This window comes from Diceros bicornis, chromosome 30, assembly GCF_020826845.1.
Source record: "Diceros bicornis minor isolate mBicDic1 chromosome 30, mDicBic1.mat.cur, whole genome shotgun sequence".
Lineage (NCBI taxonomy): Eukaryota > Metazoa > Chordata > Mammalia > Perissodactyla > Rhinocerotidae > Diceros > Diceros bicornis.
Window position 1 is genome coordinate 3,530,350 of NC_080769.1, and position 269,380 is coordinate 3,799,729.

The 269,380-nt window shown below is 59.9% G+C and overlaps 16 protein-coding genes across 32 annotated transcripts; 10 read left to right on the plus strand and 6 right to left on the minus strand.

Annotated features, from left to right (window-relative positions):
• The first annotated feature begins 32,780 nt into the window (after positions 1 to 32,780).
• On the plus strand, positions 32,781 to 73,676 carry ADGRL1 (adhesion G protein-coupled receptor L1). 5 transcript variants are annotated; one of them, XM_058525513.1, is made up of 24 exons: positions 32,781 to 33,643; positions 47,385 to 47,547; positions 50,500 to 50,713; positions 53,962 to 54,071; positions 57,571 to 57,588; positions 61,079 to 61,879; positions 62,736 to 63,050; positions 63,796 to 63,899; positions 64,168 to 64,353; positions 64,670 to 64,708; positions 64,855 to 65,038; positions 65,225 to 65,347; positions 65,831 to 66,045; positions 66,331 to 66,501; positions 66,950 to 67,159; positions 67,241 to 67,461; positions 67,607 to 67,673; positions 68,326 to 68,417; positions 68,967 to 69,135; positions 70,523 to 70,651; positions 70,837 to 70,933; positions 71,027 to 71,155; positions 71,298 to 71,315; positions 71,798 to 73,676. In XM_058525513.1, the coding sequence occupies exons 2-24, from the start codon at positions 47,478 to 47,480 to the stop codon at positions 72,535 to 72,537; spliced, it is 4,422 nt and encodes a 1,473-aa protein (XP_058381496.1). In that variant the 5' UTR covers positions 32,781 to 33,643; positions 47,385 to 47,477; the 3' UTR covers positions 72,538 to 73,676. The 5 variants fall into 5 exon arrangements, with proteins under 5 accessions (XP_058381496.1, XP_058381498.1, XP_058381500.1 ...); XM_058525515.1 differs by having other exon boundaries at positions 57,574 to 57,588; XM_058525517.1 differs by lacking the exon at positions 71,298 to 71,315.
• Positions 73,677 to 87,401: 13,725 nt separating this feature from the next.
• ASF1B (anti-silencing function 1B histone chaperone) lies at positions 87,402 to 96,338 on the plus strand. Its single transcript, XM_058525528.1, has 4 exons — positions 87,402 to 87,608; positions 92,767 to 92,882; positions 94,652 to 94,828; positions 95,182 to 96,338. The coding sequence occupies exons 1-4, from the start codon at positions 87,500 to 87,502 to the stop codon at positions 95,368 to 95,370; spliced, it is 591 nt and encodes a 196-aa protein (XP_058381511.1). The 5' UTR covers positions 87,402 to 87,499; the 3' UTR covers positions 95,371 to 96,338.
• Positions 96,339 to 98,273: 1,935 nt separating this feature from the next.
• Positions 98,274 to 115,297, plus strand: PRKACA (protein kinase cAMP-activated catalytic subunit alpha). The gene is made up of 10 exons (XM_058525526.1): positions 98,274 to 98,427; positions 106,089 to 106,150; positions 106,603 to 106,731; positions 108,490 to 108,588; positions 109,614 to 109,696; positions 110,506 to 110,632; positions 110,716 to 110,811; positions 110,908 to 111,030; positions 113,222 to 113,386; positions 113,802 to 115,297. Exons 1-10 carry the CDS (start codon positions 98,382 to 98,384, stop codon positions 113,925 to 113,927), a joined length of 1,056 nt encoding a protein of 351 aa, XP_058381509.1. The 5' UTR covers positions 98,274 to 98,381; the 3' UTR covers positions 113,928 to 115,297.
• Positions 102,042 to 106,071, plus strand: SMIM46 (small integral membrane protein 46). Its single transcript, XM_058525530.1, has one exon. The coding sequence runs from the start codon at positions 103,681 to 103,683 to the stop codon at positions 103,831 to 103,833; it is 153 nt and encodes a 50-aa protein (XP_058381513.1). The 5' UTR covers positions 102,042 to 103,680; the 3' UTR covers positions 103,834 to 106,071.
• A 1,222-nt stretch (positions 115,298 to 116,519) lies between the features above and the next one.
• SAMD1 (sterile alpha motif domain containing 1) lies at positions 116,520 to 119,410 on the plus strand. The gene is made up of 5 exons (XM_058525525.1): positions 116,520 to 117,499; positions 117,917 to 118,211; positions 118,298 to 118,394; positions 118,491 to 118,602; positions 118,688 to 119,410. The coding sequence occupies exons 1-5, from the start codon at positions 116,552 to 116,554 to the stop codon at positions 118,844 to 118,846; spliced, it is 1,611 nt and encodes a 536-aa protein (XP_058381508.1). The 5' UTR covers positions 116,520 to 116,551; the 3' UTR covers positions 118,847 to 119,410.
• A 1,129-nt stretch (positions 119,411 to 120,539) lies between these two features.
• C30H19orf67 (chromosome 30 C19orf67 homolog) lies at positions 120,540 to 123,355 on the plus strand. The gene is made up of 6 exons (XM_058525531.1): positions 120,540 to 120,931; positions 121,580 to 121,724; positions 121,845 to 121,945; positions 122,024 to 122,209; positions 122,560 to 122,694; positions 123,173 to 123,355. The coding sequence occupies exons 1-6, from the start codon at positions 120,597 to 120,599 to the stop codon at positions 123,345 to 123,347; spliced, it is 1,077 nt and encodes a 358-aa protein (XP_058381514.1). The 5' UTR covers positions 120,540 to 120,596; the 3' UTR covers positions 123,348 to 123,355.
• A 3,038-nt stretch (positions 123,356 to 126,393) lies between these two features.
• On the minus strand, positions 126,394 to 128,853 carry MISP3 (MISP family member 3). The gene is made up of 3 exons (XM_058525527.1): positions 127,645 to 128,853; positions 127,072 to 127,145; positions 126,394 to 126,824 (listed from the first exon to the last, which is right to left on the minus strand). The coding sequence occupies exons 1-3, from the start codon at positions 128,210 to 128,212 to the stop codon at positions 126,807 to 126,809; spliced, it is 660 nt and encodes a 219-aa protein (XP_058381510.1). The 5' UTR covers positions 128,213 to 128,853; the 3' UTR covers positions 126,394 to 126,806.
• A 4,167-nt stretch (positions 128,854 to 133,020) lies between these two features.
• Positions 133,021 to 141,366, plus strand: PALM3 (paralemmin 3). The gene is made up of 7 exons (XM_058525519.1): positions 133,021 to 133,104; positions 135,572 to 135,620; positions 136,724 to 136,804; positions 137,309 to 137,451; positions 137,590 to 137,674; positions 139,265 to 139,310; positions 139,422 to 141,366. Exons 1-7 carry the CDS (start codon positions 133,064 to 133,066, stop codon positions 141,083 to 141,085), a joined length of 2,109 nt encoding a protein of 702 aa, XP_058381502.1. The 5' UTR covers positions 133,021 to 133,063; the 3' UTR covers positions 141,086 to 141,366.
• A 64-nt stretch (positions 141,367 to 141,430) lies between these two features.
• On the minus strand, positions 141,431 to 157,222 carry IL27RA (interleukin 27 receptor subunit alpha). 4 transcript variants are annotated; one of them, XM_058525520.1, is made up of 14 exons: positions 157,094 to 157,219; positions 156,577 to 156,694; positions 151,362 to 151,519; positions 151,116 to 151,273; positions 149,739 to 149,898; positions 149,565 to 149,629; positions 147,127 to 147,313; positions 146,845 to 147,033; positions 145,057 to 145,158; positions 144,826 to 144,984; positions 142,986 to 143,111; positions 142,540 to 142,633; positions 142,246 to 142,339; positions 141,431 to 142,143 (listed from the first exon to the last, which is right to left on the minus strand). In XM_058525520.1, the coding sequence occupies exons 1-14, from the start codon at positions 157,191 to 157,193 to the stop codon at positions 141,919 to 141,921; spliced, it is 1,935 nt and encodes a 644-aa protein (XP_058381503.1). In that variant the 5' UTR covers positions 157,194 to 157,219; the 3' UTR covers positions 141,431 to 141,918. The 4 variants fall into 4 exon arrangements, with proteins under 4 accessions (XP_058381503.1, XP_058381505.1, XP_058381504.1 ...); XM_058525522.1 differs by lacking the exon at positions 144,826 to 144,984 and having other exon boundaries at positions 157,094 to 157,222; XM_058525521.1 differs by lacking the exon at positions 142,986 to 143,111 and having other exon boundaries at positions 157,094 to 157,222.
• Positions 157,223 to 157,485: 263 nt separating this feature from the next.
• Positions 157,486 to 159,746, minus strand: RLN3 (relaxin 3). Of its 2 annotated transcripts, none has more exons than XM_058525529.1 (2): positions 159,557 to 159,746; positions 157,486 to 158,301 (listed from the first exon to the last, which is right to left on the minus strand). In XM_058525529.1, exons 1-2 carry the CDS (start codon positions 159,744 to 159,746, stop codon positions 158,072 to 158,074), a joined length of 420 nt encoding a protein of 139 aa, XP_058381512.1. In that variant the 3' UTR covers positions 157,486 to 158,071. The 2 variants fall into 2 exon arrangements, 1 of the variants encoding a protein (XP_058381512.1); XR_009216102.1 differs by lacking the exon at positions 159,557 to 159,746 and adding an exon at positions 159,070 to 159,187 and having other exon boundaries at positions 158,244 to 158,301.
• Positions 159,747 to 178,533: 18,787 nt separating this feature from the next.
• On the plus strand, positions 178,534 to 201,533 carry RFX1 (regulatory factor X1). The gene is given in 21 exon segments (XM_058525532.1): positions 178,534 to 179,647; positions 185,939 to 186,048; positions 186,259 to 186,342; positions 186,946 to 187,053; positions 188,037 to 188,153; positions 189,217 to 189,312; positions 190,814 to 190,908; positions 193,565 to 193,807; positions 193,809 to 193,932; positions 195,671 to 195,852; positions 196,657 to 196,776; positions 196,857 to 196,972; positions 197,188 to 197,306; positions 197,389 to 197,498; positions 197,793 to 197,944; positions 198,015 to 198,112; positions 199,015 to 199,164; positions 199,286 to 199,494; positions 199,747 to 199,900; positions 199,977 to 200,022; positions 200,155 to 201,533. Coding segments are annotated over 21 exon segments (2,907 nt in total). The 5' UTR covers positions 178,534 to 179,343; the 3' UTR covers positions 200,325 to 201,533.
• Positions 201,534 to 201,612: 79 nt separating this feature from the next.
• On the minus strand, positions 201,613 to 209,349 carry DCAF15 (DDB1 and CUL4 associated factor 15). The gene is made up of 13 exons (XM_058525533.1): positions 209,199 to 209,349; positions 207,297 to 207,394; positions 207,069 to 207,204; positions 206,274 to 206,380; positions 206,057 to 206,196; positions 205,805 to 205,975; positions 203,510 to 203,944; positions 203,314 to 203,405; positions 203,090 to 203,218; positions 202,919 to 203,004; positions 202,645 to 202,749; positions 202,455 to 202,570; positions 201,613 to 202,111 (listed from the first exon to the last, which is right to left on the minus strand). The coding sequence occupies exons 1-13, from the start codon at positions 209,328 to 209,330 to the stop codon at positions 202,056 to 202,058; spliced, it is 1,803 nt and encodes a 600-aa protein (XP_058381516.1). The 5' UTR covers positions 209,331 to 209,349; the 3' UTR covers positions 201,613 to 202,055.
• Positions 209,350 to 219,882: 10,533 nt separating this feature from the next.
• PODNL1 (podocan like 1) lies at positions 219,883 to 224,535 on the plus strand. The gene is made up of 10 exons (XM_058525417.1): positions 219,883 to 220,158; positions 220,657 to 220,750; positions 221,010 to 221,074; positions 221,174 to 221,283; positions 221,539 to 221,695; positions 221,949 to 222,064; positions 222,503 to 223,171; positions 223,319 to 223,322; positions 223,825 to 223,973; positions 224,120 to 224,535. Exons 1-10 carry the CDS (start codon positions 219,883 to 219,885, stop codon positions 224,268 to 224,270), a joined length of 1,791 nt encoding a protein of 596 aa, XP_058381400.1. The 3' UTR covers positions 224,271 to 224,535.
• A 288-nt stretch (positions 224,536 to 224,823) lies between these two features.
• On the minus strand, positions 224,824 to 239,968 carry CC2D1A (coiled-coil and C2 domain containing 1A). Of its 4 annotated transcripts, none has more exons than XM_058525538.1 (29): positions 239,680 to 239,968; positions 238,195 to 238,330; positions 236,263 to 236,375; positions 236,113 to 236,178; positions 235,731 to 235,865; positions 235,433 to 235,640; positions 232,872 to 232,996; positions 232,476 to 232,548; positions 232,204 to 232,275; positions 231,983 to 232,113; positions 231,835 to 231,907; positions 231,050 to 231,183; positions 230,610 to 230,721; positions 230,361 to 230,533; positions 229,505 to 229,627; positions 229,366 to 229,424; positions 229,178 to 229,294; positions 227,913 to 227,986; positions 227,781 to 227,839; positions 227,612 to 227,663; positions 227,415 to 227,514; positions 227,240 to 227,330; positions 226,851 to 226,988; positions 226,703 to 226,764; positions 226,066 to 226,129; positions 225,846 to 225,972; positions 225,549 to 225,625; positions 225,423 to 225,470; positions 224,824 to 225,353 (listed from the first exon to the last, which is right to left on the minus strand). In XM_058525538.1, the coding sequence occupies exons 1-29, from the start codon at positions 239,737 to 239,739 to the stop codon at positions 225,333 to 225,335; spliced, it is 2,823 nt and encodes a 940-aa protein (XP_058381521.1). In that variant the 5' UTR covers positions 239,740 to 239,968; the 3' UTR covers positions 224,824 to 225,332. The 4 variants fall into 4 exon arrangements, with proteins under 4 accessions (XP_058381521.1, XP_058381520.1, XP_058381519.1 ...); XM_058525537.1 differs by having other exon boundaries at positions 224,826 to 225,353; positions 230,610 to 230,724; XM_058525536.1 differs by having other exon boundaries at positions 224,837 to 225,353; positions 226,703 to 226,767.
• A 173-nt stretch (positions 239,969 to 240,141) lies between these two features.
• On the plus strand, positions 240,142 to 257,134 carry BRME1 (break repair meiotic recombinase recruitment factor 1). 6 transcript variants are annotated; one of them, XM_058525542.1, is made up of 9 exons: positions 240,142 to 240,477; positions 240,965 to 241,015; positions 244,256 to 244,433; positions 246,812 to 246,893; positions 247,120 to 247,224; positions 249,972 to 251,249; positions 254,189 to 254,277; positions 256,019 to 256,111; positions 256,467 to 257,134. In XM_058525542.1, exons 2-9 carry the CDS (start codon positions 240,985 to 240,987, stop codon positions 256,615 to 256,617), a joined length of 2,007 nt encoding a protein of 668 aa, XP_058381525.1. In that variant the 5' UTR covers positions 240,142 to 240,477; positions 240,965 to 240,984; the 3' UTR covers positions 256,618 to 257,134. The 6 variants fall into 6 exon arrangements, 4 of the variants coding, with proteins under 4 accessions (XP_058381525.1, XP_058381523.1, XP_058381524.1 ...); XM_058525540.1 differs by lacking the exons at positions 240,142 to 240,477; positions 240,965 to 241,015 and adding an exon at positions 244,585 to 244,712 and having other exon boundaries at positions 244,370 to 244,433; positions 246,221 to 246,893; XM_058525541.1 differs by lacking the exons at positions 240,142 to 240,477; positions 240,965 to 241,015; positions 244,256 to 244,433 and adding an exon at positions 245,661 to 245,780 and having other exon boundaries at positions 246,221 to 246,893.
• Positions 257,135 to 258,907: 1,773 nt separating this feature from the next.
• NANOS3 (nanos C2HC-type zinc finger 3) lies at positions 258,908 to 261,651 on the minus strand. The gene is made up of 2 exons (XM_058525561.1): positions 261,099 to 261,651; positions 258,908 to 259,218 (listed from the first exon to the last, which is right to left on the minus strand). Exons 1-2 carry the CDS (start codon positions 261,574 to 261,576, stop codon positions 259,151 to 259,153), a joined length of 546 nt encoding a protein of 181 aa, XP_058381544.1. The 5' UTR covers positions 261,577 to 261,651; the 3' UTR covers positions 258,908 to 259,150.
• Positions 261,652 to 269,380: the final 7,729 nt, after the last annotated feature.

Consider the following 269,380-nt stretch of genomic DNA (forward strand, 5'->3'; position numbering starts at 1 on the left):
TTTTCTGCTTTGCAGGCCACACGTTCTCCGTTGCAACGACTCAACTCTGCCATTGTGGGTGAGAGCAGCCATAGAGGACATGGAAAAGAATGAGTGTGTCTGTGCACCAATATAACTTTACTTACAAAACCAAGCGGCCCACTGGATTTGGCCGGGGTGGGGGGCCTTGGTTTGCCAACCTCCGATCTACAGCTGTACTGCCCAATATGGCAGCCACTAGGCACACGGGGCTGTTTACATTTGAATTCATTTGTATTAAACAAAATTAGGCATCTGGTCCCTCAGGCGCACTAGCCACGTTTCAAGAGGTCGGGGGCTGCACGTGGCCGCGCATGGAGGCTACTCTGCCACACAGCCCAGAAGGTGACCATTTCCCTCACCACAGGGAATGCCACTGCACAGCACTGTTCTAGAGCTTCCGTCTCCAGATCATGTTTTCTAGGGGTCAAGGTTAAAGGAATGATATTTGGGTCTGTGGAAAAGCCTTTACACTTTCATTTATTCAGTCAGCAAACATCTGTCCAGCGCTGTCTGGGTGCCAGGCCCTGCTGTTGGTGCTGGGGGCACAGAGGAGACTGAGAAAGGCCCATTGCTGGTTCATTCCTTGCTTTACTGTCTCTCTGAGTTGCCCCTCCACCCACATATCAACATGTCTTGCTCTGATGCTTCATTCCTGTTTCTGCCCCTGTGCTGCCTTCTCCAGGAAGCCTTCCCTGACCATCCCAAGAAAGGAGAGAGTCCTTTCCTCATGCCCTTTACCCTGCCTGGTTTTTCTTCACAGCGTTCCCTGACACTGTTGTATATCCATTTATTCGCTTATTTGTTTTCACCTCCTCCACCAGAACTCAAAATACATTAGGACCGGGGTTTTGTTCTGCTTTCTCTTTGACAGGAAGGGCGGTTGCAAGCCCAGGCCTGGGAGCAGACTGCCCGAGTTTGCATACTGCCCTCCCCTCCTGCGAGACTTTCTCTGCCTCTGTTTCTTCACCTCTAAAATGGGATAATAATAGTATGTTCAATGGTGGCCCCAAAATGTATGTCCGTGTCCTAATAGCCAGAACCTGTGAATGTGACCCCGTTTGGAAAAAGGGTCTTTGCAGATGCAATTAAGTTAAGGATTTCGAGATAAGGTCATCCTGGATTACCTGTGTGGGCTCTAAATCCAATGACAAGTATCATTAAAAGAGGAGAGAAAGGGAGAAGCATTGACATGATCCAGCCCAGAAGTGACACGTATTAGTTCTGCTCAAAATTCGTTGGCCAGAACTCATCATATGGCCCCACTTAACCACAAGGGGGCCAGGAAATGTGATTCGGCCCAGACTGGGGAGAGCCAGAAATATCTGGAGAACTGAAGTCATGACTTTCCCACATGGGCATGAAGGGGTGGTCTGGAGAGAGATGGAGAGCCCCACATTTAATGACCGGGTAGACAATGGCCCCATAAAGGAGGCTGTAAAGGTAGGACTCGGGGAACTCTAGGACTTTTCAGAGCATCAGTCTGGTGGCTGCTACAGGCAGAGGACAGGCAACCCCAGACTTGGGCCAGGAGCTGAGAGACGAGAGCAGGCGGACGTCCACATGGCCAGGCTGGAGATCTTCCCCTCAGTGGCCTGATGTTCTGTCCTCCCCAGAATCCCACAGCATTGTTAGGCTCAGGCTAGGAAGACAGAGGCTGCTCTAGGTATGTCAATGGGAAGGGCTTTAATGCAGGGAGTTAGAGCCTGCAAACCCATGGGGAGGGCTGGAGGGAGTCACGCCAGCAGCCGAGAAGATGGCTCGTACAGGAACCACGGAGATTCACTGCCAGTGAGCCCAGCTGCCTGTTCTCAACATCCGAGTGGGCAGTTTGCAGGAGGATGTCCAGAAGGTGTCAGCAAACCTCACAACTGTCATTGGCCAAGGCCTGAGCTGCTCGCCACTAACAGGGAGTGATGGTTCCTGTTTCCCGTCCGCCTGACAAATCTTGCATGAATGCCTCTCAACTGCAGACTCCACCCTACGGCCCTGCTGACAACAGAGTCCTAGACATGGCGTTCCCAGGGTGCAGAGACATGCGGACATGCAGCACACCCCAAAAAGTGACACATGGAGGTGGTGGCCGGAAGAGTTAAGGGCAGGGGGACGCGCTGGCAAGGAGGAAGTGGTCCTGAGCCACAGTGGGGATCGGATCCCACTCCAGATGCCCAAGACAGCTCCCTTGTTCCACGAGGTCTTTCCTTCCCAGGCGTCTCTTGGATTGGGTTCCTCCCTACAAAGCAACAAAAGTTAGGTGACAGAGTTGAGCCCTGGTGATGAAGGGGATGTTTAAAAGTAAAGAATAGAGTAGTATTCAATGATCAAAAGAGATGAGCTCTAGGGCCGGCCCGGTGGCGCAAGCGGTTAGGTGCGCGCGCTCCGCTGCGGCGGCCCGGGGTTCGCTGGTTCGGATCCCGGGCGCGCACCGACGCACTGCTTGGTAAGCCATGCTGTGGCGGCGTCCCATATAAAGTGGAGGAAGATGGGCACAGATGTTAGCCCAGGGCCGTCTTCCTCAGCAAAAAAAGAGGAGGATTGGCGGATGTTAGCTCAGGGCTGATCTCCTCACAAAAAAAAAAAAAAAAAAAAAAAAAGAGATGAGCTCTAATTCCTTGCCTTAAATTCCTTCCCGTTGAAATACCTAGAGTGGCTTCTGTCTTCCTAGCCTGAGCCTGACAAGCTGTGTGAAGACACAGAGGAACCTAAGTGCATATTGCTGAGTGAAAGAAGCCAGTCTGAAAAGGCTACAGACTGTATGATTCCAACTATATGACGTTCTGGAAAGGGCAAAACTAGGGAGACAAGTGAAAGAAGCACTGTTGCCAGGGGTTCAGGAGGAGGGACGAGGGATGAATAGGTGGAGACGGGATTCTTAGTGTGGTAAAACGATTCTGTATGATTCTGTGATGGTGGATCCGTGAAATCTTGCAGTCATCAAACCCATGGAACAGGCAACACCAAGAGTGAACCGTGATGTAAACTGTGGACGTTAGTTAGTTATACTGTATCGACATTGGTTCATCAATTGTAACAAACTGGACACGCTAAAGCAAGATGTTAATAACAGGGCCGGCCCCGTGGCTGGGTGGTTAAGTGCGAGCGCTCCGCTGCTGGTGGCCCGGGTTCGGATCCCGGGCACGCAGCGATGCACCGCTTGTCCGGCCATGCTGAGGCCGTGTCCCACATACAGCAACTAGAAGAATGTGCAACTGTGACATACAACTATCTACTGGGGCTGTGGGGAAGAAAAGGAGGAGGATTGGCAATAGATGTTAGCTCAGAGCCGGTCTTCCTCAGCAAAAAGAGGAGGATTAGCATGGATGTTAGCTCAGGGCTGATCTTCCTCACACACACACACAAAAAAGATGTTAATAACAGGAGAAACTGGGGGTGCTATATATGGAAACTGTCTGCACTATCTGTACAATTTTTCTGTAAATCTCAAACTGCTCTAAAATGTAAAGTCTATCAATAAAAAAAGCAAAGAGTGGCTTCTTGAGGCTGGATCATGCTCCCACCTGTGGGTGTTCCCTGACGCACAGGGAGAGCTGACAACCTGAGCTGAGTTGGTGGACTAGGCGTGGAGCTTCCAGCCCCTGTGGCTGACAGCCATGACCTCTGACTTTGGGCAGACCTGGGGACTAGCCTGGTCTGTTTCCCCTGCCAACCTTAAGGGTCTCTCTCTAGGATCTGGGCTCCCTCGCCAAGAAGTGTCCCAGTGTCTCCTGGATTAGTAAGCAAATCGGGCCTTAGTTTCACCACCTGTAAGTGGAGATATAATATGTAACAGTCAGGACAGTGCAGGTTGTGCTACATAACAAACAAGTCCAGATTGCTGAGCTAGAAGAGGCTGTGTTCCCAGCTTGCAGATACGCTGCCTGTCAGTAATCTGGAAAATGGAACTCATAAAAGACAGTGATGACATGGCAGGCCCAGGTTTGCAGCAGGTTGGCATGGCGAGGGTGGATATTTCTGAGTCTCCACCGCAGAAGCAGCAAACACACAGATGCCAACACTTTTGCAAACACGGCCCCCTGCCCCCTGCCCAGAGCCCAACAAGGAGACAGGACGTTCCAAACCCAGCCTCTCCCGGCGTCTACTCTCCAATCCCAGAGCAAACCCTCTTCTGTCCTTCTCTCCTCCCCGCCTCACATTCCTTTAGAGCTGGAGGTTAATAAACTCATCGCTGATGAGCAGGGAACACGTCTGCCGAGGTTTTAATTACAGCAGAAAATTGGACCAATTGGTATTTAATGTAGAGTAAGTGTCGAGTTAACTGGTCAGGGCAGGCGGGGCCAAGGTTCACGTCCAGAGCCCTGCCCGGCCTGACTGGCTTTCCCTGCGAGCCTCCGAGGGCAGGGGGCCATGGCTCCAGCTCTCTGGGGACCGCAGGGGGACTTCAGAGACCCTGGAGGAGGAAAGGAAGCAGCCTGGGGTGAAGGGGGAAAAGACATTTCTGAAACCTCAGCTCAGGGCTCCGCCCTCTGGCCTCAGGACTTTTCTCCCTGTGACACTCATCTCCCGCTCCTCCAGGCAGCAGTGGAGGAGGTGTGGGGCTCACGTACTGAGGGTGTGCAGGAGCTGGGCACGGGGGTGGAGCTCTGCTCAGACCCGAGGACTGGTCCCTCGGAGGGGCCAGGCTAAGCTGAGGGAGCTAAGCTTTCCAAGTGGGCATGGGGGAGGAGGAAGCTCCCTGGTCCCCTCGTCCAGCCCCCGGGTCTCCCCCAGAGAACCTTCCAGGAGAGCCAGTGCTCCAGACAGAAAGAAAGAAAAAGCCCCAAACAATCAGAGGCAACAGGATACAGGAGCCAACCCCACCTGGGATCCAGTGCACTTTATGAATTTTCCATGTGTCGCACGCCCTCAGGCAACTGTGTCCTGCCAGAGGGACAGTTTAGAAATGAGAGCAGGGGGTCTGGGGCCAGACTGCCTGGATTCTGACTCCGTCACTCACTTGCTGGGTGACAGAGGGCCCGTGACTCACTCTGCGTCTCAGTGTTCTCATCTGTAAAATGGGGTGTCATTTCTCATGGTGAGGTGAGCAGAAAGGCAGAAACCTGGCCTCTCAGTGGCTGAAAGTCACAAGGTGTATTTCTCACTCATGATTCATGTCTGTTTGGGGTCCTTGAGGGGAGGTTGTGCTCACCGTAGTCACTGGTGGAGCAGTCATATTCTGGAACGTTCTGGAACACTGCTGGCTGTCCTGCCAGAAGGACATAAGAGCCTTGGAGGGTCTCACACAGGCAATTGAATGCTTCGTTGTGGGAATGACGGCTGTCGTTCCACTCCCAACTCATTGGTTGGAGCGAGTCACGTGCCCCGCCCCCCACAGGGCGGGCAGGAGCGCAGTTCCGCCTGTGCCCAGGAGGGGGAGTAGGAACTACCTGGCCACCAGCGCTGGTGGCCTCCACTGACAGGGTGTCGTGAAAATCGAGCGAGTTAATGAACGGGAAGCGCTCAGGCCGGCACCCGGCATGTAGTGAGCGCTCTGTACACGGCCCGATTTTGTGTTCGTCAGGAAAAGTCACCTCAGCCCGGCGCCTGACGCCTCTCTGACACTGGCTGAGCAGGACCAAGAGGGGCCCGGGGCTGGAAGCCTGGAAGGTGTGCTCCAGGCGTGCTCCAAATATGTTCCAGATATGTATGTTCCAGGCGTGCTCCAGGCGTGCTCCAGATATGCTCCAGGTGTGCTCCAGATATGTTCCAGGCGTGCTCCAGATATGTATGTTCCAGGCGTGCTCCAGGTGTGCTCCAGATATGTTCCAGATATGTATGTTCCAGGCGTGCTCCAGGCGTGCTGCAGATATGCTCCCCGCGTGCTCCAGGGATGCTCCAGATGTGCTCCAGGCGTCTCCAGGCATCTCCAGGTGTGCTCCAGGCGTGTCCCAGGCATTCTCCAGGTGTGCTCCAGGCATCTCCGGGCGTGCTCCAGGCGTCCCCAGGCCTGCCCCAGTTGTGCACTATGGACATCTAACCACCGAGGCACAGGTCACAGCACGCTTGTGTCTGACCCTGACCTGGGACGAGACCACAGAGCTCCATCATGCATTCTGGGGGAGATGTGAGCTGGAGGCTGCCCAGACCCTCCAGCCCTGGGCGCACAGGCACCCCGGCCCCCACAGAGACCCACCCTACCCCCGCGCCAGTCGCCATGTCAGCCCCAGCCTGCAGCCCCGGACCTACTGACCCGCAGACGGTGGGAGCGCGCCGCCACCCCCCCACTGGCCCTCACGCATCGTTGGCTGCATCCCTTTCTCTTGGCCGGGAGGGGCTCTCCCTAGGAACCATTTCACTCATCCAGTTCTTGATCCAAACAGAGGCGGTGACAGGTAACAGGCAAGGAGACAGGCTCCGAGAGGCAAAGTCACTTGCTGAGAGTCTCCCAGTGGAAAGTGATGGGGACAGGATTCGAACCCAGGCTGCTCTGTCCTCAGAGCTTTCACAAAGGTCACCAAGCTGCCCCTCCGAGTCTGCCTCTGCGCCCCCGTTAGCCCAGCGGCCCCCCGCGCCTCCCCTCCTCCACGCAGCCGTGGGAGGAGGCGGCCCCGGCACCGGCGGGCTCACTTCAAAGGTGAGAACCGAGGCCTCCCAGGCGCGCCGGAGCCCTGAACATCGGCGTTGCCCGAGGGCCTGAAGAGCGCTGGCAACCCCGGGTAAAGCCCTTGTGCCCCCGCGGGCGCAGCCTAATCACCCCGCAGAGCCCGGCCGGCCCGCGGCCCCTCCGGCGGGCTCGCTTCCTTGAGGGGAGAGGGCGAGCAGCGGAGCCGCGCAGCCCGCCCGCTCCCGGATCCTCCTGCGCCCGCGGGGACGGCGGGGACGTGCCAAGCCACGGCTGGCCGGGCCGGGCCGTTTGCTGGGGTTCTGTGGCCACAGTGCTGACTCCCAGACAGGGGAGAGAGACGGACGGTGTCCTGGGGACAAGCGCCAGCTGCCCTCCGCAGGGGGCTGCCCTCCCTGTCCACGCCGCTCTCGCCCTCCTCCGCTATGCGGAGGCTGCGAGACCCCCACAGCGCTCGGCTTCCCAGCCCTCATCGCCGGGAGCTAAGCCCTGCCCGGGCCTCCCGGCCCGAAAGGGCAGGAAACGAGGGTTAAGGAGGATTTAGAGACCCGCCCGCCTGCTGAGGGCTTAGATGAGATCAATATACACAGGGCTGAGCAAGAGCCTCCGAGGGGCTCCTTAAGACCCGCGACCCTGAGAGGTAATTAACAGGCTTGCTGGGCCCCCACCCCACCCCGCACTCCCCAGCCCCTGGAAGCGGGGGCGGGCCTGGCTCCCTCTGACTCCCCCGCCAGCCCTGCGGGGTCGGAATCCGGGTCCTCCCTGCACTGCTCGCGGGGAGCTGTCACTTACCGAGTGCTCGCTGTGTGCGGGTAGCCGTCTGCGCTCTCACACAATTCTGGGAGAGAGGCCGCAGTCACAGGTCTGCTTTGCAGATAGAGACGCTGAGGCGCCGGGAAATGAGGGGCCTTGTCCGAGGTCACCCCACAGTAAATGAGGAGTCTGGGAAATCCAGGCAATCCGGGGCGAGAGCTTGGGCCCTGAACCTGCTGGGCTACAGTGTCCTCTGCTCCCTTCACCCCCCGACCTTCTCCAACTGCCAGACGAGGCAACACCAATAACACCACCGTATTGTCCCCAGTCATTTTTCTGGCACCCTTGACCGTCTGGAACTCAGCTGCACACCCAAACGCCAGGGGAAACTTGAGAAGCGAGGGGTCTGGCCTATGGCGGGCGGTCCGTATGTTTTTGTGGAGTTGACCTGAACTGATGGCTCTGGCCCTCACTCGGAGCCCACTGGCTCGTCGTCTAGACACAATGATAACAGGATTGGTTCTGTTAAATGGGCACAGGGAGCTGCTCAAGGTGGGTGCACCAGCCGTGCGGGGGGGGGGGGGGGGGCGGGGAGGGGGTGGGATCCTGCCTCCAGCCCCTGCTGGCTGTGCCCCCGATCCCTCTGTCTGCAGCATGGGTTATCATGAGGGTTGCAGAAAATCACGTCTGACAAGCATTTAGCGTGGGGCCTGGCACCTAGACGGGCTCAAATAAACAGTAACTTGAATTTCTGAGGGGGCTAATGGAACAACTATAAAACCAGACATAAGACCTCAAAACCACGGCAGCCTCGGAGCAACCTTGTGAGGCTCCAGGACTCTGAAAGGAGGCCGGAACTTGTTTCTGCCAAACAGGAGACTGAGATCCGGTTACTATAGAAAAGCCTGAGTAGGGATTTGAAAAACTCTCTAGAACATCGATACACACAATCAGAGCTGGCATTCATCAGCCCCTGGGCGTTTGCCCCTCTCACAATCCGAGGAAGTGGGTACTACGATTACCCCATTTATAGATGAGGAAACTGAAGCTCAGAGAGGTTAAGAAACTTGCTCCAAATCACACAGCATATGGTGGTCAGGCCGGGACTCAGGCCTGGCTCCGTCTGCCCTGAGAAGGACCAAAAGGATAAACAGTGGTCAACAGTGATTTCCTCAAGGCTGGAAACGTGGGTGAACTTTATTGTCTTTTGTTATACACTGACTGTTTCCTGTCTGTAGTAAGAAAAAATAAAAAGCTAAATATTTAAAAATTCTCCCCAAATATAGGTAAGAGGAAGAACCCTTTCTGGTTACGGTCCCCGTAGGAAGCAGACTCTGCCATCTCAGTAGGTGACTTGAGGTCTGAGCGGGAGGAAAAGTTGCTCCATGCGACCCTGGAGCCCTGTGAGGTTGGGGGGCCGCCACCACTCTGAGGAGCTCCGGCCCCAGTCAGGCGAGGGACCGGCGTTCAGGGCGGGCTCCGAGCTGCCCCAGTCCCCTCCCGTCCTCCGTCTCCCCGCAGCACTTCCTGCGGGCTGAACCCCCTGGAAGCTGGAGGACCAGGAGCCCCGATCCACCCCAGCCCCCGATCGGGTTGGAGGAGGGTGAGGGTGGGTCTTGAAGGCCGCGTGGGAACCATCTTATCCCGCCCTCCTTAACTGAGAACTCAAAACCAGCCAGTTCTTCCACCGGTGGGAACACCCTCTGGAGGAGAACGTCCTCCTGCACAAGAGGGCACAGACGAGGATTTTGGCAAGAAGAAAAGGCGGAAACAATCTAAAGTTTAGCCACAGGAAATAAGTTAAATGAATTATGGTCCATACTAGGGAAAATTAGACCAAAAACAAGAGAGAGATGGAAAAAGCACCAAAATTTATTGTGAAAATAGCAGGTGGAATTGTGTCCCCCAAAAACATACGCCCAGGTCCTGACCCCCCGTACCTGTGAATGTGACCTCGTTTGGGAACAGGGCCTTTGAGGATGTAACTGGTCACAGATCTCAAGATGAGCTCATCTTGGATTTCAGGGTGGGCCCTGAATCCACTGACTGGCGTCCTTATAAGCGACAGGAGAAGGAGATTTGGGGTACACAGAGAAGAAAGACGAAGAATGCCAGGAGACCCCGAAGCTGGAAGGGGCAGGAAGGTTCCTCCCCTAGAGCCTTTGGAAGGAGCATGGCCCTGCCGACACCGTGACTTCAGACTCCCGGCCTCCAGGCTGGGAGAGAATACATTTCTGCTGTTTTAAGCCCCCCAGTTTGTGGTCATATGTTGCAACAGCCACAGGAAACTAACACAGTGATAAAAGCAAGTTTCAGAACGGTTTGTGTAGATGCCATAGTCTATGTTAAAGAGCGCTTGCAGCTGGTGTGGTCAATGCCATGCTGATTGCCCGGGGACCGTCCAGTCACCGGAAGCTCCAGTGGGCAGTCCCATATAGGCTGCAGCGTCCCACCCCAGCAGCTGCATCCCCACCTGGGGGGCTTTTCTTGGGGCGCCGAGGCCAGTCCTGCCCCCAGGAGCAGCCTCAACCAGGAAGGGGTGGGAGCTGGTGGGGACATCTCTGAGACGCAGGACCTACACACCGAGTCGCCCAGAGGTCCCCAGCAGGGCTGAGCCACACGGGCCCACAGGGGTCACCTGCTCATTAATGCCCCCTGTATGCTTCCTCCCTTCCCTGTTGTGTTAATAACCTGATCCTGCTTAACAAATGACCCCAAACTCAGTGGCTTAAAGCAGTGGTCCTTTATTATCTCTCGTGATTCTGTGGATCAGGAATTCTGACAGGCACAAGCGGAACAGCTTGTCTTCCCGATGTCTGAGAACTTGAAGGCTGGGCTGGAGCCCTCTGAGGTGCCTCTCACCCCCTGCACGACTAGGGGCTGATGCTGGCTGCTTCCTTTATCCTCCATGGGTGGGGCGGTGGCAAGATGGCAGGAGAGGAGCCCAGACCCCGCCCCTGTGGGAGGAGCATCATCAGCATATTGTAAGAGCCTTGCGATGGGGTGAACTTGAGGGGTGGCCATCTTTGAAAATCACAACCTGCCCCTCCTTCACCTCCCCGATCGCCTACAGCTGTCTCCCGGGATCACCTCTCAGACCAACAACTGGCCTCCAATCCTTGCTCGTCTCAGAGTCTTTGCCTCTGAGGGCACACCAACTAGGACATCACACAAATCAATACTATACTTGTAGAGGTGGCTATAGATGTATGTAACGTTCAGAAAAAGATCTCTAAGGATTCACCCCAAACAGACAACAGTGGGTCCTCTCACGACGGCGCTGGGACAGGGGCCGGGAGGGTTCATCTTTAACATCTGGATTTCTTTACCAGGAGGAAGGATTTCCTGCATCCCCTGTGGGACGTAAAGAGGGAGGGGCAGGGGCAGGAAGCCATCGAGACTTGAGGGGACACCGGCCCTGCAGCAGCTGTGACCCTCTTAGCACACACAGGCAGCAGGAAGCAAGGAGGCGAGGACCGGCCAGGCAGCCCCTCTCTGCACCCTCAGGGGGAGCCACCAGCCCATTTGACAGCTGAGCTGAGGGAGACTGGGGAACGCGCTCATCTACGGGGGCACTCCAGCCTCAGTTACCTAATCTGGGAAATGGGAGAGAGAACGGCTATCCCACAAGGCTGCCGTGAGGGTTACAGCATTATTGCACACGAGGGAGCCTGACACAGCATCTGGCACGTGAAAACAATAATGGAAGTCGTAAGCGACAGCTGTGTGCCAAAAGTTGTTCTAAGCGCTTTGTGCGTGTGTTACTCCACTAAGTCCTCACAATAACGCTATAAAGTAGGAACTATTGTAACTATTTGTCTCAATTTTGTAAAAGAGAAAACAGAAAGGTTAAGGAATGAGCCGAGGCCACACAGTGAGGCTGCCAGACCCTGGACCTTCCTCTCCTTCTGACTCCAAACCCAGTGCTCTTTCTACCCACCACCTCACGCCCCGCCCCCATGGGGAAAAGGAATGGACACACTGGAAAAGTCAGAGCTGGAGAAAGGCTGTGTTTTCTTGGGCTTTTGGGGGACCTAGGATGGCTGGTGTAACCTGGGAGCAGGTGCCCTTTCCGTCTCCATCTCTAAGCACTGTCTGGGGTCCACTTAGACCCTCCTCTGCAAACCAGGGGGGTTGGGGGCAAAGCTGGTGAGAGAAACATCGCCTCTAAGATCAGAGGAAGGGGGTTCCCCCTCCCTGGACTCCCATTTCACCTTTAACCGGCAAAAGCTCCCCGTGGGAGGAGGCAGAGCAGCAGGTCCCTGGGGGCCTCCCAGCCCATTGCCACAGCAGCCAGGCTCCCCAGCAGTCTCTGGACAGGAGTTGGCTGGGCCCACAGCTTGGGTGGGAAGGGGATGCAGGGGTAGGAGGGGGCCTCAAGAGCATGCCCCTGCCCTCAGACTGGACCACCCACACCCCAGGGCCAGGGGAGGCTGGAGACCCAAGTCACCCCAGGGACACAGGAGAGGGGCGCCCCCCCTCGCCCGCCCTCCTGAATCTGGGGCAGCTGTTTACATTTTCCAACTTTTGTGCACCCTGGAGGACTGCTGTGAAGATTCGGAGGGAGTCAGGATGCCCACAGCCTGCGGGTCACACTCAGCCCCAGGGCATGTTTTCTTTACTCTGCATCCTTTCCCCCCCCCCTTTGAATGAGGTATACTTTGCATAATACAAAGTGCACAGATCTTAAGTTTCAGCTCGATGAATTTTTACACATGTCTATACCTGTGTATCCACCACCCAGATCAAGAGAGAACATGTCCGTCCCTCCAGAAAGTTCCCTCATGCCCTTTCCTGGAAGTCAATATCCGCCAATCTGACGTGGTCATCATAGCTCCGTCTTGCCTGTGCTTGGACTTCACATAAATGGAACCACACCACATGTCCTCTTCTGTGTCTGGCGTCTTTCATGTAACATTGAACCTGTGGGAATTGTCCTTTCCATCTCGAGTAATGTTAGACTGACCTTTTTCTTTGCTGTGTAATATTCCATTGTAGGGATGTACTGCAATTTGCTTATTTATTCCATTGTTGATGGATATTTAAGTTGTCCACAATGACTGGATGCTGTGAATAAAGCTGCTGTGAACATTCTAGCACATGTCTTTGGGTGAACACAAGTTCACATATCTGTTGGGTCAATGCTCAGGAGTGGAATTGCTGGGTCATAGGGAAGGCGCATGTGCAGTCTTAGGAGATACTGCCAGTTTTCCAAAGTGGCTGTACCATCATACATTCCCACCAGTGTGTGTATGTTGAAAGTTCCAGTTGCTCCACATCCCTGCCAACACTTGGTATCATCAGTCTTTTTCACTTTAGCCATTCTGGGGGGCGTGTTATGGTCTCTCATTGTGGCTTTATTTGCATTTCTCTGATGACTGCTGATGTTGAGCATCTTTTCATGTGCTTCTTGGCCATTTCAACATTCTCTTCTGTTAACTGTTCAAGTCTTCTATCATTTTCTAAATTTGGTTGTTTTTTTCTTATTGATTTGTAGGAGCTCTTTCTATATTCTGGATACGATATATCCATTGCAAATATCTTCCTCCGGAGGGACTATTTCCTACTCTAAATAATCTCCCCAGATTTTGGGCTGGGAGTAGCCATGAGAGCAAATATCCGTAGATTATTCTTTTTTGGTTCCATCTTCAAGAAGGCCTGGTTTATTGACTGCCTGTGACATGCCAAGGACTTGGCATCAGCTATATCCTTAAATAGTCACAACACTCTTTTTTATTTAACTCACTTATTCAACATATATTAGCAAATTGAATAGACGCCAGATATTGTGGGACACGCTGAGAACAAGCGTCAAGGTCTAAGAGACTGTGTCCCAGTGGGGGCAGTGAGGCAGACTGGAAATGTGAGAGCAAATCACAAGGTGATATCAGAGGGCGGGAGGTGCTGGACAGGTGGTGGTTGGAGAGCGACTGGGGGGGTCAGGGAGGATCCCACGGAGGAGGCAGCATGGAGCAAGGGCTTGAAGAAGGAGGTGTGAGATCTAGTGGGAAGGGTGTTCCAGGGAGGGGGAACAGCTAGTGCAAAAGCTCAGTGTGGCTAGAGTGGAGGAAGCAACAGGGAGAGGGACCCGGAAGAGGCTGAATGAGCGGTTTGGATGGAATTTTAGAGCCATGGGGATAGACTGCAGTGTTCCGAACAGAAGGACACCAGGAACTTCCTGTCTTTTCAACGACCCCTCCGGGCCGGGCTAAGGACTGACAGGGGGGAGGGCAGAGGCAGCCACAGGAATCCAGGCGAGCCTCGATGGGGACAGGGCCAGGGTGGGAGCCACGAAGTGGGAAGAAGTGGGCAAGTTCAGGTTCTATTTGAAGATGGTCATCATCCTGGGCTTAGAGAGAACTGAACCTCAGAGAGGTTAAGTGACCTGCCCAAGGTCACCCAGCTAGAAAAGGAGAAAAGGCCAGAGAATCCAATTCCGACCTTCTTTCAGTTACACAAAAGACGTCACGTTGTGGGTGGCGTGGCCTCAGGAAACCTAGAGATGTGCGGATCCGGCGTGGTGGGGGGTTAGGGGGGCAGGGGCCTGCAGACCCAGAAAATCCACTGTCCTTATGGGGTCCCTACCTGCCCTGGGCCGCGGGGCAGGCAAGCAGCAAGCTGCAGTGTGCAGAGACCCAGCGGAGGGACCCAGTAGACACGTCTCGAGCTAGCCTGAACCCCGTGCCCCAGCAGGGCCCACTGGGGGAGATGACAGGGGCCCTGGACCCTCAGGAGAGCCCAGAAGCCCACTGGGTCCGAGTGTGTGTGTGGGGGGGGGGTAGTGTGCTTGGGGCCCCCCGCCAGCCCCGTTAGCGGCGCCGTCATTAGCCCAGATGTGTGTGAATCCCGCTCCCCACCGCCTCCCTGTCGCTCCAGCGTCGCCCCTGGCTGCACAGGACTCCCCGGGAAACAGCCGCGCAGCCGCCTGCCGCCGGGCCCTGAGCGCAGGGGAGGGGCTGTGGGGGGGCCGGCCGTGGGGGGGAGGGGGGAGGGGGAGGGGCGGGGGAGGGCGGGAGTGAGGTGGCGAGATGGACGAGCAGAGGGGAGGCACAGGGCCCGGAGGGGAGCGGCGGGGCGGGGGGGCCCGCGGGCTCTGGGCGTGGGGGACACGTGTCCCCGAGGGCTGCGCCGCAGAGAGCGGGCCGGGGGCTCCTGCGCCCTTTCTGGCCACTGCCGAGGCCGGCGAGGGCGTCTGCTGGGCGCGCTCGGTCCAGGAGCCTCTAGGAAGCCGTGCGCCCAAGCCCTTCTCTGGGCACCCGCGCCCCGGGCCGCCGGCCGGCCGGGCGAGCCCCCCGCGGGGCGGCGCCTGCGGAGCCCGGGTCTGGGGGGCGCCGGCTGCAGCGCCCCACGCACCCTCCCCCGCAGCCCCGCCCCGCGCCGCCCCCCTATTCCGAGGGGGTCAATGCCGCGTGAATGCAAGACGTGCAGGCGGGGGAGGGGGGCGCTTCCCGAAAGAGGGGTCGCGTGCGCGGCCGCGCCCGCCCCGGCTCCCGGCAAGATGGCGGCGGCCCCTCTCCGGCGGGGGGGGGGGGGGAGGCGCGAGCCGGTCAGAGGGAGCAGGGGGAGGGGGAGGGGACGGAGGCAGCCAGGGAGGCGCTCCGAGGAGGGGGGAGGGCCGGGGTGGGTGGGCCAGGAAGGAGGGGAGAAGGAAAAGGGGAGAAACAGGCAGAGAGGGGAGCCGGCGGGGAAGGCACCCCCCACAAGGCGTCCGCAGGCTCCCCCTCCTCCCGCGCGGGTCCCTGCTCGGCTCACCCCCGGTTCCTGTGCCCCCTCCCCGGTGGGGACGAGCCCAGAGCGCCCTCCCCCGACACGCAGGCGGCGGCCCCCCTCGGCCTGCCTCCCCGCCCGCCTTCCCGCCCAGACACCAGGGGCGCCAAACCCAGAGGCTACAAACCTCCTTGTCCGTCCCCTTTGCTGCTCAGGCCTCTGACAGCCCCCCAGCCCATGCCCGTGGCCCGGCTGCCCTGCCCAGGGGCTGGCATGGGGCAGACCCCCACTGTCCCCAACTCCAGGCCGCCAGGGTCGACCCCGAAGAGCCCCCCTTTCCTTAGCAGGGACGGAGGTTTGTGTACACCTGCATGGGTCCTACCTTCCGGAGAGGGATGCAGAGGTTTAGAGACGGGAAACTAAGGCAGAGGAGAGCCGAGAACACAGGATAGGTCTCCTTACTCCCCAAACGTCCCACCCTTGGTCCCACACCACCCTCAGTACCCCTCCGCCTGGCCTATTCCTCTGTCGTCCATCGACAACCACGATGAGAGTTTCAAGGCCCCCCCCCCCATTCCAACCTTCCTGCTTCACGGCAGGGGAGCTCCCAGATGCCTGAAAATATCTTTAAATTAGGAAAAAGCTAAGCCGCCAGGGTCCTTTGGTCTATTAAAGGAGGAGCAGAGGTCACCGGCACCCCCACCCCCCTTTACTCTGGGCTCGCATTTGAAGCCCAGACAGCGGATCCAGCCGGAACAATGGTGGGGCTGGGGCCCCAGCTGCTTCCCTTTCAGTGGCCTGGGCCCCCTGCCAGGTGTGCCAAAATTAGGACGGCTCCCTTCTAGGGCCCTTTCATCCCCGCGGGGCTGCTGGGGCGTCCGCCAGGCTAATGAAGCTCCCGTCACCGCCTTCCCTTTAGGCCGAGCTGGCCGGGAACTGGAGGCAGGGCGGTGCCTCGAAATCTGTCCTCGAGGAACTGCCCACAGGAATGTATTCCTGTGCCCTGCTCACTGAGGGTCTCCAGCAGCACCTGCCCGTCCCCCTCCCTGCTCCTCCCACCCTCCAGGCCCCTGGTGACATCCGCCTCCTCCAGGCAGCCCTCCCAGCCTGCTGCATTTGCTCCGACTGTTTCTCTTGGGGTTGGGCACTGGGGTCAGATCCTAAGCCCCTCCCCTTTCTGGCTGTGTGCTCCCCCGCAGCTCAGTGAACTGCCCAGAGCCTCAGTTTCCCCATCTGTCGGATGAGGACAATTACGACAACCTCTGTCATGAGACTTTTACGATCCTGAAAGGAGGCGATAGGTGCAAAGTGGGTGCAACAGTCCCTAGTCCTGTGGCTGCGGCCACACTGGCCCCTCCCTGAGCCCCGCACACGCCTGCGGGCTACCCACCACAGCGCCCTCTTCCCTTGATTCACGTCTCTGCTCGGATGTCACCTCTTCAGAAGGAACTTCCCTTGCCACCTAAGCCCACATCACCTGTCTTACCGCCTCTGGCATCGTACTGATTACCTGAGCACAGGGTCTGGAGCCGGGGGGCCCAGGTTCAAATCCTGGCTTCACAGTTATTGGCTGTTTGACCTTGGGCATGTCACTTAACGTCTCTGAGCCTCAGTTTTCTCATCTGTAAAATGGGACGATGGGCTCACAGGTGTGGAGGATTCCACGGGACAAATTTTAGAAATGTTTCACGCCGGGCCTACAGCACAGTACTCACACTTCGAGGGCGCTCGATAACCTCATCTGGATGGAGAAGTGGGGAGAATTGCGGGACACGCCTTACTACCTCCAACACTCACGCTCGCTTTCTCCTTCGCAAATAGGGTGCTCGCCCGCTGAGTGGCCGTCCCGCTCCGTCCTGCCTCTCAGCCTGCCTTGCTTCTGGGCGCGGCCGCGTGACACGCCTCCGACCGGTGAGACCCAAGCAGAAGTCAGCAGAGGGGCTGGGGGAAGGAGAGGGGGCTTGTTACTATCCCAGCCTTAGTTGCTGCATCTCTAAAGTGGGGATGAAAACAGCCACTCGCCGTGGTGAGGGTCCGTGACCTAGAGGGACATCCAGGGGACCAGGGGAGCCTGGTGCCATGGAGCTGCTGGCGGCCCACAGCTGCAGGCGCCAGACGCCGGGTCGTTTGGTGAGGAGAAGGCCAGCTTTCTGCTGCAGCCTCGGCAGCTGCGGTGTTTTGATACTTGCAGCCCGATGATTCCCAAGCGACGAGACTGAGCTTCTCCGGGCCTCTGAAAGTGCTCGGCACCAGGAGCTCGCCACTGGTTTTTGTTAACTCGCAGATGCAGACTGAGGCTGGGCCCCACGGCATGAAAACACGGGAGCGTGGATGCGCTTAACTGCGCAGCCCAGGAAGAGGCGACAAGAGACTGCACAAGAGATGGAGAGTGTTGTGGGCTGAACTGTGTCCCCCAAAAAGACACGCAGAAGTCCTAACCTGCGGTGTCTCAGAATGTGACCATGTTTGGAAATGGGGTTGTTGCAGACGTATTTAGTTAGGATGAGGTTATACTGGACTAGGGTGGGCCCCTGAACCGATGTGACTGGATTGTGACTTTATTCTAAGAGAAGAGACACAGATGCCGATGCGCGAGGGGAGAAGACCACGCGACGGTGGAGGCAGAGAAGGGAGTGATGCACGCACAAGCCAAGGAGCACCAAGGGCTGCTGCGCCCCAGAAGCCCGAAGAAGAAGGGCGGATCCTCCCTGGAGCCGTCGGGGAGTGTGGTCCTGCGCACACCTTGAGTTCAGACTTGTGGCCTGCGGAACGTGAGAAAAAACATTTCTGTGGTTTTAAGCCCCCCGGTTTGCGGTCCTTGGTTGTGGCGGCCCAGGAAACGAATGCAGGCGAGTTCACGGCAGTGAGCAGTGCAGAGGCTCACTGCATCACCTGCAGCCAGTCACTCGCCTGGCCTGTGTATGCTCAGCACCCTCCGCAGGCGCAGGACACAAAGATGGGACAGGAGGGTCCTTGTCCGTGGGCGCAGCATCTCTCCGTGCCCGGAAGCCCTTGCAGCCTTCCAGAATCTCCCCAGGGGGAATTATCCATCCCAGGGGCCCTCAGTGCAGGTTGAGGTGGCTGTGGTCATGACCGTGGATTTAAGGTTACCCACGCCCCGGGCTCCCCAGCCAGGACGCAACCTCCCTGAGGGCAGGAGCGGCCTCACTGGTTCAAGACAGGACGACCTTCCGGACAAAACCAGGGGTGTAACCCGCCTAGGTCTCCGGGCACTCAGACACATCAGCAGGTGGAAAGCGAGGGAATGCACACATGGGACACGAGCTCCGAATCTCAAGGAAGACCCCGGCGCTGGTGTTGAAAGTGCCTGGGATCCAATCCCAGCCCTGCCAGGGACTGGCTGAGTCACCCTTGGGCCAGCGGCTTCGTTGTGCTGTGCTTGTTTCCCTGACTCTAAAATGGGGACAATGACAGCCCTACCTTGTAGGGCCACTTCAGGGATTAAGTCTTCAATCCGTTTCGAGTTAACTGTTGTGAGTGGGGTGAGAGAGGGGGCTGGTTTCATGCTTTGGCTTGTGAATATGCCAGTCTCCCGGCACCCTTTATGGGGAGCCTGTCTTCTCCACTGAGCCTTCTTGGCTCCCTTGTCAAATATTAGTTGACCAGAAATGCACGGGCCTGTTTCTGGGCTCTCGGTTCTGCTCCGTTGGCCCCTGTGTGCGTTTTTCTGCCAGGACCACGCTGTTTTGATGCCTGTAGCTTTGTAACAGAGTTTGACACGGGGCGCGTCACGCCTCCAGCTTTGTTCTTGCCCAGGCTTTCTCTGGCTCATTTGAAGGATTAAACGAGATTCTGCCTGTCACGGACTCACAAGTCAGGTGCAGACAGTATGCGCTTAACGAGTGTCCGTCTCCTGGCTGCGCGGCCCTGGCTGAGCATGTGCGTGGAGGAAGACGCCGGAGAACTGCCCCCTGAGATCACTTCCCTCCCTGTGCGTATGCTGGAAGGAAAGGGTGACCAAAGGCTTCTGAGAGAGACCCAGTCTAGCCAGCCTCCCTCCTGAATTCCCTTCGTTATCGAGCACCTACTGTGTGCTGGGATCTGGTTTATATTCGAAAGCCCTCCCTGGCTGTGGAGAATCAGCTGGATGGAAACTGCGGTGGGGGAGAGACCCTTGCTTTTATGACAGTGACAGATGAGGATAGCTTGACCTGGGCTGGTGGCAGTGCAGGTGGTGAAAGGTATATGGATTCCGTGTCCTCTTAGAAGGACACCCGTCTTTGGTTTAGGGCCCACCCTGGATCCAGTAGGATATCATCTCAAGATCCTTAGCTAATCATGTCGGCAAAGAACCTATTTCCAAATAAGGTCACCTCCTGAGGTCCCAGGTGAACGGGGAATGGGGGGGGCGTTATTCCACCCACCACACCAGTGGAGAACAGTGGTGCCATTGGCTGAGATGGGGAAGACGGGGTAGGGGGCAGATCTGGGGTGAGCAGTGGGGTCGAGAGTTCTGTTCCCAGCGTGATACTTGGGTGTGCCCACCAGGTTTCCAAGTGGAGACACCGGGGGCAGCTGCAGGTCAGCGGAGAGGCTGCAGCTGGGATGTCATTGGGAGATGTCATTGTCAGGCACGAGTGGCATTTAAGTTCTCGAGACTGCTTGAGGTCACCAGGGAGGTGAGTGTAGCCGCAGGGGAGGAGAGGGCCAGCTCGTGGCTCTCTCTCCGACACCAAGGTCAGGGGACGAGGAGGAACCAGCAGAAGAGCCTGAGAAGGGGTGGCTGGGGAGCGGGGGGGACTCGGGGAGCACAGGGCCCTGGAGGCTGAGAAAGGACCATAGAGTTTGGCGGGATAGAGCCCTTTCCCTGGCGGGGCGGGGACAAAACCCACGTGGAGAGGGACGCAGAGAGGATGAGAGGCCACCAGCAGAGCCGGGAGGAGGGACAAGTCTGGAGGATTTGCAGAGAGAGAGAAGGCACCCATCTCCTGCGGCTGCTGTAACAAACAGCCCCGGACTGGGTGCCTTGAAAACAACAGAAAACAAACACAAAACCCCACAGAAGTGTATCCTCTCACGGTTCTGGAGGCCAGAAGTCCAAAATCAGTATCACTGGGCCGAAATCAAGGTGGCCCTCTGGAGGCCGGGAGAGCCCGTTCTCTGCCTCTTCCAGCCTCTGGAGTCTCCAGGCGCCCCCTGCGTGTGGCTGTGTCCCTCCTGTCTCTGCCTCCACCTCCACGCGGCCCTTCTCCCTGTGTCTGTGCGTCTGTCTGCCTCTCTCTTCTCTTCAAGGACGTTTGTCAATGGATTTAGAGCTCCTCCTAATCCAGGATGACCTCATCTCAAGATTCTTAATTTAATGAAACCTACAACCACCGTTTTTCCAAACGAGGTCACAGTCACGGGTTCTGGTGGTTAGGACGTGGACACATCTTTCTGGGGGGCCACCATCCAACCCGATACAGGGAGGAGGGGACCAGGGTCGGGGAGGGGGAGGGGTGGGGGGTGACCTCCCAGGGCTGCTGCCCCAAGTCAACAAAACAAGGACTGCGTTGGCCTTGAGACTAAAGGGCTGAATGTGCTCAGGACAGTCAAGGGCGAGTCTCAGTGCAGGAGGAAACTTCTCTGCCCAGAAGCAAGGGAAAGCCGCCAAGGCTCTGGCCGCGGACCCAGCCCCCAGACGCACGCAGTTCCTCGGCGCCCAGCGGGCCCCGTCCACACTGGCCCCGTGCTTTTCTCCTAGGTCTGAGCCTGCCCTGCACTCTTTCACATCTTCAGATGTTTGTCCAGAAGTTCCCGCCAGCCACACGGCCTTCCCTCCCACCACTCTGTCCATCTGTCTGTCCCTCACATTTCAGCGTGAGGGTCTCTTCCATGGGGGGGGGGCGGGATTTAGTTATGCCAAGATCCCATTATCTGTTCTGTGCAACGCACACTTCCTCCAAACAGTCTCCATAATTATAAGTACATAGTCCTGTGCGATTACTTTTTAGTGTCACTCTCTCCCCTCCTAGAACATGAGCCTGGGGAGGGGGGCGCCTGGGAGGCCACCGTGTCCCTTGCACCCAGCTCAGACATGGCACCTAGGAGGTGCTCCATAAACGTTCCCAGGCTGTGTCCTTTGTCCAGGTGAGGGGATGTGCTGGGCATGCCCCACGCAACAGGCCACTTGGTGTCTCAGCAGGATGTTCCGGAATCTTCTCTAAGGTGCTGGGGACACCGTGCACGCACATGCACAGAATGAGCCCCCTCCCCCCTCCCCGATTTCTCAATGGAATATTTTTCCCCGGGGCAGAAAATGAACCATTATTAAAACAACACGGTGACGGCCGGGAAAACCCATTTGCAGCGACTGATACCGCAGCTGCGGCCTGAGGACGCGGCCGGAGAGCGGGCTTCAGTGCCAGGAAGAAGCAGCCCCGTCGGAGGGGACAGGCGGGCCTTCTCCCCTGTCTCCCCCGCTTGGCTCCAGGCAGGGATCCGAGTCAGCCACGGGCTTGTTCCTGGTGGTGTCACCAGGGCGACTCCGGAGGAGGCCAGGCAGGCGCTGCGGCCAGGGTAGGGGGTGCGGCTGGGGACCCACCCAGGCCCATCCCCTGCCTGCGGCTCCGTCTCCCGCGGTGGCCGCCTGATCGAGCCCCTTTCCCCAATCACCTTTCAATTTTACATCTTCTTCTCACCCCCGGGCTTCCTCTCCCGGCGTCCTCCCTCACCCTTGTCCCTTCCCTCGGAGGCAGGGCCACGTGCTGTCCCCGCACCGTGGCCGGAGCACCCAGCAGGGCTGGAACAGCCGCAGACACGAGCCAGCCCCCACCGCCCTGGCCCCCACCGCCCACGCCGCCGCCCTCCCCAGGGCTGTGAGCCGCTGGAGGAGGGGCTGGTCCCTGTACCTGGCTCGTTTATGGGTCCACAGCCTTCACCCCGAGGAAAGCCGTGGCCCCGCCCAGCGTGGGGGTGGGGAGAGGACACGGACACCACTGGCTCACCCGGCTCTCAGAGCCATCAGTGGGTCGCGTGGCTCCAGTGCCCGTCCCCATCTAGACCCGAAACACCTGCTCAGTCTCACCCGCCAACACCCCGCGCCTGCCCCGGCCCGGGCACCTTCTCCTCACGCCCGCTGGCCCACCTGTGGCCCCATCTCACCACGACGCTTTGAGCAGCCGCCTCTCTGAACATCCCGGTTCACACCTGGCGGCCCTGCCCTCCGTGTGCACCTCCTGAGCCCAGTCTTGACACCCAGAGCCCAGTCCAGCCACGCATGTGATTTGATTGGCCCAGGCCAGGTTTTAAAAAATTGTAATGAGTTGCTAGCTTTTAAATATCAGGCGATTGTTGCATAAATATCTGGATTCCTGGCTTTCCGTCAGAAGACGCAGCCTCTGCAAAGGGAAGGCCACACTCCCCACGGGCTGCCCCCCGCCGAGAGGGCACAGGGGTGCCAGCTCTCGCGTGGTGAGTGGTCAAGGGGATTCTGGACCTAGACTGCCAGGGTTAGAATCCCTCAATCTTCCTGTTCTGGAATCTTCCGCTTCCCCACCTGGAGCCATTCTCCTCATTTCTCCACCTCGCCTGGTGTCCTGGGAGCTGGGCTGTGTGGGCCCCGCCAACGGGCTCCTGGATCCTCCAGCTCAGGTTGGGTTCGGCCAGTGAGGACCCCTGTGGAGGTGGGGGGAGTGGGGGCATTTATTCCCCAGTTTTACCCCTTCACCCTGTGACCCCTGTGGGTGGGCTGCGTCCCTCTCAAAGGTCATGGGTCCTCGTCATCCACACAGCTGTGATGTTTCCACACTCTGGTAACTGCCCCCTCCCCTCGCCTCTCAGACCTAGGGGTGTTAATGGCTCCCCATTTTTACTAGCCCAAGGCGTGGCATTATTCCTTGTGGTTCCCTACATCTGTCCACACTTGGTACGTTTGTCCCTTCACTGACTCTGCTCAGATGACCCAATCTGAAGTATCATCTGTTTCCTGCGGGGGCCCCGACTGATAACAGCCCCCAGCCCTCAGTTAACCCGCCTGGTAAATGGGGACAATGGTAGTTCCTGCCCCTAGAGTTGAGGCAAGGATTCAGTGAGTTAATACCGTGTAAGGAAAGGGCTTAGGAAGAGCTGACAAATGTTAACAATTGTCATTGTTCTCCACCACAGTCCCCACCACTCCTTATTGTCTCCCTGACACTGAAGCTGAAGGTCACCGGTGCCATTGCTGATGCAGTTGGCCGTCTTGACTTGGCTGCTTGGTGTGTTTACATTGCTGCTGTCGCCTGTAGGTGGTGGCGTGCTGCAGGCCCAGCTCTGTGTCATCACCTCACTGTGAAGAGTTCCCAGGCAGCCCTCCACCCCGCCGCATATGCGTCCCTCCACGCTCTCCTCCAGCACACTGGAATGATCCATTCGTGTGTCTGCTTTCCCCACTGCACCGCAAGCCCCTCCAGGGGCTTCGTAACGTTTGCAGAATTGAATGCAGGGCCTGTGTTAGTTTCCTGTGGCTGCTGTAACAAAGGACCATAAACAGGGGGGCTTAAAACAAGGAATTGATTCTCTCACTGTTCTGGAGACCAAAGGTTGAAATCAAGGTGTCGGCAGGGCTGCGCTCCCTTGAAGACCCTGGGGAGACCCTTCCTGCCTCTTCCAGCCTCTGGTGGTCCTTGGCTGGGGCCGCGTCACTGCAGCCTCTGCCTCGGTCTTCACAGGGGCCCCCCTCTGTGTGTCGCCGCCCCTTCTCTTCTCTTCTGAGGACACTTGTCATTGGATTCAGGGCCACCCTCATCCAGGCTGAGCTCCTCCAAGATCCTTAACTTGATTAGGTCTGCAAAGACCCTGTTCCCACGGAAGGTCACATGCACAGGTCCTAGGCAGACATACCCTGTGGGGGGCCGCCACAGCCCAGCCCTTGACCCCTGACCCCTGGAGGCGGGCAGCTTCCCTGCCAGGGGGGAGGCAGAGGCCCAAATGCCAGCCCTTGCCCTCAGTTCCCACTGCAGGCCGAGCCCTCAGGAAGCCTGCTCCTCTCGGGCTACAGAGGAGCTTGGGTGAGCCCTGCCCTCCGCTGCTCACAGAGAACACCCCGGCCAGCATCGCTTCATCGTCGGCCGGGCTGCGCGGTTGTGGTTCCCTCCCCCACGTCAGAACCCGCGGTCCCTGCGCAGTCCGCCGCTGGCCTCTCACCTGCCACCGTCCTTCCAGGCCTGAGGGGCTGGGCCAGCAGGGAGCGCTCCCCGGAGCCCGGCCATGCTTTCTTGCCTCCAAGTTGCTTCCACTGCATGAATAGACCCCAATTTATTTTCCATTTGCTGGGCCATGGCCACCCGGCTTGATGTCCAGTGTCTGGCAATGACGATGAAGCTGCTATGAACATCATGTGTGTGCCTTTGGTGACCAACGTGCCCCTTCCCATAGAGAATCAACTGAGGAATGGAATTGCTGGATCGTCGCAATCGACATAGTCAATCAGCGTGTGAGAGTTAGAGCTCAGGAAATTTTCCATAAAATCCCTGACTTCTCTTGAAGAATCCATTCTGGTGACGCTGAGCCTGACTTCCCACACGCTAGCTCTCAGCTGGAGCTGAGGAGTAACAAGCGGCTGCCGGATTTAAAGGGGGTGTGCCTCTGGCCCCCCACAGCTGCCGCCCCCCGCTCCTCGCTGCCTCACACCTGCCCCATGTCTGCATTTTGTTCCCTGGTCGGCATTTGGCTTTGCGGCCCCTGTCCTGGGCCCACGCAAGGTCGGGAATCACCGTCTACCTTCCTGTGGCCACAGCCTTGACCTCCACGGACCCTCACCTCTCTTCTCAACCCCCTTCCCAAGTCCACTCCATCTCAGATCCTGCAGCCCCTTTAGACCTGGCAGGCATTTCCAGGCTGCCTCAGGCCCCACCACTCCCTATTGCCCTGCTGCAGCCAGGACTCCGCTGGCATTTTTTTTTGGCGACTTCCTCAGAACCTCCTCTCCGGCCCAGACCGCCTGGGCATGCAGGTTCCTGCTCTCTGCTTACAGGTCACTTCCCCAGAGCAGCCTTCTCTGGGCCCCCAGTTTTACTCATCCACAGCCCCGCCCTGTCTTCCACCCCTCACATAGCCAGCAGGGACTGCCTCGGTCTCGTTCACTGCCTTTTGCCCACCACCCAGCTCAATGCACAGTGCATACTGGCCACGGGGCTTGAGGGAGAGAGCAGGAGCCCTCGTGCCAGGTCGAGCAAACCTCTCACCTGGCCACACCTCTGCAGAAGCAAGCTGGGCCCCAGCGTGAGCCTGACAGGCACACCTCCCTCCTCAGCAGCTCTTTCCCCACAGCAGGCCCAAGGGGTCAGGGTCTGAGGAACTATCCTCCCCTCCCTGCCCCCACAGTCCACACTAGAGGAGGCTGGCAAAGCGCAGGGCCCCTTCCCTGGGGTCCTAAACCTCCCACAGGCCAGGCCCACCTCCCACGCACTGTCCCAATGCCCCCAGTCAAGTCCGCTCCACCTCCAGGCTCTCCCTGACTCCCCAGCTGCTCGCCTGTCTCCCCTCCCCCAGCTCTGCCCTGAGCGCTTTCCTCCAAATCCTCTCCCCGAGACCCCTGGGCTCACCCCACCTCCTCTCTCCCAAGCCCTGTCTCCTCCTCCTCACCTCTCCACACCTCCCACCTCCCCACGGCTCTTCTCTTCCCTCTTAGCAGCCCCCACCTCGGGCACGCTCAGCCCTCTCCCTTCACCCCGATTGCGTCCCCTCACCCCCACTCCCCCCCAGCTCGGGCTCTTCGCAGCCGCCTGGCCGCGCCTCCCGCGCACCTGGGGAAGGGGCGGGGCCTCCTCACCTGGCGCCGCACAGGAGCGGGGCAGCGGCCCCCAGCGGCCGGGGAGGGAAGCGCAGCCCAGGTGGGCTCCCCTCCCAGCTGGTGCCTAACTGGGAAGCGACCACCATTCCCGCCCGCCTGCGGGGCCCCGGCGGCTTCCCGGACTCCTGCTTCCCGGGAGTGAGGAGGGCGGGTGTTTGCAGCTTTCAGTGGTGTGGTCAAGAGGGGACCTTTGAGCAGTCCTGAAGGCGGGGGCTGCACTGGTGAAGGGGTCCTGTCGGCTCTGCCTCCCGGCTATGCCTGCACTCTGACCACCTCTGCCAGCATCCTGGTCCAGGCCTCCATCGCCTGTCACCTGGATTGACGGTGGCAGCCACCTCCCCAGGCTCCTGGTTCCTTCTGAATTCCCACCCGTAATTTTGGGTTTTTTTGCTGAGGAAAACTGGCCCTGGGCTAACATCCGTGCCCATCTTCCTCAAGTTTACATGGGACTCCACCACAGCATGGCTTGATGAACGGTGCGTATGTGCACACCCGGGATCCACTACGCCACCAGGCTGGCCCCGGTAATTTTCTTTTAATTGGGGTGAAATTCACAGAACATAAACTGAACCACTAACCGTTGTAAAGTGCACAATTCAGTGGCATTTGGTACATTCACATTTAGTGCAACCACCACCTCTGTCTAGTTCCAGGACATTCTCATCACCCCAAAAGGAAGCTCCATCCCCAGTGGCAGTCATGCCCCATCCCCCCTCCCCAGCCCCTGGCAGCCACCAATCTGCTTTCTGTCTCTATGGATATGCCTGGTCTGGACATCTCATATCAATGGAATCACACAATATCTGGCATTTTGTGTTTGGCTTCTTTCACTCAACACAGTTGTTTCAAGGTTCATCCACGTTGTAGCAGGTATCAGAGCTTCCTTTTCATGGCTGAGTAATATTCCATTGCATGGATATATGACATCTTGTTTCTCTGTTCATCCACTGATGGCCATTCGGGTTGTTTCCATTTTCTGGTGCTTCTGAATAGTGCTGCTGTGAACACTGGCGTGTGAGTATCTGAGTCTGTGTTTTCAGTTCTGTCAGGTATGTACCTAGGAGTGGGGTTGGGGGTGACACGGTAACTCTATGTTGGACTTATTGAGGAGCTGCCCATATAATCTTTTAAACGTGCAAATATGATCATGTCGACCCCTGCTCCAAGCCCTCCCTTGGCTCCCTCTGTCGCTGAGAATCTAATCCAGACCCTTCCCACGGCCTCTGAGGCTGAGCTCGGTGGTCCCACCACACTGGTCCTCGTGCTCTTCAAATAGTCCTGCCTGCTCCAACCGCAGGGCCTTTGCACCTGCTGTTCCCCCTCCTTGGATCACACATGATGGGCTCCCTGTCAGCTATCAGGTCTCAGCTCAAATGTCTCCTCCTCAGAGAGGCCCTCCTGGGCCACTCTAGCCTAAATCATAGGCCCTGGCACCCTGCCTCATGCCTCTTCATTGTTTTTGTCTTCACAAGATTGATGGCGCTCTGAAATTTTCTTCTTGTTCCTAGCAAACCGTCAGCCTCCCTGACAAAGTGGCAGCTCCGGGGGGACAGTGATGTGTCTCATTCACAGTCATAGCCTTGGCTTCCAGAACAGGGCCTGGAACCAAGGTCAGGACCAGCCCGAGGCACATGAGGTGGAACAGCTGGCAAGATAAACTATATTTTAAGGCAATATTTTAAAAGATCAAAATTCATGCAAAAAAAGTCCATGATGAACAAAATGTGGCACTCTTCAATAGAAAGAGAGCCTCGGTGTTCCCCATTCTCTCTTTCCCCCAGGCTCCAACACAGCTCCTCACAGCGTGCTTCTCCATCCCGCCTTTACTTACAAAGTGGATTGTTTTGGTCATAGAGGATATTTTGCATAACTGTTGGGTTTCTTAAATATTGCATTGCAGTCTTATTTCTCTTGATCACTGGTTTTCCGCCATCCTCTCAGCCTTGAGGCCCAGGAAGTGCCTCACTCACCCCCCACCAGGCCAACCTCGCAGCCCCGGCCTTGGCCTACACAGTCGGGCAGTGGCTCCATGGGGCCCCTGGGCAGACAGGCCTGGCTCAGAACCTGACTCCGTTTTTTAACTATTTGGGTGAGTTATGGAGCCTCAGGTTCCACATCAGTAACATGGGGAGAAATTACCTACCTCTGGGGGTCCTCACAGCGAGCAAATGAGACTTAGTGTCAACTCAGCCCTGTCTCAGCCAGCCTGGGCCTCTCCCCGTCACCAGCCTGACACCTCTGCTCGACCCTCTATTAAACCAAATGGGACTCCTGGATCTGACCTCCAACACCGCCCCTCCCGCCGTGGTCCCCATCCTTGCAGATGCTCAGGCCACAAACTGCCTCTCTCTGTCACATGCCACTTCCAATCTCTCTGCTCCACCTGCAAAATACACCCAGAATCCGCCCTGCTCACCTCCACTGTCACCTTCGTGGTCCCAGCCCAGCGGCGACCCCCGGGGCCAGTATGGTCACCTCCTCCCTGGGCTCCCAGCTTCTGCTCTCGACCCCCACACTGTCCCCCCACAGTGGCCGGACGGCGCCTGGAGCACCTGAGTCCGGGCCGTCCCTCCTCTGCTCAGAACCCTCCAGGGCTCCCAGCTCACTCCGGATTGTGGGGACCAGCACGATCTGCCCCACCACCCCCGCCCTCGCCTCCTCCATCCTTCCCCTCCCCCACTCCCTCCAGCCACAGGCCCTCTCATGGAGCCTTGGGACACCCAGTATTTTCTGCCTCGTGACCTTTGCACAGGCTGTTCCCTCTGCGTGGAACACCCTTCCTCCGGATCCCCCCATGATGCCTCCCTCATCTCCTCAGGTCCTATCCAAACACCACCCTCGCAGAGAGGGCTTCCCTGACTTCCTGATCTAAAACTGCACCCGTCAGCACACCCCGAGTCTGCCTCCCTCAGTGTTCTTCCGCAACGCTCATCATCACCTGACATCCCGGGTCTCTGTCTGATTTCCCTTCTCTCCTCCCGATTACACCGTCAGCCCCAAGAACAGAGAATCTTGTCTACACTGTTCGTCGCTGTGTTCCCAGACCTAGCACAGCCACTAGTACCCAATAGGTGCTCAATAAATGTCTGTTGACTGACTGAATGCACCTCCCCCCACAAAGACAGCAGCAGGAATCCTCGCCCCCACCCTATCTTCCCAGCCCAATTCTGACACCTCCATAGTTTGCTTTTCACTTGGGTGAGGGCCTAGGATGAGATGGGGCTCAGACGTTGCCCAAGGTGGGGGTACAGGGGGCCTCCAGAAGGGCTCAAGCCTCGGACAGGTTCACCATCCACTCTCCCAGCACCCTGCTCACGTTCCAGGCCTAATTGCCTCATGGCTTCTGAGTCTGCCTTTTCCACGGGCACGGGGGTGCCCCTGAGGGGGCTTCCGGTCTCGTTCCCGGGGCAGCGGGCATCCTCAACACCCAGCACAGCGCCCCACTAAGGGCACGTAAGGGGTGCTCTGTGCTTGAGGAATACACGGGAGGAATGAATACAGGAACCGAATAACATGCCCCGCACGGCTGTGCATCCCGCGCGGAGTGGGCTCTAGGAAAAGCCGGGCTGGGGCGCCTGGTGGGGGGCGGAGATCTGGGCTTGCCCTGGTTCCCCCAAGTCCAAGAACGTGTTTCATCCCCACCCCGGCCCCCCTGCCCGCCCCTGTTACAAGGTCTGGCGCCAAACGCAGGACCTAAAGAGCCTGAGGCAGGACCCCCGGGACCGAGGGCTCTAGGCTCGAGCCAAGGACGCGGGGCCTGGGGACAGGGGACGGTGGCGGAGCGCAGCGCCCAGGACGCTCGGCGTGGGCGCAACACACGGAGTGCAGGGCGGGGGCGGAGGGCACAGGTGAGCTGACCCGTCTGAGGCCGGGTGCCCGAGGTGCTAGGTGCACAGAACAGAGGGTCCCCGAGCCGCGGGGGGATCAGAACGAGGGGTGTGCCCGGCGCGGGACGCCCTCGGCGTGGGGGTGTTCTGACACGGGGTTCGGAGAAGGTGGGGTACTAGCGCGCAGGGTGCACAGGACGTGGGGCATCTAAGCTCGGGGCACACTGGGCGTGGGAGTCCCGAGGCGCAAGGTAGGATGCCGGAAGCGAGGAGCACCCCGGGAGCAGGGAGTGGGCGTGCGAGGCGCGGGTCCCGGCCCGCGCAGCCGGGCACCAGGCACCCGGGCGAGACTGCGCGCGCGCGGACGCGGCGCTTACCGGAGCCCGGCTGCTGGCGCGGCCTCCACTGCGGCTGCGCAGAAGAGGGCCTGGGGCGAGGAGGGGGGGTGCCGGGGCTCATTGCGCCCCCAGCCTCTCCCCATCCTTTGCCTCTGAGCCCCTCGCCGGTGAGGCCAGAAGACCCGGATGGAATGGAGGCTGGTGAACGGATTCCAGTCGCGATTCGGCGCGGTCCGCGGACCACGGGGTTGGGGAGAAAGAGGAGGGGCTGAGAAGGGGTCCTGGCTGAGATTTTTCCAAACTGAGCTGGGGGTCCCTTAAACCATACCACCCCTCCCCTTCATATAAGTATGTAAAGGCCACCTCTTCTCGCAGCCTCTGGAGAATGCAGGTTAGAACCACCCCCTAGGCACGCTTATAGGGCTGGGGAAGGTGGGTGGGCTGCTCAGGGCCGGAGGGTGGGGTGGTGGTGGGGGACTTGGAGCCAGAGGGCTCCGGAGGTGCCCAGCTTTCCCTGACTCCACGTTCTCTCCTCCTGTCAGTCCTGCTGGGTGTATAGAAAGCTGGCTGTCTGGATGTGGGGGGACGGTGTCCCCGTTACCCCGAGACACCGCACCCACTCCCCAACACCTCAAAGGCTTCCATGGGTCCATATATTTCAGAGTGGGAAACTGAGGTGTGGAGAGGTGCCCCCCCACCCCATAGATCCGCAGTCAACCACAGATGGATGGAATCCTTTCTGCACCCACCAACCTCTGCTTCATTTGTATTTGGTCCCCCAGATCCAGCTGTCGGGCCTGGTCACCCAGATTCAAGGCCGGAGCTCTGCAGCTGTGGAGCCCTGGGCGTGAAGGGGAACAGGTGGCCCACCTATCCTCCCTACCCCCTAAGTTTGGGGGCCCGATCTGGCCCAGGTTCTGGGCTCTGAGCATCCCTGCCCGTCCTGAAATGAAGGCTGTCCACACAGAGGGTGGAGGGCCGTCACTCCTAGTCACCCAACCAGCCTGGCAGTCCGGGGCCTGCCTTTCCCTCAGTTCAGCCACCAGGACACGCTTCCGAAGGAGTTGTTAGAGGCTAGCTTAATTCACTTGCAGATGTTCAATTTAAGCTTTCTTAGATACTCAGTTCCCATTCCAGTCGGCCCCAGGTTTTGCCTATTTACCACCTCAACACTTCCACGGTCTTGCCCCATTCCTCACCCATTCTGCAGAGCCAAGCTTCAGTGGCAATGCATTCTCTTCCCAGGAAACACAGACGGGGTTTGCCTCCCTCCCCAAGCTCAGCCCGTCCCCTTCCTCTAGAGTCCCGACCCGGATTTGTCTGCCCTACTCCCTCCCACACCACGAATGCCGGCTCTGAGTCGGCCAAGATTCAGCCCGGACTTGGGACTCCGCATAAGCTGGCTGCTTTACTACCTATGCCTCTCTGGATGGACTTCCTTCCCCGAGGATCCCAGCCCGGGATGTGCTCCTCCCCAGCCGTCAGTCTCTGAGTTGCACCCATCTTTCATAAAATGGAGCCGGCAGCCAGCTTCCAGGTCCGGACTCCGCAGCTCCTCACCGGGTCTTACCTCTCAGGACTTTCCCCCTCCCCTCTCCTCCAGGATTCTGCCCCCCCTCGCCCAATTTCCCCCCAGCCCCCACTCTGCACCGAGTTGTCTGTTCTGCTGAAGTGCTTATTTTTGGCCCGAGGCCCAGATTTATACCCCCACCCCCACCCCCTGCTGTGGGTCTCAGCAGTCACAGCTCAGGCTCCGGGGATCCAAGCCGGGTCGGACATCCTTCCCCGCCCGGGAGAGGGGGTGCGGGGCTCCCTCTGCAGCCTCACCATGAAACCTGCCCCTCGCCTTAGTCGGCCGGATGCCCAGGAACCCGCTGGCTCCTTGCCCTACTTCTTCGAGTCGGCCGGCTTTAGGATAGCTGCTAGGCTGTGGGAATCCGTACCGGGTTTTTGCTCTTGCCGAGAACCTAAAAGTCAATTTTTTCTCTTTCCTCGCCCCCGCCCCCCCAAAGCGAGACGTTTGAGGCGTTTATAGATACTAACCTCCCCCTAACACTGCCCCCCGCCGCTGCCGTCCGGTCGGCTCCGAGCCGTTGTCCGGTGGCCCGCGATCTTGCGCCGGGGTGCGGTCCCGTCCGCGGACTCCGGTCCTGGCTTTGCGGCCTCCCCGCCCTTTATTGTAGGGCCGGTCTCCCGGGGTAGCGGCCGCCTCGGCGCGTCCCCTTCGCAGCGCCCCTGGGTCCTGAAGCGCTTTTACCTGCCCGCCTCGGCGCCGCCGGCGCTCCGGACCCCTCGGTGGCCGAGTCCGGCCCTCCTTTGGCCCCTCCCCCTCGCACGTCGCTGCCAGGAAGATGGGGGCAGCCCCTCCCCGAGCCCAGGTCCGGGAGCTCTAGGCCGGGTCTTGCTTGTGCCCACTGTATTAGGCATGACGCATTACTCCGTCTCCTGAGGAAGAATCCGGCCCGAAATTCGCGTGCTCCGGGTGCATTATGGCCCTGTCGCAGCTCCCCCGCCTCCCGTCTCCGTGTAGTCCAGCCCGGGTTTTGCGTACCCCTTCCAGATCTCCCCAGTTGCTCCCCTCCCGGGCTCGGCGCCCTTCCCTTCCTTTGCGGCCCGCAAAATCCGCTCCGGGTCTTCCTCGCGCCCGCCTCCCCTCCCCCACGCCCGTTCCGACTCGGGGATCCAGCACGTCGCCTCCCCGCTCCCGCTCTCCAGAGCGCCGCGGAGGCGGAGCGGGCAGTCCAGCTCGGGTTTTCGCGCCGGCCCCGCGCGCCGGCAGGTTGCGGCGGCCGGTCCCGGGCGGCGTCCGGGCCGGGTCTTGCGCGCGCCCGCCGCCCCCCTCCCGGAGCGGGTGCGCCGGGAGCGGGCCGAGCAGGCGGCTTGTCATTGCTGGTGCCCGGCGCCGGCTCGGTCCGCGCGTCCTGCGGAGCCCACGGCCCGGCCCGCGCCCCCGCCGCCCCGGGGCGCCGCGCCGCCGCGCCCGCCTCCAGCCGCGCCCCCCGGCCGCGCCCCCCCGAGCCCCCCGCGGCCGCTGCGGGGAGCGCGAGCCGTCGGCGCGGGAGCTGTAGGCGCTGCGGCGCCCCCGCCCGCCGTCTGCCGAGGAGGCCCCGGCGGATGGGGCCGCGCGGGCCCCGGAGCGGCGCCGGGCGGCGGGGGGCTGCAGGGGCGCCCCCGCTGCCGCGCTAAGCCCTCGGCCGCCGCCGCCGTCGGAGGGGGCTGGGAAGTCGCCTGGGCGCACACGTGCCGCCTCCGTCGGGGCCGCGGAGCTGCGGGGGAGATGCGGGCGGCCGCCGGCGCCGCCTCGGGGGGCTCCGCCTCGCCCCAGCCCCCCGAGCTCTGACGCCGCCCCCGCCCCGCCGCCTCCGCCGCCTCCCTCCCCGGGAGGGGCGCGGACCCGCTCGCCCCCAGGCCCCAGCCCCCGCCGCCGCGAGGGGGCCGCCTTTGGAGCGGTGTAATCTGGTTTTTCTTTTTTTTTTTAATTAATTTTTGGCTGTTGGCGGCGGTGCTGGGCCCGGGGAAGGAGGGGACACGGAGGCCGCCCTTGTCCCGCCACCCCTCACCCGCTTCCTCCCCGCCCCGGTTCCGGGAGATGTGCCGGGCGGGGGGCCGGGGTTCGCGGAGCCGCGGGAGAGACGCGCAGGGCCGACCCCAGAGCGGCGCTGGACAGGTGAGTGTGTGCGGGCCCGGGGCGAGGGGGACGCCGCACCTGGGCCAGGTGTGCGGGCCGGGGGTTTAGGGGGGGAGAATGGGAGCCGGGGCCTGTCCTGGCCGCGAAGGGGGAGGGATGCTGGAGCCCGGGTCCCGCAGCTGAGCGGGAGGGGAGTCGGGAGCGGCCTGCTCACCCCCACCGGCGAGGGGGCCAGGAGGGGCAGCCCCCACGGAGCGCCGGGGCCCGGGGGTGCGGATGGACGGCTGCGGGTGCTCGGCGGGGGGAGGGGACCGCGAGTGTGCCCGCGCGTGGCTGCGTGTGCCCGCGCGCGCGCCAGCCTTTGTGGGGAAGCGGCGCGGCGGTGCCTGCGTGTCCCCGGTGCGTGTGCGCGCGGGTGCTTGGCGCCCTGTTTGTGTAGGTGTCTGGGTGTGAGCGGCGACGGTGCGTGTGCGCGCCGCGCGCGGGCCCCGGCCTCCGAAGGAGCCGTGTTGGGGGCTGGCACCGGAGGATGCTGGGCTGGGGGTTGTTTTTCTCCGGGAGGCAAAGGCGCGGGGGATGCGGGGTCTGTCTGAGTGTCGGGCCGGCTGCAGCCCGGGGGGCGCCGCTGTCAGGAGGAGGAGGAGGGGTGCAGCCCGGCAGCATCCTTTCTCAGTGGTACCCGGTTAAGCATGGCAAGCTGTCGGGTTTGATCCACCCGGATTCGGGCTTTGAGGGCGAGAGCCCTCCCCCTCCCCCAGGTGAACGTTCATTGGGTAGAGCTATGGGGTTTCGACTGTCACCCTGCCATCTGAGGGTGCCGGGACAGGGGTCCGGGCCAGAAGAGGGTGGGGAGTGCTGCGTGTGTTCCAGCTGTGGCCACAAAATACCCCAGAGGCCTTACTCCAGTGCACCCTTGGCATGCATCTGGAGACGGCACCCTGCCCGCGCCAGTCCCTGCGCACATCCCTGTCCCTACTCTTCCCGTCTATGTCAGCACTCAGCCCCGTCCCTGCCCAGCACCTCACTGTACCTTCTCGTCCCCCACCCCACCCCCAGCCATGGCAGCTGCGTGGGGGCCCCTCCATCCCAGCCTGGAGGCAGGGCCCCCTTTCCTCCCGCCTTCTGCCAGACCCCGAGCCTGGGATTGTCTGCCCACATCCAAACATGTGGTGTGCCTGGGGGAGCAGGGGGAGGGGTTCAAAATGGCTGCCAAGATGGCTGGTCGCCTCTCCGCCTCCCCCCCCCCCCCCCCCCCCCCCGGTCTGGTTGCCCTGTTGGCTTAGCTGCTACGGAGTCGCCGTGGAGAAGAGTTGGACAGAGTGGGGACAGGTGTGGGGACACCTGAGGGTGGATGTCTGCTTGGCCCGTGGACCTCGATGCTGTGTGTTGGTCTCTGCTCGCTCTCCAGACCCAGCCTCTGGGCCGCTCACAGCCCAGCGGCTCCCTGCCCTCCACCTGCTCTCGTAGGCGCGGCACCCTGCCTTGATCACTGGGTAGATCCCCGTGTCATCTTCTGCGTCTGCTCGTGGCCGGGGGCTGAGGACTCGGGCTGGGCCTGGGTCAGGCCCCAGCTGTGGGGGCAGGTGACTTTTCCTTCCTCCCCTTTTTCTCCCACTAATGCCGAATTTATTACTTAAAAGTAGGATAAAAACAGGGAGAATAAGAGAAGGAATACAACCTTCATTATCATATCGAGAAAATTATCTGTGATTTTCCTAACTAGCAATTTGCCTGCCATGCGGTTCAGAACTGACTTGCCCATTAATTACAGAGATGAAAAATCATCTGGAAAGCGGAAAAGGGAACTGATTCGATCCCTGGCTGGCGGCAGTGGCACCCGTGCCGGAGCCGCAGACGTGCGCGCGTGTGAGCGCGGCCCTCCTACTGGCGGGGCCGCCTTCCTGCTCCTCTCCCTCCGCGACCTCCCGTGGCGTGTCGCTCCTGCGCTCTGGGGCCCCGCTAGGCCCCCCCTCCCCCCGCGGGCGCCGGCTAAGGCCCATCGCGCCTGACCCTGCCCTTGGGCGTGGAGAGGGCCCAGGGTCGGGGGAGGCGGGAGCTGGGAACCGGGCACCCGGGCCCGGGGGGCCTGCAGGCGGGCGGTGGCAGGCGGGAGACTGGAAGCCCGGTTTCCATTCCCAGCCGGCCCTGGGGAGCCCCTTCTGGGGCGCCTGGGGGAGGGGCCGGCGGCGCCCTGGCTGCTCCGGTGTCTGTCTGCGTCCAGCGATCTGGGTTCCTGGCGGTGCGGCTTTGCCGTCCATCCCAGGCTGGCGGGAGAGCTGCGCCTCAGCTCCAGCGTGGGCATCGGGCGCGGGGGTGCAGGGGGGGCTGTGCTGCTCCGCCCCGGAGCCGTCACCCTTCCTGGGGAACAGGAGGAGCGTCCGCGCCATCTCCGCCTGCGGGCCATGGGGAGCTGGAGCCAGGTCTCTGCCCGCTCCTGCCTCTCCAGCCAGACGCGTGGCCAAGGACACGGGGGGCTCTAGTTTCTTTGTGGGCTCCTCTCGAGAATCCGGTTTCCAGACGCCAGACACTTCCCTCCTCCAGGTCCCTCCGTGGGGAGGTGGGGGAGGGGCTCCAGAGGTGGGCTTCCCTGGGTGTGGGACTGGGGCCTGCCTGCGGTGACCTGTGGTCATCTGTCTTGGGTGTGATTTGGTCGGTGACCTGGCCGAGCCGGCGTGTGGCCACATGTCCAGCAGGCTGGTCTCCTGGGTGCTGGTGTTGGTGAGTTTTGCAGAGAAGCAGACCGTGTGTGTGTGTGTGTGTGTGTGTGTGTGTGTGTCTCCAAGTGTGAGCAGCTGTCTGCATCTCGTGTGCACCTGCAGGCGTGTGCCTGGGTGTGTATACGCAGGGCTTCCTGGAGTGAGGCTGGGTGCCCTCTCCACGCAATCCGTGAACACTAGCAAAGTGTTGGGGACGCTGTGGGGACAGTGCTCTGGTTCTGTCCTCAGGGGGCTTACAATCTAGCGACACAAACGTGATTTCAGTCAGGGGGCTCGTACCATAGGAGTTGGGGAGAAGGCTTGTGTCTCCCTGTCCAGAGCGGCCAGGGTCCCGGCTGGGGAGGGGCAGCCCCAGACTCACAGGGCAGCAGCGCCTGCGTCCCAGCGCTACTGCAGTCCCGGCACGGTCTGGCCCTGCACCATCTTCCCCGCCACCTTGTCCGCCTTGTGCCCGGTCTCTTTGCTGTCTGTCCAACATGCTGAGCACGGTTCTATCTCAGGGCCTTTGTACTGGCTGCTCCTGCCACCTGGGACCCTCACCCAGACATCTGCAAGGCTTGTCCTCCCTCACTTGCTTCAAATGTCACCTCCCCAGTAACCTTTGCCCCATGCAGCCCGTTTAAAATTCTAGCGGCCTGCTAGGCTCCCAGTGGACGGCCTCTCGCACACTCTGGAATTTCCTGACGTATCATGCCTGTTTGTGGTCCGTCTCTGTGGCCAGGACCCAGGCGCTCAGGGAATTTGTCGTTGGGTCTGCTTTGGGATGCCAGGGACCTAGACTCCTACCTGGCGGACAGTAGTTGCTCAGGAAGTCTTATCTCAAAGGGCCGGAGACCCTTAGGTGGCTCCCTGGCTGTGCACAGTGAGGGCTGCCCATTGACCTGGCCCACTTGGGGGGCTGGAGGGCTGCCCACTGCGGGCCGGACCAGGCCGGCGCTGTGCCTGTCCCAGGTGCACACCTGTGGGGCCTCTTGGAGGTGGCCGCATGGTGCCCGTGGGTGCTCCAGGTGCAAGGCTGTCTGCGGGGCTGTGTGCGCCGGGGTTTAGACCTCAGAGGGGGAACGTGGGGGCCCCCGCCCTTGCCAGGGGGTAGGAGCCCCAGGGTCAAGCCTGAGCAGCCTCTCCTTCCCCGGGCATTGACCCAGCCTTTTCCCGTGGGATGGGCCCCTCACCCTTGTTCTGTCTGCCGTGGCCCAGGTAGCTGGCCAAGCAGAAGTCCCTCCTCCCAACTCCAAAATTTGGGGAAGGTGAAAATTGCAGTAAAATGATGTGCAGGCTAAAAACAGCCCTGCCCACCCCCCAAGCTACAAATAGCCAAGGCCCCTCCCTGAGGGACTAAAATCCCTAGCAAGTCAGGACTGGGCGGGCCGGGAAGCCAGGTGGGTGCTGCCTTTGGGGGCGGGAGGCGGTGCCGCAGTGGAGGGCCCGGGGCAGGGGCTCCAGCCGGGGCTTGCTCTGCGGGGCAGCCTGTGCATTGTGGGCCCTCTGGCGGCCTGGCCTCCACCCTCTGGATGCCGTGCCTCGTCCCTCCCTCGGCATGACACCTGGAACTGTCTGCAGGCATTGCCACACGGCTGGGGGATCGCCTCCCCGCAGTGACAACCAGCGCAGACCCGGCGGCCGACTGCTCTGAAGAGCCACTGCAGTCCTCCTCCGCCTCTCCTCGGCCCTGGGGTGGACGAAAACAGTGGTGGCCCGGCCATAGGCAGCCAGCTCGCCCCAGAGCGCCCCCAGTTGTCCCTAGTGGTGGAGGCTGGGGTACCATGGATGTGCCCACATCAGCAGACAGGCAGACCCGTTTGGGACGTGCTTGTACACTTAAGTACGTGGTGAGTCCGGTGCAGTCTGTCCCCGTCTCCCCCTGCTCTCACCTCCTTCCTCTCCCTTGTTCTCACTCCCCAGCGGTCACACCGGCCTCCTCACTGGTCCTCAAATGTGCAGGCCCGGGCCAGCCCCAGGGCCTTTGCACGGGCTGTGCCCTCAGCCTGGAACACTGTTCTCCTTCCTGGGCACTGTATGGCTCGTTCCTCACTTTCGCAGGGCTCTGTGGAAGTGTCCGGCGTTTTTTCCTCATTCCTCACCCTATTGAAAACTGCACGCGCACGCACACACACACACACACACACACACGGCTCCTCCTCCTCCACAACACCAGTGCACCACAGAATCCACCTGTTCGGTGCTCTTGGTGTCTAGCTGCCCACGGCGGTCTCTCCAGCACCTGGCACAGCAGCTGGCACACAGTAGGCGCTCGAGAAAGGCTGCGTGGAATCGCTGGATATATCTCTGAGCCCCACAGCCACCTCGGGAGGCTTCCGTCCTGTTTCCAGAGGGGAGAGAGTGCAGAGGAGGAACGTGGGGCCTGAAGGGGGCAGGGCCGGATTTGACCCCAGGACCCTGGGGCTAAGGCTGCAATGCCCAGGGCCCCTTCCTTCTTGCCTGCTGGGCACCGTCCCCCACTGCTGTCTCTGCATCCCCCCACCCCCAACAGTGTCTGGAGGCCCAGAGCCGCCTTCCGCTCTCTGCCCTTGGCCTCGGGCCTGGCTCCTGTGACTGTTCTCAGCTCTGCTCTGCAGCACCCAGCGCATGAGGCTCAGGGCCAGACACTGACCGTGAGAGGTGGAAGCACACCATGGGCCACCCTGGTACCGACCCACCTGGTGGGGAGCGCAGAGGAGGCGCCTGGCCTGCCTGCGAGTCAGGGCGGGCTTCCTGGAGGAGGGGGCTCCCCAGCAGGGCCTGGGCGGGGGAGGAGGGATAAAGTGGAGGGGCCACCCTGAGGAGAAAAGGAAAGACCATTCCGGGTGTGGAACGACGAGGCTGGAGGCTGGTCTTGGGGCCAGAGCACCGTGAGCTGGCATTTCTACCGTCCAAAGGGCCTGTGATGGTCAAGACCCACCAGGCGGTGGGAAGGTCCAGCCTGAGCCCCCTCTGGCTGCCACAGGGAGGGACTGCAGAGACGGGAAGGGGGCTAGTGGCGGGAGCCTCTGGGGGTCAAGGGGAAGGCTGCAGGGGACCTGACCTTGGAGGCGAGCTGGCGTGGTTTTCGGGATGCAGTTGATGTGGTTTGTGGATGATGGGTGGAGGCCGAGAGCAGGGCTGGGAGAGACTGCAGGTTTCTGGCTTTGACAGCTGGGTGGACAGGGAGAAAAGGCGGGTGGGGTGGGAGCTCCCGCTGCTCTCAGCAGCCCTCCTCCTGCCCCCCCCAGTCTCATCTCCCCCCAAACCCTGGCAGCAGAAGCAGCCTGAGCACTGAGTCGGTCCCATCTCTCCTGTGCCCAGGACCTCCATGGCTCGTGCCTCACTTGGAGAAGAAGCCCAAGTCCTCCCCTCGGCCCTCCGGCCCTGCTCGCTCTGCCCCGTAAACCTGCCTTCGCCTCTTCCCGCTCTCCCCTGCTCTCCCCCTCGCGCCTTGGGCCGCAGCCACTCTCCAGCACATTCCTACCTCAGGGCCTTTGCACGTGCTGTGTCTGCTCCCTGGGCTACCCTTTCTCTGATACTTGGACGGTCACCTCCTTGAGACCGCTGCTAAAACGTCAGCTTCCTGGTGAAGTGCTCCCCGACCGCCCCGGCTATACCTGCACCCACACATGTCCTCCACACACTCTCTCCCCTTTGGGCCTGTTTTCCTCCAGAGCACTTGTGACAGCTGTCCACTGTTCTCTGGGTCTGCTTTGTCTTTGGTAAAAAAAAAGTGACAAGTGCCCGCCCCTTGCCTGGAGCTAGGCCTGCACCAGAGAGCCAGGCCGGCCTGGATGGAACTCTCCCTGCGGGGCCCCAGCTCGGAGGAAAGGATGGTCAACAGCAGAGTCCAGGTCCAGCTAAGGGAGCCAGATGAGGCCCGGCGTGCTGTGAGTGTGGGCGCAGGAGAGGCCGGTGCAGTCCCGCGGGCAGAGCCTTTTGCAGGAGAGGGGTCAGAGGCGGGAGCCCCGACGCTGTGTGAGAGAGGGAGGGAGGTGTGTGGGGGGACAGGCACCATGGGAGGCCGGAGCAGACAAGGTGATGAGGAGGTGGCAGGAGACCTGGGTTTGAGACACCACGTTAGGGCGTCTGAGGCAGTAGGGAGCCACGGAGGGGTGTAGGCAGGGAGGACGTAACTGGGTTCTCATTTTGAAAGATCACTCTAGCCGCAGGGTGAGAATCGGATGGGGCTGGAGTGGCGGATAGATGGGCGAGACCAGGGGGGAGACATGGGGCGGACAGGACGCTTTGAACTGCCCCCATGGAGTGACATTTTAAAACTTGTAAGACAGATGTCCCCCCCACCCCGTGATGCCAGCGCCTAGTGGGAGGGAGATATTAAGCAGATAAGTAACATGCATGGAGGGGGTGCCAGCCACGAGTGCCGTGGGAGGCCAGAACGGGCTGTGGGAGCGCTGGGGCCAGCAGTGCCTCCCAAGCAGGCCCTCCCAAGCAGGGAGAAGCTGTGCGGGTGTCTGGGGAGGAGGGAACAGCCTGTACAAAGGCCCTGAGGTGGGTCTGGGCCTGGAGCTTTGGAAGCTGAGTGACTGAGGAGGAGTGGGCAGGGAGGGGCGAGGCGGAGCGAGCAGGGCCTGGTGGGAGAGCGAGGGCTTGGCTTCTGCTCTGGGTGAGGTGTGAGCCACGGAGGGTCTGAGCCGCAGGGGGACTTGCCCTGCTCGGGTGCTCACAGGCGCCCTCTGGCCGCTGTGGGGGGAACAGACTGGGCAGTGAGGGCGGGAGCCTGGAGACCTGGGCGCAGGTGCCAGCTGGTCCAAGGGGAGCCGATGGGGCGGGGCCGGGGAGAGGTGCCCAGATTCTGAAGCAGGAGCTGGGGTTGGATGGCGGCGAGAGGAAGAGAGGGTCCAGGGTGTAGGGCTCTGAGCGCCTGGTGGACCCCCTGCCTCTGCTGAGACCGGGGAAGATGGGGTGGGGCGGAAGGTTCTGCAGGGCCCTGCCCTCCCTGAGCCACAGTCCCCTTCCCAGACTCTGGGCACTCGCTCCATCTCTCTCAGGTAATCTGTTAGTCCTCCAGGAGAGATGGGGAAGTGGGCTCAGAGAGGCCTAGAGCCCTGCCTGAGGCCACCCAGCGGATTCAGACCCAGGAGCCAAGTCCTCTCCCAGAGCCTTCCCGTCCCCACTTTGCCATGCCTGAGGGCTTCCTGGAGGAGGTGGGTCTGTGCAGCTGGGCCCTCAGGCCACTGGGTTTAGGGAGGACTCTGTTAGCTGGGTTGAGGGCAACAGGCAGGAGACTCTTGTCTGGAGGGGTGGGGTGGGAGGGGCCCAGAGCCCCCTTATGGGTGCCCCCCCAGGCATTCAGACTCTCACCCACTCAAGCAGAGGGTTGCCGTGGCAACCGCACTCTAGGGCAGGCTAGAGGCGCCCCCTCTCCTCCAGCAGCCGGCTCTCCTCCTGTCACCCTCCCTGCCCGTCCCAGGGCGCCTGAGGACAGAGCCGGGCCGCGTCGCCCGCCCCCGGGCCCCCGCTGCGCCCCGCCTTGACTTGAGACTGATGGGAGCTGGGTCGCAAACACAGAGGTGGGTGGGCCGGCCAGTGGGCAGCCACACGGCCTGGGGATCAGACACGCCGGGTCCAGCCCCCATCGCCGAGCCCTATTTCCCGGGGGGAGCTAGAGGTGGGGATGGCCGTGGTGCGGGCTCACCCGGCCTGGGGGGCAGCGCCTCCGGGGTGTCCAGCTCTGAGGATGCTCCGGCGTGCAGGCTGGGGGGCCCTGGACCAGGGGCTCTCTCTGCCCCCGTCTCCCCAGCTCCCGCCCAGCCGCTGGGCGCCCCGGGGCCTCCCTGGGCTCAGCTGTGAGCCGTGGGTACCGCCCCTCACCGAGTCCCCAGGAGGATCCACTGAGGTCCGGCGTTTGTGAAGGTTCCCCGAGGTTGTGCAGCTCAGGGCCCTGCCCCGCCTCCCGCCCCCGCGTGCCAACCCCCTGCGAGTCTGCTGTGAGGAGCACCCCAGACGGGGCGGCTTTGACGACAGACACCCATCGTCGCACAGTTCTGGAGGCCAGAAGTCCGAGGTCGGGGTGCAGGTGTGGCTCCTTCTGGGGCTCTGAGGAGGACCTGGCCCGGCCTCTCCCCCGGCGTCTGGGGGCTGCCGGCCATCCTCGGCGCGCCATCTCTGCCTCCGTCTCCCCGTGGGTCCTCCCTGCGTGTGTGTCTGGGTCTAAATGTCCCCTTTTGATAAGGACACTGGTCATGTTGGATCAGAGCCCACCCCCAAAGACCTCACTTTGACTGGACCACCTCTCTTATAGACCCTCTCCGTCAGGTCCTGTTCTCAGGTCCCGGGGGACAGGACTCCAGCACATCTGTTTGGAGGGGACAGAATTCAGTCCATAACACCCCCCTCCCAGGGCCTCAGGGGTGGTCGGCCTGGGTCTCCCAGTGGTCCCACCGACCCATGCCTGGCCTCCCCGCCTAGGGGGACACCAGGTAGCAGGTGACACGCTCCAGGGCAGGGTGGGCACGCGATCAGGCAGGAAGGGAGGAACAGAAGCTGCGGTGCCCAGCTCCTGCGCTGGGGCTGGTGCTGGGGGTGCCTGGGGCCTGCTGGGGGAGCTGCTCCAGGAGGGGCTGCGGGGAGTGGTGGGCAGCCCTGGGCTGCTCCTGCGCCCCGGAGGCAGTGGCGCCCAGCCGTGTGGGCCAGGCTTGGCCCCCGGGGCGCAGGGCACACGCCCGTGTCCAGCTGCCCCACCCCACTCACCTTGCGTTCACTGGGTAAATATTTGTCTGAGGACCCACTGCGTGTCGGTGCCGGGAGACGGCCTCGGGAGCTTCTGTTCTCCTGGGGCTACAAAGGAAATGCACGGGTGGACAAGGCGGGTCACAGGGCAGTGACGGGATCGGAGGTGACAGTGGAGGGAGGGGACACTGCATGCACCAGCTTCCAGATGTGGCCCCAAGTGTCCCATGTGTGAATCCCTCTCCTTGTGCAGCTGCCGGATGAGGTACCCGTGTTACCAAGAGAAGGCGGAGACACGCGGGTGATGGGGTGGCGGGGTGCTGGGATGCAGGCGCTGGCTGCAAGGCGCCCGCCCGCGTCTCCGAGGAGGGCACCTCTGAGCTGAGATCTAAGGGGCACAGAGCTGGGGACACAGGCCGAGGTCGAGTGGTGGGAAGCGGGTGGCGGGAGCAGGGGGAGGGGCAGGAGTCGGAGCGTGCCTGCTTCATGGCCGTGGAGCGGGAGCCAGCGCAGGGCGTGGAGCAGGGCAGCGAGGTGGCGACGTTGTCTTTAAAAAGACACCTCTGTGGGGGCCAGCCCCGTGACGTCCTGGTTAAGTTCACACACTCCACTTTGGCGGCCCGGGGTTCACAGGTTTGGATCCCGGGCACGGGCCTACGCACCGCCTGTCAAGCCACGCTGAGGCAGCGTCCCACATACAAAACAGAGGAAGATGGGCGTGGATGTTAGCTCAGGGACCGTCTTCCTCACCAAAAAAAAAAGACGCCTCTGTGGAAACAACCCAAGTGTCCATCAGTGATGAACACACACACAAGATGTGGTCCATCCGTACAGCGGAGTGTTATTGGGCTGTAAAAAGGAGTGAGGCTCTGATACATGCTACAACCTGAGTGAACCTCGAAAACGTGATGTGCGGTGAAAGGAGACAGTCACAAAAGGCCACAGGTTGGGAGATTCCCTTTATAGGAAATGTCCAGAACAGGCAAGTCCATAGAGACGGATGCAGATTCATGGTTGCCAGGGGCTGGGGAGGGGAGAGGGAGGTCTTGCTTATGGGTACAGCTTCTGTTTGGGGTGATAGAAAGTTTGAAGACAGATCCTGGCGGTGGTGGCACAGCATTGAGAATGTAATTAAAGCCACTGAATTGTACACTTAAAAGTAGTTAAAATAACAAATGTTGTTATCTATATATATTATACCGTAACTTTTTCAGGAGGGCCCTCTGGCTGCCAGGGGAGCCCGGACTGTGGGCTATGAGGGACTGGAGGGCTTTGGAAAGAGTCAGGGCTGTCCGAGGGGGACAGGGATGCCCAGGACTGGAGGGACAGCTGCTGAGGATGGAGGGACAGACGGACGCTGGGGTGCTCTGGAGGTGCAGCCCAGGGCTTACTCCTGAACTAGATGTGGGGTGAGGGAAGCAGGGACCAAGGATGTTGACTGCTGGGGTCTTGGCCCAAGGGCCGGGGAGGAGGGTGGGACCATGGGTGGATGGGGGGTCTTTGTTTTGGTCTGGTCAGGCTGTGGGTGATGTGGAGACCCCGACAGAGGTGGAGACGGTGGGGAGAGAGGCAGGGCCGGGGCTTGAATGTGGCAGGTCACGGTATAGACGGTGTCTAAAGCCATGGGGCTGGTTGGGGTCCCCGAGGGGGGTGGGGACAGGGGAGAGGCCCGGGGCCTCCTGCTGGGGTCCCAGCAGCCCGGGGTACAGCCCAGGAGGAGGGAGGAGACACGCCGTGCTGTGGACAGCCCCTGGGGGGCTCCCATGCGGGCTTATGGTGTAGTGGACTCCTATCCTACCAGAGCCCTGCGGGTGCCAGGAGTTGGGGCCCCTGGAGCGGGGCCGGGGGCCTGGCTCTGGGTCACACGCACGTAAAGGGCCGAGTCAGGATCCAGGCTCAGGTCGGCTGCCCCTGGAGCCTGGCGTCCGGCCACCCCTCCAGTATTAACCAGCCACTAACCAGTTTAACTCCATCGGGGAGAGCTGGGGAGGGGGTGTCCTGGGGTCAGGGCCTCCCCGGAGCGTGACTGTGGCCGGGAGATGGGGTGGGAGGGGGGAGACATAAGGTGGTGGGAATGCTCCTCCTGCCCCGACCGGAGAGTTGTAAACTTCTGTGATGCACCGCCAGTGCCCCGTGTGCCCTCTGGTCGGGGCTCTGGTGAGGCGGTGGAGGGGTCCTGAAGGCTGGGTGCGGGGGCCACGCAGGGCTGCCCTGGGGAGTTACGTTCCCATTTCTCGCGGGAGACTGAGTCCTGGGGGTGTCTTGCCCGTGAGTGTTGCGCTCTGATCTTGATGTCTTGTGAGCCTGTGCGGGTCCCTGCCCTGGGGGCTCACGGTCTGGTGGGGAGGGCTGACCCGGCCTGCTGATGGGAGCAGGTCATTTCAGTGCAGCTGAAAGCTGTGAATTACAACCAGGGCTCGGGAGGGCGCGGGAGGGGTTGGGGCGGCCGGGGCAGGTCGCTCTGCTGGCTGACCTGGGGTGGAGCCCTGGACAGGGAGAAACTGCGGCAGGTGTGCAGGGACCCTGGGAGGGCGTTCCAGGCAGAGGGAACAGCCCAGGCAAAGGCTCAGGTTCGAGGATCGGAGGGAGGGCAGATTGGAGAGCAGGTGGCCCCAGGTCAGCCGCGGCCTCCAGGCCTTGGTGAGGAACGGAGACCCCGTGGAGAGCCAAGGGGAAGGCTAATACTCAGATCTACGCATTAAATGATCCCTTAGCACTGAGTGGAGGGCGGGCCTCGAGGCAGGGAGGCCGGGACAGGCAGCAGGGTGTAGCCAGATGGTGGCTTGGTCCTGGGGGGTGGCCCGGGGGCCAGGGGAGTGGACAGGTTAGCGAGATGCTTTGGAGGCAGAGCCCACAGGAGCTGCTGATGGAGCCTGTGACGGGGAGGGGAGAGGAGGGGCGAGGAATGGAGGCGGATTCCCAGGTTTGGGGTCTGAGATTCATTCAATGAATATTCGTTGTTGTGTGCTAGCCCTATTCTAGAACCTGGGGATAGGGCCGTGCATGAAACAGTCCAGTGATCCCCACCTTGTGCAGGGGCCATTTCATACACAGGATAGTTACGTTTGAACAAAAGCCTGAAGGAGGCGAGGGAGCAGAGGAAGTGACCATATGGATAGCTGGTGGGCAGAAGATGTGTGCAGAGGAAGTGACAGGTGCAAAGGGCCTGGGGCAGAGCCTATTGCGGCCGGAGCAGAGATGGGGTCAGGGAGCTAACTGGGCCTGGAGGGTCACTGCAAAGGCTTTGGGTTTGGGGGGAACAACAGTGCTGAGAGATTCCAGACTGGAAAGAAGAGATTGGGGAAGTATTGGCTGGTTGATGGTGTTGAGACCATAGGACAGGCTGGGGTGACAACGGGAGAGCACAGAGCAGGGGTTCAGACATTGGAGGACCAGGTAAAACACGGGGTGCTGGCTCTCCCCAGAGAATGTCCGTTTCTAGCAAGTTCCTGGCCAGGGTGGTGCCCCTGCGGCGGGGCCCCCCTTGGAGAACCGGGGTGTAGATGAAGCTGAGAGTGGAGACCTGGGCTCACAACCTTGAGAGCATGCGGGGGAGACCGAGGCAGCGAGACGTGAGGAAGAGCAGCCGTGACGAGGAAGAAACGGATTAGAACCGAGCTGTGTGCCGGGGAGCCGCTGTGCCCCGGGGATGGGCAGGCAGGGTGGGGCGGCTGGCAGAGGAGGGCATACAACACCGCCCCTCCTCCACCCCTCGGCCCCCTGGGGGGCAGCACCCTCTCCCACCCCGCCTGCCTGTCAGCAGCTTACCCCGAGGGTCCCCCGGAGGGGAAAAGGGGACTCAGTTGTCCCGGGTCCCGATTTGTGGCGCCAGCCAGCTGGATTCTAATTAGCTACCAGAGCTCGAGAGACGGGAAGCAGGGGCGGGGGGGCCTGGATTCCTGCCCAAGATGGGGAGGCTGCAAGTCAGGGCCGGGACGCCGGGGTCCCCCACCCGGGACGCCGGGCCTCAGCCGCCGCCTCGCTGGGTGAGGAACTTAGCTGGGGCCAGGAGATGAACGGGCAGGGTCTGGATTTCGGGATGGCAGAGAGGTTTCCGGAGGGTCCTTGTCCTGTGGTGGGGGGAGCCTTTTGCAGCTGTGACATCCTGCTCAGCTGCCCCTGCCACCCGATGGGGCTGTGAGACCCCAGGAGGGGCTTCCAGGAGGTTCCGTTTGGTCCAAGGTGCCCAGACGGGTGGGTCTGTCTGCTGGGTGGTGTCGGGGTGCAGGGTGAGCCCCAGGCCCTGGAGGGGGTCAGCCTCGGGGCGAGGGGTGCAGCTTCATCAGATACGGCTGGCTTGAGGGAGGTGCCGGACGTCGACTGGCCCCTTGGGGCTGGGACAGGACGGGAGGGGACTGGCTCAAACGCCCCTCCTGCTGGGCCCCGCTCACTCTCCCTGTCCTCCCCAGACTGGTGGGCCAGGCCGTGGTGCCACCGGGTGATGCAGGGTGAGGCCCCGTGCCCAGGCCACTGAGAGCCCCGACCGCGCCCCCGACCCCGCCATGGCCCGCCTGGCTGCTGCGCTCTGGAGTCTCTGCGTCACTGCCGTCCTCGTCACCTCGGCCACCCAAGGTAGGTAGTGCGGGGCCAGGGAGGGCGAGCAAACTCGGGAACAGTCCCCACCACTCGGGAGAGAACTGCAGCCCCCAGCCCGCCCCAGGCCTCGGCAGAGCCAGGTGGAGAGGACTCGGCGGGGACAGGCAGCCCTCACCCCCAGCCCCCGGGCACGGTGGCCTCCCGGGACCAGGCGGGCCTTCTCGGCGAGCGCTGCTCTTCTGTCTCCAGTGTGTGTCTCTCTCTGTGATTATATCTCCGAGGCTCTCACTGGGAAGAAGGCTTAATTAAGGCATGCCCGCTGACGTTTATTTAAAAACAACTAATTACCCAGCTCGGCCCTCTGCCGGCCCGGGATCCTGCGCACGCCACAATCAGTGCCCCGAGCCTGCCTGCCCACCCTCACCGATGACTCAATTACGGTCCCAGGGCCGCCCGGCGGGGGCAAGGGCAGAGCGAGAAGAGAGGCAGAGAGAAGGGGCCGCTGGCCTGGGCCCCCGCCCTCCTCCTGTCTGGACGGCACCTCGGTGGACGCTGCTCCCTGCCCCTCCATACAGCCCCACCCTCTGGAAAGCCACAGAGGTGTGGGGAGTGTTGTCGAGCCGTGCCCCAGGGCCTTGGCTCTGCTCTGGCCAGCTGGCACACTCCGCTCCCCCAGCGCCCACGTGCCCTGCCCTTCCAGGTCTTGCCCCACGGCCCCAGTGGGGCCGGGAGGGCTGTGCTTCCACCCCCAGACCCATCTGAACCAGCCCCCTGCCCCCAGCCTCCCTCCCAGGCCCGGGGAGGGCTAAAATTAGCTGTGGAAGCAGATGGAACTAGAGGAACACATGTAAAACTCGCCCCCAGTGGGACTTGACTCAGCCAGAAAAACCCCCGGGGCCTTGCTGCCGTCCTCCCTGGGTTCCCAGCCGGCTGGAGGGACCGGATCACAGGGAAGGGGCCTGGTGGGCTCGTCGGCCGTGACGCACCGGTAACTCTTCTCCATCTACAAGCGACAGTCCCTACATTGGAGCCTCCACGCCACTCTGTGCATGCCTACCTCCCTCGGGCGCCCCTCAGGCCTGGCTGGGACCGGGGTCTGAGAAGGTGCCACCAGCAGGCATGCCGCAGGGCCTGGCCGCCTTAACCCCAAGGATGACAGCGGTGATCGCTGTGTGGTCTCACTGAGCACCGCCGCCCCTGCTGATACTCTGCATCCCTCTCGACGGTTCCGTGAGGCGGGGCCGTTGGCTCCCGGGGCAGGAATCGGGCACGGAGATGGTCGTGATGGTCAGTGACTGGCCGGGCTGGGATTCGCCCCCGCTGTCTGGCTCCGGAGTGCAAGCCCTCAGTCCCTGTGTGGCACAGGATGGGGACTGACATGTGACGATGCCACCCCAGCCAGAGCAGGGCCTGCCCCGGGCTGTTCTTGCATCGCCATGGCGACACCGGGAGGTTTCCCGGGTGACAGTCAGGAGGCCCTCCCCGTGGTGCCCTCACTGTGCATGGCACCACGCTCGGCGCTTCCTTCAAGAACATTTTCTAGGGCATGGAATCCTCGCAGTACAGCCCTGGGCTGTGAGTGCCCATTTTACAGATCCAGAAGCTGAGGCCTAGGGAGGCTGTAGCAGTGGCTCAAGTGTGCATCAGAACTGCGGGTGGGCGCGTGGATCCAAGGGCTTGTGGATCCAAGGGCTTGTGGCTTCACCCGTGAGGTTCTGACTCAGCAGCCTGGGTGGGGGTCCCAGAATCTGCATTCTGAAGCAAGCACCACGTGAGGCTGCCGATCCTTGGGCCACAGCATGAGAAGCCCTGGCCCAGAGGACACGCCTGGCCTGTCAGCTGGGAAGTGGCAAAGCCAGGCTGTGGTTTTTTCCAGAACATGAGTGCATCCCTTCCCGCACCATCTCTGCTCCCCGCGTGGGGTGGGGTGACGTTAGGGAAGTGCCCACGACCACCCTCACTTCTGACCCAATTGCAAGTTCAGGGTCCCCCAGACCACACTCAGGTTTGATGCCTCGCCGGAAGGAGTCGTCGTACTCCCGGTTACAGTTTATTACAGTTGAACAGAAATGGATGAAAATTAGCCAGGGGTCAGCGTCCAGGAAGGTTCCACGCACGGAGCTTCCCATTGTCCCCTCCCAGTGGCGTTGTGGACAGTGTCGACTCTCCCGGCGACAACACACATGCTGTACTGCCACCCTGGGAAGCTCCCCTGAGCCTCGGTGTCCAGAGTCTTTACTGGTGCTCAGTCATGTAGACACGGTTGACCCCCATTCGGCTGACCTCACTCTCCCGCTCCTCCAGAGGTCACCCGGTGCCGTGTGACCCCAAGCTCCCACCTGAAACCAGACTGTTAGTGTCCTTGTTTGCTAAAGTACCACAGCCTGGGGGCTTCAACAACAAACTCCAGATGCTAGAAGTCCAAGATCAAGGTGCGGGCAGGGTTGGTTCCTTCTGAGGGCTGGGAGGTGAGGGTTCCCCGCCTTTCTCCTTGCCTTGCAGCTAGCCGTCTTCTCCCTGGGTTTCCACGTCATCTTTCCTCTGGGCGTGTCTGTGTCCAGATTTCCTCTTTTTGTGAGGACACCATTCACGCTGGATTAGGGCCCCCCTTAATGGCCTCGTTTTAACTTGATTACTTCTATAAAGACCCTGTCTCCAAATTCGGTCACATTCTCAGGCACCAGGGGTTAGGACTTCAGCATAAATTTGGGCAGAGGGGGGACACAATTCAGCCCATAACAGCATAGACTGGTGTGGCCCGAGGGCCCCACATAGACACGGACACTTTTATCAGGCAGGACACTCTCAGGGCCGAGGGCAAAGCCACGTTCCCTCTAGCCAGGCTAGTGGCCTCACTGCACAGGCAGGCACGCCGAGAAGCCCGTTTCACAGATGAGCAAACTGCGGTTCCTGTAGGAGTCCGGATCCAGCGCCTCCCAGGCAGGGTCTCCCTCCCTCCGAGCAGTGACGCCCCGCCCCTCCCCGCAGGCCTGAGCCGGGCTGGGCTCCCGTTCGGGCTGATGCGCCGCGAGCTGGCGTGCGAAGGCTACCCCATCGAGCTGCGGTGCCCGGGCAGCGACGTCGTCATGGTGGAGAACGCCAACTACGGGCGCACGGACGACAAGATCTGTGACGCTGACCCCTTCCAGATGGAGAACGTGCAGTGCTACCTGCCCGACGCCTTCAAGATCATGTCGCAGAGGTGAGGCCCCTATACCGGCCCGTCCTCCACGCGCACCCCGTTCCCCCCTCGGTCTTCCTCGTCTGCATCCACACGTTCCCTGAGCGCCTGCAGGAGGCCCGCCCTTCCACCTGCAGCCTGTACCCCCGCGAGCTCCACGCCGCCAGGAGCTCACTGCAAGAGGAGTGGGCCTGCCGCGCAACAGCAGTGGAGGGCAGGGTGAGGCTGTCGTGGGAGCCGAGGGAGAGCCCAGCATCTCAGGCTTCCCCGAGGAGGGCATCCGTGAACAGATGACAGGAGTGCGTGTGAGTGCCTGAGTGTGCAAGGCAGTTCCTCTGTGTGTCCGTCAGTGTGCAGGGGTGTGCCAGGCAGAGGCACTGCGTTCAAAGCTGGAGAAGCCTCTCTCACACCCACGGCCAGGCCACTTAGCTCTGGTCGGCAGTTCCTTCAAATTACACCCAGACCTGACCCCTGCCAACTGCAGTACTGGCTGCCCGCTCTCCCTGCCTGCTCTCGCCGCTCCGGTCTTCCCCGCACAGCAGCCAGAGGGCGCCTCCCTCCTCTGCTCAGACCTCACTCGGAGCAAAGGCCAAGTCTTGCCCAAGCCTCACAAACGCTGTCCCGTCCTGTCCTCTCCCGGCCCTCACCTCCTCCTCACTCCCCATCGCTCATGTGGCTCCAGCCACCCTGCCTGCTTCTTACACACATCGGGCATCTTGTTCAGGGCCTCCTCTGGGCCTTTGCACTGGCTGTTCCCCCTGCCTGGAATGCTATTCCCTGACACTTGCATGGCTCCCCTGTCCCCTTACTCAGGGATTGTTCTCCCAACTATCCTCTGAGCATGGCCTGCCTCACCACCCTCTCTAAGATCCCAGCCCTTCCTTGCTTTCTCTCTCTCCTAACCCCGACTTCCATGCACAATTCCTCGGATATTTTGCCTCTTAATCGTCTTTACTCTGTGTCTTGCCTCCCACAGGGACAGGGAGTTTTGTCTGTCACTGCTCAGTCCACAGCCAAATACGCAGCAGGCATTCACAGAATTTTTACCAAATGCCTGAGAGAGTGCAGGGTTCATTCCAGGACCCAAAGTGTAGATCAGGAAGAGGGGAGGGCCGGGCCAGCTCTGCAGCTCCTTGAGTGCTGGCAGAGGATTCTAGAATATGTCGCTGGGCGGGGTCACTGAGAGCCTCTGGAGAGTTTTGGGAGGAGATGGGAGTGGTCAGGGGGCTTAGATGGGTGGGAGGGCTGGAGCTGCCTCACACCCTCCCTCCCACCATTTCCTTCCCCAAATTACATCCCCCTCTGAGGATCCTGCCTCTCTTCCCCCTTCCGGTTTCCGACCCCTGCATGGGTGGTCCCTCTCCCGCCTCCCAGCCTTTCCTCAGGCTGCACCACCTCCTCCTTGGGCTTCCTTTTCCTCCACATTCTCCCTGCCCCCTCCTTCAGCACTGGATTCCAAGTCTGTGGTGTCCTCCACGGTCCCCCCAGCACCCAGCACTGCAGTGGGCCCAGTTCCCACGCTCATGAGTTCTCAGTTCTAGAACAGGAGCACTGGGGCCGAGAGCATGATGGGACCACTGCTCCACCAGCTTAAAACCTGGAGGCTCCTTGTAGTAGTTAGGGTACAGCTCTGCTGCTCTGACAGGCACCCCAGAATAAGTACAGAGACCTAAACAAGATGGGAGTTGAGAAGGCCGTCGCAGCCGCTTCCCTCTGTCCCGGCCTCCCCGTGCCCCGGCCACGTCTGCCCATCACTCACCCCTCCCCAGCCAGAGCTTGGACCTGCACCTCCCGTGCAGGGGAGGCTGGGACGCGCCGTCTCCAGCTGCAAGGCCAGTGGTCTTCTCTTGTCTTCTTGATATGGACGTGAAATTCACTAACGTAAAATGCCCATTTTCAAGTGAACAGTTCATTGGCATGGAGTACATGCACAGTGCTGTACAACCATCTTCTCTATCTAGTTCCAGAACATTTTTGTCACCCCGAGAGGAAACTCTGTCCCCGTTAGCAGTCACTCCTCGGCGCCCCCCCCCCCCCCAGCCCTGGCAACCACTCATCTACTTTCTGTCTCTGGATTTGCCTGTTCTGGATATCTCCTAACAGTGGAATCATACACTATGTGACCTTTCGTGACTGGCTTCTTTCACTGGGCATGATGTTTTCAAGGTCCTTCCACGTTGTAGCGTGTGTCAGATCTCCCTTCCTTTGTGGCCGAATAATGTTCCACGGTGTGGATGGAGCACGTTTCTTTGTCGGCCCATCTGTCGGTGGACGTTTGGGTGGGCTCTGCCGTTTGGTGGCTGTGAGTGAGGCTGCTGTGAACGTGTGTGTACGAGCAGTGGTCGGAACACCTGGCGTCGGTTCTTTTGGGAATACACCTGGGGGTGGAATTGCTGGGTCGCAGGTAGCTGTCTTGCCCTCCGAGCCCACTGTTCTGTTTTTAAAGAAGGGGGGTGGGCACGAGCAGACCCTCGTTGGTGAAGGGCAGGATTGAAGAGAAGACTCAGGAGCCCCCCTGCCTCATGCCTGTTGGGAAGCCCCTAGACGGCCTCCTGCAGGCCCACGGGTCGCTGTCCCACGGGGCTGAGACCTGACCCACTCCAGGGAACAGTGACCCTGATCGTAGGGACGGACAGCAGAGGAGAAACATCCTTTTGTTGTTGTTCAGTAGGCCTCCCTTTACACGTTAGCCAGATTCCTGAGAGGTTCACGGGGATGGAGCTCCCCATGGGGCATGGAGGCTGGCTGCGCCATGAGGTGGGGGCTCTGCCCTATCCTGGCTGCAGATTCTCACCGCAGCTGTCCAAAGGGGGACACGTCTGATGCACGGTCTGAGGTGGACACAGCCAGACACTATGACCATTTCATTAAGAGCACGTTTACACAGACAGCATCTCACGTGTGTGGCTTCATGTCTAACCCTGTGAACAAAGTGGGGGCTTTATGGTCAATTTAGGAAGAATACCAAGGACCTAATGGCACCAGTGACACTCAGGATGAAAGTGAGGAACGGGGCTAGGGAAGCAGTTATGGGGCGCTGCCTCAGGCCCAGCCCTGGGCTTGATGCCGTGTGGGGGCTGAGAGTAGGAGGACCCTGTCTGGTGGGAAAGAGAGAGCAGGCGGCAAACAGAGAACAACGCCCAGGAAAGGCCCCTGGCCCTGGTCTCCACGGCTCCTTCCCAGTTTGGGGGTGTCCATTCCTCTCCTGACCCTGGAGGCCCCCTGGGTCTAGTCCGGTCTTTTCCCAGCTCCCTGTCTCTCCTCCGCAGGTGTAACAACCGCACCCAGTGCGTGGTGGTTGCTGGCTCCGACGCCTTTCCCGACCCCTGTCCCGGGACCTACAAGTACCTGGAGGTGCAGTACGACTGTGTCCCCTACAGTGAGTCATCTTGTTCCTCGTGCGGACACGGGCCCGTCCCCCTCCCAGAAGCCAGCGAGGAGGAGACACCTTGACCCGCCACACACACACACACACACACACACACACACACACACACGGCCAAGTTAGGGCCAGGCACAGAGGACAGCGGGCCCTGCTGCCTCCCTCACACATTCTCTTCTCCCAGACAGCCTCGTCCACACTCCGTGCCTGCCCCGCCCTCACCCTCACAGACTCTGTCCCTCCCCACGGGTAGCTGTTACCCTGTCCTGCGCACCCTGCTTCACATGCCCCTGGCTTGCTTACGCACCTCGAGGCCACACCCTCGTCCTCTGCTTGGCCGCTTACATCTCACCTGTCCCTCGACGTTGACCTCACTGCTCTCTGATCCCTCTGCCCCCCTCCTCTTCTCGCATCCCTTCCCTTCTTGACCCCCTTACATGCCTGTTCTTCTTCTCACCCCCCTTCCTCTCAGCTCCCTCTCTTTTCTCTTGTCCCCCTCACATGCCCCCACTCCTGTCCCTTCCTAGTCCTGGAAGCTGGACTCTATACCCATAGAGAGGCAGACCACCCTCTGAGGCCTGGTGGCAGATCTGGTGTGAAGATTCATATATCCTGGTTGGTTTGCCTATCGTCATGATAGCACTTCCTGTCTGCAAAGGAAGTGCTACCATGTTGGACTCTTGGAGGCCCCCACGAAGCCTGAGGAAGGTGATCTGGGGAGCCAGGGGCCTGGCTTTCTTGCGTCTGGCCAAGGGGAGCAGACGAAGACAGGGTCTCTCCTCCTCAGCAGCCCGCCCTTGACATCGCCCGTTTTCCCTGCCCTCACTCTTCCCTCCACCTCACCATCATCCGTTCCCCTCTCCTCCCCCCCACCCAGCTTTAGTCAACCCGGAGGTAGGGCCTCCGGGCAGAGGGGGGAGGAGGCAGGGACACCAGGGTGTCTGCTCGTGGGGGGCAGGGCCGGGGGAGCAGGAGGCCCTTTGACTCTCCCTCCTCTCCCCTCCCACCCCAGTCGTGCCCCCAACCTTTGATTTCTCCTCGCAGGTGACGCCCTACGCTGGGGGAGAGAGGATCGCTGTGTGCTTCTGTAACCTTCTTTTACTCCTCACCCTTTCCTTTCAGCGACCAAGGCCTCCAGCCACCGCCTGAGGGGGACACCCATCTGATCCTTGAAGCCTCCCACAGCACTGGGGACACTGCCTGCCCGCGGCTGGGGCGGCAGGGAAGGATGGTGGGAGGCGGGGGCATAGCGAAGCGGGGAAGTCAGGCTGGGGTCGAGGCTCAGCCCAGCCCTTGGATTTTCTGGCTCTAAAACTTGAGCAAGTGACTTAATTTCTCTGGGCCGCTGCAGGAGGAGGCGCGAGTCCCAGAGATCATGCGTGCGAAGCGGCTGGCCCAGGCTGGCCACAGAGCCCACCCCCGGGGCAGGGTGCTGGGTGTCGCCTCCCCCAGGGCAGAGGCCTCGTCTTCACCCCCAGCGCCTAGACCCGAGCCTGGTTCAGGATGTGCTCAGTCCTGGTGCCGGTGCCCTTTCCAGCCGGCCGAGCCAATCTTCATCTGTGATGGCGGGAGGGGATCGCGTGCCTTCCCTGGAGTGCTGCCAGGAGTAGAGAACACCGGTAAAGGTCCTCGTGGGCCCGAGCCATAGGTGCGAAGGAAACAGTGCCTGTTTTTGCCAGCCACGTGGGCTTGGCCACGTTGCTTCACTCCACTAGCCTCAGTCTCCCCTCCATAGGCGGGGATCTGGAAAGACTGCCCTCAAAGTGCCTAGCACAGCTCCTGGCACCTAGTAAGCACTGGGCTCGATAGCCATTGCTTTTGTTGTGACTACTCGTCGTGATTCTTACCAATTATCAGTGTTGCTGCTGGTAACTGGTAATCAAAAGTAAAACTAATGACAGACGACAAACCCAGTTCCTCCTGAGGCAGGTGAGATAAAGGGCAGGGAAAAAATCCCCTGGTCCAAGTGGAGTCCAAAGCAAGTGGACACCGTGCAGGTCCAGAAGCAGGACAAAGGTTGGAGGTCCCGGGGAGGAGAAGGGGGCCAAGAGACCTCCTGGAGCTGACCCCCCGGGTGTGGGCGGGGCATGACCCACGGAGACCAGGGGTCTTTGGGGATGGAGGGCAGGACAGCCTGGGGGAGGCAGGCACTCACACAGGGCGGGTGCGTCTGGGGCACAGCCGGGCCACGCGTGCCCTGGACAGGCAGACGGGGGCCGGGGGCCGAGCTGGCTGCTGGTCCCAGAAGGGAGCTGGAGTTACCAGGGTGACAGAAGCTAGGCCAGGGAAGCGGGAGGCCGGGCACCCACTTTCCCCCCACGTTCACTGAGCACTTCCGTGTGCCAGGCCCTGGGTGAGGCGCTGGGAAGGGAGCCAGAGGCTGCCCTGCAGAACTCGGCTTGTGCCTCCAGAGAGGGGGCAGGAGAGCGAGGCCTTGGTCAGAGGTTCCTGAGGGCCAGGGACGCAGAGCCTGGAGGGGAGCGGCCTGGGCAGCCGTCCGGCCCCGGGCTTCCGAGGCTGGGGTGACCCCAGTGCTGGTGCGGGCGGGTCAGGGGTGGGTGTAGGGGCCACTGTGGAGGGGGTAGGGGGTGTGTGGGATCCCCCCCCACACACACACTGGACAGGCCGACTAACGCTGGATTTGCTTTACAGCTGAGCACAGTCTAACCGCGCCCCCTTTCCTCCCCAGGTGCTGCCCGCCCACTGGGGGACCGGTTCCTGGGCCCCTGGGGGAGGGCTTGCCCCAGGGGAGCGTGGGAGCGTGTCTGTGGCCCCACCTGCTGTCCCGCCCCGTCTGTGACATCCCCACCTCAGCCTCTTCCCTCTCTGCCTCTGTCTCCCCCACCCACTCTCTGAGGCCCGGGGCTCTGCCTGTCTGCCTCTTGTCATTCTGTGTCCTGCGCTGCCGCCCTCCTCTGTGTTGGCTTTTTCTGGGTTGTGAGGGCCTGGGGGAACCCAGCTGGACTGGGCAGGGCAGGCGAGGCCAGCGCAGAGAGGGAAGGAGTTCAAGGTGTTCCCGGAGGCACTGAACCCCAGCCCCTGGCCCCTGGTTCTAGCAGGAGGGCAGCAGGCAGGGCGGGAGGGGATCTGAGTGGTTCCTCCACCCCGCCCTCCCTGGTGCCCCCCTAACCAGAGCCCACCTCCCAGCTGGGGCTCCCCCTCCCTGCCCTGCTGCACTGAGGGTGCCCCTTCCCACCTGAGGGCTCTGTCAGCCTGCCTGCCTGTGGCCCTCCCACCGTGTCTCTCTGGGTCTCTGTCCTCCCCGTGTGTCCCCCTCTTGTGACTGTCTCCCTGACACCCTCCCCAGAAGAAGGGACTTGGGGGGGAGGCTGAGCTGATGCACTTCGGGGTTGGGAAACCAGGAGTGAGGAAAGAGAGGAAAAGGGGGCGTGTTGCCAGAAAAGAAACGAAAGCAATTTAATCTCTTTTTTTTTCTCTTTTTTTCTTGCACATTTTTTTTTCAATTTGTTTTCTCTCTCTCTTCCGATGCTTAAAGTAGAAGTGGAGCAGAAAGGTAAACGCACCTGTTACCAATGCTAACCCCTAACTCACACTTCGTTCCGCCTGTGCCATACTCATGTGACCCGCCCTCCCCTCGGCCCCTTCTTCTCCCCCACCCCAAGTTGGTCCAGTGGCTCTCCCCCACCCCGGGTGACCCCCCGTGGGGCCAGCCCTGGTGCGGCCACGGGCGCTTCCACCCTCCAGACACCCAAGGAAGCTCCTCTCTGAGCACGGGCAGGACCTCTGTCTCTCTCTCTCTGCTCTCCCCGTCCCTCCTTCCTAGTCCCTGGCCCTTGCGGGGGGACCTGGCCTTCTCTCATACTTCTTTTGCCTCCTTCAGGAGAAGTGTGTAAGCATCCAGGGTGGGTGGGGAGGAAGGGACCCCCTTCCCTAGCTCCCAACTGGGGGCAGGAGGCACAGGGTGAGCCGTCTCTCTCCTCTTCTTCCTGCCCCAACTTGTGTAACCTGTGTCTGGTTCAGGGGAGGCGGGATGGAGGGGACACCTTGGTTTTCCTTTTGGGGAGCAGATTCCTCCTCCTGTCTCTCTCTCGGGCTCCTGGTGGCTTAAGTTCCTTCTGGTTTGGCGTTTGCAAGGCCCAGAGCTGTTTTGGAGCATGGAGCACCAGTTTCCCTCACCCCCAAACCCCACTCTCGACCAGCTGGGGGCCCAGCCCTGGGGAGGGGTCGAAGCTGTCCCCAGCCCTGGGCGAGGGGGCGGGGGCGGGCCTCACGGTGGGGGGAGCGCAGGGTGGGGGAGCGTTTGCTCTGGGTCTGAAACACTTGCGAAGCTGCAGTCAGGGTTCCTTCTAGGCTGTTGTGGTTAGAGGACCAGGGAGAGGGGGCGGGGGAGGCATAGGCCGGGTCTGGGGACTTCCACCAGCACCGTAATTTCTTGGGGGTTTAACCTTCAGCAGGGGAGCAGAGAACTCCACGGTGGGTGGGGCTGCAGCTGAAGGGCATCGAGGGCGGGATGTTTGGGATGGGCGCTTCCTCTCCTGCAAGTTTGGGGAAGTTGACAGTGCTGAGGCTGGCAGCAGGGGGCACGGCTGGGTGAGAAAGCCTTTCAGGACTGCTTTTGCCTTGAAATTACGGTGGTCTGTGGAGCATCCCCTTTGAGGGAGGTGGGGCGGGTCCCTCCGAGCTGCTCCCCTCCCCTGCCCCCTCCCCCATCTCAGAGAGGCCTGGGCAGCCAGCCTGTGGTCCCCCCTCACCACACCCCGTTACTCTCCCTCTCCTGGAGTCTCTCCCCCCAGCACCAGACGCTCTTCCTGCAGGCCCGGTGGTGGTGGTTTGGATACGGCAGCCCTGGATCTTTTCTCTTCAAGGGGCGGGTGGGGAGAGGGTGGAGGGGAGAGGAGGTGTTGGGAGCTTGGTGCTGGGGAGGGATCCTTGCTGGCAAAGGCCCCAGGCAGACCCTTCCTCATCTTCTCCCCCTTCCCTGGGGAACCTCTAACCACGTTTTCCTCCTCCGCACCCATCTGACCAGGTCAGGCTCTGAGACTTGCCACCGCCCCCCTCACACACTCAGACACATCTGCTCAGGCCTCACAGAGCTGGCAGGGGCCCCGGCTTGGGGAGAGGGGAGACCTGGGCACAGAGTAAAAGGGTGGAGGCCAGGTGTGCTGCACAGAGGGTGCGCCGACCCCTCAGGGCACTGGGGACAGGGAGATGGTGGAGCCCAGGGTCCAAGCCAGAAGCCTTCTGGTTCCTGCCCACCTCTGTGCCCCAGGCTCCCCCCCCACTCCTAAAACAGGGCATGTTCCTGGCTGCTTTGTGCCTGGGACCCAGGGGCCAAGCTGTCCCTGATGCTGTGAAGGGAGGGGTGGAGATCCCCTACCTAAGCCTGCTGAAGAGTGAGGCCGGACGTGGGGGAATGGGGAAGGGGTCCTGTCCAAGCCGCTCTTGCCACCGGGGTGGCCCCCAAGCCGGCGTCGGGTCCCAGCCCTCCCTGTTCCCCTCGGGCCCAACTGCTTTGGTGACAGGCCCAGCAGGAGCAGAGAATTCACTGCAAACCCTCACCCTGGTCTGTCTGTGGGTCCTGCTAGTGGGGAGGTGAGAGGGAGGCCCCAGCCATCCTGGATGGAGGGGTGTCTGGATGTCACCACTCTGGGAGGAGGAGGGGAGCCTGGCCACACTGACCCACTGACCGTGAGCGTCCAGACCCCCACCCGGTCAGCAAGGGGAGGCTAGGAGTAGGTGGCGCTGGGGCGTGATGATTGGGGCAGGGTGGGCAGGCCAGCGGCGGCCAACGAGATGCAGTTGAGGTTTTCCTCCTTTTCAGGGAATGGGGGGGTGGGGCGGGGCCCCCCACCTTTCTGACATCAGCGCTGCCTTGGTCCCTCCTCCCGAGCCGGGGATGGTTGCAGGTAAATCGGGGTCCGGGGCAGGGGAGGTGGGGGGCCTGTCTGGGCGGGCTGGGTCTTTATCCTAGCACCTGGTTCCCTCCCTTGCCCCCTCTGAGCTGGACCGGGGACTGCCCCCCGAGAGATCCTCGGTCGGGCCTGGGCCTTGGAGTGAATTCTCTGCTCACCCCTCTCTCCTCCGCCAGCACTAACCCTTTCTTCCCAGGTGGTCTCCAGCGCGCCTCCCTTGGAGCCAGGACCTCGCTGAGCCCCCCCAGATCTTGTCTCTCTTCCCTCCACGCAGCTCTCCTTCCCCCTCCCCAGCTCTCCCGGGGAGTCCCCTCCCTCCCCACATCTGCCCCTCGACCCTGTGCACCAGTGTCAGTGTCTGCTGCTGAACAAACCCCATGAGAGACCCTGCCGGCTGGGGGCAGGGCTGGGCGCCCTCCAGGAGGGCTGCACTTTTCCGAAAACCCTTCCTTGGCTACTGATTGCGTGGGTACTGGGTGTGGGGGGGCCACGGGCTACATCAGGAACCTAGGGGTGCCTCCTCCACCCTGGAATAGGAGGGTGCTCCCGACACCCACATTGGGTTTGGAAACATCATTCTACCTTGCAATTTTTGCAGGAGGAAGAAAGTGGAGTAAAAAAAAAAAAATCTGTGTCCTGGTGTGGTTGGTGAAGGATGGGACCCTGGACTCTAGCTCTTCCATAGCGGGTGGAGACGATGGCCAAGGGGCAGGGCACTGAGTCCCTGGAGCCTCAAAGCTGCCAGCAGCTGCTCTGAGGAGGTCTTTCCGCCCCGCTTAAGGCACAGAATGTATCTGGGAGGGCTCTTGCCAAACCCCTCATCCCCAGCCTGTGGGGTCTCTAGCAGCCAGAGAAGGAAGGAGGGACACCACCTCCCCCCACTAACCCTGCTCTTAATGGCCTCCAGGGTTGACATCTCCAGGGAGAGGGGCAGCTGGGCGGGGCAGGGGTCCCTGCCCGGAAACCCCCTTCCCATCACCAGCCCTACCAAGCAACCGTGACTGCAGCAGCAGGAGGGGACAGCCTGGCTCCCCCGGCCACGTGACCAACTGGCTTCTCTCTCCCCTCTCTCTCTCTCCCCCTCCTCCCTCGCCCCTGCTCATCCACTCCCCGCCCACCCGCCCGGCCCAGTCTTCGTGTGCCCAGGGACGCTGCAGAAGGTGCTGGAGCCCACCTCCACGCACGAGTCGGAGCACCAGTCTGGCGCGTGGTGCAAGGACCCGCTGCAGGCGGGCGACCGCATCTACGTCATGCCCTGGATCCCCTACCGCACGGACACGCTGACCGAGTACGCCTCGTGGGAGGACTACGTGGCCGCGCGCCACACCACCACCTACCGCCTGCCCAACCGCGTGGACGGCACGGGCTTCGTGGTCTACGACGGCGCCGTCTTCTACAACAAGGAGCGCACGCGCAACATCGTCAAATACGACCTGCGCACGCGCATCAAGAGCGGGGAGACGGTCATCAACACGGCCAACTACCACGACACATCGCCCTACCGCTGGGGCGGCAAGACCGACATCGACCTGGCCGTGGACGAGAACGGGCTGTGGGTCATCTACGCCACTGAGGGCAACAACGGGCGGCTGGTGGTGAGCCAGCTCAACCCCTACACGCTGCGCTTCGAGGGCACGTGGGAGACGGGCTACGACAAGCGCTCGGCCTCCAATGCCTTCATGGTGTGCGGGGTCCTCTACGTGCTGCGCTCCGTGTATGTGGACGACGACAGCGAGGCGGCCGGCAACCGCGTGGACTACGCCTTCAACACCAACGCCAACCGCGAGGAGCCCGTCAGCCTGGCCTTCCCCAACCCCTACCAGTTCGTGTCCTCCGTGGACTACAACCCCCGCGACAACCAGCTCTATGTCTGGAACAACTACTTTGTGGTGCGCTACAGCCTAGAGTTCGGGCCGCCGGACCCCAGTGCCGGTGAGCACGCGCGCGCTCGCTGCCTCCTTGGGCCCAGGATGGGGGCACGCTCCCAGAGAAATTAGAGATCTGGAGGTGGGTTTGGGGAGCCCTGGAGGTCAGAGTCACACGGCCTGTGACAGGCAGTTGCTACTTGATCCAACCCTCCCCGTCTATGAGATGGGGATGGTTACTGCCCCATTTTACAGAGGAGGAGATGCACAGACTGGGCGGATGGGGGGGTGGGTTCCTCATTTGAGTATTTGGACCCAGAACTCTGGGCTCCTAACCACTAAGCTGCACTGCCTCTCCTAGGAGCCTGTGCGCTTTTAGCCCTGGCCCTTGTCAACCCCCGTCAACCCAAATCTTGGGTAGAAGCCCAAAATCGGTAAAACAGAAGAAACCCCAGCTGGTGATGGGGTGGTCAGCCTCCAGAGTCTCATCCCCTCAGCTGCCCTAAGCATCTCTGAGCAGCCCTGGGTTCCAGGGAGCCCCAGTCTAGTCCAGCTTCGTTTGCAAGAGGGGGAACCGAGGCCCCCAGGAAAGGGACAGAGCCAGGTTAGAGAGCAGGAGATTGGGAGGGGGCTGTGTCCGGCAGCCCCCAGACCACACCTTCCTGGCCTGTTCTCTCAGGTTGCCCTCTGAAACCTCAGGGTGCGCGAGTGAGTTTTGGCTGCTGTTTAATGCTTTAGAGGGTATGTGGGTGTGAGGGACCTCTGTGGGCAGAGAGGCCGGGGGAGATCTGCTCCCAGACCCAGTGGGGACCAAGACACTTTTCCACATCAGTAGCTGAGGACGATGCAGGGGTGCCAGGGCACGCTGTGGCAGGGCGTTGAACTTAGGGGTGACTCTGTCTCGTATCCCCTCTCCCTTCCAGGCCCAGCCACTTCCCCACCCCTCAGCACAACCACCACAGCCCGGCCCACACCCCTGACCAGCACGGCTTCGCCCGCAGCCACCACCCCACTCCGCCGCGCGCCCCTCACCACGCACCCCGTGGGTGCCATCAACCAACTGGGACCTGACCTGCCTCTAGCCACGGCTCCGGCCCCCAGCACCCGGCGGCCCCCGGCCCCCAATCTGCACGTGTCCCCAGAGCTCTTCTGTGAACCTCGAGAGGTGCGGCGGGTTCAGTGGCCGGCCACCCAACAGGGCATGCTGGTGGAGAGGCCCTGCCCCAAGGGGACTCGAGGTGAGTGCAGAGATTGTGATCACCTCCACTGTGGCTGGCTTGGGGGCCAGCCACTGCTGGTCTGGCCAGGGAAGGGATGGAGGACGTGCACCCCACTCAGTTTAGTGTAGATGCGTTTACCTGTCCATCTCTCCCACTGAAGCAGGGGCTCTGTGTGGGCTGGGGTCACATCTGACCTCTGCAGCTGTGTCCCCAGAGCCCAGCAGGGCTCCTAGATCAGTTAGTGCCCCCCACCCATCGCCTGTCGCCTCCTTCGACAATGAGCATCTGCTGCGAGCAAAGCTCTGGGCAGACCCTGCAGGGCACCCTCAGGAGGTGACTTGGGTCCTGGCCTCAGGCAAAGATGGAGCAGCTGGAAGCAGGACAGAGGGCCCTGGAAGTGCCGGGCGTGGACGACACACACACCCCGTCTCCAGGGATCCAAGGGGTGGGTCAGAAGAGGCTCCACGGAGAGTGAGGGCTTCCAGGATGGGCTTTCCTGGAAGGGTCTAATTCTGGCAGGCAAAGATGGAAGGGGCGCCAAGAGGGAGGGCTTATGGGAAGTGAAGGGTGGCTTATGTCACCTCAGAGTGACACCTCTTGACTGTCCGGCCCGCTTCATGCCTGGTCTTCCACGTCCCCTCACCTCTCTCCTACCCACTCGTCCCCTCCTCTGCTGTCTCCTTTCTCCTGTTTCGGCCATCCATCTCTCCTTCCCTGTGGCTCCCGTCTCTGTCCCTGTCCGTCTGCCCGTCTGCCCCTGCAGGAATCGCCTCCTTCCAGTGTCTGCCGGCCCTGGGGCTCTGGAACCCCCGCGGCCCTGACCTCAGCAACTGCACCTCCCCCTGGGTCAACCAGGTGGCCCAGAAGGTACCAGCAGCAGCCACCCCTCCCAGACAGGCACACGCACTCGTGTACCGGGCCCCGGGCGGCCGGGCGCAGGGCACAGCAGGGCTGGCAGGTCTGGGAGCCAGGACTGTGGGGTCCCCTCCCTGGCCTGCAGAGGGAGCGGAGACGATGGGGAGGGAGAGGGCAGCGGGGAGAGGGCTGAGGGGCCAAGCAGGCCAGGCACATGCACAGGGAACATGGGGGAAGCAAGGTGGTCCCTGACGGAGCGGGCCACTCCCGCCTCACGCAGATCAAGAGCGGGGAGAACGCAGCCAACATCGCCAGCGAGCTGGCCCGCCACACCCGGGGCTCCATCTACGCGGGGGACGTGTCCTCCTCCGTGAAGCTGATGGAGCAGCTGCTGGACATCCTGGACGCCCAGCTGCAGGCCCTGCGGCCCATCGAACGGGAGTCGGCCGGCAAGAACTACAACAAGGTGGGGCTTGGCGGCAGGGCCAGCGGGGGTGGGGGGCCTGCCCTCGGGGCTCAGGAGTATCCCGCCTGGGACCTCCCAGCTGGGCCGCCCCACGGTGGCCAGAGAGGAAGGACGGACGGACCCCAGGCTCGCTGGGTCTCCCTCCGGGGCTGCCCGGGGTGGTCACAGGGATTGGGGATCCTTAGGAACGGCTCTTGCTCGTGGCCCAGCCCCGGGGCGGTGGCAGACACAGAGGAGCAAGCTGTGTGAGCGTTGAGGTGCAGGGAGTGGGCCGGGAGGCCGGGCCTGACAGCGCCTCCGTCTCTGTCTCCTCTAGATGCACAAGCGGGAGAGAACTTGCAAGGACTACATCAAGGTGAGGCCCCAGGCTCCTGCCGCCGAGGAGGGTGGGGCGGGCCTCGGGCGGCACTGGGGACAGAGGCTGAGAGGAGGGGACACAGGGCCCAGCCCCAGGAGCGGGAGGCTGTGGGGCAGTCACGGCACCGCCCCCTGCCCGCGCAGGCTGTGGTGGAGACGGTGGACAACCTGCTGCGGCCGGAGGCCCTGGAGTCCTGGAAGGACATGAACGCCACGGAGCAGGTGCACACGGCCACCATGCTCCTGGACGTCCTGGAGGAGGGCGCCTTCCTGCTGGCCGACAACGTCAGGGAGCCCGCCCGCTTCTTGGCCGCCAAGCAGAACGTGGGTGAGTGCGGCGCTCACAGTGGGGCAAGTTTGAGGCAATTCTTGAACCATGGGGCCCGCCCAGCCCAGCGACCACAGGGCTTCCCTGGCACCCTGGCCCTCAACCTCGGGCCTCTTGCTGCAGCCCGGGCCCCCGGACTTGGACAGCCCCCAACCACGTGTGCCCTGCCATCCCCTGTTCCCACAGTGCTGGAGGTCACAGTCCTGAACACGGAGGGCCAAGTACAGGAGCTGGTGTTCCCCCAGGAGTACCCCAGCGAGAACTCCATCCAGCTGTCGGCCAACACCATCAAGCAGAACAGCCGGAATGGTCAGTGCCCAGGCCGCGCGGGCCCCCCTGCCCACTTAGAGACAACAGCGGTTCTTAACTTGCATCGGGTTGAAGAACCTGAGAAAAAGTTGGGACCCATAACAACACACAGAGATGTCTTCCGCTCAAGCTAGTGTGACGTTTCAGGGAACTCGTGGAGTGCCCCCCAAGGACCTACAGAGCCTAAGACGCGTTGCAGTCTACAGGGTTCCCTCCTGGGCAGTAGCAGTCGATCCTCATAGCTCAGGGAGGATTGTCCCATTTGACGTTAGGGCTCAGAGAAGTTAGCAATTCGCTTGGGATTACACAGCAAGTGAGAAGTGAGCCCACTGTGTGTCCTGGCCCACTGCCCTGCCGTTTGGAACTGAGCAGTGGTCCCGTGGAAGGGCTCCCTGAGCCCCAGTCACCTGGGCCGCGGCCTGGCTTCGGAGGGCCTGGTGGCTGAGGGCTGACGGCACACGCTGCTGCACCTGTCCTCCCCAGGGGTGGTCAAGGTCGTCTTCATCCTCTACAACAACCTGGGCCTTTTCTTGTCCACTGAGAACGCCACGGTGAAGCTGGTGGGCGAGGCGAGCACGGGCAGCCAGGGGGGCGCCTCCCTGGTGGTGAACTCGCAGGTCATCGCAGCATCCATCAACAAGGAGTCCAGCCGCGTCTTCCTCATGGACCCTGTCATCTTCACCGTGGCCCACCTGGAGGTGAGCTGAGGCATCCCCCTCCCTCCATGGGTGTCCCACCTCCTCCGTGTTCCCAGGCTGCGTTTCCCCCCACTGTGTGTGCACCCACCCCAAGAGCAACTTACGACCCTCCGCATTCCAGCCCCCACCTCAGCAGCTTGAGCCATTTGTACCCAGAGCCCTCAGACTGTCACTGGAGCCTGAAGCCCCAGGCACTTCTCACACTTGTCGCTATCCCTGTAGTGGGGTGTGGGGGCTGGAATGGGACTCCCCAGATCTGACCACCTGACCACCACCATACAACAGGCCAAGAACCACTTCAATGCTAACTGCTCCTTCTGGAACTACTCGGAGCGTTCCATGCTGGGCTACTGGTCGACCCAGGGCTGTCGCCTGGTGGAGTCCAACAAGACCCATACCACGTGTGCCTGCAGCCACCTCACCAACTTTGCCGTGCTCATGGCTCACCGCGAGATCGTAAGCTGGCCTGCGCACCGCTCTCCGGGCAGGCCCGCGTGCTGGCCCGGCTTTGCATGGCGTCCGAGAGCGCGCTGCATGGGCGGTGCCGGGGAGCCAGCTTCGTGGGCGTGGGGGGCCACCAGTCTTGCCCGGGGCATGAGGCCGTACAACTGGTTCTCCCTGGTCACGGTCCCACCTTCTCCCAAGGCACTCTAGAGAAGCAAGTTGGTGTCACCTTTGTCATCTCTCCACAAGCCTTCCAGAGCATGAGGAAGTGAGCGCGCCGCCTGCAAAGGGGTGGGGGCCGGCAAGTTGGCCGGGGCGGGGGGCAGAGGCTGGGTGAGCTGCAGCACGGCACCCGTGGCCCACGGCCTTGCCCGCAGCCGGCATCTGGCCGAGCCCAGGGTGAGCCTGGCCGTGCACAAGGCCAGAGGTGCTGAGCGCGCCCCCTGCTCCTGTCCCCCAGTACCAGGGCCGCATCAATGAGCTGCTGCTGTCAGTCATCACCTGGGTGGGCATCGTGATCTCCCTGGTCTGCCTGGCCATCTGTATCTCCACCTTCTGCTTCCTGCGGGGGCTGCAGACGGACCGCAACACCATCCACAAGAACCTGTGCATCACCCTCTTCCTGGCCGAGCTGCTCTTCCTGGTCGGGATAGACAAGACTCAGTACGAGGTGGGCTGCGGCCGGGGCGGGGGCCGCGGGAGGAGGCGCCCCAGCCGGGCAGCCCCTCACCTCTGGCGCCCCGGCCTCCAGATCGCCTGCCCCATCTTCGCCGGCCTGCTGCACTACTTCTTCCTGGCCGCCTTCTCCTGGCTCTGCCTGGAGGGCGTGCACCTCTACCTGCTGCTGGTGGAGGTGTTTGAGAGCGAGTATTCCCGCACCAAGTACTACTACCTGGGCGGCTACTGCTTCCCGGCCCTGGTGGTGGGCATCGCGGCCGCCATCGACTATCGCAGCTACGGCACCGAGAAGGCGTGAGTGCCCGTCTCGCCCAAGTCTCTCCTGCCGGGCTCCCTGCTCGCAGCACCCTTTGGGCCAGGACCCTTGGGGCACTGGGCTCCCGGGGTTGGAGGGAAGGGCCCCCTGCCTCTCTCTATTCCGGCCCCGCTTCCTTTACAGCTGCTGGCTCCGGGTGGACAATTATTTCATCTGGAGCTTCATCGGGCCTGTGTCCTTTGTTATCGTGGTAAGTTGGAAGGCGTCACCCCCCCCAGTACTGCATCCCCATCCTTCATGCAGGCTAGCCTTGACCCTGAGACCCCCCCATTCTCCCCAAGCCCTTGAAAACCGTGGGAACTGAGCAGCCAACTAAGAGGAGGGAAGCAGAGTGGGTCTGCAGAGCTCCCCACTGAGGTCGTGCGTCCGGGAGCTGGGATTTGAGCCCCTGCTCTGTGTCCAGCCAGGGGCCCCGTCCTCCCAGCAGGGGAGCCATGCTAACACAGTTAATCCAAGCAGCGGCAGGTACCTGGGGGCAGGTACACCAGCAGAGGCCACCCTGAAGAAGTGGGGTCGAGACTGAGACTTAGCCAGGAGCTCAGGCCAAGAGGCGGAGATGGGGCCGGCCCGGTGGCATAGCAGTTATGTTCATATGCTCTGCTTTGGCGGCCTGGGGTTTGCAGGTTCAGGTCCTGGGTGCAGACCGCCACACTGCTTGTCGAGCCATGCTGTCCCATATAAAGTAGAGAAAGATGGGCACAGATGTTAGCCCAGGGCTGATCTTCCTCAGCAAAAAGAGGAGGACTGGCATGGATGTTAGCTCAGGGCTGGTTTTCCTCAAAAGAGAAAAAAAAAAAAAGAGGCGGAGGGACCCAGGCCCAGCCCGCCCCTTGGCCCCCCAGGTGAACCTGGTGTTCCTCATGGTGACCCTGCACAAGATGGTCCGGAGCTCGTCCGTGCTCAAGCCCGACTCCAGCCGCCTCGACAACATTAAGTGAGCACCCCGTCCCCACACCCCTGCCCGCGATACGCCCACACGGGCCCCGCCCCGCCCAGGCTTCCTAGAACATGGGGCTCTCACTTCTCAGGTCACACGGTGTGATTTTAAGGACAAGACAGTGTTTTATTGTGCTCATTTTGTATCTGCTTAAAAAGTACTAGACAACATGGCACTAGTACCTCCAGCTTGTGGTTTTGGGGACATAAGTGCCTAGAGCAGGCTGAGTTCAAAAGGTGAATCCATTTTAGGGCAACTTAAATAGGCAGCAAAAGAGTTTAAGGGTCTGGAAATATGGCCAAAAAGATGAAGGATGCGGGGAAATGACTGCCTATTCTCAAAGCCCCAAACCCTGCTCTCTGCTACCCCGCAGGCCCAGGCTGGGTGAAGGTGCAGCAGGGCAGGCCACCCCCCAGCCAAGGCCTGCTCACCCCAGGGCGTCTTTGTAGACACGTCCAGGCCCACCCAAAGAGGGACACGCAGCAGGGCTGGGGGGAAGCGTCTCTGCTGGCAGGGACTTGGACGGCCCTGCCCCACCCTCCCCAGATCCTGGGCCCTGGGGGCCATCGCACTGCTGTTCCTGCTGGGCCTCACCTGGGCTTTCGGCCTCCTCTTCATCAACAAGGAGTCGGTGGTCATGGCCTATCTCTTCACCACCTTCAACGCCTTCCAGGGCGTCTTCATCTTCGTCTTTCACTGCGCCTTACAGAAGAAGGTGAGGCGGGCAAGGCGCCCAGGCGCCCGCCCCGTGCAGTGGGACCTGTGTCTGCTGGGAGGAGGGCATGGGCTCGGGCTCAGGGAGGATTTCACCAGGCGTGAAGAGGGTTCTGCAAAAGAGCAAGATACAGCGGCGTGAAGCAAGAAAGCAGGACGGGTTTGGGGAGCTGCAGAGCACAGGGCAGGGCCATGGTGACGGGCCCTCCGCCCGCTGTAGGGCACGACCAGGCCTGTGGGAGGGGACGACTCTGGGCGCCTCCCAGACAGAACGTTGCCTACTTTAATAAGTTATGGGACCAACTGTGAGTTTTGTGGTGATAGAAGGTTTCCTTTTTAAATAAAATGTGTTAAAATCTGCGTCTTAAAAACATAAATAAAGGAGATAAGCAGAGGACTGTGGAGAGGGCGTACAGGCGGGAGGCTCAGGACTGCAGCCTGGAATCTGAGCCAGGGCATTGGCAGACTTCGTCCTGAAGGCAGTGAGAGCCCCAGTCAGACTGTTGTTGGTCTAGGGGGACAGTGAGGTGGGTAAGGCTAAGGCAGGGAATGAAGGAGTCAGCAATCACAGGAGTCCTGGCTGCAAGGTTGACTGCATCTGTTCCATTCAAAACTGTCCCGTGTCCCCATCACACAGGGACAGTGACATCCTTACATGGCCCCCATGACACACAGTCAAAGCCAGCATCCTTGCACAGCACCCCCTCACGCTGAGTGACAGCAACATCCTTACAGGAGCCCCCAGGCCCACACAGAGCGACCTGGGGCCCCCTTCCCTCCCCTCCTTTCCCGCCGTGCTCTCCTCTGCTCTCTCGGACACCTAGACATGGACCCTCTGGACTTGTCCGCTGCTCCTCCCCAGACAGCTGCAGGGCCCGCTGCCTTATTTCTTTCAGGTCTTTGCCAAAGTGTCTTCTTCTCCGTGAGGCGTCCCCTGGTCTATTTGAAATCACAAACCACACTCCCACCCCCTGACAGCACAGCCTGACCCCTTTCCCGGCCATAGTTCTCTTCTCAGTGCTAACACCGTCAGACATCCACATAATGTACTGACGTTTGCACCTCCGCTATGTGTCTGTCCACTAAAAGATCACCTCGGAGAAGTAGGGCTTCGTGTCTAATTTGTCTGGGCTGTCCCCGGGGCCTGAACCACACTTGGCGCATAGAGGATGCTCACTGAAGATCTGCTGAGTGAAGGAGTGGACGGGTGGGAAGCTTGGGGGAGGCGGATTAAGGACAATGGCCTGAGCGAGAAGAGGGCGCCTGCCTGCCCGGCTGTGAGGAGCCAGGAAGCAGTGTGGTTTCTGCCGCCTGCCGGGAGCCTGGTCTCTGGACGCCCAAGGCGGGGCGCCCGCTGCCCGCTGCCCGCTGCCCGTCCTCGCCCCCAGGTGCACAAGGAGTACAGCAAGTGCCTGCGGCACTCCTACTGCTGCATCCGCTCCCCGCCGGGGGGCGCGCACGGCTCGCTCAAGACCTCGGCCATGCGGAGCAACACCCGCTACTACACGGGGACCCAGGTATCCGGGCCGGGGCCGGGGCGCCAGGCAGGGCTCCCTGGGGCTGAGTGTTGGACCCGAGAGCCCGAGAAGCGGGGCAGTGCTCAGCCCAGGTCCCTGGTGACGCTCATCAGGCGAGTGGTCTGAGAAGGGTCCTGGAGGGTGGGCGGCCCAAGGGCCCCCTCACGTCTGGGCTGTGTCCCCAGAGCCGAATCCGGAGGATGTGGAACGACACCGTGAGGAAGCAGACAGAGTCCTCCTTCATGGCAGGCGACATCAACAGCACCCCCACCCTGAACCGAGGTGAGCCGGCGTCCCTCACCCCTGGCTCCAGGCCCTTGAGATTCCAGGGCCCATGTCTCCTGGCTGCCTTGTGACCTATGACCTCCTGGGCAGGTACCATGGGGAACCACCTGCTGACCAACCCCGTGCTGCAGCCCCGGGGGGGCACCAGCCCCTACAACACCCTCATTGCCGAGTCGGTGGGCTTCAACCCCTCCTCGCCCCCAGTCTTCAACTCCCCAGGTGAGAGCACTGTGGTGCTGGGAGGGAGCAACAGCTGTGCGTCCCAAGGGGTCTGCACTTGGGGCATCCTTGGGCCTCCCAGACTCAGCGTTCCAAGCCCACTCTCATCTTCTCTCTTTTCCTTCCTGGCCGGCACCCGCAGGGAGCTACCGGGAACCCAGTAAGTACAACTCTTTCTGGTAACATTTCCAAGGCCAGGAGAGGCCGCGACAGTGGCCTCCTCAGGTGGCCTCACTTAGGGAGAAGAACTCAGGCCCCCGCCGCCGCCGCCTTCCCCCCCCCGCCCCCAGCCCCGTCTCTGGCTTGGCAGCTGGCGGATGGTGGTGTGCTTGGGCCTGCAGGTGGGGAATGCAGGTGCTGAGGATCAGAGCACAGGAAACGGATCTGGGTACCCAGGGCTCCTCACACTGCTGAGATTCTGAGGCCCAAGCTGGGAGGGGGCGCTGGGGGAACTGGTTCCACTAACTTGCTACTGAGCTGGTGTCCCCACTGCCACTGAGGAAGAAGGGGAACACGGCAGCCCAGTCCCCAGGGGCAGGGGTGGGCCCAGGGAAAACCAGAGAACAGCAGGCACCCCTCCACGCAGTCCGCGCCCCGCTCACTGCCCGGCCCTCCTCCTGAGCAGCCCCTTTCGGCTTGCAGAGCACCCCTTGGGAGGCCGGGAAGCCTGCGGCATGGACACGCTGCCCCTCAACGGCAACTTCAACAACAGCTACTCCTTGCGGAGCGGGGACTTCCCTCCAGGGGATGGGGCCCCCGAGCCACCCCGGGGCCGGAACCTGGCCGACGCTGCTGCCTTTGAGAAGATGATCATCTCGGAGCTGGTGCAGAACAACCTGCGGGGCGGCGGCGGGGCCAAGGGCCCTCCGCCGCCTGAGCCCCCCGTGCCGCCCGTGCCGGGGGGCAGTGGCGAGGAAGAGGCAGGCGGGCCCGGGGGTGCTGACCGGGCAGAGATTGAACTTCTCTACAAGGCCCTGGAGGAGCCGCTGCTGCTGCCCCGGGCCCAGTCGGTGCTGTACCAGAGCGATCTGGATGAGTCGGAGAGCTGCACGGCGGAGGATGGGGCCACCAGCCGGCCCCTCTCCTCCCCTCCGGGCCGGGACTCCCTCTATGCCAGCGGGGCCAATCTGCGGGACTCGCCCTCCTATCCGGACAGCAGCCCCGAGGGGCCCAGTGAGGCCCTGCCCCCGCCCCCTCCTGCACCCCCTGGTCCCCCCGAAATCTACTACACCTCGCGCCCACCGGCCCTGATGGCCCGGAACCCCCTGCAGGGCTACTATCAGGTGCGGCGGCCCAGCCACGAGGGCTACCTGGCGGCCCCGGGTCTCGAGGGGCCAGGGCCCGACGGGGATGGGCAGATGCAGCTGGTCACCAGTCTCTGAGGGACCTCACGGACCAGGGGCTGGTGGCCCAGGCCAGCAAGGGAGCCCTGGGCCACACTCGGGGGGGGAGAGGGAGACTGATGGAGGCAGTGGCTGGTGGGCCACTCTCTCCAGGCGCCCCTCAGCCATGGGCCCTCCAGGCCCCTCGGGGGCTCTGCCGTGGGGGCCTGAGGTGCAGGGTTCACAGACAGGGTTTCCCACCAGCCGCGCACACCAGCTCGACTTGGGGGAAGTGCAGTGGGGGGGGGGGGCCCAAGGGAAGTAAGGAGAAATTGGAAGGGTGCAGCCTACTCCTGACTTCCCCGTCCCCTACTCTTCCTCCCCCGAGGGAAATGGGGGCGTCGTTTCCCTGGGCCAAAGGCCCCGCTGGATGGCACCTGTCTGCTGCTCCTCTCTCTCTAGCCAGAAATGCTGCCAGCTGCACGGGAGGGAGCAGTGGGGGCAGAAGGACAGATGGACAGGTTCCTCCTGCACTGCAGCTCCCTGCTCCCTGGAGACTGGGGCCTCTGGCCCGGGCCGAGCAGGACGGGCAGTTGTGGCTGGTGGTTTAAAGGTGGACCTTTCTCCGAAGCTCCTTCCCTCTGCTCTCCGTCCTGTGTCCCCAGCAAGCCTGCCCCCTCAACCCTCCTCAAGTGCACCCAATGACCCCCTCCCCTGGGGCGACTCCTGATGAAGCACAACTCCCCGTGGGCCCCCCAGCCCACAGGGGTGGCCGTATTTGGGCAGTTCCCAGTCCTGTGGGCTCGGCTATCTGGGGAGCAGATTTTGGGTCTGGATCTCCCTGGGGAGTGGGTCCTGGCCTTGGATCTTTCCCTAGGGGGCCCTCTTACCCCTTCCTGTCTCCTTCTCCTCCCCTATTGCTGTAAATATTTCAACGAAGTGGAAAAGAAAAAAAAGACAAAAAAAAAAAAAAAAGAAAATCTCATCACTTGAAGCCACCGGGAGCCTGCGGCCCAGCCAGCCCGGGCTTTCTCCGGAGCAGAGCGGCGCCGCTGGGCCCTGGCAGCCAGGACTTCTCCGTGTACGTGTGCATCCCCAGCCGGGGTGGGCGGGCCGCCAGAGCAGCTTTTTACAATCCAGAGACAGAACACAAAATCTAGAAGCAACAGCGAAACAAAGAACCCGTTTCCTTCCCGGCACCCGTTTCTGTCGCCTCCTGCCCTGCTCCGCCTGCCCCTGGTATCAGTCAGCCCTCCTGGGGCGTGTACCTCACTGCCTGCCCCAGGACGGGGGCCCGTCTCCCCCTCCCCTCCCTACTGGCCCGCGGGAGGCACCCTCACACCCAAAGATGCTTTTGCCAAGATGGCTGTGCTCTCCCTTTGAGTTCCTGCTTCTTGTATATTGCTTCTGGGACTCTGAGCTGGGGATGAAGGGGCTGGTTTTCCACCGAGAGAGGATGGGGGAGGAGAATGAGGGCAGCAGGGTTTAATGGTAGTGGGTATGACTGAGGAGGGAGGGCTGGGACTGGTGAGGTGGTCTCTTGGGGCGGGGGGCAAAGGTGGAAGACCACCTTCCCCACCCTACACTCTCCCGCAGGGGAGGCAAAGCCAGGTACCTGGGCCTGCGGTAAGGACACCCATGTTTGGGGGCTCCACCCCACTCCTGCAGACTCTGGAAGCTCCAGGCTTGGGAAGTCTGAGCACCTCTCCCGACCCCTCCTCTCCAGCCTCTCACCCTGGCCTTCCCAGTCCCCCAGCTCTTTGGGGGTAGCGTAGTCCCCTTGCCACACTGGCCCACCCTGTCATTGCCATTTACCCAGGGGGGCCCTCCACTCCTGCTCTGAGCCCTCCTTGTCTCTACTGCCCCTCCGTCTTTTCTCACAAGTGCCATGAGTTTTCAAACATCCTCGGGTCTCAGCCGGCTGCTGCCGTGAACTTCTTTGGGTTGAGGGGGAGGGGCTCTAGGGAGGAACTGGGGGAAAGGTAGGTGGCTGGAGGGACCCTTTTTGCTGCTAGAAAGCCCCTCCCTTCTCCTGGGGAGCTGGGGCTGGCTTGTCATTATCAGTTAAGGGAGAAGGGGTCAGACCAAAGATGGTGGTTTGTCCTGCATGGGGGACGGGTGTGCAGAGAAGGCAGGGTTGGGTCCATCTCTGGTTTTTTCTGGTAGGAAGGCTTAACCCTTTGACCAGAAGACCATGGGTGAGTCTGGACGGGAAGAAGGAAGGATGAGGACGGTCTTGGCCAGACAGCTCTGTGGCCTCCCTGGGCTTCGCTAGGCCAGGAGCCCCACTGTGGCAGAGGGGCGGCTGGCAGAGACGAGGGCAGGTGGGAGAGCTGGCCTGGTCCAGGCGGGAGCCCAGCTAGAGTGGGAGACTGCCACTGACAGCAGCAAGAGGGTCCCCGGGGGCCTGGAAGCGGCAAGGAACCCCGCTCCTGCTCCCCTGCCCAGCCCTCCTCTCGTCTCTCCAGACCTGACAATCGTGGGAGAGAGAGGGTCCCTTGGTTCCCATTCCAGCGGGAATCACTAAGGTGGATTCCAGGCCTCAGAGCTGCGGGGCAGGGCCCCCTGGTGGGGCTGGAGCCCAGGTGTCCCCCACCCCAACCAGACCTGGTGCCTTGAGGCCCCCACCGCAGCTGGGTGGGTATAGAGAAGGAAGGGTCCTGGTTTCCTCTCCTATTCCCTTCCTTGGGCTCCTGAATTCATGTGCTTTTAACTGGTTAATTCTTTTTCCCCGGTTTTTTTTTCTTTTTGGTTTCCTTGGCCTTCCTCTCTCTCTGTCTCCACCTCCTTCCCTGTGTCCTCCTCGCCATCTCTGTGTTCCTCTTCTCTCACCCTCGATTTCTCTCTGTCCATTCGGGCCTCCTCCCCCCTCCCACTCCCCTGTCCCTCTTTGGTCTCCTTTTCGATATGCCAAACCAATTTTGGGTCGAGTGCATTTAACGAGAACAAAACAAAAGGCTCATAACAACAAGAACGTTTCAGAAAAAAACAAAAAGTTAAAAAAAAAATTGTTGAGTCAAAAAAAGTCAAACAATAAAGAAATTAAGATTTCTTGGAATGGTGACTGGCGAGACTTATTGGGGGGAGAAATGGGTGAGGAGGTCATGCGGGCACCCCGAGAAGCTCTGATATGGTGAGGCACAGCACTACAGTGGTGATAAGCCCCGCAGAGGCCTGGCGAGTCACAGACCGTAATGTTCATGGGACTTGGGTTCCTGCGCCTGGTTGAGCAATTCAGGAGCGATTTCTCTTCGAATCCTCATCAACACTCCAGCGTGGAGATTATTAGAGCTCCCTTTTACAGACAAGGAAACTGAGGCTTACAGCGCCTGGATGCACATGGCAGCCCCCCTGGGCCAGGGCCCTGTGCCATGCTGGGTCTGAGAAGCCCTTCTCAGCCTGGACACCTGTCCGCCAGCAGTACTAGAGCAGAGCACAGGAGTTTCACACCGTGCCTGTGTGATTCCACCTGCCACTCAACCCCAGCGTGCTGCTGTGGGAATGGTGCATTTCCACACACGACAACGCCGTGGAACTGCATCGTGTACTTCACGTCCTCAGATATCACCGCCAGCACTCAGATGGGAAGGACTGCCCCCGGGGCCAGCATACTCCCATGCCCCGCCTTCAGCACCTGAGCCCAGGGTGCCACCCTCCCCTGTTTCTCCTCCCACCTCCCCAGCCACTCCTCCCAGGCCACGGGGCAGGTTCTTTCTCATCTCCTGACCCCTGCAGGCTGGGGGCCAGGGGCTCAGCCTTGGACCTCTTTCCTCCCTACACTCACTCCCCAGGAGATCTCGCACCGTCTCGTCGCCTTAAACACTATCTGTACGCTGAGGACTCCCAAACAGAGAGCTCCACCCTGAACTTCGACCTGGAGCTCCAGGTTCATACACAGCCGACACCCTCTTCCACATCTCCCCGTTGTGTGTGTGTCTGGGAGGACCTCACCCTTAACCCATCCTCAACCCAGCTCCTCCCACAGGCTTCCCCAGCAAGTACATCCCGAGACTCAGGCTAAAACCCTTGGAGCTTCCCTTGAACTCACCTCGTTTCATACCCCACGTCTAACCTGAAGCAAACGCAACGCTAGGTCTATAACTTCAAAACGTCCAGAATTAACTAGTTCTCACTACCCTGGTTCAAGCCACCAGGACCGCTGCAACAGTCCCCTAACTAGCTCCCTTGTCCCTCTTGAGGCTTTTCTCAACACAGAAACCACATGGGGCCGGCCCGGTGGTGCAAGCGGTTAAGTGTGCGCGCCCCGCTGCGGCGGCCTGGGGTTCGCCAGTTCGGATCCTGGGCGTGCACCGACGCACCCCTTGTCAAGCCATGCTGTGGTGGCGTCCCACATAAAGTGGAGGAAGATGGGCACGGATGTTAGCCCAGGGCCAGTATTCCTCAGCAAAAAAGAGGAGGATTGGCGTCGGATGTTAGCTCAGGGCTGGTCTTCCTCCCAAAAAAAAAAAAAAAAGAAACCACAGTGATCCTGGTAAGCATATTTTGTCCCTCCTCTGCTCAAAACTCTCCAATGGCCTCCCCTCTCACCCAGACGAAAGGCCAAGATGAGTACAATGGCCCACAAGGCCCCACAGATCAGATCTCATCCCCACAGCTCCCGTCCTTCCCTCCACTCCAGCCACACTGGGCTCCTCACTGTCTGCAAACATGTAGGCACCTCCTGCCTGCCTTGGGGCCTTTGCACTGGCTGTTCCTCAGGGCTCCTTACTCTCCTGCAGGGCTTCTGAAAATCAGAGCTTCCCAGCAGGCCTTCCCCGCGGCCCCATTTAAAGTGCAAGGGGCCACTCCAGAACTTCCTAACCCCTAACCCTTCTTGCTTTGTCTGTCTCCCAGAGTACTCCCATCTCCCAAACCGTCTTTTTATTGTCTGCCACCACCCCCGTCCCCAACTAGAAGGCAATGTAGATGGTCTATTTGTTCACTGCTGTTCCCCACAGCAGTGGGGACGAGCCCTGCCACGGCGTCTCGCACACAGCAGGTGATCAACAAATATTTGTTAAAGGATGGAGAGTTGAACTGAGCCTAAGACCTAGAGAGAGCCTGAGACGCGAGTGAGCACACTGGCAGCTGTGGCTCAGTCGTTCCCTCAGCTGGTCTCGGCCTCCACGCCTCTCACTGTGTGACGCTAAGGCTTGCGTTCAGCATGGCCCTGAAACAGAAGGTCAGTGTTTTAGCTGGCGCCCAACTCAACAAAAGGCCATCTGTTCCTGTGCTGGAAGAGGAACTGGTTCTACTGGACTGACTGAGAGATGCTCTCTGAGCAGGTTCCGGGGCGGTGAGGGTAGTTAAACGTCAACATACGTGATTCTGGCCTCCTGCTCTGATGCTGGAATCTAATCTCGGCATAAGATGAGCCCTACAACACGGCAATTCTCCCGCCCTCGTGTCCCTGACGCTGCACAGCACACACCCGTCTCCACCACAGGCACGGCATCATCTGCTGGGCCTGACCACCTCGGACCCTCAGGGGCTTGTCAGTGGCACCCCTACACACGTGGGGCAACCATCTGCACGTGCCCAGGAACAGCAGCATTTATGTTGAGATTTATCATCTCAGAGCTCTTTCCTACATTTCACTTCATTGAACGATCACAAGGTATATATTATTATTGATATTTATCAGATGAGGAAACCGAAGTTGGAATAATTAAATGGCTTTCTCAAATAAGATGGCTAAGTGGTCCCCGCACCCTGGAGATGCCTTCCATATGCTGACAACTTAATCCTTTCCACGGCCCGGGGAGGCAGGGTTTACAGAGCTCCCCTTCACAGCTGCAGAAGCTGACGCCCTGACAGGTCAGAGGACGTACCTGGGTTCGCTCAGCTAATAGGAGCGAGCTGGCCAGGCCTCCACCGTGGCTGCTTCTAGGGCTGTCTGCACTCGGCTACAGATGCCCAGGCCCCATCACCATCCTCCAGGCCCACTCAGCACACAACAAGGGAGGCCCCTCACATCAGAAGAGACGCCCACTAACCCCACCATGCCCTGAGGGGCCCTGGCGGCCAGTAGGGGGACTGTCCAGAGCACCTGGGTGAGTCCAGCAGAGGGAAGGCCTGAACGCAGAGCAACAGAGGACTCTGCAGATCCCCAAAGGACTCAGAGCACTGAGGCCTCGGCTCTCTCTCCCAACAACTCCTGGGAAGGCCTGGGGGAGCCCCACACATCCCAGGCTCATCCTGCTCCTCTCTTAGCCTTTCACACATCGCAGTCACGGACACCAGCTCTGAGGAGGCCCTGTTGGTCCCTCCTCCACCTATATCCCGTCTTACTTCACTGGGACTCTCCCTAACCAAAACCCCTGCAACCGTCCCTCTCTTCTATCCGTCTTGTCACACTGTCTCCCACAGCCCTCTGCCTCCATCCAAGCAATTTCAGCTTCTCACAACTGAAGCCCTCACTTTAAGCCAACCAGTCCCTTCCCAGGACTCAGTCCTAAGGAATGCACACGAAGACATAGCGGTATGGAGGTCCGAGGGAGTCAGCTTCTCAGAGTGGACACGAGGAAGGATCTCAAGTTTCAGCACAGAAAATCCTTACAGAAATGATGCACATCCACACAAACAGAATGCCACGCAGCCATTAAAAACGATGATGCAGAGAACATTAAATGACGTGGAAGTATGTTCACAGTAAGACTTGGAACAAAAAGCTGCATATAAAAGACAAGGTAAAGTACGACCCCACTTCTGTTTTGTTTTGAATGTCGTGTATATGTATATCAAATAGATGCAAAAACAAAAAAAATGCAAAAAGAAGTATACATATATAAAACTGTGTGTATGTGCGTATATATGTGTGTGTGCGGAATATATAATACGCCAAATATAAAGCTATACACCAGAATATTAACAATTTATCTGTAGCGGGTGATTTTTACTTTCCCTTTTTTTGCAGAGAAAGATTCACCCGGAACTAACATCTGCTGCTAATCTTCCTCTTTTTTTTTTCTCCCCAAAACCACAGTGCATGGTTGTATATCCTAGTTGTAAGTCTTTCTAGTTCTTCTATACGAGCTTCCGTCACAGCATGGCCACTGACAGACAGGTGGTGTGGTTCCTCGACCAGGAAAGGAACCCAGGCCGCCAAAGGGGTGAGAGTGCTGAACTTTAACCACTAGGTCATCAGAGCTGGCTCTAATTTTTACCTTCTCACAACTCTGTATTTTTAAAATTTTTTGCATTAAACATATTACTTTTGTAATAGAAAAAATTATATGTGTCCTACTTTCTGTGGAAGAACAAAAGCCAAGAATAACTAAGACAACTGAAAGAAGAGAGAACAAGGTGTTGGAAATAGCCTTACCAAGACTGCTGAGAGTGTGGTAATATTTAAGACAATGTGGTGTTGGTTGGCACAGGAAGGGCAGACGGGCCCAGGGAAGAGACTGTGACTAGATGGAAACTTGCTCTCAACAAGGGTTACAAATCCCTAGGGAAAGGATGGATTAATTCAGAGGATTTGAAATTTTTTGGTCTTGGGATCCCTTTACCTTCTTAAAAATTAATGTGCATGGTGGGGGGTGACTGGGCAGAGCACAAAGGATTGGGAGCAGTGAAAACACTCCACATGACACTATAATAACGGACACGTGTCATACATTTGTCCAAACCTGCGGAACGGACACCACCAAGAGTGAACCCTCATGTCAGCTACGGACTCTGGGGGATCATGACATGTCCATGTAGGTTCATCAGTTCTAACAAATGTCCCACTCTGGTGGGGATGTTAATGGTGCAGCAGGCTATGCATGGGGTGGGCAGGGGATTTATGGGAAATCTCTGTACCTTACTCTCAATTTTGCTGTAAACCTAAAACTGGTGGCGTAGTGGTTAAGTTCGTGCGTTCTGCTTCAGTGGCCCGGGGTTCGCTGGTTCGGATCCTGGGTGCAGACCTACTCACCGCTCATCAAGCCATGCTGAGGCAGCGTCCCACATAGCAGAGCTGCAACTCTACAACTACGATGCACAACTATGTGCTGGGGCTTTGGGGAGAAAAAAAAAAAAGGAAACAAAAAGGAAGATTGGCAACAGATGTTAGCACAGGGCCACTCTCCCTCAAAAAAAAAAAAAAATTAAGTCTCAAAAAAAATTAATGAGGACCCTAAAAAGCTCTTGTTTACAGGGAAAGAAAGAGATTATATCTATTTACACTTACTGAATTGGAAATTAAAACTGACAAATTTTTAAAAATATTTAACTAATTTAAATTAGCTAATAAATCCATTAAATGTTAACATAACCTATTTTATGAAAAATAACTATTTTTTAAAAAAACAAGGTAGTGAAAAGAACCGCATTGTTTTACATTTTTGTAAAGGTCCTGCTGTCTGGCTTAATAGAAGACAGCTGGATTCTCACACAGCCTTCTGCAATCAATCTGTTGCAATGTGCTGTTTTGGTTGAAGTACACGAAGAAAATCCAGCCTCACGCAGACACATAGCTGGAAAAGGGAGGAGGCTATAGCCTTTTCAGTTAATTGGGGATATTCTACTTGGTTACTACACCAAAACTCAACAAGTACACCAGAACTCACCAAGTGTTTTTCCAAGTTAGTGGCCAGGTGGAATATGAAACTGTATCAAGGAACTCTCACACTCTGCTACAATGAAACCCATTGGTCAATCTTACAATTTTAATGGATCTTTTACCCATGCAGGATTTTGTAACATCACGCATTGGTCTTTTGGAAACCACTGATCTACCGAGTTACTACATTTTACTAAACAATATTTTTTAAATCTTATTTGTTCATGTTACCATTGATCTCATCACAAAAATCCCTAAATATTGAGAAGTTGTCAGGCTCACGGTGGTGAATAAAACTTTCCCAAATGTCTAAGTTTTGCTTGAAAGCTCGAATTTTATCATTGGCAACAAACCGTCAGTTGTCCTCAAAGTGACCAGCTCACTTCATTCATTTCTGAGAAAATATCTGCCAAATATCCTAATCTGAATCAGCGCAGTCTGTCATTCTTTAAGGTAAAAATGGCATTCCATGAAACATCGCCAGTTCCACCTCATTTCAAACAAGTGTACAAGTGCACGACCTCGACTACTGTGCTTCTTCAGCACGCGGTACATGTGCTCTCTGCAAACTTCCCATTCCTCCACACAGAATACTACAAAGACGTGCTCACAGGGTGAAGCTCTAACACAATTACTACTTTTCACTGCTTCTTCAAGGACATTCTCAAGTGAAACGATTTTGTTTTAACAGTGAGTGTGTGGCGGTGAGGAATACAACTACTACTTCTGTTCAGTGACACTGCACTGATTCCTAAGGCACTAACAGTTTTACCCACCACTGCTTTTGCAACGACAGTGCACAGGACACACGGTGTGAATGAGAAACGCAAATAACACCTCGGAATTATTATGAAGACAGTTTATCTCATGGATCTTCTGAAACAGTCTTGGGGATTTCCAGGGGATCACATTTCGAAAACCACTGAACTATTCAACAAATGGAACTGGGACAACTGGTTACCTGTATGGAAAAATTAAATCACAGTTCTACTTCACATCATAAACAAAAATAAATTCCAGGTAGATTTTTTAAAAAGCTAAATATGAGGGGCCGGCCGGGTGGTATAGTGGTTAAGTTTGAGCACTCTGCTTCCACGGCCTGGGGTTTGCAGGTTCGGATCCTGGGCTCGGACATACCCACTGCTCATCAAGCCATGCTGTGGCAGCGTCCTATACGCAAAATAGAGGAAGACGGGCATAGATGTTAGCCCAGGGCCAAGCTTCCTCAGCAAAAAGAGGAGGATTGGCAATAGATGTTAGCTCATGGTCTATCTCCCTCACCAAAAAAAAAGCTAAATATGAAAAGTAAGGGGCCCGCCCCATGGCGTAGTGGTTAAGTGAGTGTGCTAAGCTGCTGGTGGCCTGGGTTGGGATCCCGGTCGCGCACCGACGTACCGCTTGCCAGGCCATGCTGTGGCGGCATCCCACATAAAGTGGAGGAAGATGGGCATCGATGTTAGCGCAGGGCCAGTCTTCCTCAGCAAAAAAAAAGAGGAGGATTGGCAGATGTTAGCTCAGGGCTGATCTTGCTCACAAAAAAAAAAGAAAAGAAAATTTCTGGAAGAAAACACAGTGGGATATCTTATTGACCTCAGAGTAAGATTTCTTACTTAAGGCACAAACAACAAAAACTATAAGCAGATTGATCATTCTGACGACATTCAAATAATAATAATAATAAATTCTGAGCATCAAAAGACACCATATACATGAAAATGCAAGCCTCAGATGTGAGAACTTCTGTGCCAGATAAGATGAAGACAATCCAGCAGGAAAATGGGCAAAGATATGAACAGACAATTCACAGGAGAAAGGCAAAATGGTCAATGAACAAACGAAAATAGCTCAGCCTCACTAGTAATCAGGATAATACAAACCGAAACCACTAACTCACACCCACCACAAGACAAAAATGTGAAGGTCGGACAAGTTGAAATGTTGACAAGGACACTGAGCAACAGCAACACTGCTGGTGGGAGTGAGAAGTGGGATGATCATTTTAAGGGCAAACTGGCAATATCTAATCAAGGTGAACACTGCCATAACCCAGCCATGCAAGCCCTTGGCGTGTACGCCAGGGAAACTCCTGCCTGTGTGCACAAGGCGACACATACCACGATGAATACTGCGGCACTGTCTGAGAGGAGAAAACTGGAAACAACCTGAACGTCAAGCAAGAGGTGAACAGATAACGTAAATGCTGTCCAACAAACGTCCTGTGGTGGCAGAAGTGTTCTCGATCCCGGCTGTCTAATGCAGTGCCACTAGCCACGGGTGCCTATAAAATAGTGCAGTGCGGCTGAGTGTGACCAGGGAATTGAATTGTCCAGTTTAGTAAATTTTGACTAAGTGGAATTTTAACAGTCACATGTGGCTCATCCTACCACATCGGACAGCACAGCAATACAGCAGGGAACAGAAATGCATCTGAGCTACCCCCGTGTGGCAACAGAGATACATCTCAAAAGGAGTATGTTGGATGCAAAGAGCAGGTTTCGGAGGTAGGGCCGGGACTAGAGGGCAGCAAGCAAGGCATCTAGAGTGGAAATTTTAGGAGGCACTCACTCTCAGGGTCATGCAGGCTGGGCACTTGTGTGGCCCTGAGAGCGAGCGCCTCCTTCAATTTTGTGCCTTAGGTGCCTTGCCTGCCTCACCATAGTTCCAGCCCTGACAGGATATATTTGGTATGATACTGTGTCAGGGGTCCCCAAGATCACCCCCAGCCTCAACGATTCGCCAGAAGGACTCACAGGATTTGGCAGATAGTTGTACACACAGCTGTGATTTCTTACAGTGAAAGGACACAAGCGAAAGCAGCCACGGGAAGCCGGGCACAGGCCTCCAAGAGTGCCCTCCCAGCAGAGTAACAGAGGACGTGCTCGGTTTCTACAGCTGAGCTGAGACAACACTGGTCAAACAGTGTCTCCCAGGGAAGCTCATCAGAGACTCAGTGCCCAGGGTATTTACTGAGGGCTGGTCAAGCACCAAACTTCCAGACTCCAGAAGGAGAGCAGGTGCTCAACACCAACCACATCATCTGTACAGTTGAGGCACCGGGAGCCACTCGTATCATTCAGGAAATGGTGGGAACCTGCCTGAAATCCAGGTTCCTACACGCCAGCCAAGGGCCCACCTTGCAAGGCCTTTCTAAGGATAGCAGTCTCAGGCCTACTATGGTGACTCTTTTTTTGCGCAAATATCGTTTATTTAAAATTGTAGGATGTGACATACAATACTATATATTGTTTTAAAGACACATGCACATAAAGATGTACAAACACGCACAGAAAACTAAACACCAAACACAGGATTGTAGTTACACTTGAGGGAAAGGGGAGAGGAATGGATTTGAGGCAGGGGTATAGCAGGCCTTTCAATTGCATTGCTAACGTTTCACTTCTTAAGCTGGGTAAGCAGTAAACACCTGTGTTGTTATAGCATTTCTTACAGTTCTTCCAACATGTGCACCTGAAATATTACATAAGAATGAAGACTTCTCTCCTTCTTACAATGCACTACTAACTGCTCTACTAACAGCTCCTTTATGGAGTGCTTTCACATTCCAGGCACTATGCTAAGCCCTTTATATGGATTTATTCTTTTAAAAAATCTCCTGGGGCCAGCCCAGTGTTGTAGTGGTTAAGAGCACGTGCTCTGCTTCTGTGGCCCACGGTTCGCAGGTTCAGATCCCGGGCGTGCACCGACGCACCACTTGTCAGGCCATGCTGTGGCTGCGTCCCACATAAAATAGAGGAAGATGGGCACGCATGTTAGCCCAGGGCCAGTCTTCCTCAATAAAAATCAATAAATAAAATTTAAAAATCTCCTGAAGACTTCCTACGTGCGAGGCCCTGTGCTAAGCTCTGGAAACACATCGAGAGGTCAATGTGAGCCAGGTGAGCTCTCTGCCCTCAACCAGCTTTCAGTCTCCTGAGGGATGATGAGAGAATAAGCACAATTTAAAACCCACACAAGTGCAGATCCTGATACGTGTGACTAAGATAACAAAGCGGAGTGATGTGATTAAGGAGGGGCTACTTTACCCGGGGTGGCCCGGGAAGGCTTCTTTGAGAGACATTGAAGTTGAACCATAAAGGACGAGAATGAGACAGCCCTGCAATAATCTGAAGGAAGCACATTCCAGGCACAGGGAACAGCAAGTGCAAAGCCTTGCAGTGGGAGTGAGATCGGTGTGTTGAAAGATGAGAAGTAATGCCAGCAGCGCAGGAGAGCTGTGACAAGAGCGAGACCAGCAGATGAGGCCCGAGGGGTCAGTTGAGGACATGGTGCAGGGCCTCCGAAGCCACAGTCAAGACCTCAGGTTTCATTCCAAGTCTGATAAGCCTTCGAAGGTTTCAGCAGGGTAATGACGTGATCTGGTCTGCAACTGAAAATTATTCAGCCGGTGTGGAGAAGGCATTACAGACGGGCCCTTTTCTTCATCAGCAGCTCACACATAGCGCTGGTGGCTGACGAGCTTCTCAAGGGCTATAAAAAGGCAGGGGCCGGGGACAGAAGAAAAAACTTCCACAATGCAAAAAGAAAACTACAAAGTCAGGGCCGGCCGCCTGGCGTGGGGTTAAGGTCACTCCCCGCTTCGCAGCCTGGGGTCCGCAGGGTCGGCCAGGCGAGGACCTACACACCGCTCATCAGGCCATGCTGGGGCGCCCACACACAAAACAGAGGAGGACGGGCACAGAGGTTAGCTCACGGCCAGCTAACCTCCTCAGCAAAAAAAAGGAAGAAAACGAGAATGCATAGGTGTTTAACTGAATGTCTAGAAAACCTAACGTCCTGGCGACTTCAATCACCATTAAATCCAGCATTCATAAACAACCGAATTACACTGAGAAACAATTCGAAAATTCGATTTTCTCCTCACAAAAGTTCCCAAGCATGCCGCACGACGGCCAAGAAATCACAGCCAGTCAGAAATGTGAATTTTCTTGCAGCCAAATCGTTTCGAAGGGGAAAAAAAACTTTCAATTTTTTTGACCAAACTTTTTGAACATGAGATGCTGATACAAAACAACACGCGCAGCATCACGGGACCTCAGGCCTCTCCGCAGCCACACGGGTGGCCCGACCACAAATGCTGGTGGCTGGGACCTGCTGTCCAGTCACACGGTGCCGCCTGCCACAGCGGCTCACGAGCACCGGACGTGGCCAGTGCCACCGTGATCTGGAACCTTCCACGTCGCTGCATTTTCATCCACGTTTCAATTAAACGCCAGTGCGCGGCCGAGCTCGCGGGAACAGCGCGGCCGCGCGTCCACATCTTCATCTCTCAGTTCTACGAGAGCCAGAGCCAGACACACTGACTTTGACTTCTCCTTTTTTTACTTTTTTTTCCACCGTGGTTACTAGGACAACGTGACATCAGGCGTTACTTTTCCGCTGCTGGCGGGGGACGCCGAGGGTCCGGCCCCGGCGTGGGGGCGCGGAGAAGCTTCCAGACGTATCCTGTCAGGGAGTCTCCACGGCCCCGGTCAAGGGCGGGCCGCGTGGCCGCGGCCGCGGGAGCCGAGGCGGGACTCGAAGCTCCGTCCACGGCGCGGTCCACCTCAGACCTCCGAATGGCCCTCGAGGGGCGAGAGCGGGACTCGCACCGGCGACTCCCGGGGCGCGGGCCCGAGCGCGCCGCCTCACGGCCGTGCCGTCGCCCCTCAGGCTGAGGCAAACATCCACGACCCAGGGGCCCCTCAGAGAAGCTCCCAGAACGCTCAGGGGCGGACAGCCACCGAGGCCGCCAACGCTCCTCCTCTCCTCACACCCGCTCAACCGCGCCGGCGGCCGACTTCCGCTCCTCTCCCTCCAATCCCCAGCCGAGTGTTCTGCTCCTCCCGCCCCCTCGGCCAGCTCAGCCAATCACTTCTCAGAGACCGGGTTTATCCCCGCCCCACCGCCGCCTGCCAATCACCGCGGGCGCGAGCACCGCCCTTCCCGCCCTCTTAAGCGAGCGCCGCGCGCCCCCGCTCGACAGTTGATGGCTCTGCTCCCCGCGGGACGACCCACCCGGAAGGGCGGGGCGAAGCGCGGCCCACGCTCGTGCGAGAACCCTCAGGATTGGCCGAGAGGAGCCCCGCGCTCTGACTGCGCCCATCCCCGCCCTTGATACCCGAGTTGGAGACGCTGGGGATTGGTTCCCGGCGGACACCCAGAAGCCGCGAGACGGTCCCGCCTCCCTCGCGCACCCCGGAGAGGGAGCTCCGCGGATTGGCCCGCGGCGTCTCGGCGCGTGCCGACTGGCGCCCCAGGATTGGCTGAGGGGGCGCTCGCGCCGCCGGGGAGCGTTGACGGTGATTGGCCGGAGGGCGGGGCCGGCTGTTTGAAGGAGGCGCGCGGACGGAGACGCACTTCAGTCGGCGGAGAGAGGCGGCGAGAGAGCTCTGTGTAGACGCCGCGCTGCCGACCCGCCGGGACCCGGACGCGGGCTCGGCCCCAGCCAGGCCTCAGCCGCGGCCCGGCGAGGCGATGGCCAAGGTGTCGGTGCTGAACGTGGCGGTGCTGGAGAACCCGAGCCCCTTCCACAGCCCCTTCCGGTTCGAGATCAGCTTCGAGTGCAGTGAGGCCCTGGCGGACGGTGAGGCTGGGCCTGTGTGGGGACCCCCTCCCCCGGCCAACCCCCACCTCCCGCTCACCCCCGCGCCAGCCCCAACCTCCCCGGGGGATTCCCCCCAACCCGCCCCCTCCCCGCCGTTACTCCCGTTTCCTCTCGTGCAGACCTCATCCCCCCACCCCCACCCCGTTCCTGTATGGCCGAACCCCCATTCCGGCCACCCAGTCTTCCCCACCCATCGCCTCTGCGCTGTGATGAGACACTCCCACCTCACTTGTCTCCTATGGAGACCCCAATCTCCAGTCCTCTCCTACTTTCCCTATGGAAACCCCAGCCCCCGTTTTCTCTCTGCAGACCCCAGCCCCCGCCCTCATTTTCCTTGTGGAGACCTCTCCCCCAAGCTCCCTCCCCTTTTCCCCCGTGAGACCCCTCTCTCGCATGTCAAGACCTCACTCATCCCCATCTCCCCATCTGTCTCCCAATAACCCCTCCCCAACCTGCTGATATCTAAACAACCCCGCCCCCACCCACTCCTGCTCGTGTCCTGCCCCAAAATCACACACCCTGGAACCTGGCTTCCCGCCCCCTTAGCCTGGCCTCACCCCTCCTCTTGAGCCCCAGCTGGGGAGGCATGGCCCGGCTTCCAGCTCCAGTCTTGGAGGGTAGCCTGTCTCCCCAGGAGCTCCTGCTCCTCCCTCCTCTCTGACTGTGGGCTTCCGTGGACTCACTCAGATCTGAGGGGTGCTACAGCCTGCCAAGCACTGGCTGCTTCCTGCTGTTTGCCCGCCAGGTTCCCCTCACTGCCGCTGCAATTCTTACAATGCTTTTGATGGTCTGACCTAGTCTGGGGCGAGGGCTGAGCCATGATGGTGTCTGGCTTCAAACAGTCAGCTGGAAGGCCACAGCCTTTTGTGCGTTTTTTCAAAGGTGGTTTCACGGATGTACTTATTCATCTGCTTGACATAATGCTTGCTTCTCATCTCACAGATGAGAAGACGGGAGCCACAGAGTGAAAGACTTTTCCAGTAAAGGTCTATCAAAATCTGAAAATCTGAGGTCACCCAGGGAGCAAGTACTCCCTTAGACCACTTCTTCAGTTGGTGGTTAAACGAGGAGAGGCAGCAGCTGAGGAGGGGGCGACCAGCGAGGCCAGGGTGTGCTAACTAGCGCTTCTCAATGGCAGGTGGGTGATTTGCCTGCAAAGCTGCCCACTTGGATTAGCTTGGGGTTGATTCAGTTTGAGATGCATTTTGCGCTTCGGCTGGGCCAAGTGGTCAGTCTCTCCCGGGTTTTTCTCCTGTTTAAATTAAGGAGTTGTGACCAACTATAGAATAAGCCCAGTTAAATCCTTTCTGGAACAAGGCAGGGTGTAAATAAATAAATAAAGTGTAGAATGACGCTGTGGAATAAAATTTAATTTTAAAGCCAGGAGATGTAAGGAGCTAATAGGTTAAGGGAATGGCAGTTTCCAGATGGCAGGAGATCGGGTTTCAATCAGCCTCTTGTGCTCCTTGCATTTAAAAATGGTTGCATGGTTATTATCTAGTACTTTTGTTCCTGGGAAGCCCCTGCCCTGTTCCTTTACCAATCTGTGTATAGAATCACAGCAGGAAAGGCCAAAGTCGGCCTGCTGGTCGTTATTTTTTAAGAGAGAGAGATGGGATGATTTCTCCAAGGTCACACAGGCAGTCTGTGGCAGTATTGATACAAGAGTGTGTCTCTGAGTTCTGGGTCCAGGGTCTTTGATCTTTGCTATAACCTGGGAAAGAAAATGCATCCCCTATTTTAGAAGTGCAGCATGAATATAACTGACCGTGGAATTTATTTCTGCCTCAGGACTCTCAAGAGTGATGGGGATGCTATTATTTATTTTACTTTTTTTTTTTTTTTGAGGAAGATTGGTCCTGCGCTAACATCTGTTGCCAATCTTCCTCTTTTTCTCTTTTCTCTCCAAAGCCTCAGTACATAGTTGTGTATCCTAGTTGTAGAGTTGTAGCTCTTCTATGTGGGACGCCGCCTCAGCATGGCTTGATGAGCGGTGAGTAGGTCCGCACTCAGGATCTGAACAGGCGAACCCTGAAGCGGAATGCTTGAACTTAACTGCTATGCCAGCTCCAGGCCGGCCCCAGGGGGTGCTATTAGTAATTACACCCGGACGATAAAGCTTTTGCTCAAAGAAACTCAAGTTGGAAAGCAAACCCTGGCCTGGAAATCTGGACTCTTCGGTCCTACCTGTAGGGCTGTCCATGCCTCTGACCTGCCCACTTGCGTTCTGCCTCTTCCTGGCCACGGAGCAGAGAGAATCTGTTTCCTGTCCCCCAGATGGAGGGGGCCTGGGCCATGGAAGTCTCAGGTCCTGGAGACATCTCAATCAGTCTCCTTATCAGGATGCTAGCAATTGACAATCTGACAAGGCGCCCAGCCCCCCTCAGTCAGCTGACATGGTTCCCAAGGGCTCCACGCCCCTTCTCCTCTCTTTCTCCTCAACAACTGGAAATGGATGCATCCAGGGCGTGGGTCCACATATGATACAGTAGGTGAGCTTTTCCCCTGTCTCCTTGGGGAATTCAACAGTTACTGCTTGACTAAGTCCCGGAGCCACATGCTCTGACCCACAGCTGACACACTGTGCTCAGGCCAAGGTTCATCTCTACGATCATGATCAAAGGCAAAGTGACAAACAGAAAAAAGTCTACTAGGTAAGTTTTTAAAAAAAAAAAAAAAGGCAGGGAACAGCCTCTCCAGCGAGTTCCACTGCAGGAGGTTTCTGCACGCCTTTAGTCAGGTCTTTTGGGCTGTCTTCTCATACACAGTGGAGCAGGTCTGGTGCAGCGGTTGGATTGTAGACTTAGGTAATGTAGTCGGGGGACCCTTGAGACTGCCCAGAAAGTCAGGTACACAATGTGCCATGTGTACAGTTGTGCCTTCTGTTCAACAGGAATGAGTTTGTGCTGCACTGGTGACTGATGCCCCATTTCTAATTCTCAAGAAGGGTTATGTTGAATAATGGAGTCAAAGTACGCTTCTGCTTTTTCTTTCCTTTTTTTTTTTTTTGTGAGGAAGATCAGCCCTGAGCTAACATCCGCTGCCAATCGTCCTCTTTTTGCTGAGGAAGACTGGCCCTGGGCTAACGTCAGTGCCCACGTTCCTCTACTTTATACGTGACGCCACCACAGCATGGCCTGACATGCGGTGCGTCGGTGCGTGCCTGGGATCCAAACCTGCAAACCCCGGGCTGCCGCAGCAAAGCGTGCACATTTAACCGCTGTGCCACCTGGCCGGACCACTGCTTCTGCTTAAAACACTTCAGCAAGTTGAAGATGATTCCAGTTCCAGTTTGGAGGTCCTTATTTCAATGCTTCTCTTTTTTTATAATTTTTTATTTTTTTTTATTCCCCCAAAGCCCCAGTAGATAGCTGTATGTCATAGCTGCACATCCTTCCAGTTGCTGTATGTGGGACGCGGCCTCAGCATGGCCGGAGAAGTGGTGTGTCAGTGCACGCCCGGGATCCGAACCCAGGCCGCCAGCAGCGGAGCGCGTGCACTTAACCGCTAAGCAACGGGGCCAGTCAAGGTCCTTATTTCAATCATCTTCTGTCTTCTGTAGGTGACTTTGTCAGCTCCTCGAACTCTCCAGTCAGTGTTTCTCTGTGGTCCTCCGTTAATGCTCGGGTTTCTTCCTGGCCAGTGTCACGGGGGCCATTGCAGCCCCTTTGCCTGGCCGCCTGCACCCACAGTCTTAGGTTTTGCCAGCAGTGTTGGATGTCGAGTGCCCATGTGTGCACCGGGCCTGCACTGTTTCAGTCTCCTTTTTGTCTCCCCCAGCACATTAGTTAACTGCACACATATGTGACCCCACTGGTGATGGGGGGGAAGGCCAGAAGGAAAAATACCAAAATATAGAGCCGTGTTAGAAAGGGGAGAGCAGAGCTAGCTTGTTTCTTCTTCATCCAGAAATATGTTATGTCCAGTTGTGTCACTGCTTGTAACAAATCTAAATCGATGAACTCACTCCTCCCTGCAAATGAGAGACCCGTTTGACAGAGCCCCGGTAAGCCTGGTGGTGCCTGCGCCCCGCAGACGTGCAGGATTCCCGAGTAGAAGGCCCGGGTGAAGCCGCAAAGGGACAGGAAGCCAGTGTATCGAGGAAGAACTGGGGCTCAGGTGACAGACCTCCGCAGTTGGGGCCCGGCACCGGTGTGCTTTCAGAGTTGGATGCTCTTGCAGGACACTGCACCAAGGAACAGGGCAGCTTCCAAGAGACTTTGCTTCCTGTGAAAATCACAGCTTGTGAAACTTCCCCCAGCTGCTGGAGCTGTAGGTTGTGTAATTTCAAGGAACCTAAAATAAGTTTCAGGTCTGCCAAGCTTCCCTGTACTAGCATGACCTTTCCCCTGATACACTTGGACCTCCTGCAAGAGGCAGCGGTCACTGGAAATTTCCTGTGGTCGATGGGCAGGGTCTCCATAAGCACTTTTCTTTTCCTCTCACCAGAGCATACTGAGGATGGGGCCCCCTACTGGCAGGGAAGCTGGGGTTCAGAGGATCGCCCTATGATGCTGCTTTCATTGACGAGTCGCCGTTGCCCCAGTGTCCATGAATAGGCATTACTTCGTGCCGGATCTGGAAAACCTGGGGACTGGCTGGCTCCCCCAGTGGCCTTGTCTTTCTCCTCTTGCCGGCTGGCTCTCCTGCTGGAGTGGAATCTGCTGCCGTGGCCCAGTTGTTGAGGGATCTCAGTTCGGTGGCACTGGTCCCTGTGTGTGAAAGAGGATGCTGCTTCCTATCCCAGCACCCAGTGGGCAGGGCCCTGAGATGGCCCGAGGCCCCGCTCTTCCCTCCTCAGCACGCCTTGGTCACGTGGGTCTTAATTCAGCCTCTGCCATACGGTTCACCCTCGGGCTCTGAGAGGCCTGAGTTTCCCCAGAAGTGCAGAGTCAAGGTCACCTGGCAAAGCTAGGCCCACAGGAGAAATTTTCCTGCTGGAAGTAAGAGCTTCACATCCGCCCCAGTGTTCAGGACTCCGGTGCCTGGCACTGAGTGCCTGGTGGATGTCAGGTGTTCTTGAGACTAAGAATCGTGCGACGTATGAAGGATCTGTCCAAAACCAACACAAGAAGACCCTTTCCCTACTTTCTTGCTGTCAAGCTATTTCAATTCCTAACCCGCCGTGTCCTTGCAGACCTGGAGTGGAAGATCATTTATGTCGGCTCAGCTGAGAGTGAGGAGTTTGATCAAATCCTAGACTCAGTGCTGGTCGGCCCTGTCCCAGCAGGAAGACACATGTTCGTCTTTCAGGTAAGAAAGATGAGGCCTTAGGCATTGACACCTAGAAACGTCCTCTTCCACCCAAAAGCACACAGCGTGGTTCAGTGGTCAGAAGTTCAGGTTCAAATCCTGATTCTGCTCTCAAGAACCGGCTGACGTCTCAGAGGTACTCCAGACACCTCCCTGTCCCCCACCTCTGTGTCATAGCTGTTACCATGAGGCACTGATTTACAGCTGGTTCTCATTATTCACGGCCGTTACGTTCTATACAGTCGCTGCAAACACCATATTAGTGAATTCGTGCATGCTGAACCATCGCCCCTAGAGGAAACCCAGGGTTAGGTTCCTGCAAGTCACATTTTTGTCAGCCAGTCAATACATAACCTTATTTTAGGTCTGTTTCCATTAAAGACACCTTATTTAGTAGTAGTATTGATTCATTAACATTGAACTCAGAGCCAACAGCATAAAAGTCATGCCTGAACGAAGCTTATCTAACACACGTACTTTCTCCATAGGGCACATCACAGCCTTCTTGTGCTTAGGGATACTAGACAGCACTCAGCAGTATGCTTGGGGGCATTTTAAACAGCAAAATCACCAACAAAAAGCACAAAAATGCAAGAAACACACTGAATAGACCATGAAAAGGACACGGTTCAGTTGCAGCCTGAGCGCTGAGACAAGAGGGCAGGGCGTCTCCTTGTTGGGCCTCAGCTGGGAGCGGGCACATCAAGCCCCTCAGATCCCTACCCCGCCCCCGGCCCGTGCATGTCCTCGAGTGACTGTGAGAGCACCCCGAGTATTGATTTTGGGGTTGCAAATAAATTTTAGTAATATGGAATATTACTTACAATACGGAATATATTATGGAATAATATGTAATATTACCACCAATATGGAATCCCTGAATAATGAGGATCTGCCATAGCTGCTAAAAGACGCTCTCATCCAGCATCGCAGGGGCTGTCAGAAATGCAGACTTAGCGTGCACTAAAGTTTGAGAGCCTCCGCTCAAATCCACCCCCTCACTGTATCTCTGCTGCTCCCAGCCCAATCTAAGCAACCTTGTCCTCACAGCTGACTCTTCACCCCCTGTATCCCATCCACCAGCCAGCCCGTCTACTCCACTCCCCCACCAGGGCAGCTCCCCGGGCATGGGGTCCACGCGGTCACACAGGGCCCATGCGTGGGGTCATGTTCTGCTGTCGCTGACGGAAGTGGACTACTTTTTGAACACAGGGCCCATGTTTTCATTTTGTATGGGTCTCATTTTGCACCAGTTCCATAGCCGGTCCTGTCCGTGACAACACCCTGGAATCTGGCCACCTCTGTCTCCTCTGCTGCCCGGTCCAGGCCACAGTCCCCCCTTGCTCCCATCTCGGCTCCGCAGGCCACTGCGGTCTGAGTGATGCAGCACTCACCTCTTGCTGAATGTTCTTGCTTTTTCTCTCCCAGCCCTTAACTGGCCCACCAGGCCCTTGGTGGCCTGGTGCCACCTGCCCACCTGTTCAGCCTCATCGTATGCCACCCTCCCCACTACACTCACTACACTCCTCACTACACCTTGCTCACTACACTCCTCCCCAGCCCCATTTACTTCTGTGTGGCACCCATCACGTTCAGCATTTCACAGGCATTTACACAATTGATTCTGTCTTCCCCACTCGATGGAAAACTCCCAAAGGCAGAGACCATGCTTTGGGCTCAGTGGACATGTGTTGCTTGAGAAGCATTGTATTGCTGAGGAGGTGTGACTGCGGCGATGGATGCTAAGACCCAGGATGTGTTTCCCCTAGGCCGACGCCCCCAACCCGTCCCTCATCCCTGAGACCGACGCCGTGGGGGTGACTGTGGTCCTCATCACCTGCACCTACCATGGCCAGGAGTTCATCCGCGTGGGCTACTACGTTAACAACGAGTACCCCAACCCCGAGCTGCGGGAGAACCCGCCCCCGAAGCCGGACTTTTCTCAGGTGGGACCGGCTCTGCACCGCACCACCTTTGCACTGCTGGGGGTTGAGTCATTGAAACTTGGAGCCAAGGTCACTTCTTAAGGCTTTCAAGTAGTGCTCAGATCTTGCAGCGCCAGGCTAGAACGGGAGAGAGAAAGGTCTTGGTTTCTCAGAAGCACACCTTGCAGAATCAAGATTAGATAGGTGGCCCTAGACTGTGGGGTGGGCATCCCCGGGAGTGGCACACACAGCTGTGGTGGTGGTGGGATAAGCCAGCTCTGCTTGTCCTGGGGGAGCGGGGCAGGGGTGCCCTGGCTCCGCAGGAGTGATGAGAGGGCATGCTGACCAGGGTTGACGTTCCTTTTTCCGCCCAGCTCCAGCGGAACATCTTGGCCTCAAACCCCCGGGTGACCCGCTTCCACATCAACTGGGACAACACGGACAGGCTGGAGGACCCCACCCTGGGCTGCGGCCTCCCCCTCAGCTGCACTCCTGTCAAGGGCTTGGGTCTCCCTGGCTGCATCCCCGGCCTCCTCCCCGAGAACTCCATGGACTGCATCTAACTGGGGATCTAGGCCAGTCTCCTGGCACATCTGGAAGGGGCAGCGGGGCCTCCCAGAGAGTCCCCTGGGGGCCATGTGGAAGACTTGGGGGCCGTCAGCTACATCCAGGCCGGTTAAACTTGGCCCCGAGGAAGGAACAGGCCTCACGTCTCCCAGCCCTGGCCCAGAAGGATCATCTCACCTCTCCTGCCCAGGCCTGCAGAAACAGGTGCTTCAGTTCTTAGTTCTTTCTGACTGTCCCTTCCCTCTTCCACAGGCACTGTCAGTTCCACCTGCGGGTCATTGTGCCCCCGTGCGCCCGGGAGTACCATTGACCCAGAGCTCTTCCCACAGGCCTCCCTGGCCTGCTTTGAGGCTTCCTTGGTCAATGCCTGGCAAGGCTCTGGCCCTGTTGGGCCAAAGGCTCTGTCATTCATCTCCCTTCCCAAACTACCAAGCAGAATACACCCAGCTTTCTGGAGTCACGGGCAAGGAATCGTGGTTTGAAGGTAGACTCGGACACAGTTTCTGTCCTCCTGGAACAATTTTTAGGTCTTGTCAATCCAACAGCCCCTGGAAAACTCTGTTCGCAAAAGTGTGATCAGCAAGATGCTGAGGAATGATGGCTGATTTTCTCAGTGACAGCTACCTTCCTGTTACCTCCTAACTGGATCTGGCTTTCCCTGGAGGCTGCCACTGTGGGGAGATGGCATGTTAGAGGGGCCTTCTCTGCTGGTCTGTCTCAGTGTCAGCATCAGGGCCCCTTTGGGGGCCTTGCTCTGCCCTCTGCTAAGACCCCACAGGCCACAGAGTGACTACGGGCAGGGGAAGCACCAGGGCCCCTGAAGTCCCCCACCCCCACCAGGCTCCCTGCCGCGCCCCACCCCCTTGCTGCTATGTGGATGTTGTTGTGGTTGCAGTTTGTACATTAAAGGGTTTTTATATTAAATATGTTTGGTTGGTCTAAAAATAAAAAGCATTTGATCTAGGCTGATTGTTTCTGCTTCTGTCTTGGGTGGGCTGAGACAGCCTTGTCTACCTCTCCTCCTGACGTCGGGGGCCTCCTGCCCCAGCCAGTGAGTTGACTGCCCCATCCCCAAGCTCAGCTTCTTACTCGAGTCTTACTTGGTTGGATAGTTGTATTCCAGACTGAGGTTCCGGGGTGGGGTTTTTCTTTGTCAAAACCTAAGCAACCCAGCTGTTCTGTAGATAGAGCATAACCCGTGACTTTCCAGACTTTGACCTTGACCCCCAGGAGGGAATTAACATCTGTGCTCCAAGGACAGACAGCAACACTCTTATTACGTTTTACTTCACCTTTGTAACCCCACAGCCCAAGTGGGAGTGGTTTGGCTGGTGACCCATTTCCCCATAATTTACAGAGGAGCCCCACTCTTCCCTCCCTGAGACTGGCGAGCCTAGGAAGGTGGGTTCGGACAGCTTCTGGGAAGGGTTCGGGTTGTAAGTCTATAGGCAGAGCAGGGAATCAGCTTGCAGAGCTGAGCCCGGATAGCCCCTCCGAGTCAGGGAGAGCTGGCTCATCCCGTCCCCTGCCCCTCTCAGCACCTCCTGTTTGGGCCCTTGTCTACTTCAGTGGTTCTCTACTGAGGGCAGTTTTGCCCCCAGGGCACCTTAAACTATGTCTTGAGATGGTTTGAGTTGTCACAACTGGTGCCTGGTGGACGAGAGGGAGGTTCTACAGGGGTTGAGTGGGTAGAGGGACCGGATGCTGCTCAACACCCTACAATGCACAAGACAGCCCCCCAGCAAAGACTGATCCGGCCGCAAATGTCAGTAGTGCGGCGGTGGAGCCGACGTCCTCAGGCTGTGTGTGTATTAACAGGGTATCCTGAAGGAAGGGGCATCTTGCTACGTCTCTGCTTGGGGGGGAGGTAGTTCCCTCTGCTTTGCGCGGATGGAGAGTATCCTCAGCCTGACTGAGCCCCACGTTCTTCATCTGTAAAACAGGAGTGATGATACCAGTACCTGCGGGACAGGAGTGTGGTGCGAATTACCAAACGAGCGCCAGCTCTTACTGCTGGCCTGAGCCCAGGGTGGGCGCCCAGCACAGGGAGGGACACTGAGCGCCCCCTCCCAAGCCCCCTTGCTCCCGGGGCCCAGCATCCTCCTGAAGCTCGGGCTGCGGCTGGGGGAGCCCCAGGAACCACCCCCAACCCCAGCCTGAACCCCGGGCCTGCCGCTGCCCTCCTGCGCCAGGCCTTATCAATGACGACGGCCGACGGCCCGGCGACCTCTGACCCGCGGCGCCGGCCGCGCCCCTCCCCCGCTGGCAGGTGGACAGTGGCTGCGCCGGGGGGTGGGGGGGCCGCGGCGCCAACCTTGGCTGGCCGGCGGCCGCTGCCGCACTGGGCGGGGGCGGGGGACTGCGGCGCGCACGGGGCGGGCGCCCGCCGGGACCGCCCACTCGGCCTCGGAGCGCCGCGCGGCCGCCCGCCAGCCAGCCTCGGCCGCCCCGCCCGCGGCCTGGGCAGCAGGCTGCGCGTCCGCCCCGCCCTCTCACCCCGGGATTGACACTGAACGTTCTGCCAGGGGCTTGCCGGACTGGGCGCCTCCGCCAATTGGCGGCCTCGCTGGGCGGGCCCTGGGTCCTGTCGGGCACCTCAGCCAATCAGGCGCGTCGGCCCGCCCAGCTGAGGCCTCGCGAGCGCGCGAGTGGCCGGGCGTCCGCGGCGCGCGTCATGGGACCGAGAGCCTATGGCGGCGCGGGAGGGTCGCGGAGAGCCAATGGGCGGGGGCGCGGCGCCGTCAGTCAGGGCGGCCTGGACCAATGATCGGCGGGCTGCGGGGGCGTCACGGACAGCAGCAGCGGACTTGGGCTGAGGTTCCCGGGCGGGCGGGCGCGGAGGGACGCGGGCAGCAGGGGCTGGGCGGGGGTCGCGGCGCCGCAGCCAGCGCAGCCAACGCGAGCGGCCGCCGCCGCCGCTGCCGCCCAGCGCGCTCCGGGGCCGCCGGCCGCCGCCAGCACCCGCCGCGCCGCAGCTCCGGGACCGGTCCCGGCCGCCGCCGCCGCGATGGGCAACGCCGCCGCCGCCAAGAAGGGCAGCGAGCAGGAGAGCGGTGAGTACCCGGGCCGTGACCCCGATCCTGGCCCCGCGCTGCCAGCCCCCACCCTGTCCATCACCGCCTGGCCCCTCCCCCCACGCGCCCCCCCATCTCTCTCCGCTTACCCCCCAGCGCTCCTTCCTCCTGCCTGTCCAAGATTGGGGCCCAGGGCCCCCAGAAGACTCCCGTAGGAGCCCCTTTGCCGAAGGCCGCCCCCCACTGCAAAGACTGTGCCCCCCCACCCAGCTGTCACTGCCAACCATGGCACGTATGACCGCTGGGGCCTCGCATGGGAGCCTGTCACCACCCCACCCTCTCCTTTCCTGGCCCCTCTCCCCAGATTCTAACCCCCACTTCCTCACTTTTCCCACAGATGGGACCCACTGCCAGACCCCGACCCAGACATCTACCAGTCTGGGAGTGCTGTGGGGTCTGCCTCCACCCCACAGGGACCTTGGCCACTTGGTGACCACACCCCTCCCCCCTCCAGCCCCCGCCATCTTTCTCCTGCCCTTCCCCTCTTCACCTTACCACAGCCCCCCTCCAGACCCACTCTGCCCCCCTTGAGCATTTCCCAGAGCCACCTCCAGTATTGTTTTTCTCTTCTGTGTCACTTGGCATGGGGGACAGGATCTTTCTGGGTCCCTCTGCCCCTCTCTCATCCTGTCACTCTGCTTCTCTGCTTGTGCTCCCTTCTCCAAGCAAGCGTCTGTCCCTGGCTGGGGTAGCAGACTGTTTATGAACGTAGAGAACCGCATCAGTTCTTCCAAAGCCAAGTTTGAGCCGATCTTGCTGGGATTCATTGCGTCCTCCTTGCTGGAGTGGGGTGGGGGGCGGCAGCAGAGCCCCTTCCCATCTCCTGCTGTGCAGTGAGCTCTAGGATCCTTGGAGGCCCCTCAGTACATGGTTGTTTCACAACTGAGGCTCCGTCATTCACCCAGTCCCCCGGGCTTCTTCAGCCGCTCCTCGTCCGGGATGAAAAGTGGGAGATGAAGAGTGTGTTTTGCCAGACTTATTCAGCTTGAGCTGGGATGGTGAACCGGGGGACTTGGGGTGGCAGTCGGGGACAGCAGTGGGTGACATCTAATGGGTTGCTTTGCCAGGGGACAGATAGATTCTGATCACTCCCAGAGCTCAGCCAGAGAGAGGCCTGTTTCCGCCTCAGCCCCCAAATTATGTTGGCCTTTTCCAGCCAGCCAGAGAAAGAGATTCTGTGTCTGGAAATGCCTTCAGAAATGGCCTGGAGCCCCTTCCTCAGTTCCTCCAGCTCTTAAATTGTCATCACGCCAGGCCTAAAGCTGGACCTAAGCTAGGATCCCCTTCCCGTTACTCAGAAAGTCAGAGCCAGCAAGGAAGCCACGTCCAAAAACTCTCTTCCCAGTTGCTGGTCTCAGACCCCAGGATCTGAGTGTCCTGAATGCTCCCTCCCAGAAAGACCTGGGCATGAAAGCCAGGGGACTTTATTCCCATACAGATTCAAATGGCAAACCTCAGAGTCGCCAGGCAGGCATGGGGAGGCCTGATATGTCACCGATAGGCGGGGGCCGGGGAGGCCAGTGCCTGTAGCTGAGTGCTTGATGACAGAGGAGCAGGTGGGTAGTGACCAAAAAAGGTCTCAGCATGAGCTTGGAGGGGACTAGGCTGGGGGGAGGGGCTGGGCCCCCAGCAGGTGAGGCCGGCTGGGAGGTGGAAGGTAGAGGCAGGCAGCTGTATATTGCAGTGGCTCAGTTGAAAGTTGGGGAGATGACATAGTTCTGGAAAACTTTCAAGGCGTATCAGACACATGTGGTCGGGGGGGTGGAAAGCCGCACAGGGAAAAGGATCCCCAAGAAAAAGATCAGAGGCTCTGGAAGGAACCGCTAATTCTCTCAGAGCGCAGGCCGGACACCCAGGAATGGAGCATCACGATGCAATAGAGCCCATTTATCTAGGATGTGCCAGGCTAAATGGGCTCCATAGATCTGTCTGCTCCAGTGATTTCCATAACGGCCTGTTACCAGAATTTTCCAAACGAGCTGAGTTTGACATAGATGATGTCACAGAGGCAGGATTCACATCCAGATCTGCCCACCAGCCAACTTCCTGGACCCCAGAATTTCCCAGCCCAGACATTCTCAAGCCACCTCCTCCCTGATTTTTACTTTACTCACTTATGTTTTCTTAATTTAAAATGAAAACTTTGACTCACTTTTGTCCAGATGTAAACTTTGATCTGTCCTAAGCAGTAATATAAATGAAATCATGAGCTTGCTGTGCCCGCTATATTTTTTCTGATACACATTAAAATACAACGTAACTAGAAAAATTAAACATACCTAAAATCATTTCCTGCCTTGCCAGTGGGACCCATATCACCCTTCGGGAAATGCCCTAAACTGTACTTCCTTCCAGAGTCTTGCAGGGGCTCTCAGAGGAGGAAATAGGATGAGGAAGGAAGCCCTTCTTTGCTTCAAAGCGCTGATTTTCTAAGGATGGAGTTACAAAATTTGCCCTCGGAACTGGGGCCGGGCTGGGGGCACGGGCAGTAGCTAGGCCAGCCTGCAGGGGGCACCTGAATTTCATCTCCCAGACGCCAGCCCTACTGGGGTAAGGAAAATGCCCAAGCCTTACTAGGCACCAGTTAGGCATTCTGCAGCCCCCTGTGCTGCCGTCTCGGAGCCAGGGCAGGACAGCGTCGGCCCCCTCCTGAGAGGGTGGGGATCTAGAACAAGCGCTGGGGTTGAGAAGGGGGAAATCTGTACCCAAAGATGCCAAAGCCATTGGCAGGGGCCCGGGTAAGATGCTAAGAGGGTAGAGAAAAAAAGACCAAGCCCGGGCTCTGAGCAAACTGGAGGAATTGACAGAGGGCAGTGGCCCCGAGAGGCCCCTGGGACAGGCGGCCAAGTGGGGCTCAGGCCGTGGCTGGCACTGGCCAAAGGTGCCACTGGGAGTTGGCCCACGGGAGAAGGGGCAGGGCTGGTGAGAGGGAGCCCCTCGACACCCCCAGGCCCCAGGGACAAGCAGATCCAGGCTTTGATGGAGAAGTGCCCCCAGGAGGTCCCTGGACGGGAAGAATTGTCACCCGCTAACATCCTGCAGGAGTTCGCGGGGGCCGTGCGCTTTCGGTGCATTGGCGGTTGTATGGGTGCCCAAGAGGGTCCTGCTGAGGCAGCTTTTCCCTTAGCTCAGTCTGGCCTCCAGAGGCTTGAGGGTCCTTTCTGCCCCTCCCCTGCACCTCCTGGCCTCCAGTGTGAGTTTCTCTTGCTGCCACCACCCCCACAACTCCCTGGCTCCCCCTGTAGGCAGGGCTCCGGGGATGGGCAGCCAAGATAGTGCGGCAGGTCTCATGAACTTTCCCAGCCACCGTAGTCCTGGTGCTCTGAGAGGAAGACTGAGTGATGGCTTCCAACCCCAGCGATGGTGAGGCTGAGCCCCGTTGCTATAGCAACTTCCCAGGCACTCTCTGCCCCTCGAGTCAGGGAGGGGCTGCAGTAGGGTTTGGGGAGCAGGTGGAGAGGAAGAGTCTGTGGACCCCTGGCTGACCCTGGAAACCTCTCCCATACTAACAACTCGGGGTTGGCGGCCTGGGGAGGAGCAGGGGGGATGGGTGGGCCAGTTCAGACGGCGTGGCGGGGGAATGGTCCACCCAGAGTCCGGCGGTAGGGTGGTCCAGCCCAGTGTTGCGGTTCAGCTCAGAATGGTGGTGGGTTCAGCTCGGTGATGGAGTACATGACATCCTGGACGATGGTCCAGTACAGAATGGGGGTCCATCCGACTGGGGAGTGGTCCAGCCCAGTGCTGGGGTCCAGCTCAACTGGGGGATGGTCCAGCCCAGAGCAGGGGATCCAAGCTAGACTGGAGAAATCAGCTAGCCCGAAGTAGGGGTCCCAGTCCAGGCTGGGCATCCCTGTCCAGAATTCCCAGGACAACCAGATTTTGCGGGGCAGAGGGCCTGAGATTGTTGTCTGAGGGGTCTGGTGCTGGGCCCCTGCCTCCTGCTGTGGCCTTGACTTTTTTGTGTGTGTGAGGAAGATCAGCCCTGAGCTAACATCCATGCTAATCCTTCTCTTTTTTGCTGAGGAAGACCGGCTCTGAGCTAACATCTATTGCCAATCCTCCTCCTTTTTTTCCCCCCAAAGCCCCCGTAGATAGTTGTATGTCATAGTTGCACATCCTTCTAGTTGCTGTATGTGGGACGCGGCCTCAGCATGGCCGGAGAAGCGGTGCGTCGGTGCGCGCCCAGGACCTGAACCCCGGGCTGCCAGTAGCGGAGCGCGCGCACTTAACCGCTAAGCCACGGGGCCGGCCCAGTGGCCTTGGCTTTTTGAGGGGTTTCTGGGGTTCTCTCTGTGAGCCCAACTCGAATCCTGACCAAGGTGGAGGCTGCCCCCCCCACCCCCCTGTGGGAGACATGGGCGCAGGCTCCACAAGCAGCAGCCGACTGGGTTTCCCTTCCTTGTCACTTCCTGTTGTCAGCAGGGGCCACAGGTGCCAGGCACTCTGTGAGAAGCTGCCACTGACCCTCCACTTCTTTTGGGATCTGGAAAGAAGGAGGAAGATGGTCAAAGCTGCCTCCCCTCCCCCACCCCTGGGTTTAGCCTCGTTTCCGGTTTGGACTTCCATGGCCGAGAGCAGAGCCAAGCACAGGGCAAGGTTGACAGAGGCCAAGGACATCTCTGGATACTGTTCCCCTCTCCACCCCCGCACGGGAGCAAGACAAAGCCAGATGTGCCCATTTCTCTCTCGGGGTAGCAGGATTGGGGGGCTCCAGGTTCAGAGAGGACTCGGGGGAGGAGATAGGTCGGCTCTTGCCCTCCGTGCCTTTCTCTCCAGCTGCTCTTTCAGCTAATTAACGGAGCTCTGGGGCCTCCTTAGCCCCCAGGCAGCCCCTGGCTGCTGTCTGGGCCTGAGCCTTAACCCCTTCTCCTCTGCCCAGCGGGCACTGCCCTGGGCACGCAAGGCTTCCAGCACCCCTTGAGGAAGGCAGCGCCTGGCATCCCCGGAGCAGTGAAGTCCGTGGAACGGGAAGTTAGCTTTAGCACCCCACCCCCAGGGCAGGTAGGCCAGCCAGGAGGGATACCTTCAGAGAATTCTTCCCACCACCTCCTGCCAAGGAGGGCCTCTGCAAACCTTGGCCAGCCAGGAGCAGGTACCTTTAAAGGCTTCCCTGGCAACCAGCTCCTCCTCCCCGTCCCCTGAGGCCCTCCCAGGAAGCCAGCTCAGAGGCTCTGCGTATGCCTGGTTCCCCTGTAAAGGGAAGATTCGAGGGAGAGCCCAGGGCGGCCTGGGATGGATCTGGGGTCAGGCAGTGACCGGGGTGGGGAGTCGGAGACCACCTTCCAGCTGTGGCTGCAGCTGCTCCTCTGGGCCCACCTGACTATCCGTTTCCTGGGCTACCTGCGCCACGCCCTCTGGGCACCTAAGCCACAGCCAGCACCCTGAGCCTCCCTGGCCAGAGGCAGATGGGCCCCAGATCACCCGATCCCACTCCAGCCCCCACTGTACCCTCTGCCGGAAGAGGCAGGCAGCAGAGGTGAGTATGGGGGCTCCTGGCTGGGGTTCCCCCATCATCATCCCCTTTATCTGCCCACTCCTCCTGGCACTACCCTGCCCACCCCCGTGCCCCATCCTCAAATCTGGCAAGCCGATGGCACAGAGAGGACGCAGCCTGGGCCCTTCTGCACTTTGAGAGGCCAGAGAAGGACTGTGCTAGGTCCAGGGCCTGCCGTGGATCCTCTAGAGGCGCAGGCCCACCGCGTCAGGGAGAAGCAGGACGTGGCGGTTCTCAGGGACCCCCGAGAGCAAAAGGGGAGGCAGGCCTGGGCATTCTGGGTTCCTCCCAAGCCCGCTCCTCTCTGCCTTGTTGGGTGGCTGAAGGTGGAGTCCGGGGGCACCCTCGCCCCTGCCTTCATCCAGAGCTCAGTGTGGATGTTTGGAGGCCCCAGGAAGGTGCTGTGCGTCAGCCCAGATTCTGCCAGCGAAGGCACTGGATGTGGTGCTGCTGCAGGCTCAGAGCGGCCTCAGGCCCTTGGTGGCCCAGCCAGGCACCAGCCTTGACGACCCCCTCTCTGCCCAGTCCCTCTCTGTAGGGCTTTCCTGGCCAACGGTCTCCTCCATCTGCCGCTCTTGTACCCCTACAGGAGGCTCTGCTCCCCGATCGCTCAGGGAGAGCCTTGGGGATGAGAGGGGAGTGGTACCCACGAGGCCGTGTGGGATTCCTGGCGCCGCGTACGGGTGGGACAGGCAGGTGACAGGCAAGACCAAAGTACAGTGTGCAGGACTCCTCAGGGTGGCACTGTCCCAGGGACATCAGGGGTTGAGGACAGCTCTGTCTGTTGGCCACCCTGGTGCACTGCGACTGGTCGGGAGCGAAGCAGTTAATCTCGTGGGCGGTGGAGTCCGCAAACCACCTCGGGCCTGGTCAGTCTTCTCATCTGTACGCTGGGGGTGACAGCGGCCCCCGCCCATCGGGGAGGAGGGAAGCCTAGAGAGCGTTGGGCACAGGCCAGGCACACAGGGAGGGTCCCTGAACAGCGGTGGGCCTGGCCGGGGGGGGTGGGTACGAGGACAGGGCTGTCATGTAAGAATCTGTCAGGCTGCACGTTGAAGGTCTGAGCACTCGGCACATCTCTGTCTTTTATCCCTCAATTTAAAAAAGCACTTAAAAGCAGAAATAAGAGCTGATATTTCTCTGGCGCTCACCCCCTGCCGCCCACTGCCCAGTCCCCTTTGCCAAACCTGACTATTCAGTGCTCACCAGCACCTGCCCGGTCCTTACTGTTATCGTCCCCATTTGACAGATGGGAAGACTGAGGCCCAGAGAGGCAAAATCAGTCGCCTAAGGTCGCACGGCTCGTCAGGGACCAGGCTGGGTCTGAACCTGGTCACATCCCAGAGCGCTGGCCCTGGACTGCGCTGCTGGGCTGCCTCTCGGCCTTGGCAAAAATGCCTGTTTTCGAGCCTCCATTTCCTAGGGTGTGAAATGGGGAGAATGGGTAAAAGGAAAGTTGGTGAGCTAACCAAATGCGATACTGGAGACAGAGCCGCGGGCCCCGGGCCGCCGGGAAGTGCTCAGTGCTAGCGGGATGGTGATGTTCGCATTTGGGTGCTGAGGGGCCCGTGGGGGCGGGCATTGGGTGAGGCTTTCCTTGAACCAGCTCTGGAGCAGGGCCCCTCCATTGGCAGAGGCGGGAACGGGGGCAGCTGGGGGCCAAGGTGACAGCTGAGCCCCCCATGGGCGCCTGCTACCCAAGCCCCAGAGGCCTCCACCCCGGGCGGCCTCCCCCGAGAAGGGGCCGGAAGAGCAGCCAAGTCCGAGACTATAAATATCTCGGCTGGCGTCGTCCCTGGTCCTGGAATGTTGGTCAGAACTGGGGCGAGGGGGTGTGGCCTGGCCTGGGCACCACTCTCTGGCCCCCTGAGAGTGACCCCCGAGTCGCCCTGCACCCCATTTTGGACGGAGTTGAGGCTGGATCCCATCTCTCGGTAGTAAAGGCAGCCCAGGCCTCAGCCCAGAGCAGAGCCCCCCAGGCTGCCCTCAGGCTCAGCCAGGGTACCTCAAGGCCCCAGGAAAAGGTTGGTCTCTGGGGTGAGACAACTGTACCCCACTTTCCACAGATGGGTATCGCCCCAGGAGCAGCCTGGGCCCGCCCTGACCAGATGGGTCTCCATCTAACTCTCCCCTCTTTTCCTTTCAGTGAAAGAGTTCTTAGCCAAAGCCAAAGAAGATTTCCTTAAAAAATGGGAAAATCCTGCTCAGGTAAGCCCCCAGGTACAGAGCCCTGGGAGGGGTGAGCTGACGGCTCCGTGTCCCCCAACCACATCCCCCTGACACGGCTGGGATCTTAGGGCCCTGTGGAGGCCTCCAGACCTGCCCCTGTTGGCTCCCAAGACGCCCACGGGGGCGCCCAGGCGGAGGCACCCGATCACCCACTGCCAGGCTCCCCCACCCACCACCCCTTCCCACTGGCGGCCCCGGCCCCCCACGCAGCTGCCAGCAGCTCCTGGGCCCCAGGCCAGGCCCGGATCTGGCCCCTGCCACCCGCCTTGAGGAATGCGCCCTTCGCCATCTTGTTTTTCCGCCCCCTGTCCTCAGCCCCCCGCTCCCCCTTCCCCGGGGCCCCCTCTGCTGGTGGCCGAGGGGATGCCCCAGAGCTCGGCCCAGCAGGCTGCAGGCAGGGGGTCCTGACCCTCCTCCCCCTCCGCCCACAGAATACAGCCCATTTGGATCAGTTTGAACGAATCAAGACCCTTGGCACTGGCTCCTTCGGGCGGGTGATGCTGGTGAAGCACAAGGAGACTGGGAGCCACTTCGCCATGAAGATCCTCGACAAACAGAAGGTGAGCCCGTCCCGCCGCCTGGGCTGTGCCCGCCGCCCGAGCGCTCTGCCTGCCATCCCCCGCCAACTGTTTCCTGAGCCCCCATAATGTGCCAGACACGGGCCAGACGGGCACCCTGCTGCCTTCATGAGGCTCCCCCTCCAGGGTGGCCAACACCGTGAATCCAAGCCCTGTGACATGGGGTCCAACACCTACCTGTGTCGAGGAAGCCGGAAGCCTTCCTGAGGGAGGTGCCATTCACACGGACCTTTCTGTAAACATCTTGGAGAGCCCCCTGTATGCCTGGCACTGTCCAGCAGAAACGTCACACAGCCACAGACAGTCTGAGCTTTTCTAGAAGCTCCATTAAGACAGTAAAAATAAACAGGCAGAATCCATTTTAACCATGTGTTGTAATTAAGTCGTTATATCTACAATATTATCATTGCAACGTATGTAACCAATGTAAAAATAACATCAGTGAGATGTTTTCGTTCTTTTTCTCCATACCAAGTCTTCGAAATCCGGTATGTGTTTTACTTTTACAAGACATCTCCATTCAGATGTTAAATTTTCACTGGAAAGACAAAAAGTAGAGAGGTTGAAAAAGCACGTAGCCCAGGTTGTTCCGAACAGGCTTAAAAGTTGTCCAGTAACTGCATCAAGTGTCTGTTTCTATTTATTTATTTTTTTGTGTGTGGGGAAGACCAGCCCTGAGCTAACATCCATGCTAATCCTCCTCTTTTTGCTGAGGAAGACCGGCTCTGAGCTAACATCTATTGCCAATCCTCCTCCTTTTTTTCCCCCCAAAGCCCCAGTAGATAGTTGTCTGTCATAGCTGCACATCCTTCTAGTTGCTGTATGTGGGACGCAGCCTCAGCATGGCCGGAGAAGCGGTGCGTCGGTGCGCGCCCAGGACCCGAACCCGGGCCGCCGGTAGCAGAGCGCGCGCACTTAACCGCTGAGCCACGGGGCTGGCCCTCAAGTGTCTGTTTTTAAATTTTCACTGTAGATACTTAAAATTTTAAATTCAGTTCCCCAGTCGCCCCACCACGTTCCAAGTGCTAAGAAGCCATACGTGGCGAGTGTGGACTCTACCGGACAGTGCAGGTATAGACCCGAAGGGTACAGCTGTGAGCAAAGCAGAAAAGCTCTGTGCAGCTAGCAGGTCAGAGCTGACCGAGGGGCCAGGCCACCTGCGTGTGACCCTGGGCGAGTCACTTTCCCTCTCTGCGTCTGGGCTTCCAAACTGGCGTGCTCACACGCAGACCCCGAAGGGCTGTCACCTGTCACCACGGGCGAGGCCCCTGCCGGGGGCAGCTGAGGGCTGAGGAGGACCTGGCCCGGGATCCGGGCGGGTGTGGGGTGCTCAAAATGCAGGGAAGGAATTTCTAGCCCCCGCTCTTTGGGTGCTGCTCCCACCTCTCTGGTCGGTCTCAGCTCAGCTGCCCCTTCCTCCAGGAAGCTTTCTCTGACTCACCCTTCCCTCCAACTTCACCAGGCCCCTTCTGTGGCATCCACAGGCCCCCAGCTTCCCCTACCCCAGCTCTGACCCCTCTAGGCCGTGAGACCTAGTGACTCATGCGTTCTTGTCCTGAACTGCATGCCGTGTGGGGACAGGCAGCCTCTGCCTTCTCTGCGTGTCCTCAGCACCCAGCCCTTGGGGCTCCTCAGGCCGCGGCCCTCGAAGGAAGTGGCCCAGCCCCGGCAGCCCTCCTTTGGGGCGCCAGGGGAGGTGAGGACCCTTTCACACCCCCTCCCTGCCCTCCCGCCCGGCAGGTGGTGAAGCTGAAACAGATCGAGCACACCCTGAACGAGAAGCGCATCCTGCAAGCAGTCAACTTCCCGTTCCTCGTCAAACTCGAGTTCTCCTTCAAGGTGGGGTCCCAGCAGCCGGGCCGGGCCACTGCTGGGTGGTGCGGCCTCTGGGTTCCCAGAGCCGGAACTGGGGCCCAGGATAACCGGTGACTGCCAGAGAAGGCAGGCCCGCTGACCGGGTAGAGGGACCCCCCTGGGGAGGGATGCGGGGGGCAGGAGTCAGCCAGGGGCTCTGGGGGACCCAAGTCCCACTGCCGGGCTGGCCAGCGTGTAGCTCGATAACCTTGAACGAGTCACCCACCCTGGATAATATCCCTCAGAATCCCCACTTCCTTTACAGCGAGAGCCTGACACACAGCGAGGGCCGCAAACTGTGTCACACGGCCTGGGTTCAAATCCCAGCTCTCACTTCCTGGCTGTGTGACCCTGGTGAGGGACTTCACTGTCCTGAGCCTCAGTTTTCTCATCTGTAAAATGGGAATCATAACAGTCCCCACCTGCTGGGGTTGCCATGACAGTTCCAAGTACATCGTGAGCACCCTGCATGGGCTATTTTGGGTGCCATCCTAAGCCGTCACCACGAGAGCCAGGAATGGCCACTCAGGGCCTGCTACCCAAGCAGTGGCAAGGGCCCCACACTTGGTTCAAGGCTCTGTGGCTGCTGTCTTGAAATTCATAATCATTTTTTAACAAGGGGCCTCAAACTTTTATTTTGGGGGAGGGCCCACAAATTCTATAGCCCATCCTGGTTCCATTTTACAGATGACAAAACTGTGGCCCCAAGAGCCTTGCTTAAGACAGACATGAGCTGCCATAGAGTCCTGTCTCCAGCCTAGGCAGGCTGGCTGCTTATAGCATGCTCTCCCCCCATGAGCAGGAAAACAGCTGCCCCTCCTTCCTCACGGGCATGAGGCAATGAGACAGCAGCGCAGGGAGCACCTGGCGCTCGGAAGGTGCTCCGCTCTATGCGGGAACCAAGAGTGTTGTCCCTTTATTCCTGAACACCTGCCGGGCAAGGACCCCCGGGCTTCAGGCAGGCGCAGGGTTCAGGGAGCAGGGCCCTGACCAGCCGCTGCTCCCCACAGGACAACTCAAATTTATACATGATCATGGAGTACGTGCCTGGCGGGGAGATGTTCTCACACCTGCGGCGGATCGGGAGGTTCAGGTGAGCTGGCGCCCGCCACACCAGGCGGGGGGTCCACAGGTGTCGTCGCCTAACCAAGCCAGCTAGGGACGGAAGGGCCTCTCCAGGTCCCTGCTGCTTCCTGTTCCCCCTGAGCTGAGGAATGTGCCATGTGTCAATCACCACAAATCAAAACAAACGTGGGGACTTGGGTGTCACCATTTAGGTTGGCGATGTTATGCAGTTTTTAAATTTACGCTATTTTATTTATTTATATAGATGTCACTTTCCATACAACAAAATGCACAGGTCTTCAGTGTTCCATTCCATGAACTTTGACATCTGCATATACGTGTTGTAACCACCACCCAAAACACCACACAGAGCATTTCCATCACCCCAAGATTCCCTCGAACGCCTTTCTTGGCAAACCACCGCCCCAACAAGGGCAACTGTCCTTCCTGGTTTCAAACACCACAAATGTGTTTGGTCTGAGTTTGGACTTGATATAAATGGAATCACACTGCTCATCCTCCTTTGTCCCTGTCTCCTCCTGCGTCACCTGATGGTTTGGCGATCTGGCCCCGTTGTTGAGTGTGTTCATCGTTAGTGCCGGTGGCCGGGGGACGACTCCACTGTATGGACCATCACACTCTGCGATCCCGTTCCTCTGCTCCTGGATGTCGGGGCTCTTTCCCGTTTGGGGCTGTAGATGAATAAGTCTCTGCTGCTGCATTCGCGATGGCTGGGCTGGCTGTGTCTCCCTCTAGAGGCCTGCTGGCTCACCGGGGGGCGGGCGGGTCCCACTGGGCACGGCCGCCGCGTCACCCGTGCCCTCGGCTTGTCCTCAGCGAGCCACATGCCCGCTTCTACGCGGCCCAGATCGTGCTGACCTTCGAGTACCTGCACTCGCTCGACCTCATCTACCGGGATCTGAAGCCGGAGAACCTGCTCATCGACCAGCAGGGCTACATTCAGGTGCCCGGGCGGGGGAGGGGCAGCCCCACGGGCGCAGCCTGGACCCCGCCCTCCCGGCCAACTGCCCGTTCTTGTGCCCACAGGTGACGGACTTCGGTTTTGCCAAGCGCGTGAAAGGCCGCACCTGGACCTTGTGTGGGACCCCCGAGTACCTGGCCCCAGAAATCATCCTGAGCAAAGTAGGCACTTCCCCACCCCTCCACCGCGCTGAGGCCCGCTCCCCCGCACCCCATCCTCACCCTCCTCCCTCACCCGCATCCCCCCTCTCGCTGCAGGGCTACAACAAGGCTGTGGACTGGTGGGCCTTGGGGGTTCTCATCTACGAGATGGCCGCTGGCTACCCGCCCTTCTTTGCCGACCAGCCCATCCAGATCTACGAGAAGATTGTCTCTGGGAAGGTGAGGCCCAGATGCGGGGGCACAGCCCCGGGACAGACCTTTCCCCGCCCGTCCTGCTCACCGCGGAGCCCTGCTCATTGTCAGAACAATCTAGAAGTTCATTAAGTCAGGCCAGGCGGTGAAGCCGGGCGTACCGGCCACACTCACAGAGGCCAACACCTTGCACAGCCTCGCTGCCTAGTCCTGGACCCCCGTGCCAAAATCTCAAGAGCTTCCAGAACCCCAGGCCTCACCCAGACTCCTGCCCTGCCCAACAGGAGGCTCTTCTCGCCTCCAGTCGTCCCCCCGGTATGAGTTTTCACAAGTTTTGCACCAGAAAAGCGAATGTGTCAGGTTTCCAGGTGCCGCCCCAGAGCCCTGGGGAGTCACTGAGGGTGTGCGGGCCATGCCTCCTGTCCCAAGTGCAGCCCTCCTCACCCTGAGGGCTCGGGGCAGGGGTGGCGCATCTCCCGAGCTGAGTGCTCACCGCCCTGATGCCCGCCCTGTCATACCCGGCACCCCGAGGGGCGCAGAGGGGACGTGTCAGCTCCGAGGTCACACCGCAGCACCGTCCAAGGTTCTGAGAGAGACTGGAACTCCACCTCTGCTCACCCACTGCACCAGAGGATCCAATCGTCCCTCCCCCTGGTCCAGGAAATGGTGGGAGCAGCTCCCCGCTCAGCCTGGTGGGCCAGCCTGGCTCCACATCCCAGCTTGGCCCCCATGGGCTTTTTTTTTTTTTTTTTTTTTGGTGAGGAAGACTGGCCCTGGGCTAACATCCGTGTCCATTTTCCTCTACTTTATATGGACGCCGCCACAGCATGGCTTGATGAGCTGTGTGTTGATGCGCGCCCGGCATCCAAACCTGCGAATCCTGGGCCACCACAGCGGAGCTCGCGCACTTAACTGGTGTGCCACCGGGCTGGCTCCCCACCTTGGCTTTGGAGCCTCGGGCAAGTGCCTGCACCCCTCTGAGCCTCATCTTACCCATCTGAGGACCAGGGAACCAGCCTTCTGCCCTTCAGAGAGGTGGAGAGAAATCACCAACTGCAAAGTGGGGTCACTAAAAAGGGCAAGATGAGGTGACTGCCACCAGGCAGAAGAGAAATTGCCAAGAAAATGGCCCAAGTGGGAAAAAAAAGCCCTAGAAGGTTCCAAGAGAGAAGAGGAGAAGATGAACATAACTCCCTTCTTTGTTGCCTTTTACAGTTCCCACAACCCTCAGCAGCATTATCTTCCTCGTGCAACCCTGGGATTTCTGCCCCATGCCAGAGAGGCAGGCACAGGCCCAGAAACGTTAAGGGCCGTGGCCAAGGTCACACAGCTTGTTAAGAGGCAGAGCACTGTTGGAAGTGGGTTCTTGTGGCTGTAAATCTAGCGACTACTTGCACACAAGGCTGTGGGCTCAGACGTTTGGGGAAAGTCTCTGCAAGTGTGGAACTGAGCCTTAAAGAACAGAAGAGCCTTAGCTATGCAGAGAGAGAGAGAGAAACGGAAGCATGAATATTTCAGAAGTCCCCAGACCCCAGCAGAGCCACCTTCGGAAGCAGTGGCTAGGAGTGAAAGACCCAAGCTGGACCCACCCTGTCCCACTCCTCTGCGTGACCTTGGGCAAGCCCTTTAACCCTGCCAAGCTTCAGTTTCTCCTTCTCTAAAATGGAAACCATCACAGCACTTACCTTAGAGCAGAGGTTCTCAAAGTGGCCCCTCTCCAGCAGCATCAGCATGGCCTGGGAACTGGCTAGAAATGCAGGTTCTCAGGCCCCACCTAGACCTCCAGAATCAGAAACTCCAGTGAGACTTTTTTTTTTTTTTTTTTTTTTTGCTGAGGAAGATTCTCCCTCTTGGCATCTCCTCTTGGCAACATCTGTTGCCAATCCTCCTCTTTTTTTACTTGAGGAAGATTGTCCCTGAGCTAACATTTGTGCTGGTCTTCCTCTATTTTGTATGTGGGACACCACCACAGAATGGGTGACGAGTGGTGTAGCTCCAGGCCTGGGATTCGAACCTGCGAACTGCAGGCCACTGAAGCAGAGCGTGCTGAATTTAACCACTACGCCACCGGGCCAGCCCCTCCAGTGGGATTTAGTGAGATTCCAATGCACACTCAAGTTTGGGGTCCTCCGCCCGATAGGACTGTTGGATGGGCAAGGCACTGTTCTGGGCTCCCCAAGCTGCAGACCAGTTCCCCACCCTGTGTTCCCCTCTCCAGGTGCGATTCCCGTCCCACTTCAGCTCTGACCTGAAAGATCTGCTGCGGAACCTCCTGCAGGTGGACCTCACCAAGCGCTTCGGGAACCTCAAGAACGGGGTCAATGACATCAAGAACCACAAGTGGTTTGCCACGACTGACTGGATCGCCATCTACCAGAGGAAGGTGGGCCCCCTCCCCTCCCCAGGGGCGCTGAGGGTTCTAGGGGGATGCTCAGGGCCAGGGAGGGCTGCCAACGGAGAGATGGAAAGCGAAGAAGAATTTGAAAATCAGCCACAGGCTCTGGGTCAGTCTAGATGAGGCAGCTTAGAGCCATGGATGTCTAGAAATAGAATTATGGAGTCATTTGGCCGCTCTGTGATCTTGAGCAGGGAGACACCCCTCTCTGGAAAGTAATTCCCCCCTTGGTGAGTTGGCTATAAGAAGATTCTTGGGTTTTTAAGGTGAGTCCATACCCTATTGCTAAACTCAGGTCTGGGTCAGAGTAAGTTGTCCCATGAATGTTAGGCCATTCGCATTTATTGTTGTAACAGTGATTATGTTGACTGCTGAGGCCTGAGTGGTTCTTGACCCTCTCTAGGTGGAAGCTCCCTTCATACCAAAGTTTAAAGGCCCTGGGGACACGAGTAACTTTGACGACTATGAGGAGGAAGAGATCCGAGTCTCCATCAATGAGAAGTGTGGCAAGGAGTTTTCTGAGTTTTAGGGGTGTGCCTGTGCCCCCATGGGTTTTCATTCTTTTTTTTTTTTTTTTGGTCAGGGGTGGGAGGGTGGGAGGGTTGGATTGAACAGCCAGAGGGCCCCAGAGTTCCTTGCATCTAATTTCACCCCCACCCCACCCTCCAGGGTAGGGGGAGCAGGAAGCCCAGATATTCGGAGGGACAGAAACACCAGCTGCTCCCCCTCACCCCCTTTGCCCTCCTGCCCCCCACCGCTTCTGCCTTCCTCTTCCCCCACGGCCCCTCACCCTAGCCCACCTCTGCCTGTTTTAAACGAGTTTCTCAGTTCCAGTGAGACCAGGTCTTGCTGGTGTATCCAGGGACAGGGTGTGGAAAGAGGGGCCCACACTTAACTCCAGCCCACCCCAAACCATAGGCACCACTCGCTAAGGGTGAATGAATGAAAGTCCAACCTTCCCTTCAGAGCAATCCCGCCTGGGAAGGAGAGATTTTAGTGATGTGTTCAGTGGGCTGCTTGCTAGAATTTTTTTTAAAAAACAATTTACAATCTTATTTAAGTTCCACCAGTGCCTCCCTCTCTCCTTCCTCTACCCCCATCCCTCTCATGCTCCCCTCCCCCAAATCCATTTTAACAAGGCTGGGAAGCAAACTGACTTTGTAAAGGAAGGAGCTGGGGTTGGAACCTCTGCCCCAAGCTGCTAATCTCTCCTGCCCCCTGCCCCCCAGGGGTCCCCTGCCAAGCCTGGAAGGGTCTCAGCCCCTTTAGGAAGCCCTTACCCATTCCTGCCCCAATAGACCTTTCTTCACCCTTGGGCTTCAGGACCCAGACAAAGCAGCTGCCCCTCTCCCTGCCAAAGAGGAGCCATCCCCCATAAAGACAGGGGGAGCCCCAGGCCCAGGATCTTTCCTCCCAGCAGCACTCCCCCCAACTCCTTAATTTTAGTCTCAGCTAGATTTTAATGCCCAGCCTCCTCTCAACTCAGGAGGGAAGGCAGCTTCCCCCTCCAAAAAGATGCAAAGCCCCCCTCCCCTCCTGGCCCAGGTTCAAGGCCAGGTTGCTGGGGAGGGGCTGCCTGTTTTATTCACCCAGCAGCCTCCGCTCCCACCATCCCGGGCGCTCCTCCTCTGCTTAGCTGTCAGCTGTCCATCACCCCTCCCCCCCATTTGTGCTTTTTTTTTCTCTTAATAGAAAAGTGGAGAGCCACCCCATTCATCCCCATATTTGTCCCTCTCATAACTCCTCCCTATCCTAGGGGGAGCTCTCAGGCCTGGGGTGGGGCCCCGGGTGGGCGCGGGGGCGATTCAACCTGTGTGCTGCGAAGGACGCGACTTCCTCTTGAACAGTGTGCTGTTGTAAACATATTTGAAAACTATTACCAATAAAGTTTTGTTTAAAAAAAAAGTGTCGCTGGTGTTCGCGACTTCGGTCACCCACCCACACACCCCCAGGGGGTTGGAAAGGGAATTTCGGACCCCAGCGTCCACGCTGCTCAGGACCCGGCCTGGAGTCTTTCTAAAACCGGGTTTAGCTGGAATTCCGCCACTTCCCCCCCACTCCCGCCCCGCAGAAGGGGGCGCCAAGCTGCCCTTTGACCCCGGATTCGGGGCCCCACATCTGCGGCGCGCCCCTCTGCTTCCAGCCCCCAGCCGAGAGGGCGCTCTAGGGAGACCTAGGGCCGGCGCGCGGGGAGGCCGAGGTGGGTAAGGGGTGGGAGAGACAGTGCGCGCCCCCCTCCCCGCATCCTCGGCGCGGAGCGCGGAGCCAAGCGCGCCCGAGAGGCGCGGGGGCGGCGGCGGCCCAAGGGTCCCCGCGGCGCCCGGCGAGCGCGGCGGCCCGGCCCGCGGGCGGCGAGTTCCCGGTAAGTGCGGTCCCGAGAGCGGAGCGCGCCGGGGAGGCGTGGAGAGGGGGGCTGGGCGCCGGGGACGTCTGGGTCCCGCGCCCAATGGCTGGAGGGCGGCCGAGCGCCGCCCGCCCGCCCCGCCCGCCCCCTCTCCCTTCCCCCCTGCGTTCCCCTCCCCCTCCCCCGCCCGCCGCTTTCCCCCGCCCCCGCCCCGGCGCCAACTCCGCGGCGCCTCCTTAAAAAGCGCGCGGGAGTTGTAAGGGGGGGCCGGAGCGAGCCGGAGTGAGCGAAAGCGCAGGGTAAAGGGGGCGGGCGGGGGGCCCGGGCTCCACCTTAAAAGCGGGCGCGTGGGGGTGGGAGGGAGGGAGGAAGGCGGGCGGCGGGGAGGAGGGAGGGAGGGAAGGAAGGGGGGCCGGAGTGTCCCGGGCGCAGGGCGCGCGTGCGGCGGCGGCGGCGGCGGCGGGGAGGGGCCGGCCGCGCCGCGCTCCCCTCCTCCCTCCTCGCATCCCCGGCCCCGCGCGCGCCCAGCAGAAGCGGGTCTGTGTGTGCGTGCGTGCGAGTGAGTGAGTGTGTGCATATTTTTTTCTCTCTTTTCTTTCTCTCACACTGTTTTTTCTCTCTCGCGCTCTCTCTCTTTTTTTTTTTTTTGCAAAGAAACAGCAGCGCCGCCGCCGCTCCGCCGAGGCGCTGCGCCCCCCGGGGGGGGAGGCGGAGGAGGCGGGCAGCGGCAGAGGGAGGGGAGCCGGGGAGGGGGGCGCCGCGCTGGGAGGGAGGCAGCGCGCACGGTGCAGCCGGGCCGGGCGGGAGGCATGGCGGGGCCCCCGGCCCTACCCCCGCCGGAGACGGCGGCGGCCGCCACCACGGCGGCCGCTGCCTCGTCGTCCGCTGCTTCCCCCCACTACCAAGAGTGGATCCTGGACACCATCGACTCGCTGCGCTCGCGCAAGGCGCGGCCGGACCTGGAGCGCATCTGCCGGATGGTGCGGCGGCGGCACGGCCCGGAGCCGGAGCGCACGCGCGCCGAGCTCGAGAAACTGATCCAGCAGCGCGCCGTGCTCCGGGTCAGCTACAAGGGGAGCATCTCGTACCGCAACGCGGCGCGCGTCCAGCCGCCCCGGCGCGGAGCCACCCCGCCGGCCCCGCCGCGCGCCCCCCGCGGGGGCCCGGCCGCCGCTGCGCCGCCGCCCACGCCCGCCCCGCCGCCACCGCCCGCGCCCGTCGCCGCCGCCGCCCCGGCCCGGGCGCCCCGCGCGGCCGCCGCTGCCGCTGCCACAGCGCCCCCCTCGCCCGGCCCCGCGCAGCCGGGCCCCCGCGCGCAGCGGGCCGCGCCCCTGGCCGCGCCGCCGCCTGCCCCCGCCGCTCCTCCGGCAGTGGCGCCCCCGGCCGGCCCGCGCCGCGCCCCCCCGCCCGCCGTCGCCGCCCGGGAGCCGCCGCTGCCGCCGCCGCCACAGCCGCCGGCGCCGCCACAGCAGCAGCAGCCGCCGCCGCCGCAGCCACAGCAGCCGCCGGAGGGGGGCGCGGCGCGGGCCGGCGGCCCGGCGCGGCCCGTGAGCCTGCGGGAAGTCGTGCGCTACCTCGGGGGCAGCGGCGGCGCCGGCGGCCGCCTGACCCGCGGCCGCGTGCAGGGGCTGCTGGAGGAGGAGGCGGCGGCGCGGGGCCGCCTGGAGCGCACTCGACTCGGAGCGCTCGCGCTGCCCCGCGGGGACAGGCCCGGACGGGCGCCGCCGGCCGCCAGCGCCCGCGCGTCGCGGAGCAAGGTGAGCGCGCCGCGGAGGGGGGGCACCGCGCCGTGGGCAGGTGCGGGTGAAGTTGGTGGCGGGGCCGCGAGTCCCGGGAGGAACCGGGCGGCGGGTGGCCCGGGCTTTGCGTGTCTTTTCTGCGGGTTCGGCGCCTGGTGACCTTGGCAAGAGTCTTAATCTTTTCGAGCCTCAGTTTCCTTCGCTGTAAAACGCGACTTAATAACAGTAGCGACCCCTTGGGGTTGTTCAGCGAGTTTCGTGAGATTTGGCTGCTGAGGGCTGTAACACAGTGCCTGGCACGAAGTGAATGCATAAAAGTTAGTGGGTGTTGATATTAAAGGTGGCCCTTAGGCACACCACTCGGTCCTGGATCCCAGGGACTGGGCTCGAGGCCAGAACAGCTACTAACCTTGCGTGTTTGTTTCCTGGCACCAGAGAGGTGGCGAAGAGCGAGTCCTTGAGCAGGAAGAGGAGGAGGAAGATGATGAAGATGAAGAGGATGAGGACGCTGTGTCCGAGGGCTCCGAGGTGCCGGAGGGTGACCGTCCAGCAGGTGCCCAGCACCACCAGCTTAATGGCGAGAGGGGCCCTCAGAGTGCCAAGGAGAGGATCAAGGAGTGGACACCCTGTGGACCCCACCAGGGCCAGGATGAAGGGCGGGGGCCGGCGCCGGGCAGCGGCACCCGCCAGGTGTTCTCCATGGCGGCCATGAGTAAGGAAGGGGGATCAGGTGAGGACTGCTGGGTGCGGGAGGGTGCCTGGGGAGGAGGGCCTGAGCCCCAAGACAGAACCACAGGCATATGCTTTTCCTTCCAGCCTCTGCTGCCACTGGGCCAGACTCCCCATCTCCTGTGCCTTTGCCCCCAGGAAAACCAGCCCTACCTGGGGCTGATGGGACCCCCTTTGGCTGTCCGTAAGTTGGGGTGTTTGAGACACGGGGGGCCACCCAGGTGGGTGTAACAGAACCAGAGGAGCATCACTGCTCAGTGTTCCCTCTGTTCTGATGCAGTTCCGGGCGCAAGGAGAAGCCGGCTGACCCCGTGGAGTGGACGGTGATGGATGTGGTCGAGTACTTCACTGAGGCCGGCTTCCCCGAGCAGGCAACAGCTTTCCAAGAGCAGGTGGGTCCCCACGCTCGGCTTCCCCCCTCCATCCCAGGGCCTCAGTGGGGGTCTGCTCTGACCCTGCTCTCTCTGTGCCACCCAGGAGATCGACGGCAAGTCTTTGCTGCTCATGCAGCGCACAGATGTGCTCACTGGCTTGTCCATCCGCCTGGGCCCCGCCCTGAAGATCTACGAGCACCACATCAAGGTGCTGCAGCAAGGCCACTTTGAGGAGGACGACCCCGACGGCTTTCTAGGCTGAGCGCGGGCCTCACCCTGCCCCACCCATTCCAGCCCCCCTCCCCCCCAGACCCCAAGTCCAGGAGCTGGACGGGGATACCCTCAGCCCTCATAACAGATGCCGGTGAGGGGCATTCCTGCCTACCCATCTTTTCCCTGTATCTTCCCGACACACGTCTGGCCCCCAGCACATCCTGTCCTCCAGGATAGAGGAGTGTGGGGTGGGACAGGGCTGTGCATTTTACCCCAGGAGGCCAACCCTCCCCCCAGCCTAGGACATTTAAAAAAAAGAAAATGGGGGCTTCCCATCTTCCTAGATCCTTCTCAGTTCAGCCAGATGTTTCCTATATATATGTTTTGTTCTGCCTGTTCATTTTGGTGGGTGGCCTGTCCTCCCTCCCCCACCACCCAGGCCCCTCCTCAGTCTGTCCCTGGCCCCCAGCCCCTGGGAGTGGCTGGTGTGGGGTCTCTGGCCTTTCCTTACGCTTCCTCTTTCTTTCTGTTGGTTGTCGCTCCAGCTGGCTGTATTGCTTTTTAATATTGCACCGAAGGTTTTTTAAATAAAGTTTTAAAAAAAAGAAAAGAAAAGAAATGCCACGGAGTCCATTTTATGAATGGAGGGGGGAGGGGCGTTGAAGAGCCACATCAGTCTCCTGGGAGAGTCGGGCTTAGGACAGAACGGTCTGAGGAGGGCCACAGGTCTGAATGGGGCTGCCTGGCAGCCAACAGTAATGGTAACCGCTCCAGGAGGGCAGGAAGATTTGCTTGGGGCTGTCACTCCGCACGCCCAGAACAGTTGCCCCAGCACACAGTAGGTGCTCAAATATTTGTCGCGTGACTAGGCTCTATGAGCATTTTCTCAGTTGTTCTCTTCTCAGCCTCTTGAGGCAGAGAGCTCAAAAACCCACTTTACAGACAAGTCAAGTGGTGCGGCGCAGCAAAGATGCTTGCTTAGAGCCATGGGGCAAGGTTTTATACCTGTCTAAAGTCTTTACCCAGAATCTTTAAGTATAATTAATGTATTTGGCTTCATAGCTACATATATCAGCCTTTGCCCGCCACGAAGAATCCAGTCCACATATGCTGGGTGAGGGGTCTGTCTGCGCCATGGCGGGGTCTCCAGGCCTCAGGTCCTCTCCATAAAAGGAACAGAAGGGAGTGGACCATCAGATGAGATCATGGGATGGGAAAATCTTTCCAAGTAAAGATTTTTATTGTTAGTAGTTTTTTTTTGTTGTTATTATCAGTTGTATAACAGCTATTATATCGCAAGTGCCCACTAAGTTCTAACGCAGTTTCTCAACTCCATTAGAGTATTTTAGAAAATATACAGATTCTGGGCCCCGGGAGTCCTCCCTCTATATACCTGCGCCCCCGGGTTTTGACGCGCTATGGAGCGCCCCCTCCCTAGGAAGCCGCCTCGGAGAAAGGCGCTGGCCCCCGGGCCGCACCCCCGGACACGGCCGCGCCAGCGCCGGCCCAGGTGGCCGCGCTGGGACGAGTCGCTCTCGCAGGGTTCCGGGAGCGCGCGCGTGCACGGGGCCCCGCGGGCGCGCAGCACGGACCGGAGCGGCGCGCCCCTCCCGCGGGTTGAAATTCAAACGATGCGAACTCCCTCCGCGCGGCGCGACGGCCGGCAGAGAGGTCGAGGCAGGGGCGAGCTGCAGGAGGCCGCGCTCCCAGTCCAGGCGAGTCCGAGGTTCCCGGGCGGGGTCGAACCCGCGGCCAACGCGAGCGGCGGAGGCTTAAAGAGCTCCGGTCCCCGCCTCCCAATGGCTACTGAGCAGTGGTTCGTGGGGCCGCTCCCCCCGGGCCCTGGGGAAACCCCGCCCCCAGATGACTTGGAATCTGGGGCACAGCCTTGCGGAGACCTCTCGTGGTCGACGCCCCCTGGCCGACCTGGGGACCCACCCGAGGCGGAGCCCCAGGACGTCCAGGGGCAGGTGCCCGAGGCCTCCACCTCTACGCCTTCCCCCGAGCCTCTGGCCCCGGGCCCGGGGCGCGCACCTCCTCGCCTACCCTGGGACACCATGTTCAGCCCCATCACCGAACAGCTCCGCTACCTGCTCAAGAAGGCAGATGACTTCCAGAGCTACTTGCTCTACAGGTGATGCTGGACGGCCTCCGGGGTCCCCACGGATAAGGGGACAGAAGAGAGGGTGACAGGCTAGGCCTCACACGCCGGGGTCGCAAACTCAAAAGCATTAGGAGCAGAGAGGGTCAATGAAGCTAGCTGATTAGGAATCCAGTTTTGAAGAGTGATGAGGACTGGGTTGAATTTGGGGTGAGGGAGCACCTGCTGTCATGTGGGCGCTGGGGTTGCCAAATCCCTGGGACTTTTCTGCCAGTTGTTAAGGGTTGGCTTAGGTTTCGAACTCTGGGCGGGCTAAACAAAACCTGTCTGAGCCAGATTTGGTCCGTGGGCTACCAGTTTGAGACCCCAAAGGATGACGTGATTCCCAGGCCAGGGGAAAAGGGACTGTGAGCCTCATATTTCAATGTCCATTGGGATCCCCCGGAAAGGTGTGGAAACCCTAGATTTCTGGGCTCCACCCTGCAAGGAAGTTTGAGTCTAGGTCCGTCGCGGGACTCAGGTGCCAGATTTTAACGTGTTCCAAATGGTTTTGATGCAGGTGGTCCTAGAAGATGCTCTGACAGAGTCCTGGCACCAAGGGACTTTGTAATGGGGGCGTCTAGGCCAGGGACACGGGTCGGGGGTGAGGGACCCCAGGCCAAGGCCCCCTTCTCCCCTCAGCAGAGACCGAGTGCAGAAGGAACAGCTGGCAAAGGCCATGCCCACCTTCTTACAGATATGTGAGCCCTACTTCCTGTACCTGGAGGCAGCTGCGAGGAGCGTGCCCCCCATCTATGGAGCCCTGCAGGAGCTGGTCCGGAAGGGGGTGTGTGGGGCAGGTTTCCTAGACCCCATGCCCCTCCCTGCATCCCTCAGGCCTGGGTGAGGGTGGGGAGGGGGCTCCTGGCAGGCCAGCTCATCTCATTAGGGCCCCTCTTCCATGCAGCTGTTGGAGATCTCCCAGCAGCTGACCCTCCGCCTGGAACAGGTGGTCCTCATGTATGCCTCCTTTGGGTTCGTGGGCCTGGAGGAGACTGACCCCCTAAGGTAAAAGGGTAGGAGACTGGGATGAGAGTGGGGAGTCCAGGACCCAGTCTCATTCTCCACTCTCCCATCTCCCACCAGCATCTCCTGTTTCTTCTGTGGGAGGTTCGCCATCAGCCCTGCCCATGAGGTGTCCATCTTCAGATACTGTGCCCCAGCCGCCTACACTGCCCGCCGCTTCCCGCGATACCTGTATAAGAAGATGCGCTGGAACCTGGAAACCACCCCTGAGCCCAGCGGCTGGGGGCACGATTCCCATGTGGATTAGTGAGTCCCCTTACCAGACTCAAAAGTCCTCCCCTCTCTATGCAGAATGCCAATATGGGCCTCTGTGTGGGCCCACCACCCCACCAAAGCGTGGAAAGCCAAGCAGGAAACCAAGGACCTTTGAAAGGCCATCCCCACCTTTAAAAAAATTCATCCTCCCATCAAGATAAAAGTCCTCATCTTACAAGTAGGCTGGCAGGGAGAAAAAGTCCTCAGTATTGAATCACACTCCTACCTGAGAACTTGAAGGCAACTTCCGATGACTTTCCACCTCACCTCCAAAATTAAAGCCCTCAACAGAAGGAGCTAGGAAACTGCTCGCTCTTAATTGCTGCCCCTTCCCCTCCCAGCTACTTCTTGTGCTATCGAGACACATGGGAAGACACAGGCACCAGTCCGGCCAATTCATGCCCCCAGATTCAGAAGCTGTGGTCCATTGGCCGATGGGTGCCACTAGAACCAGCCGAGGATGACCTTTATTCATGGTAGGAGCTAGGGCCATGGCAAGGTGGGCTTGGGCTCTGGAGGGAGGGGCAGGACCCCACCAAAGACCACCTACCTCCCCCAACACTGTTTCCCTTGGTAATAACGATAGCAATTTATTGTCCCCTGCAAAGTGCTTTATGCAGACTCACGTAACAACCCATTGAGGTCTAGACTACTGAGGTCTAGACTACTAGCCCCATTTTACAAAGAAGGAAACAGGTGCTTAGAGAGCTTAAGTTACCTGCCCAATGACACACAGCTAGCTGAGTGATTGGCCAGGTCAGGGCTAGCGTTGCTCGGCCTCCCAGAGCCATTACCCTCTAGGTTTCTCATCAACAAGGAAACCACTTTCCCTCAGGGTTTTTCCCACCCCCAGCTGAAACAAAGCCTCTTTCAGCCACAGCCTCTCACTCGAGGGGAGGGGCTCCCGAGAAGCAGGGGCCGCTCACGTCCCGCCTGTCTGTCCCCGGCCCCCAGGACTTTGTGCCCGCAGCCGCTTGGGGACTACCAGCAGCTGCTGACCATCGGCTTCGAGGAACCGTCGCACACGCTGGCCACCGACCTGCTGGTGCAGATCCTCACGGGCCAGGCGGGCGCGGCCCGGCCCCCGAGCGCAGCCGGGCCCGCGGCGTGGGCCGCGCAGGGGCCTTGAACCCAGAGAGCGGGTGGGAGCGGAGCCTGACAGTTCCAAACTCCAGGAGAGGGGCAGGGGAGGGGCTCGCTCGCTCTCCTGGTGCAGCTCGGCCTGGCCTTCCAAGGGGCCAGGCCGAGAATGCCCGTGCGCACCGAGTCCGGCCCCACCGGGGAGCCCTGCGTGCTGAAACGCCAGTTTTGTGTTAAATAAAGAAAGAGGTCACAGGCTCCGCGTCCCCTCGGAGCGCCGCGCCCCTCCCCTTGGGGCGGGGAGGCCACGCCCACTCGCGCGGCCTTCTGGGAAATGTAGTCTTTGGCAACAAAACCCTAGCCCGCCCGCAGGCGGACGAGAGCTCAGGGCATGCGCAGAGGCTCACATGAGGCGAAAAGGGAAGTAGCGGCGCCTGTCAACAACCGGAACCCAGAAAACCGCAAGTTTCGTGGAGCCGGGAAATTCAACGCCCACGGGGGGAGGGGACCCCAGAGCCACGCCCACTCTCATTTTGACCCGGAAGTGATTTCTTTGTACCATAAAAGACTGTATTTCCCGGCGTGCCGTAGGAAAAGGGGCAGCGATCAGTTTCCGAAGGGCCGAGGTCAGATCTTCCTCTTCCAGCTCTTGGGTCGTGGAGTGGGCAGGGGCTCCGGGGCGCGGGCGGGGTGGGAGAGCGCTCCGACTGGGGGTCGCTAAGCTTCACCCCAGCCTTGGACTGGAGAGGAGACCCGGGTCGAGCGAGGTGAACGCACCTGTCCAAAGCTACAGCGAGCAAGCGGCGGAGCCTGGACCCGAACTTCTGATGGCAGCTGGTCCCTTGCGAAGGGGAGGGGTGTCCTTTCTGACCCGGGTGTCACTCAGCTGCGAGTTACCCCCTTTAGGGGGTGCCTTTTGATTCCCCCCAGCATTTTCAGATTCGGAGGGGAGACCTAGAAGCCTGACTCCGTGCTTTCGAGCAAAGCGCTCGCTTACCTAATAGCCCCCGGCAGATAGTATTAGCATCAGCCCCAGTTTAGAGATGGTAAAAACGGGTGAGAGGCGAGGTGGATCAGGAGTGGACACCAAAACTCTTGGGGGAGGGGGCTTCTGGTGACAGTTTCTGACTGCGTCAGGATTTGTTAGTCCACAGGCGGATCTGAGTGAGTGCAAGGGATGTTGAAGCTCCCTAATACTGATTTGAGGTAGCCCCTGTGAGTCTGCCCCCACACAAGACTTTTAAGAGTGGCCTGTCCAGCAGAAATTTAAATTGAGCCACAAATGCGAGTCACACGTAATTTCAAACTTTCTAGTAACCACATTAAAAAAAATGAGGTCAGATTAATTTTAATGATACTTTTATTTAACTCAGTATATCCAAAACATTTCAACATATGATCAGTTTAAGAAACTATTAATGAGATGTGGGGGTACTGGTCTTTGAAATCTGGTGTGCATTTTACACTTCCGGTGCATCTCAATTCCAATGAGCCACAGGCAGCTTCAGACTGTCTCCCTTAAGACAAATCCACAGGCCACTTAAGACTAAAGATTTCCTGTGGGTGGTGACACTACTGGGAGAGGAAGGAAACAGGCTTCATTTCCGGGGTCCTGTTGCTCAGGAACTGTTTACACTCGTGATTCACCAACTTTAGCATGCCTCAGAATCACGTGGAGGGTTTGACCGTGAAGTCTGGGATGGCCCCAAGAATGTGCGTTTCCAGCAAGTTCCCAAGCGCTGCGGATGCTGCTGGTCCAGGCCCCACACTTGGAGGACTGCGAGCCTCCATCTGCATCTCGGTTCTCAAACCTGCTCCCTGTCGGGAGCACCTGTGGCGCTTTAAAAAGTACTGATGCCAAGGGCCCTGCCGGATTCTGATTTACTTGGCATAAGGGCACCTCAGGTGACTTTAATTTGTAGAACAGTTCGAGAACCCAGATCTACACTTGCACAGTCCTGTCAACTCTTTACCTGCTTAGTTCTTAGCTCCCCTGCTGGGAATTAAAATCAGGCTCTGGGTGTTTCCACTTCCCCCCTTGGCGGCCTGCCTCTTTCCTGCCTTTCTCTCCAGATGCCCCTAGTCGCGGTCAAGCATATGCTCAGTGTGCTGCTGATGGGGTCGGGGGTGGGTCCTTGGGCTGAGCTGCTCTTGGGGTGCAAACTGTGTGAGCGTTCTATCATCCTTGTTAGCCTTTTGTCATCCCTATGCAAGGAGCCTGTTGCTAGACCCAGGGCATACAGAGTTGGACAAATCCAGGAGTTTAAGAGTGATTCTAAAAGCTTCCTGGGTCTCCACCTTTTCTGGGTGTCTGTGCACCTCTAAGAAGCTGGGGTACCCAAACCGCAGAATATAACTGCACAGTCTTTCAACTTAAGGTGTTCACAGACCCTCTTGAACCCCATCCAGGGGGGCCTTGAACCCCTTGTCTTGGGACTGACAGCCGCAAGCCCTATTACAAACAGGTGTTGCTCACTGCCCCGGCCTGCCCCCACTCCCAATTTTAGAAGTTTTCTCAATAGTCACAATAATTTACAGTTTAGTGGACTTCTGTTTTAAAGCTGGGTGTCCAGTTGCTTAGGAAAGCAGTTCTGGCACCACTGAGCACACTCATTGGTAGCACTGATATGAACGCTTCCCTGCCCTTGGAGACGAGCCATTTGTCTTGCGGCACACTCCATCTCTCTCGTTAACAATGGCCTGGGGCCTGGGGCCTGGGGCCTGGGGGCGCGGGAGGTTCGCACTTGCTGGGCAGATTATAAATGGTCTTGTGTAGCCTGCTAAGAAGCTTGTACCCTCACCACCCCCTTTTTTGGTAGCTATTGTTTACGTCCCCAGGGCAGGAACAACCTCTTATCACCTCCGTCTAGCCAGCGCCCAGCGCGGAGCACGCCGTTGACACCAATAAATGTTGACGACGTCTGGAAAGGCAGGGCGTGAGCCCGTCTGTCCCAACGCCGCAGTTTGCGCCCGCGCCGCCAGGGGGCACTAGGAGCCGGGCCGGGCCGGGGAGAGCTGCAGCCCCGGAACCGCGCGGCAAGGGCACATTCCGCATTCCGGCCGGCGCCTCCTGCGCCTTTCCCACGCCTGCCTCCTGCCGCCGCGCTCCCGCCCCACCCCAGACGAAGAGGACCCAGAAGAAAACAGCCTGCGCTGCCCAGAAAGAAGGGGCTTTATTGGGGAGCGGGGGCAGCCGAGGCGGTGACCCTGGCCCTCTAACAGTTAAGGCCGGAGGGAGAGGCTAGTGTGCTTCGCGGTTAGGTGGACAAGGGCTGCACAGTTTCACCTCTGGATTGTGTTTCCCAAGGGGACTAACAGTTTATAGACGAGACTGGTCAGTTTCACAAAGTCAGGTTCAAGGATGCGCTGGTCGATTTCATCTTCCCGGGCGCAGACCGCAGGCCCCTCTCCAGGCCTTCCGCCCATCCGGAGGGCACTCCTGGGCGCCCCTGCCCGGGCCTCTGACGGGCATGTTCCTTCTGGCCGGGGGTCCCAGCCGGCTCGAACCTCAAGGCTTCCGCTCCTCCTGGGGAGAGGGGGCTCGACGGAAGGCCGGCCTCAGGGACCCGCGCACAGCGGGTGGGGACACCCAGGGGCAAGGTGGGGTGGTTTGGGTCCCAGGACCACCGCCTCCTCGTCACCCGGGTCCACGCCCGGGACTTCGTGTCTTAGCCCAGAGAGACTTCCCAGGGGCTTCTCCCCCAGCCCAGCGTTCTGGCGCCCGGGGGGGGGGGCGACAAGCGCCTGAGGCACGAGGGGAAAGGGACTCCCACCTGCTCCAAGCCGTTCTCCGACGCCTTTCTGCGGGGAGGCCAGATCACTGCCAGCTTTCCATCACCCCTGCTTGCTGCGGGGGAAGGGGCGCTCAGCCGGGGCTGTCCCTCCTCTCACCAGCTGGAGGCGGCCAGGACGACGGAGGCCGGCCGCGCTCCTTAAACACACACAGGCGTTCACCCCCCTTCTCCCCACGGGGGCCTCCATTCTGAGGGAGGAGGGAGGCGAACCCAGAGTGGGGACGTAGGAACCCGAAAATTCAGAGGATCCAGGTGTGCCAGAACCCAGGACGGGTTCCCTGGACCCCGACAAAGACATCTGGAACCCTCCTCCCCTCCGCCACCATGCGCCTGGGTGCGGCGGATCTGGGAGTCCACCACTCGGGGTCGGGGCTGGAGCACAGGGATGGGACGCCCAGAAGGGGTGGGCGGGAACGGAGAATTGAGAGGGGGTGGGAGCCAGGAGGGGAACCCTGAGAAGCAAAGGGCCAGAAAGGGGACCACTGCAGTTGGGTAGTCGGTGAGGGCGGCTGGCGCCCTGGGGGTCCCTGGCGTCGGGGCGCCGTGGCTTACCCGTAAGGCTGGGCGCGGGCTCCTTGAACTCGGCGGTGCCGTAGACGCTGAGCCGCTGGCGCTGCAGCTCCCGCTCGCGCTCGTGCACCTCGCGCACCTCCTGCTCCAGCAGCGACGGCGCGAGGGGCGGCGGGGCGCGGGCCAGCACCGGGCAGTGGCCCTGCGCCGCCGAGCGCAGCCGGCCTCCGGGCTCGGGCAGCGGCTGCAGGCCCGCGCCGCCCTCCGCCGCCGGCGAGGAGCCGCACCCGCCGGCGGCCTCGAAGAAGCGCTTGAGCTCGCCCAGCGGCGGCGGCGGCTGCCGGGCGCGGCGCTCCGGGCCCGCGGGGAGCACCAGCGCCGCCTGCCGGTGAGCCTCCCGCTCGATGTCTCGCTGCATCTGCGCGCCCGCCCGCGCGCGCTCCAAGGCGCGCGGGAGCGCGGGGCCGGGGCCCGGCAGGCTGAGCACCGGCCGCACGCGCAGCTCGACGAGTTCGCGGCCCGCACGGCCTGGGCTCAGGCCTCGGCTCCGGCGCAGGCTCTCCTCGCGTTCGCAGCTGCGGCGGATTTCGCGCTCGATGGGCGTCTCCATGAGCGGCTCCTCTGCGGACTGCTGGGGAGTCTCGGGGCGCAATGGAAAATGCTGGTGGGCTCCCGAGTCTGACCCTGAGGAGGAGGTCTCGGGACACTGCTCCAGGACCCCCGCGCTTCGCGCCTCAGACGGCTCAAGGTCGGCGCTGCCTGGCCCAGGACTCTCCAAGCCTCCAGCTGCGGACGGCCCGGGCCGCTCTGCGTCCTGCCCCGCTGATGGCCCGAGGACTTCGCTCTCTTGCTCGGGGGTCTCCGCGCCCTGCTCTGCGGCAGGCCCCAGGACTTCGCTATCGGACCCCAGGGGCTCGGGGCCCCGCGCTTCAGACGACCCCAGGGCTCCGCTCTCCGGCGCGGCGCCTCGGGGTCCAGGGTGGGGAGCAGTTCGGAAGCCTTGGTTCCCAGCGCCGGAGTTTTGATGCCCAGAGCTGGAACACGGTGCTCTGCGCAGCACCTGTGGCCGCAGTCGCCGCCCGCGGGTTCCAAGGCGTCGCCTGCGCCGGCCGCTTCTCTGACCCGCCCCTGGCCTCCAAGAACAGCCCCCGGGGGCAGGGCCGGGCAACGCCCCCTGCACCTGCTGGGAGGATTCCGGCCCCGCCCTCGGGGCGGGGGCGCCCCGGCGGGGCACCGGATTTCGTCCACTGCCGCACCCCAGGTCAGCTCAGGGCACTAGACTTCTTGGAACAGGGCTTCCCTAGACCCGGCCGGCTACCTGGGAGGCCAGTCTGGGTGCCGCGTCCACTCACTGGGCGCCACCCTGGTACCTTTTCGGCCCCACCTCCTCGGCATTGCCCGGAGGCTTGGCCCCAGCTGCGCGCCGGGCTGGGCCTCTGAACCACTGGCCCTCTGGTGGGGATGTCCCTCGAAGCCATCTTTCTGAGGCCTTGCCAGCCCCGCCCAGCCGGTCCCAGCCGGCGAGTAGCGACGCCGCTGGCCTCTGGGCTGTCGCTACACGTTCCACCTCTGCGGCGCACAGCTCGGGCTGGAGGGGGAGCCAGGAGCCGCCTCACGGCGCGCCCCGTCTCCCTCCCAGTGCCTGGGCTCAGCGAGGTTCCGAGCCGTGCCCCGCCGCCGGCGCCAAGCCCAGAGGCCGCTTCCCCTCACCCCTCCCGGAAAAGTCCGCGAGGCGTCTGCGGCCAAATGCACTCCCACTTTGAGGGAAGAGAGAGGGACGGACACAGCGGAGCGGCTGCGGTTGAAAGGCGGTCACCTTGAGCCCTGCGGCTGGGAAGGCCGGAGAGGAATTCAGGCTCGCGGGACAGACAGAGCAGCTCCCTGAGCTGGGGCCAGATCACGGCGGTCAAGGGCGGGATCGACGTCCCCGCGCGGGCGACCCGCCCCCGGGACATTTTCCAGTCCCAGGCTCTCCAAGTCCGCTCTCCTGCCCCGCTCCCACCTTTACGGGGTGTCCGGGTAGAAATATAGAGTTACCTACAGAAAGTGGGAGCTGCACAGCTTCAGGAACCCCCAACAATGCAAGTATCTGGTCACTCCTTCCCCCACTCTCTGCCTGCCCTGTGACCCCTTCCGGCCGCTCCTTCTCCTCTCTCCTGCCCTCCCGCCTCTGACCAGCTGACCTCCTTCCTCCCTCTGACCCCATCGGCCTAATTGGAATCCGGTCCACCTGGGTTCCATCCCACTCATGACCTGAGCAAGGCACCAGCCTTCTCCAAGGCTCAGTGCCCATCTCTGACGTGGGGGTAGCAGTGCCTACTTGCTTGGGAGGCGATGACGATTAAAGCTGTACTTCTAAGAGTGGCCTCTCCACTTGGTCACCTCCTGTCCCTCCTCCAGCCATGCTAACCGGGCTCTTGGTCTCACCGTGGAACTGAGCCTTCTCTGGTCAAGGACACCGATGCCTCCATTTGCAGACTTGGTCACTGGCTCCTCTCTGCCTGCCTCTCCATTAGCTCCTTGGTCTCCGGGGACACCACCGGCTGGTGGTTTTCCCCTCACCTCCCAGGCGCCTCTTCTGGGACTCCCGTTTCACCTGCATCCCTGCTTCCTTCACTCTGGCCCCCATTGAGGCTGGGGTATGGGAGAGAGGAGGGTGAGGGTGGGTGTTTATCCCACACCCCTCCCTCAGTTGGACACAGTTGCTGTGTCCCCCACTGCAGGGAGCGGCTCCACACAGCTCACTCTCTCCAGGGCCAGGAGGTGGTAACAGTCCCGGGATGGTGCTAACCCAGGGGGCACACTATGCCTCAACTGGCTCCCACACCTTTGTAAACTGACTCTTTATTGAGTTCTCATCAGTTACTCAGTCTGAGAACACAATCTCTCCTGCCGGCACCCAGACCCTGATGAATTCCTGTCTCATGCTTTAAACGCCATCTCTGTGCTGGTGTCTCCCAAGTGTATCTCTCTAGTCTGACTTCTCCCCTGGGTTCTGGACTCATATCCAGCAGGTTCCAGTCTAATAGACATGTCAAACTGGACGCTTGCGGAACGGAACTCACGGCTCAGTTTTGCATGTATGTATGTACATACGTATGTATGGCAGCTCAGCCATTCTGTTTTTCATGCCCCAAACCTAGGAGTCAGCCTCGGTTTCTCTCTTTCCCTCAGCACCCCCCCCAATCCATCAGGATATTGGATTGCTGTTGGATCTGTTGGCTCTGTCTCCAAAACATATTCTGAGTTGGTCCACTTGTCTCCACCCTCGTCCCAGCCACTTCGTCACCCTCCAATGGCTACCAACCAGACTTAGAAGAAAACTCTGAATTCCCTACCCTGGCCCTGAAGGCCCTTCCCCCTTCTCAGATCTCATCTTCTGACATTCTCTCCCTCCATTACTCCTCCGTTCTAGCCTTCTGCTTCCCTCAAACCCCCCAACGGCATTCCCACCTCGGGGCCTTTGCACTGCCTTTGCTCTGCTTGGGATGATTCAGCACGTGGCAGGCTCCTACTATTCGGGTCTTGGCTCAAATGTGACTTCTCCAGAGAGGTGGCCTCTGATCACCCAGCCGCCATCCCACGCAGCCCTTCTCCACAACCCTGTTATTTTCTGTAGCTCACTCTCTACTGCAGTTTTCACCAATCACCTTTATTTCTTTGTTTGTATGTTATCTGTCTCCCCCAGGCTAGAAAGCGAGCTGCATTCCAGCATTTTCTGTCATGCTCACGTCTAGATCCAACTCCCCCATGCCTAGGACAGTGGCTGACACATGACAGGTGCTTAGGAATTATTACTGAACGATTCTCACTAGGTGCGTACGCCCATGCTGGGACATGAAATCACCCAGACCTGGGAGTTGCAGTAGAGTTTGGGAGACAGACACGATTATAAACAGAACAATTGCCTCAACTTGGAACCCAGGACAAGAGCATCTAAATATTTAACAATTATCAAATCAAACCACAAGCAATTAATAAAATATATTCTCTCCTCCAAAAGGTAGGAAGAACTCAAATCTCCATCAACAGAAGAGCAGATAAACACAATGTGGTCCATCCATTCAATGGAATACTATTCGGCCATGAAAAGGAAGGAAGCTCTGACACACGCTACCACATGAATGAACCTCAAAGTATCATACTCAGTGAAGGAAGCCAGACACAAAAGGCCACATGTTGTGTGATCCCATTGATGTGAATTGTCCAGAACAGGTAGATCCGTAGAGACAGATGCAGGTTCATGATTGCCAGGGGCTGGGGGAGGAGGAATGGAGAGTGACTGCTTAATCCCTAGGGAATTTCCTTTTGGAGTGATGAGAATGTTCTGGAATTAGACAGTGGTGGTGGTTGCACTACATTGTGAATGTACTAAATACCACTCACTAGTGGTAAATTCTGTTATGTGTATTTTACCACAATTAAAAACTCATAAAAAAAAGATGTTCTCTCTTCCTATCCTGGCAGAATGATCTAGAAGGCCAGGTTCAAGTGAAAACATTTTGAATCCCTAGGAGATTTGTCCTAGAACATGGGGCACAGGGAAACCCCAGCCCTCAGCGTGCCTCCCTTTGCTTCCCACGCCCAACTCTGTCCTGCACAGCAAGGAGCCCCGTACACGCCCCTAGGGCCCTGGCCCGCGTGTCCAAGCTCTTCTCTCACCGGTGTGCCCACACATGCCCTTGGCCACTTCTCAGGCCGGTGGGGGAACACACCCTGGCTGCACAGTCTGCCCTCAGGAGGCCACACAGGGCTTATCAGTGAGCTCAGGACCATTTGGGTAGGGAATTCTGGGGTCCCAGTACCCCAACTAGCATCTTGAAGAGGGAGGGAGGATTTAGGCGAGCATTCTACCATTTCACAAAAGGGGAAACTGAGGCCCAGAAACCTGGGGCAAGTTGCCCACAGTTATCCAGAGCCCAGGTCGCCTGGTGCCCGTGATGCTCAGCCTCTGGCCTCCAAGATCCTGGAGCTGGATCAGCTCCTCCCCCCGCCCCAGAGCCAGGGTCCGAGCAGGCACTCAGTAACCCCGCACCCAGGGTGTGCAACGATGCCCACATGTGGGTGACCCTTGCGGGCAGCTGGACTGGAGGTGTCTGGGGTGCCAAGTGGAGGGCCCTTCTCTGGAGGGGCCGGCGACTCCACCCTCGCCCACACACCCGAGCACGCGTGTGAGAGCGTGTTTGCGGGAGGCAGCCGAATGAGCCAGGAGGCCAGCGGCTGGTAAATAATTCATCAGGACAGCTGATAGTCCCTCCCCAGACCTGCCGGCCAACCTTCAACCCCCTCGCCCGCCCGCCGTGCCTCCCGCCTCCCAGCCCAAACCAGCTGGACCAGCTCTCCCGGTGCCTGCCCCGCAGCCACCCCCTCCCTCCAGCCAAGTCACAGCCTCCAGGGCACCTTCAGACAAGCAGGTGGTGGGTTCTGAAGCCGGAGACAGGACGTGGGCTTCTGGGCAGAGATGGCCCTGCAGAGCCAGGTGTGGTCTCCAGCCACGCCCATGTAAGTGCCCAGGGTCAAGGGGGGCGTGGGGGCAGGGCCTGATAGGAGTTCATGGGGGCCGCTGGCCTTTGCACAGGGGTGAGAGCCCCTGTGGGACTGCGGGAGTGGAGGCAGGCCAGCAGCCGACCCACAGGCTCTTCGATGCCCCCTCCCCAGAAGGCCTGGTGGGAGGTGTGGACCCCCACCCCCTCCCTTTCTGTGGATTTTCTGCTGGCAGTCCTCAAGCCCGAAGGCCAGCCTGGGGGTGGGGCTATCGCTGGGGGTGGGGCAGGGAATGTCAGGGTCCCTCACTCCTCCCTCTGCCTCTAGAATCCCCCTCAGTGTCCAGGGTGGGAGGAAAGGCTCTCGACTCAACAGAAAAGGTTCACAGCCCCAAACCAAGAAATTCGATGGCAAAATTGAAATGATCACCCGCTTAGTGACATGGCCATCAACCATTCCTGGCGGTGACAGGCCACAGCCTTGAAGGCCATTCTGTAGAGTCAGAGATAAACAATGTCAAATGGGGTGTGCAGAGTATTTTAATATTTGAGACAGGCGTGAGGGCCTTAGATTAAGACAGTGCAGGGTTCGAGAGGTTTGTGGAGAGTTCTGGAAAAGGGGCGCCCCCCTCAGGGACCCCAATTTGGTTCCTCACTCTTTTGGGTCCCCCGTTGCATTATTCACCAACTACAAACCTGGTTGCCTGGCAACGGGAACTCGATCCCCCCCGGCAAGGAAGAGGCAGGGTGATTACATCTTGGGGGTGAGACGGAAGGGGGGTGCTTCAGCCCTCCCCCAGGGGCAAACCTATTAGCAGGGGATCTGGGCTTCCTATGGGAGACCCTGAAAAGCAGGACCTCAGCCCCCTACCCCAACTGAAATTGGGGACCCCCAGGCTGATCTCTGGCCTCCTAGCTGCCAAGACGAGGGTGCCTGGACCCTCCTTCCCCTCAGCGTTCTCAGTGTCTTGGGCCTGAGAGCCTTGAGGTCCAATCCTGACTCATGACCTCAGACAAGTCCTTTCGCCACTTCCCAGAGCCTCAGTTTCCCCATCTGTAAAATGGGGATGGCAGCCCTCCTGGCCTCCCAGGACCGTCGTGAGCACTAAACGGGTTGTTATAAGTGAAGCATTTAACCGCGCCTGGCACGCGGTGTGCGCTGGCTAACGGTTGGCTGATTTTGTTCTCAGCTGGAATGTCAACTCAGCAAAGATGGACGACAGCGTCTCAAGATCAGGGCGGGAGGGGAGGCGGGGAGGCGGTGAGAGCCCGCGGAAGCCCCACAGAGCACTTAGAACACTATATATAGTAAGTGCTAAATAGGTGCTGGCGGTGACGCCTTCACGATGGCCCGGAAGATCTGCGAGGCCCCGGCGGAGTCTGGGCAGCGAGGCTCATGCTGCCCACCAGGGTTAGTGCTGGAGTCAGCAAATGTGTGCCCCCCCTGGGCTGACTGTCGGGACAACAGGCAGGCAGATATTTCCTTCTAGTCCTTGGCCTGTGAAGCACCTGCTCGCAAACAGCGCTCCATGATGTCTGTGATGATATGTTGATGTAATGACGACTGTCCGCTAAGTGCCCTGCGGTCCGGCAGTCAGCCTCCAGCTTCCAGGGGAACCCCAGACAGGGCCGGGGGCAGCCTTATAGGCTGGGAAGCGGGGGTCCCGGGACGCTGCAAGGAGGACAATGAGGGGGGCACTCAGGTTAAACCTTAAACTGCAAACCCCTCCTCCTCCTCCTCCCAGCTCAGGGTCCAGCACTAGGCAGCTGGCGACCTGGTGACCTGATGACCCTTGCCCTCAGGGAGGGGGGTTGACAGTTGGAGAAGGCAGCTCTGGACTTACCATGGCAATGGCATGTGTCCTTGGTGGGATGGACACTTCTCTTCCCAGACTCTCTCACTCCCTAGTGCTTAAGAGATCCTGGGTAGGAGCCGAGGTCCAGAGAGGGTGTGGAATTGGAAAGAGACACACAGCATGTTAGGGGCACGGCAGGACTTGAGAGTTTTTGTAGGACGTACTGGGAATGGTTATTATAATTAATCATAAACATTATTAGTCATGGGAATTATTAGAGGTATTATTAATAAGAAACTATGCTCCTGTTTTGGGGACACTATGTCCTAAGTTTTTTCCTGCATGGATACTTCCTTGCAAGGTGAGAGTCAAGCTTTCTCTGCCCATTTTACGGATGAGGAAACTGAGGCTCTGATAGGCGATGTCAGTCCTAGGAAGGACTTTAGCTCAACCCTCATGGTCTCTGCTCTCTCCCCCTCACAGGTAGAACCCTCCCCCTCACAGGACCCCTCCCCTCCCCCTGCCCCGAATACTCGCAGGGGCGAAGGGGAAATAGAGGAAAATGCTGGGCTTAGAGTGGTTTTCAAGCAGCTCAGGGATCTTGGCTCAGAGAGGGGCGTTCCTGAGGTCCGCCTGCTGAGGGGTGGGCCCTGGGAGACCCCCTCCGCAGCCCGGGCCCTCTCCCCACAGGCCGATGGCCGAGAGCTCCCTCTACCGGCAGCGGCTAGAGGTCATCGCCGTAAGTGACGCCCTCCCAGCGCGCTCCGCCCAGCGCTCTGGGCGCCCTCAGCCGTGCCCCACGCCTCTGTCTTGCCTCCCTCCCATTCCGGGGAGTAAGCCTAGCACTGTGAACGGGGGGGAGCAGCACCCTCAGCTCCAGCCGTGCCTGGGCGCCCCCCCTAAATCCTCAGGCCCCTCCGCTCCCCAGTTCCTCTGGTCACCGCCACCTCCGGAATGGTGAGGCTGCGGACCCTGCACTCCCAGAATCGGCATCATCCGATGCCCCTTTCTTGAACTCCGGTCTCACAAACACCCCATGTCTGAACCCCATCTCTCAGACCCCCATCTCACTGACCCCCACCTCTCCGACCCCCATCTCTGGATCTTCATCTCTCTGGACCCCACTTCTGCACCCCAGTCTTTCTGAACCCCATCTCTACACCTCAGGCTATCTGGACCCCCTCAACTGCTCCTCCATTCTGGACCCTCCATCTCACTAGCCCCTCCCTTTGATCCCCAAATCTGGACCCCCATCTCTCTGGACCCCATTTTTACACTCCAGTCTCTCTGGAACCCCCATCCTTCTGACCTCCATATCTGTACCCCATCTAAGCCCCATCTCACTAACCCCCATCTCTCTGATCCTTCATCTCTGTACTCCCACCTCTCTGTCCCCCACTTCTGCACCCCCATCTCTCGACCCCATCTCTACACCCCACGACTGCACCTCCATTCCAGACTCTCCATCTCCCTAGCCCTCTCCCTTTGATCCCCATATCTGGACCCCTCTTTCTCTGAACCCCTCTCTCTTAACCCCATGTCTCCGACCCCCCCAGCTTTGTCCCCTCTCCACATCCCCATTGCAAGGCCCCACGCCCCTCCCCAGCCGCAGACCCCGGTTCGGCGAGGGCGAGGCCTCCGCAGCATCCCGGGCGCGGCCGCCCCGCCCCCACCGCTGCTGAGTCAGCGCCTCCGCAGCCCCCTCCCCGCCCGCGCCCCGACGTGAGCTCCGCCGCCCCGCCCGGCGCGGACCGGGAGCCCCGGAGCCCGCGAGCCCGGCGGAGGGGGAGGGCGGGGGGCGGCCCCGCCCGGCCCGCGGGCAGCTCGGCCCTCTGTGCGCAGGAGAAGCGGCGGCTGCAGGAGGAGATCCGCTCGGCGCGCCGGGAGCTGGAGGAGGAGAAGCTCCGCGTGGAGCGGCTCAAGGTGGGGGCGGGCGGGGCCCTGCCCGGCCGGGGCAGCGAGGTGGGGGTCTGTGAGAGTCGGTTCGGGGGACCGCAGGAGCCTCTGTCTCATTTTGGGGGGCAGCTGGGGGCCTTGGTTCCAGCTTTGGGGCGGGCGTCTTTCCCAGCTTGGGAGAGGGTGGTGGTGGTGATGAGACATTTGTTCCCCCTTTGAGAAGAGTATGAGGACAGTGGAGGTATTTGACCAGCTTTGGGGTAGGGAGGGGCCAACAGGGACATTGGTTTCACCTCTGGGGGTGTCTGTCCCATTCTGGAACCGTGGGGTGGGGGGTGTCTTTTTCAGCCTGGGAGAGCTGTGGGCTGGTCATGGGCGTCTGTCCCGCTGGGCCGCGTGGGGCGGCAATGAGGGCCCGTTTCCCAGCCTGGGGGACACGTATCTGTTCCCTCTGGGTGCTTGTGGGGCGGTAAGAAATCTGCCCGGCGGGGGAGTGCGTATGCCCAGCTGGGGCTCCCTTCCCCTGCCCAGAGGAAGTCTCTCCGGGAGCGTTGGCTAATGGATGGGGCGGCTGAGGGGCCAGAGCGGCCGGAGGAGCCCACCTCTCGGGACCCGCAGTCTCCCGAGGGCCAGGCGCAGGCCCGCATTCGCCACCTGGAAGACAGCCTGCTCACGTGAGTGCGGCCCTGCCCACCAGGTCTGCCCCAGCCGGGCCAGGCCAGGACCCCGGGCCACTCCGGGAGGCGGCACATTGAGACTTGGGGGTGCACGGAGCCTGGGGGCCCGGCTCCCAGCAGCCCCCTCTTCCCCAGGCTCCAGTCCCAGCTGCAGCTGCTGCAAAGCGCGTCCACAGGTGCCCAGCACAAGCCCTCGGGCAGGCCCACCTGGCGCAGACAGGTGAGGAGCCAGAGGGGCTGCTGGTGAGGGGTGGGGGTGTGGCCAGCAGGGCCCCAAGCAGTCCAGGCCTTCTCCCTGAGCAGCTTAGAGGACCACTAGGTCCTCTGTGACGTCTTTGCTCTGTGGTCCCAGGCAAGCCGCTTTCCTTGCTCGAGCCTCAGTTTCCCCATCTTGAAAATGTGTGCACACCTGGAGGAGGTGTGAGGGAGGCTGGACAAGATCATAGCTCAGCACCAGGAGCAGGCACGAAGTCGGACACTGTGGAGGATGCTCATGGAAGTCGGCCTCAGAGGGGGGAGGGTCACTGTGAGACACTTGTGATCTGAGACACTTGCCTGGGTTTGGTGGTTTTGGCATTTGTTTTGGTAACACCTTTATTAAGCTACAATCCACACGCAGGAGAACGCACAGGCTTTTGAAAACCAGGACACTTGATGGTAGAATCTGGTTCTCTGGGTTGTCCTTGAAGTTCAAAGATCCAGCAACATTGAGCCTGGCCCCAGTGAGGTGTGGGTTTGCCACAGTCCCCACCTCTCCCTGATGTCTCACGTTAGCTCCCAGGTGCCTGTCCCAGAGCAGAGAGGCAGAGGAGACCTATTAATTGGCGTGGGAAGCACTTGTTGGGTTTTCGGTGTAAGCTAGAGATGCACGAGGTGTGATTCCTGGCCTAAGGGAGCTCACAGTCCGGATGAGGAGCTGGGGTACAAAGAGTCTGTGAGGGGGAGCCCTGAGTGCAGAGGAAGGTCCTGAGTGACGTTGGGGGTTCAGGGAAGGCTTCCTGGAGGTGGTGATATCTGTGCTGAATCTGAGTGGGAGGCAGGCAGAGGAACAGCCTGTGCAAAGGCCTGGAGGCTGGAAAGAGCAGGACAGGACCAGAGACCTGTGCGGAGATGCGTGGGGCTGTCCCCAACTCCCCTCCCTGAGCCCATCTTCCTCTCATCCCCTCCCTCCCTCCACTCCAGCCACACTGACCCTCTTTTCTCTCACTTGGACTTGTCAGCTCATTGTAGCCCCAGGGCCTTTGCACTTGCTGTCCCTTCTGCCTGGCATGCCCTTCCACCTCTTGACTCCAGGCCGGCTCTTCTCACTCTTCAGGTGTCTGTTCAATGTCACCTCCTCTGGGAGGCCCTCCTGCATCTCATACCTAAAGGAGGCAGCCCATCACCTCCCAGGCATGCCCTAGCCCCTCATCTTGCCTGTTTTCCCTCCATAGCCCTCTCACTCCCTGACATTATGTATTTATTAGTGTCGATGTTTATCACCTGCCTCCCTCGCTGGAATGTAAGTTCCAACAGCAAAAGGCTTAAAGCCTCCCTTGTCCACGGTAAGCTCGGTAGCTGGCAGAGTAGGTCCCCAGTACAGCGGAACTGGCTGCATCGACACAGTGTTGATTAAGCACCTACTGTATGCGACGCACTGGGGAGCAGAGGGCGATAAGACAGCTGAGGTAGCCTGAGTGGCAGGAGAGGTTTGGTCCTGAAGGTAATGGGGAGCCATTGAGGGCGTTTGAGCATTGGAGGGGTACTGGCATGCAGGGAGGCTGGAGTGGAGAGGCAAGCTGGCCTGACCTTGTCTCTGCCGTCTCTGCAGGGGCACCGTCCTCTCTCCCTGCCCACCGTGGAGGCAAGTCCTGCAGGTGGGTGTTTGTGCCCCTAGGTCTGAGGGTCCCAGGAGGAAGGGCCTGAGTCTGGGTGGCCTGAATCTCACCTGTCGCCCCCTCTCTCCTCCCCTCCCCGGACTCCCCAAGGCTACACTGATCTGAACAAGAGAACCTCCCTGCCAGCTGGGCCCCTGGGCACATCCCCAGAGTCCCCCTCTGAGTCCAGAGACGAGGCTGCTGGGGTTCTGCCAGCGCGGAGGCCGGTGCTCGGCGCAGCAGGGGGCTCCTCGGAAGCCAATGGCCCCTGCCCTGGGCCCAGCCCCCCACCGGAGCAGGAGCCCAGGCAGGAGGTGGCCGCTTCCCAGGGAGGGGCCGTGGTGAAGGTGGTGTGGGAGGGTCTGGGGGCCACGAAGGACTGTGCCACGGGGGCCACAGGCCCGGAGCTGGAGGCTAAGGTGGAGGCGATGGTGCTGGAGGCCGTCACGGACAGGCAGGAAGCCCGCTGCCCCGAGCTGCCGTCCTGGGTGAAGGAGGACCGGGGCGTCGTGGAGGTGGTCTGGGAAGGGGTGGGGGGCACGCGGGGCGGTGACTCGGCGGCCCCGGGGCAGGCGGGCAGGGGCCCGGAGTCTGCGAGGCTCCAGGAGGGCCTAGAGGAAGAAGGCATTCCCAGGGGCAGCCCCGACGGCGACGGGCAGGGGGCCTCAGGAGGGGAGGAGGGCTCCTTCATCTGGGTGGAGAGAGTGACCCTCAGCGAGGAGTGGGAGGAGCTGGTGGTGGAGGGGTCGGCAGGGTCACAGGCTTCGGTGGGGGAGGGAGGGGCTGCGAGTCCCCGGCGGGCGGGGCGGGGGCGAGGGGCGGGGCCCTGGGAGGTGGAGAGGAGCCGGGCTGAGGCCTCCGTGGGCGCAAGTGAGCAAAAGGCAGGCGCAGAGGCGGAGGGGGCGGAGATGCCTCCGGCGGGAGAGAGGAGAGGAAGACGGGGGTCCTCGGCGCCGGAGAGGAGAGGAGGTGAGAAGCTGGGCACAGACGGGGAAGGAGGTGGGGAACCACTGTCGGCAGACAGAGAGGAAGGTGAGGGGCCTTTGGGGGCAGAGGGGGAGAGTGGTGAGGAGCCCCTGGGAGTAGAGCAGGAAGGAGGTGAGGGGAAGCTAGAGGCTGAGGAACCATCGGGAGCAGAAAGACAAGGAGATGAGTCACTGAGGGCAGAGGAGGAGAGAGGTGAGGAAGAGCTAGGGGCAGAGCAGGAAGTTGAGGAGCCCTTGGGAGTAGAGCACAAAGGAGATGAGGGAAGCCTACAGGCGACCGGAGCCCCGCTGGTGACTGAGAGAAGAGGAAGTGCGGGATCTCTGAAGGCAGAGAGAACGGGAGGTGAGGAGCCTTTGCAGGCAGAGAGGATGCAAGGGGTCAAGGAGGATCTGAGTCCAGAAGAGCAGAGCGAGCCCGGGGGAGGAAGGGAAGGTCAGGCGGACGAGGTGAGTGAGGCAGGCGCTCCCCTGGGTTCCGAGGAGGAAGGACGGTGGCCCCCGGAGAAGCAGGAAGGCTCCCTGGAGGAGGAAGCAGTGAGGCCCCAAACCCCTGTGGAGGGCCCGGGCCCCTTGGGGGTCGCCGCCCCGCTCCTGGTAGAGACCCCAGCTCCGGAGCAGCCCGCCGAGTGCCAGCCCCTGCTTCAGGTGGAGGGGCCCAGGGCCAACCCCCGCGCCCACCCCGTGCCCACCTACGCGCCCACCCGGCGGTCCGAGCCACCTGCCCCTCCTGAGGGCGAGGCGGCGGGTGGCGCAAAGCAGAAGACGTGCCAGTGCTGTGCGGTGATGTGAGCCGCCTCCCCGCCCAGCGCCTCTCTCAGCTACCTCGGCCTCGGCAGCCAGCGGAGGGCCCCGGGGTCAGGCAGGGCACCACGGACTGGCCGTCACCTCCGCCTGGGCTTCCAGAGCCCTCTCCCCTGCCTTGACCCTGGCCCCTTCTGCGATGGAGCCTTTATACTTGAAATAAAACAGCATTCGGACAGGTTGAAGGGGTAGGTGTGTGCGTGCGTGTCTGTGGTGTGGCACAGAACGACCTCTCCATCTCCGGGGGGAAACCGAGGACTTAGATCTTTCGGCATCAAAGATTGAGAGTCAGTGCGAGGATGGAGCGGCTGCCGTAACAGACAGCCCTCCAGCTACAGGAGCTGTGAACACAGGTTTATTTCTCCGGGCGGCTGGGATCCATGAAGCCACATGGGGACAGGGGATCCTTTACCCTTCTCGCCCCCACCCTCCCTGGGTGTGGCCGCAGCTGGATGGCGGGCACATCCATGGTCCGGCTGGAGGGAAAGGGAAGAGAAGGAGGAGGCGGCCCCGGCCCCATGTGGCCACACGTCCCTTCTGCTCCCGCTCCTTCCACTGGTGAGACCTCAGTCCATGGCCGCACCGAGCTGCAAGGGAGGGCGGGAGCGCGCCCGACTGCAGTCCTGTCACAGCAGCAGGACAGACGTGGGGAGGCAGCTGCCCTTCTGGATTTCGTGTATTTCCCTTTGCTCCCTTATCCATCCATATATTCCCTGGAGGGCCAGGCCCTTCTCTGTAGGCGTCCTTCAATCTCAGATCTTCCTGGCTGGGTGTCCTCAGGCAAGTGACTCAGCCTCTCTGAGCCTCAGTGTCTTCATCTGTCAAATGAGCACCCCTCTCTCGGCCTGGGGTGAGTTCAAGCCAGAACCTGGGGCCCTGGGTGGGGGGCCTGTGAGGCCCAGGTCCTCGGGTGTGGGCAGGAAGTGTTTCTCATACCCAGAGTCCAGTGGGGTGGAGGCCTGCAGGGGCTCCATAACCGGGAGCGGCTCCACCTCCTCCACTTCCAGGATGGGCGAGTCCCCCGGGGGCTGGGCCTGGGGCACGTCCTGGGGAGAGAGAAGGCTGAGCCTCTGCCCCTGCCCCCTCCCACCAGTGCTCTGTCCCAGCACCCCACGCCCAGGGCACCGACGAGCCAGCCTGGGGCTCACCTCCACGTGGGGCTGGCCGGAGCTGCTGTTGGCAGGGTCGGGCACCTTCTCCCAGACCCAGCGGGGCAGCACCTTGTGCCGCAGGTGCAGGCACCTGGCGGGTGGGCAGGGAAGAGTCAGGGTGGGGAATCTCGGCAGCCGGACACCCCTGCCCAGGATGCAGGGGCAAGGACGTCACAGATCCCTGAGGCATGCCCTCACACCCCCCCCCCCCCCCGCCGCCGCCACCAGGAGCTCAGCCAGGGCCAGCCGCCTCCCCACCGGGGCAGAGACCCACAGGCCGGACAGCCTCACCTTCCAGAGGTGGCGAGGCGCATGCCACAGCAGGTCAGGAGCAGGCCCCACAGGAGCAGGACGCCTGGCAGGACTTTCCACCTCAGGGTGTTATCTTGGGGGGAGGGGCAGAAGAACAGGTGGACACCAGGGGGGAGGGGTCAGGTAAGGCTCAGAGAGGGGTAGATAAATGGGTGGGGCTGATGAATGGGTAGGGGCTAAGGGGGAGGGAAATCCGGGAGTGGGAGTGGGGCTTGTGAATAGAGCATAACCCATGACAGGTCACGGGCAGGGATGGGCGAAAGGGTCAGAGACACACGTTGGCTGAGTCGGAATGCCCCCGAGGTGTCACCAGTGACCACCCCCCAAGTCAAAAGGTTGCTCATTCACGAAGGCCAACCAATCATTCCATATCCCCTTCAAACTGAGCAGACCCCTCCTATGCAGTCCCACCCCCGGCCCCCTACCTGGAAGGTGAAGTCGGAGGCTGGGACCTGGTGGGCCCTGTCCTGCAATGGTGGACGCTGTCACCCACAGCTCACAGGGACCCCAGGGAAGGTCGGGCAGGGTGCTGTTCCGGGTGGTGCCACTCACTAAAGGACACACCCAGAGAGGTTGGGAGGCAGTCAAGTCCTACCGCAGGGCCTTTGCATGAGCTTTCTCTCTGTCTGCATTGCTCTCCCCCAGATATCCACACGGCTCCCTCCTGCAGGTCTTTGCTCAAATTTCACCTCCTCAGTGAGGCCTTCCCGGACCCCACCACATTTAAAATTAAAAAATTAAAACCTCCTTCAGCACTCATCTTCCCTGCTTCATTCTCTGCCCAGCACCTACCACCATCTGCCACATCGCTTAGATATTATTTATTTTGTCTATGCCTGCACGTCCCCCATTAGAAAGTCAGCTCCACAAGAGCATCCCCAGCCCTGGACCAGTGCCTGGCAGAGAGAGAGCACTCAAAAGTGGTCTATATTGGAATGAAGCAAAGAACAAAGGAGCATGGTACCCCTGCACAGAACCCAGCGAAGGCAGACTCTCCCCAGAGGCGGGGAGACACCTGGACCTCTCAGAATGACTTCTGTTTCTGTTTTTACAGAATTGCTCTTTTTTGGTTTTTAAGACAAAAGAGGAAGTAGCTTTTGGTTTGTTACAGGATTATGGGATGAACATGGGTCCAGATGTCCTGCTGTAGAAGGAGGTCCAAGCAACACCAGTCATAAGATCCAGGGGCCAAACATAGCCTATAATATGGTCCTTTTTTTTTTTTTGAGGAAGTTTAGCCCTGAGCTAACATCTGTTTCCAATCCTCTTTTTGCTGAGGAAGACTGGCCCTGGGCTAACATCCACGCCCATCTTCCTCCACTTTATATGGGACGCCGCCTCAGCCAGGGTTGATAAGTGGTGTGTAGGTCCGTCCCTGGGATCCCAACCTGCAAACCCTGGGCCACCCAAGCGGAGCACGAGAATTCAACCACTATGCCACCAGGCCAGCCCCTAGTCCTCTTTTAATAATAATAATAAACACGTGTATATATTTAATAATATTACATATACACATAATTTTTAGCCTAATGATCTATATATACTTTTGTAAGGTGCAATCATGGTAAAATAACTAGGTTAAAAAATAGGGGCCAGCCTGGTGATGTAGGGGGTTAAGTTTGCACATTCAGCTTTGGTGGCCTGGGGTTCACCCGTTCGGATCCTGGGCTTGGACCTACTCACAGCTCATCAAGCGGTGCTGAGGCGGCGTCCCACACAGAAGAGCTACAACCCTACAACTATGACACACAACTATGTACTGGGGCTTTGGGGAGCAAAAAAGAGAAAAAGAGGAAGATTGGCAACAGATGTTAGCTCAGGGCCAATCTTCCTAAAAAAAGAAAAGGAATGTGTGTTCAGAGTAAAAATTTAACCTATACCCAAAGGTGTGAAAAAGAAATGAAAATCACATGTAGTCCTGCAATCCTGTTGACACTGTGGGAATTTCTTTTCATATTTGTGCCTCTGCTCAATGCTGAGTTTATTTTACAAAAATGGAACCATCCCACGGAGTTTTGTAATCTTTTTGTCTTTTTCACTTAAGATGTGACAGGCATCTTTCCATGTCAATAATGATAGATCGGGTGTTTCTTTTTAATGGCCAAACGGCAGACGTCCATTACACAGATGCCCACGAGCGTCGCGGTCCCCTAGGGAACTGATGACGTCATGCTCTCCCAGGGGCTGAGAGGGCGCCTCAGGGCCCATCTGGGGACGAGGGTGGGACTCGTGGGGCCGGGAGCCGCGCAGGAGGCGGGGGCTCACCATTCGCGCAGACAGAAGGCCCGGTCTCACTCTGCGAGCACAGGGTGTAGTGGGTGAGATGGCCCCGGAGCTGGCGCCTGGGGACCTCTCCCCACGCCACGGCGGGGGTCCCCGGGGGGGCATCCTGGAGTCGCCACAGCGCGGGCCCCGCCGTGGGTGCTGGGGAGAAAGCCAGGGCGTGAAGGTCTGCCGGGGTGCCGGGACCCTCCACCGTCCAGCGCCGCCGCTTACCCAGTTCCTCTCTGAACATCCAGAGCGAGGGGGCAGGGGCCACGCCGCCAGGCGACACCGCCGTCACCGTGACTCGGTAGGGGACCCCCGCTTCGAAGTTCCCTGGGCGGGGGAGGGGCAAAGACCGGTGAGAGCGGGTCCCCTGCCCCCTCACTTCCTACTGGGGGGGCGTCCTCCTCTGGGTCTCCAGGAGGGCACGCTGAGACAGAGGCGTGGGTGCAAGTCCTTTTTCTGCGGTAACCGGGAAAACGCGAACGCGGCCGCGGGAAGTGAGACAGGGGCGGGGGCCGCCCGCGAGGCAGCTGGAGCAGGCGGGGCGGGAGCTGTGCGGACCCCCGAGCCCACCCGCCCGGCGCGGGCTGCCTCCGAGGGCCCCTCCAGCCCGCTGTCCAGCCAGGCCGCACGCTCAGGGACCGGACAGACCCCGGGCAGCAGACGCGGCCGCCAGGCGCTGGGCGGCGGTCACCGCGGGGCTGAGCGCGCGGCCCTGACACCGCCCACCGCGTGCGGGAGGCTCCCGAAGCCCTGCCCACCGCCCTCCCCAAACCGGCGTTTTCCAGAATCGGGGCTCCTCCTCCTTTTGTCCGTCCATACTGACGGGCCCGGGGACTCGGTCCTCAACTTCCCGCTCGACACCTCCTCATCCCTCCCAAGCCCTTCACCGAGGACGGCTCCCCGGTGTCAAACCCCAGGCGGGCGTCTGACTCCCACGGGGGCCTCCGCTGGGACGAGGAGCTCATCTCCAAACGGGTCCCCAAATTCTGCTCTTAGAGTCCCCAGCCGGAACCTGCCTGCTTCTCCCCCCTCCTCCGTCCCCACCTGGTCCAGCCCCCATCACCCACATCCCTTCTCTGAGGCCTCCCAGCCGCAGCCCTCCCCACCCGGCTGTCCCCCCCCCACGGCAGCCAGGGGGCACCCGTGAGCACTTGCTTCAGGGCGCATTCCTCCTCTGCTCAGCCCTCCACGGCTCCCACCTCACTCAGAGCACAGCCAAGCCCTCCCTGTGGCCCACAAGGCCCTGCACGATCTGCTTGTCCCCACCTCCTCCCACTCTCCCCCTCACTCATTCTGCTCCAGCCACATGGGCCTCCTCGCTGTCCCTGTAACATCAGGCACATTCCTGCCTCTGGGCCTTTGCACTGTCTGTTCTCTCTTGCTTTTCCCCCAGACATCCTCATGGCTCCCTCTCTCTCCTCCCTCAGGCCTTGGTTCGACGGCCACTTTCCCAGAGACGCCTTTCCTAACCTTTCTTTCTAAAATCGCGATTCTCCCTCCTCCCCCTTACTCTGCTTTATTTTCCCGATTACACTGTGGATGTACTTGGGTTTTTTGCTCACTTCATTGGCTGCCCATCCCACAAGAATGTCAGCTCCACAAGGACGGGGATGTTGCTGACAGGGAGAGTGCTGTGATGGCTCTGGGTTTGGCTTCAGGAGCCTAACTATGTGGTTCAAATCCTGGTTCTACCTCCTACTTGCTGTGTGGCCTCGGGCAAGTTGCTTAACCTCCCTCGGCCTTTTTCTTCATCTGTACATCAAGCATGGTAATAACAGAAACCTACTTTATCAGGAATTTTGAATGACTGAATGCCTATGGTAAATGCAACAGACATGAGCTGCCATTCCTGTGTACCAGTGTCTAGAACAGGGCCTGGCACACCGTGGGTGGTCAATGAATACTTCCCACATGAATTAATGATACTTTAAGCATAACACTCTCTCCTGCAAGTCCACCCATCAGTCTGCTGTCCAGCAGCTGGGATGGGAACCCAGGTGTACCCAGCCTCACCTGGCAGGAGAGCGCTGAAGTTCCCGGGGGGAAGCCGGACCCAGCTGAGGTTCCGCAGGGGGTCCCCGTCTCGAGCCCAGTCCACCACATGCTCCCGCAGCTCCCCGGGCCCCTGTCGCCAAGTCACCAGCAGCCCTGTGCTCCCAGCAATGCTGCTGACCACCACGCCACGGGGGGCAGAGCCTGGACCTGGAGGGCGGGGAGGAGAAGTCTCAGCGGCCCCTCGGGAAGTCCCCTCCTGCCCCCCCAGGGCGCTGCGCGGAGGAGGTCACGGCCTCTTACCCAAGCAGGCCAAAGAGAGGTTGGTGAGCGGCTCCCCACTCACGGCATTGACGCTGACGGACACCGCGGCCCACTCGGCCTGGGGGGGGAGGGAGGAGCTGCAGCAGGGGGTCCCCTCCTGGATCCGCTCCTGACCTTCCACCTGGAACCAGACTCTGTAGCTGGCTTGCACGCAGTGCCCCGGGGCCTGAGGGACGAGACGAGGGAGGCGTTACCAGGCGTGTGCCGTGTGTCTCCGCGAGGTCGCCCACGGGCTCCACCTTTCCAGACGAGGAAGCGGACTCGCAAGGGGGCTCAGCAGCAGAGGTGGGACGGGAGTGGTTCCAGGGCCGGGGCTGGGGGAGGCGAGCGAGGCACTCACCGAGGGTGTGAATTTCAGGGAGAGGATGCCAAAAACCCAATAATCAAGATAAAATATACTTTTTGTGTGTGTGTGTGAGGAGGACTAGCCTTGAGCTAACATCCAACGCCAATCCTCCTCTTTTTCACTGAGGAAGACTGGCCCTGGGCTAACATCTGTGCCCATCTTCCTCCACTTTATATGGGATACCGCCTCAGCATGGCCTGACAAGCGGTGCGACAGTGCACGCCTGGGATCCGAACCTGCGAACCCCAGGCCGCCAAAGCGCAGCGTGCACACTTAACTGCTGCACCACCAGCCGGCCCCTAAAATATACTTTAATCAAACAAAATTAATACAAAAAAAATCCACAACAAACAGAATGTCCAGACTTTAAGCAAAGACCGGACCTGACCCCGCACTTGTCCGGCTCTGCCTCACTCGCCTCAGCCTGGTCTGTGTCCTACGCCGTTCTCAGGGATTTCAAAATTCCCACTGTTGTCCAGAGTGGTTATGTGTAGCAGAGGATGGTACCCCCAAGGGGCTTTGGGGGAACCCATGAGAATTTTTGGTTGCCTCAGTGATCGGTGTCTAATGGGCAAGAGCCAGGGACACCACACTCTTCAAAAACAAAAAAACTCTCCCATGTCCCCCTCATTTTTGAATGACATCCCCACTGGAAAGTTTTGCAGATGAAAAACCTGTCTAATAATTGTAACTGATCCTAGAACCAAACTCTTTTTGACATGTAAATACAAATCTTTCGGGGGCCTGGTTTTATCATTCAGCGAGTTTTAAAATATCCTGAACATATGGGGACTTTCTAAGCAGTTGTGATTATCAACTCCCAGCACAATCTGTGTTCTGATCAGAGGATTTCTCGACGTGCCCTGCATCGCCTCTGCCCTGTGGGGTCCCTGGAAGCTGGCTCTGTGGCCTGGACTGTGGTTGATTTTGGTAAACGTCTTATGTGTATGGAAAGAACGCATGTTCTGATGTTTCCTACGTGAGTCCATTAGGATGTTTTTCACCACATGTTCAGATCTTCTAGATCTTGACTTGTTTTCCATCTGTTTGTTATGAAATCGCTGACAGCGGTGTGTTAAAATTTCCCACAATGGTTGTGGATTCATGTATTTCTCTTTGTAGTTCTGTCAATTTTTGTTTTATGTATTTTGAAGCCATGTTATTAGGTACCTACAGATTTAGTACTCTTATATCACATTGGTGAACTGAATCTTTTGCCATTATGTAGTAACCTTATTTCCCTTTTATTTTCTACTGAATGTTACAAGTAGAACATTGTATTTTTGGAATACGGGAACACCTGCACACATTTTAAAACATGTGTATACGTGCGTTATTTTATCTGTGTATTTCATTTCAGTATAGTAAAGGGGCATTACAAAGTATGTGTTATGAAATGGACGCACTGAGGCTGTGAATTGCTGTTTGAAAGCCAGTGAATCTTGGCTGTGCCACTCACCACTTGTGTGGTTTGGGGCAACCTTTCTGCATCTCATATTTCTCACCTGTAAATTCAGTCAATATAAATAAGTGTGTAGGACCTGGCACATAGTAAGAGCTCTACAAGTGTTATATATGATTAAAATTAATGATATTAGATTGTACAGCCCAAGAAGGTGTGAGCCCTGTTGTTTCACTCCCTGTCATATTTACATGAGCCAGGGCCTGGCCACGCCTGGTGTAGCAGATGCTCAGCAGATTGGGATCAGTGAGGACTGTTGCACCTGGTCTGTTACCTCGTAACAGCCTTTCGATAGTAGCACCCGAGCCCTTAGCACACTGTGCTCTCTTTTGTGGAGCTGAGCCCAGTCTTGTTTCCAAACCTTTGCACCTGCTGTCCCTCCCACCTGGAACACCTGCACCCATCTTCACGCCCCAGCTCAGACCTCCCAGAAGTAGCTGACATTGTGGAGGCTTGCTCGGCGCCCGGCGTTGTGCGAGGACCCCTCTGAGCATCCCCGCCTTGAAGCCACCTCAAGAGGGCAGCACAGTAACCTCTGTCTTGTTTGCATTATTGTCATGTGGCGTTTCCTGACTCGCGCAGAGAAATACCACTGTCCCCACAACGCACCTTCCACAGAAGCAGGAGTTCTTGTCCGCCTGGTGTCCCACAGGGGTTTCCCGATATCCACACATCTTTTGGAGTCGGCAAGGATGTCGCAAGAAGGGACAAATGAGAAAGGCGTGATTGGACAGACTTCCAGGAGGGGGGATGAGGGGATGGGGCAAGCCCGGAGCTCCTCACCAGAGGGCAGAGTCTGGAAGGACAGAATGGGGCTCCACTCGCCCCACAGGTCCTCTTCTTTCTCCATTCGGCAGCGGCCAGACACCTCGTAGCCAGTGGCTAGCGCCAGGTCCTGGATCTCAACAGGGGTCAGGGGTATGGACTTCAGTTCTGCTTCCAGCTGAGGGAGAGACAGGAGAGTGATGAGGCCAAGGCTGAGTCGAGTATACTTGACCTTATATGCCAGCCGGGTGACCAACTGTCCTGCCTTGCCAAGGACCGAGGGGGTTCCCAGAACATGGGGCTTCTGGTTTTAAAATTGGGACAATCCCAGGCAAAAAGAGACAAGTTGGTCACCCCATGTGCCAGGTATGGCAGTAAGAGGTAAATTCTGTCCTTATCCCCATTTCACAGATGAGGCCCAGAGAGGGGAAGTGACTTGCCCAAGGTCACAGAGCTGGAGCTGAGATTCATAACCGGGCCGCCAGATTCCAAAGTCTGCATCTCAGCATTGCCCTGAATTGCGTGAATACACACCATGACAACAGCTCTGCTCTATATCACGGTGTTTTGCATCAAAAGCTGTGGCTGAGACAGTTGATTATCCCCAATACCCATTCTCTCCTTCCTTTGGAAATAGAAGCCCTGAGTATCAGTTGGGAACATGGCTGTCAAGAATAAAGACTACATTTCCCAGGCTCCCTTGCAGTCAGGTGAGACCATGTGACTATGTTCTGGCCAATGAGATATGAGAGGAAATGATGTATGAAACTTCTGGGTTGTGCTCCTAAAATGCACAGGCAGGTCCCCCAACTCCTTCTGGGGTTCCGATGTTCTGCAGTTGCCTTCCACTTTCTTGCTGTGTGAGCCGGGGAAAGTTGCTTAACTTCTCTGAGGTTCAGCTTCCCCAACTGTAAAATAGAGATCTTAAAGGCATCTACTATACAGGGAGGTTGGAGGCGCTCACGAAGACAATCCACGCAGATTTCTCGGCTTGGGATCTGATGCCCGGCAGGTGCTCAGAAATGTCAGCTGCTTTTATTAGTTATTTTTGAGTGTTTCCTGAAAACCAGGCCCTGATGCTCATCTGTAATATGGGTAGGTATAAAATGCACCTCCCTCAAAGAATTCTTGTAGGGATTCAAAAAACCCATGTTTGTAAAAAACCTAGAACAATGTCTGGCACAGAGTAGATGCCCTCTAAGTGGCTGCTGCTATTACGATTTTAAGGTTAACATAAGCTATCTGAGGACCCTTACTGGTTTAATGGACTTTTGTGTGAGATGCGGACAGACTCCTGGGGCCAGTGAGGAGTGAGCACTGGGGGTGGGGGTCTCTGTTTTAGGGGATGATTCCTGCCTGGAATGGGGGGGGGAGGAAAGGGCCCCTGACACTCACCAGGGTCCAGGCCATCTCCTGGCATCTTCGGTAGTGGAACTGGCATACCAGAACCTTATGGGGCGGCCACGCAGGTGGGGTCCACTGGACAGTGGCCTCCAAGGGGTCATCGTCTGAAAAGTCCACATCAGGGCAGAGCCGGGGGGCGTCTGGCTTCACTGGGGAGGGGGAGCCCGGGGTGCAGTGAGCCAGGGTCTCCAGGACCACCCACCCCACAAGCAGCGCATCCCCCACCCCGCCTCTTACTTTGAGTTTCCAGGTTCACAAAGACTGGGGGCCAGAGAGGCCGGCCCCCCTCAGTCCCCCAGACGAGGAGTTCATCAGACGAGGTGAGCTGTTCCCGCGGAATGGTCACCCAGCTCTGCCCTGCCGACAGTGCCACCGTCCAGTTTCTTTTGGAATGGCTGTAAAGAGATGTGGGGATGGGGGAGGTATACGGGCTGGGCCCAGAGCTGTAATGGGGACAACTGCTCTGCCTGAGTTCAAAGCCCAGCTCTGCTGGTTCAGAGCTGTGTGACCTTCAGCAAGTGACTTAACTTCTCTGTGCCTCTGTTTCCTCATCTACAAAATGAAGGCGATAAAAGAACCTGCTGAAAGGGCTGAAGAAGGGAGGGGAATCGATGAGATAATGAATGGAATGCGTTTAAAACAGTGTCGGGTGCACACTACATGTTATGTGAGTGTTGGTTATTGTATTTATCGAGCATCTACTACGTATATGCACATTTGCATCAATGCAACTATTCAGTCAGCAAATATATATCATGCCACTCCCTGTATTGGAAGCTGGGAATAGGACTATGATCAAAGCAGGCAAGGACCACTCTGGAGCTGGTGTTCCAGTGGAGGAGGCTGGTGAGAAACACAGAACTATATCACTGATGGTGGTATAAGTGACGTAGGGAACAATCAAGCAGGGGAAGAGGAGGCGGTGTGAGGATGGGGTGAGGATGGGGTGTGAGGATGGGGAGTGAGGATGGGGTGAGGATGCGGTGATGATGTGGTGTGAGGATGGTGTGTGAGGATGGGGTGAGGATGGGGTGTGAGGATGGGTGTGAGGATGGTGTGTGGGGATGTGTGTGGGGATGGGGTGAGGATGGGGTGTGAGGATGGGGTGTGAGGATGGGGTGTGAGGATGGGGTGAGGATGGGGTATGAGGATGGGTGTGAGGATGGTGTGTGGGGATGTGTGTGGGGATGGGGTGTGAGGATGGGGTGTGAGGATGGGGTGTGAGGATGGGGTGAGGATGGGGTGTGAGGATGGGTGTGAGGATGGTGTGTGGGGATGTGTGTGGGGATGGGGTGTGAGGATGGGGTGTGAGGATGGGGTGTGAGGATGGGGTGAGGATGGGGTGTGAGGATGTGGTGTGAGGATGGTGTGTGAGGATGGGGTGAGGATGGGGTGTGAGGATGGGTGTGAGGATGGTGTGTGGGGATGTGTGTGGGGATGGGGTGAGGATGTGGTGTGAGGATGGTGTGTGAGGATGGGGTGAGGATGGGGTGTGAGGATGGTGTGTGGGGATGTGTGTGGGGATGGGGTGAGGATGGGGTGTGAGGATGGGGTGTGAGGATGGGGTGTGAGGATGGGGTGAGGATGGGGTGTGAGGATGGGTGTGAGGATGGTGTGTGGGGATGTGTGTGGGGATGGGGTGTGAGGATGGGGTGTGAGGATGGGGTGTGAGGATGGGGTGAGGATGGGGTGTGAGGATGGGGTGTGAGGATGTGGTGTGAGGATGGTGTGTGAGGATGGGGTGTGAGGATGGGTGTGAGGATGGTGTGTGGGGATGTGTGTGGGGATGGGGTGTGAGGATGGGGTGTGAGGATGGGGTGTGAGGATGGGGTGAGGATGGGGTGTGAGGATGGGGAGTGAGGAAGGGGAGAGGATGCGGTGATGATGTGGTGTGAGGATGGTGTGTGAGGATGGGGTGAGGATGGGGTGTGAGGATGGGTGTGAGGATGGTGTGTGGGGATGTGTGTGGGGATGGGGTGTGAGGATGGGGTGTGGGGATGGGGTGAGGATGGGGTGTGGGGATGGGTGTGAGGATGGGGTCTGAGGATGGGGTGAGGATGAGGTGTGAGGATGGTGTGTGGGGATGGGTGTGAGCATGGGTGTGAGGATGCGGTGTGAAGATGGGGTGTGGGGATGGGTGTGAGGATGGGGTGTGAGATAGGGTGTGAGGATGTGGAGTGAGGATGGGGTGTGGGGTTGGGTGTGAGGATGGGGTGAGGATGGGGTGTGAGAATGGTGTGTGGGGATGTGTGTGAGGATGTGGTGTGAGGATGGTGTGTGAGGACGGGGTGTGAGGATGGTGTGTGGGGATGTGTGTGAGGATGCGGTGTGAGGATGGTGTGTGGGGATGTGTGTGAGGACGGGTGTGAGGATGCGGTGTGAGGATGGTGTGCGAGGATGTGGTGTGAGGATGAGGTGCGAGGATGGTGTGTGGGGATGTGTGTGAGGATGGGTGTGAGGATGGGGTGTGGGGATGGGTGTTAGGATGGGGGTGTGAGGATGGGGTGTGGGGATGTGTGTGAGGATGGGGTGAGGATGAGGTGTGAGGATGGTGTGTGGGGATGTGTGTGAGGATGGGTGTGAGGATGCAGTGTGAGGATGGGGTGTGGGGTTGGGTGTGAGGATGGGGTGAGGATGGGGTGTGAGAATGGTGTGTGGGGATGGGTGTGAGGATGTGGTGTGAGGATGGGGTGTGAGGATGTGGTGTGAGGATGGGATGTGAGGATGGTGTGTGGGGATGGGTGTGAGGATGGGGGTGTGAGATGGGGTGTGAGGATGGGGTGTGGGGATGGGTGTGTGAGGATGGGGTGTGGGGATGTGTGTGAGGATGGGGGTGTGAGGATGGGGTGTGGGGATGTGTGTGAGGATGGGGTGAGGATGAGGTGTGAGGATAGTGTGTGGGGATCTGTGTGAGGATGGGTGTGAGGATGCGGTGTGAGGATGGGGTGTGGGGTTGGGTGTGAGGATGGGGTGAGAATGGGGTGTGAGGATGGGATGTGAGGATGGTGTGGGGATGGGTGTGAGGATGGGGGTGTGAGGATGGGGGTGTGAGATGGGGTGTGAGGATGTGGTGTGAGGATGGGGTGTGGGGATGTGTGTGAGGATGGTGTGAGGATGAGGTGTGAGGATGGTGTGTGGGGATGGGTGTGAGGATGCGGTGTGAGGATGGGGTGTGAGGATGGTGTGTGGGGATGTGTGTGAGATGGCCTGTGAGGATGCGGAGTGAGGATGGGGTGTGGGGTTGGCTGTGAGGATGGGGTGAGGATATGGTGTGAGGATGTGTGTGAGGATGGGTGTGAGGATGGGGTGTGAGGATGGGGTGTGGGGTTGGCTGTGAGGATGGGGTGAGGATGGGGTGAGGAGTACCATGCTATTTTAGGGAGGTCAGGAAAGGTGTCTCGGGGGAGGAGACATTTGAATAAAGGCCTGCAGGATGTGAGGGAGGAGCCTGCAGTGCCTGGAGAAGAGCACTTTGGGACGAGGGAGTTGCCCGTGCAAAGGCCCTGAGGGCAAACCGTGCCTGGCTTGTTTGAGGAACAGCGAGGAGGAGGCCTGTGTGGCTGGTGTGCAGTGAGTGAGGGGAGAGTGGGAGGAAGCCAGGGCAGGAAGGGGACATGCAGGTTGTGCATGGCCTGGTGGGCCACAGGGAGGACTTTGATTTGACCCTGAGTGAGGCAGGGGCCTGGGGGGCTGTGAGCAGAGGAGGGACATGCCCTGACTCAGATGTCACAGGTGCCCTCTGGATGCTGTGGCGGAGAACAGACTGCGGGGTTGAGGGTGGAGAGCAGAGCCCAGGGAGGAGGGGACTGCTCGGTCCAGGCCAGCGCCAATGGGGGCTGGACCCGGTGGGTGCTGAGGAAATGGGCAGCGCCAGATTCCGGATACCGTGGGAGGGGAGCCAGCAAGGCTTGCTGACGGCACAGATGTGGGTGAGAGAGAGGAGTTGAGGAGGTCTCGAAGGACTGGATATCAAAAGTTCAAAACAAGACCTTCATAAAAAACAACAAAAACACAGGTGTCGGTGAAGCTGTGGAGAAATCAGAGCCCTCACACATTGCCGGTGGGAATTTAAAATGTTGCAGCTGCTGCGGGAAACAGTTTGCCAGTTCCTCAAAAGGCTCAACACCGAGTCGCCATATGACCCAGTAACCTCACTCCTAGGCAGACACCCAGAATTGAAAACAGGGACTCAGAAAGTTGTCCATGTTCAAAGCAGCGCTGGCACAATCACCAAAAGGTGGAAGCAACCCAGTGTCATCAACAGATGGACGGATAAATAAGTGTGGTCCCTCCACACAGTGGAATACTATTCAGCCATAAAAAGGAAGGAATCTCTGACAAACGCTACAATGTGGATGCACCTTGAAAACATCACGCCCAGTGAAAGAAACCAGTCACAAAAGGCCACACTGTGTGTGATCCCACTGACATGAAATGTCCAGAACAGGCAAATCCATAGAGTCAGAAGGCAGATTGGCGGCTGCCAGGGGCTGAGTTGGGGCAGAGGGAGTGACTGCTAATGGGCATGGAACTTCCTTTTGGGGTGATGGAAACGTTCTGGAACTAGATAGTGGCTGCACGACACTGTGAATGTAAATGCCACTGCATTGTTCACTTTAAAATGGTTCATTTTATGTTATGGGAATTTCATGTCACAAAAAAAGAGGGGACCTTCTCTGACTTCCCCATCCTCTACCAATGAAAACCAGGCCCCCTCTGGAGACGGCTGGTGGTGACAGTTGCACAACAGCGTGAATGTATTTCATGCCACTGAGCTGCACACTTAAAAATGGTGGAGAAAAAAAGACAGTAAATTTTATATGGGTCTTTCACCACCATTAAAAACAAACCCAGCCCCCACCCGGGTTCCCACTTCTCAATGTCCCTTTGACTGTTTCCTCACTTGCCCAATTTGAACTGATTTTGAGTTTCCAGGAGTGATTCATCGTGCAGGAAGCCAGTCTCCCCCTCAGACTGGGGGCCCACGAGGGCCAGGCTTTCTGCCTGCCTCCTTCATGGCTGCACCCCCAGCACCAGATCGAAGGAGCTCTTCATATGCTCAGAGAGGTTAAGCTACTTGCCCAAGGTCACACAGCAGTAAAAACAGCTTCTAATTAATCAAATAAATCATAAAATAAAATAATAAATATATTAAGTTAAAATAAGCATCTTCTTTGTGCCAAGCGCCTAACTCATTGAATCCTCAGAACCGACGCTGGGAGGCAGGTTCCATTATTATCGCCATTTGCTAGAGGAGGAAACAGGCTCAGAGAGAGAACGGGCCTGGTCCAAGGTCACACAGCAAGGAAATGAGGGAACCTGGAATTGAAGGGCTTGAGAAGGGGGGAGGGCTGGGGGGCGGGACTACTGGGTCCTCTCCACCTGAGAATGCTGGAACCCGAGTGGCCACCCCTCAAGCCTCAGTTTCCCCGAGTCATCCCGCTGTACTCACTACTTCTGGCTCTGGAGGTGCAGCGTGGAGGGCGCTCCCAGGTCCCCAAGAGGGTCCCACGAGCAGTTCAAGTCGCCCAAGGGCCCGACGCCGTAGCACTGCAGCGGTCCAGGGCTGCCTGGAGGGGCAGGCGGGAGGGTCGCAGGGGAGGGGGCCGATTCCCCCAGCCGCCTGCACCTGAACCTGAACTTCCCCTGACTGCTGACCACTGTGGAGGGCGGTGGGGGTCCCTTACGGAAGCGAGCGGCAGGAAGGGGGCGCTGGGCACCCTTGCCCAGGCTTTGGGGCTAACCCCTCCCCTCCCTCTGCAGCCACATCCTGTTATCACCCCGAGAGCCCCCCCACCCCACCCCGGGGCTCCGGCTCCCCGCTCCCCGCCGCCCCTTCCCCAGCTCCGTCCTCCGCCGGTCCCCGCCCCGGCCATTCATTCCGCGGACGCGCGGCTCGCCCGGGGAGGTGGCGCTTCCCCGGAGAGCGCGGCGGCAGCGCGCCGGCACGAGCTCGCTCCAGAACTCACCCTGGGGAGGAGTCTGGTTGAACAGCAGCAGCAACAAGGGCAGCAGCAGCAGCTTCGGCCGGAGCCGCGGCCGGAGGGGGGCGGCCCGGGCCCCCGGCATGGCGCCCCCCGCGCCCCGGTCCGGCCGGCCGCGCCGCTCGCCTCGCGCTCCGGGTGCAGCGCCCGAGCGGCGACGGGAAGCCGAGCCACCCCCCCCCCCCCCCCCGGCCGCCTCCGCACCTTGCGCTCGGTCCCCGCCCCTTCCCCGCGCCGGAAAGTCCCCGCGGCGCCCGCCGCCCGGCTGGGGAGGGGGAGTGGGGCGGCGGCCTGGGGCGCCGGGGGCGCCGAGGGCGGGGCCGAGCTCCCCTGAAGTCTGCGCCCCACCCCGACGACACACACGCTGCAAAGTCATTTGAAACTTTTATTAACTGGGGTTGGAGAAGGTTCTGATCCGACCTCCCACGCAGCCTCCCAGCCCAGGATGGGAGGGGAACACAGGGGTCCCGAGGCCACAGCATTAGAACCCCAGCAGGCGGGGCTGGGGGTGGGGGGCTGGAAGGCAGGGGGAAGAGAGTGGTCAAAGGCTGGCACGGGGCCAGGGCATGATTGGAGCCGGCCAGGGGACAGTGGCCACAGCTAGGGCAGGAGAGAGTCACAGTCTGGGCCAGGGGCTCAGTGTGGCCAGTTTGGGTAGAGCAGGGCCACCGTTGCAGCAGGGGACAGTGTGGGCCAGGCAGAGGCATGATATGGGCCCGGGAGAGGCCAGGGGTCAGGATCAAGGGTCCCCTTTTGGCCAGGTAGGGGCACAGCTCGCTCAGGGTCAGGATAGGCTGGTCCCAGATCAGAGTTGTTTGCCGGGACTGTGTCGGCGCCCACAGCCCGGCCTCCGGGACTCGCTGATGGATGAGCATGTGGAGAGTCAGAGGCAGCTGCCCAGCTCTTGTTGGGCAGACGGCAGGGTGAGGGCGTCCACCTGGTGCCCGGCCGCCGGCCCCTGGTCTAGCAGAGGCTGCTGATTTCCCTCTTGCTGCAGCCCCACTTGCAGCAGTTGCTGGAGAGGCCGGCCAGGACATCACGGCCACCCCGAAGAAACCCCAGGGGTCCCTGCCTGCCAGGTGGCCCCCCGTAGAAGGCCTGGGGGGACTTGGTCAGGGCCAGCCACTCGCTGGAGGCCACTGCTTCACCCAGCTCGCTGTCTGCGTCGGAGTCTGCGTCTGGAAAGGCATCGCCTGCAAAAGATGAAAAGACTTAGTGCTCGGGGCTTAGCTTCCGCCACACAGAGTCCTGGCTCCCGGCTGGTCCACCCGCTTCTCTGTTCTCGTGACTCCGCCTCACGGTGAAGGTTTTGACTCCGCTCAGGCCTGGGTTCCAGCTTTGATGTGCAGATTGTTCAACCTCACTGAGCTTGCTTTTCCTCTCTTGTCATTTATTTTGCCCTCCTCTTTATTTGTTGAGGACCTAAAGGTTAAGAACGTGTGTTTGGGAGCCACCTCAGTCCAACCTCTTTGAGTTGGAATCCTGAGCAAGTGCGTTACTTCTCTGAGCCTTGGTTTCCTTGTCTGCAAAGGGTTTTATACAGAGTAGATCAGTTCATTAATACCCATAAAAAATCTTAGAAGTGTCTGGCACTTGATACCACTCAAAATGGCATTGATCATTTACTGAGCACTTAATGTATGCCAGACTCTGTTTTAAGGGCTTTCACAGATCCACTCTTTCTTCCTCTCAATGACAAGCTCACGAGGTGGGTGCTGTTAACATGGCCCCTATTTTCCAGAAGAGAATGTTGAGGCGCGCTTCTGTCAAGTAACTTACACAAGAACACACAGCTTTCACGTTGTGAAGCTGCTGCTGAACCCGGCGGGGTGTCTTCCAGCTCCACACTTATATTATCACCATCACAAATGTCTATTTTTTCGCCCCTCATGAAACTAGGCCCCCTGGCCCCTGCCTGAGCCCACACTCAGCCCCCCGCCCTGCTTAGACTGTGTCCTCACCTGTTTTGACTCAATGTTGCCGCTTAATCCTGTGAGATTGGGGACTACGCCTCCCATGTGCAGACAAAGAGGCTCAGAGAGGGGAGGCCAAATCCGGCCTTGCTCACGCCACACCCTCCACTCCTGTCCCCGGAGGGCTGGGAAGCACTGGTGAGGGCTTCTGAATGCACCCTGGACGCACGCACGCACGCAGCGGCCTGGCTCTGGGAGGGCTGAGCAGCCAGCAGGTGCACGGGAAACAGCAGCCTGTTCTCTCACTTGAGCCAGTGCCGGTGGCTTGCCGCCCCCGTCCCGGCTCTCCGGCCGGGCTAACTGGCTCCCAGCCTCCGCAGGGCTTCCAGGCCCGAGCCAGGCTCCCCAGCTGGATGTGCTAGGGCAGAGACTCGACTGCCCTGGCCCCTCATCTCATCTCTGTCCCTTGCTCCTCGGACTCATCCGTGTCCTGTCCCCGCATCCCCCAACACACACACTCCCTCCCCAGCCTCACCCGTAGCTTCGTGGGCCAGGGCGTCTGACCGTCTCCACCGGGAGCCTCCGCAGGTGAAGATGACGGCTCGGATGAATTCCCTGCCGCAAAGCTTCACTCCGTAGGGTGCCACCCCGGCCTCGGCCCTCAGCCGCAGCTCGGCAGCCAGCACCCACACGGCCAGCAGCAGCAGCAGCCGGTGCGTGGCCATGCTGGACCAGGACGCCTGGGAGGCACGGGTGCGCACAGCGAGGCAGCTTCCTGGGGGCCGTGTCTCCTCTGCCGCCTGGGCCCCGTTTATATATCCCAGCTCCCCTCGCCTGTCATGGAGGAGCCAAGTGACCTCCTTTATCTCCTCCAGCAGAGGAGAAGCGGGCACGGCCCCCCCACCTCGACCTTTCTCGGTTCCCGGACCAGGCGATAACCTTTCACCAAGGAGGGGATGACGTGGTCCAGCTCACTGTCATCTTCAACAGGGAGGGAGCAGGCCTCCATGCAGCAGGGACCAGGCACGGGACCCCACCAGACCAGGCGGGAGGGCGCAGCCAGACCCCCCATAGGGCTGGGCCCCGGAACTCCTCTATCATAACAATAACAGTGAACCTTACACAGGGTGGGCTGTGAGGCCAGGCTCTGCTCTCAGCATTTTATAACCGTACAATCTATTTAATCCTCCCAACGGCCTGTGATAATAGTTCTCAAATTTGAGCAAGCCTCAGAATCTCCTGGAGGGCTTGTTAAAATCACTGGGCCCCACCTGCAGCGTCTGGGAATCTGCATTTGCGACAAATTTCCAGGCCACCATGATGCTGTGGGTCCAGAAATCAGACTTTTGAGAGCCACTGGGCTATGAGATGAGGACTAAGACGGTCCCCATATGACAGATGAGGATGCTGAGGCACAGAGCTGCGACATAAGGTGCCCAAGTTCGGCTAGTAAGTGGAGTAGGAGGGGGAATTCAGACAGAGCCCTCTGGCTGCAGAATCCATGCTCTCTCTCCAAGGAAAAATTTTTAAGGATTAAAAAAAATGTTGTAGGTAGAGTTTCTGTTTTGCAAGATGAAAAGAGTTCTGGAGAGGGCTGGTGGTGATGTTTGCACAACAATGAATGTACTTAATGCCACTGAAGTGTACACTTGAAAATGGTTAAGATGGTAACATTTGTGTTATATGTATTTGTCCTCAGTTAAAAGTTACAAAAATGTTTAATTAATACGATCGGGGCTGGCCCTGTGGTGTAGTGGTTAAGCTCATGCACCCTACTTCGGCAGCCCAGGGATCGAAGTTTCTGCAAGTTTGGATCCCGGGCACGCACCGACGCACCGCTTGTCGAGCCATGCTGTGGCGGCCTCCCATATAAAGTAGAGGAAGATGGGCACGGATGTTAGCTCAGGGCTAATCTTCTTCTTCTTCAAAAAAAAAAGTTTAATTAATACCATAGACGTAGAGGAGCTGTGATGTGCTGGGAAATGTTGAACAATGGCTCTCCAGAAACAAAGGCCCTGATTTGTAGCAGCTGTGGATTTCTGGCCAATTTCAAGTTACCAATGTGACGTCCCCAAATTCCCGAAAAGTTGACAATCGGTTCTACAAGCCTGTACAAGCTGTTCCAGCACACCCTGGACGGCGAAAAACACACTCGCCATTTAAAGAATCATAAACAGGACGTCTGTGTGGTCACCACTCGGAGCAGACGTCCCCACCGCGTGTCTTCTCTGGTCACGATCCCTCAGTCCCCCAGAGGTGGCCACCATCCTGGCCTGACTCATTATCGCTTCTTGGCTTTCCATTAGTTTTAACAGCAACATGTGCATCTCTGAGACTGCTAGCTCAGTCTGTCTCTTTCTTTTCTTCCCGTTTTTTTTCTTTGTGCCTTCTCATAAAATGAACTTTTTATTGAAATACAACACATAACGGAGAAGTGCACAGATCATCAGAGGACATTTGGGAGAATTTCCACAAACTGAACATACTTCTGTATCCACCACTCAGATCCAGAGACAGAACCTTCCCAGCCTCCGCCCAGAGCAGGAGAATTAAGCTCCACCTCGTGGGAGGAGGAGTCTGGAAGAATCTGTGGACATATGTTAAAAGGATACTAATTGATAAATACTTTGGGTGAGACACTTTGAAACTGTGCAAAGATCCTGTTTCCCCTTGAAATTTCACCCACTGAATATACATTCATTGGTAGATCGGGTTTGTAGAAGTTATTACTATGGTATTTGTTTATTAGTAATTTTCCATTTTCCTCATTCTTTCTGCATTGACTATTATTTATTATTTGGAATTCTTCTGTAAGGAAGAATTGTTCCATCTCCATTTATCTATCTATTCAATCATTTATTTACAGCACCATGGACTCGGGCACAGTTATTCGATTCTTTGGGTTATAATCCAATGCTGTTATTTATCTTGTTGCCGCAGTTGTTCTTGCTTTGGCCACGGGGAGCTCTTTTCTTTGAGCCTGTCCTCAGCATTTGATTTCACGCACTGCTCTTTCGACACGACTCCTGTTTTTTTCTGTTTTGGAGCACTTCCTTACTTTCTGGCCCTGTAAGATGTTCCAGGCTGTCTTGTGTTTTCCCTGCCCTTGTCGTAGGACCAGCCATTTCTCCAAGGAGCCGAGTTCGCTTTGTTGGAGAACAGCATTGAGAAACCCAGATCTGGGTGCTGACTGTGCTCATCGCTATGGTGGGGGGGATATTGTTGCTTCTTTGTCCTCTCAGCTGATAGCACCACTTTTTAAAAAAATATTGAGGTAAAATTCATATGAGATAAAATTAACCATTTTAATGTCACATGTACACACATGTTCACGGCTGCTGTATTCACAACAACCAAAAAGTGGAAACAACCCAAGTGTTTATCAACAGACAGGTGGATAAACAAAAGGTGATGTATCCATACAATGGAATATTACTCAGCCATAAAAAGGAATGAAGCCATGATACATGCTACAATGTGGATAAATCTCGAAAATATCATGCTGAGTGAAAGAAGCCAGTCACAAAAGGTCACATAGTGTGTGACTCCATTGAGATGAAGTGTCCAAAATAGGCACATCCATAGAGACAGAAAGCAGAACAGTGGTTGCCAGGGGTTGAGAGGAGGGAGGAATGGGGAGTAATTGCTCCTGGGCATCCCTTTGGGGTGATGAAAATATTCTGGAACTAGATAGAGGTAGTGGTTGCACAACACTGAATATATTAAATGACACTGAATTGTTCCCTTTTACACGGTTAATTTTATGTTATGTCAATTTCACCTCAATTTAAAAAAACAACAGGGGCTCTGGTGATGGGCAGAGCTGGGTTCGAATCCCATCTCTGCCTCTTTCCTGCTGTGTGACTTTGGGCATGTCACTTAACCTCTCTGTGCCTTAGTTTCCTCACCTGTAAAACAGGGAGGATTCAACAAGTACATTAGTCTCTTAAAACATTCTGTGGCACGCAGTAAGTATTCCTTAAATGTTATTTCTACTTGACACATTTCTTTTGCATTTGAACTTTATTCCTTTGTCCTTTTCTTCATGACAAACTCCTGGCCTCGGTTGCCCCCCGTGGATGTCTTGGGCCAAAGGCAATGCTCCAGAAGGCAGGAGTCATATCTGATTGTACTGCTTGGAAAGGGCTGATGAATAATCCGCTCTCCCCCTCTGCCTCTTCTCCCGGTGCCTCCCCAGGGATGCACCCTTCTGCCCTTTTCTCCATATCCCCAGTGTCTGGCCTGGGGGCTGGCGAGGGACAAACACGCCAGGAAATATTTGCTGCCTGACTCTCTGGCTTTAACTGACTGGCCCAGAACCAGACGCTTCTTTTGTGCCGCGCACAGAATCAGAGTTTTGAGCCCAACACAGCTGAGTTTGAATCCTGGCTCCTGTGTGACCTTGAGCAAGACGCTGCAACTCTCTGAGTCCATTGGGAAAATATGAGGGTATCTACTTCACGGGGCTGTCTGGGGACTTCGGTGAAACTGTGTAAAGTGCGTAGCATCCCGCATTGCACACAGTCAGTGTAGTGGCTTGAATGGTGACCTGCAGAAAGATAGATCCATGTCTAAGCCCTGGGACCTGAGAAGACGATCTTACTTGGAAAAAGGGTCTTTGCAGACATAATTAGGGACTTTAAAATGAGATTATCCTGGATCATCTGGATGAGCCCTAAATCCAATGACAAGTGTCGAGGACACAGACACTGGCGATCAGGCCATGTGAAGACAGAGACAGAGACTGGAGAGGTGTAGCCAAAGAAGCCAAGTCGTGCCTGGAAGCCCCGGCGGCTGGAGGGGACAAGGAAGGCTCCTCTCCTAGAGCCTTCAGAGGGAGCCTGGCTCTGCTGACACCTTGATTTCGGACTTCTGGCCTCCAGACTGCGAGAGAATAAATTCCCATTGCAGTAAGACACCCAATTTGTGGCGGTTTCTTACAGCAGCCGTGGGAGACCAAATGTGAGAATTGGGAAATATTATCTGCTACCAACACCATCATCATTATTATTGTCATTATTATTTTGGTCAGCACAAAAACGCACCCAAATCTTACCAACCCTAAATAAAGCCATTCTCTCCAAACTTCTTAACTAATTTATTTTTGAATAGTTAACACATGAATGTGCTTCAAAAAACAAAAAGTGTAAGAAGGTTTACGCTGCCGTGCCTCCCTCCTGAATCTCAGTCACACTCCCTTCCCCCACGGGCAACCCACTGCCCTTGGTTTCCTGAGTGTCTTTTCAGAATTTCTGTGCACATACATAGACAAATATGAACACAGGTCCTTATTCCCCCCCCACAGACCCGCTTTTACAGTAAAGGGAGCTTAAAATTTTTTTATTGTGGTAAAATATACACAACACAAATATACCATTTTAACCATTTCTAGATGTACAGTTCAGTGGCATTAAGCACGTTCACATTGTTGTACAACCATCACCACTATCCCTCTCCAGAACTCTTCTCGTCTTCCCAGACAGAAACTCTGTCCCCATTAAATGCTAACTCCCCATTTCCTCTCCCCCAGCCCAGTAAACACGGTGCTACCTTTTGCCTCTATGGCTTTGCCTATTCTAGAGACCTGGTGCAGTGGAATCACACAGTATTTGTCCTTTTGTGACTGGCTTCTTGCACTTAGCACAATGTTTCAAGGTTCGTCCATGTTGTCCCATGTGTCAGAATTTCAATTCAAGGTAGTATGTTTTACACATTATTCTGCATCTTGTGTGTGTGCGTCTGTGTGTGCGTCTGTGTGTGTGTGTTTCCACTTAACAACAAATGCTCGAGATCTCCCCTGACCAAAACTCTCCTGAAGCCCCCTTGTTATTGTTCTGTAGCTGCAGAGTATTCTGCTGTGTGGACGCTCCATCATTAATTCCACTCCCAGAGACAGGTATTTTTCATCTGCTTGTTCTTAGCCTAACACCGCAGTGAAGAACCTGTACAAACATCATTTCACACGTATGCAAGTGTATCTGTAGATCAATTCCCCAAAGTGAGATTTCTGGCTCAAAGACTATGTGCATTTGTAATTTGTACAGATATTGCCCAATTTCCCCCTTGGGGGTTAGATTAATGCACACCAGCCGTGGATGCGCATAATCCCTCCAGCCATGGATGACAGTCCGGTTTCTCTACAGCCTCACCCACAGAGTGTGCTATCAACCTTTGGATTTTTGCCAACCTGACGGGTGAAAAATGGTATCTCAGAGTAGAGGAAATTTGCATTTCCCTTCGACAAACGAGGTGGAACATATTTCCATGTGCTTAAGAGCTATTTATAGTTTTCTCTTTCCTCTCTGGTCACCTTCTTGCTCACTATTCTTTTGGGTTGTTGGCCTTTTTCTTTTTGATTTCTAGGAGTTCTTTACATATTAAGGAGACTTACCACCTGGTTATGACATGAGTTGTAAATATTTTTTTTCCAGTTTGTCATTTCTGCAAGCTTTTAAATTAATGGCCACTAACATTTATTGAGGATTTGATACATGCCTGGTTTTGTCCTAGGTGCTTTAAGCACACTAGCTCATTTCAACCACATTGACATCATTTTTTGTCTCTAAATACTGCAGCATGCCTCTCTGAGAAATAAGGACATTTTCCCATGTAATCATAAGGCCATTTTCACACCTAACAATCATTCTTTAGTATCTTCTTACACCAAGCACGTATTTAAATTTCCTTGAGTCTCTGAAGTGCCTTTTTAGAATCGATTTAGAGCAGCCCTGGCTGACAGACCTTTCTGCAATGGTGGGAATGTTCTATATCTGCGCTTTCCAATATGGTAGCCCCTGGTTACATGTGGCTCTTGAGCACTTGAAATGTGTCCAGTACGAATGAGGAACTGAAGTTTTCATTGTATTTTATTTTCGTTTCTTTTAGTTTTTTAATAGCCACATGGAAAATTACAAGCCAATCCTATGTTCATCCCTGATGAACATAGATGCAAAAATCCTCGACAAAATGTTAGCAAACTGAATTCAACAATACATTAAAGGATCATACACCATGGTCAGGTGAGATTTATTCCAGGGATGCAAGGATGGTTCAACAAATCAATCAATGTGACACATCGCATTAACAAAATGAAGGATAAAAATCACATGATCATCTCAATAGATGCAAAAACAGCATTTGACAAAATTCAACATCCTTTCATGATGAAAACTCTCAACAAACTGGGTATAGAGGGAACATACCTCAACACAATAAAGGCCATATATGACAAGCCCACAGCTAACATCATACTCAACCGTGAAATTCTGAAAGCTTTTCCTTTAAGATCAGGAACAAGACAAGGGTGCCCACTCTCGCTACTTTTATTCAACATAGCACTGGAAGTCCTACCCAGAGCAATTAGGCAAGAAAAAGAAATAAAAGGCATCCCTTGCCCTCAAAAAATAGCCACATGGGACTAGCAACTACCATACGGGACAGCTTGGAGTTAGAATCTGCCTTCCTGACCAGGCATATCTCACCTGTACTGGCTGGCTCCACTCTGCACCTCCCACTTGGTCCTCAGCCTTTTGCAATCTGATCTCTGCCCCTAAATGCCAGGGAACCCAGGTCTCTCCCAACCCCACTTCTCCCCAAGCTCTGTCCGCGCGAAGCCCTCGCTGGTTTAATTTCCACCCCCTCCATCCCAGATCCCCAATTCCTTGCCTTCCTGAACCACTGCCAGCATCTCTAAGGCATTTGCTATGTGTTCCTGAACAGGTAGATATTCTTGAACAATAGAATGTATCATTTTGCATTTTTATGTTTACTTTGTATGTTTGCAGGAGTATGTTGTAATTCACACAAGGATACTGTTACTAGATCTCCATCTGTATCCTTTTTAGCCCAGTGATACATTGTTTTTTTAAGAGAGTCAAAGCATTTATTAGCTTATTTCCTTCATCCTCTTCCCAACGAAAAGTTTTCTTTCCACTGTGAGGGGGCGGATAAGTTGGCACATGTGCATGTAGATATCCTTGTGCCCCAATCATTTCTTCTAAACACCCAATTATTCAGGGCATCGTGTCTCAGCTGAGTTTTTGTTGTTTTTATTTTTATTTTTTGTGAGGAAGATCGGCCCTGAGCTAACACTCGATGCCAATCCTCCTCTTTTTGCTGAGGAAGACTGGCCCTGAGCTAACATCCGTGCCTATCTTCTTCCACTTTATATGGGACGCCACCACAGCATGGCTTGACAAGTGGTGCCTTGGTGCGCGCCCAGGATCTGAACCCGGACCGCCAGCAGCGGAGCACGTGCACTTAACCACTACGCCACAGGCCAGCCCCTGTTGTTTTTATTTTTAAATCTCAGCTCATTCCTTTCTTTTCCAGTTCTTCCTTTTGGCGTGAGGATGCAGTACCCCCAGCAATGGGTTTCCAAGATCATCTTAACTCATCAAAACTCTGCTTGCAAAATATTTCCCAAACCTGTGTGAGTGGCTGTCCCGATACTATATTTCATTTTATCCGTGGATCTATCTGCACAGTGTTCATATATCAAATATTTTTTCTTTGACCTTATTGTGTACATAGTTAAAAAAAGTTGTTAGAAGAACCAGCCTGCTAACCATTCAATACACCTCACGCATAATAAGCAGAAATGCATCAGCTTTTATAGTGAATTGCCAGCGTAACAGAAGGATATCTTGTGTGCATTTCAATGCACCAAGTGCCAAATTCTTATTTCATTACTCGCTGGCACATTAGTGGGTGGTTTTAAAAGTCTCTCTCTTTTTCCCCTTTTAGCGCAACTCTGTGGAGACCTCTTGCTCTCGCTAGGTCAGGAGCGAGGTTGCCTTATTTTAAAATGTGACAGCGTCTGGGTCTCACTCCATCAGCGCTGCATTTTCAAGCATCTACTTTGTTGCTTTCACTGCCGGCTTAGTCATCTGTATCACCAGCTTTCTTATTTCTTCCCTCTAGTCCCCTAGAGACAGATACCTACACTGCCTCCAACTTCCTGCCTCAATGAACACCCTTATCTGGTGCAAAACTTTCAATGAATATACAAGCTTGGAACAGAACTACCAGGTCATAGTTCTCCCAATTTAACAGGGACACAATACCAGCTTAAACAAGAGACTGTTTATTTGTCTCTGCTGGTGGACAGCCTGGGGACCCCAGGGGCCCTCTGTCAGCTGTTCCACCATCCTCTAGACCAGTATCTCCAAGGCCATTTGGCTGTGTCTGGAGACATCTTTGGTTGTCAGACCTGGGGAAGCGGGTGCTACTGGCATCGAGTGGGTGGTGGCCAGGGATGCTGCTCAATGTCCTACAATGGACAGGCCAGCCCCCACAACAAAGAACCATTTGGCTTTCGATGTCGATGGTGCCGTCTGCCCTGGAGGAGCCCCCACTCCTTTTTCTCACGAGTGACTTGTGGAAGCTCCAGGACAGCCGTCCTGCAGTACAGCCCACCCTCTGGCTTTGTCTGTTGCTTCCTGATCTTGTCATTTAACTGTTTCTCTACCCCTTCCATTTCCTGCAAACTGGAGATTAGGTTGAGAGACTTGATCAGAGTGAGGTTTAACGTTTTGGCAAGACATGTCCTAGGGGAAGCTGTGAACTTCCTTTCGAATCCCATCAGGAGGCCCACGAGGCTCGCAGGTCCCACTACTGTGTCAGCTTCACAGCTAACGCTGGTGACAGTCTGTCCTTTGTGGCGATGTCCACTCCCCCACACCCTGCGAGCCCTCTGGTGCCCTGAGCATATCTTGTTTCCCGTCATCCTCTCAACTGATGTTTTTAACACCCATGATGATCGCTGCCTGAATTATTTCACTGACTTTTGCAAAATGGAGATTTTTCTAATTCTCACATTTCTTCCACATGTTTTAGCTGGCATTCTTCTTAGGCTGTTTGGTGACTGCGAACCACAGCTACTCTGGGAAGGCAAGACCATGCTTAATTCCCTACTTTTCATGACCAATGTTTCCAGGAAGGAGTTGGTTGAGAGCTGCTTCCAATGGTGTAATAAATGTATGTGTGTGTATTTTTAACTTTCAAATTGAGGCATTCCATACATAAAGTGCACAGATCGTGAATGGAAAGCTCAGAGAATTTTTACATCTATATACCCATGCAACCACGTGCAACCACCACCAGAGAAAAATATAGAACATTTCTAGCCCCATCAAATGATTTCCAGGCTTGGTTGTGCCCATCTTGGTGTCCAGGGACTTCAAGATGGTGGAGAAACCGGTGGGAGGAGGAAACAGGGTTTCCAGCCACCCCTGCCCCTTGATGTGGCCCTGGGACCGGTCTCACAGTGGCAGCTGCAGGGGCTCAGCGACGGGCTGTGCCCGCTGGGATCTAGCCCAGGCACTTCCTGCCTGGACATCTCGTTAATTCTGAGGGGGACTGGGGCTCAGCTGGCATTTCCAGGCAGAGGGGCTGCTCCTGCTTCTCGTCTTCCATCGAGGGTCACACCCAGGGGCAACAAAGAACACCGGAAATTTCCAGCAAAGGAGACAGGCTGTCTGGGCTCTGCTGCCTCCAGCTGTGTGATCCTGGGGGAATTACGTCCCTCTCTGAGCCTCTGTTTGTTCACCTGTCAAGTGGGGTAATATTCTACTTTGCTGGGTTGTTGGGAGGATTTCTGCAGAATCATCTGGCTATCTTTACCTCTCTGACCTCACCTTCTGGCGCTTTCCTCTTAGCTCGTTCTGCTCTGGCCAGATGCTTGTCCCCGCCCCAGGCCTTTGCCTCTGCAGTTCCCCCACCTTGGGTTTGTGGGGTTGCTTCTTCTCACAGCTCAGGCTCAGTTCACAGGTCCCCTCCTCAGGCAGCAGGCTACAGTGCCCTCTCACTCCTGCCGCATATCCTCTCATGTGGCTTTTATGGCTTCTACAAGCCCATTTTACACATAATTTCACTGCTTATTGTGTCTCTCCTAGAAAAATGCAAAGTCTAGGGACTTGTCTGCTTTCTTCACTTTTACAGCCCGGGCCTTCCACAGAGGAAGTGTAATGTTGTTTGAAGTAAGAAACCGGAGCTCAGAGAGGTGGAGCCACTTTTTCATTGTCACACAGCAGAACTGGAATCAGAACCTCGGGCTCTGAGACTTGGCTTTCTTTTTCCTCCCTCCTCTGTGTCTGGTGGGGAGTAGGGCGCAAAATTTAAGGGGATGCTAAAAGCTTGGTCATCAAGATAATTAATATTTTTAAAAATCAAAATTAATGGAAAAACATGTGATGACCAAAAAATATATTTTTAAAAATGTAAAAGACAAGTTCCGACTCTGCACTTGCATGACTCGCCTCACCCTAACCCCAGTCCTGGCGGGTCCTGTCTTTGTTTAAAAACTTTGGTGTTTTGTTCATCGTGGATTTATTTTTTCCCATTAATTTTGATATTTAAAAACGTTGCATTAGGATATTATTTATCTTGACGGTCGAGCTTTCGCCTTCCGTCTTTTCTCCTCCTCCGGGGAAACCGAGGCACGGAGGGCGGGGCCGGGGCGGGGGCGGCCGGGCGCTGCCCCTTCTTATCGCCGGGGGGCGGAGCCGCCAATCAAGCCCCCGCCCGCGGGAGACCTCCCCGCCTGCGGGCCCGAGACGGCCGCGGCCGCGGGCGCCGCTGACCTTCCGCGCCGCGCTCTCGCGGCCTGGGCGGGGCGGCGGGCGGCGCTCCGGGCTCCCCGCGCTCGAGCCCGCCCGGCCCGCACGTCCGCCCCCGATCCGCGGGCCGCGGGGCAGGGGACGGGCGCCGGCGACGTCATCGAACCCCAGCCCCGCCTCCGCCGCCGACGTCACAGACGACCGCGCGGCGTCACCGCATTCCTCCCGTGACGTCAGCGCGCAAGGCCGAGAGCGCGCCCGCCGGGGAAAGCAGGGAGAAGGCTGAAGTAAGCGAGCGCTCCTGTCTCGCCCTTTATATTTGGGAAGGCGTTTCAAGTACGCGGCAGCGGACTCGCACTCCCAGCGGGCCTTGCGTGCTGCGCATGCGCACGACCTCCAGCTGGCGAGCGCGGCAATCCTTTGCGGTGGACTGACGTCCCTTTGGTCGAACCAGAAGGGAGGTTGTACAGCCGCAAACCAATCCCGACCTCACAGACCCCACCCCTTTATTCTTAGCCCGCGGCTTCCTTGCGGGAGTGACGGGCTCCGCAGCCTTTGAAGGTTCAGTTTGCTTTGATGGACAGTTACACCGATGAATCAGAGCGCCGAGCAGTCGAGAGGGTGTTGAAAAGCGTGCCTTGGAACCAATAGTTTAGCGGCAGGGCCTGGCGCCGTCCAATCACGTCTCCCGGCGTCGCCAATCACCCGGGACCCCGCCCAGGCCCGTGACGTAAGTAGGGTGGGTAGCAACAGTTGCCCCGGTGAGGGAAACGGAGGCGCCATAGCCACGGTAGTCGTGGCGACCAAGCAACCCGGCAACGCGAGTCAACAACAACAACCGCCCGGCCGACCCCCACCCCCACCCCCCGGCCAGGACTGGGGACCCCGGCACGTCCCGTCCCCCGCCCAACATCGCCTCCGAGACCTCTAGAAAGCCCTTCCGCGGACAGAAGTGGGGAGAAGCCGAGGTAACCCGGGCGGCCCCCGGGTGGCGGGCCGGGCCGGCGCGCGCGGCGGGGCCCGGGCGGCGGGTGTCGCTGTGATCACAGTCCGGGGGGAGGGGGCGGGCGGTCAAAATGGCGGCGGCGACTGTCGGGGCCGTGGGGGAGGGGGCCGGGGCCCGGCTGGGCGACACCACCCGCCCCCGGGCCCTGCGGCCCGGCCCCCGCGAGGGGCGGGCACTTGCAGGCCGGCGGCGAGTGGAGGTCGTCCGGCGCGGGCGGGGGGCTTTTATATGCCGGGAGGCGCCGAGGGGCGGGCCTGGGGAGGCCGGGCCAATGGGAGCGAGGGAGGGGCGAGGCGGGTGGGCGGGGCCGGGCCCGGAGGTGTGGGCGGGGCCGGCGGGTGCCCCGGGAGCCGGGTGGGGGTGCTGCCGCCCCGGCCTCCCGGTCCCCGACGCGGCGGGCAGCCCCCGGGCCTCGGCGCCTGCCGCCTCTGAGGCCTCGGTTTTCCATCCTGTGAAGTGGGGCGAATCACTGTCGTACCCCTGTCTGCGTCTCAGGGTCCTGCTTGCTTTCAGGAATCTCTCGAGGGCTCGTGCGTGAACTTTTTACCCCATGTGCTGTTTCTGAACGTGGTTTAGAGATGCACTCTCAGCTAGTCTTGGTTCCAACATTGCCGTCCGCTCCTAAGCTTGCCTTCTCTCTGCGAAGAGGAGACGGCAGCCGGGTTCGTGGAGCCGTGGGCTGGGAGCACGGCTTTAGCCTGGAGGACTTGGTGTGCAGAAAGCGAAGCCCTTGGCGGGAGGAGATGTCGAGGGACTGATTAGAGGAACAGAAACCTGCCCGCTCCTCTGCCGGCTGCTCTCTTCCGTGGGCCCTTGCCCCTGGCGGCGGGCTTGTTCCTGGAGATGGGACGGTTCCCTGCTGTTCTGCCCGCCAAGGCCTCCCTTTCTGCGTCTGGGGAGCGAATGATGCCCGAGGAAGTTTCTCAGATTTGTTAAGCTGCTTCTCCTGGCCAGACACATGTTTTTGTGTCCATCAAGTTGGTGTCAACTGGGTCACATGTCACTGAGGAGGTACCAGCCTCCGGAGCCACGTGGGCAGGAGCGGGATACCGAGGTCAGAGGGAAGGGGAAGTGCTTAGAGGGAAATCGAGCGACTGCTTTGCCGCCGACAAGGTCTGCCAGCTCGGGGAAGGATTTTTTTTTAGTAGCTAGCCGGCTAAGTCCACTTTTTCGTTCTCCGTCTTGCTTTGGAGCTTGGCATCAGCAGAGCTGGGTGGTGATGTGCAGACTGCATCGTTTGTTTTTGAGTCCATCAATAAACTTCAAGTAGAAGGACCGTTTCAGGCTCTCTCAAGGCTTTCCCCTAAGAATTTGAGATAAGGTTGGGCGGGCGTGTCCTCACTTCTCCAGGACTTTTCCTAGGCCAGGCCTTCTTTGGGAGGTGGCAGGGCCCCTTGAAAGTCAGAGAAGGTGGAGATTCATTTTCAGTAAAAATCTAGAAATACGAACTTGCCAGAAAGATCCTCACCACCTGTTAGGGAGGCAAACTTGGAGCGGAAAGTGACATTACCAATTATGTATTCTTGTGGACTGCCCTCCCCTCCCTCCCTCCCCATAACTTGTACATGTGAAGGCCCAAGCCCAGAGGCCTCATTGACTAGGGTAGGGAGCACTGGCTTGGTTTGCTTGTCCTTGAAACAACCATCTGCTTTCTAGCTGTGTGCTCTTGGGCAAGTTGCTTAACTTTTCTGGGCCTCCGTTTCCTGTCTAAACTAGGGGCAGTGATCACTGGCGATGATTTTTTTTTTTTTTTTTATGAGGGAGATCAGCCCTGAGCTAACATCTGTGCTAATCCTCCTCTTTTTGCTGAGGAAGACCGCCTCTGAGCTAACATCTATTACCAATCCTCCTCCTTTTTTTCCCCAAAGCCCGAGTAGATAGTTGTATGTCATAGTTGCACATCCTTCTAGTTGCTGTATGTGGGTCGCGGCCTCAGCATGGCCAGAGAAGCGGTGCGTCGGTGCGTGCCCGGGTTGCGCGCCCGGGATCCGAACCGGGCCGCCAGTAGCGGAGCACGAGCACTTAACCACTAAGCCACGGGGCCGGCCCCACTGGCGATGATTTTAATCTCCTGTTCCTGTGCTGTGGATCCCATAAAAGAATACAAGTTGAGCATCACATACATAGTAATTGCTCTAACTCTGTTAGCTACCACTGTCATTACGATGATTGTCACTTCCCGCTCAGCCCTCGGAATTGCACTGCTCACATTTATTTTTATCACTTTGAATTGGGTGAGAGCCTAGTGGCTTTAAAGGTTGACTCACTTGCTGGGCTGTGTGGGCCGATGGCAGGGGTCCCAGGAAGCTGGATACCAGGCCTCCGGTTTCTAGTGGGAAAGTGTCCCTTCTCTTGCCTCTGAGTGGCCTTTCTTTGGCTTTAAGAGAGTAGCCAGAAAGAAAAATTGTCCCTGGGCGGGGGCCCGGACTCAGCCCCACACCTTCCAGGAGGCAGCTGGGTGAGCCCGGGCTGTGGGTGTCTTGGGGAAGGAGGGGACCTGGGGAAAGTGTCCCTGGACCTGAGATCTTTACCGTTCCCTCCTGCCACACGCCCCAGCATCTCAGGGCAGGGATGGGGGTGCGCCAGGCAGCCCCCCCAGGGACGTAGCCTGCAGATAGCCACTGCACAGTGTATGGTCTTCCTGGGCTAGGGGCCCTTTCTGGACCAGGTGGCATTGCCCGCCCTATAGAACAGTCTGCTGCTGGCAGGAGGAGGTGACATTCTCATGAGGTCTCCCCAGTCTGTAAATTTGCACTGGCCTTTGACGCTCACTGGCGATGTGTTCCTGGCACGTGGACACTCATTGGACAGTAAAAGTCGAGCCCCTCCATGTGCCCATCAGTGTTCTAGGAGCTGGGGATGGAGGGACGGGCAAGGCAGGCCAGGTCTCCGCCCCCGGGGAGCTTACCTTTCTGGTCGTGGAGGGAAGAGGAACTATGAGTAAGAAAATAAACAGGGAAACACAGAGCCAGGAAGAAAATAAAACAGGAGTATGTGCTCCAGAGTGCTTGCTGGGGGTGGTGCTTGAGACCCAAGAAGGTGACATATGAGCTGAGACCTCAGTGATAGAGAGGAGCCAGCATGGGACCAGCCCGGTGGCGCAGTGGTTAAGTGCGCGTGCTCTGCTGCGGTGGCCCGGGGCTCGGATCCTGGGTGCGCACTAACGCACCGCTAGTCAAGCCATGATGTGGCAGTGTCCCATATAAAGCGGAGGAGGATGGGCACGAATGTTAGCCCAGGGCCAGTCTTCCTCAGCAAAAAGAGGAGGATTGGCATGGATGTTAGCTCAGGGCTGATCTTCCTCACAAAAAAAAAAAAAAAGGAGCCAGCAGTGGAGGGTAGGGGTGGAGGTGAGGAGAGCATGCCAGTAGGGGGACGAGATGGTGCAAAGGTCCTGAGGCAGGAGGGGGCCTGGAGCATTCTAGGAATGAGAGCCAGTGTGGATAGAACATCCAGAGGGAGAAAGATAGGACTGGAGGAGCCAGATCCCGCAGGGCCCTGTAGGTCATGGGAGGTGCTCTGGATTTTATTTATTTTCTGTATGAGGAGGCTTGAAGCCTTCTGAATAAAGGGGTGACAAGATAGGATTTGTGTTTTTAAAGGCTCTTATAGACTGTAGAGGGAAGAGCAAAGCCAGGAGCCAATGATGAGGCTGGTGCAGGGGTCCAGGCATGAGGGGTGGCACCTCGGATGAACAAGGTGTTGATGGAGATGGAGACAAGTGCTCAGCCTTCGGATCTGTTTTGGAGAATTACTGACGAGTCTGAACAACTAACCGGATACAGAGAATGAGGGAAACCCACATCATTATAGTTAATTTCCGCAGTCCTCACAAGTTCATTATTGAAGCCATGCTACAGATGAGGAGAGTGAGTTTTCTTTCCATTTCCTTGGGAGGGAGGACCTCATCCATGAGGTAAACCATTTGGTGATAGGATCTGGTGTCTAAAGCAGAGGTTGGCACACCACGGCTGCCACCTGTTTTTGTATGGCCCATGAGCTAAGGATGATTTCTACATTTTTAAATGATTGGGGAAAAAAAATCAAAAGAAGGATATTTTGTGACATGAATATGTCATGACATGTGAAAATTATATGAAATTCAAATCTCAGTGTCTAGAAATAAAGTTTTATTGGCGCATGGCCACGCTCACTTGTTTAGCCATCATCCGTGGCTGCTTTCACACCACAATGGCAGAGCTGAGTAGTGGCAGTAGAGACCGTCTGCCCACAAAGCCTAAAACACTGACTCTCTGGCTCTTTACAGAAGTTCACCAGCCCCTGATCTAAAGAATTGATTCAAACATTCTCCAAAAACAGCTGTTGGCTTTGAAGACAGGTGCAGCCATTGGTGCTTTTCTTGGCAGTTTCATTGCCAAGGAACAGATTTGCTGAATGATTCCCTTGTTTCCTGTGCCCTGCTCTGTAAAGAAAGGGGTCTCAGGCTCAGCAAGATACTGTATAGATGCCATATAGATGTATGTGACTTATTCCTCTCTAGGGAACACCCTCAGAACTCTGCTTAACCTAGTCATCCACAAATGGAAAAAAAAAATGTTCCCTGTTACATGTTATGGGAACTTGGCATCCTCTGTCACCCTTCCTGGAGACTGACAGTGGCAGTGCTGAGAAGCCTCCAACAGAGAAGTCAGTTTAACTGTTTCATTGATCTCCCATCTCCCCTTTCTGAGCTCAGCCTTTCAGCCCTCATCATTGCCTCCTCCCCCACTCCTGGATGGAAGGGATGAGGCCTGTGGACTGCACCTTTAGGAGCAGAAAGCACCAGCGAGTGTGGAGCTTTTAAAGCCCTTTCCTGGTGGGAGGGGCCACAAGGGGCCAGCTCTCCTAGGGCCAAGAAAGCCCAGGCCAGGGTTTCCCGGAGAGTGCCCCTAGGACCACCTGCCTTGGAATCATCCAGAGGGTTAGCTCAAACAGCAGACTCCGGGGCCATCCCCAAAGACTCTGGGCAGTGGGGCCCAGGCACCTGCATTTAACTAGCTCCCCAGGTGAGGCTGATGAAGAGTCAGATTCCCCCACAGTGCCCCCTTCCAAGAGCTCAAGGAGCCTGTGTGACACCTTCCCCCCCATCCCTACCTGGTGCAGGTATCTGTTGAATGAATAGTAACAATAGCAGCTTTCACTTCTCAGCGCTTTTTGGGTGCTGGGCTGATCTCATCGATCTTTACAACAGCGCTACGAATCGGGTGCTCTCCTCATGCCCAGGTGACAGGTGGGGAAACTGAGGCCCAGAGGCGGTCAGTAACGTGTTCATGAATTAGGAGACAGGCCAGGGTTCATGTCGAGGTGGGTCTGACACCAGGCAGAGGGGCTGCAGGGACTCGAGCACCTGATCAGGGCCAGAGTTTGGACCCAATTAGGCAGCCCCTCTAGTGCTGGCAGGAAGGAGTTTGGGGAGGGTGGGGGGCTGGGAAGATGTCTTCTCCATGTGCGTGGCCGGCAGCAAGCTCCCCTCTGCCTGAGCCCCCGGCAGGGAAGCCCTGAGACCAGCTGCCCTTCCGCCCTCCCCAGGACCTGCAGCAGGCCCCTTCCGCCTGCCGCTGCCCTCTTTCCATAATGGCCTGGCTGTGGGGGAAGGTGGCTCCACCAGCCAGCGGGGCCCTGTGGCCCTCCCCCGCCTGCCTGCCCACCCGCAGCCCCACGAACACGCCCAGGTGCAGACAGAGCCTGGTTTCCTTTGTGCTCAGCAGCCCAGAGCTCTGGCCACTGGACAGAGGCAGGGTCTGGAGGCACTGTCCTCGTTCCGGAGCCTTGTTAAAGGGCCCTGGGCAACGATGGGAGGCAGGGCCGCTTCCTACGTGCTTAGCATGCGCCAGGCGCTCGGCGAGCGCTGCCCTCGCCATCAGACTGGACTCCTGAGCAGCCCTGCCTGTGGGCCGCTGTCCTCCCATTTCACAGATGGGTCACACAGCTGGGAGGTGGCCGAGTTCAAGTCCTGCAGTGGCCCGTCCAGGGCTTGTTTCTCACCCGCCTTGTCCCCCGCTGACTTGGACACGTCTTGGGTTTGGCATCAAAGGGCAGAACCCAGACCCCCAAAGAGGGAGGTCCGGAAGGCCTGAAGAACGTGGGAATCACCCTGTGGCCCGGCCTGAGGCCTCCCTCGGGCTGCCCTGTGGGCTCCCCCTCCCCAGTTCTGCTGCTCCCCCCAGGCCTTGGGCAGGTGGTGTAACCTCTGTGGCCGGGGCTCGGGTCTCCCCATCTGAAAATCGGGGAGATGCCGTCTACTGATTGTGGGAAATAAAGGAGCCCCGGGCCGGGCTCCCTGAGTAGACCGGGGCTAAGAGCACGGATCTCGGGGTCAGAGAGACCGGGTGCTGTGCACCCTTGGGCAGTGCACCCCACCCTGAGCCTCGCTTTGCTGGTCTGTGCACTGGGCGTGGTGGCTCCTCCCCGACGGGGCTGCTGTGGGAGGTAATCACAGCGAAGCGCTCCGGGGGCCCCTGGGCAATGAGCGGAAGTTGTTTTTTCCTCCTCCTTGCTCTTGAAAATCCCACTCTTAGTCACACGCGACTGCGGGCAGGGCTCTCCAACTCAGACACCTCCAGGGCCAGGCAGGGGCTGTGAAGTTGTGGCGGCTGGAGCTTCTCCGCTTCACCACTCAGCATTTGTTCCACTGCCCTCACCTGCTCGGGAGCTGGGGACCGGGCGCACTAGTGCGCGGGGAGGTGGGGAGCACGGGGGGGGGGGGGGCGCGGGGGAGGGGGGCAAGAAACTCTGCCCACCCCTGCGGGCGGGGCTTAGTGAGAAGGGGCGGGGCTTAGCAAGAGGGCCGCCCCGCCTGGCCCAGCACCTGGGAGAGGGACCAAGACTCGAGCAGCCAGAACATCTGCCTCTGCCTGGTCAGGTGGGCCCCCTTCTGGGGTCAGCAGCGGCTGCTGGGCCTGCCTGTGGTCAGGGCCTGCTCCCAGCTGGCTGCCCCAGGCCCCAGAAGGGTGCTCTCCCTGTGATGAGCTCATTGCCTCAGGCAAGGGCCCAAAGGCCCCTGTGGCCACAAACTGCTCAGGGGGCTTTGGGGACTGAAACACCTTCCCCGTGTCTGGCGCCCCGCTGGGAAAGATGCTCAGCCAAGAATCCAGGCCCAGATGGCGGGCGTGTGGGGAACTGGCGCAGGCTGCCTGGGAGACAGCATCCCCCATGGCTTTCCTTGCCGGCAGTCAGCCGACTAGTCAAGCGCTCAGAACACCCAGGGTTCAGGCTCAGCCCTGCCACTTCCCTGCTGTGTGGCCTGGGGCGAGCTCCTTAACCTCTCTGAGCCTCAGCTCCTCATCTGGCAGACTGAACCCAAACCCAGATGTGATTGCTGCAAAGTTTAAAATGAAATAATGTAACGAAGGCACTCAGCACAGCACCCAGCCTGCGGGAGCCTGCAGGAGAACTGTGCCATCTGTCTGCAGGCGAGGGCCAGAGCTCCCCCGCACAGGGTCCCCCGGACACCCGGGCTGGGAAGGAAGAAGGCAGGAGTCTCAGGTGCGGTGGGTGGAAGAGGTGCAGACCAGCCCCGTCCGTACCCCGTTCCCTGCAGTGGTGGGTGGTGTATCTGGCCACCAGCCTCGGCGTTTAATCAAGTTAGAGAAGAGCCCAAACATGTCCCGAGGGGCCGGGAGCTGTCCCTGGTTTCCTCTGCCTGTAGATTAATTCTTGTTTTTCCTTCTTTTTTTTTTCTCTTCTCCCCTCCCCTTCTTCTTCCCAAGGAAGAAAAAAAAAAAAGCCTTATTTATTATCATTTTCCCCACTGTTGGCATGGCAACACAGGCGTACGTTACTGAGCTGCAGGCAGCCCCGCAACCATCACAGCCGCCACAGGCCCAGCCCCAGCCGCCACCGCCAGGCGCGGCGCCCCAGCCCCCCCAGCCGCCCGCCGCCACCGCCACCCCCCAGGCCCAGTATGTCAGCGAGCTGCAGAGCCCCCAGCCCCAGGCACAGCCACCAGGCAGCCAGAAGCAGTATGTGACAGAGCTCTCGGCCGCCCCCGCGCCCTCGCAGCCGGCCGGCGCGCCCACCCCATCCCCGGTGTCCCAGCAGTTCATCGTGGTCACCGTCTCCGGTAAGTGGACGTGCGCTTGTAGCCAGGGCGCTCTGTGAGCAACTCCAAGAGGAGTTTTGGGAGCCCAGCATCCTGGCTGTGGGAACGGTGATGCCCTCTCTGTACCTGTCGCCAGGTTCCCGGGCAGGACTCAGGGCGCATCTCTGGGGGAGGAGCAGTCAGGCCATGCAGAGAGGTCTCTGTGCCCCCAGACTCCTTCCCACTGGGGCAGCTCTGAGAGCTGTGTCTGTGTCCCCACACAAGTGTCACTTGAAGAAACGGATGGGCAGGGGAGTGACAGTTTGCAGACGGTACTGGAGGTGGCGGTGAGTGCTCGGTCGCTGCTCTCCGGGCCTAGCCCCACCACTCTGCCTCAGTTTCCTCATCCATAAAGGGATCGGAAGCGCTTTGCAGGCTCAGGGATGCGTGTGAGGGGCTCACGGAGGCCGGCTGGAGGCCCGGAGGCATCCGCGCCCCTCCCCGGAGGTGCATCCCTTTTGTTCCTGGCAGGACTCAGGGGCTGAGCAGGGCTGTCACTGGGCAAGTTCCTGAGCGTGTGGCCCGTTTATCACTGTGGTTGCCCCTTGCGGCCATGGAGAAAATGACCAGGAAGCTCGGGTCCTGGCATCCGTGGTTCCTGCCTAGAGCACCTTCCCCACGCCCCGGTTCCTCCCAGGCCAGGGGCCCGGCTGAGCACAGGGAGCTGGGGTCAGGACAGGCGGTCACTCCCCTGGGGAGAAGGTGGGCCTCAGGCCAGGACTGGGTGTCATTGGCGGTTTCTGATGTGCTCTGTGTAGGGGAGGATGCGGCGAAACCCCTCATTGAGGCCGGCCCCAGGATCATGGGGCATGGTGGGAGGCGGTGGGAGGGCCAGGTCGAGACGGTTTAGGACCATAGGGCGACAGAGCATCGAAATGGCCCCGTAGGACCAGGGCAGATGCAGCTGGGGCCCTGGGGACAGGGTGCCATCACATGAGGAGAGGGACCCCCTCCCCCAGCCAGCCTCCCAGCTCCCGGGGTCCGTCTGTACCCACAGCTCTGCCTTCTCACCACTCGAAGGGTGCAGTAGCCCCCACCGGTCCTGGGCCGCCCCCTCCAGGCCTTGTTCCTGCCATCCCGGCCTTGTCGCTCGGTCCCTCCCTTGCAGATCTTCCCACCAGCTTGCAAAAATGAAACAGCCCCCACTTTAACCAGGCCCCCCTGGCCCTGCACCCCTTCAGCTGCTGCCCATGTCTTCTCTTCCCTTCAAGTTAGAATTCCTCAAAGGTCTTCTCCTCCCTCTGGCTCTGCTTCCTCGCCCGCGCTCTCTCCTCACTGCCCGCACCTTTCCTCCACAGCATCCCAGTCGGGGTCCCCCACGGCCCCCATCCTGTCCATGGCACTCTCGGTCCTCCTGTTCCTTGGTCTCTGGGCAGCGCCTGGCATGCTGCTCCCCCTCCTCCCAGAGAGGGCCTCCTGCCCTGGGCTCCACCACCTCCCTGCCACCCTTAGGGTCCCCTGCTGCTTCCTCCTCACCTCCCTGCCCTCGTCAGTGCCACCTCATCAGGCCTGGGGCCTCCTCTCTGCCCCGGTGATTCTCTCTTCACAGTGGCCTTGTCCATTGTCTCGGCTCCTGATGCCACCTCTGCTGAAAAGGCCCCCAGTGAGGTCTGTACCCTGGGCCCCGGCTCCGTGCCCCGCCACCTCTGACTCGTCCCTGCAGTGGACCAGGCCTCTCAAGCCAGCGTGGCCAGACAGAACTCGGGATTTTTCCCCTCTTCAGGTCTGCCCTTCTTTGAGACTTCCTCTTCCTAGTAAATATCACCCCCAGGCCCCGTCCTCCGGAACCCTGTCTCACCCGTCCTCCAGCCAGCGAGGCCTCTGGGCTCCACCTCCCAAATCCAGCCAGAACCCACCTGCTCTCCCATCTCCACAGCTCTACCCCGGTCCAGCCTCCACGCTTGCCCTGCACAGTCCACCCCCCACAGCAGCCAGAGGGCGACATCTGTCCCAGCTCAACCCAGATGGTTCCCATGCAGGTGGCCCGGGGCCACTCTCTGAGAAACCTCGGCCCCTCCCACAGGAAAGGGCTGTAAAAGCTCCACCCTCCCCGTGGAGGCCCCTGCTGACAAGCGCCCACCCCCGACTCTGGCCTGCAAGGCCTGCTGGCCGCCCAGCCTCCCCGGGCCCCACGCCCCCCTCAGACACCTGCCCCAGCCCCACTGGCCCTCCTGCAGCTCGCACACCTGCTAGGCTCAGTCTGAACCCCGGGCCTTTCCCTCGTCAGGCCCTGCGCCTGGAGCACTCTACTCCCAGACCTCATCCCTCGTGTTCTCCGGGTCCCCGCTCTGACGCCTCCTCCCTGACGCCCACACCTCCTCACCCCCACTGCTCACCCCAGCCTCCTTACTCTGCTTCATGTTTCTTCTCGACACTCGTCACCCCCTGAATGCTGCTGCTGCTGTCCATCCCCATTATCCGTGAGGGCAGGGCCCTGTCCCGAGTCTTTGGAAAGACCGGTGAACGCCCACTTGAGTGCTGGCCTGACCCAGCGCAGCCCTCGCGTCCCGTCAGCCCCTGGGAGGCCGAAGGCAGGCCGGAGGCCTCACCTGTCACCACTGGAGGGCTGTGCTCAGCCTCCAGGGCATCTGATGGCCCTGGGTCTCCTGGGTGCTGGCTTTTGCTGCTTTGGGGGTCCAGGGTCCCCAGAGCAAGGGTCTAGAATGGTCACACAGAACATCCCAGGTCGCAGCCCGCCTCCTCTGTTCCCCTTGGCTTCTCCAGCTCCTCCCAGTGCTCCCCCAGGGAGGCCCTGGTGCTCAGAGGTCAAGGCCTCTGTCCCTCCTCTCTTGGCCCCCCCGGTGCTGTGGGCTCGCCACGTGGACGGGTTGGGTGGATGGGTTGTTGCCGTGACCCTGGGCCTCCCTTCTTCGGCCGGGTGGAGGCTTCACTGTCTTCCGCGGTGGTCCTGGGGGCTTCATTTCCCTACTGCTCGGGTTCTGGTGGGGCGGGCCTGTCCCCGACGGGTTACTAGGCCACGCTTCCTCGATTTGTTCTGAGGAAGAGGAGGTTGGTGTGCGCCTGACTGCCTCTGCTGCTCCATCGACCCTCCCCCACCCCCTTGCAGTGATTTCCTGGGGTTCCTCCCTGACCCCTCCCAGGTTAGTGTCCCTTTCATCTAAGGCTGGCCTTTGGGCCACGTGAGCCAGTGGGGTGGTGGGTAATTGACACCAGTGAGGCTGCAGCAAGGCACCTGGGGCTCTGCCAGAGCCAGGAGCAATCTGAGCTGACCGGGACCCAGGGAGTCACAGGAGGAGGAGGGAGGGGCCCTGGACCCAGACCTGGAGCACAGGCGGGCAGCCAGCCGGGAGCACACCAGAAGGTGCTCATCTAGGCTGCTCCTCGCGGGCTCTGGCCTAAGGTGACTTTGGAGGTGATGGGAAGGAAGCTCAAGTTTCCCTGCTGCAGAACAATCCTCTGGATCTATAAATCCCCATCCTCAGAGGCCACCAGAGTCGCCCGAAACTCGAGGTGGCAGGAGGGCACTGGCCCTGGCAGCCATCTGGGTTGACAAGGGCCGTGTCCAGCCTCTCTTCCCTGCTTCTCTCACTTGGAGTCCTTAGGAGCCTAAGGATGCTCGCGTCCGGGAGAGGGACGTGGAGGGGCTTGTAGCATCTCCAGCAAGACAGGGAAACCGAGGTTGGGGTGGACAAGGGACCCAAGGACCCTGGGGGCAGCAGGGGCCCAGAGCCCCCCCGCCCCCCAGAGAGCCCCTGACTGAAACCGTCCCGGGAGCAAATGATCAGGAGGGAGAGGGCCAGCTGGCCATCCGTTGTCCCTGGGGACAGGGCCCCGGCTCGGAGCCGGGCCTCAGGCTTCCCCCACATGCTTATGGCATCTGAGGCAAGAGTGGGTCTCTATGGGGAAGTGCGGGGCCTGGGGAGGAAGAGCCGCTCATCAGATGGAGGGACAGGAAATCAGCTGCCACTTCCTGACTAGAGACTCGAGACAGCGGGGCCCTCCCAGGTCGCATGCCCGTGCCCAGGGTGGAGTGGCAGACGCAGGCACTCACAGACTCAGGGTCCCCCCACACACGGCTAGGGCAGGTGGCAGGGGCCCGCCGTGGCCACAGGCAGACAGGGGCACACACACAGGAAGCCCCTCATCTGAAGAGTAGGCTCTGGCACCTCACCTCCTCACGGTGTGGCCCTCCGGCCTGGCAAGCATGGAGTCCCAGCCGTAGGGCCACCCCGGAGGCCGGAGATGGGCAAGGCTGCTTCCAGGGGCTTCCCCATCCCAGGCAGATGCCTGATCCCAGCGGGCCCCAGGCCTCCAGCTGCTGACGGTCCACTCCAGGATCAGCCTGGGCATTCTCCTCGGGGCCCCCAGGCCTACGAGTCTCACTGCCCACCCTGAGCCAGCAGAGCTGCCGCAGGCCTCCGCTGTAAGGCACCATTCCTGGGCTAGGCCTGGCTCCCTGCGCCCTAGTATACGCAGGTGTGGGGCCCCACACGTAACTCAGGGCTTTCTCAGGTTTCTCTGGGGCCCACTCAGCGAGAGCCTCCTCCCTCATGGCTCAGGGAATCCCAAGTGGATGCGAGGGAAGATTCCTGCAAAGCATAGGGATCGGTGCCTCCTGGACTTGACTGCAGAGGCAGCTGGCCGAGCAGGCCTGGGGTTGTCCCAGTGCCTGCCCCACATGTGGCCAACGAGAGTCTCCCCCAACACCGCCCCCCCCCAACACATACACATTCGTGTGCTCTGCCCTACCCTGGGCTCTGAGGCCCTCGCTTCTACCTGGGACAGCCTTTCTGCCCTGGCCTATCCCCACACAGCTGAGGCCCAGCTCCCCCCTCCCAGGCTGAGCCCCACCCTGGGATGCTCTGGACCTTGTGGTGTCCCCATAGGGCCCCCGCTCACTGTCCTCCTGGACCCCCATGCCTGAGTCTGCATGCCACTGCCCTTGGGGCCTCAGCCCAGCATGACCCTTGACTCAGGGTTCCATGCACAGTGTGAGGTTCATGTGGGCACAGTCATGGGCCGTGTCCTGGCCAGTTCCCAGCTGGGTGACCTTGGGCAAGCCACTTCCCCTCTCCCAGTCTTGGTTGCCTTGTCTGAGAAGGGGGTGAGGAAAGTCATTTCCCTCTCCAGCTGCCCAGGAAGGCCCTAGTGCAGCACCTGGGGCACGAGAAGCACTGACGTGACCCCTGTTACTCTTGCCCGCTGCCCTCCAGTCTGGCCCGGGCCCTCGGCTCCTCTGGCAGCATGCCCCACCAGGCCTCTGGATCTGCGGGGAGCGAGCCAGGCCACACGGGGTGGGCAGGACGGGTGGTATCCCGGCTGGGGTGAGGGTTTCCCAGCCAGCACCTCGCGGGGACACTCGCCCTCCGTGCCCCTCCTCCCCGCCAGCTCCCCTGTGAATCACTCAGCGAGATGTGCATGCAACTTGACCTGCACCCGCCCGATAGCATCTCCGGGCACCAGCCTCCTTCCTGACCCTGCAGTGTGGCCCCAGCCCCGGGAAGGCCCCGGGCCGCGCCCACTGGGAGGGGGTGTGTATTCCAAGAGGGCAGCCGGGAGCTCTGCCTCCACTGGGGGGATTAGCTGCCCAAGGTTGCAAGTATAAAGCCGCCTGCACACCCTGCTGTTCCCACTGCGGTGGGCAAGGAGCGGAGTGCAGACGGCTCCCTGGACAGATGGGGGGCAGGGGCGGGCAGGGGCGAGGGGGGCACCATGCTCTATGATTGCTTCTTCTTGGCTGCCTGTCAGCGTGAGTACCCGCCTACCCAGCCACAAGGCCCCTGCCGCCCCCAGTCCACGAGGACAGGGAGGCTGCACGGTGGAGAGGGAGGGGCGCCGGGCCACAGGCCAGCAGGGCCTCCTGGGGCCATTCCCCTGACCAGCGTCCCTTCCTACGGAGCCAGGGGTTGTCGCGGGGCAGGTGGCCCCAGTGCTTGGTCCTTCCAGGGCTGCTGGGACCCTGGCTGGGGGTCAGTCACTGCCTGTCCACAAGGTCCGTGTGTTGGGAGAAGGGGCTGGTCCCTCTGGGCCTCCGCTGCCTCATGGCTTCTCAGTCACCCCTTCTGGTCTGACTGTGGGGTGAGGAAGGTGGGGATGGGATGGGGCTGCTTCTGGATGGTAAGGATTATAGGTCCCGCCCCCCCACCCACCCAGTGGGCAGTGTCGGGGCTGGCCGGGAGGCGGGCAGGACTCTTGGAGAGGCCTGGCCTCGTTGGGTTGACCTTGGGCTGTGTGACCCCATCCCAATGGGCTGGGGCTCAGAGTGGGGGCGGGGGCAGCAGGCAGAGCTGACCCAGTGACCCCTCCTCACAGAAGGCACCATGCGGGCCAGTGAGACTGTGTCAGAGGCCAGCCCGGGCTCCACAGCCAGCCAGACCGGAGTCCCCACTCAGGTGGTTCAGCAGGTGCAGGGCACCCAGCAGGTAGGACACACCCTCCCCCGGGGCAGATGGAGCAGGCATGCGAGGGGGGCGGTGGGGGCTGTGGCCATGGGTACCTCACCTCCCCTCCCACAGCCAGAACCATCTGCTCACCTGTTCTTATCAAGATGCTCACTGCTGCGGCCCCTCCACCCGCCCAGGCCTCCCTGGGGAAGCTGGCGTGACTCAGGTCCTTACTTCTTGCCCCCGCAGCGACTGCTGGTCCAGACGAGCGTGCAGGGCAAGCCGGGCCACGGGTCACCCCTCCAGCTCGCCAACATCCCGGTGCCCCCACAGGTAAGGCTCCGGCACCCAGCCCTGCCCCAGCAGCCTCCCCCGGGATGCATGCTCGGATCTGCCCTCACCGGCATCAGGGACGGAGACCCCATCCAGGGCCCCCCCTTCTGACTCTGAGCAGCCGCCTCCACCCAGTGAGGGCCCCTTGGGGAAGGAGGAGCCACGTGAGTCATCTAACGGGGAGAACTGAGGACTGGCAGTGAGGAGGGCGGCTGGCGGGTCCAGCCCCAGTGTCCCAAAGCCGGTTAGGAGCCAGGAGCCCGTAGCCAGCGGCACGTGGTCTGTCCGCCAAGGCTGCAGGTGGGGAGCCGGGGCTCAGCACAGGCCGGAGCAAAGTCCCGTGAGGTCTCGGGGCGAGCGTGTTCTTCGTGGCCCATGGAGACAGGCTCCCTGCACACAAACCCTGCCTGCTTTTGGGCTTCAGGGCCTCGGGCGAGCGCTTTCGGCATCCTGAGCCTCGCTGTCCCCGTCTGTGAAGGGGGTGTCGGGGTGATTCCGTGAGCCCCCAGGCGCGCAGCACTAGGCCGTCACCGGCCCGGCACGGGGGCTCGTTACACCGCCCGGCCATCGCCAGTGAACCGCCGTCCTTCTCCCCCGCTCCAGGCTCTCCCCACGCAGCACCTGGTGGTGCAGGGCGCGGCCCCGGGCGGCAAGGGCGGCCAGGTCTCCCTGACGCTGCACGGCACCCAGCAGGTGCACTCGCCCCCTGAGGTAGGTGGTGGCCTCGTTGGCCGCCCTCCCCACGCCTCTCCCCAAGTATTTGTGGGGCTCCTGCCCCCCGAGCCCACCACTCCTCCAGAGTCCTCCTTGACCCCGGGGGTGGCTCGGCTGCCCAATCCCGGGCCCTGCTGGCTCTGAGCTGAGTCCGGCTCCAGGAGGAGGCAGCTTCCCGCCACGTCCCCCCAGGTCAGGGTGGGCCTCACAGCCCCAGCTCGGGGAGCTGCATCCCAGGAAGCAAAGCAGCCCCTCTTCCTTCTGCGGGGCAGGTAGAGGCTCCTGCCCCAACCACAGGGTGGGTTCTGCGGACCCCCAAACACCAGCGAGGGTGTTGGAGGCAGGCAAGCTGTGGGTGGCTGGGAGCGAGGGTCGGCGTCAGGAGCTCGAGGTCAGACCCCCGGCTCAGCCTTTGGTCCTGGGGACCCTGGGCAGGCCCCGGAGCCTTCTGGGCCCAGAGTCTTCCGTGTGTGGAACAGCTAATGATACCGGCCAGCTGTCAGCTCACTGTGGCGCGGCCCTGCCCAGAGCTGACAGCGGCTCTGCAGCCAGCCCGCCTGGGGTCAGCGCCCGGCGCCACCGCTCACCGCTGTGGCCCTGCACACATCCCTTCCCACCTGTGCCTCAGCAGCTCACCTGAAAACTGGGGATCCCCTCACCTGCCCTTTCTACCTCAGGGTTGCGGCCCGTCTGATTATGGAGGCAGCAGGTGGCCCTGGCTGAGGCTGGAGTCCCGGCCATCCTTCCTGGGGAGGATAGGTCCCCCACCAGCACCTCTGGGCTGAACCCCGAGCCTTGCAGGGGCGTGACTGGGGCTGTGGCAGGGACTAGGCACGTGGGTGCACAGACACAGCCGCTTACCAGCTTCGGATGCCCCCGCTGGCTGCTGCCCCCCCCAGACAGCTCTCGGGACAGCCCCGTTGAGAGGGCTGGTCAGGGCCTGGGTGCTCCAGACAACGCTGCGTCTCCTTCTCTTGTAGCGGTCACCGGGGCAGGCCAACAGCTCCTCCAGCAAGACGGCCGGGGCCCCCGCAGGCACGGTGCCACAGCAGCTGCAGGTCCACGGCGTCCAGCAGAGCGTCCCCGTCACCCAAGAGGTGCCAGGCCGAGGCGGGCAGGGGCTGGGGCGGGGGTCCTGGCCAGGTGGCCTCTGCAGCCTCCTGCAGCTGTTGGAGGGAGCTGCGGTGGGGAAGGCCTGTGAGAGCCAGCAGACAGGGCCTGGCCCCTGCTTCTCTCCAGACTCCGCATCCTCGTCTAAATGACGGCTTCTGCCTTGCAGGCCGGGGGCAGGGGGCTGGGGCTGCTGTAAGGATGAAATGCCCGCCTGTCACTGAGCAGGCGCTAGAAGTAGCTTCCAGAAACAACCTTGGCCTCTTTGGGCCCATCTGCCTGGAGGAAGTGCCAAGGCCAAGCCCTGGCTCACCCCCAGGGGCTCAGGGAGAGGCCCCAGCCTCCAAATCCCTGCCCAGCCTTCTGGGGGAGGCCTCCCTCGGAGCTGCCACCCATGGCGGCCGGAGCAGGTTAAGAGGCGAGGGTGTCTGTCCTCTGGTTGTTAGCACTCAAGCTGGGGGTTCCCAGCCCCTTGGGAAACCAGATGAAAGCCACAGACCCTTCCCCAGAGGAAAGCAGAACCCCACCCCGAAGGATTCGCAGCTATTCTCCTGTCTGGCACCACAGCCCCTCTGAACCTCCAGACCTGGGTTCGAGTCCTGTCCCCAACACTCAGCAAACCCCCCCTCCCCGCCTCTGCCCCACACGCTGTGCCCTGAGGGTAATGCCAGCATCCCCGCCATGGCATGGAAGAGAGGACGGCTGGCAGCGTGGATGTGGGGGTGCCGGACCCCATGTAGGGAGTGTGTGGAGAGCAGAGACTCCCTCAGTCTGGCCAAGTTCAGCTCCCAACTCTGCCACTTCCCCTCAGCTTCGCCATGCTGAGCCTGGTTCCACACCTGTAACCTGGCGCCTGGAGTCAAGGTGGCAATGAACCTGGAAGGCACTTGGTGCGGGTCCAGCAGCAGAAAGCTGCAGATGGGCAGCTTCTTTTCTACTGGGCTGCTGTGAGGCTCACATGAGTTCATGTGTGTGTGGGGGGGTGCTGAGTGACAGGCGGGCCGCCAGCATCCCGTGGTTACCATAGCCTGACCTGCCTTTCCCTCGCAGAGGTCCGTGGTCCAGGCCACTCCGCAGGTGCCCAAGGCCGGCCCTGTGCAGCAGCTGGCCGTGCAGGGGCTCCAGCCGGTCCACGTGACTCAGGAGGTGTGTGCCTCCCCCACCGATCTCTGGGCAAACTGGGGCTGGGGCTGGCTGGGCCGGGGAGGGGTGCAGGCCCCTCAGGCCGCAGGGAGGGATGGAGCCACCCCGGGGGTCCTCAAGGGCTCCGCCCCGGCTCCACCTCTGGCGAGGGCTGCAGACCTGGTCCTGGAGCCGTCCCCACCCCGCACCGGGCAGCTCAGGGCCCAGGTTGGCTAAGAGAGAGGTCCAGAGGCCCCGCTCCCTGAGACACGCACGGGGCGGGGATCTTGCGGTCGGGTCGCTGCGTGAGCTCAGCAGCCCGGCGGGCGGCGCGCCCCCGGTGACCCCCCAGTGTCTCTGTTTGTCCTCCAGAGCTCAGGCAGTCAGTTTCCCGCTAGGAAGGCAGAGCAGCGAGAGCCCCGGCCCACGCCGCCGCCAGAGCCGCCGCCCCGGCCGCCCACGCCCGGGCCCGGGCCGAGCGCGCTGGCCCTGGAGCCGCTCCCGCCCGCGTGCCGCGGCCAGGCCCCGCAGCTAGGCAGCCCCGAGCCGCCGCCGCCCCATTACGAGCCGGGCGCCGAGCAGTGGCTGGAGCTGGTGGGCGTGCTGCCCCCGCACCTGCTCCTGCCGCAGCAGAAAGTGGTCCTCGAGCCACTGGCCGGGCTCCCGGCCCGAGCCAGCCCCGACCAGAGGGTCAGGATCCAGAGAGTCCCCCAGGTGCTAGTGTTCAGCACGGCCGCCACGGCCCTCAAAGTAGGTGGCGGACACACGGACGGGGGGCGACGGGCGGGCGGGGGCGGGATCCGCCGGCCCCGGCCCGCGCCCGGCCCTGGGCTGCCCGTCAGGCCCCGCAGGCCCTGTAGACCCCACCTCCGCCGTGCCAGTCTGGGGACCCGCCTCTGACCCCCCAAATTGGGTTCCAGGTCCCAGGCTTCGCCCCCTACAGACTGGGATGGGGGATGGGGGATCGGGTGGGGAACTCGGGCCCCGCCCCTAAGACCCTGTCTGTAATTCCAGGTTCTGTCCCACCAACCGGGGCCCCACCCCTGGCGCCTGGCTCCGCCCCTAACATCCCGTGCACCTTTCCAGGCCTCGCCCCCGTAGCCCCGGTCGTCCCTGATGGAGGCTCCACCCCTGAGGCCCTGTCTGTTTCCCAGCTCTGGCTTTAGTGACAGCCTCGTCCCAGAGTTTGGCTCTGCCCCTGGGGTCCAACTGTTGCGCCCACAGTAGGACCCTGTCTGGGGTCTCCTGGGCCCGCCTCCCCTCGGTCTCCACCCTTGCTGTCCCCAGCCCAAGCAGAGAGTCCCGGTTTCTCCTCCTGACAGCTCTGCCTGATTCCCAGCCCTGGCCGAGGCCGCAGCCCCTGGGTCTCTGACCGCCTGCCCCGTCCAGGGTGTGTGCAGAAGTGCAGCCTTGCAGCCGGGGAGCCGGGTGTCTGGGCGAGCTGGGGCGGCCGCCAGCCCTTAGAGGCGGAGGCGGAGGAGCCGGCCCACCCCTGACCCTCTGCGTGTTCTTTGTCCTGCGCCAGGTGCAGCAGCTCCCCCAGGTGCCCGTCCCCCACGTGTACTCCAGCCAAGTGCAGTATGTGGAGGGCGGCGACGCCAGCTACGCGGCCAGCGCCATGTGAGTGGGCAGTGTCCGAGGGACTGACGTGGGTGGGGAGGGGCAAGGGGCGCCCATCTGCTCAGGACCGCCCAGCGGACCACCCGCCTTCAAGGCCTCCAGTGACAGATGGGTGGTGGGCGCTCCGCTGGGGCCGCCAGCAGCCAGCAGGCAGGGCGAGCAGAGGGGACCCTGGCAGGTTGGGGCAGGAGTCCCAAGCATAGCTTAGGGCTTCAGAGTTAAATCGCCTGGGGTTTTTGCAAAAAGAAAATAATTTTTACAAGATAAAAGTTTCTAAGTAATAGAGCATGTTAAATCATGAAAAAGAAATCTCCACTCCGGCCCCCAACTTGCCCCGGAGGGGCTGCTGTGACCCTTTTCATTGTTTCCTCCCAGAGGTCCTCTGAGATGAGAAACTACCTCCTTCTTTGTTCAGGAACGGAGGTGGCCTGTTCTGTCCCTAATTTCCATCCCCTGTCAGATCTCAGAGCTCTTTCCCCCAATGTCCGTTGTTCCTGTGGGTCCCGCTCACCCTCTTTAGCCGCCGCACAATACTCCCTGGGCAAAGTTAGCTCGAACACGTAGCCAGTCCCCACCCGATGGCTCGTGGGTGACTTCCCCTCACACACTGAAGCCTTAGCCCGCTTCATCGGGCGGATGCCGGGCCGGATCCTCCGCACCACCTGCCGCCTCCCGTTCTCCAGAGTAGTAATTCCAGGACTATGGTGGTCGCTGTTTTAGATTTTAGAAGTTTTGTTTGGTTTTCTCTGCATTTGTCTGATTTTTTCCTCATGTCCCACCGCCTGTCCTGTTGGCGTGATGCTGGGAGCGATGATCTCGTGGAGGACTCGGTCCCTGCGTCATCGTGCTGTGGCCCGCCCTGAGGGGCGTGACCCGGCACCTAGGTCATGGGCCACGGCATCCAGCCCCTTACAGTGCCGTCCGTTTCTTCCCAGTGCTGCCAGTCTGTTAGCTGTGTGGTTGACCAGTGCTGGCAGGGACCACCCGGGGCATTCGAGAGGAGGCCAGCCCCTGAGGCCCCCAGGGATGTTAGAAGCAGAGCCACGAGCCCAGGCCTTGGGGCCCCGGGCTGACTCCTGCCTCCCTGGGAGCGTCCGTCTTCACTTCTGATTGAGTTCTTCCCCCCATGATTACAGTGTGTGTGATCCACACGTAGTCCACGGTTGCCATCAGGTTCTTCTGCCGGGTGACGTTCTTGGGGACACAGTATCTTCTGTCTCTCCACAAGGTGGATTGTTAGCGCGTTCCCAGCCTTTTGCAGCTTACATCCCTGCCCTGACCAAAGCCACAGCCCCTGGGCCTCTGGCCCGGCCCTGTGCAGGCCGCGTCCAGAGACCTCACACGTTCATTTACTCAGTCATTCAGCAGATAGCTACCGAAGCAGTGTTTTTGGGGAGCATGTGTTACATGCGGGACGCTGGGCTGTGGTCCTTGCAGGGAGAAGGGAGGGGCACGTGCCAGCACCAACTCAGGTCACGTGCTCTCAGTGTCACTTGTGTGGTAGACGTGGACTGGGGCGCAGTGATCAGGAGCTGCACCTGGTGTCTGACCGGCGGGCAGCCCCCTGGGGTGACCACGCGTCCCGCCACCCTTCCCTCCCCACCCGGGCCCCTCCTTGCTGCCCCCAGACATGGGAAAGCCTTCCTGCCCTGCATCCTTCAGGAGGCTGCCCCAACAGCATCTCTGAGCCAGGCCTCCCAGACCCACCTGCCTCCCTTTCTGGATTTTAAAAGTTTAACATTATGTTTTTAATCAGTAATACATTGAAGGGGCTCAGAAATCAAAACTGTCCAATCCCGTCTCCTGAGGCCTCCACCGCCACGGATGACAGATGTAGATACGACACAGCACCGCCTCCCCATTCTTCCCGGGGCGCCATCCGCACCCTTCCCCGCCTCTTTTGTTCACCCGATAGAATGTTCTCGAGCTTGTCTTTGGCGGGACCGCGAGACCTTCCTCCTTTCTTGCCCCTGTGCAGGATTCCATCACCGTTGATGTAACAGCCCCCTAAGGAGGGTCCCCAGTCGTTTTTGCTCTCTTGCTACGATTTGCAGCCTTGAGCCTGCGTCACGTGACGCAGGCCTGGGGCACCTGGAGGAGACTTCTCTGGGGTGGGAGAGGCCGCTGTGTCAAGGGGAAACGCAGCTGCACGCTGACCTCCATCCCAACCGGCCCCCAGCTTCAGGAGTGGAGCCCATTTCCACCAGCATGCCCCCCCCCACTTTGCCTCCTGGGCACCCCCACCTTCTGCAGTGCCCCCGACTGACCTTTGCACTTGGCTTCTCGTCTCTCTCCCCTCTAGAACCTCTCCAGGGCGGGGCCTTTTCTGTCTCATCCATGTTGGGTCCTCAGTGCCTAGAACAGGGCCTAGCACATAGTAGGCGCTCAATAATTGTTTTTTGTTTGAGCGACTGAGGTGTGTGGCCTATCGCAAGTCACCCAGCCCTTCCGTCTTGGTGTCCTCATGGCTGGGGTGGGGACTCTCGTGTCAGAGGGCCGCTTTGAGGACTCCAGGAGAGCCTGCAGCGGGTGGCGGGGGGAGCCTGGTCTGGCGCAGGGGCCGCTGCTGCCGTCCCCTCCTGGGAGCCCCTGCTGGAGCCCGGCCATGCCCCCGGCCCTGCTCCCACCCCTGACTGCTGCCTCTGCTTCCTCGCAGCCGCCCCGGCACCTACCCCTACCCCGAGACGCCGCTCTACACGCAGACGGCGGGCGCCAGCTACTACGAAGCCACCGGCGCGGCCGCCCAGGTCAGCACACCCGCCACCTCGCAGGCAGTGGCCAGCAGCGGCTCCGTGCCCATGTACGTGTCTGGTGGCCAGGTCGTCGCCAGCTCCACCAGCAGTGGGGCTGCGGCCAGCAACAGCGGCGGTGGTGGCGGCAGTGGTGGCGGGGGCGGCGGCGGGGGGCGGCGGTGGCGGCGGCAGCAGCGGCGGCGGAGCGGGCACCTACGTGATCCAGGGCGGCTACATGCTGGGCAGCGCCAGCCAGTCCTACTCCCACACCACCCGTGCCTCGCCAGCCACCGTGAGTGCCGACCTGGGCCCCAGAGGAGGCGGGGGGGTGCTCTGGGTGGAGGGGGGTGGGCGGTGGGCACGGTCACCGTCAGCAGGAGCCTGGGGAGCCTGGTGCCCGAGAGCTCATAGGAAGATGGCCGGGGGTGTAGTCCTTGCTGTGCGGCCTCAGACCAGTTACTCAGCCTCTCTGGGCCGCAGCTAAGATGCATGAAGCTTCTAGAGCGGTGCCCACTGAGTGTCACCCACTGTGATTGTAGTGATGATGGTGGAGAGACAGCGAAGGCAGGAGAGGCAGGCCCCACCGTGGGAGGAGCTGCCTGGAGGGGGGTGTGTGGGGTCACTCGGGCGGCCCTGGACCCCAGCCCCACTGGCCCCTCACCTTCTGTGACCACGGGTAGGTCAGGGCCTGGTGGCCCTACATGGCCCCTGTCCTCTCGGAGCTTGGGGTCTGGAGCGATGGCTTCCCCACGTTCCTCACTGGTGCCCTCTTGCGTGGCAGCCCACCCTGGACCCCGTAACCGAGAGTGGCATTCACGGGAGGCGGGACCCCGCTGGCACCGATGCAGCGGGGCCTCTAGTCGGGTGTTCTTTCACACTGGTTGTGACCCACCGGACTGGCTTCATGGCCCCCAGTGGGTCCTCCCGGCAGTGTGCGGGCGTGTTGCCCCAGAACAGTGCTGTTCTCCTGGGATGGAAGTGTTCTCCGTGCGGCCCCATACAGGGGCCTCGGCCACTGTGGCTGCTGAGTGCTCGGAATGTGGCTGGGGGCACCACAGAGCTGAGCTGAATTGCTTTTTTTTTTTTTTTTTTAACTGTTTTGATATAATTGTAGATTCACAGGAAGCTGCAAAAATAGTACAGAGAGATCCCTGTGGGCCCTTCACCCAGGTCATCCCGCTGGTTACATTTCACATAACTGGGGTACAGTGTCCAACCAGGAAGCTGGCCCGGGCGCCATATGGGCATGCTCCTCTGCGTCTCACGTCTGCAGATTTGGGAAAGCCCCCCACAGTCGAGATGCAGAACCGCTCCATCACCCCAAGACCTCCTTCCCGCTAACCCTCTGTAGTCATGCCTGCCCTCCTCCCTCCCAGCATCCTAACCCCGTGACCTCGAGTGTCTTCCCCATGCCTGTAATGCTGTCATTTCTAGAATGTTCTAGAATGGACTCATACTCCACGTGACCTTTGACATTGGTTTTTTCCACTCAGCACAAAATAATTTGTGTGTCTTTTTTTTTTTTTTTTTTTGTGAGGAGGATCGGCCCTGAGCTAACATCCGTGCTAATCCTCCTCTTTTTGCTGAGGAAGACCGGCTCTGAGCTAACATCTATTGCCAATTCTCCTCCTTTTTTTTTTCCCCCAAAGTCCCAGTAGATAGTTGTGTGTCATAGCTGCACATCCTTCTAGTTGCTATATGTGGGACGCGGTCTCAGCATGGCCGGAGAAGCGGTGTGTTGGTGCGCGCCCGGGATCCGAACCCGGGCCGCCAGCAGCGGAGCGCGCGCGCTTAACCGCTGAGCCACGGGGCCGGCCCTAAGTGTGTCTTTAAAGAGCTGTACGTGGCCGGTGGCGACTGTATTGGACAGTGCAGTTCTAGAGAGTTCCGTGGGATTTGGTTCCCACGGGCAATTGTGAGACAAGGCGTGGTTGTCAGGATCGTAATCAGAAACAGGGCCAGAGAGCACTTAGCCACGAGCCCTGGGGAAGCGGAGGCGACTCAGCACCCTTGCCGGCCCTCGGCCCCAGGTCCAGTGGCTCCTGGACAACTACGAGACAGCGGAGGGCGTGAGCCTGCCGCGGAGCACCCTCTACTGCCACTACCTGCTGCACTGCCAGGAACAGAAGCTGGAGCCCGTGAACGCCGCCTCCTTTGGCAAGCTCATCCGCTCCGTCTTCATGGGCCTGCGCACCCGCCGGCTTGGCACCAGGTGGGCCACCACCCCCGACAGCCCCCGACTCCAGGTTATCGCACCCTCACTCACTCTGCTCCAGCCCCACCGGCCTCTTCACGGCGCCTCTAACACTGCTCATTCCCACCCCAGGGCCTTTGCACTGGCTCTGCCTTCTGCTTCCTGCACCTTTCCCCATCTCCTTGCTCCGACGTGCCCTGGCCCCTTAACTGAAACCGCAGCCTTCCCCGCCTCCCGGATGCTCCCCACACCGCCCTTCCCCTGCTTGCTTCTCCGGCACTTAGCACCATCCAACACGCCTTTTCTCTTCTCTCGTTTCTGTCTGTCTTCTGATGCTGAAATGCATTCACCTTGAGAGTTGGGGGCTGCACAGTCGGTGCTCAGTCAGGGCCTGTGAGGCGGTGAATTCACGTGGGAGGGAACAGGAGCCATTCCACGAACCCACCCTTCCCTTCCTCCCCTTTGGGTGAATGCTGGCCTCCCTGTGCCCCGGTTTCCTCACCTGTCCATCCAGGGTGTTAGGAGCACCTGGACTTCCACGGGCCGAGTACTCAGAGCGGTGCCTGGGCCGGGGTTAGGACAGTGATCCGCACGTATTTGGTGGGCTCCTGCCCCGTGCCAGGATCAGGGACCTGGCTGGAGCAGTGGACCCTGCGGGCGCTGTGGTCACAGAGCTTGGGTGGGGCTGGGGCCTCTCCAGATACCCGCAGCCCTTGTGCTGCCCCGGCGCAGCGCCCCGGCCGGTTCAGCTCCCCGGCAGAGCGGAGGTGGGCGTGGGGGGGCGCAGGTGCCCCAGCCAGCCCTCCCCTCTGCTCCCCGCAGGGGCAACTCCAAATACCACTACTACGGCTTGCGCATCAAGGGCAGCTCGCCGCTGCTGCGGCTCATGGAGGACCAGCAGCACATGGCCATGCGCGGCCAGCCCTTCTCGCAGAAGCAGAGGTAGGCTGCCGCTGCCGCACCAGTGGGTGGGGGGCGTGCCGCCGGCCCCCCCCAATGCCCCGCCCACCCTTCTCCTCCAGGCTCAAGCCCATCCAGAAGATGGAGGGCATGACCAACGGTGTGGCCGTGGGGCCGCAGCAGGCCAGCGGGCTGTCGGACATTAGCGCCCAGGTCCAGCAGTACCAGCAGTTCCTGGGTGAGGGCTCCCTGGCCCATGGGGGGCCGCGGGGGTTCGCGGGCCCCAGAGGGTGTGCGGGTGGCTCACCTGCCTTCCCCGAGCCTTGTCACCCCCGCTGCACACGGGAGCCCCAGCTTGGTAGGAGAGTGGTGACAGCTCAATGGGATGGCAGGGAGAGGCTCGAGGGGGCCGGCGCGGAGGTGAAGGGCCTCATAGTGTCCTCTCCTCCCCAGATGCCTCGAGGAGTCTCCCTGACTTCTCAGAGCTCGACCTCCAGGGCAAAGTGCTGCCCGAGGGCGTCGGGCTTGGGGACGTCAAGGCCTTCCAGGTCCTGTACCGGGAGCACTGTGAGGTAGGGCGGCTGGGCGGGCGGGCAGGTGGGCAGGGCGAGGGCGGCCCCGAGGCCCCGGCCCTGACGCCCGGCCGCCCGGCAGGCCATCGTGGACGTCATGGTGAACCTGCAGTTCACGCTGGTGGAGACGCTGTGGAAGACCTTCTGGAGGTTCCACCTCAGCCAGCCCAGCGAGGCACCGCCGCTGGCCGTGTGCGTCCCGGGGCGGTTGGGGGGGCACCGTGGGAGTCAGCTCTCGGGGCGCACGTGCCCCTCGGATCCGCGCTCCGGAGTGCATGTGTGGCTCTGGCGCCCCGTGGGTGGGGTGGCGAGCCTGGGAGCCGGGTGTCCCCGCAGTGCGCGGGGCCTGGGGTGTGGGCTCCTCGTCTGACAGGGGCACTGGGGCCTGCAGGGCAGGGACTACCTGCCTGAGCCCAGGGCGGGGTGGGGGTGCTGTGCCCTTCCCCCCACGAGTGTCCATGTGAAACGGGTGGTCGGTGCCCCCAGGCACGACGAGGCCGAGAAGCGTCTGCCCAAGGCCAGCCTGGTGCTGCTCTCCAAGTTCGAGCCCGTGCTCCAGTGGACCAAGCACTGTGACAACGTGCTGTACCAGGGCCTGGTGGAGATCCTCATCCCCGACGTGCTGCGGCCCATCCCCAGTGAGTGCCCGACCGCCCACCCCCCGCCCCCGCACCGGCCCTGCGCGCTCAGCCCCACTGCCGCCCACAGGTGCCTTGACCCAAGCCATCCGGAACTTTGCCAAAAGCCTGGAGAGCTGGCTCACGCACGCCATGGTGAACATCCCCGAGGAGATGCTGCGGGTGAAGGTGAGGCGGGGCTGTCCCCTCTGCCCCGGAGAGGCAGGCAGGCCTGTCCCCGGGCCGCGTGCCCTCAGGGGCAGCTCTGGGTGTTGTCTACAGACTGGCTCCCTCAGGTCCCCACTTCTGAAACACAACCCCTTTGTAGTATTTTCACGCGCAACACAGTATCTTAACAAGATAAAAACCAGACTTGAAGGAATGCTCCTCAGCCGGCCTCAGGAGAAAGTGCTTTAGGTGTTCAGAAATAGGTAAAACCTTAAAAAGAAAAACAAAGCAGCATCTCTAAGGAAGAGAAAAATGGCGTCTTCATTAATGCTGCACATTCACTAACTACCTCAATGTGAGGAATTAGATGGGATGTGCTTGCTCTTGGGCCAAAAAAAGAAAAAAAAGAGGTGTTTTTTAGTCCTTAAAATGTTAACAAGGCAGCTAAACAGAACTGAGGAATCACCCCTGGGTGTGCTGGGCACTGGGCTGGGCAGGGGCCTGTGAAGCTGGATCCAGGGGGAAGCCCTTCAGAACCGGCAAGACTCATGTATTCATTTAGTCAGCATGCATGTATTGAGCGCCTACTGCATGCCCAGCATGGTTCAGTGTCCAAGCTGGACAAAACCCCTGCCCTCCAGGAGGGGACAAAGGCACAATCAAACAAATGAAACAAACGTTTACTGGAGCAGTGCTGGCCCCATCTGGGTAGGGCCCTCTGAGATTTCTATTGTGTCCTCTCATGAAAAATCATAATGCAGGGGAGACACAAAACATGGATTTTTTGGACCCCACTTGATCTCCCAACAAAAGCAACGAAGTACACCCCTGCCTTTGTAGAGAGAGAGGCGCAGAGAGAGTGCAGTGGGGGGCAGGGCACGGTGGGGGCGTTCCGTGGAAGCCACAGGCGTCCCCACCCGCAGGTGGCTGCGGCCGGCGCCTTCGCACAGACGCTGAGGCGCTACACGTCGCTCAACCACCTGGCGCAGGCGGCGCGCGCCGTGCTGCAGAACACCGCGCAGATCAACCAGATGCTGAGCGACCTCAACCGCGTGGACTTCGCCAACGTGCAGGTGAGCGCGGGCCCGGCGGGTGGGGGAGGGGGCAGGCAAGCGCGGGCCAGGCCTTTGGGGGGGCGGGGGAGCGCGGGCTCCCGGCACCCCGCGCTGAGCCGGGCCTGGTCCGTGTGCCCAGGAGCAGGCCTCGTGGGTGTGCCGCTGCGAGGACCGCGTGGTGCAGCGGCTGGAGCAGGACTTCAAGGTGACGCTGCAGCAGCAGAACTCGCTGGAGCAGTGGGCGGCCTGGCTGGACGGCGTCGTGAGCCAGGTGCTCAAGCCCTACCAGGGCAGCGCCGGCTTCCCCAAGGCCGCCAAGCTCTTCCTCCTCAAGTGGTCCTTCTACAGGTGCGCGCCGGCTGGGCGGGGTCCGGGCGGGGCCAGGAAAAGCCCTGCCTCTGACGGGGGTGGGGTCAGGGGAAGCTCCGCCTCCTTGGGGAGGGTGGGGTTCCTTACGCTCTCGCTGATGGGTGCCCTGGGGAAGCCAGTGCGGGCGCGGGCAGGCTAGCAGGGCCTGCCCGAGCCTGGGGTCCTTGCGGGTGGGACGGGGGCGAGGGGCAGGGCGGGACGGGCCTGACGGCCGCCTCCCCCCCGCCGCAGCTCCATGGTGATCCGGGACCTGACCCTGCGCAGCGCCGCGAGCTTCGGCTCCTTCCACCTCATCCGCCTACTCTACGACGAGTACATGTACTACCTGGTCGAGCACCGCGTGGCGCAGGCCAAGGGCGAGACCCCCATCGCCGTCATGGGCGAGGTGCGCGGCGGGGCGCTGGGGGCGCGGGCGGGCGCCCCTTGGCGGGACCCTCACTCCTTCCCTTCCCTACTTGCAGTTCGCCAACCTGGCCACCTCGTTGAACACCCTGGACCCGGACAAAGGTAGGCGCGGCGTGTCCCTACTCAGGGCCCGAGTGCGGGGGGCGGCGGGCAGGGGGCCTGGGGTGGAGGCGGCGCCGGACCTCTGGGGACCCGGCGCCCCACGCTGAGCCGGGCCTGGTCCGTGTGCCCCAGACGAGGAGGAGGAAGAGGAGGAGGAGAGCGAGGACGAGCTGCCGCAAGACATCTCGCTGGCGGCTGGCGGCGAGTCGCCTGCGCTGGGCCCCGAGGCCCTGGAGCCGCCGGCCAAGCTGGCGCGCACGGACGCGCGCGGGCTCTTCGTGCAGGCGCTGCCCTCCAGCTAAGCCCGCGGCCTCCCCCGCCCCGCCCGCCCACCCCGCCCCGCCGCCCCTCCACGCCAGGGTCCCTCGCAGCTTCTGTGGCTTCGCTGTCACCGTTCCAGCCTCGGCTAGGGCGGGGAGGGGGCCTCCGAGGTGGGGCGGGCACACTCCCAGGGCCGGGCGGAGCCGCAGCTGCAAACTCTGACACAAAAGACGTGCCTTAAGGAACCCGCCGCCGTGCCCAGGTGCCCCTTGGGGCAGCCAGCTCGGTCCCTTGGCCCCAAGGCCGCAGCATCTCCCTCCCCCAGCCCCGCCCTCCCGCCACCCCAGGGGGCAGGCAGGCAGGCCCCCTCCCCCGCGGAACTGTTAACTTATTCAGCTCGCTGGCTTTGCACAGCCTACCCTGGGCCCAGCCCTGAGCCCCGGGTGGGCGCCGGCGGGCATCATCTGGTGACACCCCACTGTCGACAGCAGCCCCAGGACCCCTCCCCCAGCAACCCCACCGTTCCTCCCTCCTCGGTATAAGTGCAATTAAAGCCGTGGGCGTCGCATCTTCTCCAGAGCTGGGCCCTCCCTTGCCCCGCAGCCCTAGAGGGGGCACTGCCTGGCCTGGCTGGGGGGAGGGCAGCAAGGGGCACCGCCTCCAGCTTCCAAAGAGCAGCAGGTGGGCGGGCGTCGGAGCCCGAGGGGCCTGCTGCGGGCAGCGGGAAGCGCCTGCGCCTGCCCGGCCAGGCTGGGTGCCCCGCTCGCTCAGATTCAAGACCCCCGCGTCCCGGGCCCTCCCCGCTGCTGGTGTGTAATGGAACCCCCGCGCCCCTCCTCTTCCCAGAGACCCCGCTTGTCCTCCGTGCCGTGCGCCCCCGCCCCCCATGACTATTGTGCGATTTGTGAGCGCCGCCTGAGCGGAGTTGGTAACTTGTTGGGTTTCTTTCCAACCATCATGGCCTTATCTGTTCCCGTTTTCTCAGTGTTTTCAACCTGTGAGATAGATGTTTATGGCAAAAAAAGAAAAAAACAAGAAAAATCTGACCTATTGTATAAAAATCACTATTTTGTGTGCTCCGCGTGCTACAGCTTTTGGGGTGGCCTGCCCACTCCTCCTTCCCCGCGCTCGGGGCTCCCCTCCCGGCGGTGAAAGTGTCCACACGTGTGGTAGTCTAGTGTGCCGAGCTGTTTTCTACTTTTTTGTAGTCTTTCTTAAAACACAATAAATTCTGCTGTGATCTTTGGCTACTGCTGACTCGCTGGGCCTTGGTGGGGGCTGGGGGCTCCAGCTGGGCCCTGAGTGGCAGTAATGGGACCTCGGCGAGGCTCAGAAATAGAACATTTATTACGTGAAGAGGAACAGTGGGGGAGCGGGGAGGGCTGCGATGTTTGCTGCCTCGGGTGGGGGAGGCTGGGGACAGGCAGGGAACCGGGGTCCATTCGGCCTCCCCTGGGGGCAATGTCCATGCCTGCAGCCCAGGAGAGGGGCAAATGAGGGAAAGTGGGGCCGTGCCAGCGCAGGGTGAAGGCGGGCGCTCAAGGCTGGTGGGGCAGGGGCTCCCTCCCTCTGCCCCTTCCCAACTTAAATAGGCATAAATAAGAAGCGTCCAGACTCTCAGGCCACCAGGGGCTGCCCCGCCCAGTCCCTTCCCGCAGCCTAACACTAGTGCCGGTCGGGGGTGGGCTGGCCAGCCGGGCACAGGCTGCCAGGAAGGCGGCCAGCCCCAGGCCACGGAGGTAGTTGGAGTCAGTGTCCAGGGCGGCGGGCCCTCACAGCACGATCCACGTGTATCGCTCGCTGTCCGCCAGAACCTTCAGTGAGCACCCTGCGGGGAGCGTGGGACAGAGCCGGGCAGTCTCAGGCCCAGGCTGTGGGAGGGGCCTGCCTCTCTCCCTGACTTGATTTGGGCCCAGAAGGTTCTGGAAGGCAGAGGCCCTGCTGAGTTCACCTCTGCCTCCCAACTGCAGCCACCCCATGTCTGCTGAATGAGTGAACGACCAGCTGGGGGCCCCCAGGGGCCACACCTGCCAGCCCTCTCGGTGGGGCCTGGCCTGGGCTGCCCTCCCCGCAGCTCGGTTCCACACATCCACCAGCACGGCCAGCCTGCTCCGGGCCGGGCCTAGCAGGGGGGAGGCGCACGGTCTTGACCGTCCCGGGTCAGGGCCCACCTTTGTGCAGGGCCTCGTTGGTCATCCTGTTGACGTAGCGGCCACTGCTCTCGGGCACCAGCCACTTCATGACCATGTCCACGCAGCTCTTGCGGTAGGAGCTCCACACGCTGCCGCTGCGGGGCAGGGGGTGAGCGGCTCTCGTCGCCCCGGCCGCCCCAGCCCCCGCCCCGCCCCAGCCCTGCCTCACCTGGTCTGTCCTTTGACCTCCGTGAGGTCGCCCACACTGACTGTCACGAAGATGCCGGTGTTGAGGTCCCATGCCACCTTGAGGCTGGTGTGATAGGTCTTTGGTCTGCAGGAGGAAGGAGATGGGACCGTGGGGTCCCTGAGCTGGGGCCCGGGCCACCCAGACGGGCTCTGTCTTTGGAGCAGTAACGGAGGGACCGATGCAGGTGGTGGGGACAGGGGGAGTCTTCGAATAACCCCCCGCCACTGAAGGTCCTGGCGCAGCCCCCGCTCACCGGAGCTGGCCCTCCTCGCTGGGGGCCGGGAAGGCCAGGAGCAGCAGGCCAATGTTGATGAGGACCTGGTTCGTTTCCGGGCAGACCTGGGGGCAGGGTGGACGGCGACAGCTCCTGAGGGTGACCCCCAGACAGGGGGGGCCTGGGCCGCCCCGTCCACCCGGGGCCCACCTCCAGGATGACGATGTCGTAGTCGCTGAAAGAGCAGAACTGGTGGCCCCAGGTGGCGTCGTGGCGGATGACCTCGTTGATGACGTACTCGAAGTCCAGCGTGAGCTGCTCTACCGTCAGGTACTGACCCTGCGGGCAGGGGCGAGGCAGGGGAGGATGCGCCGCCGCCGCCTCCCCCCACAGGCGCCCAGGCCGCCCCTCATCTGCGCTGCGCCCGCACCCACCTGCATGGCGGCCCGCTCCCGCATGGGCCGCAGGTTGCGGCCACGGAGGTCGGTCACCACGAAGGGCAGGGAGATCTTGTCGTCCTCGAATTCTGAGGGGGCAGGACGTGGGGGTAGGGCCGGCGGGAAGCCCAAGAGGCCCCTCCGGCCAGCCCGCACCCCGGGACCCCGCCTGCCGGGTGGGCTCCCCGCTCACCGTCCTCTGGCTCCGTCCCCTCGCCGGACCCCAGCACGTAGTAGAGCTTGGTGTAGTTGACGTAGCCGGGCTCGGGGGTGGGCACCTCCGCTGCGGGGGGGCTGTCCCGGGGCGCCGCCTCCCCGCCGGGGGCCAGGGGCTCAGAGGGCAGGCGGAGGCGGCCGCCCGAGGGCCCTGGGCAGGGGGGCGGCCGGGCTTCCTCCGGGGTCCCCCCCTTGGCCTCTTTGGCCCTGCGGAAGATGTCGGCCACAAACTCCTTGGCTTTGGCGATGGCGGGCGAGGGCTCGGGGGCCCCAGAGGGCTGGGCGGGGGCTGCCTCGGGGCCAAGGCTGGGGAGGGCAGGGGGCGCCTCTGGGCTCCGGGGCCCGGGGGGACTGGGAGGGGCCGGGGGGTAGGTGGTGTGGTCATACAGGATTTGGCAGAAGCTGCTATCACCTGGAAGGCAAGAAGTGATGGCGGGGAGAGGGTCAATACACGCGTTCAAGTCCGGGACGCTCTCCCGGCCTCCCTCACTGCCCAGGGGTTCTCAGAAATGCACCTCGAGGAGACCCTTCTAGAAGACTTACCTGTGCTGAGAGATCAGTCTGAAACACGCAAAAGGGAAGAGACCTTTTGCGCGCGCAGACACACAGTCAAACGCACATTCACTCAACCTTATTCTTGAGTATCTACAGTACGCCATACACTGAGGACACAGAGCCCCTGCCCCTGGGGAGCTGACAGCCCGCGCTGACGACAGATGAGAGCTCCTCAGTGGAGTCTGGGCGTTCACTACACAGCCCCCCATCCTCCCAACAAGAGCCAGGCCCTCACGGGTACAGCGGACAAGTCCTGGGCCCATCTACGTCTGCCCGCCGAGGAACCAGAACCCTCTGGGAATGTGGGGTCAGTGTGGAGAAGCCCCAGGCTCTGCCCACACTGCCACCCATGGCCCCCACAGGCAACCTGGGAGAGGGGGACTGTGTCCTCCCAGTTCAGACCCAGGACCAAGGCTCAGAGAGAAACATGTTCAAGGTCACACTGTGAGATAAGGCAAGGCCGCCAGTGCATTCCTGTCTGCCAGTGGTGGCACTTCCAGGGGGGAGGGGGTGAGAGGGCAAATCTGACTCAAAATCCTTGCTCTGTGTAAACACCCTCCTATGGAGAGATGGGTGTTACACATGCTGACAATGCCCCTCCCTGGGCGGGGGGCACAGGCCAAATCCTGTCCCCTCTGGTCTTTCCTAACAGGACCCACAGCCGAGAGGGCAGGGGGTGTTGGCCCTGCCCAAGCCTGGCACTCGGGGAGCACCCGGCTCAGCAAGAGGCAGGGCCTCACCCGCGTTGGCGCAGGCGGCCAGGGCAGGGGTAGGAGGGGCGGGGCCCTTGCCGATTTGTGGGCTAAGTTATATACGTTCAATCCTCTCTCCCAGCCTGGTGCCTTCCTCCCCCGGGGGCAACCACTTTAACGTAGTTAGTATCTTTTTATTTGATTGGGTTCTTGCAAAATTGAAACATTTTTCATTTACATGTAAGTGGTATCAGTAGCCTAAGTGGTATCAGTATCCGGTCCGAGCTCCTTGTTTCTCTTGAGTTCCTGCATCTTTAAGGCATGCCGCGTGGACATGCACGCTGGGGCTCTCCCTGGACCTGCTGATTCGAGGGACGTACCCATCCTGTCCTATCTCCCCGCGCCCCAGGGATGGACACCAGCCTGGGAGACAGCCGGGTGCAGGGCTGCTGCCCCGTCATACTCCGTTGCCAGGCAGCCCGACCTCGCCACCAGCCAGTGGCATCATCCCGCTCCCTAACGCTGACTGCTCCGTCGGGGGACGCCACCTTGTAATTTTCATTGGCATTTCTCTGATTACCAAAGATGTGAGACAGCCATGTCTGCTAACTGCTCTCTGAACTGTTTCATTAGCGTTTCTTTCTGAGCAGAGAGGACCACTGTGCTGTCCGGCACGCTGGCACTGGCCACGTGTGGCTATTTAAGCTTAACATGACTAAAATTAAAGAAAATAAAAACTCAGTTTCTTGCTTGTATGGGCCACCTTCAAGTGGCTACTGGCAGTGGCTGTAGCAGACACCGCAGGTATGGAACATGCCAGCCCTGCGGAAGGTTCTAGTGGGGCGTGGCCAGGTTTGGATCCCACATTCCCACTTCCCGGCTGTGTGACCTGGGACGAGGAACTTCGCCTCTCTGTGCCTCGGTTGCCTCATCTGTGATGTGGGGCAGTGACAGTGCCGAGTCAGCGGATCTGGGCCCCGAGGCTCACAGGGCGTGCTGGGCCTGTCGCCAGACCCAGGGCCTACCTGCCGAGTGGACGGAGACTGCGCAGGCCACCAGGGAGTAGCTGGTGTTGAGCAGCACCACCTGGTCCTTCTTGAGCTGGAAGGCGGGCTGGAAGGTGGGGAAGGGGTAGACCACCTGGTACTTGGTGTGCAGCATGAAGCCGTGTCGCAGGCACTGCGCGCTCGGGTCCCCTGAAGCAACACACGCCACGCGGCTCACTCGCGGCCCGGGGCAGAGAGGCAGGCAGCCCGCGCCCGGGCCCAGCCTCTCACCTGGATGGGCCCGGCTGGCCTCCCGGCAGGCCGCACAGCGCCCCGGCGGCGGCACAGCCACGGTGCTGATGTAGATGTCTCGGTGGTTCTCGTCGCTCATCATCATCATGTTCATGAGCATCCCGTTGGCAGAGCGGGTGCTGGGGGCGGCACACCCTCAGCTGCCCGGCCCCGCCCCGCCCCTGCCCCCGCCACCTCCCTCGGCCCCAAGGCTCACTTGAAGCCGAAGACAATGACTTTGGAGGCGTCGCTGGGCCACTCGCACACGGTCAGGTACAGGTCACTGTAGATCTCCTCGTCCTGGAAGAGCCGCACCTGCCGCACCTGAGCGGCACGGTCGGGTCAGAGCCGGCTGGGGGCCCCCCGAGGCTGCGCGACGCGGGGGCATTGGGGCCGGGGGCCACCCGAGGCTGTGCGATGTGGGGGAATCGGGGCCGGGGCAGAGCTGGCGGGAACATCCCCTCGGGTGCTGTCACAGGCCAGGGAGCCCCAGGCAGCCCCCAGTCCGCACCCCTCTGCCTTCCTGAGATGGCTGAGGAGGCTCACAAGTGTTTCTCATCACAAGTGGGGAAAAGGGAGGCCACACCCAGGACAGGACGCAGCCAGCGGGACTCGGCCAGACACCTGGCTTCCAAGCCCCATCCACCCGAAACCCGTTCACCTCTCAGAGCTCACGTGTCACCTGGGGTAACGGCACCCACCTCCGGGGGTGGGGGTTCGAGGAGTCAAGGTCAGGGCTAACAGCGTGGCAGCCTGCTTGGTCCTGACAGAGCTCCCGGGTCCCACCTGCCCTGAGCCCGCGACGTTCCACGGGCGGCACATGCTGAGGGGAACTGCCGCCATTTACCCGTGTTTAACCACAAGAACGGCAGTTCGTTTGGCTCGACCTAACACGGGGAGCTGTGACCGGGACCCTCGAGCGCACCGCCTCCATTTCACGGACAGGGAACTGAGGCTTAGGGGCCGGGAGAGCGCCCTCGGGGGCGGGGGCAGCAGCGCCGGGCGGCCCTACCAGCTTGAGCTTGCTGTGCACGTTGAACTCCCACCAGTACAGGTGGTAGATGTAGAAGGAGAAGTCGTCGTCCCCGCTGCTGCTGGTGTAGGAGAGCACATAGCGGCCGCACTTGGAGAAGCCCAGGAAGATGTGTCTGTGGGGGCAGGCAGGAGAACAGAGCGACCTGGTCAGGGCCAGCCCGCCGCCCCACCCCAGCCCGCGGCCCCCCGCCCGGCCCAGCCTCACCCTGCGTAGAGGAAGTCCTCGTCCACGATGTTCTTGAGGGAGACGCAGACCCTGGGCGGCAGCTTCCGGAAGAGGCGAGGGGAGAGCTGCCCACTGATCTGGGGAAGAGGTGGCGAGGGCTCCTGAGGCACCATCCAGCAGAGGTCGCCTGCAGCCCCCCAGCCCCCTCTCCCAAGGCAGAGCAGCACCCGAGGGGCCCACCCTGCCAGCCGTAATGGTCAAGGGCGGTCTGAGGTCTGGAAGGTGCGAACCGGTCAAGCCTCCCTCTCCACTAGGGACCCGAGCCACTCTCCCAGCTCCATACCTCTTCAGCCTTGGGGTCCCTCTTGCCCAAGGCCCCAGGCTCTGAGGACCAGCACTGCCAACCCCCCTCCTAGGAAAGTTTTCCAGTCACCCCTGGCCACACTGGGCCACCTGGCAGCCTTCCTGAAGGCTGCCCCATGGCACACTCAACCTCTAAGGAGGCTGGGATGGGGGCTTGACCAACTGCAATCACCTGCCCCCAGCCCACTAGCCTACACAGGGGGTGCTCAGGCCCCCCGGGACAGCCCTGGCCTCAGCTGGGGGCCAGTCCAGGCAGACAGAAGGGTAAGCCTGAACAGTGACCTTCCAATTCCCACCCAATTCCCCCTTCTCAACTAATTGCCACCTTCCAACCGACTCCCTCATCCCCAAAACTTCACTAAGGAAGGATTTGGGGGACAGGCAGGCACAAGCTGGGCCCTGGGGCATCAGCGCACCTTGGGTCCTGCTGCCCAGTCTGATGGGGGAGACACAGCCCAGCCCCCAAGGAGATCCCAGTGTGATGGAACAGCCCTGTCTGCGAGGCCCAGGCTGACAGGGACACACAATCCCTGTCCAGGGAGCTTCCAAGCTAAGGGCGGAGCCACAGCACTCCGCAGGGAGCAACTGTCCCTGGTCAGGGAGCTCCAGTCAAGAGGAGGAGACCCAGCCCTGCCCTCACGGAGTTCCCAGCCGCAGGGAGAAGGCGCACTCCCTATCCACGGACACAGCCCTGCCCCGCTGCTGCTGAGCTGACAGCAGATTCACGCTGCCCTTCCAGAGCCCAGACTGGGGGGGAAGAGATCTTGGCACACTGGGAGTTTAGTCTGATGGGGGAGACAGAGCCCCACTCAGTAACTCCCATGAAAGAGAAGACAAGGCCTTCTCCAGCGAGCTTCCTCTCATTCGGGGGGTGGGGGGGGGAGGGCAGACGCAGGTACAGAAACCCCCAGCTCCCGTGTGGTCAGAGCCGGGACAGAGAGGACCACCAGACGGAGGAAGCCCAAAGCCGGTAGCAGGGGCTCTGCCCAGGGCGCGGGAAGGCTCCATAACGGAGAGGCCACGGGAGCAGGGTTTTGAACAGAGTCTGACCCTGGATCGCCTCCTTATTCCTCCAGCGGCCTCTAAGGCCCTCTCCGTCCGAGCCCCCACCCCGGAGCTCCGCCCCCAGCCCCTCCATCCGAGCCCCCTCCCCGGGGGCCCGCCCCCAGCCCCTCCATCCGAGCCCCCTCCCTGGGGCCCGCCCCCAGCCCCTGCATCCGAGCCCCCTCCCCGGGGCCCCGCCCCCAGCCCCTCCATCCGAGCCCCCTCCCCGGGGCCCCGCCCCCAGCCCCTCCATCCGAGCCCCCACCCCGGGGCCCCGCCCCCAGCCCCTCCATCCAGGCCCCCTCCCCGGGGGCCCGCCCCCAGCCCCTCCATCCGAGCCCCCTCCCCGGGGCCCGCCCCCAGCCCCTGCATCCGAGCCCCCTCCCCGGGGCCCCGCCCCCAGCCCCTCCATCCGAGCCCCCTCCCCGGGGCTCCGCCCCCAACCCCTCACCCCGCGAACGCCCTCCCTCCCGCCGCCTCCCTCGTCCCTCCTCCCCACCCGCCGGCGCGCTCCTCCCCGACTCCAGGCCTCACCTTGACGCGCTCCAGCTGCTTGAGGACGTGCTCCCGCCGCCGCCCCGCTGCCCGCTTCCCCCCGGCGCCCCCGGGGCCGCCGCCGCCGCTCCCGGCCCCGCTGTTCCGCTCCGATTTCGAGCTGGGCGCCATTTTCACCCCCTCCCTCCACTTCCGGAGCAACCGGCCTCCTCGCCCCACCCCCGCCGCCTCCTCATTGGCCCTTTCTCGGGACTGCGGCCCGCCGGTTGGGTGGAAGCCTGCACCCGGGGCCTCTTCCCGCTGCGCCTGTCCATCGCAGCCGCCTCGGCCGTTGATTGGCGGAGAGGGGACAGCCCCCGGGGCCCGTCGCCGTGTTCCCGCCTTCCTGCAAGGACGCGCCCGTCAGAGGCCCCGCTCGCGCCGCTCGCGCAGACGACTTTGACCTGATAGGCGCACGCCCGCGGTCCGTCACGCCCCGCTGTGGCTGGTGGGTTTCCATGGAGACCGCAGGCGGTCCAGACCCGTGGGCGGGGCGATGGGAGACTGTGGTCCAGAGCGCCCGAATCCCAGGAGCCCGGGGGTGTCCGAGCCCGGTCCGAGTGCGCGGAGGCCTGGCGAGCATCCCGGGGCCACCGGGCCGGGCCGAGGAAAGGGGTTTGCAAACAAAAAACATGAGATTTGATTAGAACATCTTTCAGATGGGCTGGGGGCGGCCTGGTGGGATGATGATGATGACGACGACAGCATCAATCACTTACTTATAAAGCGCTTTACACGTGCAGGACGTGGTTCTGGGTTTACAACAATTCTATGTAGTAGGTCGCTGTTAATGCCCATTTCACAGATGATGGTAATAATAATCACTGTTGAACGTGTGCTATGAGTATCATCTTCGTGTGCGTTAGCTCATTTAATCCTCCCAACATTTTTGGAGATGGGTCTTTTTCTTATCTTCATTTTACACATGATAAAACTGAGGCTTACAGTGTAGCCTCGCTCCTGAATGCCTGGCACATATGTACCTGAGATGTGAGCTGTTGTGACCATAATCCGGGAGGATGGGATTGGATTCACCCCCCGCATTCTTCCAGCCTCACGAATTCATTTATTCAATGAATACTTATTGAGCACTTACTACGTGCGAAGCGCTGGGGATACAGCAGTGAACAGCGCAGATGATAAACAAAGAAAGAAGTTTCTGTTACCTCATGCCAGGTGGGGTTAGAAAGCGAGAGGAAGGAAGAAGTCGGCTTAGACAGGGCAGTCAGAGAGGGGCCCTGTGAAGGTGAGGAGGCGGAATATTCCAGAAAAGACAGACGTTTCAGGAGGAGGAGGGTGGCATGACTGAAAGACCACAAAATGGCCAGGTGGCCAGAGCAACAATGAGCAAGGAAAACAGACAAGGACCAGGAAGCAGTTAGGGAGTATATGGGGCTCGTAGGTAAAAAGACGTTTAGATGTTAGTCTTCAGCATAAAGGGAGCTTCTGGAAGGTTTTTAGTAGAAGATGATAGAGTCTGATATGTGATTTAAAAGATCATTGTGATCCAACGAATTAAATAAATGCTCATGAGTCCATACTGATATAAAGAAATGATTGAATAAATGAATGGGGGAGGGACCAATCTTCCATATAGCAGATGTCAATTAATAAATGTAGAAGGAATGAGGGAGATAGACAATCCATCAGGCAAACAGCACAGTAATCATTGCAGCAGGGAAAATCTACCAGTGGATGCTAAAATTAGTGGATGAAACTTTAAGGAGATTTGCCTACCCTAAAAGTGTGCCTTCTAAAATATTTATTAATTACTGGCGGTTTTTTAATACAGTCATGTGCTGCGTAATGATGCTTCTAATCTAATCTAATCTAATCTAATGATGCTACACAACAATGGATGTGTATACAATGGTGGTCCCATAAGATTAGTACATGTAGCCTAGGTGTGTAGTCAGTTATATCATCTAGGTTTGGCTAAGTCCACTCTGTGATGTTCGCACAATGACGAAATGGCCTAACAGTGCATTTCTCAGAGCGTGTCTCCGCCGTTAAGCGACGCACGACTGTGTATGTCCACAGGTTATTTGATACGCTTCCCCCCAGGAGGTGGAGTTTCACTCCCCTCGTTGGGTGTGGGCTGGATTTAGTGACTCGTTTCTAAGGAATAAAGTATGAAAAGGTAAAAAGTGACTTGACAGTGGAGAACCTGGCGGGCACCAGCTAAACCAAGGGATCAAGGTTGTCATCGCAGTCATGAGTCCTGGGCACGGCACGGACCCTGATATGACGTGATGGGAGGACACATTCACCTCTCTGTGTTGTCTCCAAAACCCATGACCTCAATCTAATCACAAGAAAACATCAGCTGTGTGCCCAAATTGAGGAACGGTCTACGAAAGAACTGACTAGGACCCGTCAAAAGTGTGGAGGTCAAGAGAAACAAAATGTGACCCAGGAAACTGACACAGGTTAGAGGAGTCCTAAGACCCCTGAGATAGAGGCGTGATAACTAAAGGAAATGGGCTGTCCTGGATGGGATTCTGGACTAGAAAAGGACATCAGAGAGAAGACCGGTGACATTCAAATCAAGTGTGTAGTTTAGCAAGTGGTGTTGTATCAGTGTCAGTTCATCTCTTGGTTGTGACAAATGTACTGTGGTTACACAAGATGTTAACATTTGGGGCAGTTGGATAGAGGGCAGACAAGAACTCTCTGTACCAACTTTGCAAACTGTCTTAGTCCATTCGGGCTGTCGTAACAAAAATACCGTAGACTGGGTGGATTTACAACGAACATTTGTTTCTCACATTTCTGGAGGCTGGGAAGTCCAAAATCAAGGCGCTGGCAGACCCGGTGTCTGGTAAGGGGCCACTTCCTGGATTGTAGATGGTTGCCTCCTTTGCTGTATCCTCACATGACCGAGAGAGCGAGACAGAGACAGACAGAGAGATAAAGAGAGACAGAAAGACAGAGAGACAGATATATATAGAGAGAGAGGGAGAAAGAGAGAGAAAGAGACAGAGATAACAATAGAGATGGGGGGAGAGACAGAGAGAGAGAAAGCTCCCTTATAAGGGCACTAATCCCATGCAAAGGGGCTCTACCCTCGTGACCTCATCACCTCCCACAGGCCCCGGCTCCTTACACCACAACGTTCGGGGTCAGGGCTTCAACATGTGAATTTCAGGGGGCACATACATTCAGTCCATAGCACAGATCTTCTGTAAATTGAAAATTATTTCAATATAAAAAGTTTTTAAAGAGTTGGGGAAAGCCATTATGGCTGCTGCGTAGAGAGTGGTTTAGAGTGGAGGTGAGGGGCAAGAAGGGCCTCAGAGAGGCTGGAAAGGGAGGTGGCAGGGGCTGGGGTTCAGGCAGCAGCAGTGGAAATGAGGAAAGCAGCCATAGTCAGAGCTGGTGACTGACGCTCGAGGACCGGCTGTGGGGTGGGGGCGAGGAGAAGGGAGTCAGAGACGGCTTTGGCACCTGAGCAGACGGTGGTGCTGTTTTCTGATGTGGGGAAGACCAGGGAGGAGCTGATTTGGGCTAAGTCAGTGGACATGTCTTTACAAAAGGTTCCATCCCCTCCTGCAGACCCCGGGTCTTGGGATGGCAAAGCCTTCCCTACGAGCTGTTGGGAATCCATGCTCAGTGACTTCACAACACGCTGACCAAACCACCCACTCCTGGCAGCCTCAGGCCCTTTTGGCCAGTGACCTCGTAACCCTGGATGAAGGGAACTCTGCAAGGGTCCCCCCTACCCCCTTTCCAGAGCCCCCCTCCACCTACCCCCATGGAAGAGACTGTGTATAAGTTTCCATTTTTGTACAATAAACAACCCAGACACAGTGGTGTAAAACAGCAAGGTCATTTAGTATTATTCTCTCTCCTGCCCTAAGCCTGACTTGTTCGTAGCAACTTATTTGTAATGGCCAAAAGTCCACCAACAGGTGACAAAGAAATGGCGGCCTGTCCATACGATGGAATACTACCAAGCAATAAAAAGAACCAATGATGTACACCTACCACTAATATAAAGTTGTATGTCGATTATATCTCAATTTTAAAAATTTTTAAATAAATTTTTTAGAAAAGGAATGGGGGAGCTGGCCCCGTGGCACAGTGGTTAAGCTCGGTGCACTCCACTTCGGTGGCCTGGGTTTGAGGGTCCAGATCCCAGGTGCGGACCTGCACCATTCGTCAGCCATGCTGTGGCAGCAACGCACATACAAAATAGAGGAAGATTGGCACAGATGTTAGCTCAGGGACAATCTTCCTCACTGAAAAAAAAAAAATGTAACAGACTAAGGATATGTGTAATGACGTGGATGAATCTCAGAATCACTGTACCAAATGGAAGAAGCTGGAAACCAAATGTACACCCTCCGTGATTCCATTTATAGGAATGTCTAGAAAATGCAGCCTAACCTATAGGGACAGAGAGAAGATCAGTGGTTGCCTGGGGTTGGGGGTGAAGGGGCGGGAGTGAGGCTGACAGAGGGGCACGAGGACAATCTCGGGGTGATGGAAACGTCCGCTGTCCCAACTATGGTGATGGCTTCGCAGGTGCGTACACCTTGAGTGTTGGAAGGATGGATTTTGAGTCACGCATGCTTTAAATATTCTCATTCTATCGTATGTCATGTAAACCTCAAGTTTTTTTTATTCAACAGATATAGAAGGCTATATGATGGCAAGCCCCCCTCGACCCTCAGCCCCAGCCACCCAGTTCTTCCCCCAGAGACAGCCGATATCTTTTTTAATTTATGAAAAGGATCAAAATTGTTAGCCTCACTCTGTAACTTTTTTTTTTTCTCACAAGATTAGCTCTATTCACGTCAATCCATGTAGTGGTTTGAATGGTGACCCACAAAAAGATATGCTGATGTCCTAACCCCCAGAACATGTGAGTATGACCTCATTTGGAAAAAGAAGATGTAATTAAGCTAAAGATCTTGAGATGAGATTATCCTGGATTAACCGGGTGGGCCCTAAATCCAATGACCGGTGTCCTTATAGGAGACGGGAGAGGAGCAACACCGACACACACAGACAGAGGAGAGGGCCACCCGGAAGCCAGGGCAGAGACTGGAGGGGTGCAGCCACAGGCTCAGGAACGTCCAAGATGGCCAGCATCCACAGAGGCTGCGAGAGAGACGAGGAGAGAGGCTTTGGAGGGAACCCACCTGCCAACACCTTGACTTTGGACTCCAGCCTCCCCAGTGCAAATCAATAACCTGCACTTCTGAAACGAACATGTTTCCCGTGTTCTAAGACACTCAGTTTGCAGTCATTTGTTAGGACGGGAAATGAACACAATATGTGTAGATCGAATCCCTTTGTGCATCCTAGGTCTGGTTCTTCACTGTTTTAATGGGACACATTTTAAACAAATCTATTCCCCTCCCACTCGCTCACTCAACACGTGTTTATCAACCATGGTTGTGTGAGGCACGGTTCCAGATGCTGGGGGACGGCGGGGACCACGGCCACGGGCCCCCCTGCACAGAGCTGACATTCTGGTGGGGGAGACGGGCAGTGGACAAAAATATATAATCATGATATGAGAAACGCCAGGAAGAAAAAGAAGGCAGGGAAGGCGAGAGAGAGACAAAACTATGGCCTCTGATCGGGGATCTGGTGCGGGGCTCTCTCAGGAAGCGACGTGAAGCGAAGTTGGGAGCCGAGCAGGACCCAGGGAGGAGAGACTTTCACCCTAATAAACGAACCTGCGGGGAACAGCCTTGTACGTTTCTGTAGGGACCGTGCAAGAGCTTTTCCAGAATGGACGGCTGGACCTCGGGTGTCGCAGAGAGAGTAACACTGCAAATATTCAAAATATTCCATTTGTTCCTCCCCTCGCGCCCCCGCCCTTTGCGGTCAGGCAGGACCACGTGACTAATCCTGGCCAGTGAAGTGGGAGCCGAAGCGTAGGCAGGCACTTCTGGGGGAAACACCCGAGCGTTTTCCTGGGGGTCTCCTCTCTCTCTTCTACTGCGCCAGCGCCCGGGGAGGCTGCCCCTCAGGGCGGAGCAGCCTGTCGGGCCGGGTGCCTGAGCGGCTGTGGGGCTCAGAGGCCCGCGGGTCTGTGGGGATCGTATTCCTGGATGACCAGCTCTGCTGCTGACCCCTGACCTGCTGACCTTTGGGCTCGTCTGTTACGCAGAGTGATCTTGCCTGCCTGATACACGTGAGACAAAACCAATAAGATATATATGTATATATATCCTTATGTATATGTCCTTTTATATATGTAACATACATACATATACATAAAAAGAGATTGATGACGAGAAAGGGGCTCCTGTGGTCATGGAGGCCAGAATCCCTACGATCCGCCATCTGCAAGCTGGAGACCCAGGAAAGCTGGTAATAATCCCAGTCTGAGTCTGAAGGCCTAAGAGCCAGGGCAGCTCATGTAAACCCCACTCTGTGGGCAGGAGAAGACGGATGTCCCAGCTCAACCAGGCAGGCAGGACGAAAAAGGGTGAAGTCCTGCTCTTGTGTTCAGGCCCTCAGTGGCCCTGACGATGCCCCCTACACTGCGCAGGGCCGTCTACCTTACTGAGTCCACTGATTCAAATGCTAATCTCACCCGGAAACACCCTCACAGACACACCCACCTGGGCGCGCCGTGACGCGGCGTCATTTTATATTTGACATAGTGACCTGGCACGAGGACATGGCGGCACATTTCCAGTGTTACCAGATGCTGTCAGGTCCTGTCTCTCTCTGACTCCCTGTCTCTGTGGCCGTCGCCAGCTTCTCCTCTGCACCTGCCTCGAGCATGCGCATTCCTCACGGGTCTCCCTTCTCCCATTCTGTACTTTCTCCCTTGCTAATGTCATCCATTAGCCACGTGGATGTCCTCTGTATCCATTAAGATTAGATTCAGTTTTTAAAAAAAAAAAAGAAGAAATAAAAGAGAAATAGCGGCTGAAAGAAGAGAGAGATCTATTTTCCTCTCACGTTCAGGAGGACCCGAGCTGGTCGTGTGGAAAGGCCTGCAGTTCCGTGCGTTGCTTTCATCTCTGTGAGCCTCTCAGGGCCCCAAAGGCCTAACTGTGGGTTTCCCGGCCTTTGGCAGATATGCCCGCCCCCAGCAGGAGGCTCCCCACCGGGCTGGTTCCTCTGTCGGCCAGACCAGCTACACCCCATCTGGTCCTCAACCTAATGGGTTCACCTCTCCGCCAGCCTGAGAAATTACTCAAACAAGCCAGTCGCATCCTCCCATGGGAACCAGAGGCCACCCACTGTTTGTCACTCTGCAGCCCGCCTCCTGCAGCCCCTGCGTCTTGACTCTGCTCCTGAGTGCAGCACCATCACCCTACCCCCAGCCTGTGTGGCTCTACATGGCGTGCAGTGTCCTCCCCTCCTCTGGGCTCGGAGTGTATGTGACTAGTAAACCAATGTCAATCTCATCTATCCAGTGCTGGGTGTCGTGTGTTCAGCCATCGTGCACTATTTAAGGTGGGGGATCCCTCCTTCACCAATGGGGTAATTGGGAAGTGATCAAAACTCTGGTCAGTCCAAGGATGGCACAGTATGGTATGCAGCACCCAGGTTGCTCCTATCTTGTTGCTTCACCATTCAAGGCCTCTATTCCCAAGGTAATGTCATGGCCCAAGATGGCTGACAGAGTTCCAGCCATCACATCTGCTTTCCAACAGAAGGAAATAGAAAGACATCCCCTTTTCCTTGAAGCTGTACATACCACTCCTGCTTCCATAGTCCTAAGACTGCTCCTAGCTGCAAAGGAGTCTGGGACATGTAGTTCTCTATTCCAGGCAGTCATAGGCCAAGCTAAAGAGCAGCAATTTTATGGGTTGGGTCCAGATCCTGAAGGGCTAATTAGCCAGATGAAGGCTGGCTGAGGAGTTTGGCCTTGGCCAGTGTCTCAAGGTCGGATGCCATCAGAGGATGAGGAGGGGTGTGCCTTGGGATCCTTAACTGGGCCTGAGTTAAGACTCCTACTTTCCTCTTCTAATTGGGAGACTACATTTCCCATGAGCCTCTTGCTCCCTCCCACACCAACCCTGCCTCCTCCCCCGACCCCCAGCAGCCAAAAGGAGACCAGATTGCTGCACTAGCTGCCCACGGTGTTACTGCAACTGTCCCTCGTCCCCATGACCACATAGTGCTTCCTAATCTGAAGGCAGGGCCTCAGGGGCACTGAGAGACACCACACCCCCTCCCCACGCAAACCTCCCCACACACATGGGCACAACCCTACATGCATTCCAGGAAGGTGTATAAATGGTGATCATGCCAGGCTCCACACTGGTGGACCGTACTCCATCGCTGTCCCCACAGAACTCCTCGCTGGGTAGGGAAGGCAGGGCTAGGCAGGGGAGGGTAGAGAGAAGGGCCTAGAGAGAAGGCCAGGGGTCATTTACAAGACTGGTGGTTAAGTTCCCAGTCAATCAGCACATTACGTCCCTCTGGCCACAGGGACTGGTTCCAGATGGACAAGTGACCAAAACTCAGCCAATGAGATTCTAGTTCAGGGCTTTCAGCTGGACTAAAGCTGGGGTTCCTTGGCACTACATAGAGAAGCATGCTGGTAGAGCTGAGAGAGAGAGAATCCATCCTGAGGATGTCATTTGAGTCCCTGGATCCAGCTATGCCTGAAGGACACACCCCTCCAACATCTCTGTTCATGAGTCAATAAATGCCCTTATTTGCATTAGTTAGTTTGGTTTGGGTTCTCCATCCTTTGCAACTGAAAGAGGCCAGCTAGAAATTCAAACTTGAAATTTGAATTCAAATTCAAAGGTTGTTCTCATTGCTGCTTCCCTGGGGCTAGGATCTGTGCAGTAGTTCAGTAGCTCCCTGGGGCTGGCCCCATTCCTCTGCTAGGGAAACTGAGGGGCTTCTACACAATGTCCAAACTAGTGGCTGTCAGTCCCCCATGGAGAACTTGGGGTGGGGCCTGTCTTGTCTCGTGCCCCAGCACTGAGGGGCACTGAGGGGCTCTGAGGGTCCCCCTCCCAAGGCCACACAGTCCTGGGAATCGTGGGCAAACGCCACCTCTTCGGGTCTCAGTGTCCTCCTCTGCGAAAGGGTGGCTACAAGCACAGACACCCTCTCTCTCCATCATTCTCCCGCATCGTGGCCCCTTCCTCCTGCCCACCTGACGTGCTTCACTGCTGTCTCCTCAGGGCTCGGCCCCACAGCCTCCCATGGCAGGTGCTGGCCGGGCCCCGCTGTTGGGCGCCTGTGTCTCTGGGGCTGGTCTTCTCTACCGAGTGCCGGGGAGTTCAACTGATGGAGGGAGTTGGAGGATCAGCACCCCAGCTCCCTTGCCCAGCAGAGGGATGACTCTGAGCGTGTCCCCAATCTCTCAGCGTTCCTCAGCGGGCCTGAGCCCAGCTACCTATAGCAGGAACTTGCTGATAACAAGAGGGACTGACCATCCCGTTTGCCCAGGACTAAGGGTTTTCTGGGATGCAGGATTCTGAGTGCTAACACTGGCAGGTTCCAGGCAAGAGGATCCCTGGCGATAACTCATCCATTACTGACTGCTGCCTTCCTGCCCTCTGTCACTTCCCCACTCCCTGCAGCTGCATTCTCCTAGACAAACGCACTCAAGCCTCATCTCAGGCTCTGCTGCTGGGAGACCCCAGTGGCCTTCACGCCCTTTGCACAGCCCATCAGCTCGGCGGCTCCCACTTGTGAGGGGCAGGTGCTTAGAGCTGTCTGTCTGCCACCTGGTTTCGCCCTGGGACAGGCCTTTGAGAAAAGGTCTTCTGTCATCTTCGTTTTGTGCATGGGAAAGCTGAGGTTGGGCAGGAAAATGACTGGCCTGAAGTCACCCCTCCGGCAAGTGGTCTGTCTTGGGGGATTGCGCCTGGGCAGAGACGGGCTTCCTCGCCCCACGGCACACACTGCCGTTCCAGCATTGAGGGCCTGGGATGTGCCAGGCACTGTCTGCCCACATCCTAGGCATTATCTCATTTAATCCTTACACCCCTCCCAGGAGGTCAGACAACCGTTCCCCTACTTTGCAGAGTGAGAAACCGAGGCCCAGAGAGGTGGCAGAGCCCAGGTCCCAGCCCAGGCAGGCTGGCGCTGAGCACACATCCTTAACCACCAGGCTGCTGCCTCAATACGTGTAATTTCCTTTCGGGTGGCGGCTGTGGCCATTTGAGGAGGGGGGAGTCTGGCTGCCAGGGAGGCCAGCTGGCAGAGGGAGGAGGGCCCAGATGGCAGACCTGGCTGAGGGCCCCCAGGCCTGCCCTGACTCCTCGCTGCCAGCCCCGGTTCCTTGGGGACCCTCCTGCGGCCTGAAGTGCCCTCCCCTCCTCTGCCCCCACTCCTTCCCCTGTGGTTGGCCCAAATACCAGACAGGGCGAATCTCGGCTTTCCCCCCAACATTCCTTGCTCCCGTGGCCGGCCCAGGCTGGCTGAGGTTACGCAAGCAGAGCCGGGGTGGTTGGGGGGGGACCGAGGGGACGGGCTGGCCTGTCCTCACCACCCCATCCGGCAGGCCGCCCGCCTTCCCCAGGGCGGGGAAGGGGGTGGGCCCGCTCCCCTGAGCCCCTGGGAGCACAGGCTGCAGGGAGGGTGGCCTCTGCCTGGAGATGGGGGGTGGTGGCGGCCACGGCCGAGTCTCCGGGAGGTGACCGCCTGCCTTGCATTAGGGAGTCCTGGTGGGCTGTTCGGGCAAGAAGGCAGAGCTGGGCTGGCTATGGCGAGGTGGGGCGGGGATGCTCCTGTCGCCATGGCGACCTCCTGCCCAGCCGGGAGACACCCTGACCCTGCCCTCCGCTCGCAGCGGCTGAGTCTGCTGCTGCTGCTGCTGCTGCCTGGCCCCCCACCCGCCCCCTGCATGGAGGACCCCGCCTTCCCCCACCTGGGGGAGAGCTCGCAGCCCCCGCCCCGGGCCTGCCCCCCGCGCTGCTCCTGCCCGCGGGCTGACACGGTGGCCTGCGACGGCCTGGACTTGCTCGTGTTCCCGGACAACATCACCAGGGAGGCCCAGCACCTGTCCCTGCAGGTGGGCCCAGTGGTGGGTGGCTGGGGGAGGCGGGGCGAGGGGCCCTCGAGGGGCGAGCACGGGGAGTGCTGGGGTGGAGGGTGATGGGGTGGGGGCCTGTGCGTGGCTTGGCACTGATGGAAGTTGGCCTTGATGGGAGTGTTGGGGTCTGTGCGTCAGAGGCCAGAGGAGTCGGGGTACAGATATTAGAAGTGGGGGCTGAGGGTTTGAGCGTGTCGGGGTCAACATCTTGGAGGTCACAGGGTTGCTTGGGGTAGTGTGATGGGGCATGTGGGGTCAACTGTGGGGGTGATGAGGTGCTGGCTGTCAACATCTTGGCAGTTATGGGGTTGTTTGGGGTCAGGGTGATGGGGCACTTGGGATCGACTGTGGGGATGATGGGGTGTCGGGGCTCACTTGTTTAGGGTGGTGGGGAGCTGAGGATCAGGGCTGGTGTCCCTTGCTGAGGGCTCAGGGGCATCGGGGTCAGGGGTGTGAATGCCCACCCCCACCCCCCAGAACAACCAGCTCCAGGAGCTCCCCTACAACGAGCTGTCACGCCTCAGCGGCTTGCGGACCCTCAACCTCCACAACAACCTCATCTCCTCCGAGGGTGAGGGGGACGAGGGAGGGGCCCTCCAGCACGGCCCCAGCTGCCCCTCCCGCCCCCGGCTCTGCGGGCGGCTCTGCGGCCGTTCCCGGAACTGCCCTGTGCTGAGCAGATGGAAACTCAGGGGGTGGGGGGCTGTGGCTTTCGAGGGCGGGGAGGGGGTGCCTGGAGGAGCCTCGGCCAGCCCCGGCCGCCGTCGGCCGCCGTGAGCACAGGCTCCCAGCCCGCCCCGGCCGGGTCCCTCACGGCCCGCCCACCGCAGGCCTGCCCGACGAGGCCTTCGAGTCCCTCACGCAGCTGCAGCACATCTACGTGGCCCACAACAAGGTGAGCCCCCAGGCCCGGCCGGCGGGGCACAGAGTGCGGGGCGCACGCGGGACAGCGCGGGCCGGGGGCACCGGGACCAGCAGGGCTGTGCTCCCGCAGCTCTCGGTGGCCCCCCAGTTCCTGCCTCGCTCCCTCCGTGTCGCGGATCTGGCTGCCAACCAAGTGACCGAGATCTTCCCGCTCACCTTCGGGGAGAAGCCGGCACTGAGGTAGCCCCTGGCCCAGCCCAGGCCCCCAGGCCGCAGATAGGCCTGTGGTCACCCCCAACCTGGGGCCGGAGCCCTACCCTGTGGGGGGTCTGAGGTGGGAGACAGAGCCCTGGTGGCCTCGTCTGGAGAATTCCAGCCTGAAGTGGAGACAGTGCACGCTCACACTGAAGGTGGCCCTGCGCTGGGTGGGGGTGGGAGTGGGGGGCAGTGGGGAGGCTGGGGGCGGGCTGGTGGCCGGAGCCTGGCTCCCCTCAGGTCCGTGTACCTCCACAACAACCAGCTGAGCAACGCCGGCCTGCCCCCCGACGCCTTCCGCGGCTCCGAGGCCGTCGCCACCCTCAGCCTCTCCAGCAACCGGCTCAGCTACGTGCCGCCCAGCCTGCCACCCTCGCTGGAGCGGCTCCACCTCCAGGTGCCCCCACCTCCCCACCCCGCGTCCCGCCTGCAGGGCTTCTCCACCGCTCTCCCTGGGGGCCCCCACTCCCTCAGAATTCCCGCAGTTGGAAATGTCTTTCCTGGAGTCTCTTCCACGGGCAGGCAGTTCACGAGTGCTCTCTGAGCAGCCTTGCTAGAGCGAGGTCCGTCACGCCCTTACTCGAGAGCCTCCCGTGGCTGCCCTGTCCTCTGTCTCTGACCCTCGGTCCCCTTCTCTCCTCCCTGCCCAGAACAACCTCATCTCCAAGGTGCCCCGAGGGGCCCTGAGCCGCCAGACCCACCTGCGTGAACTCTACCTCCAGCACAACCAGCTGACGGACAGTGGCCTGGATGCCACCACCTTCAGGTGGGGCCTGGGACACGGTGGGACGGGGGTGCCGCCTCATGCTGGCAGTAGGGGCTGAGGATTTGGAGTCCAGGGGCCCCAACGTTCTGTCCCTGTCCTGTGTATGACTCCTAACCCAGGGCCTCATTTGGTGAGCACCTACTGTGCGCCAGGCTCGGCCGAGTACCTGGCAGCCCCCTTGCTCCCCAGCGCCGTGCAATGCCACAGCTGCCACGCACAGATCTCACACCCAGAACTCTGCCCTGGCCACCCCCACATCCACCCCTCAGGCAGGACTCTGCCCTGGCCACTCCAAGTTTAGCTCCCACCCAGATCTCTCAACTCATCTCCCCAAGTTGGAATGTCCAGCTTACATCTCTCAGGGAGCCCTCGACTGCCCCCAGATCTGCCCGGCCCCCCACTCTGGGCCCAGCCCAACACCGGCCCTCTCTCCCCCAGCAAGCTGCACCGCCTCGAGTACCTGGACCTGTCCCACAACCAGCTGGCTGTGGTGCCCGCCGGCCTGCCCCGCGCCCTGGCCGTGCTGCACCTGGGCCGAAACCGCATTCAGCGGGTGGAGGCGGCCCGGCTGCGCGGGGCGCGAGGCCTGCGCTACCTGCTGCTGCAGCACAACGAGCTGGGGGCAGCGGGGCTGCCCGCTGGGGCGCTGCGGCCGCTGCGGGGCCTGCACACGCTGCACCTCTACGGGAACGGGCTGGACCGAGTGCCCCCGGCGCTGCCCCGCCGCCTGCGGGCGCTGGTGCTGCCCCACAACCGCGTGGCCGCGCTGGGCGCCCGCGACCTGGCCGCCACGCCAGGCCTGGCTGAGCTCAACCTGGCCTACAACCGCCTGAGCAGCGCCCACCTGCACCACCGGGCCTTCCGCCGGCTGCGCGCCCTGCGCAGCCTTGACCTGGCCGGCAACCAGCTGACCCGGCTGCCCGCTGGCCTGCCCGCTGGCCTGCACACCCTGCGGCTGCAGCGGAACCAGCTGCGGGCCCTCGAGCCCGAGCGGCTGGCGGGCTTGCACCAGCTGCAGGACCTCAGCCTGGCACACAACCGGCTCCGCGTGGGCGACATCGGGCCCGGCACCTGGCACGAACTGCAGGCCCTTCAGGTCAGGGGCAGGCTGAGGAGCCACACCGACGGTCCCGGGGGCCCCTCCATCCCCCTGTCCGCCCAGCTTCACCTCCACGAGAGCCCCTGCCGTGGGCCAGCCCTGGGACAGAGCAGGCAGACCCAGCCTCCAGGCCTTTGCCCGGGCTGTCCCTGCAGCCTGGTCCGCCACCACCACCCCCTCCGCCTCCCTAGCGCAGGCTCTAGCGCCTTGGAGCACTGTTGATTCCACACAGTTTGGTGCAGCTGTGGGTGCCGGGTGCTGTGCTAGGCCCGGAGCGGCACAGCTCCTGGGTCCTGGCACAAACACTCTAGTTAGGGAGAAAGCAGTCGACAGCCTTAAGTAAACGATAGCGTGTTAGAAAGGCACGAGCACGTGGAGGAAGCACCATCTTGGTGACTAACTGAATCAGTGTCTCCGGCAGCAGGCGGGGACCCTGTCTGTCCGCACCCCCGGGCCCAGAACAGGGCCTACCCCAGGGGACTCAGTTCATCTCTGTCGCGGGGAGGAAACTGGCAGCCACAAAGGGTGTCAAGGGGAGGGGGCAGGAGGACCGCGCTGGGCAGGCAGCAGAGGGCCCGGGAGAGCGGTCTGGGGCTTGTCCGAGCTGCTGGCCCAGGGCCTGGGGCCGCCACGGCGCCATCTCTGCCCGCCGCCCACCCAGGTCCTGGACCTGAGCCACAACGAGCTGTCCTTCGTGCCCCCCGACCTGCCCGAGGCCCTGGAGGAGCTACACCTGCAGGGCAACCGCATCGGCCACGTGGGCCCTGAAGCCTTCTTCAGCACGCCTCGCCTGCGCGCCCTCTTCCTCAGGTGCCCCGAGGGCGGCTGGGTGGGGCTGCTGGGAGCAGGCAGGGAGGGCCGAGGGGGGCTGTGGTGGACCCAGGCAGGCTGGGTGGCTCAGGACGGTTGTGGCCCGCTCCGCTGGCACCTGCCCTCATACCCGCCTCTCCCTCCAGGGCCAACAGGCTTCACATGACCAGCATCTCGCCCGAGGCCTTCCTGGGCCTCCAGCACCTGCGCCTTGTGGACACGACGGGTAACCCCGAGCAGGTCCTGGTCCGGCTGCCGCTAACAGCCCCACGTCGGCCACGGGCAGGGGGCTCCTGAGCCTGGAGGAGCCCAGCAGTGCAGCCCAGACCCCTGGGGCTCCGCTGGGCCATGGACTAAGGAGACGGCACCCACCTGGGGCCTCGACCCGGCTCTCCCAGGCCTCGAGGGCTGGGCCCGCGTCACCCGTGCTGAGCAGACATCTCGGGGGTACGCAGCCTCCACACTCAGGGCACTGAAGCATGAAGCCCAAGCGCACAGACCAAGCCGGCCCTGCCCTCACCCCACACAGACTCAGACAGCGACAATAAAGTCTAACTCAAGTGCTCACCACCTCCCAGGGGCTCTTCACCTGCTGGGAGGGGCTCTCACAGTCCCCGCGTCCAGCTGGGGAGACAGGTCCTGGGATGCTAAGTGGGTCAGGCAATTTGGTCCAGGTCCCCTGGCCAGTGAGCAGCAGGGCTGGATCTCGAAACCCTGGGCCACAGGCAGCTCACCAAGCACCGTCACCTATGGCCCAACCACACGTGTAAACCCAGACACACCCGAGGCCACCGGCTGGGGCCACACTCCCCCTGATGCAGGCACATCTCCATCCAGGGGCTGGGGGAAAGACACGGCGAGGAGGGAGAAACGAAGGCAGGACAGCGGGATGGGTGTGGCCCTGGCTGTTTATTCCTCGCGTCAGCCCTGGGGCCCGGCTGGGCCAGGGCAACCCCCTGGGAGCCGGCGGGCTCTGGCTGGCCTCAGTGGCTTCTTTGGGGTGGGGGTGGGGGTGGGTTCCAGGGTTAAGGCTGGGGAGGGACAGGAAGTAAAGTGCTTGCAGGGCCCTCAGAACTTAATCCCAGCCACCCCTGGCTGACACCCCGGGACTGTGCAAACGGGACTCTCGGGGGCCCACCCAGGTGGGCCTGGGCGAGCGGCGCACATCGGCTGGCGGGCACCGTCCTTGTCGTTCCCTGGGGGGAGGCTTTGGCTGGGTGGGCCCGGGGGGGCCGTGTCCACTCGGAGCCGATTGTCCGCTGATTGTCTGCTTGTCTGGTCTGCGGCCGAGGCAGCTCCTCGGGCGCCGGGGCCTCAGGCCTGCCCGCTGCTCTCCAGGGGCCGCCCACGTGCCAGCCCTCACCTGCGGAGCCGCTGCAGCTGGGGTAGAGGCGCTGGGGTCAGGGGGGCCCGGCCACAGCCGCCGCACCCCCGCCACCCGCCGCTCACCTCGCTCTCGACCAGGTTCCGCCTGTACAGCGCCTCCTTTGCGGCCTCCTGGGGGACAACGGGTGGTCGGTGGGCAGCCCCTGCCTCCCCAGCCCCCAGTGCCCGCCCAGCCCTCGCCCAGCTCACTCTGTTGCCGTCGTTGCCCATGCGCCGGGCGGCCTCCGTGTAGAACTGCAGCTGCCGCTCCAGCTGGGCCAGGTACTCTGCGGGGAGAGGGGTCAGCACGGCCCGCTGCCACGCCCCCCGGGGCCCGGGCCCCAGCCCCTATCCCACTGCACGCCCGGGTCGTCCGGGCCTCCCCCACCCCTGCCCCGCCCCCGGGCGCGGCCCCCAGCCCCCGCCCCGCCCCTCTCCCTCCCCTCCCCCGACCCCGGCCCCGCCCCTCCCCCAGCCTCAGTCCCTCCCCCGGCCCCCAGGCCCTACCCCGCCGGACGCCGGCGCCGCCCTGCTCCAGCTGAGCCCTCTGCCACTGGCTGCGTTGCACGGTGTCCTGGTACTGCTGGGCCACTTCCGGGGGCACCGGCCGCCGCGCCTGCCTGAGGGCCAGGATCTGGGGGGTGCAGAGGGGGCTGTGAGGGCCCTGCCTGGGCCCGCAGACCCCCCCCAATCCCGCCCCACGGAGCCCAGCGGGTTGGATACCCACCTTCCGCTCCAGACGCTCTTGGTCGAAGGCCAGTACGCTGAGGCTATGCAGGGGCCGGGCTGATCTACGAGGTGGGGGAGAGATGAGGGGCCGCAGGGATCCCCATCCCCGACCTCGTTAATTCAACAGACACGCTGGGCACTGGGGAACAGCGGGAGACAGGCCAGGCCCACCCCAGTGTTGCTGAGCCCACAACCTAGCAGGGACAATGGCTGTACACCCAGGCAACTGGGATGCCAGGTGGTCAGGGAGGGCTTCCTGGAGGGGGCAACAGCCAAGGTGGGACCCAAAGAAGTCAGAGTGGAGCATAGGAGCGGGAAGCAAGTGTGGGGGTCGGGGTGCTCAGGGCATCGTAACACAGAGAAGCCCAGAGGCCACTGTGAACTAGGTGTAGCCATGAATCAACTGGAGGAAGTGGGGAGAGAGAAGGCTGGATCTGACAATGGTCAGATCACAAAAGGTCTTAAAGATCAAGCTGAGAAGTTTAAATTGGATCCTCCAGGAGAAGGGGAGTCAGGAAACGTTTTGAAGCAGGGGAGGGGCATGCTCCAATTTGTGCCTGCTGGGAAATGGTCCAGGAGGGGTTGAAACGGGAAGAGGGGAGGTTCTCTCCAGATGGCCTGGCCCAACCACCTACCTGTTCCCTGGCTCCCTTGTTGGGGCAGGTACAGCAGGAGCCTTCCCTTTGGGCCCAGCAACCTGCTGCAGAGGATAGAACGAGTCTTGTGAGTCCTGGCCCCTTGAACAAGCCTCCCTCCCTGGGGTGCTGAGGGCAGGGGTCTCACCGTGGGCAAGGCGGCTGGCACGGGGTCGATGACCAGCCACCTCTCAGTCGTGGTCTCCAACTGCTGAGCTGTCAGTGGCTCCCGGATCCGGACCATCACCTCTAGCCTCCCCCCGGTGGGCCGGCGACCATCCAGGACCTGGGTGGGAGAGGAGGCTGCTGGGAAGGTCCAGGGCTGGGGTCAGGGAGAACCAGGGCGATTTCCAAAACTACAAGCCCACGGCTGTGGCTGAGACAGCATCTGGTGAGACGGAACAGGGTGCCAGCGCTATTCAGGCTGGGTAGTGGGGAGGTCTGGGACTCCGTGGGAGGGCCTGCAGGGAGCATCTGAGCAATGCTAACAGGTGGCATGGCCGTACCGGAGTGCTCAGATGAACGCCCCCCTCTCACCTCCAGAATCTCCCGGACCTCACACGCTGTCTCCAGGGCATCCAGCTTCAGCTGCGCTGTGCCCAGGACCCGGTCGGTCTTGAAAAGCCCCCTGGGTGTGTGGAGGGGACAGATGGTTGGCCCAGGCAGCTCCCCCCGCCCCGGAGCCCACATAGCACCTGTGGCCCCAGCTCACCCCTTGTGGACCACTTCGAACTTGATGCCTTTGGTCTGGATGGCCCTTCGGAAGCCGCGGTGGCTGCGGTTGATGCAGAGTTTGAACTGCTCCTTGAACTCTGCCCAGGGAGGGATGGGGAGAGGAAGGAAGGAGGAGTCAGGCTATAGTCTCCTGTTCCTTCTGCAGGCGGTGGGGGCGCCCCCACCGAGGCTCACCAGGGGAGTCTGTGTTCTTGATCACGCTGGTCTTGTCTTTCTGAGCTTCTTCCTGCGACCAGAGAGGAGGCAGGAAAGCTCAAGGGCTGGGGCCTGGCCTTGGACCCCTGCCCGACCACCCCCAGGCCTGACGGGGCTCGAGCCCATGCCCCCTCGGCTCGCCACGTACCACATTGGGATAGGGGAAGTCGAACCGAACGAAGACATCCAGGTCGCCGGGGGACAGCCCTGTGGGCGAGCGGAGGTCAGAGCTGGGCGGCGAGGTGGTCCCCATGGCCTGAGCCCTCCCGCCGCCCCTCACCTGGTGGCGTGGGCAGGCCGATGCCCTTCACAACCCACAGGAGCATGTCATTGCTGCCGAGCTCAGGGAAGATCCTCCAGGAGAGCAGGCGGGAGACAGAGGAACCTCAGCCCCCCGCCACCGCCTCTCCCCTTGGCGGGGCAGGCACGAACCCCACGCTGGCCTTTGAGGGTGTCTCAGCCCCCGGGTTCACTCCAGAACCAGACAGACTGGAATTCTCCGTCCAGTGCCAATGGCTACCTCGTGGGCCCTTCTTTCAGTCTGCGTGTATTTATTTGGTACCTACTTTGCGCCAGTAGTGGCCGTGCTGCTGGGGGACCTCCCTTCACTTCACAATATTTCCGGAGCCCCTACTCTTCCCCACCCAGTGCCCTAGCTGCTCTGGGGCCTTCTCATTTGACAGTATTTCTGGAGGCCCCTACTACGTGCCAGCCGGCGTCCTCGCTGCTGGGGGTAGAGCAGGAAATGAGACAGCCCCGTTCCTGCGCTCAGAGCCTGAGCCTGCCGAGTGAACAGAGAACTGATGAAGACATCCAGAGAGCAAAGTAACTCTGCAAAGAGCTGAGATGGGAAAGGGCGGGGTGCGCTCAGCGGGGCTGCTTTAGACGGGGTGATCAGGGAGGGCCTCTCAGAGGAGGTAACATCATAGGGGACTCTGGATGTCAAGAAGGGGCTACTCCATGGAGACCTGGGCTCGAGGGTCTGGGCAGACGAAAGAGCCAGTGCAGAGGCCCTGAGTGGGCACGTGGTTGGTGCGTCTGAGGGACCAAAAAGAGGCCTGTGTGGCAGGAGGCGAGTGACGTGGGGACAGTGAGCAGAGATGAGGTGACAGGGAGCCAGACCATGCAGACATGGGGGAGCCAGGGTAAGGGGTGTAGGTCACCCTAGCTGTGGCGAGGAACCACTGGAGGACTGGTGGCTGCACCTAACCTCGTCTATGAGTGGGGAAGATGATCCCAACTCCCTGGGTTGTGGGAAGACTTCACTGGAGCGGGACCAACCACCACCACCAGGTGGGCCTGTCCAGGCCCTAAGACAAGGCACATCTCTGCCTCACTAGATCGTCCCCATTTCCAGATGTGTCACTGTCAATGCCCCATCGCCATCCTTCTGTCTCAGGACACTTACACGTGCTGTGCACCCATCACCCACCCAAACCCTCCTCCAGAGGCAAGTCCTCCACCAGCCTCCAGGGCATGCAAACCCCTCTCCAAAGGGGTGGCCGGGCCAGGGGTAGGGGGTTGAGGGTGGCTTCAAGGCCTTACTTGATGACACTGAAGGTTCTCTGCTCGAAGCGGGCAGTGGGTGTGGGCAGACCCCGGGCGAAGGCCTGCTTCAGAGTCTCCATGCTCCGCTTACAGTCTTCTGCCAGCTTCTCAAATCTGCCGGCGAGAGGGCCCTACTCAGGTCCCTGGCCCCCAGGGCGGGCTGGGGTGGGGGCGGGGGCACTTACTTGCTGGTTTCGGCGATGTTGCCCAGGTGGGTGAACTGGTTAGAGTGGTTCAGGCACATCTGAAGAGCAGAGACAGTGAGGGAAGGTGGGGGGCCACGACTGTGCGGGAGGCCTGTGACCCGAGCCAGGGCCCCCTCACCTCGTGCTGCTGCCTAATGAGCTTGGTGAGTTCACTGTAGCGCCGGGCGCACTCCTGAGAGAGACCTGGGCCCGGCCGCTGGACCAGGGCAAAGTCGTCCTTGTTGATGGGGGCCGGCGGCACCTGGGGAGGACGGGGCCCATGGGGAGGCCCGCCAGTCAGCAATGAGCCGGCCTACCCAGGGCTCTGCAGAAACATCCATCCTCCTGACCACCACTCTGCCCCTGCTGCTGCTCTTGCTTCTTCCCCAAGGAGAAAAGTGACGCTCAGAGAGAGGTGGGTGGTCCCGCCCGAAGTGGCAGAATCTGTTAACTTTCTCCCCCAAATCTGATCCCCACCCCTTCTTCCCTAGTATTGGAGTTCTGGCTGGGCACACGGCAGCCCAGCAAGAAACTACATATCCCAGCCTCCCTTGCACCTAGGTGCAGCCATGTGACTCAGTTCTGGCCAATGGGAAGCGAGCAGAAGTGATGGCAACTCCACGTCACTTCCTTTAAAGGGAACTGCTTGCCCTGCCCTTTCTTGCTCTCATCCTGTCCCACGGGCTGGATGCAGACAGAGCAGCGGTCCACTTGGACCACGTGGACAAGGAGGACCTCCTCGGGTGCGGCAGAGCAATAAGATGGAAGGAACCCGGGCCCTGGGTGGCCTTGTCTTTCAGAGCCCACTCACCCTGAATGTTACGTGTGAGAAACATAAACGCCTGTCTTGTTGCCGCCACTGTCTCAGGGGGCCCTATTTGTCACAGCAGCGTAACCTGGACCCTGACTGATATGCTCTGAGTCACATGGCTGCTAAGTGGCCAGGGCCGGGTGGGCGGGTGCCTGGAAAGGTCCAGCAGGCCTAGAGGGTTCACCTTGGTGATGTCCACGGGCAGCCCGCTGCGGGAGGCCTCCAGCATGGGCTCCAGCCCCTTGGCCTGCCGCAGGAGCATCTTGGCGCCCTCCACGTCATTCTTCTGCTTGGCTCGCAGCGCGGCCTGCAGGAGTTGCTTCTTACGGCCCTCCAGGAAGGCCAGCTGCTGCTGGGCTGTGGGCACAGGGCGTCTGCGGGTGCTGCCCAGCCCACAGCCAGGCAACGGGCAGCCGGGGGAGGGCACACCTACCTCTGGTGGATGTGCCTTTGGGGGCTGCCTTGGCTGCTGGGGCGGATCCTGACTGGGGTGCCCTGGAGGGTGGGGCCTTGGGCTGGGCTGTGGGGGCTGGAGGGCTGTTGGGCTGCTGAGGGATGGAAAGAAGTCAGAGCTTTCCCAGCACCAAAGGGTCAGGGCCCGACACCGACAAGAGTGACCGTCTTAGTTTCTGTTTCCTTGCACTGAACACACGTTCACTCCTGTTCTAGCTGAATCTTTGCAACAACCCTGGCAGGTAGGAACTATTGCTATTACTATGCCCACTTCACAGATGAGATTGAGGCTCAGAGAGCAAAATGACTTGCCCAGAGCCACACAGCCAGGAAGTGGCAGGGCCGGCTGGAGGCCAAGACTGTCAGGGCTTTGACGGGCTGCCCCTCCCTGCCACACCGCAAGGCCCCGGCCCCTCACACCTGCTTAGGCTCCTCATCGTCTTCGTCCTCTGGGCCTTCATCCCGGTTGGCCAGCTTCATGGCGGTCTCCAGCACTCCCACCAGGCTCTGCTGGGCAGGCTCGCTGGCCTCCAGGCCCTGGATGGGGGGAAAGCCTGGGCGGCCAGGCAGGGCCCGGTCAGGAGGGAGAGACCCACACCACGATGGTGGAGACGCGAGTTCCTCTTCCTCCTAAGGAGCCGGGGCCTTGGAATCTACTTTGAGTCCAGGAAGGAGCTGCTGCTGGTTCGGTGTAGACACCAGACCACCCCAACCCCCCTCTCGGGGCTTGACCAGACTCCAACGAGCAAGCACCGTGTGAGGTGGCGTGCTGGCACAGGGGTGGTCCTGGGCCTGGTGGGACCCCGGGGGACCAAGGTGCAGAGAGAAAACTGCTCTCATGGGGGACACACAGGTGGCTCTGAGAACCCAGGGGAGGCCTCCAACACACTGGAGGTCTGACGGGGGCTCAGGAGATGTCTGTAAAGCTGAGAGCTGAAGACTAGGAAGGAGCAAATCAAACAAAGAAATGGAAGGATCAGACAGCAGTGGGCTGGGGACCAGGCTCTCCAAATAAACCCCTAATTCTTAGTGTTTGCCAATTTCCATGGTGTAAACACTCCTGTCGTGACCGATTTCAAGCTACGAACTGTCTAACAAGCTTGCGGAATCCCTGAAGGCGTGGGATCCGCTCCCTGAGCCCGCACACTTGGAAGGATGAGCACCCAAAAGGCTCAGCAGCTGGCGGGGGGCAGGGCGGGGCCTACCTGGGGGCACGGGCAGCGCGGCCACATCCACGGCTCGGCCAGCTTTGTGGGCTCGGATGGCATCTTGGTATTGCTGTGGGGACATGGGTGTTAGGGCCACCCTCGCAAAGTCTGCAGGGCCGCCCCCGCGCCCCCTCGGCCCACGCACCTTGAGGATGCGCTCGTGCATGCGAGCCTTGCGCTCGTCTCCTTTGGCCTTGGCCTGGGCTGCGGCCGTGCGGTAGCGCTCCATCCGCTGCTCCAGCGCCTCCAGGAGAGTCCGCGGGGCTGGGGGGACCTCTGGGCCAGAGGAGGGCAGGGTTAAGAGTCTAGGGCAGGGCAGACTGTCTTGCCCCGGCCTGCCCACCCCAGAGTGTCCCGGGAGCCTACCTGGCGTGGAGGGCACGGTGGCGGGAGCTGGAGGCTGCGGTGGTGGTGATGGTGGGTCTGGGGGCAGCTGGTCTGGGGGCAGAGAGGTCCAGTCCAGTGAGAGTGGCCACCCTCCCCCAAGGCTGGTCTGGCCTGAGGGGGTCCCCAGGCCCGACCGACGGGGGTGGCAGCATCAGGAGGCCCCAGGCCCGACCGACGGGGGTGGCAGCATCAGGAGGAAGGTGGCGGAGGCCTCCAGCAGTCCTGAAGGGAGGGCAGGATGCGGTCCTCACCAGGTGGAGGGGGCAGGTGGGACAGGTCCACAGGCTCCCCCCGGCTCAGGGCCTCTAAGACAGCGTCAAAGCTCTGGAGAAGGAAGCAGATCAGGCGAGGAGGCTGCAGCGGGGGCCAGAACGTCCTGGGAAGCCTCCCCATCCGCCATGCGGCAGACTCCCAGCTCTGTCCCTCCCTGTGCACCATCTTGCTCAAGCCTCTTCTGACACTTAAGCCCATTTCACAGAGCGGGTAAACGGAGGCTTCAAGAGGTGCAGCAAAGTACACCTAGGGAGTGACAACCCGGGATTCAAATTTAGGTCTGACTGACTCTGGAGCCCACGTTCTCTGCCACCACGCAATGTGAGAAGCACTCTGTGCTCTCCCTCCGGCTCTGCCCGTCCGTCTCGACGCACCTTGGCCACGCGGAAGAGTCTGGTGGCAGCGGCGGTGTCTCCCTGCTGCTTGGCGTGGAGGGCAGCCAGCTTGTACTCATGCTGGCGGCTCTGCAGCTGGGCCAGGGGGCCAGGGCTGCAGGGACCTGGAGGGGAACAGCGCACAAGAGGCAGCACAAACCATTTCTATTTTATTCTCACGACAAAGACTGTTCTTGGGGCCATTGTACAGATGTGAAAACGAAGGCTCAGAGAGGGGATGCTGCCTCCCAAGGTCACACAGCTGGAGGACGGCATGGTGGGGACTCCACCCCAGGCTGGCAGGCTCTGGAGCCGCCACTGTTCTGTCCACAAGAGAATTTTGGGAAACCGTATGTAGCCTTACACACTTTTAAGTTGACATCCAAAGTTTTTCATCTTAAGTTTAAAAAGTGGCCAAGGTTGTCATTCCCAGTGTCCTGCAGATATCGACACGTGAAAAAGAAAACCACCACACCACTCTTCCAGATCCAGTGCATCTTCACCCCCACGGTGATTTGAAACTCACCAACGTTCACTCTTTATTTTGCTTTATAAAATTGTGGTAAAATGCGTACAACGTATAATCCACCATCTTAACCCTTTTTAAGTGTACAGCTCAGTGGCATTAAGTACATGCCCATTGCTGTGCAGACATCACCACCATCCATCTCCAGAACTCTTCATTTTGCAAAACAGAAAACTCTGTCCCCATTAAACACTAACCCCCCCTCCCCCTCCCCCAGGCCCTGGTGCCCCCACTCTGCTTTCTGTCTATGGATCTGACTCCTCTAGGGACCTCATGTCAGTGGAATCATATAGCATTTGTCCTTTTGTGACTGGCTTATTTCACTTAACACAATGTCCTCAAGGCTTATCCATGTTGTCGCATGTGACAGAATTTCCTTCCTTTTTAAGGCTGAATAATATTCCATTGTATGGATGGACCACATTGTGTTGATCCATTCATCCACTGATGGACACCGGGTTGCTTCCCCTTTCGGCTACTGTGAATCCTGCTGCTGTGAACACGAGTGTACAAATATCTCTTTGAGATCCTGCTTTCAATTCTTCTGAGTATATACCAACATTTACTTTTTAAATAAATCCCAGGTTCACTTTCAGCAGTCAGGAATTTCACTTCTCTTATTTACATCCACATCCCCCAGAATTGCATCCTAACACGATATACATAGGTACTTGACAGCCTTTGTGGGACCACCCTATTGTACATTTGTGCAACGAAAGCACATCGACGCGGCGTGGCAGCAAAGCTGGGAGACAGGATGAAGCTGCTTTTCCAATGGCACGCTAGTCACTGTTTCAAATCACATGCTCAATACGTTGACAGGGGAAGCCTCTCCCAGTTGAAAGCAATAGGTACAACTGTTGGTATAAAAATGCCAAGTACAACAGATACACCACCCAGTATCCACACAGCCTAGAAAACCCTGGAAAACAGCACGCCTTGTACTTTTCAGACTGACAGCTGGACCTGGTGCTTTCAGCTCAGGCGGACCTGCCTGGGAAGGGGTCTGCAGGTGAAGCCAAACACCTCCACACTGATCGGTTTTATTTCCCGTCATCACAAGTCTCTCAGTGTTAACAAAATTTTCTTCCGGGTTGAATTACTGTCACAATTATTAGCAGCACGTAACTGAGCAAAGCCTAAGCATATGGAGCTTTCTGATCAATACTCTTTACAGGCCGAGGGGAAAATCCGATTGGCAGGGCACTTCTCGCTGACAGCGTCAGGGCCGGGCCCACCCCTCCCAGGACTCTGAGCCCTGCCATGCTCTATGCCAAAAACCCCCTCGAGAAACATTTTTGGTGATTTTGGCTGAGAATTTCAAGTGATGATTTCCAGTAGCCCTCCTTGAACTTCGCCAAAAACAGTGGTTTAGAGACCAGCCTGGCTTTGGACAACCGCTCACTTTCTCAAGCCCAGCAGGGGAGCATGTGCCTCAGGGAGAGCCCCCTTCATATTCTAGAAGGGAGGGGATGGGCGTTCCTTTCCCACGGTGGGAGAGGCTGGCAATGCCCTGAAAGGGAACGGAGCGCTGTCACATGCTGAGACGTTATGCCACGTGAGGGAAGCCAGGCACAAAGCACACACAGTGCAGGGCTCTACTTACGTGAACTGTAATCCAGAGACAGAAGGCAGAACCGAGGTTCCCAGGCGCTGGGGGAGGCTTACGGGGAGTGGGTCTAATGGGGACAGAGCTTCTGCTTGGGGTGGTGAGAGAGTTTAGGAAATAGACAGAGGTGGTAGTTGCACAACATTGTGAAGTGCTAAACGCCACTCGATCACACAATGAAAAACGGTGAAAACTGCAAAGATTAGGTTACATATATTTTACCCCCACCACACAAAAAAACCTCTCTGTGTGCACGGGTCCCCCTGGAAGGTACTAATGAACTCCAGGGACACGAGGACCCGGGAAGGAGAGGGGTGTTAGAGAAATCTAACCATCAGGGCAGGGCCTGTACCCCCATAGAGGCGCCTACCGCAGAATACCGCCCCCTCCCACATCCTGCATCAGCCCACCCAGCCCCTGGCCTACCTGGGGGCTTAGCCGAGCCCAGAGACGAGGCTGGGGCACTGAGAGGGGGACCCTCCGTGAACGCCCTGGGCTCCGGCACCGGCGGGGTGGGCGCGGGGGCATCGCTGGGCGGGCCGGCGGGGCCCCTCCCCACGGCCACGGGCGGCGGGATGTCCGCTTCGTCGATGGCGCTGCCCTTCCGGACAGAGGCCAGCAGGTTCTCGAGCGTCTGGGAGGAGGCGAAGCGTGGGTTTCAGAGGAGACGGACCTGGGAGGGGGCCGTGGCGGGGTCCCAGCACCCTCCTGTCCACCGGCTCACCTTCAGGCCCCGGTCGTAGCGCCGCATCTTGGCACCATCCCCGGCTTGCCTAGCGCTTTCGATTGCTCTCTGGTAGAGGGCCAGCCTCTCCTGCAAGGTGGCCTCCACCCCGGGGCCCGGGGCTGTGGCCCTGGGCTGCGGGAGGGGCCGGCGCACGGTCTGGGTGGTGACCCCACGCGGGCTCCCCGCGAGCTCCCTCGGTGGAGCGCCTACTGCATACCGGGCACGTCACCCTGGGCCACCACCCCCACCCTAGCAGGGCAGAAATCATGTCCCCATTCCCAGAGCAGGTGTCCTGTCACTGCCCAGCGTCACATGGCCTTGAGGGGCAAGGGAGGGCCTTGAAACCGGGCTGCAGGGAGCAGGGTGGTCGGCGCTATACCTGGGCCACAGGAGGGGGGCACTCCAAAGTCTTCTGCTCCTCCCCAAGGACCTCATTCAGTTCCGCCTGTAGGGACACGGCCGGGCCGGGCGTGAGGACCCTCTGGACGGGACAAAGGGAGGGGCGGCCCCTGCTGGCCCGGGCGCTCACCAGCAGGTCGCCATCAGCCTCCACATCCTCTTCGTCCGTCCCCTCCTCCTCCTCGTCCAGGTCTCTCATGCACAGGCTGGCCATCTTCTCAATGGCCTCCATGGGCAGGGGACCTGGCGGCAGGGGGAGGCCCAGCTGAACCAGGATCTTTCACCAGTCCCCGGCCTCCAGTCTCCATCACCCACGGCCCCAGAGAATAGGGTAGCAGGTAGGGGGCAGCACGTCCCCCTCCCCGGCCTTCCATGGCACCCTACTGCTCCCAGGCCCACCCTGCATGGTCCCGCTCCCTGCTGACCACACCTGCCTCATCTCTTCCTCATCATGCCTGAGTCTGAACCCTGACTCTGCCACGTTCCCACTGCGGACCTTGGGCAAGTCACTTCACCTCCCTGGGCCTCAGTCTTCCCATCTGTTAGATGGGGGCAACTACAGTTTCTCCCTCACAAGGAGACTGTGGGGACCAAGGTAAATGAAGCTCTCAGAACAGCATATTGTCAGTATTTTGTCATTCGAATGTTTCTCGTTATTCGCAGTAGTTACGGTCTATAAAGTTGTCGTGAACACTGAATTAGCGAACACTGAGCCATCACTCCTAGAAGAAATAGAGAGTTAGGGGGCCGGCCCCGTGGGTTAGCGGTTAAGTGCGTGCGCTCCACTGCTGGTGGCCCGGGTTCGGATCTGGGCACGCACCAACAAACCGCTTCTCCAGCCACGCTGAGGCCACGTCACACATACAGCAACTAGAAGGATGTGCAGCTATGACATACAACTATCTACTGGGGCTTTGGGGGGAAAAATTAAAAAAAAAAAAAAAAAAGAAATAGAGGGTTAGGTTCCGGCAAGCCTCTGGACACTATTTCCATCAAACGGTCAATACATGATCTTGTTTTATGTGCGTTTCTGCTTAAAGACACCTTATTTACTATATATTGTTGATTTGTTAACACTGAACTCAAGGCCAACGGCACCGTAACTCAGGCCTGAACGAAGTTCACCACACACGCACTTTCTACGTAGGGCACATCACAGCCTCTTATGCTCAGGGACACGAGACAGCACTTCAGCACTATGCCTGGGGCCCTTTTGAACAGCAAAATCACCAACAAAAAGCACGAAAATGAGAAAAATGCGGCACTAAACAGACTGAGAACAGGACACGTTTACAATATGATGAGAGGAAACAGAGCGTCACCTGGCTCTGCCTCAGCTGGGAACGTGCGTGTCGGGTGACTATCTTTTTGTGGCTCGGTGCATGCCCGTGAATGACTGTAAAAGCACCACAAACAGTGATTTTGGTGTTACAAACAAATGGTAGCCAGTAGGTAAATTCACAAATACGGAATCCATGAAAATGAGGATTGACTGTATTAGCTAGAAACTGTGCAGGCTCCGTTTGCCCTCTGAGTGCCAGCCCCACTTGAGTACTGCAGAGTCCACTGGCCCTGCCATCTCCCCCAGGGCCTTTGCACATGCTGTGACTCCTCCCCAGCTCTTCACCTGGCCCTCTCCAGGGTGGGTGCCTCCTCCAGGAAGCCACCCTCTCCCATCACTCAGTGCTTCCCCCACCCCTCCCCTGAGCACAGGACAGCAGGCTGGAGGACATGCTAGGCCCTGTGTCAAGTGCTTTACCAACATTAGGAGATTAACTCCTGTGATGTAAGGGTAGTCATTATTCCCATTTTACAGATGGGGAAACCGAGGCCCACACAGGTGCTGGAACTCATCAGGTCACACAGCCAGTAAGTGGCAGAGCTGGGATTCCCACCCTCACTCTGAGTCCAGAGTTGATTGCTTAACCTCTTACCCAGACTGTAGGTTCCGGGAGGGCAGGGCCCTTCTCCGTCTCCTTTCTTTGTCTCCCCAGCGCCCAGCTCCGAGCCTGGCTCACACTGGAAGCTCAGAAAATCTTCAAGGGCGCGTTGAAAGTCTCACCTTTGCCTTTGAGCTTCTCCAGGGCTTGCGGCTGGCCCCCCACCAGAGCCAAGAACTCGGCCTCCAGTTCCTGGTCATTAACTCCGTCCTCGGGGATCATCAGGCTGTCTGGAGAGAGGTCAACCAGCAGGCCCAGCTGCGGGAACAGCGAGGGTCCAGTCAGACCCCGGGATGTATCCCACCTGCCCAGAAGGCAGCCATGATGGGCCTGGAGTCCCCACGGGAGGAAGGGGACCCAGGGCTCCAGGGAAAAGCCATTTCCCTGGGGAGTGCCAGGAAGCTGGAACAGGCCCAGAATGCAACAGGTGTCCCCAGATGGGCCAGCCCTCTGGCACAGATCAACACGGGGCAAAGAGCAGGTAGAGAGACTCAGCTCGCTGCTCAGAGCCCACGCCTCTGACGCGCTGCTCGCCGAGTTCGCTGGGGACAGCAGGCCCCTCACCCTGCCCCAAAGCAAAGCCACTGCGCACACCTGGGCTTTCCCTTCTAGCATCCTCAGCAGAGGGAGTCACGCAGCAGGGTTGGAGGCATCAAAAATAAATAGAATCCCTGACAACAGGTAAAAGTTGGAAGTGGTGTCTTTGCTGTGTAACAGACCTGTCTTCCTAACCTGGCTAATCACCAATCACGATGTGATAATGTTGAACTGTACAAAATGGGTCAAAAATAGCCAAATACCAGCAATCACATATAGTTGCATCTAATAGTAATAATGATGATAAAACTTATGGAGTGCTATGTTCTAGCACTTTCCATAAATGATCTCAATGAATTTTCACAACTGTCTGGGACATAGGCACTCCTATGGCCTCCATCTTACAGATGAGGAAACTGAGGCTTACAGCTGTGAAGCCAGGCAAGGCACAGAAGCCAGGAGGGAACTTCAGGTTGGCCAGCCTCTAATAGCTGGGTACTAAGCTATGGGCTGGGCTCCTTCCATCAAAGCTGAGAATCAAACTCTCCCCACGCCCAGAGCAGGGGAGATGAGGGAGGGAGACGAGGCTCAGCCCCAGTCTGTGGGCTCACGGAGGCAGCTCTGGATCTGCACTTAGCTCTGGCCAAGCTGTTAATCCCTATGACCGTGGCAGGGTCTTCACCTCTCTGGGCCTCAGTGTCCTCATCTGTACAATGGGGACCAAAAGAGTCTGACCTGGCTGGCTGATGCCAGGGTTGGATGGGCGCTGGGGCCAGGCGCACAGTAGCTGGCCTTCTTACCCCAGGTCCCAGGCCTTCCCTCCTGGACGCGAGCTGCCGCGGCAACAGGTGGCCCTCAGCTCGGGGCAGGGCGCCAGGAGCTGGGGAGCCGGGGCCGGTAGGTCGCACCGTGGGGGCGAAGCTCACCTGGGGGGCGGGGACAGGGGCTCACCTGGGGTTGGAGATCTGGTTCACCTGGAGTGTGGGGCCCGCCCCTGAACGTGAGACGGGGTGGGGAGGATACCTTCAGCAGGGCCGGGGGGGGGGGGGGCGCGGGGGGTACAGACTCACCTGGCGGGCGGCGGCGGCGCCTCGGCCCGGGGGTGCCGGGGGTCCTTTCCTCTTGTGCATCTTCCAGGCGGGATGCCCAGGCCACCAGCCCCCTCGTCTGGCCTTGCCCTGTCTCCTACCCAGGGGCCTATCGCCGCGCACGCGCCCTTCCTGAACCCCGCGCCTCTCTTTGGCGCCCGGCGCCCGGCGACCCCGCACCCTTGGCTCCCGGGGTGGCCGCCCCACTTCGGCCTCGGCCCTCAGGCGCCGCGGCACCTGAACTCGGCCACCAGACTTGCCGGGCCCACCACGCTGAAACTACAACTCCCGGCAGGCAGTGCGCGAGTACGCATGCGCGCTGCGGGGCGGCGGGCGGTGCCATGGGTTGCGCGGGAAAGAGGCGGAGCGTGTGAGGGCGGTGCTAGCATCGCGCATGCGCGCGGCGGGGCCTCGCAGTGCGCGGGAAAGAGGCGGGGCGCACGCGGGTGACGGGGGAGGCGGCGTCTCACGGCCTCCTACGGGCTCCGGCCTCACCTGGCGGTCTCGGTCTGGGCAGTCCTCACTTTTCAGTGGCCGGGGTGGGGCTAGTGTGGGCCTGGTCACCGGAAGCCGGGTCCACAGCGCTCGGGCCCCGGCCCTGAGGGGCCTCCTGGCCCTTCGGCTCCAGCGCCCCGGCTGCCCCGTCTCCGTGAGGGCCTACTGGTGTTTTCCCCCCAAAATTAACGCAAATGATTTAACCGACTTGTCCCCCAGCAGATCCAGGCCGACCTCCCTAGTTCCCGATAAGGACAGCGAGACCTGACGACTCCTTGCGCCCAGGTCGGTGTGGGCTCATCGGCCCCTGAGGCGACTCCGGCCCCTCCCAGGCCCCAAGCATCCCCGAAGGGCTCGCCACTCCTCGAAGGGCCCCAAGTGGCCCCTCTGAAGTCCCCAGGTGTCCCCGGAAGGGTCCTGGAGACCCCTGTCTGGAGGAAGGGGGCTTCACAAACGCCGCCCCGACTTAGGGACGAGGTCCCGGGTCCCCAGGGCTTTCCACGAGGACCCGGTGCCCACGTGCGCGGAGGCCCTGGGCAGGCGCCGGGCAGTCCCCGTCCCCTCCGCAGCGCGCAGGTTCCACTTCTTCCCCGGCCACAGCCGACGTGGCTGTGGCTCCCGCCCTGTGCCCTCGTGGGGCCCAGCTGACCCCTCGGAGCAGCCAGATGGGCCGAGGTGGGCGCGGGGGGCTTCCGCCCTCAGCGAGGCAGGGGGCTCTGCGCCCAGGGGCGGGGACTGAGTGTAATGCTGGGGTTTGGCTGGCTGTTTTCAGGTTTCTCAAGGAAGGATAACATGAGTAAGAGGAAGAAGGCTCGGACCTCAGGTACTTGGTCGTTCGGGTGGACACCTCTTTAGTGCTGCCTCTGCTGGTGGGAGGAATGTGGGCTTACTGATTGCAGAGATGCTACCATGACCACACCAAGCTCCTTAAGAAGAAAGTGATGACTTAATACGTGCCGGTAAGGAAAGTATAAACTACGGAGGAGTGCATACAGTGAGAAGGGAAAGCTTCGTGGGGCTTCCTGGAGCCCCCGGTGGGATCCCACAGCCTTCAGGGCGGGGTGCCACCTCCCTGGGGCCCACTCTCAAAGACGACCCCTGGATAGGGCTCGACGTGCTGCACGGCCATCTGGTGTGTGGCTAAGTGCTTTGCTCTTGAGCCAAGACCTGGGTTCCTCCCAGCACTCCTGCTCACTGCATGATGGCAGATGATGTACTCTGGGCCTCAGTTTCCCCTTTCTGTATATAGGAGATCCTAAGAGCACCTACCCTTCCTTTAGTGATTCTCAACCTGGTCAGGGAGGAATTTGCCCCCTAGAGGACATTTGGCAACATCTAGAGACATATTTGGTTTTCACAATTGTGTGTTGGGGGTGGTACTGTCATTTAGTGGCTGAGGCCAGGGATGCTGCTCAGAATCCTACAGCGCCCCGGATGGCCTGTATGACCCAGAATGATGCAGCCCCGGAGGTCAGCTGTGCCGAGGTTGAGAGCCAGGCCCAGAGCTCACACGTGGGTTAGTATATTTGCAGAGCACGGAGAGTAGACCCCAGGAAGGACACCGATGCATGCTGCTGTTATGATTGCCCTTCCAGGCTTTTCAGAAAACTTCATTTTGAAATAATTTGGGGCTTACAGAAAAGTTGCAAGAAATAGTTGAGAGTTCTGTCTCCCCTTCCCCCAGCTTCCCCTAACGTTGCCGTCTGGCAAAACCGCAGGACGGTGATCAGCCATGTAGTACAGCTTAAAAACCAGGAAATGAACCGCGGCACACTGCTGCTTCTAAACTTTTTCTGTGTATACGCAAATAGAGTGTTTTTATTGGAAAATTGAGTCATCACACGTTCTGCTCTGCACCCTCCGTTTTCCGCTTCCTGGTAGATCAAGATTGTCTTTACTTGTCAATATACACGTAGAATTTCCTCGTTCAAAAAGAAAGACGGCCCATATTACATGGTATGGTTCCATTTCCTTGTTATTGTCTAAGGTAACTTCAACTTCTCAAAAGTTTAGAAATGACTTCTTTACTGAGTGCTTAATGAACTTAGGGAGGAACACTCATTTTTTTCCCAAGATGTGGGATAGAAAATTAATTACCAACGGGTTGAAATGTTTTTGTGCAGAGATGCACAACAGGCTGCTTGGAGGCACAGGAATTTCTCTGACCTGGGGGGAGCCGGGGACAGGCCCACCCACAGCAGGTCTCTTGGGGCCTCTCTTGGCAGTGGACTCCCCAGATCAGTGGCCCCCTGGGCCGGCCCGGGACAGCAGTTTCTGTGTGTCCTGGATGGGGCGGGGAGAGAGACAGATGATTCTGGCAGGTGGTGAAAGAGGCCGTTTCCCTGCACTACACAAGGTTTGGCCTTCGTTTTTCTTAAATTAGTCTTGTGGGGACAGATCACCGGAAGGAAAGGGGAGGCTCTTCACTTCTGTTGATATTTTTGCTTTTTATTTGGTACAAATGTTCATTGGACAAGCAAAGCGAGCTAGTGTCTGGGCATCTTAAGAAACCAAGTAAACGAAGCTGCTGTATTTTGCCTTTTTTGGCAAGCCTCAAGGTGGGAATGTGTTAGTGTAAGAAACGTGGGTCGGAGCCTGGCCCTAGAGGCAGTGCTGGGGTGGGCACCTGGGGGCAGAGGCAGGGCAGGGATGAGGTCAAAGGGTGCAGAGGACTCGGTTCCTGCCCTCAGCACCCTCAAGGTCTAGTCGGGAGAAAGGAAAATGCTCCTCATGGGGAGAGCTAACTGAATACACGGCAGTGGAGTACAGTTCTTAATGGCACGCATGAACCGTACCGTATGGACAGAGTTAGGGGAAATGACAGGAAGGCGCTGCCGTCTAGTGGAGTATGAACAGCCAGGGGAGTGCTGAGGAGGACCCCGGCGTCGGCGTTGGGAGGAGGGAGCAGAGGTTCAAAAGGGTCTCCCTCCCTGAACCCAGGAAGATCAGGCCTGGGTCTGGTTAGTCTTTTTGTTCTCAGAAGCACAGTACACAGTATGTGCTCAGTAAATGCTCAAGTACAGTGAAGTGTGCAGGCTCTGGAGTTGGACTGCCTGCATCCCAGTCCCGATCCCTTGGCTCCATGTGCCTTGGGTTTCTGATCTGTAAAATGGGCATTACAGCAGGACCCTACCTCAAAGTTTTGTCTTGACGCACCCAGGTTGTCAGGCCAGTGTCTGGCGTGGAACTCACCAGAGTCAGCCCTTAGCATTTGTTCATTGAATCGGTGATTAAGTCGGGGTCAGGTTTGGGGAGGTCGTCCAAGCCAGCCGCTGGTGGCAGTTTCTGTGCAAGGGAGTTTCCTTCATTCAACAAATAGCTGTTAATAAGCACCTTTAGGTTCTAAGTTGCACTCAGCGATGGGGAAGGTATCGCAGAGATGTAAGGGACCAGGGGCGGCCGAGACATCACCTTGGCACTCAATGACTCGGGTCCCAGCTCTCCCGGTGGGGGTGCTCTGCGGACATCGAGAAACTAGAGGACACGGGATCCAGTGCTGGCTGCATCTCCCCGGGAGTGATCTCCTGGATGCTCTTCTAGGCACGGGGGACCCTGCAGACGAGGCCCCTCCTTGCATGGAGCACGTTGTAGAGGGGGGCCAGAAAATGACCCAGTCCATGGGGTCCTTGCAGGAAAGCTGTGGCGTGAAGGAGGCAGAGCCTGGGGCTGCAAGGGGGTGCTCTGTGGAGGAGTCAGGGGTGGCCCCTCTGCAGGGAAATTTGAGCTGAGACTTGGAAGAGCCAGCACGTACCTCCTGCCACTTCCCCAGAGAGACCGGCTGGGCCAGGGTGTCTCGGGTGGTTTGGAGCCACGCCAGGCTCCCTCAGGATTCAGCCACAGCCACGACCAGGCCGTAGCGAAAAGGCCTTAGAATCCCATGGCCGCGTAAGCTCCTAGGTCCCACCTCTTGGACGAGGTTGCATCCCATCTCTCGCTCTCCAGGCGGCCGTCGGAGCAGGGGTGTCCTGGCCTTGGACGAGCCTGCTCGCTTGGCCGCGGTGGTCCTGCCTTGTTTGGTTGTTTCTAACACGCCACCCTTTCATCTCCCTTTGTCTCTAACCAGGAGGAGAAGGAATCCGTCTTCCGAAACCCCCAAAGAACTTGAGGCTAGGAGACTGTGATGGGGCCCCCCAGAGTTCCCAGTCGGGCTGTTTACATCACCCTGATGAGTCAGAAGGCAGCTCAGGACCCGCTTCCTCTGCAGAGCGGAGCAGGGAGGAGCCAGGACAGGCGGCCTCCAGGTAGGTGGCTGAGAATCTTCCAGCAGCCTCCCTGATGACAGCACAGCACAGGGGCCAGTGCACAGGGTTGGGGGGCGGGGGGACCAACACAACCCGTCCCATGCGGTGCCTCCCCCGGGGGCTCAGGGCCCTCAGACTGTGCTTCTTGAAGCTTTCCTCCCAGGACTCGCTTCTCCAGCAAGAAAGGTCGATGTTTTAACCACAGGCGAGGAAAACCTCCAATTTCCAAGGTCACTTAGTTACGGATGCAACAGCATGTCCTGTCTGCTGGCCTAATCCGTATGTATCCCACATTCCTTCTCAATCAAGAAGGGACCAAGGAGTCGTGGGTCTGCTAAATAATGACTAGTAAAAGGGAAAAACAATCATTGTGTGCCAGGCAGCGAGTTAATAAGCGCTTTACACACATCAGCTCATTGGATCCTTGCAGCTGTAAAGTCAGTTTTTCTCCCCATTTGACTGGTAAGGACCCTGAGGCTTCAAGAGAGCAAATGACTTGCCCAAGGCCTCTGAGCTGGTGCAAGGCCGGGTCTGAGCTGGCTGCGTCTGGCTCCGTTTCCCCAGTTCCTTAATTTTTTCAGGATATATGTCATTATGCACAGTGGGGAAAAAGAAAGACCTGGAGAACAGTTTAGTCTGTCCACAGGGTTAAACCACACGTAACTTGAGCAAAGTAGGAAGGGTTAGCAGGAGTTAGGAGAAGAGCGGTTCCTGCCAGCCAGAGTCTTCAGAGAAGGCGTCATGGATGGGACTGCCAAATTTTCTGAATTAGAAATTGAGGCATGTGGGCCGCTGACAGAGCAGTTTTCTCGGGGGCCGGGGGTGTGCGTATCTGATCTCAGGTCATTGCAGTCTGAGGACGGAAGGCAGCCCTGTGTGTGTGACATGAAGAGGGGCCATGTGTCACAGCCCTTCTCCCAGACAGACACCGCAGTGTCACCACGCCCCTCACTCCCGGAGAGGCCAACAGGGCCCACGGGGTCTCGGCTGCTGCCCGCCCTGCCGTCTGAGTCCACGGGAATGGAGCCCACAGAAGTGGGTTCCCACTCTCTTGTTTTCTGTTGTTTTTTAAATGTTTTACTAAGAAGTACCACATGCACAGAAATATAACACAGGAAAAAAAGAACAGAAAGCAGACAAGCGGAACACATGCGTGTTGAGAAATGACATCTTGCCAGCAGCACCCCAGAAGCCTCCCGAACACCCCGTCCCAATTAAAAACCGTGGAGCAGACTGTTGCCATCAGCATCTAGGCTCGTTCTGTCTCCGTAACCTGCCTGGGCGCAGCGCAGGCCCCTTAGCGTGTCCTCATGCCTCCTCCTGCTCCCCTTCCAAAGTTGAAATCGTGTAAGTTTCAGTTCCAGATGTCGATCTTTTTTTACCATATACATATCCACATTTATTTAGCTATAGCCATAAGTCTCACCAGTTTTTTTTTTAAGAGCAGTTTATTTTTTTCAAGCAGTTTTAGGCTTACAGTAAAATGGAGATTTCCCACATACCCCCGGCCCCCACACATGCACGGCCTCCCCCATTATCACCATCACTGACGGGAATGGTGCATTTGTCACCAAGGATGAACCTCCGTGGACACCTCATTGTCACCCAGAGTCCGTAGTTGACTTGAGGGCTCACTCTTGGTGTACATCCTGTGGGTTTGGACAAATGGGTGGTGACGTGTTTCCACCATTATAGTGTCATACGGGGTATTTCACTGCCTTGAAAATCCTTGCCTGTTCCTCTCCCTCCCACCTCAGCGACCACTGATCTTTTTACTGTCTCCCTAGTTCTGCCTCTTCCAGAGCGTCACCGAGTTGGAATCACACAGGCCACTGTCTTCTCAGATGGCTTCTTTCACTGAGGAACACGCACTTAAGGCTCCTCCACGTCTGTTCATGGCTCCAGAGCCCTTTCTCTCCAGCGCTGAGTACTGCCCCGTTGTCGGGAGGCACCACAGTTTACTTATGCGCTCCCCTGCCGCAGGACGTCTCCGTGGCTTCCACGTTGCGGCAACTGTGACTGCGCCGTGTTTTGGACCCCGTGTTTCCCGCATCTGCACTTCCCTCCTCTAGCATTGGCAGACTTGGGGCTGGGCCGTCAGTCCACATGAGAATTCCTGTTCTCTCTGCAGGAGCGGCTCCTGGGCTTGTAGGGCAGAGGTGCCGCTCACACCCCGGCTGTGGGGCTCTGCATGCTTCCTGGCGGTTAACGTTGCAGGGTGCTGCCCACCCCCCTCCCTCCAGGCAGGGGCTCCAGGCCTCCCTCAGAGGAGGCTCTGAGCACTACTCTGCCTTCGGAGCTCCTTCCCTGTCTTACGAAGCATGTTGGCAGCCTCGGAGGACTTCAGAACCTCCTCTGTTTTGTCTTTCTCCGCCCAGCTCCCCTGAGGAGGAAGCAGGACCCCCCTCCAGGCTCCTCAGGCAGCCAGAAGAGGAGCCAGGGCGCCTTCCCCCTTCCCAGGTGAGCCGGTTCGCAGCCTCGTGCTTGCACAAGAGCTGGCCCCTGCAGCTGGAGTCCGTGTTCCTGCTCACTCTGCCCAGGCGGGCTCGGGAGAGTGTGCACAGGGATGGGGGCAGGGGCCGCGTTGGAGGCTGGAGAAAGGAACGGGCCTTGCTGCTTGGTTTTTCCTGGGCCTGCCTTCCTCCCTTATCTTTACTGCTGCTTTGTTCTTGTTTCTGGTTCACAGACCTCACTTGGGAGGTTCGTGCCTCAGTTTGCAAAGCCCAGGAAGACGGTTACACGACAAGCCGCCCGGAGGGCAGAGGACCTCGGGAGTGGGGCCTGTGGCTCGGTAAGGCCTTAAAACCGGCCGGGCAGAGCACTGTAGGTGCGCGGCCCCTTGGCCTGGCCTCGCAACTGTGTTCAGCCTGCGAGAGGCTCTCCGGACAGCTGCGCCTGCGCGGGAGGGTCGCGGCCAGAGCCCTCTTGCCCAGGGTGCGTGCGAGTCGTAAAGCCCAGAGGGGCAGCCCACATTCCAACCCTGAGACTTTTGTGTGAGTCGGGGTCGAGGGCCTTGCCAAGTGCTCTCTTGTCCTTTCCGCCTTGAGCTCTGGGGCTCACGATGTCTCTGGCAAGACATGTCCCTGGGAAGGTGAGTGCTGGGTGTTCCCAGCAGCTGTGTTTGGAATCGCCCCAACTTGGGAACACCCCAGATATCCCTCGGCGGGTGGACGGTTGAGCAGACCGTGGTCCGGCCCCACGGTGGAGCCCAACCCAGCCGTGGAAGAGGGCAGGCTACTGAGCCGCGCAGCCGCCGGGCTCTCCAGGGCTGTGTGCGGCGTGGGGAGCCAGTCCCAAAAGGCCGCAGGCTGCAGGATTGCGCTCACAGCACAGGACTGAAGTGACAAAATCGTAGAGATGGAGGGCGGCTCGTGGTTGTGGGGGCTGGAGCCAGGGTGGGCGGGAGGCGAGTGTGGCTACAGGTGGCAGCACGGGGGTCCTCGTGTTGGAGCTTCTCAGGATCTTAACTGGTGCTGGATCCACAGCCTCCACTGGTGGGAGAACAGTGTAGAACTTAGCACACACACGCAAGCGAGGGCAGGGCAGCCGGAGAGCCGAAGAAGGTTGGGGACTTGATCCGTGCCAAGCCCCTGGTCGTGATAGAGCACTGGAGTTATGCCAGATGCTGCCGCGGGGGAACCTGGGCAAGGGGCCTACGAGATCTTTCACTTCAGTTCCTCCCGCTGCATGTGACTCTGCAATGATCTCACAAAAGGTTTAGTTTAATGAGAGGAGGTGGTAGCTCCACCCTCGAGGCAGGAGAGGCTGTGTGACTCCGCAGGCTGGTCGGCAGTGGCCTCACTGAAGGTTGACACGCCGCGACCGTCGCTGGTCCGACACTTGCAGTGCAGACCGCCTCCTGGAGAGGGTGGCCCTGCTCCGTGTGGGGAGGTGACTGTGCAGGAGGCGTCCCCCCAGGGTTGGTAACCGTACGACAGAAGCGAGGGAGCAGCTGCTGTCTGCAGGGTGCCCGCGGGTGCAGCCCTCAGTCCCTGCATGCTGGGTTCATTTACTCCAAGTCCAGTTTGAAGGGAGGGCTGACAGTGTGGCTGTGAGCAGAGGGGAGGTGACGGGCAGACTCCAGGGCTAGGGCCCGAATAGCTTGAAGCTCTTGCTGTGAGCTGAGACAGGGAGACTCAGAGGGGACGCTCAGGAGCTGGTGCTGGCCGTGTGACGGCGGCGGTGAGTGGGGATGCCGGGCGGGAGTGTCAGATGCGTGTGTCTGGAGGCGGGGAGACCGGGCTGCGGTGGCTCCCCAGGGGTGAGGGCTGAGCTCCTGGGGGGTGGAGCTGCCGTCTCCCTAAGGGGTGGTGCTCCATCTGCGGCCCGGCCGGGACCACCCTCCCCCGGCCTGCTCTGCTGCCCTCCCACCTCCATCAGGTCACCTCCCCCGCTTAACTTTGTATCTTGAAATTATAGATTCTTAGAAAGTTACGAAAACAGTATGGACCCAAGTGTCCATCAGTGGATGAATGGATAAAGGAAACACGGTCTGTCCACACGATGGAGTATTATTCAGCCTTAAAAAGGAACGATGGGGGGCCGCCGGGTGGTGCAAGCGGTTAAGTGCGTGCGCTCCGCTGCGGCGGCCTGGGGTTTACAGGTTTGGATCCCGGGTGCGCACCGACGCACCGCTTGTCAAGCCATGCTGTGGCAGCGTTCCATATAAAGTAGAGGAAGATAGACATGGATGTTAGCCCAGGGCCCAGTCTTCCTCAGCAAAAAAAGAGGAGGATCAGCATCAGATGTTAGTTCAGGGCTGATATTTCGCATAAAAAAAAAAAAGAAAAAAAAAGGAACGGTGTTCTAATACATCTTACAACATGGATGAGCCTTGAGGACATTAAGTGATATAAGCCAGTCACCAAAGGACAAATACTGTGTGATTCCACTTACGTGAGGTCCCCAGAAGAGTTAGATTCATAGAGACAGAGAGTGGAGCGGAGGTTGCTGGAGGTCAGGGGAGGGACAGTGGTGGTTTAATGGGGACAGAGTTTCAGTTGTGCAAGATGAAGAAGTCCTGGAGACGGACGGTGGTGACGGCCGTACAACAGTGTGAATATACTTTACGCCACTGAGCTGGACCTGTCAAAGCGGTCAAGATGGTGAATTTTATGTTATGCGTATGTTACCACAATTAAAAACCAGCACAGCACAGAGGGCTCCCTGCGTGGCCTCCTGCGGCTGCCCCAGTGGCAACGTCTTGTGTAACCGTGGTCCGGCGCCAAGGCCGGGCAGTGGACACGGGAAAGACCCACGGGCCTCCTGGGTGTTTGTATCCTTGCCCTTCCCGAGAGCCTCCACGTGCGGGGGGCCGGCGGAGAGGGGAGAAGGAGCTGGCGGAAGGAGGGACTCCTGTGCCCGTGGTTCCCCGCCACCCCCTGCTCTAACTCTGCCCGGCACTGGTACTGAACCCTATTTGGGTGCCCCAGCATCCGCGCAGCAGATGAGTCTTTGTTTAGGGATGGTAACGACTAGAAAAATCCTCAGAGTGGTTGATTTTTGAAGGCCCAAGCCTGGGTCTTTTTGTCTCCACAGGAAGCACCGCCAGAGCCCAGTGCCCAGCAGGCAGAAAGCCAGCCTTGGGAGGAGTCCCTGGGGCATGCTCTCCGGGAAGCCAGGGGGCCGGGAGACCAGACCCAGGCGGACGGCGCCCCCCCTGGGCACAGCAGCCAAAACCCCGTGATGCCAGTGCCCAGCAGTGGGCATCCTCAGCCCTCGGCCTCCACTGATGCCGCTCCAGAATGGGGAACAGTGCCCGTGGCCTCAGAGAGGGCCAGCCAGGGCCACCTGTCGGAGCAAGGGACCAGCACACCAGATGGTGGAAGCACGGAGGGGGCTTGGTTTCCAGGCGACTGTGGCCAGGAAGGGCACCTGCCGAGCAGTGACGCTGAAGAGAAGGAGCCAGACCCAGGAGCCCCCCGGGAGGGAGGTGCCCAAAGGGGAGCAGGGGCTGACCTGCCTGAGGGGCAGCAGGAGGGAGGAGACGGCATCCTGGGCCCGGCCACTCGGGGCCTCCCTGACCCCGTGCGGGCACCCAGTGGGACTGGCGGGGGAGCAGAGCAGAGCTGTAGCAGCCCAAGGCCCTCCTGCCTTGCGACCGTTGTCATCACAGCCGTGAGCACGGACCCCGCCGAGCCAGAACAGAGGGCTCCAGAGGTGGCGGGGCCAGATGGGGAGGCTGCCGTGGGGCCACCTGCCTCTGCCAGCGGGAAGGCCCCTGAAGGATGCCACAGTGGGGCCCTGCTCGGAAGCGTGTCTCTCACCAGGGAGACCACAGGAGGTAGAGGGGAGGCAGGGCAGGAAGACAGGCCCCCTGGTGACATCCCAGAGGGCCCTGCAGCCGCCCTGGCTCTGGCTCATGGGGTCCGAGAGGCCACAGTAAGTGCTGGAGAGGCCAGTTCTCTAGCCTCGGAAGTGGGCCTGGGCGTTGATCAGACACGGGGGCCGGGCGCGGATCAAGAGGGGCCAGGAGGTGTGTGTGCCCGGCCTCTGCTGTCCCAGCCCACGGGTGAAGAGGCAGCCGAGTCAGGCAGCCAGAGCCGAGAGCAAGACCTGGGGGCGCTCCGTCTGCCCCTGGGAGCCTCCACTCCGCCAGCGCACAGAGGAGCAGTGGACGGCCCGACTTGGGAGGCGGGGGCCGGCCAGGGCTGCCCAGACGTCCCTTCAGGCTCCGCAGGCCAGCCTGAGCAGCCTCCCAGCTCTGCAGAGCGGGCCGTCTGGGGAGGGTCCCCGGCCATGGACCTCGACTTCCTGCCCGACAGCCAGATACAGGCCGCCCTGGAAGGCCCCGACTTTGAAGCCCCCCCTGAGCAGGTGAGAGCTTCCCCGAGCTGCAGCCGGACTGTCCCAGGCAACCCCAACGGCCTTGGGCCCTCCCCCAAACCATCCAGGGTAGGGGAGATGGGCGATCTGATTATACCGCAGACGGGTTTGGGGGTCTGAGTCGTGGCTTCGGTGGGTGTGGACACAGTGATTTTCCAGAAAGGACAGACCTGTGTTTCTGTGAGGGGCCCATCCATGTGGGAGCTGAGGAGCCCGGGGCAGGGACACACACGGATTTTGTCAGCCCCCCCCCACCTTCCAGTGCCCCACCCTGGCTGCAGGGTCCCCGGGGGTATATGGAGGGCGCCAGAAGAAGCCAGTGACCTCAAAGCTGGGCCTGGGGAAGGGGACTTTGCTTCCCAACTGGGAAGAGCCTTTGCCCATCTTTAGGGTCACTTGGGGCCCCTGATATGATTCTTTCTCAAACGTACACGGAATTCAGCTTTTCTGCTGGAACTTGTAGGCCCTTTGCTTTGCTTCCTCTGGGGGTCTGCCCGCCGACAGGCAGTGGGCGAGCAGCCCAACAGTGCCTTCCTGGGCCTTTGGGGTTCGCCTGTCGGGGCAGCTGGCGGCCCTGCCCGGGAAGTGCCCCCTCCCTGGCGCTGGTGCACCGGAGCCTGGCCTGAGTGTGTGCAGCCGCGCCCGCCCGCAGGTGGGTGGTTCTCTTTCCACACAGGTGTGGCTTCGAAGCTAGGCCGAGGCCTGAGGAGGTTGGGCACCTGCCCCGGGGATGCAGCGGGAGGGGCAGGCTGCGTCTGCGCCCTGGTGGGCCTGATCCCACGGCTGCGCCTCAGCTGCCCGCCTGGCCCGTGAGGCCAGCTCCTCCACAAACCTCGGCCTTTGTCTCTCCGGCCAACCCCGTGGAAATGTTTCAAAAAATTCCTTCAGTCCACATTTATGGAGAGCCTGCTCCATGCCGGGAGCCAGCAGATCTGGCGGGTCACCCACCGCGAGGTGTTCCCTCTCCCAGAGGAGCATCTGCCACGTCATCACAGGCCGGGGTGCTGGGCCAACGGGTTATACCGGCAGCCTCGTCCCTTGAGGCACACAAGCGCCCCCCCTAGGGGGAAGAGCCGTCTGGGTTACCCTGGGTCTGGCCTCTTGGGCAGCGGCTGAGGGAGAAGGTGGGGAAGGCAGTTGGGACACTGGGTGGCATCTAGCAGGCGAAGGAGCAAGCCCTTGTGGACAGGCCGCCAGCCCTGCTGGCTTTGCAAACCCCAAGGAATGTGCCGTGCAGGCCGGTCAGACCCGCCGGGCCGCCGGGGAGGCGCTGCCCCGGCCCAGCCACCGACGCCTGGGCGCGTGTTGTTTTGACACCCGGCGTTCCTGAGCAAGCTAGGGCGGCCCAGGCACAGCAGGTTCCCATGGGAAGGTTCCAGATGGCCCCCGGCTGGAAGGCCGTGTGGGCAGGGACACTTGGGAACAGAGCAGGTGGATGGGGAGCAGCAGCCTCGTGCCAACAGGCCCCGGACCTCACCTCCCCGTGACGCCACAGGGAGTGCCGCTGCGGAGGGGGCGACTCGGGGACGCGCAGAGGCTACACAGCAGTGACAGATCAGCTTCAGTCCCGGTCCCCCACAGGAGAGTGTGGGGCTTCGTCTCACAGCAACTCCCTGAGGACAGGATGCCACCCTAGGGCCGGCGGGGCCTCCGCCTGCTGCATAAAGGGCCGTCACTGAGAAAGCTGGGTCCCTCGTCCCTCTCGGGGCCTGTGGCGGTGGCCCCCGCGCATGTAGTGTGAGGACCGCCTGTGTCGTGGCACGTTTACACCATCCTCGGGGCAGTGGTGCCCCTGGCAGGGAGGACGCTTCTCAGGGCCGAGGACGGTGCAGTGAGTTGGGTGAATGTGTGGCGTGGAATTGCATTTGAAGTCCCAGAGTCGCCCGCAGGACACAGCTGGACACGTGGAGATACTGTACTGTCTGCAGGGGCTTCCCTGTGGCGCCCCTGCTGGCATCCGGCGGGTCCTTCTCTGTGGGGGCCGTCCTGTGCACTGTGGGGTGTTGGGCACACCCCTGGCCCCACCCACCAATGCCAGTAGCAGCCCCTCACCAGGCATGACAACCACAACTGTTCCCAGACATTGTGAAGTGTCCCCTGGGCAGAATGGTCCCCAGGTGAGCACCGCAGGCCACAGGCGGGTCTTCATGTCTGGTCCTCTGGATTCAGGGGCCCTTCACTCACCACCACCCCCGTGGAGGGAGAGGGCTCCGTTCCAGAAGGATGTCTCTAGAACAGGCCCCTCCCCCAGGACTCTGGTCCCCTAGGGAGAGGCCCGCCAGCCCTGGGCGGCCGCCCTACCTCAGCCTCTTTGCCTCTTTTCCGAGGGACGTATGTCGCCTCCATAATTGAGCCTGACATTTTCCACAAAAATTAAACCACCGTTGACATTTAGAAATTTAAGCTTCTCAGGGTTATCTAGCTCTCTCTCCTATTAATTATGAATTTTCCTCTCGCAATCTATTTGCAAAATCTTTTCCTGACACAAGACTCGTGGCTTATTTGTCTGACTTCTTCCCCTCGGTGCCAGATGCCCACTGGATGCCACTGTCACTACCCCTCGGGGTCTCCTCTGTACCTTCTAGATACTGTGGGATGAGGGGGAGACGGCGCCACGCCTCAGCTGTCAGGGACAGAGTGTGCACAGAGCCACAGCTGGTGCAGGGCAGCCCATTGGAGGGCACAGGCCTGGCGAGGACTCCACGGTCGGGCTCGGCGTTGCCCTGTTCCGCTCACTTTCCAAGGGGCTGGTGGCCCCCAGGTCTAGGTGGCGTGGCGTCCCTCCCCCCGCACCCCTTCTCCTCTGCAGGAGTCCTGGCTGGGTGTTCCTGGTGTGGCCGAGGGGAAGTGAAGTCCCCAGCCCTTTGTGACTTCCTTCGCTGTGCAGGGCTCGCCCAGCTAGGCCATTCACACCTGTGCTCTCTCTCCAGGTGTTTCCTGCAGGGAGTGGGGCGGGCCTCTGCTGGCCTGGCACCGGCACATGCGCTGACGGAGGCCCCCTGGCTGAGGCCCAGCCGAGGTAAGCGGGGGCACGTGTCGCTGCTCTCCTGGCCCTGGAGCCCCTGCAGGCCCTCACCCACACCTGCGAGCTCCCTCTGTGTGGTGGAGGGTGGTGGAGAGCCTGACGCCCTCGCCGGGCCTCACTCTCCTCAGTCCATAAGGGGGCCGAGCCCTCTCCTTCACCCTGCACGTGTCGCCTGACCCTCCCCGCAAGTGGCGAACTGGGGACCTGTGGTCTGCACCCAAAGCAGCATGTCTGCAGGAGCCCTGGGCTGGGGCCTCGGGTCTGTGCGTCGTTTGAGTGCACATGTGTGTGTGTCTGGAGAGAGGGTCCAGAGCCTTCCCCGGATCTCCACGGAGGGGAGGGGACCTAGACGGCTGAGAACCACTGGCCCAGAGGATCTTGGGGCCCGTCCCGGCTCTGGCACCTCCCCGGCCCATCCTGTCTCCTCACTTCCCGCCTGGCTCTGCCCCAGGCAGGCCAGCGCGTGCGTCACCTCCCTCTGTGTCCTTTCCCTCAGCCCTGCGGGGCTAGCACCGGCCACCACCCTCTTGTTACCTCGTACCTGAGCCTGCCTCTGCAGAGGGACGCTCGTCGATTATTTATGGCCGAGGTTGTGTTTCCGTCTGGCGATTGGAGGGAAGGCTGGGCACGCAGTCCTTGGCGGAGTTTGTTCCCTTCCTTATCCTCCCCCTCGGGGTAGAGGGTGGCCGTGTGCCCACCTCTTGCCCTTGCACACATCCATGACCAGCACCTGTGTACGCTTGCTCACACACACACACACATACACACACACACACACACCAGAGGGGACCAGAGGCAGTTCAGTCAAAGTGTCCCCAGTGTCCTTTGAGCAGAGGGAGAGCCCACGGCCTTGTGTGACCCCACATGGGCGTCCAGAAGCCCCCAGGGGTCCTGGGGTGTGGGGGCCGGCGGCTGAGTGAGACACAGGAGGCCAGGGCCTGGCCAGCCAGCCATCTTGGGGTGACTCAGGCAGCTGGAGCAGACCCAGAGTTTCTGTAGTGGCCGCCTGGGGGACATGCTGAGCTTGGGGTGTGGGAGACCCTAGGGAGAGCTGACTGAGGCCAGGAGGCCCCCCTCTGCGCATGTCTGCAGGCCACATGCGCTGGAGCCGGGGGCGCTGCGGCCCAGCCCCCGCTCTCTCAGGAGCCACTCTGGGCTCTGGGAGGTGGTGGGCCGGGGGTGTGTGGGGAGTACAGGCGGACAAGCAAACCACACAGATGGTGGAGTGTTGGGGAGAAAAAGACAGCAGGAAGGGGGTTAAAGTTTTAACCGTGGTGATCAGGGAAGCCCCCCCCAGGAGAAGACATTTGGAAGGGAACATTCCAGAGCCCTAAGAGGTGCTCAGGGAATGGCAGGAATTCAGTGTGGCTGGAGGAGAGAGGAAGGGGGACGGGAGGGAGGCGCCGGGGTCTGGAGGTGTGCAGGTGTGGAGGGCCTCCAGGAGGGTTTCCGTGTTCTCAGCCCCGTGCCGCCAGGCGACAGGCTGCAGGGGCGGGAGCTGGGGGCCGGGGGAGCAGCGGCTGGGTCCTGGGTGTGCTTTTGCTGGTGGAGCGGCTGGGGTGGCCGTCAGGGTTCTGCCTGGGGTGGCTTAACATCTGGAAAAGGTCAACCTCGGGAGAGGCGCAGGATGAGTATCTGGAAAGGAAGCCAGCTCGAGGCCCAGCGGAAGCCCCCGGAAGAGTTGGCAGAGCCATCCACCGAGTCAGGCCGCTCGTCTTCCCTCCTCTCCTGCCAGGACCCTCGCGGGGATCAAGGCCTGTGAAGCTGCCAGGATGGAGGACGCAACGGACACCGTGCGAGGCCTCATCCTCGAGCTCTCCAACCTGAAGTAAGGGCTGGGAGGTCCTCGGGGGCAGGCAGTGGGGACGGGCCCACAGACAGGGTGGGGAGGCCCCCCAGCGAGGGGCCTCGGAAAGCAGCGCTGCTCCTGGGCCCTGGCCCCACGTGGTGCAGACCTGTCCTTCGCAGAATGGTTGGGTCTGAAGAGGGGCTGGAAGTCCGAGTCTGCCTATGACGGGCTGGCTCTGATTGTGCGTGTGCCTGTGCGTGAGTGCACGGGCCGTAGGGGCACGTGGCCTGTGAGGAGCGTGAGCAGGCGCGTGTGCCCGTGTGACGTGTGGTCCCGCTCCGGCGCACGGTGGCCACCCGGCACGCCCACATGTCCTGCCGGCGTGTCCACACAGCCGGCTGATCATGAGCACCCACCGGGGCCTGGAAGCCTTCAAGCGCCTCACCTCGAGGAGGGCGAAGCCAGCAGGGAGAGGCCCCGCACCCTGCACGTCAAAGGGGGCTGCCAGCCTCCCTCGTGGGGAGCACCCCTGGAGGGATCTGTAGGACTCTGCCTCCAAGCCAGCGGTGTGTGTGCGTACCACTTGCCGCTCGCCTGTCCTGCCAAACAGCTGGAAACAGTCTCTCAGCAGACCCCACAAAGCCCACAGGCCCGTGTGCCCTCTGGTATTTTGTTACCCTCCAAGATGCTCCAGCGGGTCCTAGTGGGCCCCAGAAACCGCCCCTCAGCCGGCCCGGAAGTCGGCTTCCCTGGGAAGCACGGGAGCAGCTGGGGATGCTGAGGGAACCTGCTCCTCCTGGGCCCCCGAGGCCGTGGGAGGCGGGAGGCAGCAGCTGGGGCCCCCGGAAGCCGGCTGCTTCTGAACAGGACTGGAGCTGCCCAGATGTTTATCTGGGTTTGCAAATTTCGGTTCCTTCGCTGAGGCTGAGGTTACGGAAGGTTCAGAATTTGTTTTTTTCCTGGTGGAGAAAAGGGCCCCCTTTGTTGCCTGTGCCTTGTGTCTCCCCGGATTTCCATTTCATTTCTTCCGGGAGGACCATTAATAAACACACCCTAGCTTGAGGCCCGCGCCCTGCTGTTTGGGGTTTGGGGCTTTCCGGTTCCTCGATGTTCCACCCACAACCTCCCCGCCGCCTCTCCCCCTCTTCTCCTCCTCCCCGGAAGGCGTGGTGAGCCACTGCTGGGACACAGGTCGAGGGGTCCCCTCCAGGTGCCGAGCGCGTTGGATTCTCCAGGAGAGGGTGGCTGTGTGTACACGCGTGCCACACGCACACGTCTGGAGCAGCAAGCCCACCGAGACGGGGCTGCTCCGGCCCCGCTGCAAGGAGGCAGTCCCGGGGGTCATCGATGCAGACGCGCCCAGTGCCTGCAGGGTGCCCAGGGCGGCTCGCACACCTCGTCCCACACAGGCCATACCACAGCCCCGGTGACCGTGACAGCATCACAAGCCGTCCAGGTGCTGCCGGCAAACCCATTTTACAGAAACCACGGTGCTGTTAAGTTGCTCACCGCAAGGCTGAGCAGACCCGAGACTTGATCTGTTGCTCTGCCTGTGGCTCCCGCTCTCCAGCTCCAGGGCCAGGCAGGGCCCCCTCCCACCGCCTTCTTACACCCCGGGAGACCCCACACAGGAGGGAAGCAGGGCGGGCCAGGGTCCCCCCAGCTCTCCTGGCTGGACGTGCGGCCCCATCCTTGAACCTGCCAGGACATGCCCAGTTGCCCGGGTCCTTGGGACTGAGCCCCCACAGCTCTGGTTTACACAATTAGCAGATGCAGCAGCTGGTGGGGCTGGGACGTCGTCCCCCAACCCAGTGCAAAGACCCTCGGGGCCACTAAGGAGCCCTCCTCTGTGTCCTCCTTCCCCTCCCCGGCCCCCCAAACCTGGGTGGCAGGCTGTCCTCAAAGGCCAGCCCCTGGCTCCAGCTCCGCTCCCCAGTGACCCCAGGTCCCCGTTCAAGTTGAAAAGCCAAGGGCTGAGTGGACCTGTGAAGTCCAAATCCTGCCCCCCCCCGCCCCCCAACCTGGGAGAGAGGCCATGGGGGCCAGAGTGGAGCCCTGCCCCAGGGGAGGGATGGGGAAGGACGCCTGCCACCTGCTGCCCCTAGAGGCAGGGGGAACAAGATTGGGGGTGGAGGCAGCCGGATTGGGGGTTCCCCTGGTGCAGCCCCACAGGAGGGCCGAATCACAGTCCCTGGGCGGGGCTGGGTCTCTGTCTCCCTCCACTCTGGCCCAAGCAGACCCCAGTCGCCACCATGGTGCCCCAGCCCCTGCCTGGGCTGGCCCGAGCCCTGGGGCGTATTCCCACTCCTTGCCACCCTCCCCCCCAAGTCCTTCCCTTGCTCTGAAGGGCCTGGCATGTGACTCCATGGCCCTGGGTCACTGCGGCATCCGTGGTGACTTGACACCGAGGGCCTCCTTGGTGAGGACGGTTGGAGGGGACGGCTTGGTCTAATCATCTCGATTTCCCCCAAATCAGGCCCCGCTCCACTGCCCAGCAGACGTGTCAATGTGTGAGGGTGGCGGGAAGGGGGGAGGCACCACGTCCCAGGAGGGGCCTCAGGGCCCGAACCCTGCAGCAGGTGTCGAGCGTGTGCTCACAAGCGTGGGGCCAGGGACCCTGCAGAACTCACAGCCGCCTGCGGGCCTGCTCCCGTTTCTCAGCACAAAGCAGCTCACGCAGCACCCCAGGGTGAACCAAAACCCCAACAGCATCGGAGAAAGTGGGGCTCAGACTAACGTGGGGGTTGATGCAACCAGGAGAGAAAAGAGGTGCCCCAGCTCCTCCAGGGCTGTTCTGGCTACCTTGTCCCAAGACCGAGCCTCGCCAGACGCTGATCCATTCATAAGCATTTATTGAGCGCCCACTGGGTGCCCAGCGCCAGGGAGGGAGGGCAGGGCTGCCTGAGGACCACCTCCTTCCTTACGGGGGCTCTTCTGGCGGTGCTCCCGGTCCCGCTCCCTCGCCAGGCCCCCAGGGGCGGGTCCTCCAGGGGGGATGGTCCCTGAAATGCAGCCTCCACCGAGCCTGGGTCCCCATGCCCAGCGAAGGCAGCATCCCGTCCTGCCCGCGCCAGCCTCCTAGGCCGAAGTGGAGGGACGGCAGGAAGAGGGCGAAGGTCCAGAAGACGTCCCGGCACCTTTGGAGCCTGGATTTTCAAAGAGGAGAAAACCAGTTAATACGCGATGATTCATGTTGCCGAAGTTCAACCCGAGGGCCGCCGGGGCTCTGGCGCCACCTGGAGGCTGCTCCTGGGATAGTGCCCCGTGACACTCCCGGACCCGTGAGGCGCCAGGTGGGACCCAGCCGGACACGCAGCGCAGAACTCCAGCGCCGGCCGGCCGTGCTGCCCCCTCGCGGCCGCAGGGCTCAGGGGACTCCGGATTTGTTACACCCGGAATGTTACCGGGGGGCCGGCCTCTGGCAGCCCTTCTGTGCCAAGACCGCGGAGAGGGCTCCCCCACCCCATCCTCCACACCCGGGGAGGCGAGTTTTCCTGTTCCCTTAGACTCAAGGGGAAAGAGGAACATTCTGAGACCATCATCTCTATGTCCCCCCCAGCTTCCTGGGTCTCCCGCTGGACCTCACGGAACCTCACAGGGAACACTAGCTTCTGTTGGAGGCAGTCGCTCACTTTCTACACAAATGCTCACTGCGCAGCTGCAGGGACGGGGAGGGGTCCCGCCCAGGCCCCTCCCTCAGGAGCTCACAGTCTGATGGGGAGGCAGTACCCACGCAGGGTACCCACGTGGGCAGCGACAGACCCCATCAGACCAGCCTGCTCTGCTGGCTGACCCCCCGGAGGCAATCCAAGTTGCTAAAACGAATTTCTCTTTTAAAATCCCACAGAAGCTGAGGTCTTTCGCATCTGTTCTAACTGCTGCCATTCACACGCGAGCTACTCAAAGCCTGCCTGGTCCGTGGCCTGGCAGCCTGGCGAGCCGGTGAGAAATGCAGATGCTCAGGCCCCACCCACACCTGCAGAATTGGAATCCGCATTCGATGGGCAAGATGGGGTGACCCCAGGTGGTGGCCCGTGCAGGGTGAAGAGAGCGGGCTCAGGCCTCAGGGAAGCTCTGACCTCGGCTCTCCTAACCTCAGAGCAGGCTGCCCTCCTGAGCTGGTCACAGGCTGCTCCCCTCGCCTGGTGTTCCCCCAGACGCCGGGCCTCTCTCCGCCTTGCTGGCTGCCTCAGACACCTCTGCCTGGAGGACAGCCCCCCGCTTCCAACACTCTCAGATCCGTCCCCAGGGTCCAGCCGGTAACCAAGGCCTGACACACTCTGAACACGCAGACCCGGTCTTGCCCCTTCCATGGCCCCCTAATGCCCAAATCCAAGACCTACAGGCCCTTCTGCTGGCCCCCGATCTGACACCTCCCCTCCACCACACATCACACACCCTCCGTCCCAGACACACTGACCTTCACTAAGTTCCCCACAAGCCCCAATGCCTGGGCCGAACTTCCAGCGCTCCACCCAACTGAATTGGGCTTCCAGAAGTCACTTCCTCCAGGAAGCCCTCCTGGACCCCCTCATCCGGATCGGGTGCTTCCTCTAGACTCTCCCACTCAGCACCTATCACCCTGTGTTTGAGCTGCTGCTCCCTCATCTACCTGTTCACTGCTGGCCTGGCCCAGCGCTTGGCACAGAAGAGGCACACGAACTATTTGGTAACTGACTAAGCAAATGAGGCGGCTGGGGTTCAGAGAGGCTCAGCAACTTCTCTCAGGCCACACAGCTTCTAAGGGCCAAGCAGGCTTGGAGCTCCTGATGTACCTGTCTGCAGATCCCACTGCTGGTCTCTGCTAGTGTGGCCTCCCTGCCAGATCACCCTGTGCCTGGAAAAGGATGGCATTTCCCCCACAGGCCCAGAGAGGGAGAAAGCCTTGCCCAAGGCCACACAGCGAACTCAAGCCGAGGTTTACCCACACTGGGCAACGCTTCCAGAATACTGTTCTGAGCTTCCTACACGGATTATCTCCCCCCAACCCTGAGGCAGGCCCCTCCACAGCGGGTCCCCCAGCCACCTGCGCAGGCTCCTCCTGCTCCTCCTGCTCCTCCTCGGCGGTGCCCGTGCCCCGGGTCCTGCGTTCTGGCCCTGTCAGGCCGGGCCAGCCTCTTGCCGGCCGAGTTGCGGGTGGTGTAGCTGTAGACGGAGGTGTAGCCCTGGCCGGTGAGCGGGCAGAAGCGGCGGGTGTGGGCGCGCTCGCGGGTGGCGCCGCACTGGGGGCACACATAGTCCCGAAGGATGGGGCACAGCACCCGGCCCGCCTCATCCTTGAGCACGTGGGACTGGTAGATGGCCCGCGACTCGCCGTTGTGCTTGCAGAAAGAGCACAGGCGTTCGGGAGCTGCTGGGGATTCCGGGACGGGCCTCTGACCCCCTGGTCCCGGCGCCGGCTCTGGCTGTGGGTCCAGCCTGGTCTCGGGCTCCTCTTCTCCACGCAGAGCCCCCACTAGGCGTGCCAAACCCAGGTAATCTGTCCACAGGTCGAAGGTGCCCATGGCTGGGCAACGTGTGCCAGGCGGAGGGGCAGAGAGGGAAGAAACTGCCTGCCCAAAGTTCCCCCTTCTCCCCTTCCTCCCTGCGCCTCCCTGCCCCTCTCCGGAGCCCAGGAGTCAGGGCTATCAGTTCCCTCCTTATATCTCCGAGGGGATGTGAAGGGGAGGAGCAGGCTGTGGGAGGTCCCTTACTGTCACAGGGGGGCTTGGGCCGCTCCCGGTAAATGCACCTGCCCCTGCCGAGGGGATGCACCCCCTCGGTCTCTGGGAGGGCTGAGGGGAGGGGGTACCAAGACAGGCTGCAGGGGGCACCCACAATTTAAAGCCACACATGCCCCCCGAGGGCACTGAGAGGGCTACCCCTGCCTTCTCCCCCTTGGAGGCGGCCTGCCACCCCTGCCCCACAGGCTGAGGGGGGGAGTGTGGAAGCCCCGCCCCAAAGACAGGCGTGGACAGAACCAGTAACTTAGTAACTTCTTCCTTCCGTCCCCTGGGCTGGGGCAGGGCCACGCGCCCCTGGGCAGTTCAGGCAGCCGCTGATGGCGCCTGGCTCCCGGCTGGGGGACAAGGACCAAGGCCCCCAGCTCCGGTCTCCCTCAGGGTGCTTTCACACCCGTTGTCTCAGGGGAAGCCCATTGAATGGATGAACAAGCTGAGGTGTGAGGTCACTGGCCCGAGAGTTACAAGCCTGCCTCCCCCATCCAGCTACCTCCCTGAGGCTGGGCCCCGGGGTGAGAGGGGTGAGGCAGACCTTATGGGGGGGTGGGGAAAGCAGAGCACAGGTTGGGCTAATGGGGGAGCCCCAGCCCTCAGCAGCACCTTGATCCCCAACTTGAATGAGATCCCAGCTCCCTCTCAGGAGGGGGTGTGCCAGGAGTCACCAGGTGGGGCACAGACCTGCAGGTGGGTCAGGCGGCACCAAGGTGGAGGTGGACCACGGGGACAGCGGGGTCTGTGGGCGCCAGGCGAAGAGGGTGGGGAAGCGGGGCCCTGGACTTGGACACTGAGAAAGGAGGATATGCTGCCTACCCACCCCATTCATCCATTCATTCATCCATCCATTCATTCAAGAAAACTTGATTGAGCCTGCCAGGAGCAGTGCTCACCGGCCCCTTCCAGAAAGGTTTTTCAGCTGCCCAGGCCTTTCCCGTGATCCTCCCCACCAACCCTCCAGGATCTATTCCCCAAATCCAGCCTGTGTCTCTGGGGTCCATGAGGATCCCAGACACCAGCCCTCCCCAAGGGGTGAGAGGCAGGGTCAGGGCAACGTAAGGGCTGAACGATTCTCTGGGGGAGTCCAGGCTGGGTCCTGTCCGCATCCCGTTCCCTGCAGGCTGTGTCCGGCCCAGCCACAGTGACATTCATCCCCCGGTGGGTCTGGCCTCCGTCCTCACAACCCACCGACAACAATGAATGTTGATTGTGACCTTCGCTGTGGCCCAAGGGAGGGGATGTGCTCAGGATGCCCTGGCCGCCCCCAGATCTGGAAGGTGGGGGTCGCAATGGGCGGACGGCAGTTCCAGGCCTCGGGGTCCACTCAACGGTCGATGGTTTGCCTGAGCTGCCCAAACTCACCGACAGGTTGAATGTTCCCCCAAACCCTTGGCAACTTTCGGGGGGACCCCGAGTGGAGGGTGGGGGGCAGGAAACCAGATAGGGAGGGGGAGGAGAGGGGAGGGAGGGGGGGACCTATCGACTCATTAAGTAGCAAAGGGTTATTAGGTACCAGCTCTGCCCCAGGACCTGGAAAAAGCAGGAGATAAATATAAGTAGTGATAACAGTAGACGTTTACATCGCCTTTGCTACATAGATGCAGCAGTCCTGGGCGCCGGCCCGCTTCTTCGTGCATTCACTTGAGGAATCCTCGAAACAGCCCTGGAAGGTGCAGATCTCCCCATTTGTCATTCTGGGAGACTGAGGCCAGAGGGCAGGCCAGTGGGAGGCGAGGAGGGATTCCTAGCGGCCCCAAGATGTCTGGCTGCCAAGCGGTTCTTGCCCCAGGGGCATCGATGCAACCAGAGATAAACAAGTCATTTTAATACAATGTAATACCTTCTGCAAGCCTCACCGTGTTCCGGGCGCGACTGTTTGTGAATCACAACAACCCCGGGGCGGGGGCGGCGGGCGGTCAGAATCTCCAGCTGGCAGATGCGGGCCGGCTGTGGGGCGGGGGGCGCTGCCAGGCCCCACCCACAGGTCGAAGCCAGAGGACCAGAGGGGACACCGGCCTGCGGGTCTCGAGGTATCTGAACTCAGGCGCTTCTGGGCTCAGCGCCCAAGCGCACCGCCACGCGGGGGCTGCCCCGTGATGTGGGGGTGCAGAGCTGCTCGGCCTCTGGCCTCAAAACAGGCTGGGGCAAGATGCTGCCCCCTCCCCCATTTCCTCCCTTCGGGGCCGCGCAGTTGGGCTACCCCCACCCTCGGGTGCCCCCACGCTCAGTCTCGGGGGAGGCCGCCCCCCACCTGGGTCTGGGGACCCTGAGGACGGCCTGGGGAGGGGCCTTCAAATTTCCAGTCCCCTCCCGTTTCACTGAGTGGAATATTGAGCCCCAGAGGATCCCCCTGGCGTAACCCTAAGGTGGACCTGGGACCGCAAATGTGCTGAGCTTGAGTGAACCCCAAAACGCCCCTCGGCTGACGCGGCCTGAGCAGGCACAGCCCGCCAAGCCCCGGGGACCCGCCCCTCCCAAGACCCGCCCCCTTAAAGCCCACCCACTTACGGCCAGTCCCTATGACTCTCCCTCTAAAGCCCGCCCCCAAACTCCACCCCCACAAAACCGGCCCCCTAAGCCGGTCCTCCAAGAGCCCAGCAGCCCTAAGGCTTGCGGGACCCCACCCCCAGAGCCCACCACTCTGGGACCCCACTCCCACTATCGCCGCCCCCTACGACCGTCCTCTGAAGCCCGCCTGCCTAGACCCCCACGGACAGAGTCCCCAAGGCCGCCCCCCCGGAGCCCAGCACCCTAAGGTCCGCCCCGACAGGACCTGTCCCCAAACCGGACCCCGAGAGCCCGACCCCCGCAAGACACGCCCCCGTGACATTCCCCGGTCTCCTGAAGCCCCTTCCCCGGAGCCCGCCCTCTCCCACCTGCAGGCGTTCCAGGGGGCGCCCCCCGCGGCCCTTCCACCCAGCCAGCAGGGCCCCTGTCGGGCGCGGGGCTGCTGCCCTGTACCCCCCGCACGGTATCCAGGCCCCTCCGGGGGAGAATGTGGGGTCTCCTGCCTTGAGGACGGTGGTCCTAACGAAGAGAATGCCTAGAACTGTGGCGGAGGGGGGGTTGGGAGGGCGGAGATATTAATAATAATAATAATAACGCTTTCCACGCGTCGCCCTCTCGTTAGGGTCCCATTTTATCAGAGTTTGGAACGCAACTCTCAAAAGTTTTGTTCTTGATGACTGTGAGCTAGAATGCTGGGGTCATCAGGCATGAGGCCGCATTGGTGGGCTCTCCGAGACACCCCCTCTCCTTCTGTGTCCCCTCTCCCCTTGCTTCCCTGCGGACTCGGACCTTGACCTACCAAGGAGGGAGGTCCCGGTGAGGGGTCTCCCCAGGACAGGGGAAGGGCGGTGGGGGGTCCCCGTCTGGGCGGCCAGGAGGACGGGGGCGGGGCTTCGCGCCGAGGGAGGGTGGGGGAGGGGCTGCCTGGGGTCTGACTGTGTCCCTTTGTCTGTGGTGGCTGCCCTGCCCTCGGTGTCTGTCTGGGCCTGACTGTGTGTGTCTGTCCGCCTGTCCCCTGCACGTCTGGGGCCAGTGAGGGGCGGCCTCTGGTTTGTCTGCAGCTCACTGTCTGGACTTGGGGTCCTTGAAGGGGGTGGAGAGGGAGGGTTGGCCCAGCGTCCTGAGGCCTCCTCCCTCCATCTGACTGCAGCCCAGCAGGTGCAGGTGGGGAGCCGTCTCCCCTCCCTGGGGCCCGGGTGAGAGGCAGGGGCCCTTCAGGGCCACTGTGGCCCTCATTCTGCTGCTTCCTCATCCTCAGTCCCCACCACCACCACACCTCAGCTGGGAGGGTCTGTCTGGGTAGGCGGCTGGGGGTGCGTGGGGCGAGGGGAGCCTTCCAGAAGCCATGCTGATCCAGGGCCTGTCTCCACCCCCCGCCCTGAGCTCCAGGAAGGCAGGGCAGCTGGCCTGGGTCTGGGGGTCAGGGGCAGAGGTGAGAGGTCCCCGGGGAGCCAGATGGGCAGGCGAGGGATGGAGGCAGCTCTGGCGTCAAGTTGAAGAACAAGGCGGATGCAGGCCGGTCAGAGGTGCGGAGCTTCTCAGATGTGTGGTGGCCTGTGTGTGCATGTATGTGTGTGTGTTCCTGCATGCGTGCCCCTGAGTGTGTCCCAGTGTGCACGTCCCTGTGTGTGTGCCCTTGTGTGTGCGCATGAACTTGGGGGGACACGGGGGAGGAGGTGGTCAGGGCCTGGCAGACAAAGAGCCCGTTACAGGGCGTGCAGCGACGGTGCAGCGGGGCCTCCACATCGGGTGCTGTGGATGGCTAGGGCTGTCTGGACTGGCAGGCAGAGGGCTCGCGTTTCCAGGACGCCTGGGAGGCCTCTCCGGTTCCCGCCCCGCCCTCCTGTCTCCCCAGCTTCCTCTCTGCCTGCCGGCCTCTCATGCGGGGTCCTCAGACAAGGGGCTCCTCTGTCCCGCCCAGACCTGGGGCAGCCCGTGGGCCGCGAGCCCGAGCTTCCTTGCCGAGCCCGCCAGACGTGGGGCCGGGGCTGCGGGAGGCCAGAAGTCTCCCGCTGCCCCGGGGCCAGGGCTGGGGTTGGGGGCTGTGGAGGGCCTAGGCAGGTCGTGGGGAACTCAGACCCTTCGGCTCAGGCTCAGGGTGCAGGGCCCCCGGGGTCTGGGTCAGGGCCGGCTTGTCTGCAGAAACGCAGGCAGCACTGCTAGCGGCCTGTTACCGGGGGCTGCGGTGGGCTTGAGGTGCGAGCTACTCTGGTGGGCTATCTGGAGGGCTGTAAGCCCAGGCAGGTGTGTGCGCTCTGGGCGGCTGTCTCCGTGTCAGGTGTGTGAGGGCGCTCCCGTGGGCTTCTTTGTGTGCTGTCAGGGGACTGTGGGTGTGCATGAGCTAATTGTGTGTAATTGCAGGTCGACGTGTGAGCCGGTGCACGTGGGCGTCTGGCGTCTGTCAGTGTCACTGTGGGTGACTGCAGTCTGCGTGTCATCCGATCAGGGTGCCCCCGTCCCCCTCACGAAAACGTCAGCCCCCAGAGGGGGGATTCCATCTCCTGTATCCTCAGAGCTAGAGCAGCCCTGGTACAGAACAGATGCTCCAGAAACAAGGGGTGGATTTGTGACTGGGCTTCTGCGTGTCCCCGTGTCATTTTCCTGTGGGTTTGTGTGCCGTTGTGCTTGTGTGATTGTGTCTGATGTGTGCCAGTATGTGTGTAGGCTCCAGGTGTGTAATGAAGTGTTAGGGTGAGCACTGTGGGTGTAGACACCGCTGGACTGTTCATGTCTGCCTGTGGGTGACAGTGTCGCATCGGGTGTCTGGGAGGGTCAGGACATGCAGCTGTGTCACTGTGTTCGTGTGTGTGACCCGATGGCAGTGTCTGCGGGGCTCCTGCCATCTGTGTGTGTGTGTGTCAGGGTGTGTCCTTGCTTGAGGGGCGCCTGGATGTCTGTGTGTGCGTCATGGTGACTGTGTACTTGTGTCGGGGCATCCACACACCTGTGGTTGTGGTGGTGCCTGGGGGACAGCCTGTGGTGCTGAGGAGACGGGGAGCATCTGTGTGTCTGTGTGTGCGGTAGAGAACTGTGTGTGTCAGTGCTATGTGGCGGCCGTCGGCGGTGGCTGCATTTTGCTGTGTGGTGGTTCTCACGGGCATCAGCCCTGGACGTCCGCGTCGTCGTGGGGGATGTGTGTGCCCACGTGGCAGTGTTATCGTGGGTGACTGTGTGTGCATGTGTGTGTCGGGGTTCCTGCAGGTGAGGTGAGTACTAACAGGGACGGTGTATGTCTGCGTACAGTGTGCGGATTCCGGGGTCTTCATCGGAGATTTGGGGCTGTGTAATTGGGGCTCTGGAAATGTATCTGTGAGCAGTCCAGGGCGCAGGATTGCGAAGGAAAGATGGAGGGCACTGAAGCGAAGTGGGGTGTGTGTGGGGGTACTTCTCAGCTCCCATAAGCCAATGAGGGGTCTTCTCCGTGCCCCCACCCCGGCATGCCCTCCAGGGCGAGGTCCCTGTGCAAGGTGCCCTGTCGCTTTAAAAGGGCTCCCAGCACTGGGATTCCGGGCCAGTTTTCCTCTTTAGGGCCAGTTTTGGAGGGCGTGTCTTGCTGGCAGACCTCGGCCCCAGTAAAGACCCTGCAGCCGCCGCTGGTAACGACAGGCGGCGCGGGCCTGCGGAGGGCGCCGGGGTCCTGCAGGCGGCGCCGCTGCGGCTCCGGGCCCGCGGCGCGACAGGCCGAGCCTGCCCCGCCGGGAGCGCCCTCCGCAGGCCCGCGCGCCCGTGAACTTGGCCCGGCGCCTTCCCGAACGCGCGCGCCAGGCCGGAGCCTCTGCCGGCCCTGCCTGTCCGCGGCCCCCAGCCGCTCTGCGCCCCGAGAACAAAGCTCGCCGCCGCCCCGGCCCGGGGCCTGCCGCGGTCAGGTGTCGGGCGGCCCCGGCACCGCTGCCCCTCCGCCCCCGCCGTGCGCCCCCGCCCCGCCGAGGCATCTCTGCCCGCCCTCCCCCCCGGCGGCCCCGGCCCGGGGACTTGCGGGCCGGTCCCCTTTGGGGGGTCTGGTCCCCCGCGCCCCTTCTCGGGGAAGGCGACAAGCAGAGATGCCGCCGGGGCCTCCCCGCCCCCCTTCCCCAGCCGCCGCAACAATGGAGGGCCGGGCCGCAGAGGCCCGGGCGCCCGCCCCCGGGCGCGAGCAGGTGCGCGAGGGGGCCGAGGCCGGGTCCCGCCGCCCCGCCCCGCCGCGCCCCCTCCCCGCGCGCGGCCCCCGCCGCCGGCGCCCGCGCTCACCTCGTTCTGGGCCGCCGCCGCGCTTCCCCTCTTCTTTCCAAAACCCGCCCGGAAAAGCCCCCCGAGCCGAGGCGCCTGCACGGGAAATTGCATTTCGGCGGCTCCGGGGCTGGGCGGGGGCTCCCCAGGCCGCGGGCAAGGGGAGGGGTCGCGGGGCTCCGGCGCCGGCTCGAACCCGCGGCCGCCGCCTCCCGCCCGCCCGCCCGCCTGTCTGTCTCGGTGACGTGCCCGCGCTCCCCGCCGCCGCCGCCCCCTTCCTCCTCCCTGCTCCGTGTCGGGCGGTGGGTCCAGCCGGGCCGTGTGCGCCCCCAGGCCTCCCACCAGGCGCACCGGGACGCACGCGGGGATGCCCACAGGGCACCAGGTCGCAGCTCTCGGGGCCCGCGCGGGGGACACGGGGGCGCGAGCGGGCACACGCAGGGACCCGGACGCACGCAGACCTCAAAGGCGCACGGGGAGCACACGCGCACAAAGGCACGCGGACCACAAACACAGGGAAGGATGTGCATGGGTCTTCCAGACACAAACCCACGGGAGGGGGTGGGGAGATGCAGGACACTGGGCCACCGGCCGTAGGAGGATGTCCATACAGCCGAGCTACACACACAGGGGCACACAGACACACACGACACAGACAGTACATCCAGGGGCAGGAGGAGTGTCCTCAGAGCTGGAATACACATGAAAGGAGCCCAGGGGCATACAGAAAATACTGACACACTCACAGGGACAAGCACAGGGGCACACACAGCACACACAGGACACGCAGACACACAGGGATACACAGACCCACATACCTCCTCACCCACCAGGTGCACGGGGGGTGGGAACACCCCAACACGCGTGGATAGCGACACAG

What these genes read in the sequence shown, in the direction of transcription:
- ADGRL1 (XM_058525513.1), top strand. Translation starts at nt 47,478, where the DNA reads ATGGCCCGCCTGGCTGCTGCGCTCTGGAGTCTCTGCGTCACTGCCGTC. An exon ending in AGCTACGGCACCGAGAAGGC is followed by an intron (nt 67,462 to 67,606) that starts GTGAGTGCCCGT and finishes CTTCCTTTACAG; the next exon opens with CTGCTGGCTCCGGGTGGACA. An exon ending in GCTACTACACGGGGACCCAG is followed by an intron (nt 70,652 to 70,836) that starts GTATCCGGGCCG and finishes CTGTGTCCCCAG; the next exon opens with AGCCGAATCCGGAGGATGTG.
- ASF1B (XM_058525528.1), top strand. Translation starts at nt 87,500, where the DNA reads ATGGCCAAGGTGTCGGTGCTGAACGTGGCGGTGCTGGAGAACCCGAGC. An exon ending in GACACATGTTCGTCTTTCAG is followed by an intron (nt 92,883 to 94,651) that starts GTAAGAAAGATG and finishes TGTTTCCCCTAG; the next exon opens with GCCGACGCCCCCAACCCGTC. An exon ending in CGAAGCCGGACTTTTCTCAG is followed by an intron (nt 94,829 to 95,181) that starts GTGGGACCGGCT and finishes TTTTCCGCCCAG; the next exon opens with CTCCAGCGGAACATCTTGGC.
- PRKACA (XM_058525526.1), top strand. Translation starts at nt 98,382, where the DNA reads ATGGGCAACGCCGCCGCCGCCAAGAAGGGCAGCGAGCAGGAGAGCG. An exon ending in AATGGGAAAATCCTGCTCAG is followed by an intron (nt 106,151 to 106,602) that starts GTAAGCCCCCAG and finishes CTCCGCCCACAG; the next exon opens with AATACAGCCCATTTGGATCA. An exon ending in CGGCGGATCGGGAGGTTCAG is followed by an intron (nt 109,697 to 110,505) that starts GTGAGCTGGCGC and finishes GCTTGTCCTCAG; the next exon opens with CGAGCCACATGCCCGCTTCT.
- SMIM46 (XM_058525530.1), top strand. Translation starts at nt 103,681, where the DNA reads ATGGATCTGGGGTCAGGCAGTGACCGGGGTGGGGAGTCGGAGACCACC.
- SAMD1 (XM_058525525.1), top strand. Translation starts at nt 116,552, where the DNA reads ATGGCGGGGCCCCCGGCCCTACCCCCGCCGGAGACGGCGGCGGCCGCC. An exon ending in CCCGCGCGTCGCGGAGCAAG is followed by an intron (nt 117,500 to 117,916) that starts GTGAGCGCGCCG and finishes TCCTGGCACCAG; the next exon opens with AGAGGTGGCGAAGAGCGAGT. An exon ending in CAACAGCTTTCCAAGAGCAG is followed by an intron (nt 118,603 to 118,687) that starts GTGGGTCCCCAC and finishes TGTGCCACCCAG; the next exon opens with GAGATCGACGGCAAGTCTTT.
- C30H19orf67 (XM_058525531.1), top strand. Translation starts at nt 120,597, where the DNA reads ATGGCTACTGAGCAGTGGTTCGTGGGGCCGCTCCCCCCGGGCCCTGGG. An exon ending in GAGGAGACTGACCCCCTAAG is followed by an intron (nt 121,946 to 122,023) that starts GTAAAAGGGTAG and finishes ATCTCCCACCAG; the next exon opens with CATCTCCTGTTTCTTCTGTG. An exon ending in GAGGATGACCTTTATTCATG is followed by an intron (nt 122,695 to 123,172) that starts GTAGGAGCTAGG and finishes CCCGGCCCCCAG; the next exon opens with GACTTTGTGCCCGCAGCCGC.
- MISP3 (XM_058525527.1), bottom strand. Translation starts at nt 128,212, where the DNA reads ATGGAGACGCCCATCGAGCGCGAAATCCGCCGCAGCTGCGAACGCGAG. An exon ending in GCCCGCGCCCAGCCTTACGG is followed by an intron (nt 127,146 to 127,644) that starts GTAAGCCACGGC and finishes CTTCCCCCGCAG; the next exon opens with CAAGCAGGGGTGATGGAAAG.
- PALM3 (XM_058525519.1), top strand. Translation starts at nt 133,064, where the DNA reads ATGGCCCTGCAGAGCCAGGTGTGGTCTCCAGCCACGCCCAT. An exon ending in TGGTCTCCAGCCACGCCCAT is followed by an intron (nt 133,105 to 135,571) that starts GTAAGTGCCCAG and finishes CTCTCCCCACAG; the next exon opens with GCCGATGGCCGAGAGCTCCC. An exon ending in CTGGAAGACAGCCTGCTCAC is followed by an intron (nt 137,452 to 137,589) that starts GTGAGTGCGGCC and finishes CCTCTTCCCCAG; the next exon opens with GCTCCAGTCCCAGCTGCAGC.
- IL27RA (XM_058525520.1), bottom strand. Translation starts at nt 157,193, where the DNA reads ATGCCGGGGGCCCGGGCCGCCCCCCTCCGGCCGCGGCTCCGGCCGAAG. An exon ending in TGTGAACCTGGAAACTCAAA is followed by an intron (nt 151,274 to 151,361) that starts GTAAGAGGCGGG and finishes CCCCCTCCCCAG; the next exon opens with TGAAGCCAGACGCCCCCCGG. An exon ending in CTTCCAGACTCTGCCCTCTG is followed by an intron (nt 149,630 to 149,738) that starts GTGAGGAGCTCC and finishes CGACTCCAAAAG; the next exon opens with ATGTGTGGATATCGGGAAAC.
- RLN3 (XM_058525529.1), bottom strand. Translation starts at nt 159,746, where the DNA reads ATGGCCACGCACCGGCTGCTGCTGCTGCTGGCCGTGTGGGTGCTGGCT. An exon ending in CCTGGCCCACGAAGCTACGG is followed by an intron (nt 158,302 to 159,556) that starts GTGAGGCTGGGG and finishes CATCTTTTGCAG; the next exon opens with GCGATGCCTTTCCAGACGCA.
- DCAF15 (XM_058525533.1), bottom strand. Translation starts at nt 209,330, where the DNA reads ATGGCGCCCAGCTCGAAATCGGAGCGGAACAGCGGGGCCGGGAGCGGC. An exon ending in GAGGACTTCCTCTACGCAGG is followed by an intron (nt 207,205 to 207,296) that starts GTGAGGCTGGGC and finishes CTGCCCCCACAG; the next exon opens with ACACATCTTCCTGGGCTTCT. An exon ending in GAGGTCAAAGGACAGACCAG is followed by an intron (nt 202,571 to 202,644) that starts GTGAGGCAGGGC and finishes CCTGCCCCGCAG; the next exon opens with CGGCAGCGTGTGGAGCTCCT.
- PODNL1 (XM_058525417.1), top strand. Translation starts at nt 219,883, where the DNA reads ATGGCGACCTCCTGCCCAGCCGGGAGACACCCTGACCCTGCCCTCCGC. An exon ending in CAACCTCATCTCCTCCGAGG is followed by an intron (nt 220,751 to 221,009) that starts GTGAGGGGGACG and finishes CGCCCACCGCAG; the next exon opens with GCCTGCCCGACGAGGCCTTC. An exon ending in CTGCGCGCCCTCTTCCTCAG is followed by an intron (nt 223,974 to 224,119) that starts GTGCCCCGAGGG and finishes CTCTCCCTCCAG; the next exon opens with GGCCAACAGGCTTCACATGA.
- CC2D1A (XM_058525535.1), bottom strand. Translation starts at nt 239,739, where the DNA reads ATGCACAAGAGGAAAGGACCCCCGGCACCCCCGGGCCGAGGCGCCGCC. An exon ending in AGGCTGATGGCGACCTGCTG is followed by an intron (nt 236,179 to 236,262) that starts GTGAGCGCCCGG and finishes GTGTCCCTACAG; the next exon opens with GCGGAACTGAATGAGGTCCT. An exon ending in GCTACGACCGGGGCCTGAAG is followed by an intron (nt 235,641 to 235,730) that starts GTGAGCCGGTGG and finishes GCCTCCTCCCAG; the next exon opens with ACGCTCGAGAACCTGCTGGC.
- BRME1 (XM_058525540.1), top strand. Translation starts at nt 246,540, where the DNA reads ATGAGAATTCCTGTTCTCTCTGCAGGAGCGGCTCCTGGGCTTGTAGGG. An exon ending in TTGAAGCCCCCCCTGAGCAG is followed by an intron (nt 251,250 to 254,188) that starts GTGAGAGCTTCC and finishes CTCTCTCTCCAG; the next exon opens with GTGTTTCCTGCAGGGAGTGG. An exon ending in CTGGCTGAGGCCCAGCCGAG is followed by an intron (nt 254,278 to 256,018) that starts GTAAGCGGGGGC and finishes CTCTCCTGCCAG; the next exon opens with GACCCTCGCGGGGATCAAGG.
- NANOS3 (XM_058525561.1), bottom strand. Translation starts at nt 261,576, where the DNA reads ATGGGCACCTTCGACCTGTGGACAGATTACCTGGGTTTGGCACGCCTA. An exon ending in AGCAGGAGGAGCCTGCGCAG is followed by an intron (nt 259,219 to 261,098) that starts GTGGCTGGGGGA and finishes TTGAAAATCCAG; the next exon opens with GCTCCAAAGGTGCCGGGACG.